Genomic DNA, 288,358 nt, shown 5'->3' with positions numbered 1-288,358 from the left:
CTGCTCTTGTAAAAGCCTGGGTTTTCTGCACATTAAGCTTATTACCTAAAAATGATTGGGTTCACAGCTCCAATTCAGATGTGTTGGTCATTACTGAGACGTGGTTAAGAAAGAAAGTTTTGAACACTGATGTTAACCTTTCTGGTTATAACCTTTTCCGGCAGACAGGTCTTTCAAAGGTGGTGGAGTGGCAATGTTTACCAAGGAACACCTTCAGTGCACTGTTGTATCTACCAAGTCTGTCCCCAAACAATTTGATTTGCTGGTTTTAAGCATTAAACTTTCAAATAGCTTTTGGTTGACTGTTGCAGAGTGTTATTGTCCACCATCAGCACTGGCCTGTACACTACCTGCCCTAAACTCTCTCCTGGCCCCTTACACTAAGTCTGAATTTGTCCTGCGAGGTAATCTAAACTGGGACATGCTTAAATCACCTGACCAGGTCTGAAAGCAATGGGATTCGCTAAATATTTCTCAGAATATTACCAATCCCACAGCACTCCACTAATCAGGCTGTTATGGTAGAGTGGACAAAAGGAACACCTATGTGAGAATGCTATTCATTGACTACAACACAGTGTTCAACACCCTATTGCCCTCAAAGCTCATCACTAAGCTAAGGACCCTGGGACTAAACACCTCCCTTTGCAACTGGATCCTGGACTTCCTGACAGGCCTCCCCCAGGTGTTTAGGGTAGGTAACAACACGGGGCCCCTCAGGGGTGCGTGCTCAGTCCCCTCCTGTACTTCCTGTTCACTCATGACTGCATGGCCAGGCACGACTCCAACACCATCATTAAGTTTGCAGATGACACAACTGGTAGGCCTGATTACCAACAACGACGAGACAGCCTATAGTGAGGAGGTCACTTCCTAACCTTCTGCCAAACATCTGGCACATAATAACAATACAATTGCTGGAAAATATCCCAACATAATTTTTTTTAAATGACTATTATTAGAGAAACATACTTTGGATCTTCTTCAAATTACTTTATTAGCTAAATCCTGTCATGGCTCTCATTAATTAATATTTTGAGGAAAACCACATTTGGCTACTAACCTCTTTACAAGTTACTACGATATTCCTTCTTAATTAGCTCATTAACCTTATGGAAAAAGGGTATATTGTATAACTATAGAAACTCCTCTCTTGCTTTGGGCCGTTTTTTGTGGACTTTGGGTTAGACATTTTAGCTGGACCTGGCAACACTACACAGATCATTTGCAGCTGTTTACTGCTACTAGCTAGCTATGATAACTAGCTCAAAGGCAATGGCATTTGCTATCAAGCCATAAACGTGCATAATATCTAACAAGGGGAGCGAGGGCAGGAAAAATTATGAAACGATGATCCACACTGAATGACTCATCAGCCCCGTAGTTTGAGAAGTGTGAACGCGCGTCACCTGCTTCTGATCTGCAGCTTTATTGGTCTAATTATGTTGGTAACCAGTTTATAATAGCAAAATTGCACCTAGGGGGGTTGTGGTGTATGGCCAATACGGCTGGATACAGCTGTTAATCGATAGAGAAGCGAGAGGCTAGACGGACACGCCTGATGCCCAAATCGATGGCGTTTGTTGCGCAGCGAGTCGAGATGAACGGATGTGTTTCAGTCAGTCATCCTTTAGTTTATACTTGTGGCTAGAAACTTCAGCGAGAATTTGAAACGTGTCTGCCGAAACTGGGATTTGGGAGTGTTCTGAATCTTTCAGTTTTGATCAGTGATTATAATTTTTTTGTAAGAAAACTTTAAACGTTAAGGCCGTAACTTTGGACATTTTCGGCGAAAAAGACAATACATCTTTGCCTACACTACCGAGCAACTTCATACTGCGGCAAGAGGGAGCGAAAGACACTGCCCAGTGTTGTGTTGCAGGCATGCAGCTCAAAGTCTCCCCATTGAGCAGTTGTAAACTGTATCAGGGTGACATCGATGGTTACTATCAATATTACAAGTTATTTCTTGGTAAGGCTGCTATCCTACTCAAAATAAAATCAAGTGGGATGGAACAATTTGGAGATAGTGACCAAATCCAGATGGTGACCAATACAAGTTATTTATTCCTCTCCCATAAAAATAAACATCACTTTATTTTACAAGTTTTAACTAGTACCATGCTGCTGTTGCTGCCAGCTGGGTCTGGGAAGGGATCTTCAGGATGACAGCCTGAACCAAATCCATTAGTCTTCACACTCGACATGCATCATCAATTTGGGCACCAGGTGTGTCCGTATAGACTATCCCGATCGAAGGCCAAGATTATAAAAGGCCAATATCGGTCGTTCTTTTCCATCCTAATGTTAGCAGAGTCTATAGTATAGCCCAAACCATACTCAATCTCAGACCCTCCTTGCTTATTGTGTAATACGTTTGTACTCTAATGAAAATAATCAAAAGGACATTCATTTCTTTTATTTAAATATAACCATTTCACTCCACAACAAAAATGATACTAATTTGTGAACTGACACAGACTCAAAATATACATCATAACTGTGAGTATGAAACAAATAGGACCATTTACACTATAACCTTTCTTAAAAATACATGGAAATAGTAAGCGTTCCCTAAATGGGCTTTGCTTTGCAGGAAATTCAGTAAAAATTTTCCTTGTACAGTACGCCACTCAGTCTAAGACACTGCATCTCAGTGCAAGGGGAATCACTGCAGTATCTGAATCGAATCCAGCCTGCTTCACATCCGGCAGTGATTGGGTGTCCCATAGGGCGGTGCACAATTGGCCCAGCATCGTCCGGATTTGGCCAGGGGTAGGCCGTCATTGTAAATAAGAATTTGTCCTTAACTGACTTGCCTAGTTAAATAAAAGGTTATATATATATATATATATATATATATATATATATATATATATATATTCTCCTTTTGGTCAGAATTAAGATTCAATTGCTCAAGCACTATATGTATCCTAATACCCTAGCAAATGCTCTTACTAAAGAAATTAGTGTTACTACACAGGTTTAAGAGCACATTATTTTAAAGTGTTAATTATCTTGCAGTACAATGTTAACATGTACATTTGATGTGCTAGCTAATAATACTGATATGAAATGGATTCAAATCTGTATACAGTATTACTTGTTTACACTTGTGTAAGAAGGTAAATAACTATTTAAATGTAATAAATGTGCAGTTTGGTTCTGTATCCAATTGAAGTGACCGTTTTGGCTTCGTAAGTGAAACAAGTTCAGCACGAAAACTTTGTTATTTTCAGCATGGACAAATAAACATGTTAGTGTAAAATGTTGGGTTGTTAGGGACTTAAGACTGCGATCCACTTTGTTTTTTTTCCAGTTTTTGTTTTTTTCATCTTCACATTTTCATTAATTAACCATAGTGTATATTCTAGTGCAATTTCACCAGCATAGTATGGCTTCATCTTATAAACCTTATAAATCATTGCTTATTAATCTTTAAAAACAAAATCTATGTAATTTAAACTCCATAAAACATGTCATATTCACTAGGTGGGGATACGTTTTTCCGAAAACCAATTCATATGAAATAGCAATCATGTTATGAACTCAAATCAAAGTACACTATTTTCCCACATGCAATTTGGGCAGTGTCTACAAATTGTCATCATAAAAACAACTTCGACAACTTATTCAGTTTTGCTAGATTTAGTCCAAAAATATATATATATACACTACAGGTCAAAAGTTTTAGAACACCTACTCATTCAAAGGTTTTTCTTTAATTTGCTATTTTCTACGTTGTCGAATAATAGTAAAGACATCAATACTATGAAATAACACATACGGAATCATGTATTAACCCAACATTTTTAAACAACTCTAAATATATTTTATATTTTGAGATTCTTCAAATAGCCACCCTTCGCCTTGATGACAGCTTTGCACACTGTTGGCATTCTCTAAACCAGCTTCATGAGGTGGTCACCTGGAATGAATTTCAATTAACAGGTGTGCCTTCTGAAAAGTTAATGCGTTTGAGCCAATCAGCTGTGTATGCAGAAGATGGTATTTTACCAAATAGGGCTAAGTCTATATCATGGGAAGAACATCTCAAATAAGCAAAGAGAAACGACAGTCCATGACTAAGAAATGGTCAGTCAATACGGAACATTTCAAGAACTTTCAAAGTTCTTCAAGTGCAGTCGCAAAATCAAATCAAGCCCTATGAGGAACCTGGCTCTTATGAGGACCGCCGCAGGAATGGAAGACACAGAGTTACCTCTGCTGCAGAGGATAAGTTCATTTGAGTTACCAGCCTCAGAAATTGCAGCCCAAATAAAATGTATCACAGAGTTCAAGTAACAGACATCTCAACATCAACTGTTCAGAGAAGACTGTGTGAATTAGGCCTTCATGATTGAAATGCTGCAAAGAAACCACTACTAAAGGACACCAATAAGAAGAGAGACTTGCTTGGCCAAGAAACACGAGCAATGGACATTAGACCGGTGGAAATTTGTCCTTTGGTCTGGAGTCCAAATTTCAGATTTTTAGTTCCAACTGCCGTGTCAGTGTGAGACTGACACGGATGACCTCAGCATGTGTATTTCTCACCGTAAAGTATGGAGGAGGTGTTATGGTGTGGGGGTTGAAAGGGGTTCACCTAGAGGTCATGATAGGGGCTGTACCAAATGTTTGATGCATTATTATTATAATTGATTATGCTTATGTTGTATTAATAGAAGGGGAGGGTTTATAAGACCCCTCCCTCCTTACATGTATAGGGTCCTAGACTACAGATTAACAATATATACACATTATGAGGTTTAATATTGTTCAGACAGACTGGAAGCTTCAAAAGGAGGGTGGTGCTTGGAATCATTGTTCTTCCTCTGTCAATCATGGATACCTGCCAGGAAACACGTGCCCTCATCATTCTTTTGCACAAAAAGGACTTCACAGGCAAGGATATTGCTGCCAGTAAGATTGCACTTAAATCAACCTTTTATCGGATCATCAAGAACCTCAAGGAGAGAGGTTCAACTGTTGTGAAGAAGACTTCAGGGCGCCCGAGAAAGTCCAGCAAGCGCCAGGACCGTCTCCTAAAGTTGATTCAGCTGCGGGATCGGGGCACCACCAGTACAGAGCTTGCTCAGGAATGGCAGCAGGCAGGTGTGAGTGCATCTGCACACCCAGTGAGGCGAAGACTTTGAGGATGGCCTGGTGTCAAGAAGGGCAGCAAAGAAGCCACCTCTCGAGGAAAAACATCAGGGACAGACTGATATTCTGTAAAAGGTACAGGGATTGGACTGCTGAGGACTGGGGTAAAGTCATTTTCTCTGATGAATCCCCTTTCCGATTGTTTGGGGCATCCGGAAAAAAGCTTATCCGGAGAAGACAAGGTGAGCGCTACCATCAGTCCTGTGTCATGCCAACAGTAAGGCATCCTGAGACCATTCACGTGTGGGGTTGCTTCTCAGCCAAGGGAGTGGGCTCACTCACAATTTTGCTTAAGAACACAGCCATGAATAAAGAATGGTACCAACACATCCTCCGAGAGCAACTTCTCCCAACCATCCAAGAACGGTTTGGTGACGAACAATGCCTTTTCCAGCATGATGGAGCACCTTGCTATAAGGCAAAAGTGATAAGTGGCTCGGGTAACAAAACATCAATATTTTGGGTCCATGGCCAGGAATCTCCCAGACCTTAATCCCATTGAGAACTTGTGGTCAATCCTCAAGAGGCGGGTGGATAAACAAAAACCCACAAATTCAGACAAACTCCAAGCATTGATTATGCAAGAATGCCATCAGTCAGGATGTGGCCCAGAAGTTAATTGAAATCATGCCAGGGCAGATTGCAAAGGTCTTGAAAAAGAAGGGTCAACACTGCAAATATTGACTCTTTGCATCAACTTCATGTAATTGTCAATAAAAGCTTTTGACACTTCTGAAATGCTTGTAATTAGAGTTCAGTATTCCAAAGTAACATCTGACAAAAATATCTAAAGACACTGAAGAAGCAAACGTTGTGAAAATTAATATTTGTGTCATTCTCAAAACTTTTGGCCACAACTGTAGAAGATAATGACGTAGGCAGTGACATCACTAGGGCTGGACTTAAAATAACTTGGGACATTTTATTTGATGCAGAACTTACTTGTAAACATGCGTTATGTTCCTGTTGTCAACTTATGTCTGCAATTTAATTAATAAAGGTTTTTGAATGATGTAATTGAAGATATTGTCACAATGCTAATTTAACCAATGAGACAATGATTGACAAGGAACAAAGAAACTAACCTTAACAGGGTGCTTTGCTGATGAAACTGTCTGTGATTTATTTAGAATTCAAGGCACACTTAACCAGCATGGCTACCACAGCATTCTGCAGCGATACGCCATCCCATCTGGTTTGGGATTAGTGGGACTATCATTTGTTTTTCAACAGGACAATAACCCAACACACCTCCAAGCTGTGTTAGGGCTATTTGACCAAGAATGAGAGTGATGCATCAGGTCACCTGGCCTTCACAATCCCCCGAGCTCAACCAAATTGAGATGGTTTTGGATGAGTTGGACCGCAGAGTGAAGGAAAAGCAGACAAGTGCTCAGCATATGTGGGAACTCCTTCAAGACGGTTGGAAAAACATTCCAGGTGAAGCTGGTTGAGAGAATGCCAAGAGTGTGCAAATCTGTCATCAAGGCAAAGGGTGGCTATTTGAAGAATCTCAAATATATTATATTACTTTTTTGGTTTCTACATGATTCCATAGGTGTTATTTCATAGTTTTGATGTCTTCACTATTATTATGGTTAAAAAAAACATTTAAAACCCTTGAATGAGTATGACCGGTAGTGTATATATATATTTACGTATTTTTTATCTATGAAAGTGTCATGTTACTTTTAACTCCAATGCTACTCTTTCAATGAGTGGACACAGTTCTATACTAACCCAATTTCTCAAAGCACAGTGGTGCTCGACTAGCCTGATACCAGGCCTGTTTTTGATGTCTTGCTGACCTTGGCCAGAACAGATCTGGGACAAGCATAGTGGTTGACAGAAGGAAGAGTCAAAGGACTGCCATGTCTTCTGCTCGTGGCGTTCCTAGCTCCTCAGCAAACCTAATATCTATTGCTTTGTTCAGGCTTTGAAGAAGCTTCAGGTAAACAGAATTGTTAATAGACAGACATGTTAAAAAATGACAGATGTCTGTATCAAATGTATATCAAGTAGATGTGGAGGGTATTGGCTTGGTCCGTGTGCCCTTTGCTTGAAGCTGTAAAAGAAGTCCAATGTCAAGCCTTAATTCCCACAACGCATATACATTGTAATGTCAAAAAACACTAAACTATACGGACCAAAAATATAAAAACGCAACATGTAACAATTTCAAAGATTTGACTAAGTCACAGTTCATTATCCCCAAATCAATGGATTTCACATGACTTGGCAGAGTTGCAGCCATGGGTGGGACTGAGGGGGCATAGACACACCCATCGGGGAGCCAGGCCCAGCGAATCAGAATGATTCTTCACCACAAAAAAGCTTTAACACAGACAGTAATACTTCTCAGCACCCCTCCCACCCCTCCTCAGACAATCCCGCAGGTGAAGAAGCCAGATGTGCAGGTCCTGGGCTGGCATGGTTACACGTGTTCTGCAGTTGTGAGACTGTTTGGAAGAACTGTTAGAGGCAGATTATGGTAGAGAAATTTACATTAAATTCTCTGGCAACAGCTCTGGTGGGCATTCCTGCAGTCAGCATGCCAATTGCACGCTCCCTTAAAAGTAGAGACATTTCTGGCATTGTGTTGTGTGACAATCCTGCACATTTTAAAGTGGCTTATTATTGTCCACAGCACAAGGTGCACCTGTGTAATAATCATGCTGTTTAATCAGCCTCTTGATATGCCACACCTGTAATGTGGTTGGAGAAATGGAGGAGAAAAGAAGAAATGCACACTAACAGGGATCTAAACAAATTTGTGCATAACATTTGAGAGAACCAAGCTATTAGTTCGTATGGATAATTTAATTTAATGAAACATGGGATTCAACACTATACTTGTTGCGTTTATATTTTTGTTCAGTGTAGTAAAGGTGTGTCAATCACCTTAAAGTGGATGGAGCACTAGCAAAATAACATGCGTCTCTCTCCCTCCCTAGGGGGTTGATTTCGAAACCTCGAACCCTCCCTAACCAGTCAGTCAGTGTGGGTGTGTGTGTAAAAGTGCAGTTGAGGCCTCCATTTCGGACTTCACCAGACTAAGTAAGAACCAGGCTCACCCTGAACGCTCGGTCCTTTTTTAAGGGCGATAATCCTTTATTTGGACCTTGGCTCCCCCTCATATTCGCGAGGAGAAGTTGATGCTGGTTACCATCTTCTGGATCTTGTCCTCATTCTTCAGGATGTTGGACTTGACGGCGCAGATCGTGTCCTGCTGCTCCTTGATCAACTGCTCAAGCTCGGCTAGCTCGGCCTTCAGAGGCTCCACCGCGCTGTCCGTCACTCTGGAAAAGATGTACACACGGCAAAATATAAATGTATGCCAAGTCGTGTGTGTGTGAGAATGTGTGTGTTGGTGGTCTTCCAGATCTGTTGCTGCATCAGGGCCTGTGTGTGCTCCTTGTTTTCCTATCTCCAGGCTTTAGTGCAGGGCTCTCCAACCCTGTTCCTGAAGAGCTACCCTCCTGTAGGTTTTCGCTCCAACCCCAGTTGTAACTAACCCAATTCAGCTTATCCACCAACTAATTATTAGAATCAGGTATCTAGATTAGGATTGGAGCAAAAACCTACAGGATGGTAGCTCTCCAGGAACAGGGTTGGAGTACCCTGCTTTAGTGTGCGTTTGTGTAAGATGTCTGTGTGTGTGTGTGTGTGTGTTGTGTGTGTGTGTGTGTGTGTGTGTGTGTGTGTGTGTAATTAGGGAGATTACCAAGTTTCTACTAAGTGAATATTGAGGATTGTGGGATGTTTGTTAAACGTGTAGCCCTCCAAACCTCTGTTCATGCAGCAGGGCCTGCCCATGTTCCTTGTTCTCCCTCCTCCAGGTGTGCAGCTCTTTCTGCATGGCGTCCATGTCCTCCTGGATGTAATCCATGATCTTGCCTAGGGGCAAGGCGCTGCGGCACACCGTCTGGATGGACGAGCGCAGCCGCTCAATCTCCCTAGACACCAGGTCCCGCTCCTTCTTCCTGGACACCTCCGACACCAGGCTCTGGGTCTGGAGAGAAGGAAGGATGATGGATAGATGGAGGGATAGAGGGAAGGGGTGGATAGATGGATGGAGTAGGAGAGAAGCCAAGAAAGATTGTTACAATATAGAAAAACTGGATTTTGGATGTTTGTGCTTTTCTAATGAATAATTTTCATGTTCGTGCAAGTGACTGATTGAACAAATCCTCATAATCAGTATCTGCAATTTGGCAGTACACCCAGACCCTTGCTTTAAGAACAAAAGATCTCTGTTTCAAGGTCTCAGCTTAGAGAAGAAGCCTCGTGAGGTATTGGTCGGTCACATGAATGAAGCGAACGTTAATGATGAATTAATTGGGAATGATGAATAAAGCTAAATCATGCAAATATAACTTGTCTGCAGTATAACATAACTAACGGGACTGCCCCAGTAGAGCTCCTGATGGACATGTGTACTTGGTGCATGGTTCAAACTTTGCACGCCCAATTTTTCAGTTTTTGATTTGTTAAAAAAGTTTGAAATATCCAATAAATGTCGTTCCACTTCATGATTGTGTCCCACTTGTTGTTGATTCTTCACAAAAAATACAGTTTTATATCTTTATGTTTGAAGCCTGAAATGTGGCAAAAGGTCGCAAAGTTCAAGGGGGCCGAATACTTTCGCAAGGCACTGTAAATATGTAAACCCCTGAAAGAATAGAACACTAGTCTAAAAGGAGGAATTGGTGAAGTATACTGGGTTACTAGAGATTTGATAAAGTAACAATGGAGAAAAATAATAAACAACTTGCACACCCACACGTAGGAGTACGTAAGTGGTGCAAAAAGTATTCTGAGAAATGTTCAGAGTGGTCCCTCTATGGATCAATTGATAAAGAAAAGGTTAAAGCATTGTAGGACTGTCTAAAGGGTCTGGGAAATAGTCTCAGACAAAGATAGGCGTATATCCACGTTTGTTAAAGGTACAGGACTTGACTTACCCCTAACAAATAAAACTATAAATAGAAACAATGAATTAATATTGAACATGATTCTGTTAACTAAACTTAAGGCTACAATTTATTGATATCCCAAATTATGACGTTCTAAATCTAATTTGTGAGTAGGCAAAGCGGAAAATATTTCCCTGTCTATGCTGTCTCAGGTGCCAGACTTATTATGGGCAGAGTACGCCATCTACAGGGGACTGATACAGTGCCAGCCCAGTAATTACAAAAGTGATCCCAGAAAGAAACTCTAGTTGAGAGCTACCTCCAAAGTTTCTCTTCCCTTCTGAATTGGCCAATGTATTTTATAAATTCAGCGCATTATATGTTAATCTTAAAATAGACTTTTAATACATTTCAGTACAAGGTCACACATATGTTGTGATGTGCTGCAAAGCAACTCTTCATAGCTTTTGGATGTCTGTAATAATGCTAAAATTCTCTACCAAATGTGCATGCACACACTCCTCAACTCTACCAGAGGCTACTTAAACCGAATCACATAAAAAGTATCAAATGTACAGAGCCAGTTGCAGGGCTGCATTTAGTGGTTTAGGATTTCAAGGCTAAAAAATGTTAGGCAGGAATTATACAAACCTCGGCTGTGTATATAAATATCAAACGCGTGGCTGAATTATGCTGGCTAATGTGGGGGGACTGGCTGGTGAAGGCCTCTGTATGGTATGTGGCTAGGAAGTCCTGCTCTGCCCCAGTCACCCCTCAGCCCCAGGATGGGAGGAGGGTGGAGGGCCTCCCCTTGGCACAGTGATGGCCAGGGACGTTTACTCAGCTGGGTCTGCAGGCTGGTGTGTGTGGCACTGCAGGCGCGCACACACACACACACACTAAATGGCACCCACCCACATCCCTGTGGAATTAAAACCCCTTGTTTATTTTAGTAACAGGATGTGGCAGTGAAGTTATTTTACTACAGTATTCGGTAACAACTACTACAATTATGTCCCTTTCAAGTTCAACTCTTGGGCCAATGTGTCATTCTGGCCTCGAGATTGAAACACCTGCTTTCACGGGTCTGTAAAAAACAATCACATTCCCGCTACATGACAGTGTAAACTAACCAATAACGTCCCCTTCAAAACAGACCAACCATCATAGACTCAGGTATTAGGCCAGATAGGTGGGCAAAACTTCACGTTAAGCGCCACTAATCCAACTTTCATTACGAGCTAGCTTCTTATCATTTCGCTTATAAAAACAAGCCAACTCAATAATTACAGCTTAGAAACACGCTAAACTACATAGAACTAAACTGTAAAAAATGTCAACTGTCTTCCTTTCCTTCAGGAAGCCAGCAAAAATGTCTGACAAGCTGCCTCACCCCCCCCCCCCCTCCCTTCGCTCTGTGGTTTGCAAAGTGTGCGAGGATTGAAATGTCTAATCGTCGTCTGCAATGTGGGTGGCTTTCCCCTCGACCCCGTGAACACTGTGGCTACACAAACACGCCGCGGCTCAGTCAGTCCGCTGGCCATGGTGGAGCGCTGCGGAAGCTCCGACGGGCTCCGCACTGTTTTCTGTCCTCTTGCACAGCCTCAACCCCTCAGAAAACCCATAAAATATAAAGAAAACCCGTCCCTGGTCTGCACGGTGCACTCTGTCCGGCGAGCATATATCAGCACTTTATAGTCAGGCTCTACAAGTCCAGCGCACTCCTACTTTCTTCTTTTTCACCCCGACCCAAGAACATGATTTGTTTTGAGTCCGGTGGCGAGAGGAAGGGTGAGGAGGCAGGTTCTTCCATTAGCTCATGAAGTCAGTAACGGAAGCGCCGTTGGCCGTGGAGACCAGTGGAGGCTCCTCGGAGGAGGATGGGGAGGACCATCCTACTCACTGAATTTTATAAACAAAATAGTGGAACATTTTATTTTTAAAGTTGTCCTTGTAAAATATATTTACGTCACAATTTATCCTTTATTTAACTAGGCAAGTCAGTTAAGAACAGAGTGTTATTTACAATGACGGCCTACACAGGCCAAACGACACTGGGCCAATTGTGCGCCGCCCTATGGGACTCCCAATCACAGCCAGTTGTGATATAGCCTGGAGTCGAACCAGGGTGTCTGTAGTGATGCCTCTAGCACTGAGATGCAGTGCCTTAGACCACTGCGCCACTCGGGAGCACAAATAACTGATTAAAACACACTGTTTTGCAATGAAGGTCTACAGTAGCCTCAACAGCACTCTGTAGGGTAGTATCATTGTGTAGCCGGAGGACAGATATTTTCCGGCCTCCCCTGGGTACATTGACTTCAATACAAAACCAAGAGCCTCCTAGGTTCTCACCCCCTTCCATAGACCTACACAGTAACAACTTCCATGAATCTAGTACTAAATGCATAAACTACAGCTAGTTAACACTGCAGTGCATAACATGGTGAATAGTTGACTCAAAGAGAGAGAAAGACAATAGTTGGACAGTTTTGAACAAATTCATTTCTTTAAAAATTAAGTAGAAGCAGGACAGAGATATTTAGTTTTTAGTTTTTCCAGTTTCACTTACGCTAGCTAATTTAGCCTACTCATCAACCTGACTCAAACAGAGAGGAATGATATTAATGTTCGCTAGCTGGTTAAGGCTATCCAACACTTCCAATTCAAGGTAAACTTTCAATTTTATAAATGTATTGCTAGCGGGGCCTTCCAGTGTAACTGCTAAACTTCTTTCTGTACACTACTGTGGGATTGTACACATGCATTGGATTGTGGGTTTACTGATGAGTTAGTTCTAGTAGCTATGTTGACTATGTTAACTATGACAACAATGCAGGTTGTGTGTAGCGGTTATGGTATGGTATGACGTTTTGGCTTGGAGAGGTATTTTCACCTGATCACAGACAGCTGTTGTGTTGTGCACTGAAGTCCACAAGCGAAGGGACAACATAATAGGAGGAAAGCACGTAGATGTCATATTTGTGTGTGGCTGTAATGAAAGTGACCTGTGTGTGCAGGTGATAAGGGGTTCATTCCACCAATTCTGTTGCAAAACATTTTTTCAACAGAAGCAAACAGCACGAAATGGGGATGGACTACTGTTTTGCAACGTTTTGGACTAATGATTACACCCTAGGTCATCTAGAAGCAGGCGAGAGTGTGCAAGGCGGTATTGAACGGGTCACTGTCAGTCACCTTGATTACTCCAACTTGTCTCTCGCCCTGTGCACCTTCGTTATAAACGATCATTTGTAGGCTAGGTTGTAGCAACCTCATGATGGGTATAGGGCAAATTTGAGTATCATGTAGTGGCCTAAACCTATCGATGTTACATTGAACTGGGTGAATGGAATATGAAAGAGTCATCCGATATGCTGTAATAAGGCCATGCTCACACACAAAAAAAAAGAGGAAATCGTAAAACGGCACCGACCGCCACTGGTGGAGACCCGAGCAAAATGTTCCTTCCTGGGAGCAGGTGGCATCCAAAGACAGCTGAGTGTTGAACATCAATTTCCTTTCTATCGGTCTTTCATGGTTTTTCCTAGGAGCCCCAAGTAAATCCATACAGGTCAGAGCGTGTCAGGGATATGTCATTAATTGCAATCTTGCTTTTCCTTGCAGAAGAAAGTTCCCTCTGGTTTCGCATTAACGATGCGTTGCTGAGTATATCAATCCAAAACGTGCACTCGTGCCAGAATGTTTTACTATGTCTTGTGGAAACTCTGATGGTCATCTAGTCTCATGCCGGTGACTAAGAGCAGGATCTAAACTCCTCACAGACCTGCTAGGCCTGGCTGGCAGGGCAGGCTGCTGCGCTGCAATGTGGAATTCACCCGAACCCTCTGATGCCTAATTTGCTTAAAGGAGGGAACATATGCAAAGCACATGATTTATGGAGCGGTAATAAGGAGCTGGTGAGAGGCGGTGGGAGAATAACTGTCAACAAAGTAAGGCTTTTGAAAAGAAGAATGGGTTGCCGGCGTGAAACCTGTTAAGAGACCTACCAACCTCTTGGGTGTCTTTAATTACATAATTAATTTACCCACAACTGGACCATTTCAGGGCAGAGTATTGGCTTCCAGACTGATGTAATAAGCCACTTCATCAACCTCAATTGTGGGTCAGCTGAAATGTCCGGCGACAAACATATAAACTGCACACCGCAACGGTGTAACAACGTTTCTGTGGTGAATGGCATGACATACTTAGGGTATATGACAAATTCAATTTCCAGTGTCGATCAGGTGAACGTACAGCATGTTTCCTCATATTTTCTGATCATTACTACGGTCCCAATAGTGTCAACTGGATTTCCTCGTCTTATTTCCTTCATCTCCACGTTATTAAATATATATATATATTTTATTTTATTTTAACAGATGAACAAGTCTTCTGGCTCTCTCGGGCTTCTGCGATATATTTCAAAACATAGTCGTGTTCAGAACAGAGCAGGCAAAGGAAAGGAGACGAAGAGTTGATGATGTCACTTTAGACCCATCCACCTACTGGCTACTGGCCCTGAATTGTGTCCCCAGAGAGGGTTTCAGAGGTAGGCCAAGGAGCCAGGTATTACAGCATGATGATGATTAGTCCAGCGTAGTTCAGAGGTTAGCTATCCAAATGTCCAGCCAGATCATAAAAATAGCTAGGAGTCAGTGAGGTGAAGAGTGAGGCTAAGGGCGAGAGGGGTTACAGGATGTTAGGGTCAGTGTGTAGCCCCCTGAGGGTGTCACAGCTGAGCCCCCTGCCCTGAACCCAGGGGTACAGGGGGAACCCCTACCTCTGAACAAGACTGGGGAAAGGGAAAAGGGTTTGATTCAATTGTTTGACCAAGTGGGCTACACCACAAAGGTTGAAACTGCTAAGACCTCTAGCTTGTAAGGTTATGGGGTTTGACTCGATTGGTGTGATCGAAGCGACTTAAGAAAAATAGGACCTACTACGCCACGGTCTGCATTGGAGTCCAGTCTCAGAAAGGTATTTTTCAGAAACCTTTCCTCATTCCACTGGAATCTCAAAGTGCAGCTTTTGCAAGGGCAATATGGCTAATGGAATGCTGCAGGGTCATTTCATTTACGTTTCCACAAAAAAAGGTGAATGTTTACGAAGACACGGGCCTGGTGGGTATTGGACTATTTATTTTCCTGCCGATTCTGCTGCAAGTATTCTGGCACTCCTCCTCCGTGACTCTAACTCAACCATCCATGTGTGCCACGGGGTTTATTTATACATTGTAAACTTTCATCAAGCCTAATTTGATGGGGTAAGAAACGGGAGAGACAGTCCGAAAACATTGTGTGAAAACGCAGCTGCTACGAGGGCCCGATTCTGTCTAAATAAAAAGGCCTCAGAAGTATCTTAGAATAATATACAAGTGTTCTGAAAGGTCATGGGGAAGGTCGTACCTATAAACAGAGAAGAATTTGCTCTATGGTGCACTTTTTGTGTGGCGGGATACGGCAAAACGTTTGATAAAGCATTTAAGAAAGAATCACGTCCTGCTGTAATTCCAGACCTCACACCGGGGGATGGGGGAAGCTCAATGTTTACATGTTTTAAACCCTCCATGTTCCTCCGTGATTACAAGAGAGCAATGTCTCTATTCCACTGACCGTCAACCCTTTCATGTCAGGAAGGAAGCCATTATAGTCCTTCCTACAGCGGACGAGGCAGGGCCAGTAACGAGGGGGGTAGCACATAGCGTGGCTTGTAGAAGTACACCTACCTTCCATTCAGACTGCAGAATGCCCCAGCAATACAGCCCCCCTCCAATTAGATGCCCTATAATAAGGGGCCTGGAATCCCAAAGTCAATTACGATAACCCTGTGGGATGTGCTCAAGTTGAACCGGAAACTTATTTGGGTAGTTTTAATTTCAAAATAATCAGACTGGATTTCCCTTACAAGGGGCGCGCAGTGAAATCTGACCTATTGGGGCGGGTTGGGGAGCCGTCCATCTGAAGGCAAGCTGGAAATGGGGGACTTCATCTGAGTTGCTATGAGTTAAATGCGCCTCGGAGCCGGAACAACGGATGAAGCCTGGCGCACGCCTTGTAGATAGGAGCACTCATTCTCCCCGCTCATCAGCAGCTGGCCAGGGACAGGCGACATCGTTGGGGAAGAGGGATGGGGTCAGGAAAACAGAGCCTTTTAGCATGAAAAACAGGCAAAAACCTGGCATCCATCAGAGTCGGGTGGTCAGCTGGGCAGGGAGCAGAGGGAGCAGCACGCTTGGGCAGAAAAGACCACCCAAAACAGGCAGCGTCGTACAACCCACACTGCTGGAGCATGAAAAGAGGCCTTCACACCGATTCCCTATCCAAATATTGACTGTGGGAGCCCTCTCTGGCCAATAAACACACTCGGGGGAAGAGAAGAGGGGCAGCAATAATGGTGTTACATCAGACTGGAAGTCATGTTCAGAGTAATGAAAAATCTATCAACTATGAAATGTGGAGACAACAGTTTATGGTTGAATCACAGGGACAGGTTGGGCAGGAGGCCAAGGTAGAAAAGTGGGATATAGCATGGCCCCAAAAAAGGAAGATTTTGTTTTCTGAGGAAGACTTAAATCACACCAGAAAGGAAATGTAGTTAAGTAGATTTAGTCAAATCCACGTTATTGCTTTTGTCTCTTTAAAATGATTCAGCTGGTGTAAAATCGGTGCAGCCGATTGAAATCTATTTTCCATTATAATGATCAAATGTATTCATTAGGCATGTGAACTAGACAGAAGAAAATAAAACATACTTTCTCTCAAACTGGTTGTTGAGACATTGAGCTAGATAAGCCTAATTTGGATGCATTTTTGAGGCCAAAAACACTTCCAAAACATAAAATGAGAAACAACCACATTAAATTACAACAAAGAGGTGGAGATTTTTTGCTGACTTAATCTTCATTCTCCCTGATGTAATCAACCCGCATGATGCTGTTTTTCTAGCTCCACTGAGGAGATCAAAATGTTCAATGTTTTTTGCAATTTTGCAAACTTTGTCACTCCATTTGCAAGATTCTTTCTTTAGCTAATAGACTGTATGCTGTGGGGTTTTGCAACCCCACATGCGTAAGATACTGAATGTCGAGAAATAACGGTGTGTGGTAGTGAGAGGTAGTAAAATGTCTAGAATTGAGTCATGGGAGAGGAATGAGAGAGCCAAATGCTGGGAACACAGTCGTTCGTTATGCTGTCATTGCATTGCCCTCTAGTGGAGATCAAGATCACTACATCTGTAGGACACCATTGACATTTTACCTGGTCTTGGGACTTTGGAGATGATGGTGATGTTTCAAAGTCTTTCTTGGTTTCAAGGATTTTTTTCACCAGCCCACCTGGGGATGAAAAAAGGCCATGTTTAACCATCCTTAAAGTGGCAATCTGAGGTTCAAATAAGTGGGTAACCCTCCACTGTTTTGGTAAATAGCTGAGGAATGGGGCTTGAGAAATGTGACCACTCAAATTCATTGACAGAGGTAAAGATGCAAGGACTGACCATTCATGAGATCAAACATGCAGTTTATTTATATGTTATATTTTTCAGGAATCAAATCGGTATATCATTAATATAAAAGTCTGAAAATGGATATAAACAACTGCAGACTGCTCCTTAGGATACAAACCCTGACCAAAGGTCTAGCAATTTGTACTAGAATTATACGCACCTACAGTGTCAAATGTGAGTGATTGTTTGGCTTGTAGGATTGCTCACCATGATTCTCATCGCCTTGGAGATCCACTGTTGGCTCCTGTGGAAGGACCAAATTGCGAAGAAACCATAAGTAAGACGCTGAATGACCAACACTGCTGCAGCCTTCTCTTGAACAGATAAGGTGCAGTATATGCTCGTGGGAACAGCACAACCAAATGCAACCTGAATGACCTACAGTGCAGTCGGACAGTATTCAAACCCCTTTCCTTTTTACACATTTTGTTACGTTACAGCCTTATTCTAAAATGGATTAAATAAAACAAAATTCCTCATCAATCTACACGCAATACCCCATAATGACAAAGCAAAAACAATTTAGAAATTTGTGCAAATGCATTAAAAACAAAACAAAACAGAAATACCATAAGTATTCAGACCCTTTGCTATGAGACCCGAAATTGAGCTCAGGTGCATCCTGTTTCCATTGATCATCCTTGAGATGCTTCTTCAACTTGATTGGAGTCCACCTGTGGTAAATTCAATTGATTGGATTTGGAAAGGCAAACACCTGTCTATATAAGGTCCCACAGTTGACAGTGCATGTCAGAGCAAAAACCAAGCCACAAGGTTGAAGGAATTGTCCAAGCTCCAAGACAGATTGTGTTGAGGCACAGATCTGGGGAAGTGTACCAAGCATTGGAGGTCCCCAAGAACACAGTGGCCTCAATCAATCTTAAAATGGAAGTTTGGAACCACCAAGACTCTTCCTAGAGCTGGCTGGCCCGCCAAACTGAGCAATCGAGGGGAGAAGGGCCTTGGTCAGGGAGGTGAACAAAAACCCAATGGTCATTCTGACAGAGCTCCAGAGTTCCTCTGTGGACATAGGAGACCTTTCCAGAAAAACAACAATCTCTGCAGCACTCCACCAATCAGTCCTTTATGGTAGTGGCCAGATGGAAGCCACTCCTCAATAAAAGGCACAGCCCACTTGGAGTTTGCCAAAAGGCACCTAAAGATTCTCTGGTCTGATGAAACCAAGATTGAACTCTGGCTTGAATGCCAAGCGTCATGTCTGGAGGAAAACTGGCACCATTCCTACGGTGAAGAATGGTGGTGGCAGCATCTGTGGGGGATGTTTTTCGGTAGCAGGGACTGGGAGACTAGTCAGGATCGAGGAAGAAATGAATGGAGTAAAGTACAGAGAGATTCTTGATGAAAACCTGCTCCAGAGCGCCCAGGACCTCAGACTGGGGTGAAGGATCACCTTCCAACAGGAAAATGACCCTAAGCCAAGACAACGCAGGTGTGGCTTCGGGACAAGTCTCTGAATGTCCTGGAGTGGCCCAGCCAGAGCCCGGACTTGAACCATCTCTGGAGAGAACTGAAAATAGCTGTGCAGCAACGCCCCACATCCAACCTGACAGAGCTTGAGAGGATCTGCAGAGAAGACTGGGAGAAACTCCCCAAATGCACGTGTGCCAAGCTTGTAGCGTCATACCCATGAAGACTTGATGCTGTAATCGCTGCCGAAAGGTGCTTCAACAAAAGTACTGAGTAAATGTGATAGTTTTACATTACTTATAAATTAGCAACAAATTCTAAAAACCTGTTTGGATTTGTCATTATGGAGTAAAAACTATTTAATCCATTTTAGAATAAGGCTGTAGCGTAACAAAATGTGGAAAAAGTTAAGAGGACTGAATACTTTCCGAAGGTACTGTACATATGTGCTCTCTCACCATCTCGGGCATGTCGGGGCGAAGAGGGGCAGCCTCCAACACCACAAACTGTTCATCTTCATCCTCAGAAAGCTTCTTCCCCTCCGTGATGACGGCCGCCGGGGGCTTGGCACTGGTCAGCCTTACACACACATACACACAATTTAGAGGAAGGAGGCTATGGAGCAAAGTACAACATTTTCTCAGCCTGGTTCCGTAGGTAAACACTGTGGAACGTAGCAGATAGAAATGTCACAAATAGAGCTGATGTGACTCCTAAATCTACATGTCAGAATGGCATGTTTGTTCTACATCATATATTTAGAAAAGCTCCAAAATGCTGTGCACTGCTAAATACAGAGCTTCTATGCTTACTACTGTATGATTCATAGTGGCACAGGAAGTAAAAAGGTATGAGGGGAAGTCACCTTTCAGCTGGGGTCACGTCAGTGTAGCTCTCCTGCCTCTTGACCCGAGGAGGGGCGGGCCGGGCGCTGCTGGGCCGAGGTATCCTCCTGTTGGGGAGATAAGACGGTCCACACTAATGATCAGCCAGCCAGTAAAGCAACTCTTTCACCAATAGCCTCATTTACAGTGCTTCTCAAAACTGTTCCCGGGGACCCGCTATGTACGCTATATTCTTCCCTAATTGATTACCAATAATTAGTCATCTGTTTGGATGGTTAAATATAACCATTTAACCAAGAGACACTGAGAATCATATGTTCAAATAATCACAAATATTCAAAGACCGGTAGACAGGAACAGGACAGGGTACAAAGTTACTGTATTTAGTTGGAATAATAAAATAAAATAGACCAGAGTCTAATGGCTGTATTTGGTTGTAGTGAGAACCTGAACATACAGAGGTTCCCAGGACTAGAGTTGAGAAACCCTGCTGCTCTACTGGCCCCCAACAGTCGACAACACTCACTCTCATTCAGTCAGTCAGTTATTCCACCATGGGACAGTCACGCGTTTGACGTTACACTGAGAAAATGATAAGTGGGGACTAGCGGAGCAATTTGTTGTGGTGTAAAGAGCGAGTACTCCAGCTGAGATGTTGCGGTTGATCAAGGAGTAAGTGGAGGATTTGCGTCAGTGAATGGAGAGCTGTAGCATGCAAACGCACATTGCTGCATGTTACACAACTTTTTCGGTCACACACAGAGGAAATGGGCAGAAAAACGGTTCAATGTTGTGAGGTTACGGGAGAGACCGTTTCCATTGTTGCTGAATGTGCAAATCGAGCAGTGCCCTCAAACCCTGCTAATTTACTTAGTAAGCTGTCAACACACACACACACACACACACACACACACACACACACACACACACACACACACACACACACACACACACACACACACACAGAGTACAGACCTGTGGGCCATGTGGGCTGGCACTGCGTCTGTGGCATCTCCGTTCTCCAGGGGAACCGGCCTCTGTGCCAACGGAGTGTCTCCATCTACAACATGATGCTGACATGAGAACACCCCTTCTAACACGTTTTATTGGAACAGCCGATGAACTTGATGGCAAGAACTAGAAATACTGACGGCTAGGGCTTTTAGAACAGAGACGTATAGAAATGTCCACCTGGACTACTAAATGGGGAACAAACTCCAGCACCGTTGGTGCAGTGAGAAAAATACTCACCTTCACTGTCAAACTCTTCTGGAAAAGAGGAAACAGAACAATTATTTATATCTATTCATATATGGTGTAAAAAGAAGAATGACTTTAGCGAGAGGCCGTAGGGGTTGAGGGGTGCTTGGGGTTACCTTGTTGGGCTCCTGCTTTGGGCCAGCGCCTCTGCCCCTTGGCAGATGAAGGCCGAGGTATTCTGGCTGGACTGTCAGACTGAGGAGAGGAGATGGGAGGGGAAGATGACTGGGTAAGTGTGTCCCATTTCGGATGGAGAGCATGCGTACACACTTATAAACATGCACACATGCAGGGTCATTCGTAGGAAAAGGAGGACACAGGCAGCCCCTCTTTAAAAATAAGAGGTTACCTGCTTGTATGTGACTTCCGCTGTCTACAAACAGAGAAAGACAGCGTTGAGTAAATATCTGAATGCAGACCTATGTCCAAACCTTCCACCGAGGGGGGCTACAAAGCAAGTAAAACAGTAGGAAAACCAAGCTGCTATGATTATTATAATTTTTTTCTAGAGCATGGAATGACAAGTTACGCTAAGACAGCCAAACAAACTACTGAAGATGCTCACAGCGCTATGTTAAAGTAGGTGAACCTATATCAGGCAGCCATGCTGCACTAGCGAGTGCTACACAGTTCTGAATCTGCTAAATAGCTCTAGCAATAGAGGCAAAGGAAGGATACCTCTTCAGATGCATCTTCAATAGGCTTCGGTGGATAATTCCAGCGGTAGCACAGAAGCACAGAATGAACCATTATCACACTAATAGCAGCATAGAAATAGACTATATTAGCCAGTCTAATATGTTATATTGGCCCACTTTTCTATTTCTATGGATGGCACCCTAGTCCTAACCTATGACCATGTGGTACTACATGGGTTCCATCTTAGCTCAGTCAAATCTGTGCCACACAACTAAAGCATATTCAACATCAGCTCATGGACGTAGCAGTAGCCTATATCCATCTCAGAAAATGTGTCGATTTCTTCTCCATCTCTGGTGGTATTGTAGAGAAAGATACAAATGTGTGAGGTGCGCCCTTAAGAGTTGAGCAGGGTAGAGCCATCATTATTGCTGAGCTCCTGAAGTTATTCTACACACAAAAAAACAACAGCAGTCTTATGACCACCTAAAACATATGTGCCATGGTTTGTCTTCGCAAGTATAAATTAAGTTTCTATTTATTTATTTTTTTAGCAAATATAGGCTAGCATAGACAAATAATGATGACATTCTACTGAAATGTTGGAGTTGAAAACAGAAGATAAAGCAATAGACTGGAAACTCTCACGAACCAAGCGTGTGCTAAATATAACTAATCTCTCAATGAATGCAGAGCGCTGCAGATGACAGCTGTCTTGGTCAAAGTTGCAGAAAAAAACCCGAATGTGTTCTATCCTAGCAACAAGCAAGGAGTAAGAGCCCTTGAAGTGAAATGAAGCGAGCGAGCAAATTAGCATCTATGCTAACACAAATGCATTCAGAGCAACTACATTACTATTAGGCATGTAGCTACCTCCTGTTCATCATCTTCAGCCTTGGGGTTGAAGGTGAGAGAACAAATGCATTAAGGCCATGACACACACACGGTGATGGGGCAAGGTTATAAATGGGAGCATAAACAAGGAATTGACATAAGGGTCGTTGCTAAGGCCAAAACAAAAGTGAACAAATTATTATTCTAAAATGAAAGTAAAAACATATAGTTGCAATAAACTATGTCTAAACAAAATTTGATTGAATTTTTTTAATCAAACTTAATTAACCATTTCATTCAATGAATTTGTCCTTAGTTTACTTGCGTATTAAGCCGTTGCTTGCCTCATGCTTCATTTTTACATTTAGTTCAAAACACCTTTTATTCACCCTTTATCGATTGGCGTCACTCCATAGGACATTATATCACACCGATGGACAATATACAACAGGCAGTCAAATTAACTGAAAGGTCGCTAGTTCGAATCCCTGAGCCGACTAGGTGAACAAGCTGTCGGATGTGCCCTTGAGCAAGGCACTTAACCCCAATTGCTCATGTAAGTCACTCTGGATGAGATAAATGACTCAAATGTATAAAAATAATAATAATTAAAAAATGGACTCCTGTATAGTTATTTTTTTATCACTACCTCCCAGGGTCAGGAATGGGTAATTTGCACACCTAGTGCCTTCCGTGGATGTGGTAGCCGTTTCTTAGGCTCCCTACCCAGAATCAAACCCTGTTTCCCCGTTACCCGTGGTCACAATTGTATGCACAGAAAGTACCATTGAAAGCTGACAGGGCAGACATTTGAATTACATGTCAGTACGTCACCAGTCGAGGCTATAAAGTCACCAAGAGCATCTGTGGTGCCTGAGAGTAGACAACATTGATTTTGGGTCTGACCCATGCGCACCGAGGGGGAGGCCCTGACAGCTGATGCAGTGGGAGCCATAGGAGCCGAGGCACGGCTTGACAGGTGTTCCGTTTGAGGGAGTATACTGTACAATGGAGCCAATGACATGGTTTGAAAAACACAACGTATCTCTGATGTTGGCGGGTAATAGGGTGACCCCCGTTCCAGGCATCACTGCACTGGCGTGCCATGCGGAGAACCATCACTGGAAAACCATCGGAGGAAAACTGAGACACTCAGAGTAAGACCGACTGGGGCGTATAGGAGGCAGGGTGAATAGTCTTCAAAAAAGAGGCTCTGCCAATGGGGGCCCTCCCAGGGGTACTACATATGCCAATCGGTCAGTGGGAGTGAAAGTGATTTGACAGAGAGGGATCAAGAGGATGGATGGTCTAATGCAGGGAGTGAAAACCAGGACTTTGAGGCATCACAGCCAGTCCCCAATATCGGCCTGAGCCATCACTAGGGCCAGGTAAAATAACCAGACCCTGCCCAGCCGGTAGAGAGAGACACAGAGGTTGCCTGAGCAATGGTCACCTGCAGGGTGTGAGAAACCAGACGTGGGAGAATGAAAATGTAAATATTGCACTCAGAACCACTTAAAATGATCAACATTTATACAGGATAAGTCTAATACAAATAGGTGTTATTTGATGAGAAATACATCTAAAAAGGCAATTACAGAAGTTTATTAATAGGTTATGTCCCCCAGGGTGACAGCCATTTCCTCTGGTGTGTCACCATCTTCAAGTCACACCAAGGGAAAAAAGTTGTCATGCCTGTGGAAATCTCAGGCTGGATTGGCTTTATTGTTAACAGTAAGCTTACCATTTGATTTCACCACACCTATTTTCATTGCTATTTATACTTACAATTAATTATTATTTTCAATTATACATTCAAAAGATGTCACACCAAAGGACTAAGGAATTTGCCCCTTTTTATGGTAATGGCAGAAAAGTGCAATATTTTGATAAATATTTTTGATAAAACTCACAATCTGTCCAGAACAGGTGTCCAGCAATGTCTTCCGTTCTTTCTCATTTGTAAGAGAACCCTCCCCCGCACAATGGTGACCAAATGCTGGGTCGTTCTTTAATAAGAAAAATGTGTCACACATGTGGACATTGATTACATTTTGATCTCAAAATCTATCAGAACTATTTTGAAATATCATGGACTTTGGGACTACGGATTCCGGAAATAGACTTACACTCCATGACCAAAAGTATGTGGACACCTGCATGTCGAACATCTCATTTCAAAATCATGGGCTTTAATATGGAGTTGGTCCCAAACGTGTCACAATTTTAACCAATTTATATTTGAAATTAAAAAAATAAATAAAATTCTAAAGGGCATCACCTCAGGAGGCCAAAGTTCATGTTCACATATAAATGAGCTATTTACACACAGAAGTGGCATATTTCCTTTCACCTACACATAGTGGAGGAATCAGAAAGATAAGTACAGGAATCCCTTTTATTTGGGTCATCATCAGTAAAAAAGTTCTCATAGCTGGGATAATTTGCCCGACTGCCATTAATGCCATAAATTGTGTCTTTCACTTAAACAATGGTGAGGAATCGGAAAGATCAGTTTTAGGCTACTATAATTCTTTGTAGTTTGGTTGTTTTCACTTTTATTTTATTTTTTTATCACCTGCCCAATCGGGCAACCTCAAAGCATGCTCAACTTTCAGGAATGCTTAGTTCACTTGCCCCGGGTAATAGGTGAACCCTTAAAATCAATCCCTTATCAACACTCTTCTACATACTGCAAGTCTTAACCTTAATATCCTCCATTAATATAATGAAAAATCAGACATTTTTAAATGTCATGGGTTGACCTCACACATTCATGTGCTATTGCAACTGCCAAACTGTAAAAACGTTATTTATGTTGTTGTGTTTTGCTCGTCTTCAATGGGACTTGTTGCTATGTACTGTACGATGTTAACGAATGACCAGTCACTTTCATAATGTACTGATTACATTCATTTCCCAAACTAGACTTAACATGAACATGTAGCAAAAATACAACCATGGAAAGGACTGGCATGAGAAATGTAGGCATTGGTTGAATATGAAAATGAAAATGCAATAGTAGATACTGCTCATTGGAGAGAAAGTGGGTTGGAGTCATTTAAAGCTTACCGCTGGTTCAGGTTTGGCAGTTTTACTGGGCTCCTCTTGATGTGGTCTGTGTTTTGTGTCCTCTGACACTCTGGCCTAAACACACACACACACACACACACCTCAGGATCTCATAGAGGCATTGTTGCGGCCACTGTTATATTGAGGACCATTTGGCACAAAGCCACAGAATGACAGACATACTCTACCTTTTTGTCACCCTTCTCTGGCACTTTGGTTTTCTCCTCCCCCTGTTTGTGTCTGAGCTCTCTCTCCTTCTCTCGCCGTTTATCCCGGTCTAAATTTTTCTCCTTATCCCTCTCTCGATCTCTCCCTCTGTGCGACTCCTTGTCTTTGCTCTTTTCCCTGTCTCTGTCTCTGTCCCTCTCACTCTCCTTGTCTCGTTCTCGGTCTTTCTCTCTTTCATTGTCTTTGTCCCACTCTCGGTCCCGGCTCTTGTCCTTGCCACGGTCTTTGGTACGGTCTCGATCGCGGCTCTTTTTTGACCTTTCTCTCTCGCGGTGGCGCTCCTTTTCCTTGTCGCCCCGTCTGCCCTCTTGCTCTTTGGGCAGGTCTGGGTCCTTCTGCTCCCAACCCCCGGCGCTGTGCTCTCGGATCGCCTTCTCCTGGAGAAACACACACATATATAGCAAAGCATATACACACAAAAGCGTACATACACACAGATACATTAATGTGACCATAGGGACACCCTCAAAACACAGTGGCACCAGGCAAACATTAGCCCTGTATGACAAACCTTTACGTTAGAGGTTGAAGTTACATACAAAACAATAATTGAATTTACATTTTTTTAAACGATGGTGACTAATTTCTAGAATTTCACTAAGCTAATGTACACTCCCCTACGTACAGTGAAGGTAAAATGTTACATGTGGCTCTCTCTACACGCCAGCATTTTGGATTTGAGATCAAACGTTTCATATGAGGCAACAGTACAGAACGTCACCTTTTATTTGAGGTTATTTTCACGAAATTGCTTTGTCATAAGTGTTTGGACAAATTCACTTAGTGTATTTGGTCCCAAATTCCTAGCACCCAGTACATCAAGGTTGTGACTACTCGCTCGTTGGATGCATTTGCAGTTTGTTTTATGTTTTGCCCAATAGTAACTGAATGGTGAATGATGACTGGAGTAACTTTCTATAAGTGAGTAGATAAGAGGTTTCTGAACACTTCTAAATTAATCCTGATAATGCCATGATTAAGAAAAACCATGAATAATGATGAGTGAGATGCCATTCAGAGGCTACAATAAAACATGCTAACCTCTCATTATTACCAATGAAATGGGGAGTCAAGCATTTTTTTTGTGGGGTATGATCATCATCATTCAAAACAACCAAAACAAACTGGAAATGCATCCAACAAGTTCGTAGTCACAAGGTTGATGTAGTCATTGCGTGCTATGAATATGGGACCAAACACTACACTTTCGACTACTTTAATACACAAGTGAATTTGTCCAAATACCTATGACCTCTTCAAATGGAGGGAACTATATACATGAAGTGCTTTCATTTCTAAAACAGTAACACCGATATCTATGGAAATACTTAAATCCAAAATGATGGAGTAGAGAGCAAAATATAAAATCTTTGCTTCACTGTCCCAATAAAGTCTGATCGGAATATATCCTGTCCAGTCGGAATTGTGTGTGTCTGGGCTGTATTCGTAAAGCATCTCAGAGTAGTATTGCTTATCTAGGACCAGTTTAGCCTTTGAGATCATAATTAATAAGATTATATGGACAGGTTGGGACCTGATACTATATCAGCATTTCACTTTGAGAGGCTTTGTGGATGGAGCCCCTGGTCTCACCACTTGGTCTCGTTGGCGCTCTCGTCCCTCCCTGTTCTCCTTGTCCTGGGACCGGGAGGAGCTGGCCTTCCCCTTGGGGTCCAGCTTGTCCCCGGCCAGCACCCGCTTCACCGCCTCCTCACTGGACAGCTGGGGACGACATGACACAGGGGACAGATGTGATTGTCAACTCACTTTCAAATCAAAATGTATTTATCACATGCTCCAAATACAACAGGTGTAGACGATACCGTGAAATTCTTGCTTACGAGCCTTAACCAATGATGCAGAGTAAAAAAAAAGTATGATAAAATAGTAACACAAATAGTAAGCTATATACAGAGAGTACCAGTACCAGACCAACATGCAAGGGTATGCGGTATTTGAGGTAGATACAGTATGTACATAAAGGCATTCACTTCTGCCCTCAGGTGTCGAACGCATTCCACACAGATGTTGGCCCATGTTGACTCCAATGCATCATTGCAGTTCTTGACACCGGTGCGCCTGGCACCGACTACCATATCCCGTTCAAAGGCACTTAAATATTTTATCTTGCCCATTCACCCTTTGAATGGCACATACACACAATCCATGTCTCAAGTCTTAAAAATCATTCTTTAACCTGTCTCCTCCCCTTCATCTACACAGATTGAAGTGGATATAACAAGTGACATTAATAAGGGATTATAGCTTTCACCTGGTCAGACTGTCATGGAAAGAGGTGTTCCTAATGTTTGTACACTCAGTGTTTGTACACTCAGTGTATATAGTGTGTATAGACTTGAGTATGCATAGAGTCAGTGCAAGATAGGGTCAACGCAGATAGTCCTTTCTACAATATCTATATCTTGTCTTTAACTTTGTTTATTGGGATTGAACATTTTTCAAAGTAATGCATTGTAGAAGGAGTGCACATCACTATCACACATCAATCTTTGAGTAGAATGACCTGTCCATCTGTCTGTTCATAATGAATTGAATTAATTTTATTAGAAATGTCTAACATAGTTGCCGCAGCCATTTGAGTACAACGATACATCAATTATAGAGGATTAAAAACACAATCAAGTCGAAATGTATTCCCATTGTGGTCCTTGTTATAATTAAATGTTGTGCTAGCTAGCTAGTTTACATGCATGTGAACAGTTGTCATGACGAGACCCTTCGGGAGGCATGGCAAAGATCCCCTGAGCTTGAAGCCCTTTATTCGAACTGGCTGTCTTCAGGGTCCAATTAAAATGTGCTAGACTGTAATTGATCCTCTTCAGATGTCACCCACAAGCATCATTAGTGTGTGTAAACATGCATGGCCTTATCTGGAGCATTTGGTTTGTGTGTTGATAGGTGACAGCCACTGAAATGCACAAACATATGCTCATAATGTTTGCAGCAAGAGCTACCTTTTCACTTTTCTTTGCGGCTGTGGCTATGTAAAATATTTCATTTCTTGGCAACTTTGGATGTTGTGGACTGAAGATTGCGCTACAATTGCACACAAACGTGTCTGCAAATTTGGTTGCATGTGTATGACAATCTGTGCGCGTGCACATGCGTCTGTCTGTCTGTCTGTGAGGGTGTATGTCTTGGAGTTACAGGCGTGCGCATGTGAAACAGATGCCAATGTACAGTTTAACTTTCTCCACTGTCTCTGTCCCCATACCATGCTCAAACCGTGCTCACCCTCTGCATCGCAACACACATGACCACCCTCCTTGACAACGTGTGAACCAACTGAGCTATACAAAAGTTACCAATTTGTAACTCTGTTACACATGTACTCCGTTACACATGTACATGAGTCTTTCCAAGCAAACAGACCTTGTTGAGGCAGCACTTGGCGATGGCCTGTAGCAGCTCGTTGGTCCTCTCAGGCTCATGGCCGGCTACAATGCGCGCTGGCTTGACCGAGAGGGGCTCGCCGTTCACCAGCATCACCACATCTAGGGCCTTCTGCAGGAACGCTATCTTAGCATCCTTATCCTGCAGGAGAGAGGAATTGAGAGGGATTGAAAGAAAGAGTGAGAACAACGACTTTAGGAAGACCGTCTAATGGGAATGTTTTTGTTTTTTCCTCTGAGGTTAGCATAACAAAACTGCTTCGACCGGTTTCTTTGCATCGGTTTTCTTGAGTGGATCATCCATTAATATCAGAGTACACCAGAGACCACCGGAGAGTTTATGCAGACATGCTTGTGTGAAACCCCTCTTCACCATGTGCACTTGAGGGAATTCTCAACATTGTATAGTTACGTGCCAACGCACAAATGGAACTAAGGGTGTTGCGCTGCACAGACCATTCCAAAACGGTGACCTCATCTGTTATCCATTTCCAGATAAGCACAGTTGAGACCACAACCTAAGCTCCATGCCAACAGTGTAACATTAAGCTGGCCACTAACTTAACGTATAACAAGCTCTAAATCCATTCAGCCCCTGAGCTCTCCAGGCCCTGTACTTCACAACACAGCTGATATTCAGGCCTGAAAGAAAAGAGAGGTGAACGGGCCAAAGCCAAGAGTACAGTCGCACCCCTAAAAACAAAACAATTGTCACAAGAAATTAGCTCCCTGGAATACAGAAAATACCAGAGCACTGAAGAAAACTGGAAAGACGCTCCACCAAACGAAGTCTTCCGACTAGCTTGGAAAGACAGCACCGTGTAACATCGAAGAGCCCTCACGGCTGCTCGATCATCCTATTATTCCAACCTAATTGAGGAGAATAAGAACAATCCGAAATGTATTTTTGACACTATCGCAAAGCTAACTAAAATGCAGCGTTCCACAAGAGAGGGTGGCTTTCATTTCAGCAGTGATGAATTCAAACTTCTTCGACGAAAAGATCATGATCATTAGAAAGCAAATTACAGACTCTTTAAATCTGCGTATTTCTCCAAAGCTCAGTTGTCCTGAGTCTGCACAGAACTGCCAGGACCTAGGATCAACAGAGACTATCAATTTTCTTAATCCTGTCTCTCTTAACATATTCATGAAAATAGTCATGGCCTCTAACCCTAACAGCTGCATATATGGACCTTATTCCAACTAAACTACTGAAAGAGCTGCTTCCTGTGCTTGGCCCTCCTATGTCGAACGTAAATGACTCCCTATCCTCTGTATGTGTACCTAACTCACTAAAAGTGGCAGTAATAAAACCTGTCATTAAAAAGCCATACCTTTGACCTTGAAATAAAAAAAATAAATAACTCCTATACCTTTAAATGTTTTGGGGAAAAAGCTGTTGGGCAGCAACTCATTGCCTTCCAGAAGACACATATTGTATATGAAATGCTTCAGTCTGGTTTTAGACCCCATCATAGCACTGGGACTGCACTCGTGAATGTGGTAAAATACCTTAATGGTGTCAGACCACGGGTCTGCATCTGTCCCCGTGCCCCAAGACCTTAGTGCTGCTTTTGACACCATCAATCACCACATTCTTTTGGAGAGACTGGAAACCCTAATTGGTCAATAAGGACAAGTTCTTGCCTGGTTTAGATCTTATCTGACGGAAAGATATCAGTTTCTCTGTGGATGGTTTGTTCTCTGACAATTCAATTGTAAGTTTCAGTGTTCCTCATGGTTCCATTTTAAGACCACTATTGTTTTCAATATATATTTTACCTCTTGGTGATTTCATTCGGAAACACAATGTCAACTTTCACTGCTATACTGACAACACACAGCTGTACATTTCGATGAAACCCCAAAATTGCCTAAATCAAATCAAATTTTATTTGTCACATACACATGGTTAGCAGATGTTAATGCGAGTGTAGCGAAATGCTTGTGCTTCTAGTTCCGACAATGCAGTAATAACCAACAAGTAATCTAACTAACAATTCCTAAACTACTGTCTTATACACAGTGTAAGGGGATAAAGCATATGTACATAAGGATATATGAATGAGTGATGGTACAGAGCAGCATAGGCAAGATACAGTAGATGGTATCGAGTACAGTAGATACATATGAGATGAGTATGTAAACAAAGTGGCATAGTTAAAGTGGCTAGTGATACATGTATTACATAAGGATGCAGTCAATGATATAGAGTACAGTATATACGTATGCATATGAGATGAATAATGTAGGGTAAGTAACATTATATAAGGTAGCATTGTTTAAAGTGGCTAGTGATATATTTACATCATTTCCCATCAATTCCCATTATTAAAGTGGCTGGAGTTGAGTCAGTGTCAGTGTGTTGGCAGCAGCCACTCAATGTTAGTGGTGGCTGTTTAACAGTCTGATGGCCTTGAGATAGAAGCTGTTTTTCAGTCTCTCGGTCCCAGCTTTGATGCACCTGTACTGACCTCGCCTTCTGGATGATAGCGGGGTGAACAGGCAGTGGCTCGGGTGGTTGATGTCCTTGATGATCTTTATGGCCTTCCTGTAACATCAGGTGGTGTAGGTGTCCTGGAGGGCAGGTAGTTTGCCCCCGGTGATGCGTTGTGCAGACCTCACTACCCTCTGGAGAGCCTTGCGGTTGAGGGCGGAGCAGTTGCCGTACCAAGCGGTGATACAGCCTGCCAGGATGCTCTCGATTATGCATCTGTAGAAGTTTGTGAGTGCTTTTGGTGACAAGCCGAATTTCTTCAGCCTCCTGAGGTTGAAGAGGCGCTGCTGCGCCTTCTTCACGATGCTGTCTGTGTGAGTGGACCAATTCAGTTTGTCTGTGATGTGTATGCCGAGGAACTTAAAACTTGCTACTCTCTCCACTACTGTTCCATCGATGTGGATAGGAGGGTGTTCCCTCTGCTGTTTCCTGAAGTCCACAATCTTCTCCTTAGTTTTGTTGACGTTGAGTGTGAGGTTATTTTCCTGACACCACACTCCGAGGGCCCTCACCTCCTCCCTGTAGGCCGTCTCGTCGTTGTTGGTAATCAAGCCTACCACTGTTGTGTCGTCCGCAAACTTGATGATTGAGTTGGAGGCGTGCGTGGCCACGCAGTCGTGGGTGAACAGGGAGTACAGGAGAGGGCTCAGAATGCACCCTTGTGGGGCCCCAGTGTTGAGGATCAGCGGGGAGGAGATGTTGTTACCTACCCTCACCACCTGGGGGCGGCCCGTCAGGAAGTCCAGTACCCAGTTGCACAGGGCGGGGTCGAGACCCAGGGTCTCGAGCTTGATGACGAGCTTGGAGGGTACTATGGTGTTGAATGCCGAGCTGTAGTCGATGAACAGCATTCTCACATAGGTATTCCTCTTGTCCAGATGGGTTAGGGCAGTGTGCAGTGTGGTTGAGATTGCATTGTCTGTGGACCTATTTGGGCGGTAAGCAAATTGGAGTGGGTCTAGGGTGTCAGGTAGGGTGGAGGTGATATGGTCCTTGACTAGTCTCTCAAAGCACTTCATGATGACGGAAGTGAGTGCTACGGGGCGGTAGTCGTTTAGCTCAGTTACCTTAGCTTTCTTGGGAACAGGAACAATGGTGGCCCTCTTGAAGCATGTGGGAACAGCAGACTGGTATAGGGATTGATTGAATATGTCCGTAAACACACCAGCCAGCTGGTCTGCGCATGCTCTGAGGGCGCGGCTGGGGATGCCGTCTGGGCCTGCAGCCTTGCGAGGGTTAACACGTTTAAATGTTTTACTCACCTCGGCTGCAGTGAAGGAGAGACCGCATGTTTCCGTTGCAGGCCGTGTCAGTGGCACTGTATTGTCCTCAAAGCGGGCAAAAAAGTTATTTAGTCTGCCTGGGAGCAAGACATCCTGCTCCGTGACTGGGCTGGATTTCTTCCTGTAGTCCGTGATTGACTGTAGACCCTGCCACATGCCTCTTGTGTCTGAGCCGTTGAATTGAGATTCTACTTTGTCTCTGTACTGACGCTTAGCTTGTTTGATAGCCTTACGGAGGGAATAGCTGCACTGTTTGTATTCAGTCATGTAACCAGACACCTTGCCCTGATTGAAAGCAGTGGTTCGCGCTTTCAGTTTCACGCGAATGCTGCCATCAATCCAAGGTTTCTGGTTAGGGAATGTTTTAATCGTTGCTATGGGAATGACATCTTCAACGCACGTTCTAATGAACTCACACACCGAATCAGCGTATTCGTCAATGTTGTTATCTGACGCAATACGAAACATGTCCCAGTCCACGTGATGGAAGCAGTCTTGGAGTGTGGAGTCAGCTTGGTCGGACCAGCGTTGGACAGACCTCAGCGTGGGAGCTTCTTTTTTTAATTTTTGTCTGTAGGCAGGTATCAGCAAAATGGAGTCGTGGTCAGCTTTTCCGAAAGGGGGGCGGGGCAGGGCCTTATATGCGTCGCGGAAGTTAGAGTAACAGTGATCCAAGGTTTTTCCACCCCTGGTTGCGCAATCGATATGCTAATAAAATTTAGGGAGTCTTGTTTTCAGATTAGCCTTGTTAAAATCCCCAGCAACAATGAATGCAGCCTCCGGATAAATGGTTTCCAGTTTGCAAAGAGTTAAATAAAGTTCGTTCAGAGCCATCGATGTGTCTGCTTGGGGGGATATATACGGCTGTGATTATAATCGAAGAGAATTCTCTTGGTAGATAATGCGGTCTACATTTGATTGTGAGGAATTCTAAATCAGGTGAACAGAAGGATTTGGGTTCCTGTATGTTTCTTTCATCGCACCATGCCTCGTTAGCCATAAGGCATACACCCCCACCCCTCTTCTTACCAGAAAGGTGTTTGTTTCTGTCGGCGCGATGCGTGGAGAAACCCGTTGGCTGCACCGCTTCGGATAGCGTCTCTCCAGTGAGCCATGTTTCCGTGAAGCAAAGAACATTACAGTCTTTGATGTCCCTCTGGAATGCTACCCTTGCTCGGATTTCATCAACCTTGTTGTCAAGAGACTGGACATTGGCAAGAAGAATGCTAGGAAGTGGGGCACAATGTGCCCGTCTCCGTAGTCTGACCAGAAGACCGCCTCGTTTCCCTCTTTTTCTGAGTCGTTTTTTTGGGTCGCTGCATGCGATCCATTCCGTTGTCCTGTTTGTAAAGCAGAACACAGGATCCGCGTCGCGAAAAACATATTCTTGGTCGTACTGATGGTGAGTTGACGCTGATCTTATATACAGTAGTTCTTCTCGACTGTATGTAATGAAACCTAAGATGACCTGGGGTACTAATGTAAGAAATAACACTTAAAAAAAACAAAAAACTACCCTGGAAGCCTGTGTTGGAGATTATGATTTTTTTTGTTTTACCTTTATTTAACTAAGAAAGTTAGTTAAGAACAAATTCTTATTTTAAATGTCGGCCTAGGAACAGTGGGTTAACTGCCTTGTTCAGAGGCAGAACGACAGATTTTTACCTTGTCAGCTTGGGGATCCGATCTTGCAACCTTTCAGTTACTAGTCCAACGCTCTAACCACTGTCTGCCTTGTGGTTAGCGTGGATGGCGGCAAATGTTTTACTTTTAAACTAAGACAAAACAGAAATGCTAGTTCTAAGTCCCAAGAAACAAAGAGATCTGCTGTTGGATCTGACAATTAATCTTGATGGTTGTACAGTCGTCCCAAATAAAACTTAAGGTCCTCTGCATTACTCTGGATCCTGATCTCTCTTTTGACGAACATATCAAGAATTTTCAAGGACAGCTTTTTTACATCTCGTAACATTGCAAAAATCTGAAACTTTGTGTCACAAAATTTGGCAGAAAAGCAAATCCATCTTTTTTCACTTCCAGACTAGACTACTACAATCCTCTACTTTCGGGCTACCTGGATAAAGCACTAAATAAACTTCAGTTAGTGCTAAACACAGCTGCCAGAATCTTGACTAAAACCAATGCTCCAGTGCCAGCCTCTCTACACTGGCTTCCTGTTAAGGCTAGGGCTGATTTTAAGGTTTTACTGCTAACCTACAAAGCATTACATGAGCTTTCTCCTAACTATCTGTCCGAATTGGTCCTGCCGTACATACCTACACGTACGCTACGATCACAAGATGCAGACCTCCTTATTCTCTCTAGAATTTCTACGCAAACATCTGGAGGCAAGGCCTTCTCCTATAGAGCTACATTTTTATAGAATAATCTGCCTATCCATGTAAGAGACGCAGACTCGGTCTCAACCTTTAAGTCTTTATTAAAGAGTCATCTCTTCAGTATGTCCAATGATTGAGTGTAGTCTGGCCCAGGAGTGCGAAGGTTAACGGCAAGGCACTGGAGCAACGAACTGCCCTTGATGTCTCTGCCTGGCCGGCGCCCCTCCATCCAATGGGATTCTCTGCTTCTGACCCTATTACGGGGGCTGAGTCACTGGCTTGCTAGTGCTCTTCCATGCCGTCCCTAGGAGGGGTGCGCCACATGAGTGGATTGAGCCTACGTGATTTCCTGTCCGGTTTTGCACCCCCTCTGGCTTTTGCAGTGTAGGAGATCTTCATGGGCTATACTCAGCCTGGTCTAAGGGTAGTAAGTTGGTGGTTGATGATATCCCTCTAGTGTTGTGGGGGCTGTACTTTGGCAAAGTGGGTGGGGTTATATCCTGTCTGTTTTTTTCCTGAGCCAAGTCAGTGGGGCCAGAATATAATGCGTATATAATATTAGAACAATTAATTGGCCTAGACTACAAAAGTAACATGTTTAACACATATGATTAGTACATAATAAATTCAGTGACAAAATCATTTTGATCGGATTACTCTCATAAAATCACTGTCAATTCAATTATCTTTGTCTATTCCTATGTGCGTTGATTGGTGGGGAAAAACAGGTCTACAGTAGATAAAAAAGTAGTGTAGCCTACTGTAGGCTAAGTCAATACTTGTTCAGAGTAATTTGCTTGATAGCAAGATAAAATGTCGCTTTCAAAAAGTATCAAAAAGAAAGGGTTAATGAGAAGCCTTTGGTGAGAGGTCTAATGCTTTAATATTTAATCATTTCTGCCCTCCGAATTCATATATAAGGGACATTTTCCACGCCATTAACATTGTTTTAGTTTGAACGTGCAGACTGGCTCGAAGAACAGTGGGAATGTATTCCTAGTCTGCGCCATTATTAGTGCAATGCCCCTTAAAGTGTCCCTCTGTGCTACCCGGTGGGGTGGGGTGTGGGTTCACCCCCTTCCTTCTCCTCCCTTCCCCATGGGCTAGGTCCGTCTTCTGTGCACTGCTCTGCGGCCCGTCCCGTGCCTTGAACCTCGCACGCTCACCACTATCTCAGTGGATAAAGCTGGATAACTGCAAGGCAACCCCATTGTTTGCCACTCGGGAGCCATGACAAATATATGCTAATATGCCAATATCCTGCTAACAGCCCATCCTAGAAACTTTTTTTTTTGCTGAATTCACAGCCTGCTATGCTTGTGAAAAACAGGGTTAATAATATATCTGTGAGAATATCTAATGGGCTTTTATATAATTTGAAGTTATTATTATTAATTAATTAACTTTGTTTATAAAATAACAACATTTTGGAGATTATTTTGTTTTCAAATAACCTAAAGTGAGCGAGAAAAAGGCCATTCTTGAACATGGAGTGAGACATTCTTACTAATTTGTAAATAAAGCCAGTGTGTTATTTACAATTATTTATTTCTGTTTTTAGAGGGAGAAAAACCAAAAGCCACCATAGTCTCGATGATCTCCCGGTCACGGCCGGCACGGGTATCGAACCAGCATTTGTAGCAACGCAGTGCTGCGATGCAGTGTCTTAGACTGCTGCGCCACTCGGGAGGCCCCATCCACAAAGATTTTAAGGCTGATCAATTGCCTTGCACAAAGCATCAAACTACAGAGGTGTTGGCAAGAGTGTTTTGTCCTGCTAATAGCCCATAATCGACTATTATAATACATGGTGTCCAAGTCAGGATATCCAAAACATTTATTTATTCAAGTTTATCAGAAAGAACATTGCTACTTATTTTTTTGCTCCAAAGCCATGAATGAGTGAGTCACTCAGCTTTATGTAGGTGCTGAGGCTATATGACTGCGCCATCAACTTGATTATTTAGCAGACATCACTTGATTATATTCAGTCAACACATATCTTAAGAATATCATGGAATATAATTGCACATTTTCATTTCTCTTAGAATAAAAACCTTAAGGGTAACAGTTTTAGTAAGTAATACTGAGGAGTAGAAATAAATAAAAAATAAGTGTATTTTTCACTTACACTATTGTTCTAAATTCAATCACCTTCATCCTCATCATTCAGTTCATAGAAATACAGTATTGAAGTCGTGCACAATTATCAGTTTCTACTTGGTTTATGTTGCCCATTCATTGTCAGTTAGAGACACACATTAGCGCCTTGGGACCCAAACGCATAATCAGTGCTCTAACTCCCCTTGCGCTGGTCTGGAGCAATGAAGCAGTGACGCAGGGAACCGTACTAAACCACAGAATACCTCCAAGTCCTGCAGCATAATCTCCAAACTTTCTGTTGAGGAACCACTGAAGGACCATGCCTATGGACTACCTGGCCTGATGACTCCTGGCTGTCCCCAGTCCACCTGGTCCAGTTTCAACTGTTCTGCCTGCAGCTATGGAACCTTGAACTATTTACCGGACATGCTACCTTGCTGTTTTCGACTCTCTCTCGCTCTCTCTCGCTCTACTGCACCGGCTGTCTCAACCTCAGAATGCTTGGCTATGAAAAGCCAACTGACATTTACTCTTGAGGTACAGACCTGATGCACCCTCCACAACCACTGATTATTATTTGACCCTGCTGGTCATCTATGAATGTTTGAACATCTTGAAGAACAATCTGGCCTTAACGGCCATGTACTCTTATAATCTCCATCTGGCACAGCAGGAAGAGGACTGGCCACCCCTCAGAGCCTGGTTCCTCTCTGGGTTCCTTCCTAGGTTCCTGCCTTTCTAGGGAGTTTTTCCTTGCCACCATGCTTCTACATCTGCATTGCATGCTGTTTGAGGTTTTAGGCTGGGTTTCTGTATAGCACTTTTATTTTACCTTTATTTAACTAGGCAAGTCAGTTAAAGAACAAATTCTTATTTTCAATGACGGTCTAGGAACAGTGGGTTAACTGTCTTGCTCAGGGGCAGAATGACAGATTTGTACCTTGTCAGCTCGGGGGTTTGAACTTGCAACCTTCCGGTTACTAGTCCAACACTCTAACCACTAGGCTACCATGCCGCCCCAAATGACATCTGCCCATGTAAAAAGGGCTTTATAAATAAAGGTGATTGATTGATAGGTGTCCCTTTCAGGTGCTGCCAGCCAATTACAGGCATTGTGTGTGTCCCCTTTCATTATGCATCCTGCTAGGTAAATCCATTTTAACAGCACCAGGTTTGATTAGAATGAAGCCTTCCCTACACATAGGTGCTCAAAGTTGACCGATACCATGAGACATCCATGTCTTCATAACTGGAAAATGTAAAAATGGTTGAGGATTATATAATGTAAAAACTTAAACCATTTTATAATTTATTGTTTAGTAAAATCGTTAATTTATCCTTAGAAAGTGCATCAACTCTGATTGTCTTCATATTCGCATATGTTGCAGCTTAGACCCTATTTGATCCTATCGGAGGTTGTGTTGTGCCTGTGTTGTGCCTGCCATCGATCGAGACAACATGATCTTGAATACAGGGTGGGTGTCATGTTTTGGCTGATAAATGTACTGAAATGGGATTGAAATGTAAACCTTCAAATGGTATTACAAAGACTGTTGGAGGTCCATGAATCTGAGCATGTTGACTTGAAATGGGAATATCATTAGTTTTGAATTATACTGTCAATCCCCAATAGGAAACCTATTGAAGTAGACCGTCATTGTATATAAGAATTTGTTCTTAACTGACTTGCCTAGTTAAATAAAGGTGAAATAAACATTTTTTATTTTTTATTATAGATTTTTAGATATTTGAACATGCATGACCATTTAATTAAGTTGACATTTCGACGTTGGGTGGACTGGCGGCCATCTTTGCGGTAGTAATTAGAAGTTACAATTTATATTCAATTTACAGTACCAGTCAAATGTTTGGACACACCTACTCATTCAAGGGTTTTTCTTTTTAAACTATTTTAAATTAAACTTTCATGAAAATTTGCATGTGAAAATCATAACTGGCATGTAGATTGGAAGAAATGGTAAGATACATTGGCATTCCACATGAGAAAGGTTGCCGACTCCACGTGTAGCCCATTACTGGTCATTTCAGGAGAGTAATGGCAGAAACTGTGAAAGCTAGCACGAGTGGGAGGAGAATAGCTGGGTCAGGTTAAGTTTTTTTTCTTCTTGTATTCTAGATGTCTGGCGCCCTAGAGGCATTTGACTTATTTCATCAAAATGTAAGCTAAAAGCATATTGTTGATTTTATTAAAACACATAGGGTAAATAGACATTTGTTTGTTTTTTATACCAAATCATTCAACCAACATATTGTTTTGGTCGGGGACAGCCCTACCTTGTTCCCTCTCTGGGTTTCTATTCTCCTCTTACCACATCTACCTACTGTTCTTAGGCTAGACTCTCATACTGACCTAAGGCCAGTTGGAGAGAAAAGCACCTGAAAACTGATCTCGACACAGGTTGCATGTCTGTAATTATGTGGGTGAGTATGGGTTTACTCTTCTAAATTGTATGTGCCAGCTCCAAAAATTACAAGTGGTCTCTCAAACTGATCTAAGGTCAGATAAGAGGACAGACGAGGCCACCCTATGGGTTTACAGTCTCCTGCCCTATTGGGTGAGAAGATGGTTGCCTCGCTAAGAATCTGACCCTGATACTGATCCCAGGTCAGTCAGTGGTGTGATAACACAGCAGTGTGACGTTACACCACCTCTGATACGGCCTGAGTCACAGCCCACTCTAGTACTGAGAGTTTTAGGTTATATAACTACGAGAAAAAAGAAGAAACATGCACACTGCTCTTGATAGTATCACTGCTCTTTAATAAGCTTTACGAGTCGGCCTCACGGACTTCATCAGAGAATTGAGGCGATACGTAAAGCTTATTAAAGAGCAGTGATACTATCAAGAGCAGTGTGCGGGTTTCAACATTTCTCTCATTTTATTCAACTGTTACCATGCACCTGCAAAAAAAGATAGCTCAGACGTGCGAGTGCATTTTGACTTACAGGTTATATAACTACACAAGCCGTTTTGGGTTACACTAATCATGTCATGTAATGGCTGGATGCTTTTCCACACCCAAGCAGGGTGCTGGAAGTGATGCACACACACATAAGTATGGGCAGAAGCACACTTCAGTGAGATGATATCTATCCACTTAGTGTTAAAAAGGCCCCGGCTAATCATATAGTGAGTTTGATTCATTCCTAGCTCACAGGGCAATCACTGTATGAAACAGGCCTAAAGGTTTCTACATGCTTCGGTTTGGCTGGCACCTAGTCGAACTCAGCTAGCCGAAACGAGTCTGCTCGCACACTTAAAGAAGACCTTTGCTTGAAAAGTGAGAAAAAAAAGCAGCAATAGCACTGTTTGTCCATTTTGAGACGCCGTAGCCAGTACACACTTCCTCAAATAAGTCAGAATTAATGTAAGATAAAGGATCTGTCTTATTTTGAGTTGACGTTTTTGCATTGGAGATCTAACTAAGATGTTTGATGTAGTATTTCCCAAGTAATTATTTTTCTTCATGTAAACGGGTCATCTATTGTTGAATGACAACCAACCCTACTGTTGACCAATGAAGGGGCTTTGACTTCGACTCCGAAATTGTTGTGAACAAGACCACCCGATGACCAAAACATCACAATCCGAAGACCAAAACATCACAATTTTGGCATAATATATGAACGAACTGTTCTAGTTGGGAAGCACACGGACACCTTAAGAGCTAGGCTATGTATAATTTATTTTAAAATGACTAATGACAATTACTCATTAGATATGTCACAGTGCAGTATAACAATTAGGGGCCTTCAAGATTTCAGTCTGTTCTGGTGTTTCACAAATTCCTCCAAAGTGATCAAATGGAGAAAATGTCTTACCTTGACATTGTCTGACTTCATCTCAGTCTCTGCATAGAGTCCCTTCATGAAGCCAGTGGTCCGAATCACCTATAGAAGAAAAGGTTAGGATACATTGCCAAATGAGTCAACTGTTAGCCACTATATGGTTGTAATTATCAATGCAGTACAGCATGACTGATTTTAAGCCGTTCATTTTGAGCATATTTTTTGTGGAGGGAAAACCAAATAATTAGTCAGTTAAGTTATATTCAATACACGTATGCTAAATTCAGTGGTCAGTAACTAACCCTTTGCTAAGCCCCAGTCCCCTTGTTTACTGTTGCAACCTCTGACAACATTTCCACAGGAAGCTCAATTTCCCAATCAAACACTGGAAAAATCCCCTCACAATGATCTCAAACTGTGTTTCTATTAAACACAAATGACCCCTTGCTAATCAGGAAACTCCTGGGCTGTCAATACATTGGGGAAGTTGCATGAAGACGGAAGAATACTGATGGCATTGTTTTTGAACACTACCCACAGAGATCTTAAACTACGGCCCGCAACATGGCTCAATGTGCCAGTAAATCAGCACAATCTGCGTTTCTTCAAATTGCCGCCGTCTTGGAGCTAGAGTAATAAAAGTAAAGTAAAAGGGAACACTTAAACAACACAATGTAACTCCAAGTCAATCACACTTCTGTGAAATCAAACTGTCCACTTAGGAAGCAACACTGATTGACAATACATTTCACATGCTGTTGTGCAAATGGAATAGACAACAGGTGGAAATTATAGGCAATTAGCAAGACACCCCCAATAAAGGAGTAGTTCTGCAGGTGGCAACCACAGATCACTTCTCAGTTCCTATGCTTCCTGGCTGATGTTTTGGTCACTTTTGAATGCTGGCTGTGCTTTCACTCTAGTGGTAGCGTGAGACGGAGTCTACAACCCACACAAGTGGCTCAGGTAGTGCAGCTCATCCAGGATGGCACATAAATGCGAGCTGTGGCAAGGTGGTTTGCTGTGTCTGTCAGCGTAGTGTCCAGAGCATGGAGGCTACCAGGAGACAGAGCAGTACATCAGGAGACTTGGAGGAGGCTGTAGGAGGGCAACAACCCAGCAGCAGGACCGCTACCTCCGCCTTTGTGCAAGGAGGAGCACTGCCAGAGCCCTGCAAAATGACCGCCAGCAGGCCACAAATGAGCTTGTGTCTGCTCAAACGGTCAGAAACAGACTCCATGAGGGTGGTATTAGGGCCCGACATCCACAGGTGGGGGTTGTGCTTACAGCCCAACACGAGTGTAGGACGTTTGGCATTTGCCAAAGAACACCAAGATTGGCAAATTTGCCACTGGCGCCCTGTGCTCTTCACAGATGAAAGCAGGTTCACACTGAGCACGTGACAGTCATGACAGTCTGGAGACGCCGTGGAGAACGTTCTGCTGCCTGCAACATCCTCCAGCATGACCGGTTTGGCGGTGGGTCAGTCATGGTGTGGGGTGGCATTTCTTTGGGGGGCTGCACAGCCCTCCATGTGCTCGCCAGAGGTAGCCTGACTGCCATTAGGTACAGAGATGAGATCCTCAGACCCCTCGTGAGACCATATGCTGGTGCGGTTGGCCCTGGGTTCCTCCTAATGCAAGACAATGCTAGACCTCATGTGGCTGGAGTGTGTCAGCAGTTCCTGCAAGAGGAAGGCATTGATGCTATGGACTGGTCCGCCCATTCCCCAGACCTGAATCCAATTGAGCACATCTGGGACATCATGTCTCGCTCCATCCACCAACGCCACGTTGCACCACAGACTGTCCAGGAGTTGGCGGATGCTTTAGTCCAGGTCTGGGAGGAGATCCCTCAGGAGACCATCTGCCACCTCATCAGGAGCATGCCCAGGCGTTGTAGGGAGGTCATACAGGCACGGAGGCCACACACACACTACTGAGTCTCATTTTGACTTGTTTTAAGAACATTACATCAAGGTTGGATCAGCCTGTAATGTGGTTTTACACTTTAATTTTGAGTGTGACTCCAAATCCAGACCTCCATGGGTTGATACATTTGATTTCCATTGATAATTTGTGTGATTTTGTTGTCAGCACATTCAACTATGTAAAGAAAAAAGTATTTAATGAGAATATTTCATTCATTCAGATCTAGGATGTGTTATTTTAGTGATCCCTTTATTTTTTTGAGCATCAAACATAGCATGTGGTGAGTACATGGGGACACTCATCTTTATGCACCTGTGTCATTGCTTCACAGGAACCTGTTAAATGTTTGTAGTGTAGCTAGCCACTAAATAGCTGACTTAATTCACTGTCAGCATGCAGTCAAAGCTATAACCAGCAGCAGATGGGAGTTGTAGTCATAACACCGCTAAATTAGCTCGCTAAAATAAATTGAGAAAACAAGTTACATTAATCCTTAAGAGGCTATTGACGCACACATGCGTCAATCTAAGTAACAAAATAAAAAAAATCTCAAATCCAACAGTTTAAGCTAGAAATGTATATGTTTTGCAGGGGCTGCGGCTCAATCCATTGCATCCGCCTATGTCGGCCTTCCACATATGCGGTGGAAGGCGGGTGAGCTATAGTGGCGTTTGTCAGACCATGAGACATCCCAAAAATCGTTCTTCACGAAAATGTCTGTTCAAGCTGTTTAAGCTATAAACTAACATGATTGTGTTCTCCGTTTTGCTCTACGACCGCCACAAGTGTCAAGGTACTCATCTGAAGGTAACCCATACAAACAATTGAAAGTATGGAGGTAGTTTTGTGGCAACAAAAATAAGGGGTGAAATATGTCAAAAATATATATATATTTCCTGAACTTTCTTATATCTCCTAGATATAGGAGACACCCCTTCCCTTTCCCACGTTTTGTTTAGTTGCAGCCTTGTTCTAAAAATGGATTAAATAAATAAATATCTACACATAAAATATATTTTCATTTGTTAAACACTTTTTTGGTTACAACATGATTCCATACACCGTTATTTAATATTTCTGATGTCTTCAATAGTATCTATAATGTAGAAAACAGTAAAAATAAAGAAAAACCCTGGAATGAGGTGTCCAAACATTTGACTTGTAAATATAGGTTTTATAAACAGCAAAAAATAGAAGAATCCTCACTGTCATCTGCATTTATTTTCAGCAAACTTAACTATTAACGAAATATACTTAAATAAATATTTGTATGAACATAAGATTCAACAACTGAGACATAACAAGTTCCACAGACATGTGACTAACAGAAATGGGATAATGTGTCCCTGAACAAAGGGGAGGTCAAAATCGAAAGTAAGAGTCAATGCAGCTGGTGGCCACACCAGATACTAAGTACTGCAGTGCATCTCCTCCTCATGGACTGCACCAGATTTGCCAGGTCTTGCTGTTAGATGTTACCACAGTCTTCCATCAAGGCACCTGCGAGTTCCCAGACATTTCTGGGGAGAATGGACCTAGCCCTCACCCTCCGATCCAACAGGTCCCAGACGTGCTCAATGGGATTGAGATCCGGGTTCTTCACTGGCAATGGCAGAACATTGACATTCCTGTCTTGCAGGAAATCACACACAGAACAAGCAGTATGGCTGGTGGCATTGTCATGCTGGAGGGTCATGTCAGGATGAGCCTGCAGGAAGGGTACCACATGAGGGAAGAGGATGCCTTCCCTGTAACGCACAGGGTCGAGATTGCCTGCAAATGACAACAAGCTCAGTCCAATGATGCGGTGACACACCGCCCCAGACCATGACGGACCATCCACCTCCAAATCGATCCTGCTCCAGAGTACAGGCCTCAGTGTAACGCTCATTCCTACGACGATAAATGCGAATCCAACCATCACCCCTGGTGAGACAAAAAAAACACGACACGATTAGTGAAGAGCACATTTTGCCAATACTGTCTGGTCCAGCGACAGTAGTTTGTGCCCATAGGCGACGTTGTTGCCCTCAGTCCAGCCTCTCTCAGCCTATTGCAGACAGTCTGAGCACTGATGGAGCGATTGTGCATTCCTGGTGTAACTCAGGCAATTGTTTCCATCCTGTACCTGTCCCACAGGTGTGATGTTCGGATGTACCGATCCTGTGCAGGTGTTGTTACACGTGGTCTGCCACTGCGAGGACGATCAGCTGCCCATCCTGTCTCCATGTAGCGAAGTCTTAGGCGTCTCACAGTACACACATTGCAATTTATTGCCCTGGCCACACCCGCAGTCCTCATGCCTCCTTGCAGCATGCCAAAGGCACGTTCACGCAGATGAGCAGGGACCCTGGGCATCTTTTTTGTTGGTGTTTTTCAGAGTCAGAAGAAAAGCCTCTAAGGTCACAGTTATGAAAACTTAGGACACTAATTGCCTATCGTCTGCAAGCTGTTAGTGTCTTAAAGACCGTTCCACACGTGCATGTTCATTAATTGTTCATGGTTCATTGAACAAGCATGGGAAACAGTGTTTAAACCCTTTACAATGAAGGTCTGTGAAGTTATTTGGATTTTTACAAATTATCTTTGAAACACAGGGTCCTGAAAAAGGGACGTTTTTGCATTGTCCTAAAAGGGTCCTATAATTAAAAATCGAATCACTAAAATATCTTTAATGCGATTTAAACATGAGCTTGTCCGAGACGTCGGACTCAACAACAGTTGCTATCCATTGGAACACTAAGATTGGTGCCCTAAATTCTGAGGTGGGGCTTTGCGAAGGGTCAATTGCGTCATCCACGCAAACACACTTATCAAATATGCATGAGCATACACTGAAAGGTGAGAAACTTCACTGGAGGAGGAGAGAGAGAGACTACCAATTGAATGGGATTAAGACTGTACTCAGCTCTGCTGCTCGTGGGAACAGCAGTGGCCAAAAGCAACCTGAATGACCTTTAAGTCAGACTTGCTCAGAGAGTGTGTTGTGTCCAGAAGATGTTGTAGTCTTGTGCAGGTGGATCTGTCAGTCTGCTCTGCCTGGATAATCTTCGCTGAGCCTGGGCCTGGTATAGCCTGCACAGACCCAGCCACTGGCAAACCTTCTAGCGAGGAAGCCATTCTCAAAGCATAACACCCTATGTTCGTACAGTGCTTCCAGAATGAATCATACCCCTTGACTTATTCCACATTTTGATGTGTTACAGCCTGAATTCAAAATTATTTCAATTTGTTTTCTCATCCACCTACACACACACACACACACACACAATAGCCCATAATGGCAAAGTGAAAACATGTTTTTAGACATTAAAAAAAATATATATATATATAACACAGAAATATGTAATTTACATAAGTATTCACACCCCTCGGTTAATACTTTGTAGAAGCACATTTGACACCTGGGAGTCTTTCTGGGTAAGTCGCTTTTACACTCCTGGTGTGCAACATTTGCCCATTATTCTTTTCAAATTTCTTCAAGTTCTGTCAAATTGGTTGTTGATCATTAATAGACAACCATTTTCAGGTTTTGCCTAAAATCTACTTGAAAATCTAGGTCAAAACTAAAACAAGGCCACTCAGGAATATTCAATGTCTTCTCGGTAAGAAACCCAAATGTAGATTTGGCCTTGTGTTTTAGGATATTGTCCTGCTGAAATGTGAATTAATCTCCCAGTGTCTGGTGGAAAGCAGACAACCTGGATTTCCTCTAGGATTTTGCCTGTGCTTAGCTCCATTAAGTTTATTTTTTATCCTGAAAAACTCCCCAGTCCTTAACGATTACAAGCATAACCATTACATGATGCAGCCCCCACTATGTTTGAAAATATGGAGAGTGGTACTCCGTAATGTGTTGTATTGGTTTTCCCCGAAACATAAAACATTTCGTATTCAGGACAAAAAGTTGCTTTGACACATTTTTTGCATTATTACTTTAGTACCTTGCTGAAAACCAGATGCATGTTTTGCGATATTTTTATTCTGTGCAGGCTTCCTTCTTTTCACTCTGTCAATTAGGTTAGTATTGTGACATAACTACAATGTTGTTGATCCATCCTCAATTTTCTTATATCACAGCCATTAAACTCTAACTGTTTTAAAGTCCCCATTGGCCTCATGGTGAAATCCCTGAGTGGTTTCCTTCCTCTCCGGCAACTGATTTAGGAAGGACATCCTGATCTTTGTAGTGATCATCCAAAATGTAATAAATAACTTCACCATGCCAAAAGGGATATTCAATGTCAGATTTGTTTTAGCCCATCTACCAAAAGGTGCCCTTCTTTGCGAGCCAATTGAAAACCTCTCGTCTTTGTGGTTGAATCTGTTAAATTCACTGCTTGACTGAGGGACCTTACAAATAATTGTATGTGTGGGGTACAGAGATGAGGTAGTCATTCAAAAATCATGTCAAACACCATTATTGCACAAAGAGTGAGTCAATGCAATTTATTAAGCAAATGTTTACTCTTGAACATATTTAAGCTTGCCATAACAAAAGGGTTGAATACATGAATCAAGAACAGAAAAAAATAAAAACACTTGGAGATTATATGGTTTGGTGTGTAGACCAGTGAAACTGTAATCTATTTGAAATGCAGGCAACATTTGGGAAAAGTCTAAGGGTGTAAATACTTTTGAAGGCACCATTTATGAGGGCATGTCCCTGCCTGCATTCATGATACTTGTTATGTCAAGTACAAATTACAATGGATTTAGAACCATGATCAGCGGCCTCCTTTTTATATTATTTGGCTATAACAAGCAAGCATAACAAGCACCACCCTTCCACAGTGCCATGCCTTCATGTTGCCATCCTAACGAGTTAGTTAGGGAAGAGCCCAATTCAAACAAGCAATCCAGCTGCATTTAGGGATACGCTCATTGACCGTCACCTAGAATAGAAGGTTGGGAGGTCTCATTTCATAACAGGGATGACAACCTCACAAAACTTCGGTGACAAAAAATGTAACTGTACCTGCTAACTAACTAGTAAATGTTAACTAGAGTTAACTAGTGCTGGGGCAGAAATGTAATTTGTTGGAGGATAATGTTTTTTACCTTTTCATGAGTAAATAGCCAAACAGTTAGCAAATAATTTCATATTTTTGTCATAGATACAGTGAAAAGTCACATTTCCCGGCGCCGCGACTTGGTTTTGTTTAGTAAAACAAGCAGACAGGAGTGCCTAGCAACGAAAAAAAATCTGATTGATGGCTAGCTACTGTTATATAAATTGGCTAATTATCATGCCTCAGTCTCAATGCTGAAAGGTTAGTTGGCTGGTTTTAGCAGGGGACAAATGGTAGCTAGCTATCAAATCCAATCTAACTAGCAAGAACTCTTTGTAGCTCGTAGCCAATGTTAGCTAATCACTCACCTCACTGAATATGTCGTGCAGATACCTAAACGGCGGTTTGCTGAGCAGTTTTTCAGTAAGCGGCGGTTTCTTTATAACTCTCCCTAAAGTGTCTTGGGTCTTTTTGGCCACTGACCCGTTCATGGCAGCTGCTGAAATGACAAATTCCCCAAAGTTATTGATGAAAACAAGACTGTTCTTCAATCAACAATCCTGTCGCTATGTCAATAGCATCCAATCCCACAATGCAGCATTCATCTGAAATGCGCTTGTGCTAAATCAGAGATACTGGATATAATGGCGAGATGCTTGCGTCCCTGCCCCAAGTGGGGACGGGACAACTCCGATATAAAGTGTTTTTTCTCAAAGTTGCCGGGATGTCATGTGCACTGGCGACCCGTAATTCAGGGCAGGTGTGGCTTTTGAGCCCCACATTTTTAGCATGCATGCCTGTTTTGCATGTTATTTTGGCATTAATACATGTCACGTATCAGTTTGCAAACAATGTAAATATATATATATATATATATATATATATATATCATTTAGTTAATAAAGCCACATACAAACATGGTCTCTTTTTTGTTTTCTTGATGTAAGGCAGCTCCAAAAAGCAGGTGTTTCAGCCTAACACAGTGCTTTCTGTGGTGGGGCAAGCCAGCAGAAAATACAGAGTGTTGCTCCGTGATTGGCCCAGTGTTCTGTCACTCATAGGGACACTACGTCACCAACAAGTCGAAGGGTCGACCAAAAAAAAAAGAAAATCTAGCCCCTTGGGTTCTGCAATAGAGTTACATTAGAAGTGTTGATCCAAAAAGGCTCAAGGTCATTGGCCACAGATAAAATTATATCAAATCACTTTCTGTCATGTCAACATCATACTTTCAAAATCTTAGCTAGCAGTCATCATCATGAATCACGTCGACAATCTACTGGCAAATCCTTTTTAATCCTTGTCATGTGAAGATAAATAATGAAGAGAACGTATAGATAAAATGTATCAGTGCTCATCTGCCATTGGACATAAATATTACACATAAACATTACACAAGTTGGAAATAGCAAATTCAACAATGAGTGGTTTGGAAGGAATCAGTGGCTAACTGCAAGCATTGCAAAGCAATCACTAGCCTGCTATTCAGTGGTGTGGCTGTGGCGGTGTGGTCCCAAGTCTAACATTAAGGGTCTCTTTTCCTAGTTTAAATTATAAACATTCAACATTGGCCATGCTGTCAATGAAGCATGATTTGTGACGTGCTCAAAACAACTTAACTAGGAACTCTAATATCTGACTTTAGTGAGTTCAAGACAACTGTGAACTCGGGACAAATGAGCTACGACTGGGAAAATATGTAGGTGTGCTGACTGTGACACACTGGATTTTCAGTTGTCTTGTTTGCTAAATTTACAAATGAAATAGGCAGTGCCATGGTGTACAGTATATAACCATAGAAGCACTGTGATATATGCCTCCTTGCAGTCATATTGGCCAGTTAAGACATTTGCGTCCCGCCTATATCCTTAAGAGGTTGGCTTATTGGGGATGTGGCTTTCAGGTAATTATTATTGGCAACCCATTCCATGAGAGTGAATGTCATTCCAGTTCATCTCTTCAGTTATATTTGATCAAATATGACTAAACCAGTGCACTGCTTTCTATGAAGTCTGATGGTGTTTAAGTGTTTAGGCAAAAAGAAAAATGTCCTGTTTGGAACACTGAACAAGTAGAGAGAATTTAAAAAAAAAATAATTGGATAGGCCTGGCTTCCCATACCTGTTTGGTGAGTTCTGTTGTCTATAAAAATAACTCCAAATCAAAACCAAGTTACTGTCAGCTTGGAGATAGGTTGCAGACACTCCTCTGCCTGTGCAATAGGTAAGATATCAAAATCATTGAACATTTCTTAGTGTAAACTTGTAATATTATTGTGTTGACTTGATGCAGCATTTGAATAACCTGGTTGGTGTACAGGCCTATCTCTGTCAACATTCAATCATGTTAAACTTTAATTTTGCCTTTGGCAATTTGGCCGAAGAAGAAACAGACTGACACCAAAATCGGTTGTTTGAAGTTACGCACACATCAATATGATCTGTGCAAACTCTAAAATACTTGTACATGGTTTCATTTTAGAATAAAAAAAATACTAATAGACAAATGACAAATGCCATAATCGAGAAAAGGAGTAGTTTGAGGAAATGTGGCACACATAACCAAACAGGTTTGGCCTGTTTTAGTAAGCAGACGAATATCGCTACTATTCATTTAGGCACTTGTATTTAAATAGGCCTACCCCTATTTGGCACAAGGCAGGTGTTTCTTGGAAGGGGTTCCTTTTTATGGCACTTGGCTTTTATATGGTCAAGGCTAGAGATACATTGCTACGTTTTCATTTATAAAAGCCCTTTTTACAAAAAGTCGATCCATACCTAACATCATTACTAAACTTCAGACATACGAGTTACCACACCCGGTTGCAGGGATGGCTAACTTAAGAAATTCCTTTGGTCTCTACTGAGTTAGGTAAATCAGCTTTTAGTTCTCTTGCACCTTATTTGAGGAATGACCTTTAAAATGTTCTTAAATTTGATGTTCTGGTGCCTCTAGGGCAGTTCATTTTATGACCGTGTTTTTCTTTCTGCTTGCAATTTGTATTTGCTATTTTGATGTGTGCATTTTCTGTAATGCATGTAATTCAGGGCTCATCTGTAAAAGAGACCTTGGTCTCAGTATGACTCATTGGTCAAATAAAGGTTTACTAAATAAATAATAAACATAAGAACTACATATAAGTATTTTTCAGCAGTTTGACTTGACTGCCTCCTCTTCTCTCTACCTCAGAACGGATGACAACCATGTATCGCTGGTCTCTCTTTGCATTGCTCTTTGTCACCTGTATGGAAGTTTCCCTACAGAAGAAAACAAGGAAAGGCCCTCAAACTCTCTCAAGAGGTAAGAATTATGTCACAATGTATCCTCACCCCACCCCTAACGTCTATTTGAATTTACTACACTCAAAAAAAAAGGGCTCTTCAGCTGTCTCCATAGGAGAACCCTTTTTGGTTCCAGGTAGAACCCTTTTGAGTTCCACATAGAACCCACTGTGGAAAGGGTTCTACATAGAACCAAAAGGATTCTACCTGGAACAAAAAAATGATTGTTCAAAGGGTTCTCCTATGGGGACAGCTGAATAACTCTTTCATGTTGTAGAAAGCACCTTTTTTTCTGAGTGTACGAAAACAGTTCTCCATCCCCATTACATTAACACCAAATCCTTCGTTCTGATTTCCATCCTCAATTTTGTCTCAGGATGGGGAGATTACATTGCCTGGGTCAAGACCTATGAGGAAGCCCTGATGACAATGAAAGAAAGGTAAAACAATATTAGACCAAATACACAACAAGAAATCAAATTGCAATTGTGTTGTTTGGTTAGTGGCATATGTTTGACAATTAGAGCAGTCTTTCAAATGTCTGAGAGTAAAACATTTTATTAAAGCTATCTGCTTATGTTTCAGCCATATCCTCACAATTATTATATTACAATTGACATTTCAGTCAATTATCAGGCACTTTTATCCAGAGTGACTTACAGTTGGCGCATTCATCTTAAGAGAACTAGGTGAGAATCACATATCAATGCGCCCCATTAATTCAATATGTCCAATTAAACTAATCAAACTGTAACGGAAATCCTCATATTTATTATATGGTTGCATCCCAAAATGGCACAGGCACCATATTCACGAGACAGTGCACTACTTTTGACCAGGGCGCTATCAAAAGTAGTGCACAGAATAGGAAATAGGTTGCCATTTGGGACATACAAGCCTATTTCTTTTCTTATCTCCATAATGACACTAGGGACTTAAGTTTGGTACAATCCCAGAGATGTTGTACTTCTCTGTAAGCACATCCACCCACTACTTATTCTGCAGTGGAATGTGTTCTTGTTTTGTCTGTGTCCTCATGTTCCCACAGTAAGAAGCCTCTGATGGTCATTCATCACATGGAGGATTGTCCTCATAGCCAAGGTAATACTGCTGTGCTTTCATACTCACACAGAGTACCAGTCAAAAGTTTAGACACACCTAGTCATTCAAGGATTTTTCTTTATTTTTTACATTGTAGAATAATATAGTGAAGACATCAAAACTATGAAATAACACATTTGGAATTGTGTAGTAACCAAAAAAGTGTTAAACAAATCAAAATATATTTTATATTTGAGATTCTTCAAAGTAGCCACCCCTTTCCTTGATGATAGCTGCTCACTCTTGGCATTCTCTCAAACAGCCTCATGAGGTAGTCACCCGGAATGCATTTCAATTAACAGGTGTGCCTTGTTCAAAGTTAATTTGTAGAATTATTTTCCTTCTTAATGCGTTTGAGCCTATCAGTTGTGTTGTGACAAGGTAGGTGTGGTATACAAAATAGAGACCTATTTGGTTAAATTGTTCAGAGGAGACTGAGTGAATCGGGCCTTCATGGTCAAATTGCTGGAAAGAAACCACTACTGAAGAACATCAATAATAAGAAAAGACTTGCTTGGGCCAAGAAACATGATCAATGGACATTAGACCGGTGGAAATCTGTCCTTTGGTCTGATTAGTCTAAAGTTAAGATTTTTTGTTCCAACTGCCGTGTCTTTGTGAGATGTAGAGTAGGTGAATGGATCATCTCCGCATGTGTGGTTCCCACCGTGAAGCATGGATGGTGTGGGGGTGCTTTGCTGGTGACACGGTTTGTGATTTATTTAGAATTCAAGGCACACATAATCAGCATGGCTACCGCAGCATTCTGCAGCGATACGCTATCGCATCTGGTTTGTGCGTAGTGGGACTATCATTTGTTTTCAACAGGACAATGACCCAAAACACACCTTCATGATGTGTAAGGACTATTTGACCAAGAAGGAGAGTGATGTAGTGCTGCGTCACATGACCTGGTCTCCACAATCACCTGACCTCAACCAAATTGAGATGATTTGGAATGAGTTGGACCGCAGAGTGAAGGAAAAGCAGGCAAAAAGTGCTCGGCATATGTGGGAACTCCTTCAAGACTGTTTTTATTTGAAGAATCTCAAAAATAAATAATATATTTTGATTTGTTTAACATTTTTGGGGGTTACTAAATGTTTCCATATGTGTTATTTCATAGTTTTAATGTCTTGAACTATTATTCTGCAACGTAGAAAATAGTAAAAATAAAGAAAAATCCTTGAATGACTAGGTGTGTCCAAACTTTGACTGGTACTGTACTTCATCTAACCAAGGGACCAACCAAGGTCTTTGTTGCCTTACAGTTGGACTCGTGGTATCAACATTTCTTTAGACATTATCATTTGTCAAGGCTTGTATGACAAAAGAATAGCAATGCATACAAATTCCACTCTGAGGATAAAGTGTGTTGAAGTTAAAGGTGAGGTTCTCACTGATTATCATTCTGTCACATTTCCCTCCACAGCTCTGAAGAAGGCGTTTGCTGTGGATAAAACAGTACAGAAAATGGCCCAAAAGGATTTTGTTATGCTCAATTTGATGGTAATTGATCATCAAACAAAACAAAATCAACATATACGCAATGGAAGCAATGAAATGATATGGTTGTAACCATATCCCAATCACATATTGTACATTGCATCATGCATTTCATTATGTCATCACTTGGAGGTAAATGCTTGAATGTAGATGTTAAATAGATGATAGTTGATTAGAAATTTACATTTTGATGTCATTTTTATTTCTTTTTCAGCATGAGACTACAGACACGAATCTGGCAGCAGATGGCAACTATGTTCCAAGAATCATGTTTGTTGGTGGGCCTCTTCTTCTACCATGCCATCTCACTTAGGAAATAAACCACCACTTATTCTGAATCCCCAACACATCACTCAGGTCCAACGCTTGCTGTGAGATCTTTGATGTAACTGTATTCAGTGCCTCGCATACATTTATTTTAATCAGTAGCAATTTGCCTAAGAACCACCAAATAACTTACAGTACATGTGTGGGTCTTGATCAAGGGATCAATGTCATTTATGGGTCGTCATAGTGTTAAAAATGGAATAGTATGAATAAAGCATTACAATGTAGTTATACCTACATAATGATGTATTATGTTTTGAAGCGTTGGCAAAGTCCTCCAAAATATCTCTCCGCCCACAGATCCATCCATGACTGTGCGTTTAGACCTTGTTGGGAAGTACAGTAATCGCCTGTACACCTACAAGCCAAGCGACATCCCATACTGTGAGTGTCCCTCTTCTTCCCTAATGAGGTCCTATGAGAGTCAGATATCCTTCTGTTGCCTCCTTCACACACACACACACACACACACACACACACACACACACACACACACACACACACACACACACACACGTTTTCCACCCCTTCACCTAATTCACTAACTAGTTGAGAGGAGAGATTTGGGAGATGCAACTGCAAAATAATGAGAATGTATAAGGACAGTTCTTAGCGACTAATGGCTCAAAGTGTAAAAAAATTAATTGCTTGGTCCACTACTATCAGAACAACATAAAGCAAGGTTGGGCCATTTAACTTCAGTCAATTCCCAAATCTCTTCCTGACATGAAATGGAATTGACCACTTCCCAGGTAAACAGATTATTACCCAAGCTTCTTGTCCCTCTCTCCATAGTGGCCAAGAACATGAAAAAAGCCAAGCTTCTACTGCACACTGAACTGTGATCTCACAGCCTTATAAACTCTGTACCAATAGAGCAACAACCAGAGTGGTTCACTGAGTCTTGAACATCCATCTGTTTACACAAAATGTATACAATAGATGATCAATAAAGATGAATGACAGTGTGCAGTGTACTGAATTTGTTGATGTTCATTTGCTTTTGACTCAAAATGCTTACTTAAACAGACAAAATATATACATTTAACATTATATGGACTTGTTCTGTGAGGGTTGTTGACATTACTTAATTGTTGCAGAATGCAAGAGGAAACAAACATATTCAAATATGAATTTAATAGATTGAAGACTTATCGGCACAGTGCTTAATAGATTTACAATGAGGGCATGGACAGTGAAGCATTTTTTCTTTTGGCTCTGTACTCCATGAGGTGAATGAATCGTGAATAATGATGAGTGAGAAAGTTACAGATGCACAAATAGCATACCACCAAGACATGCTGACCTCTCACCATTACAATCACATGAGAGGTTAGCATTTTGGAGGGAATATGATATTTGTGTGTCTTTCTCACTAATCATTATTCATGATTAATTCAGTGTTATCTGTAATCGTGGTAGCATCCACATTAATGCTGAAGTGTTTAGAAACATATTCCATTCTTATTTACAATAAAAGTGACTCCAAAATTACACAATACATTATTTACCATTCACAAGCTTGATGCAGTCCATTAATCACATAATTTCCTGTTGACTGTGGAATGAGGCAGCACTTGGTATGTTGTTATGGAAGTGTCTGAACTGAAAGTGTTCTATTGGAAAAAATTTGGTTACTAGCTAGATACCTTTTGATTTTGGATCCCGCTGCACCGTTGGCATCAGATGCTGGGACGGCTGTGGTCTGTTCGCGGATCATTCGGTCCGAGGTGTGGCTGTCTATAAAGCAAGCAGGGTTTCCTTGAGGGCTTGAATGCAGCCTGAGACGTGGTTAGCCCTTGTGGCTTCGAGCGCGGATTTTCCCGGGCTTGTGGCTCTCTAGATCCCTACTGTTTGTTGCTGTTCCCATCTTCGCTGTGACCTGCCCTGTCTGGAATTGTGGGGAGTAACAGCGTAGCCTACGTTGCTACCATGACAAAGACCAAAGCCGGTGGGAGTACCGTGGAGGACAGTGGCGTCATTATCGCAGTTCTACAAGCAGTTGTTACAACAAGAAAATAGCTTCAACTGTTGTGTCCAAATACTGGTGGAATAAACTAATTTTAAAAAATGGACGACCTGACCAGAGAGGTCCAGGACTTGAAGAACAGTTTGCAGTTCTCCCAGGGTCCGCTCAATGAGTTTATACAGGAAAACGGCAAGAAGACAGTCTGTAAATCATTGAGAGGACATAAGTTCTGTATGTGAATCCATGATAACAACGACAAATAAATCAGATTATCTCGAGGGACAATCTCCACATGAGACCTGGATGGTGGACAAAGTGAGGGAAAAGATCTTGAAGAAACTGAAGATGGAGATTGAGTTGGAGCACGCCCAAAATACTGGAAAACCCACCACCGGCCCGACCCACGTGACGTCAAGTTCCTGAGGTTCAAGGACAAGGTAGTGGTTCTGGAATGAGTCAAGAACTTGAGGGGAATGTACATCTTCCTCATTGAGGACTATCCTGAAGCTGTGCACCGAAGAGAAAATAACTTATCCCGGCCACGAAAGCTGCCAGAGCACAGACATTGCTTACATTCGAATGACTGCCTCATTGTTCACCCTTCCTCTGAAAAGCCTGGAAGGGATGAGAGTGCCAAGCCTATGGGTTTGTAGCTTTAACCCCGCAACACACACACTTACACACACTTACACACACCAACTGATGAATGGACGGCTAAATGTATGTTTTTGTTTCTCTTGCTTTGTTTGCTTGTGGAAGGGATGCCTGGAAGTGATGAGAACACCAGCTGTTCCGGATGACTGTGTGATCACTGTCTTCGTAACCGATGTCAGCAAGACCTTTAAACAGGTCAACATTCACAAGGCCGCAGGGCCAGACGGATTACTAGGACATGTATTCAGAGCATGCCCGGACCAACTGGCAAGTGACTTCACTGACATTTTCAACCTCAACCGGAGACTGTAAAACTGACATGTTTCAAACAGACCCCCATAGTCCCTGTGCCCAAGAAAGCGAAAGTAATCTGCCTAAATGACTACCGCCCTGTAGCACTCACGTCGATAGCCATGGAGTGTTTTGAATGGCTGGTGATGGCTCACATCTACACCGTCATCCAGGAAACCCCAGACCCACTCTGATTCAAATACAAACCCAACAGATTCACAGATGACGCAATCTCAATCGCACCTGTACAAAAGTAGCACCTATGTGAGAATGCTGTTCATTGACTACAGCTCAGTGTTCAACACCATAGTGCCCACAAAGCTAATCACTAAGCTAAGGACTCTGGGACTATAAACACATACCTCTGCAACTGGATCCCCGACTTTCTGACAGGCCACCCCCAGGTGGTAAGGTTAGGCAACAACACATCTGCCTCGCTGATCCTCAATACGGGGACCCTTGAGGGATGCGTGCAATTAGTCTCCTCCTGTACTCCTTGTTCACCCACAACTGTGGCCAAGCACGACTCTAACACCTTCTTTACGTTTGCTGATGACACACCGGTGGTTGGTCTGATCACCGACAATGATGAGACAGCCTTATAGGGACGAAGTCAGAGACATGGCAGTGTGTACATACCAGTTGAGGTATAGCATGTTTTAACCACTCCTATGTAAATGGTAGATTATCAGACACTCAACAAGGTCTAATTTCATTATTACTGAAACAGGATACAAGTGGGAAATATAAAGATCAAGTCCTTTTAAAAAAAATTGTAGGCCCCAGTGTTGTGATGAAAAAATGTAGAGAAAAATGTATACCGCATAGAATTTAAAAGGTATTGTCGGACATTATTCATTCTAATAAGACAGGTTTTTTTACATGGACGATACATTGGAGATAATATAAGGCAAGCACTGGAAACAATAGAACACCATGAAAAATCTGGGAAACCCGGCCTGATAAAGTATGACTGACGTTTATAAATAAATGCCTGGAGTATTTTGGAGAATTTTGGAGAAAATGGGTTAAAATCATGTATAGTAACTCTAGGCGTAAAACAGTAAATAATACTTCTCAGAAAGTTTTTCCCGTGCTCCTACTTTTCTATTCTCTTGAACTAGTTCCCCCCCAGTTTTGACCTTTGCCTGTTTTCTGGACTCTATTCCCACCTGCCTGACCATTCTGCCTGACCTGACCTCGAGCCTGCCTGCCATTCTGTACCCCTGGATCTCTGAACTGGGTTTGACCTTTTGCCTGTTCACGAACATTCTCTTGCCTACCCCTTTTGGATTGTTAATAAACATAATGAACTCCAACCATCTGCCTCCTGTGTCTTGATCTCGCCTTGTGCCCTTATAGTTAGCAAAAATAGACAAGATCTTGCTACCATGGAAAGGTAAATACATTTCTATTTGTGGAAAAATCATCCTGATTAACTCTTTAGTTATATCACAGTTCACCTATTTGCTTATGGTTTTGCCTACACCTAGCGAAGTTTTTTTTTATTATATGAGAATTTAAAAAAATATTTTATTTGGAATGGCAAGCCAGACAAAATTAAATGGACCTATTTACAGTCGGGCAAAAAAGTATTTTGTCAGCAACCAATTGTGCAAGTTCTCCCACTTAAAAAGATGAGAGAGGCCTGTAATTTTCATCATAGGTACACTTCAACTATGACAGACAAAATGAGAAAAAAAATCACATTGTAGGATTTTTAATGAATTTATTTGCAAATTATGGTGGAAAATAAGTATTTGGTCAAAAACAAAAGTTTATCTCAATACTTTGTTATATACCCTTTGTTGGCAATGACAGATGTCAAATGTTTTCTGTAAGTCTTCACAAGGGTTTCACACACTGTTGCTGGTATTTTGGCCCATTCCACCATGCAGATCTCCTCTAGAGCAGTGATGTTTTGGGGCTGTTGCTGGGCAACACGGACTTTCAACTCCCTCCAAAGTTTTTCTATGGGGTTGAGATCTGGAGACTGGCTAGGCCACTCCAGAACCTTGAAATGCTTCTTACAAAGCCACTCCTTTGTTTCCCAGGCGGTGTGTTTGGGATCATTGTCATGCTTAAAGACCCAGCCACGTTTCATCTTCAATGCCCTTGCTGATGGAAGGAGGTTGTCACTCAAAATCTCACGATATATGGCCCCATTCATTCTTTCCTTTAAACGGCGGGTCAGTCGTCCTGGTCCCTTTGCAGAAAAACAGACCCAAAGCATGATGTTTCCACCCCCATGCTTCACAGTATGTATGGTGTTCTTTGGATGCAACTCAGCATTCTTTGTCCTCCAAACACGACGAGTTGAGTTTTTACCAAAAAGTTATATCTTGGTTTCATCTGACCATATGACATTCTCCCAATCTTCTTCTGGATCATCCAAATGCTCTCTAGCAAACTTCAGACGGGCCTGGACATGTACTTGCTTAAGCAGGGGGACACGTCTGGCACTGCAGGATTTGAGTCCCTGGCGGCGTAGTGTGTTACTGATTGTATGCTTTGTTACTTTGGTCCTAGCTCTCTGCAGGTCATTCACTAGGTCCCCCTGTGTGGTTCTGGGATTTTTGCTCACCGTTCTTGTGATCATTTTGACCCCACGGGGTGATATCTTGCGTGGAGCCCCAGATCGAGGGAGATTATCTGTGGTCTTGTATGTCTTCCATTTCCTAATAATTTCTCCCACAGTTGATTTCTTCAAACCAAGCTGCTTACCTATTGCCGATTCAGTCTTCCCAGACTGGTGCAGGTCTACAATTTTGTTTCTGGTGTCCTTTGACAGCTCTTTGGTCTTGGCCATAGTGGAGTTTGGAGTGTGACTGTTTGAGGTTGTGGACAGGTGTCTTTTATACTGATAACAAGTTCAAACAGGTGCCATTAATATAGGTAACGAGTGGAGGACAGAGGAGCCTCTTAAAGAAGTTACAGGTCTGTGAGAGCTTGTTTGTAGGTGACCAAATACTTATTTTCCACTGTAGTTTGCAAACAAATTCATTAAAAATCCTACAATGTGGATTTTCTAATTTTGTCTGTCATAGTTGAAGTGCACCTATGATGAAAATTACAGGCCCCTCATCTTTTTAAGTGGGAGAACTTGTTGGCTGACTAAATACTTTTTTGCCCTACTGTATATAATTAAAATGAATTCGGAGGGCAGGATTTATTAAATATTAAAGCATTAGACCTCCCCCTAAATGCTTTAGTCATGCAAAATGTATACTTAAATCCAAACTGGTTCTCTAGCAAATTAGTTCGAATGTCACTTTCAGTTATTTGAAAATGAAATCATCTCCCAAATATCACTATTTTTTAAACAAGCCATAGAAAGTTGGTTGCAATTTCTATTTAATCCTCCAGAAAAGACAGAACAAATAATACAACAAATATTATGGTTAAACTCATGGATAATAAAACATTAAAAACAAAGGTATAATCTTCGTAAATGATGTCACAAAGACGGCTGGTGGAGTTCTGTCATACATGCAGCTAACTAAAACATATGGAAATGTCTTCTCTACCCAAAATTACAACCAATATATTGCAGCATTACCGCACAAATGGAAGAGGAAAGTGGACCGGGGAAAGGTAATGAACTGTTGGCCCTGCATTAAAGACCATCATTGGTTAAAGAAAATTGTGATAAATTAAAAAGTATAATAAGATATACTTTATAATACCTTTGGCAAAAATGTTTAATTTCAACTTTCAATCGAGAATAGAAAGGTTCAGAATTTTTGTGAAACATCACAGCACAGGAAAAAATATATGGTAAATAGAAATCCAATATGGATGGTGTTGAGATATAGATGGGAGGGGTTGAATGTGATTAATAACAACAAGATAACTCATGTAAAACATACTGTGTCCGTAAAACGTATATACATCAAAACTATGAAATAACGCACATGGAATTATGTAGTAACCAAAAAAGTGTTAAACAAATCAAAATATATTTTATATTTGAGATTCTTCAAATAGCCCCCCTTTGCCTTGATGACAGCTTTGCACACTCTTGGCATTCTCTCAACCAGCTTTACGTGGAATGCATTTCCAACAGTCGTGAAGGGGTTCCCACATGTGCTGAGCACTTGTTGGCTGCTTTTCCTTAAATCTGCGGTCCGACTCATTCTAAACCATCTCAATTTGGTTGAGGTAGATCATGCAGCACTCCATCACTCTCCTTCTCGGTAAAACAGCCCTTACACAGCCTGGAGGTGTGTTGGGTCATTGTCCCGTTGAAAACAAATGATAGTCCCATTAAGCTGCAATTTCTGAGGCTGGTAACTAATAAACTTATCCTCTGCAGCAGAGGTAACTCTGGGTCTTCCATTCCTGTGGCGGTCCTTATGAGAGCCAGTTTCATCAAAGCGTTTGATGGTTTTTGCGACTGCAAGAAACTTTCAAAGTCCTTGAAATTGTCCATATTGACTGACCTTCATGTCTTAAAGTAATGATGGACTGTCATTTCTCTTTGCTTATTTGAGCTGTTCTTGCCATAACATGAGTCACGCCCTGACCTACTCTACCATAGAAAATAAAGGCTTTCTGTGGTCAGGACGTGACATAAGGAGATTTGAATTGAACATTGAGCTTCAGTCAATGCCTACCCATAGTAATGTATGAGTGCCTTTTAATCATGTGTGCTGTGTGTTGTTTACAACGATTTCCTTTCATTTAACTGCTTACATTCTCACGAGTGAATTCAAATTGAATCGCATGGACTATTTTCCTTGCTTGTATGGTGTGCTGTGATTCCACAGATTGGCATAGACGAAAGTGACGTTTCGACAGCTATTGAGAATTCCCTATTACCTCTTCCTTCTCCAAACTAATTGCTAAACACGCCCAAGAACTAGTCTAGAGTATAAAAGACCTGGAATTTACCTTCAGGGTGACTACATACACAGGGGACCCGCATGACTCAGCTGTGAGAGGCTACACCCAACGCTACAACCCAGCAGGCCCAGTGCATTGCAAGAGACAGCCCAACAAGCTGCCATCGACAACCAAGCCATGCTACCAAGAGCTCAACTCATTCTACGCTATCTATATCTATAACTCCAATGAGTGTGACTCCAATTGTCGGCCAGTACATCAAATCAAATCTAACTTTGTCACATGCGCCAAATACATGTGTAGACCTTACCGTGAAATGCTTCGTCACAAGCCCTTTAACCAACAGTGCACTTCCAGAAAGAGTTAAGAAAATGTTTACCAAAAAACTAAAGAAAAAATCATAAAAATAACAATTAAATAACAATAACGAGGGGGTACAGGTTAGACCAGGTAATTTGTACACGTAGGTAGGGGTGAAGTGACTATGCATAAATAATAAACAGCATAGCAGCAGTGTAATAAACAAATGAGGGAAGGGGGGGGGGGGTGTCAATGTAAATAGTAAGGTGGCCATTTGATTCATTGTTCAGTAGTCTTATGGCTTGGGGGTAGAAGCTGTTTAGAAGCCTCTTGGACCTAGACTTGGCGCTCCGGCACCGCTTGCCGTGCGGTAGCAGAGAAAACATTCCATGACTTGGGTGACTGGGGTCTTTGGCAATTTGTTGGTGCTTTCCTCTTACACCGCCTAGTATATAGGTCCTGGATGGCAGGACCCTTCTTTAGTGCCTTACGGTTAGATGCCGAGCAGTTGCCATACCAGGCAGTGATGCAACCGGTCAGGATGCTCACGATTGTGCAGCTGTAGAACGTTTTGAGGATCTGGGGAACCATGCCAAATCTTTTCAGTCTCTTGAGGGGGAAAAGGTTTTGTTGTGCCCCTCTTCATGACTGTCTTGGTGTGTTCATACCATGATAGTTCGTTGCTGATGTGGACACCAAGGAACTTGAAACTCTCGACCCGCTCCACTACAGCCCCGTCGATGTTAATGGGGGCCTGTTCGGCCTGCCTTTTCCTGTAGTCCACAATCAGCTCCTTTGTCTTGCTCACATTGAGGGAGTGGTTGTTGTCCTGGCACCACACTGCCATGCTCTAATTGTATGTGTGAGGTTGACCCATCGGTGAGGTAGCTGACAATAGCTAGGTTTCCATCCAATTGGTGACAGATTTTAATGAGAATATTCTAAAAACTGACTTGTTGCAGAAGAAAAAAATCTGTGCATGCTGACGTAGAACAGACAAAATGTAATTTTTCGCTTATATTTTTATGTACTGAATAGAAATATTAAATTCACTGTGTTTCCATCACATTTTGAACTCTTCCGATAGTTGCTTGAAATAACAAATGTGCCTTACTCTGGTCTTGGCTCGTGTGCTCTAGACAACAGGTCGCAGATACAGTGCTTGTAGATTGTCATGTGTAAGAGCTAGACAATTTTGATTTGTCAAACGGCAGTCAAGCATCGATCATCATGTCACCAGAATAAGATTGTTCATATTTATTTTAAAGGAGAATCAAGATCACATTGCACTTTCACCACTGCCACATTGTTTGCTGTAATACTTTGCTGTCTTCTTGCAAACAGGATGCATGTTTTGAAATATGTTCTATTCTTTATTGTGGAGTTACTACAACTGGTGCTCCGGAGTGGCGCAGCGGTCTAAGGCACTGCATTGCACTGCTTAAGGCATCACTACAGACCCTGGTACGATTCTGGGCTGTATCACAACTGGCCGTGATTGGGAGTCCCATAGGGCAGTGCACTATTGGTCCAGCGTCGGCCATCATTGTAAATAAGAACTTAAGAACTTCTTAACTTAAATGACTTACCTCGTCCATCCTCAGTTTGCTCCTATCACAGCCTTTAAACTCTGTTTTAAAGCCACCATGGTGAACTCCCTGAGAGGATTCCTTCCTCTCCGGCAACTGAGTTAGGAAGGACGCCTGTCTCTTTATAGTGATTGGGTGTATTGATACACCATCCAAAGTGTAATTAATAACTTCACAATGCTCAAAGGGATATTCAGTTTCTGCTTTTTTATCTTTACCCATGTACCAATAGTTGCCTTAAGCATTGGAAAACCTCTCTGGTCTTTGTGGTTGAGTCAGTGTTTGAAATTCACTGCTCGGCCGAAGGACTTTACAGAGATTTGTATGTGTGGGGTATAGAGATGAGGTAGCTAGTGACACAACCTCAATTTAATCAATTTGATACTTTCTGAAGGCACTTAACTGCAGGATCTGTTTTGTTTGTGTTTGGTTGCCAGGTCACGGGCGGTGTGACTGCAACGGCTGTGCTTTTGATGAGGGGTTTAGGGGTATTGAATGCGAATGCTCTTCAGAGATGGACCGATGCCGGGATCTAAACGGAAACCTCGGTAACCATGGAAACTGCCTGTGTGACGGGGTGCGAGTGTGAGGAGATGTACTCCGGACGTTTGTGTGAGCGACGTGCCATGGCGGAGGGTTAATCACAACATCAACATGAAGAAAAGTGCAGTGCTTCCCTATAAGAATCAAGTTTCTAGGATTTGATACTGAGAACCAATTGATTCAAAATACAGTGCAAGTCTAAGAATATACCTGTCCAAAAGGTTTTGACCACTCTAACATCTGTGATTCTCAGACATGTAATGACCTGTACATTTCAACCTATAAACGCTGATGTTCAGTGGGTTGGGATGGTTAAAGATTGAATACCCAGTAGAGGAAAGTGCCACTGTCCACCCCACCACTGTTGTTTTATTGTTTTGACAAAGGGGGAGCTAAGAAGCATCACACAAAGTGGTCAAATAAAATAGCAGTGCATATTCAAATCAAAGTTTGTTGGTCGCATACACAGTTTAGCAGATCTTATAGTAGGTGCAGTGAAATGCTTATGTTACTAACTCATAACAATGCAGTAGAAATGTCAAACAAGTACACAACAGGCCTCCCAAGTGGTCTAAGGCACTGCATCGCCGTGCCACTAGAGATCCTGGTTCGAGTCCAGGCTCTGTTGCAGCCGGCCTCAACCGGGAGACCCATAGTGCGTCGTCCAGGTTAGGGAAGGGTTTGGAAGGCAGGGTTGCCCTTATCCCATCGCGCTCTAGCAACTCCTGTGGCGGGCCAGGCGCACAGACATGGTCGCCAGGTGTACGGTGTTTCCTCCGACACATTAGTGCGGCTGGCTTCCGGGTTAAGTGAGCATTGTGTCAAGAAGTATTGCGGCTTTGCTAGGTTGTGTTTCAGTGGACGCACGTCTCTCCCGAGTCCGCATGGGAGTTACAGCAATGGGACAAGACTGTAATGACCAATTGGGGAGAAAAAAAAAAAAAGTTAACACATCTTAAATAAAAAAACAGAATTAACTTTACCTTTATTTAACTAGGCAAGTCAGTTAAGAATAAATTCTTATTTTCAATAACAGCCTAGGAACAGTGGGTTAACTGCCTGTTCAGGGGCAGAATGACAGATTTGTACCTTGTCGGGTCATGGGTGTGAACTTGCAAACTTCCAGGTACTAGTCCAATGCTCTAACCACTAGGCTACCCTGCCAACAATGTAGTTGTAGAAATTAGATATTATAATGAGCTTTGTGAATACAGTAAGTGAACTGTGTTCATTGTTTGTGATAACTCTTTGTTGTTGTAATATTGCAAACGGATGTGATAGTTTTCACCATTAATGATTCAAGTTTTAATCTCATACAAAACCTCGTTAGATGTAATTATCTGTTTTATCCGCTAGATGGCAATGTGATACAAAAGAAGAGGCTCAAGAGCTCGTACTCTCCACTGCTACTTGTATTGTGGCGGTTGAATTGCGTGTATTCACATAGATACCTCAGTATATGGGGATTATTTGCAAGATATATCATATAAAAATAATAAATGCACTTTGAAATTATTATTTTCCGATTTAAAGTGGTATCTTACTTTTGTACCCTTATGGACTTAGAAAACCTTTAATGTTACACTTCTCAATCCATGAAAAGCGCATTTGATGCTAAGCACTCTTCTTCCTTTTGTGAAAACTGTTTGTAGTACATGTAGTGCTCTCCCTAACCACAATATTGTAACACAGTACATATACTATACCATACAAGACTCAGCCTTGCCACAAATTCTAATTTACAGATCTACAAATATATTACCGGTAAATTAGCTATATTTGATTAACATAACCACTTAATCTTCTGCACATCTACCATTCCAGTGTTTAATTGCTATATTGTAATTACTTCGCCACCATGGTCTATTTATTGTCTTAACTCCCTTATCTTACCTCATTTGCACTCACTGTATATAGACTTTTATCTACTGTATTATTGACTGTATGTTTTGTTTATTCCATGTGTAACTCTGTGTTGTTGTATGTGTCAAATTGCTATGCTTTGTCTTGGCCAGGTCACAGTTGCAAATGAGAACTTGTTCTCAACTAGCCTACCTGGTTAAATAAAGGTGAAATAAAATAAAAAATAAATAGAAAACCACTAAAGGTAGCCATCAAAATTTGTGGAAGTAACATTTTCAGATGAAGCACAATAATCAACGTGTTCATAAAAATGTGTTTAATAGTAAGCCTTCCAGATCACGTTCATTTGGTGGGTCATTTAGCTGTGCAGAGGAAATAAAAATGTTGCTGAGGGAAAATGTCTCCCTGAAATAGGAACATAACATTTCATACTGTGGAGATTTTTTCCCCCCAAAATGTACCATCAATGACATTGATTGAATTATTAAGTCTCTCCATCTCTCTAGCTCTGCTTTTAAGCAATTTGCTTTCCCTCCCTTATCGCTCATTTTCTTTCTTGCCTTTGAGCTGGGCAGAGTTGCACTCAATGCTTCTAGTGTTGTTCCCAAGATGTTTATATAATCTTTATGTCATCCGTTGTACAGGTTCACTCTCTGCTGCAACTAGAAGATTGTTATTGTTACAAAATTTTATTCCTGGGAACCGGATAGACATATTACTTAGCATCCTGTTATAGATTCAGACAGACATATGTAACATGTGCAAACAAATGAAAAGAAACTCTGTAGACCACCTTTACGCCACACAGAGACACGTACCAAGCTCTCCCCCGCCCTTCATTTGGCAAATCTAACCATAATTCTATCCTCCTGATTCCAGCTTACAAGCAAAAACAAAAGCAGGATGTACCAGTGACTCACTCAATACGGAAGTGGTCAGATGACCCGGATGCTACAGAATTGTTTTGCTAACACAGACTGGAATATTCTGGGATTCATCCAATGGCATTGAGAAGTATAGCACATTAGTCACCGGATTTATCAATAAGTGCATTGAGGACGTTGTCCCCACATTGGCCATACGTACATATCCCAACCAGAAGCCATGGATTACAGGCAACATCCACACAGAGCTAAAGGCTAGAGCTGCCGCTTTCAAGGAGCGGGACACTAATCCAGAAGCTTATAAGAAATCTTGCTATGCCCTCAGACAAACCATCAAAGAGGAAAAGCGTCAATACAGGACTAAGAATGAATCCTACTTCACCGGCTCGGATGCTCGTCGGATGTGGCAGGGCTTGCAAACTATTATGGACTACAAAGGGAAACCCAGCTGCAAGTTAACCAGTGACACAAGCCTACCAGATGGGCTAAATGCCTTTAATGCTCGCTTTGAGGCAAGCAACACTGAAGCATGCATGAGAGAATCAGCTGTTCCAAACCACTGTGTGATCACGCACATGTGAGATGTGAGCAAGACCAACGTTTTTATTTCACCAGGTAGGCCAGTTGGGAACAAGTTCTCATTTACAACTGCGACCTGGCCAAGATAAAGCAAAGCAGTGCGACAAAAACAACAGAGTTACACATGGAATAAACAAACGTACAGTCAATAACACAATTTTAAAAAATGTTTACAGTGTGTGCAAATGAAGTAAAGAGGTAAGGCAATAAATAGGCCAATAGTGACAAAGTAATTACAATTTAGCAATTTACACTGGAGTGATATATGTGCAGATGAGGATGTGCAAGTACAAATACTGGTGTGCAAAAGAGCAGAAAAACAAAAACAAATGTGGGGATGAGGTAGGTAGTTGGTTGGATGGGCTATTTATAGATGGGCTGCAGCGATCGGGAAAGCTGCTCTGACAGCTGATGCTGAAGGGTAGTGAGGGAGATATGTCTCCAGTTTCAGCTATTTTTGCAGTTCGTTCCAGTCATTGGCAGCAGAGAACTAGAAGGAAAGGCAGCCAAGGCAGGTGTTGGCTTTGGAGATGACTAGTGAAATATACCTGCTGGAGCGCGTGCTACGGGTGGGTGTTGCGATGGTGACCAGTGAGCTGAGATAAGGCGGGGCTTTACCTAGCAAAGACTTGTAGATTATCTGGAGCCAGTGGGCTTGGCGACGAATATGTAGCGAGGACCAGCCAACGAGAGCATACAGGTCGCAGTGGTGGGTAGTATATTGGGCATTGGTGACAAAACAGAGGACACTGTGATAGACTGCATCCAATTTGCTGAGTAGAGTGTTGGAGGCTATTTTGTAAATGACATCGCCAAGTAAAGGATCGGCAGGATGGTCAGTTTTACAAGGGTATGTTTGGGAGCATGAAGGAGGCTTTGTTGTGAAATAGGAAGCCAATTCTAGATTTAACTTTGTATTGGAGATGCTTAATGTGAGTCTGGAAGGAGAGTTTACAGTCTAACCTGACACCTAGGTATTTGTAGTAGTCCACATATTATGAGTCAGAACCGTCCAGAGTAGTGATGCTAGTCGGGCTGGAGGGTGCGGGCAGCAATCGGTTGAAGAGCAAGCATTTCATTTTATTAGCATTTAAGAGCAGTTGGAGGCCACGGAAGGAGAGTTGTATGGCGTTGAAGCTTGTTTGGAGGTTTGTTAACATAGTGTCCAAAAAGGGCCAATGCTTCTGGACAAGGACGTTAGCCACAATAGTCACTCAGTAGCAGCTAGCTAGATACGGTGTAATGGTCCAGAGCTTGTGGCAGGAATCCGGTGATGTAGTGGAAAAAAGAAGCAGTCCGATATGCTCAGGGCTGATATCGCGCTGTGCAGACTGGCAGGTATTATCAGGGTTATCCAGGCGAAAGCGGCTGGTGTCCGTGCTCAAGTTAAATACCGCTAGCAGTGGCTAACAATAACTAAAAAGCTAGTAGCTAATTAGCTGGCTAGAGTCTGATGGCTAGCTCCTGATGGAGGTTCCAGTTATAAGGTCTTAGAAATTGCAGATCCGTACCACATTGGGTTAAGCGGGTTGCAGGAAGGTATATTTAATTCGAAAATGTAAAAAAGAGATTGAAATATAATGAAATGTATACAAAAAAACTGAAAACACTGAATATTTACATGGGACAAAAACAAAATATGTCTTACTGCTGCGCCATCTTGGGGAAAAAAGCTGATCCTCAACACAGGAGCCCCTCAGGGGTGCGTGCTTAGTCCGCTTCTATACATTCTGGTCATCGACGACTGCGTGGCCAAGCACTACTCAAAACACCATCATTAAGTTTGCTGACGACACAACGGTGGAAGGTCTGATCACAGGCAACAGTAAGACAGCCTGTAGGGTGGAGGTCAGACACCTGACAGTGTGGTGCCAGGACAATAACCTCTCCCTCAATGTGAGAAAGACAAAGGTGATGATCGTGTACTACAGGAAAAGGTGGGCCGAATGCCCCCATTCATATGAACGGGGCTGTCGTGGAGCGGGTTGAAAGTTTCAGGTTTCTTGGTGACCACATCACCAACAAACTATCATGGTACAAAAAGACCAAGAAAGTTGGGAAGAGGGCACAACAAAACCTGCTCTCCCTCAGGAGATGGAAAAGATTTGGCATGGGGCCCCAGATCCTCAAAAGGTAATACAGCTGCACCATCGAGAGCAGCCTGACCGGTTGCATCACCATCTGGTATGGCAATTGCTCAGCATCCGACCGTAAGGCGCTACAGAGGGTAGTGTGTACAGACCAGTACATCACTGGGGCCAAGCATCCTGCCATCCAGAACCTATATATTAGGCGGTGACAGAGGAATGCCCAAAAATGTGTTAAAGACTACGGTCACCCAAGTCAAAGACTGTTTTCTCTGCTACTGCATGGCAAGCAGTACTGGAGCCCCAAGTCTAGGTCCAAAAGGCTCCTTAACAGCTTCTACCCGCAAGCCATAAGACTGCTTAACAATTAATCAAATTGGTCATCTGACCACGTCCGTATTGAGAGAGTTACTGGTACTGCATGATTTAGTTTTTGCTTGTAAGCAGGAATCAGGAAGATAGAATTATGGTCATATTTTCCAAATGGAGGGCGGGAGAGAGCTTTGTATGCATATCTGTGTGTGGAGTAAAGGGGATCCAGGGGAGGGGGAGCTTTTTTTCCTCTGGTTGCACGTGAAATGCTGGTAAAAACTTGGTAAATCTGATTTGATTTGCTTGCATTAAAGTCCCCGGCCACTTGAAGCGCCACTTCTGGATGAACATTCTCTTGTTTTCTTATGGCCTTTTCGAGTTCGTTGAGTGCGGTCGTAGTGCCAGCATTGGTCTGTGGTGGTAAATAGACGGCTACGAATAATATAGATGAGAACTCCCTTGGTAGATAGTATGGTTTACAGCTTATCATAAGGTACTCTACCTCAGGCGATCTATACCTCAAGACTTCTTAAATATTAAGTTCCCATTTGTAGGATAATAGCAATCGTAGGTCAATTTTATTTTCCAATGATTGCATGTTCACTAGTAGAAATGATGGCAGTGGGAGTTTACTCACTCTCCTATGGATTCTCAAAAGGCAGCCCGATCTGCATCCTCCGTCTTTTCTTCACTCTAATGACGGCCATCCGGGCCTGTTCCTGGGAGAGCAGTTTATCTTTCTCGTCGGACTCGTTAAATGAAAAAGCTTCTTCCAGTTTGTGGTGAGTAATCCCAGTTCTGATGTCCAGAAGTTATTTTCTGTCATAACAGACAATAACAGCAACATGTTGTACAAAATAAGTTATAAACAACGCAATTTGTTTTTTACAAAATAGCACAATTGGTTAAGGGCATGTAAAACATTAGCCATTCCCTTCAGCGCCATCTGTACTCTGCGCATGTGACACATACAATTTGATTCTACATAAGTAGTCAGACCCTTTACTCAGTACTTTGCTGAAGCACATTTGGCAGCGTTTACAGTCTCGAGTCGTCTTGGGTATGACGCTACAAGCTTGGCACACCTATATTTGGGGAGTTTCTCCTATTCTTCGCTGCAGATCTTCTCAAGCTCTGTCAGGTTGGATGGGGAGCGTCACTGCACAGCTATTTTCAGGTCTCCAGAGATGTTCGATCGGGTTAAAATCCGGGCTCTGGCTGAGCCACAGAAGGACATTCAGAGACTTGTCCCGAAGCCACTACTGTATTGTCTTGGCTGTGTGCTTAGGGTCGTTGTCCTGTTGGAAGGTGAACCCTTGCCCCAGTCTGTGGTCCTGAGTGCTCTGGAGCAGGTTTTCATCAATGATCTCTCTGTACTTTGCTCCTTTCATCTTTCCCTCAATCCCGACTAGTCTCCCAGTCTCTGCTGTTGAAAACACACCACCACCATGCTTCACTGTAAGGATGGTGCCAGGTTTCCTCCAGACGTGACACTTGGAATTCAGGCCAAATAGTTCAATCTTAATTTCATCATGCCATAGAATCTTGTTTCTCATGGTCTGAGAGTCTTTAGGTGCCCTTTGGCAAACTCCAAGCGGGATGTCATGTGCCTTTTACTGAGGAGTGGATTCCGTCTGGCCACTCTACCATAAAGTCCTAATTGGTGGAGTGCTGCAGAGATTGTTGTCCTTCTGAAAGGTACTCCCATCTCCAATGATGAACTCTGGAGCTCTGTCAGAGTGACTATCGGGTTCTTGGTTAGCTCACCGACCAAGGCCCTTCTCCCCCGATTGTTCAGCTTGTCCGAGCGGCCAGGTTTAGGAAGAGTCTTGGTGGGTCCAAACTTCTTCCATTTAAGAATAATGGAGGCCACTGTGTTCTTGGGGGCCTTCAATGCTGCAGACATTTTTTAGAACCCTTCCTCAGATCTGTACCTCGACACAATCCTGTCTTGGGCTTGGTTTTTGTTATGTTGAAACGATTTCTGTTTAAATTTTTTTATAAATTGGCAAACATTTCTAAAAACGTGTTTTCGCCTTGTTATTATGGGGTATCGTTTGTAGATTGATGAGGAGTTTTTTATATTTGATCAATTTTATAATAAGGCTGTAACATAACAAAATATGGAAAAAGTGAAGGGGTCAGAATACATTCCGAATGCACCTTTACGTTTATACCACACTGTTCATGGCTTTTCAATATTCTGACTTAAGCTCAGTTGTGAAGCACAAAATTACATTGTGAGAGGACAGAGCACACCCTTAAACCCCTCAAGTCAAAATGTTGTCTTAACAAATCTCTTTTTGGAAATGCAAACACTCTGAAGGACAACGGGGTGAAGTCACAGCGGAGAGTTGGAGAGTTATATTGTCTCACAAGAGAGACATTTTGTAAAGTGCTGCCTGTTAATCACAAAAATGTCAGAGATGGTGTTGAAAAGGAGAGAGACAGTGAGGGGAAGACATGTACCATGTGATCCACAGGAGAGGATGTTCACGTCCAGATCGCTCCAGGTTGCAGACACCAGGAATGGGCAACTCCTGTCCAGTGTCCAGAGACCTTCTCAATTGAAGACCAAGACTAGATGACTGTTATTACCAGGTGTGTTAGTGCTGGGCTAGAACAAAAGCTTGCACACATTGTAGCACTATACTGTTGGACCAGGGTTGCCTTCCCCGGCTGCACATAGCTCTGCATAGAACTAGAAGGTCCAATGAACCGAGCATAATCAGTCACCAACAAGCAATTCCTTTACTTCATGATGCCAACACACAGCACATTCAGAATACAGAGACCGGAAATGGGCAAATCTCTATCAATCTACAACCACACAATTTGGCTCCCTGTTGAGCTGTGTCTTGCCCCTACAATAGCTGACTGTGCCTCAGATCTTCAGTTTGACTTTGACAGTGGGCCATCAGTGACAAGGACACAGGACCATTAGCCCTCGTTTCTGCAGCTCTTGGACAATTTAGCTATTCAAATCGCCCTACGCTCAAAGGAAACTGTTTGTAATGAAGAGATGAATGGGTAATATGCCATTAATCTTCTGTCACAGACACCCACACGAACGCACACACACACACACCTGTGCCAGCTTGATGTCCTGGAGTGGCCTGGAGGAATAAAAGGACAGCCATTCTCCCGTATCAATTAAATATCAGCTCTTTCGATCCCTTCATCAACCTTCCCCTCACCCCACCTACCTCACAGATAGAAACGAAAGGGTTGACATTTTAATTATTGTGTCAGGTTGAAAGAATCCTCGACTGAGCGGTGCTGAGCCATAAGATAAACGATATCAGGGTTATTTCTTCACACAACAGTCTCTCTAATCTTCCTACTCTTCTCTCCCTTTCTGCCACTTCCCTCCAACTCAATACAGTAAGATATACACTACCGGTAAAAAGTTTTAATTTACTCATTCAAGGGATTTTCTTTATTTTTACTATTTTCTACATTGTAGAATAATAGTGAAGACATAAAAACTATTAAATAACACATATGGAATCATGTAGTAACCAAAACAATTGTTAAATCAAAATATATTTTATATTTGAGATTCTTCAAAAAGCCACCCTTTGCCTTGATGACAGCTTTGCACACTCTTGGCATTCTATTAACCAGCGTCACCTGGGAATGCTTTTCCAACAGTCTTGGAGGAGTTCCCACATATGCTCAGCACTTGTTGGCTGCATTTCCTTCAATCTGCGGTCCAACTCATCCCAAACCATCTCAATTTAGTTGAGGTTGGGTGATTGTGGAGGCTAGGTCATCTGATACAGCACTCCATCACTCTCCTTCTTGGTAAAATAGCCCTTACACAGCCTGGAGTCGTGTTGGGTTCATTGTCCTGTTGAAAACAAATGATAGTCCCACTAAGCGCAAACCAGATGGGATGGCGTATTGTTGCAGAATGCTGTGGTAGCCATGCTGTTTAAGTGTGCCTTGAATTTGAAATAAATCACAGACAGTGTCACCCGCAAAGCACTCCCATACCATAACACCTCCTCCTCCATGCTTTACGGTGGGAGATCATCCATTCACCTATACCACGTCTCACAAAGACACGGCGGTTGGAACCAAAAAGGACAAATTTCCACCAGTCTAATGGTGGAAATTGCTCGGGTTTCTTGGCCCAAGCAAGTCTCTTCTTATTGGTGTCCTTTAATAGTGGTTTCTTTGCAGCAATTCAACCATGAAGGCCTTATTCACGCAGTCTCCTCTGAATGCTGAGATGTGTCTGTTACTTGAACTCTGTGAAGCATTTATTTGGGCTGCAATTTCTGAGGCTGGTAACTCTATTAAACTTCTCCTCTGCAGCAACGGTAACTCTGGGTCTTTCATTCCTTTTTGGTCCTCAAGAAAGACAGTGTCATCATAGCGCTTGATGGGTTTTGCGACTGCACTTGATTTGTTTTTAAATCTTCCACATTGACAGACCTTGTCTTAAAGTAATGATGGACTATCATTTCTCTTTGCTTATTTGAGCTGTTCTTGCCATAATATGGACTTGGTCTTTAACCAATTATGGCTATTTTCTGTACACCCCCTACCTTGTCACAACACAGCTGATTGGCTGAAACACATTGAGGAAAGAAATTCCACAAATGAACTTTTAAGAAGTCACACCAGTTAACTGAAATGCATTCCAGGTGACTACCTCATGAAGCTGGTTGATAGAATGCCAAGAGTGTGCAAAGCTGTCATCAAGGCAAACTTCATGTTAATCCAGCCGCTGTGTCAGATTTCAAAAAGGCTTTATGGCGAAAGCATGCGATTATGTTAAGACAGAGCCTAGCCATACAGACATTTTCCAACCAAGGAGAGGTGTCCCAAAAGTCAGAAATAGCTCTAAAATTAATCACTTACCTTTGATGATCTTCATCTGGTGGTACTCCCAGGACTCCATGTTACACAATAAATGTTTGTTTTGTTCGATAACGTTCACCTTTATGCCCAAAAACCTCCTTTTTGTTTGCGCGTTTAATTCAGTAATCCATATGCACAAAAGCACAGGCACAACATCCAGACGGAATGTCAAGAAAGTTAATTTAAAGTTCGTAGAAACATGTTAAACAAAGTTCTAATCAATCCTTAGGGTGTTTTATCATAAATAGTCAATAAAGTTTCAACCGGACAATATTGTTTTCATTAGAAAGGAAAGGGAACTAATGTCACGCAATAAACAACTCATGGCTTTCAGCTGAGCCACTTACTCTGAGTGCTGGTATTCTCTTCCCTTTCACAATAGAAGCCTGAAACAACATCTAAAGACTTCTACTGAAATACATCTACTGGAAGCCTTAGGAAGTGCAATCTGATCCCACAGACACTGGATATTCGATAGGCATTCACTTGAAAACTACAAACCTCAGAATTCCCACTTCCTGGTTGTATTTTTCTCAGGTTTTCGCCTGCCATATGAGTTCTGTTATACTCACAGACATTACTTTAACAGTTTTGGAAACTTTAGAGTATTATCTAGCCAAATCTACGAATTATATGCATATTCTAGCTTCTGGAACTGAGTAACAGGCAGTTTACTCTGGGCACGCTTTCCATCCAAACTTCCCAATGCTGCCCCCTATCCCAAAGCCCACACTGAACCTGGAATTTTTGGCCAATTTAAAGGCTAATCTCCAACCTCCCCTTCCTCTCCAAGGTGTTAGAAAAAGTGGTTGCCGTACAGTTCCAAGACCATCTCAATCACAACAACCTGTTTGAAAAGTTCCAGTCAGGTTTCCAGCTGGCCCACAGCACTGAAATGGCCCTACTCATGGTCACCGATTGCAGCTGATGCATGCCCCCCGGTCTCCTAATCTTCCTGGACTTCAGCACAGCATTTGCTTCCAGGACACCATCAGACTCTTTGGACCAACCCTGAGCTGGTTTCGCTCCTACCTCTCAGACAGGACTGAGTATGTCTTCCTAGGCAGGTCCATGTCCCGGTCACCAGTGCTTTTCAAAACTTTTAAAACCATGGCTAGAGACGGTCGAAGAATACAGCAAAGAGCTGCTGTATTTATGAGTGAGTTCATGTAAGTTCTTACTCAGAACTGTCAAAAACGTTGTATTCAACACATAAGCCATAAAATGTGCTTTCTTCCTACTTCCACTCGCGCTACAACCAGCACTGCAGCTGCAATGAATGAGTAGGAAAGTGTATTGATAGGCTTGCATTGTTATATTTCACTTTCTCTGTTCATAGGAGTAATAACATGAATTTATACGAGGCAATAATAATGCGGTGCGACTCGAGTTTCACCATCACCTGGAAGGTGGTGTCCCTTTTTGGTCAATGTCAGTGGAGGGAGTGTGGAGGGATGTTGAGATGCTGTCATTCCACTGCTATGCTGAGGACACCCAGCAGTATGTGAAAACTGCCCAAAGTCCCTGCCTTGAGGAGATAACATCTCATTCAGAATCAAATTCAAAACCCTCCTGCTGACATTCCAACGCAACCTCAGGTCGAGTGATAGCCTGCTCAAGAACCAAGCTCCTCTCCATAGGGGATCTGGCTTTCTGTTCAACCCCCCACCTCTGGAATGCACTCCTCTCGGACCACCTGAAGGCACCACAGACTCTGGGTTCCTTTAAAAATGTCCTAGCTTATTTTTGTTTTATGCATGTTCTGTTCTTGCACGTTAGATCTTAGTTTTTTTATTTTTAAGTTAAGACTTTATAGGACAATCTGTTTTTCATTTAAATTAATTTATCCCTTTGTATATTTTAAAGCACTTGGATTTATTTCCTTGTCATAATTTGTATTTTCCAATTTGAGGAATAAAACCCGATAAGTTGAAATTGCAAACTGATGAATTGAAAGACTTGAAATGTTGAAAAGTTTCATTGCTGATCACCTCCAAGCACCTGCTGACCTCCTACCTGGCTCTGTTATTTTCATCCGAGGCCACTGTCCACCCTAATCCGTCTCCGATGCCTAATTCCCGGGCAGAGCAATAAGCCTCTGTACTGAGACCATAATAAATCTTCTTGGGCATTGGGTGTGGACACCACAGTTATCAAGTTAGCAATGTGGATTTCAATTATATCGGCACTTGTCTACCTGTGGGCTGGTTTACCCTCCTCCCCACTCTGTGCCAATATATCTCACTACTCTGCTGCCATGGCTCTGAAGTATCCCCTCCCGAGCTTCGCAAACTTCAAAGCCACAGTCCCCTGCATTGCAGTTTATGCACAAATGCGGGACTTGCGTGTCCCTTGACACAATCACAGGGGTGCTGGTCGTAAATATGTCTCGCACTGCCATCAAAATGGAATTCACTCAATCTAAAGACACCACTCGCCCGAAACGAGGGGAAAATCAGTCAAGCCTGTACTCTATCCCTCGCTGTGACAATATGGCTACCTCTCCCCCTCCGAGTTTCAAAGCTGCGCTGTTCAAACTCAATCTCTCCCCAATAAAACTTTTATTGTCAATGACTTTATATGTGAAAACTGCTTGGACTTCCTATGTTTAACTGAGACATGGCACAGGGAAGGAGAAACATGCCTGTTAAACAAAGCTGCATCGATCAGACTCGCCCAGTAGGCCTGCCGAGGAGTGGGTCTTGCTGTTTAGCACCGTAGCAGCTTGAAAATGACAACTTCCTCTTTCTGATTACGCGTCATTTGAGCACATTGCATTCAAATGCAAGCCACCACAAAGCCCCAGTGTCCTAGTCATGTATGGCCCCACAAAATCATTCATACATGACTTTTCTGAACTGTTAACTTCACTTTGCCAGTTTCGACCCAAGACGTTGATTATTGGTGATTTCAACATCCGTGTTGATAGGCCACAGTGCCCCCTGCTGTCAACTTTTTAAACTTCTGGACTGCCTGAATTTAGAACATCATAATGATGTTCCCACCCACAACTATGGCCATACACAATAGACTTTGTCATCACAGGCCAGCTTGTCATCGAAGACCTCATTATGCTTGAAGTCGATGTTTCAGACCATAAAGCTGTGAGCCTTGTCCAACCCAAATCCTACCCCCCAAAAAGAAATTGTCTCATTGAACTTCACAACATCCAGTCCATCAACAAGAAGTATATTATAGGAGGAATGCAACCCTTACCTCCCGTAAAACGGAAATAGCCTTTCTCCAAATGAGATGGTCACCTTCTAAGACAACACCCTGAGCTTAACAGTACACCAACTAACCCCTGAGAAAACACGGCAGGTACCATTCCCCTGTCCACCGCCATGGTACAATGAAAGCCCAGGACCGCAGGCTTGAATGCCAATGGTGAAAATCTCTCTGTCCACCTACTGGCTTTCAAAATCCACCAGGCTGCCTGTTGCAGCCGTCAAATCCACCAGGCCTATCTACTACTCAAACCTAATACACAACAACCGAGGAAACCCGCGCCACCTCTTGTCCACCATCAACTACCTACAATGCTGCAACCACAGAGAACTGTGGAAGATTTTCCACCTACTTTGTGAAGACTAAGACTATAAGAAGTGCAATAATCACCTCCCGAGCCACCACTCCACCCCACAAATATATCTATATATGGGAGACCAGATGCTGCTGGAAGTGGTGTTGGAGGGCCAGTAGGAGGCACTCTTTCCTCTGGTCTAAAAATAATAATATCCCAATGCCCCAGGGCAGTGATTGTGACACTGCCCTGTGTAGGGTGCCGTCTTTTGGATGGGATGTTAAACGGGTGTCCTGACTCTCTGAGGTCATTAAAGATCCCATGGCACTTATCGTAAGAGTAGGGGTGTTAACCCCGGTGTCCTGGCTAAATTCCCAATCTGGCCATCACGGTCACCAAATAATCCCCAGTTTACAATTGGCTCATTCATCCCCCTCCTCTCCCCTGTAACTATTCCCCAGATCGTTGCTGCAAATGAGAACCTGTTCTCAGTCAACTTACCTGGTAAAATAACGGAGAAATATAAATAAAAAACATGCAGCAATGGGGTTTTTTGGACAGCAGTGACTTATTCAGTGGTGTCCTTCCATGAACATCATTCTTGTTTAGTGTTTTACGTATCGTAGACTCATCAACAGAGATGTTAGCATTTTCCATAGAATTCTGTTAGTCTTTAGCTGACACTCCTGGATTCTTCTTAACCTCATTGAGCATTCTGTGCTGTTCTCTTGCAGTCATCTTTTCAGGACGGCCACTCATAGGGAGAGTAGCAACAGTGCTGAACTTTCTCCATTTATAGACAATTTGTCCTACCGTGGACTGATGAACATCAAGGCTCTGATTGATTGTACTCCAGGTTTATTTATTTATTTCATTTTTATTTATTTAACCAACAACACAGAGCAACACAAACAAATGTACAGTCAATAACACAAAATAAAATAAAAATAGAAAAATATATGTACATTGTATGCAAATGTAGAAGAGTATGGAGGTAGGCAATGAATAGGCCCTAGAGCAGAGGTGGGCAAACTTTTTGACTCGCGGGCCACAATGGGTTCTAAAATTTGACAGAGGGGCCGGGCCAGGAGCATTTGGAGGGAGTGTTTGGGCGGATATACTAAAGCATTAAATGTAGTTTTCCAAACCTCATAGCACAGTAAGAACACTACAACCCAATTTATTAACTGTCTTTCAAATGTGAAAAATAGCCCTTATCAGTTAATAAATTTGTCTCAAAATATGCAAGATATGGCATTTACATACTATTTCGGAGATAAGGAATATGGAGGAGGAAATGTAAATAGATTAAAATAACATACGTTGGTGATTTATCAAGATTGCATCTGTTTTTAATAAGTTTCAATCGAAGGTGCAAAGTTAAAGAAATCAACATTTATTGAAAAATGGAATCACTTTCAACATTCAAAACATATTATTACACAACGAAATACTCAAGCTCAATAATATCTACTTGTGTTAAACTCCGCAAAATCATGGATGGATTGTCCTGACCGGATACAAACTCGCCACGGACGCCCTCGCCTTCACGCGCAAACAGTAGATATAGTTGCCAAGCACACAGACATAGGCTGTATTAAATATCAGCTGAAAATTTAAATTTAAATTAAGAGCGTGTGCCGTGTTAATTAAGCTACTGTATCTTCTGCTGTGCGTGCGCATTGCTCTTAATTAAAAGAGCTTCCAAACTTTCCATATGCATTTTTTCATCACAGCAGAAAACAAGGATTTTTGGGAACTGTTTGTCATGATCTCCTTATATGGCTGTGAACGCAAAGTCTGGAGTCTGCCCTTTTGTCGTTTCCCCAAGGTGTCTGCAGCATTGTGACGTATTTGTAGGCAGATCAAACTTTCCATGCATTTTTTCATAACACAGCAGAAAAACTTGGAAGATTGACCATCAAAGACCACAGTTTTGTTGTGGCAATTCCACGACAGATCTGAGGTGTTGGTCAGTTATCTTGGATCTGTGATGGGCTTTGTTGATTTTCAAACAATGACAGAGAAACGTCTGCTCACACGTAGGTGTCAATGAAGAGCCAAAAAACACCAGCATCTTTCTGCAAACAACGGAGGTTTGGAAATATTCTGTTAAGTTAATCCGGAAAAAGTTTTCAGTTTAGGTGACTTGAACTTCTCCTTTGAGACGGAGTCAGACTGAAGATCGATCAGTTCCAATTGCAGCTCCTGCACTGATTCGGTGTCTTGTGACAGGAAACAGGACACCAGTTGAAGTGACTTGTCAATTTTTTCAAAATCAAGAACATCAGAAGCTCTTCAAAGGTAAATGATTTTATTTATTTGGTTATCTGGTTTTTGTGAAAATGATTTGTTTGACATGTTATTCAAAATGCATTGCTATTTGCATACTCTCACATTTTAGTATTTCTATGGTTCAAAAGCATATTTTGAAAATCTGAGATGACTGTGTTGTTAAGAAAAGGCTAAGCTTGAGAGCAGATGCTTATTTTCATTTTATTTGTTTTCAGAAATCGTTAACTTTCCACTTATGCTAATGAGCTTCAGGCTATAACTGTATAAAAACAGCAAACGTGAACAAAAAGCCAGTTTGTCCTCAGCTCAAATAATTCTTTTTCCCATTAAATTAAAAAATGAGCGAATCTCCTCTTTGAGCTCCCAGACTCGTTCAAACACTTTTTAAACTTGGTTATCGGACGCTTTTGTGAAAAGTAGGTCCTGGTGATCCGCATTAGTTTCTTCCAGGAACGTAATGAACTGACGATGATTAAGTCCCCTTGCTCGTATGAAGTTAAAAGCAAGTTTTACAACTGGATCCACGTGTTGATTAAGCTGCAAACAGACTTACACAGAGACTCCTGATGAATGAATGATGCATTATTTTTTCAATTTTATTTGGTCGATTTTCAGAAATCGTTAACGTTGATTCTAATGAGCCTGAGGCTTTAGTTACGATCCATCCGGGATTGGCAGTTTCTCCAAGAAGTTAAGAAAAGCAGAACCTTTCAGCAGTCCATTACGTTTTCCCTTTCAGTGATTCCATGCTCAAAATCGTCCTCCGTTATCTCAAAACTGTCGTTAATCCCTCGGATAAAAATTAGGAGCTGAGCAGTGTCTTTTATGTCATTACTTTCATCCAGTGCTAGTGAATATAATTTAAAGGACTCCGCCTTTTTTTTAACTCGCTGACTATTTCTTCTAATCAGTTCCACATTGAAAACATCACTGTCCTTCGTGTAAACTGATTTTTTCAAATTTTCTTTGTTTTTGTGAAAATGAGACTGCTGTCTCTACCATGCACTCTTTCAAAATACTCTTACAGAAAGGCTTGCTAGCCTTTGCTAATTTGAATGCCAGCAAATAACTTTTGGTACTTGACTCTGAATTGCAGTTTGTCGGTAACAAAAGTCTAGCAGCTTGTAGGTGAAAAAAAAGTTCTCTGAGCAAATATATTTATTTCATTTCATTTGCAAAGTTCATGATATTGTACTCTTTGAAAACCGCAACAGCTTCTTGGCATATCAGACATACAGCCGTTGATCGGACTTCAGTGAAGAAGTATTTTGTTGTCCACTCCTTATTAAACACTCTGCATTCGCTGTCCACTTTCCTTCTCTTTGGTCCGCCATTTTCACAGAAGGGCTTAATGGTGACGTGAAACTTTCTGAAAATTAAAGTGAAATAAAGTCCTACCGCGCCACTCCAACAACGGTCAATGTGTTTTGAGTGCGCCATCTATTGGGGAAATTTGGGCATTGCAGGGAAACCAAAAACAGAGGTTTTTACAATAATTTGGACAAGTTCAATGGGCACAAAATAAAATAAAAATAGAAAAATAACGGGCATTGTGGCCCGTGGGCCGTAGTTTGCCCATGTCTGCCCTAGAGGCAAAAATAATTACAAGCGGCAACGGTGAGCGACTCGTTTCTGGAAAGATGGATTTTTAAAAGTAGAAGCTCGAATTGTTTGGCACAGACCTGGATAGCGTGAGAACTCTGCAGGCTATATCTGCGGTAGATTGCAACTCCGCCCCCTTTGGCAATTCAATCTTGGCGGGAAATGTTATAGTTAAGGATGGAAATTTCAGGATTTTTGGTGGCCTTCCTAAGCCAGGATTCAGGCACGACTAGGACATCTCGGTTGGCTGAGTTTTTTACATTTTTATTTCACCTTTATTTCACCAGGTAAGCCAGTTGAGAACAAGTTCTCATTTCCAACTGCAACCTGGCCAAGATAAAGCATAGCAGTTCGACACATACAACAACACAGAGTTACACATGGAATGAACAAAACATACAGTCAATAATACAGTAGAAAAAAGAAAACAAAGTCTATATACAGTGAGTGCAAATAAGGTCAAATAAGGGAGTTAAGGCAATAAATAGGTCATGGTGGCGAAGTAATTACAATATGGCAATTAAACACTGGAATGGTAGATGTGCAAAAGATGGATATGCAAGTAGAAATACTGTGGTGCAAAAGGAGCTAAATAAATAAATACAGTATGGGAATGAGGTAGATAGATGGGCTGTATACAGATGGGCTATGAACAGGTGCAGTGATTTGTGAGCTGCTCTGACAGCTGGTTCTTAAAGCTAGTGAGGGAGATGGGGATCTCCAGCTTCAGGGATTTTTGCAGTTCGTTCCAGTCAGTGGCAGCAGAGAACTGGAAGGAAAGGCGACCAAACGTGGAATTGGCTTTGGGGGTGATCAGTGAGATATACCTGCTGGAGCATTTGTTACGAGTGGGTGTTGCTATGGTGACCCGTGAGCTGAGATAGGGCGGGGATTTACGTAGCAGAGACTTGTTGATAACCTGTAGCCAGTGGGTTTGGCGACGAGTATGAAGCGAGGGCCAGCCAACGAGAGCGTACAGGTTGAGGTGGTGGGTAGTATATGGGGCTTGGTGACAAAACGGATGGCACTGTGATAGACTACATCTAGTTTGCTGAGTTTAGTGTTGGAGGCTATTTTATAGACGACATCGCCAAAGTCAAGGATGGGTAGGATGGTCAGTTTTACGAGTGTATGTTTGGCAGCATGAGTGAAGGAAGCTTTGTTGCGAAATAGGAAGCCGATTCTAGATTTAATTTTTGATTGGAGATGCTTAATGTGAGTCTGGAAGGAGACTTTACAGTCTAGCCAGACACCTAGGTATTTGTAGTTATCCACGTATTATAAGTCAGAGCCGTAGTGATGCTGGATGAGCGGGCAGGTGCGGGCAATGATCGGTTGAATAGCCTGCATTTAGCTTTATTTGCGTTTAAGAGCAGTTGGAGGCCACGGAAGGAGAGTTTTATGGCATTGAAGCTCATCTGGAGGTTAGTTAACACAGTGTCCAAAGAAGGGCCAGAAGTATACAGAATGGTGTTGTCTGCGTAGAGGTGGATTAGAGAATCACCAGCAGCAAGAGCGACATCATTGATGTATACAGAGAAGAGAGTCGGCCCAAGAATTGAACCCTGTGGGACACCCATAGAGACTGCCAGAGGTCCGGACAACAGGCCCTCTGATTTGACACACTGAGCTCTATCAGGGAAGTAGTTGGTGAACCAGGCGAGGCAATCATATGAGAAACCAAGGCTGTTGAGTCTGCCAATAAGAATGTGGTGATTGACAGAGTTGAGTGTGCTAAAGCAGTGAATAAAACAACGTTAGGGAGGAGGCTTAGGATCCAATGCTTTTACAGTTACAGAAGTCAAAGGGCATGGGTTAACCTCTAGATCATCAGAGGAACAGAGGGGGAGTAGGATAAGAGTATGGCTAAAGGCTAAAAGAACTGGTCATCCAGTGTGTTTGGAACAGCGAGTAAAAGGAGCAGGTTTCTGGGCGCTGAAGAATAGATTCAAGGCATAATGTACAGACAAGGGTATGGTAGGATGTGAGAACAGTGGAGGTAAGCCTAAGCATTGAGTAACGATGAGAGAGGTTTTGTCTCTAGAGGCACTATTTAAGCCAGGTGCTGTCAACACATGTGTGGGGGTGGAACATAAGGGCTAGCAAAGGCATATTGAGCGGGGCTGGAGGCTGTACAGTGAAATGAGTCAAAAATTACTAACCAAAACAGCAATAAACAAGGCATACTGACACTAGGGAGAGAAATGTGTAGCCGAGTGATCATAGGGTCCATAGGGGCTCCGTGTCGGCAGCAAAGCGCCCAGGCCAATTGGCAGAAGAGGTATTGAAGCCCAGGGATTATCTGATGGAATTATTCTGCTAGTCGGGAGAAGGGCCTAGCTCGAGGCCAGCTCAAGGCCAACTGGTGCTTGCTTCGAGTCAGAAACCCCCTCAGACGGTTACGTCGGTACACCAGTCGTGATGGATCGGTGGGGCTCCGTGTCGGCAGCAAAGGGTCCAGGCCAATTGGAAAAAAAGGTAATTGAAGCCCAGGGACTGCTTGATGGACACTCTTCGGCTAGCCGGGAGATGGGCCTAGTTCGAGGCTAGCTCCAGGCTAACTGGTGCTTGCTTCGGGACAGAGACGTTAAAATTCTATATTTTTTGTTCATATAATTTAAAAAGCAGGTCACTAGGTGTAGGCAAAACCATAAGCAAATAGGTAAACTGTGATATGACGAGAGAGTTAATCAGGGAGATTTTTTCACAAATCGACAGGTATTTTCCTTTCCATGGGAGCAAGATCTTATCTATTTTTGCTAACTTTCTATAAAAATTTATTGGAGTGAGAATTTCTTTCTTTTGGGATTTGTATACCGAGTATGTCCACATCTCCATTAGACCATTTAATTGGTCAACTACACTGTAATGTAATTCCTAATATAGTACACTTGGTTTTAATCCAGAGAGGATAGCAAAAGTATTTAGATCCTCTATGAGGCTGTGGAGAGATTCTAATTGTCATTTTTAAAAGAAAAGATGAATCATCAGCGTACAATGACACCCTGGTTTTTAAGCCATGGATTTCTAATCCCTTAATATTTGTGTTTGATCTAATTTTAACAGCTAACATTTAGATGGCAATAATAAATAGATATGCCGATAGTAGACAACCTTGTTTTACTCCTCTAGATAGTTAAAAACCTTCTTAGATGTAGACATTATTTACTATTTTACACTAAGGGTTACTATATATATCTTTAACTCATTTTATAAGAGATTCCCCAAAATTGAAATATTCTAGGCATTCATATATAAACTCCAGTCATACTTTATCAAAAGCCTTTTCAAAATCAGCTATGAAAACCAGGCCTGGTGTCCCCGGTATTTCATAGTATTCTATTGTTTCCAGTACTTGTCTTATATTATCTCCAATGTATCGTCCATGTAAAAAACCTGTCTGTTTAGAATGAATAATATCTGACAATACTTTTTTAATTCTATGCACCAAGCATTTTGCTAGGATTTTTGCATCACAACACTGACGTGTAAGAGGTCTCCAATTTTTTTAATGGACTGGATCTTTATATATACCACGTGAGTCCTGTTTCAATAATAACGATATCAGACCTTCTTGTTGCGTGTCTGATAATCTACTATTATATAGGAGTGGTTAAAACTTCTTAGGGCTGCAAGCCCGTTAACGGGATCGATATGACAACAGCCAGTGAAAGTGCAGGGCGCAAAATTCAAAACAACAGAAATCTCATAATTAAAATTCCTCAAACATACATGTATCTAATACCGTTTTAAAGGTAATCTTGTTGTTAATCCCACCACAGTGTCCAATTTCAAATAGGCTTTAAAGCAAAAGCACCACAAACGATTATGTTATGTCACCACCACCTCAGAAAAACACAGCCATTTTTCCAGCCTAAGAGAGGAGTCACAAAAAGCACAAATAGAGATAAAATTAATCACTAACCTTTGATGATCTTCATCAGATGACACTCATAGGACTTCATGTTACACAATACATGCATGTTTTGTTTGATAAAGTGCATATGTACATAAAAAAGAATCTCATTTTACATTGGCACGTTACGTTCACTAGTTCCAAAAACATCCGGTGATATTGCAGAGAACCACATCATTTTACAGAAATACTCATTATAAATGTCAATAAATACAATATTTAGACATGGAAATATAGATACAGTGCCTTGCGAAAGTATTCGGCCCCCTTGAACTTTGCGACCTTTTGCCACATTTCAGGCTTCAAACATAAAGATATAAAACTGTATTTTTTGTGAATAATCAACAACAAGTGGGACACAATCATGAAGTGGAACGACATTTATTGGATATTTCAAACTTTTTTAACAAACTGAAAAATTGGGCGTGCCAAATTATTCAGCCCCTTTACTTTCAGTGCAGCAAACTCTCTCCAGAAGTTCAGTGAGGATCTCTGAATGATCCAATGTTGACCTAAATGACTAATGATGATAAATACAATCCACCTGTGTGTAATCAAGTCTCCGTATAAATGCACCTGCACTGTGATAGTCTCAGACGTCCGTTAAAAGCGCAGAGAGCATCATGAAGAACAAGGAACACACCAGGCAGGTCCGAGATACTGTTGTGAAGAAGTTTAAAGCCGGATTTGGATACAAAAAGATTTCCCAAGCTTTAAACATCCCAAGGAGCACTGTGCAAGCGATAATATTGAAATGGAAGGAGTATCAGACCACTGCAAATCTATCAAGACCTGGCCGTCCCTCTAAACTTTCAGCTCATACAAGGAGAAGACTGATCAGAGATGCAGCCAAGAGGCCCATGATCACTCTGGATGAACTGCAGATATCTAAAGCAGAGGTGGGAGACTCTGTCCATAGGACAACAATCAGTCGTATATTGCACAAATCTGGCCTTTATGGAAGTGGCAAGAAGAAAGCCATTTCTTAAAGATATCCATTAAAAGTGTCGTTTAAAGTTTGCCACAAGCCACCTGGGAGACACACCAAACATGTGGAAGAAGGTGCTCTGGTCAGATGAAACCAAAATTGAACTTTTTGGCAACAATGCAAAACATTATGCAACACAGCTCATCACCCTGAACACACCATACCCACTGTCAAACATGGTGGTGGTAGCATCATGGTTCGGGCCTGCTTTTCTTCAGCAGGGACAGGGAAGATGGTTAAAATTGATGGGAAGATGGATGGAGCCAAATACAGGACCATTCTGGAAGAAAACCTGATGGAGTCTGCAAAATACCTGAGACTGGGACGGAGATTTGTCTTCCAACAAGACAATGATCCAAAACATAAAGCAAAATCTGGAATGGAATGGTTCAAAAATAAACATATCCAGGTGTTAGAATGGCCAAGTCAAAGTCCAGACCTGAATCCAATCGAGAATCTGTGGAAAGAACTGAAAACTGCTGTTCACAAATGCTCTCCATCTAACCTCACTGAGCTCGAGCTGTTTTGCAAGGAGGAATGGGAAAAAATTTCAGTCTCTCGATGTGCAAAACTGATAGAGACATACCCCAAGCGACTTACAGCTGTAATCGCAGCAAAAGGTGGCGCTACAAAGTATTAACTTAAGGGGGCTGAATAATTTTGCACGCCCAATTTTTCAGTTTTTGATTTGTTAAAAAAGTTTGAAATATCAAATAAATGTCGTTCCACTTCAAAAGGTCGCAAAGTTCAAGGGGGCCGAATACATTCTCCGTAATGCAACCGCTGTGTCAGTAAAGTTAAAAAAAACTTTACAGAAAAAGCAAACCATGCAATAATCTGAGACGTCGCTCAGAAAAAGAAAAAACAATTATCCGCCAGGTTGGAGTCAACAGAAATCAGAAATAACATTATAAATATTCCCTTACCTTTGATGATCTTCATCAGAATGCACTCCCAGAAATCCAAGTTCGATAATGTCCATTATTTATGTCCAGGTAGCAACTTTTGTTAGCGCATTTAGTACACAAATCCAAACGCTCGTGCAGGTCCAGCCGAACGTCGGACAAAAACTTCAAAAAGTTATATTAAAGGTCGAAGAAACTTGTCAAACAAAGTATAGAATCAATATTTAGGATGTTGTTATCATAAATCTTCAATAACGTTGCAACCGGAGAATTCCATTGTCTGTAGAAATACCATGGAACGCAGGTCGCTATCATGTGAAATGCGCGTGACCAGGACCTGGCTCTCTGGTAGACCACTGACTCAAAGAGCTCTCATCAGGCCCCACAATACAGTAGAAGCCTCATTCAAGTTTCTAAAGACGGTTGACATCTTGTGGAAGCCTTAAGAAATGCAACATATCAATATCCCACTGTGTATTCAATAGGGGCTGGGTTGTAAATTGACCAACCTCAACAATCCAATTCCACTGCTACGCTGACGACACATAGAACTACATACTGTAAAAACAACCCCAAACTCCCTCTCTTCCGATGAGATCAATGCCAGGATGTCAAACTACCTCCTACATTTCTACAATACTAAAACAGAATCAAGCCTCATCGGCACTCCCCATTACACCAAAACCAGTCCCATCACCATACTTAACCTTGGCAGCCAATCCATCCCACTGTCTTCCTCGGTCTCCAATCTTGGAGTGTTACTGGACCCCTCCCTCACTTTCACCGACCACATAAATCATGTCTCAAAAAAACTCACCCTGCTTCGTCCTGTTCTCTCCAAACCTGATCTGGAAAAACTGGTCAACTCCCTCATCACGTTCCGGCTTGATTAGTGCAATGCCCTCCTTGGTGGTCTCCTCTCAAAAACCAGCCACAGGTTGCAGCTTGTGCAGAACAGTGCAGGCTAGGGTCCTCATAGGAACCTGGAGATCTGCCCACAACACCTGCATTCTAGCCTCTCTCCCACTGGCTACCCATCCAATTCAGTTAGTCTTCAAAACCCTCAATGCCTCTGGTCCCCAATACCAGTGAACTCATCACCCCCCCAAAAATACCTTACGGACACTCCGGTCAAATGATCAAAGTCTCCTTGCAGTCCCAAAGACACGCTTCAAAACAATGGTGACCGAGCATTCGGCTGTCTCGGCCCCCAGCTCTGTAACAAGCTCCCCTCCCACCTCCACATGCCCCAGAAGACCACTGACTAAGTCTGAGCTTAATAATCACTTCTTCAAACTGTCCTTCAATTAATTTGATCTGTTGTCTGTCTCATACGTTATTTTCAAGTTCTATTAGTCTGTCCTTGTTACCTCCTGTATTATTTTGTGTATCTTGTATAGTACTAGACCGCTAGCTATCTTTTAATGTCTTAAGCTTTTTTATTTTAAATGGTTTCTCTCAATGTAAACAGCTTTGTGATTTACATCTAAATGAAAAGTGCTCTATGAATGTAACTTATTATTATTATAGCTGTGTTCATTGTTGTACTTGTAGTGTCAGCTGTGTTTTTTTGTGAGGGGCCTTGTCTAGTTGTCTCGTTATTTAGTCGATGTCCCTTGTTTATGTATTTTTGAACCACTCACTGTAGCACTTTAGGCTCGTTCACACTGCACCTTAGCCCAGGGCTAAGAGCCTCCTTAGCCCTGGGCTAAGGGAGTGGTCACAGTTGCACATTCTAAAGTGGGCTAGCATCAACCTTAGCCCAGGACTAGTTGGCCCTGCTCCGGAGCACGGTTAGCACCAACTTTTTGGGGTAAGCCGCAAAAACAAGGTGCCAAAATAGCCAGCATGAAATGTGGTTAAGAATAACACCTAGATTGCTCACTGTCCAATCACAAAAGCAGCAATGTCACTTAATTTACATATACTGGTGATTCCTGTAATAAGTTCTGCGTGTTATTTTGATAAGTAAATTCATAATGTCCTTCCATCTGAGGAAAAAAAACAAAATGCTTTCATCCCTGCAAAAAACATTGGTTGCTATGCATAACAAAAATGATTGCTATGGAGGCTGGCTAATGGCTTCTCACTTTAAAGGATCATAGCTTTCACCTGGATAGTCTATATCCTGAAAGATGTTTTGTACACTCTGTGTAATGCACTGAGTCCCAGGAAAGACTGTCTGGGTTGGCAATACTCAGTATAGAGAACAGTTGGGCCCACAACCTGGACCTACAGGCCGTGGTGAAAACATTTACACACAAAAAAAGACTTCAGGAGAGTCTCTCAAGTTGGATTTCATTTACCTTGAAAATTGCAGCCCATTTGTGTAGTCTATTAGCCAGACAAAACCCGCTGAGTTCAAAAATAAATTGTGCCTGAATTTACCCTCAAGCCGACTACATTTTTTCTCATTGTAAAGCTATTTGATGTGTAATTTTTTTATTGAAAAGTTTATAAACCAGCAGCTAAATACGGTATATGGCTATAGATTGTACACTGCATAATGAAACAATCCTTAGTATGTTAGTGTTTTGAAGGTGAACTGACTGTCTTATTTGGCATTACTGGTTTTACGCACAACTTCCTGTCCAAGTTTGGAGAGAGCGCGAGGACGGCTCCTGTTATGCAGGTTCAGATAGGAATAGACAACTGTCCTGTACAGGCTATCGGTAGCTGATTCTATCGGCAGCTGATTAATATGCCGTTGTATTTGTAACTTTTTTATTTATTTTTACTATCTGCAACATTTGAATTTCCAATTTAAATGACTGAACACAAAAATGACATTGCCGCCAGCCAGCAGTCTAAAAAGGGCAGCAACGTGGATAGCTTCATGAAATGTTAGGCTTAACATGAGAAAATGACAACCAAATAGGCCTACAAATAAACATTTATCCATTAGCTAAGGCAAAGCGATTACATGCCCTGGAATCGCAGAAAGCCTTTTATCGAGGCGATAGGCATGCATCCACATAGACATAGCAATTTCAGCTCCATAGACAGAGATCAGTTGTCTACACTTTGTGAGCGGCTGACTGGCTGACACATTCGATTTTTTTTAATTATTAGGGGAGGGGCTCTGAACTCGCAGGGGTCCAGAGAAACTGCATTATGCCAGCAAAAGCATACCCAAAGCAAAACCATTTAACCTTTCTTACACCTAGCTTATGCATTTCCCACCGTCTCCTGTTGATGGAATTATGCAGAAGAAATGACGGCTCTCATGTTGACAAGGCAATTCTACAAGGTAAGATGTGTCAATGACATGACTACACACGTGAATGTCGTCCCTCATACAGTTCAGGAGGGGTTTATTAAACTAACAACTTTCCAACAACAAAACAAACATGTAACATAAAAATCTATTTGTGAACTATCATGTTATAAACGCAAGCATAAGTAGTCAACTTCAATGTTATCAAAGGAAGCATAGGGTTTAGGTGAACTTAAATCAGCTCCTAGCCAATGCTACGTTGGAAAGAGTAAAAACATGACTCGGCCTTCAGTCCTAAATAACGGAGGACAGGAGGAAAGTGTTTCCTCAAGGTTCCGTTTTAGAACCACTATTGTTTTCACTATATATTTTACCTCTTGGGGATGACATTCGAAAAACATAATGTTAACTTTCACTGCTATGCGGATGTGTGGCTCAGTCGGTAGAGCATGGCGCTTGCAACGCCAAGCGTCGTGGGTTCGATTCCCGCTGGGGCCACCCATATGTAAAAAGTAGTGGCCCCAGCCGACTTGTAAGTCGCTTTGGACAAAAGCGTCTGCTAAATGGGATATATTATTATTATTATGACACACAGCTGTACATTTCAATGAAACATGGTGAAGCCCCAAAATTGATGGCTGCAAACTTTCTATTTTTAAACTCGGACAAAACAGAGATGCTTGTTCTAGGTCCCAAGAAACAAAGAGATCTTCTGTTGAATCTGACAATTAATCTCGATGGTTGTACAGTCGTCTCAAATAAAACTGAAGGACCTCTGCGTTACTCTGGACCCCGATCTCTCTTTTGACGAACATATCAAGACTGTTTCAAGGACACCTTTTTTCCATCTACGTAACATTGCAAAAATCAGAAACTTTCTGTACAAAAATAATGCAGAAAAATGTATCCATGCTTTTGTAACTTCTAGGTTAGACTAATGCAATGCTCTACTTTCCGGCTACCCAGATAAAGCACTAAATAAACTTCAGTCAGTGCTAAATACGGCTGCTAGAATCCTGACTAGAACCAAAAAATGTGATCATATTACTCCAGTGCTAGCCTCTCTACACTGGCTTCCTGTTAAGGCAAGGGCTTATTTCAAGGTTTTACTGCTAACATTTACATACATTTACATTTAAGTCATTTAGCAGACGCTCTTATCCAGAGCGACTTACAAATTGGTGAATTCACCTTCTGACATCAGTGGAACAGCCACTTTACAATAGTGCATCTAAATCATTTAAGGGGTGGGGGGTGAGAAGGATTGATTTATCCTATCCTAGGTATTCCTTGAAGAGGTGGGGTTTCAGGTGTCTCCGGAAGGTGGTGATTGACTCCGCTGTCCTGGCGTCGTGAGGGAGTTTGTTCCACCATTGGGGGGCCAGAGCAGCGAACAGTTTTGACTGGGCTGAGCGGGAACTGTACTTCCTCAGTGGTAGGGAGGCGAGCAGGCCAGAGGTGGATGAACGCAGTGCCCTTGTTTGGGTGTAGGGCCTGATCAGAGCCTGGAGGTACTGCGGTGCCGTTCCCCTCACAGCTCCGTAGGCAAGCACCATGGTCTTGTAGCGGATGCGAGCTTCAACTGGAAGCCAGTGGAGAGAGCGGAGGAGCGGGGTGACGTGAGAGAACTTGGGAAGGTTGAACACCAGACGGGCTGCGGCGTTCTGGATGAGTTGTAGGGGTTTAATGGCACAGGCAGGGAGCCCAGCCAACAGCGAGTTGCAGTAATCCAGACGGGAGATGACAAGTGCCTGGATTAGAACCTGCGCCGCTTCCTGTGTGAGGCAGGGGCGTACTCTGCGGATGTTGTAGAGCATGAACCTACAGGAACGGGCCACCGCCTTGATGTTAGTTGAGAACGACAGGGTGTTGTCCAGGATCACGCCAAGGTTCTTAGCGCTCTGGGAGGAGGAAACAATGGAGTTGTCAACCGTGATGGCGAGATCATGGAACGGGCAGTCCTTCCCCGGGAGGAAGAGCAGCTCCGTCTTGCCGAGGTTCAGCTTGAGGTGGTGATCCGTCATCCACACTGATATGTCTGCCAGACATGCAGAGATGCGATTCGCCACCTGGTCATCAGAAGGGGGAAAGGAGAAGATTAATTGTGTGTCGTCTGCATAGCAATGATAGGAGAGACCATGTGAGGTTATGACAGAGCCAAGTGACTTGGTGTATAGCGAGAATAGGAGAGGGCCTAGAACAGAGCCCTGGGGGACACCAGTGGTGAGAGCGCGTGGCGAGGAGACAGATTCTCGCCACGCCACCTGGTAGGAGCGACCTGTCAGGTAGGACGCAATCCAAGCGTGGGCCGCACCGGAGATGCCCAACTCGGAGAGGGTGGAGAGGAGGATCTGATGGTTCACAGTGTCGAAGGCAGCCAATAGGTCTAGAAGGATGAGAGCAGAGGAGAGAGAGTTAGCTTTAGCAGTGCGGAGCGCCTCCGTGATACAGAGAAGAGCAGTCTCAGTTGAATGACTAGTCTTGAAACCTGACTGATTTGGATCAAGAAGGTCATTCTGAGAGAGATAGCGGGAGAGCTGGCCAAGGACGGCACGTTCAAGAGTTTTGGAGAGAAAAGAAAGAAGGGATACTGGTCTGTAGTTGTTGACATCGGAGGGATCGAGTGTAGGTTTTTTCAGAAGGGGTGCAACTCTCGCTCTCTTGAAGACGGAAGGGACGTAGCCAGCGGTCAGGGATGAGTTGATGAGCGAGGTGAGGTAAGGGAGAAGATCTCCGGAAATGGTCTGGAGAAGAGAGGAGGGGATAGGGTCAAGTGGGCAGGTTGTTGGGCGGCCGTCCGTCACAAGAAGCGAGATTTCATCTGGAGAGAGAGGGGAGAAAGAGGTCAGAGCACAGGGTAGGGCAGTGTGAGCAGAACCAGCGGTGTCGTTTGACTTAGCAAACGAGGATCGGATGTCGTCGACCTTCTTTTCAAAATGGTTGACGAGGTCATCTGCAGAGAGGGAGGAGGGGGGAGGGGGAGGAGGATTCAGGAGGGAGGAGAAGGTGGCAAAGAGCTTCCTAGGGTTAGAGGCAGATGCTTGGAATTTAGAGTGGAAGAAAGTGGCTTTAGCAGCAGAGACAGAGGAGGAAAATGTAGAGAGGAGGGAGTGAAAGGATGCCAGGTCCGCAGGGAGGCGAGTTTTCCTCCATTTCCGCTCGGCTGCCCGGAGCACTGTTCTGTGAGCTCGCAGTGAGTCGTCGAGCCACGGAGCGGGAGGGGAGGACCGAGCCGGCCTGGAGGATAGGGGACATAGAGAGTCAAAGGATGCAGAAAGGGAAGAGAGGAGGGTTGAGGAGGCAGAATCAGGAGATAGTTTGGAGAAGGTATGAGCAGAGGGAAGAGATGATAGGATGGAAGAGGAGAGAGTAGCGGGGGAGAGAGAGCGAAGGTTGGGATGGCGCGATACCATCCGAGTAGGGGCAGTGTGGGAAGTGTTGGATGAGAGCGAGAGGGAAAAGGATACAAGGTAGTGGTCGGAGACTTGGAGGGAGTTGCAATGAGGTTAGTGGAAGAACAGCATCTAGTAAAGATGAGGTCGAGCGTATTGCCTGCCTTGTGAGTAGGGGGGAAGGTGAGAGGGTGAGGTCAAAAGAGGAGAGGAGTGGAAAGAAGGAGGCAGAGAGGAATGAGTCAAAGGTAGACGTGGGGAGGTTAAAGTCGCCCAGGACTGTGAGAGGTGAGCCGTCCTCAGGAAAGGAGCTTATCAAGGCATCAAGCTCATTGATGAACTCTCCGAGGAACCTGGAGGGCGATAAATGATAAGGATGTTAAGCTTGAAAGGGCTGGTAACTGTGACAGCATGGAATTCAAAGGAGGCGATAGACAGATGGGTAAGGGGAGAAAGAGAGAATGACCACTTTGGAGAGATGAGGATCCCGGTGCCACCACCCCGCTGACCAGAAGCTCTCGGGGTGTGCGAGAACATGTGGGCGGACGAAGAGAGAGCAGTAGGAGTAGCAGTGTTATCTGTGGTGATCCATGTTTCCGTCAGTGCCAAGAAGTCGAGGGACTGGAGGGAGGCATAGGCTGAGATGAACTCTGCCTTGTTGGCCGCAGATCGGCAGTTCCAGAGGCTACCGGAGACCAGGAACTCCACGTGGGTCGTGCGCGCTGGGACCACCAGATTAGGGTGGCCGCGGCCACGCGGTGTGGAGCGTTTGTATGGTCTGTGCAGAGAGGAGAGAACAGGGATAGATAGACACATAGTTGACAGGCTACAGAAGAGGCTACGCTAATGCAAAGGAGATTGGAATGACAAGTGGACTACACTTATCGAATGTTCAGAACGTTAAGCTTACGTAGCAAGAATCTTATTGACTAAAATGATTGAAATGATACAGTACTGCTGGAGTAGGCTAGCTGGCAGTGGCTATGTTGTTGACACTACACTAATCAAGTCGTTCCGTCGAGTGTAATAGTTTCTACAGTGCTGCTATTCGGGGGCTAGCTGGCTAGCTAGCAGTGTTGATTACGTAACGTTACGTTAAAAGAACGACAATAGCTGGCTAGCTAACCTAGAAAATCGCTCCAGACTACACAATTGTCTTAGATACAAAGACGGCTATGTAGCTAGCTAGCTAGCTACGATCAAACAAATCAAACCGTTGTACTGTAATGAAGTGAAATGAAAATGTGATACTACCTGTGGAGCGAGGCGGAATGTTGACCGGGTTGTTGAAGTTCAATTCGGAAGACGTTGGCTAGCTGTTGGCTAGCTAGCTAGCAGTGACTCCTACGTTAAGGACGACAAATAGCTGGCTAGTTAACCTCTGTAAGTTAAGATAATCACTCTAAGTCTACACACTCTAAACTACACAATTACCTTGGATACGAAGACAGCAAAGACAACTATGTAGCTAGCTAACACTACACTAATCGAGTCGTTGAGTGTAATAGTTTCTACAGTGCTAGTGGACGTTAGCTAGCTGCTGTGCTAGTGGACGTTAGCTAGCTGCTGGGCAGAAAGCAGTGTAGACTACGTTAGGACGACGAAATACGATAATTACGCAATTATCTTTGATACAAAGACGGCTATGTAGCTAGCTAAGAAGAAATTGCTAAGATTAGACAAATCAAACCGTTGTACCTACAAAGCATTACATGGGCTTGCTCCTACCCATCTCTCTGATTTTGTCCTGCCGTACATACCTCTACACGTACGCTACAGTCACAAGACGCAGGCCGCCTAATTGTCCCTAGAATTTCTAAGCAAACAGCTGGAGGCAGTGCTTTCTCCTATAGAGCTCCATTTTTATGTAATGGTCTGCCTACCCATGTGAGAGACGCAGACTCGGTCTCAACCTTTAAGTCTTTACTGAAGACTCATCTCTTCAGTGGGTCATATGATTGAGTGTAGTCTGGCCCAAGAGTGTGAAGGTGAACGGAAAGGCTCTGGAGCAACGAACCGCCCTTGCTGTCTCTGCCTGGCTGGTTCCCCGCTCTCCACTGAGGTTCTCTGCCTCTAACCCTATTACAGGGTCTGAGTCACTGGCTTACTGGTGCTCTTTCATGCTGTCCCTAGGAGGGGTGCGTCACTTGAGTGGGTTGAGTCACTGACGTGATCTTCCTGTCTGGGTTGGCGCCCCCCCTTGGCTTGTGCCGTGGCGGAGATCTTTGTGGGCTATACTCGGCCTTGTCTCAGGATGGTAAATTGGTGGTTGAAGATATCCCTCTAGTGGTGTGGGGGCTGTGCTTTGGCAAAGTGGGTGGGGTTATATACTTCCTGTTTGGCCCTGTCCGGGGGTACCATCGGATGGGGCCACAGTGTCTCCTGACCCCTCCTGTCTCAGCCTCCAGTATTTATGCTGCAGTAGTTTATGTGTCGGGGGCTAGGGTCAGTTTGTTATATCTGGAGTACTTCTCCTGTCTTATCCGGTGTCCTGTGTGAATTTAAGTATGCTCTCTCTAATTCTCTCTCTCTTAGAGGACCTGAGCCTTAGGACCATGCCTCAGGACTATCTGGTATGATGACTCCTTGTTGTCTCCAGTCCACCTGGCCGTGCTGCTGCTCCAGTTTCAACTGTTCTGCCTGCGGCTATGGAACCCTGACCTGTTCACCGGACGTGCTACCTGTCCCAGACCTGCTGTTTTCAACTCTCTAGAGATAGCAGGAGCGGTAGAGATACTCTTAATGATTGGCTATGAAAAGCCAACTGACATTTACTCCTGAGGTGCTGACTTGCTGCACCCTCGACAACTACTGTGAATATTATTATTTGAACATCTTGGCCATGTTCTGTATAATCTCCACCCGGCACAGCCAGAAGAGGACTGGCCACCCCTCATAGTCTGGTTCCTCTCTAAGTTTCTTCCTAGGTTTTGGCCTTTCTAAGGATTTTTTTCCTAGCCACGGTGCTTCTACACCTGCATTGCTTGCTGTTTGGGGTATAGGCTGGGTTTCTGTACAGCACTTTGAGATATCAGCTGATGTAAGAAGGGCTAAATAAATACATTTGATTTTTGATTTGATCCTGTCGACTACACACACACAGTCAGAGAGAGACACACACACAGAGAACTGTCCCAGCATCACCTTTTGATGGTCTTACCTGATCTCCGTGGCTATTTGGAGATAAAACATGTGGAAGGAATGCCCTTGTCCACTAATCCTGCTTCACTTTGATTGACTCAGGATTGACTGATTGATTGACTACAGAGTAACTATTTCAATGTTCTCTTAAGAAATATAGCACTTCTATGTTCCATGAACAAAAAATATAAACGCAACATGTAAAGTGTTGGTCCCATGTCTCATGAGCTGAAATAAAAGATCACTGAAATTTTCCACATGCACAAAAAGCTTATTTCGCATAATTTTTTTCACATCATTCATATCCCTGTTAGTGAGCATTTCTCATTTGCCAAGATAATCCATCCACCTGACAGGTGTGGCATATCAAGAAGCTGATTCAACCACGCAATCATTACACAGGTGCACCTTGTGCTGTGGACAATAAAAGGCCACTAAAATGTGCAGTTGTGTCACACAACACAATGCCACAGATGTCTCAAGTTTTGAGGTAGTGTGGAATTGGCATGCTGACTGCAGGAATGCCCACAAGATTTATTGCCAGAGAATGTAACATTCATTTCTCTACCATAAGCTGCCTCCAATGTCATTTTAGAGAATTTGGCAGTACATCCAACCGGCCTCACAACCACAGACCTCGTGTATAGCGTTGTGTGGGCGAGTGGTTTGCTGACGTTGTGAACAAAATGCCCCATGGTGGCGGCGGGGTTATCGTATGCTTATGGCATAAGCTACGGACAACGAACACAAATGTATTTTATCGTTGGCAATTTGAATGCACAGGAATACCGTTATGAGATCCTGAGGCAAATATCTTTTAAGGTAACTGTGACCATACATTAGGGCCTAATTAATTTATTTCAATTGACTGATTTCCTCATGAACTGTAACTCAGTCAAATCTTTGAAATTGTTGCATGTTGCGTTTATTTTTTTGGTTCATTATATATCACTTTAATTTAGATCTGGTGTAGTTTCAACTCTGTGGGCTAGTGGAGAAAGTTTAAGGTTAGATGAGAAGCTGCTTGCTGATAAGGATTGTGTGTTTCATGTGCTCAATACTTTTTGCACAACAACAGTATACAACTTTACACACACACACACACACACACACACACACACACACACACACACAAAGAATGACAACCTCTGCAAAAGTAAACTAAGGTCTCCTTTATTATTATTTTTCTTCATTTTATATATCTATTTATCAGGGTTCTTTTCTACATAAGAGTACTTTAAAAGTATGTCTTCATGCTTTAGGTGCAGCTTCAGTGTGGGAGCACATGCAAGATGGTTGTCCAGGTGGAGATTGCACAGCGGATGTGGGGTGAGAGGAGAGTAGAAGAGTCCTCTGACCACCCCGAGTGGACCACTGAACAGTCACCAAATAATCACAAGGCGGTCAGGACGGCCGACCGAAGGGGATTATAGACCACTGGGAGCACTCGGTCATAGGGAAGCAGTTCAGTTTCTTGCAAATAGTTCCGACCTGTCCATTTTGGGGGACGGTTTGTGTCATGACATCATCAATTGACATCTTTAGTGCAGTCCAAAAAATAAGAACCATACTATGGAGAAGCAGGCAGGCTTTAAAAAGAAGAAGTTTCAAACAGTCAGTTTTAAAAGAGAGCACGATGAAGGGGGAAACAGAGGGGGGGGGGACTTTCTTTCTGGTCCCGTTCCTCCAGGGGCCTCATTAAAGGGGGCGTTGGGGGACATATTGCTCATGACCTGGATCTTTTCGGGAGGGGGGGGGGGGTCACAATGTGACTGCAGAGGTATGAGGTAAAGAGGCCTTTCAGAGACGTGTCAAAACATACGTGTATCACAAGGACACAGCGACACAGGACATTTGCTCAACAATCAGTAGCACATCTCTGGCCGTTGCAGTGAAGGAACAGGAACAAGGTTTTTTTTAAAGGCCCAGTACAGTCAAAAACAAGATTTTCCGTGTTTTATATATATTTCCACACTGAGGTTGGAATAATACTGTGAAATTGTGAAAATGCTGATAATACCCTTTAAGTATTAGAGCGGTTTAAAGACTGCCTACAATTTCTGCCTGTTTTGGTGAGATGTAGTTTTGGCCTGCCTGGTGATGTCAACAGGCGGCAAGTTAGTTAATAGACCAATAAGAGTTCCAAACCTCTCTGCCAATAACAGCGAGTTTTCCCCGCACCACTCAGACAACTCCCAGACAGTCCTAGCAAGATTCTTGCTTAAAAAACCTCTCTTTGCTAATACACTATTTTTGTTTATTTTTTTTAAACTAGCTGGTGGTTGAAAAATAACCACAAAAAGGTACTTAAATTATTACCCAGAAATTATTTGATTTTAAGATTTAAAAAAGAAGGCTGCATTGGACCTTTAAGAGTTCAAATGAAAGACTAAAAACAAATCAAATACATCCCCGCAGTTTCATGGAGGGAGAACAAGAACTAGATAGTGAAGGAAGAAGAGTTGCACAGGCATCACATTTTTAACCAGTATATTGCTATACGCATCATTTCCATAGCAATAGAACAGAGGTTCACAATAATAACACCTTGATAATCGACAGCTACAGAAATACCGAAAGAGCCCGACAAGAAAGATTCCACAACAAAGCTGGAATACAACAGAATTACAACCCATCATTTTATACAAATAAAAAAAATACATTGATAAAATGAAAGTACAAAAACATTGCAATATTATACCCAGCAATTGGTTTGTGCGAAACATGTTTTTAAAAATGTTTCCCCCTTTTCCTTTGTTGTTGCTCAAAGACATTTGTGAGAAAAACACACAAGGACATCATCTTTGGTGCAGATTCCACAGCAATCTCATTTATGACATTTATCGAGCAGTGTCACACAATCTCCTTACTCTAGACATCCACTATATACACACAAAAGTATGTGGACATCACTTCAAATTAGTGGATTCGGGCTATTTCAGCCAAACCAGTTCCTTACAGGTGTATAAAATCAAACACACAGCCATGCATTCTCAATAGACAAAAAACATTGACAGTAGAATGGCCTTACTCAAGAGCTCAGTGACTTTCAACGTGGCACCGTCATAGCATGCCACCTTTCAAACGTGTCGGTACGTCAAATTCCTTCCATGCTAGAGCTTCCCCGGTCAACTGTAAGTGCTGTCATTGTGAAGTGGGAATATCTGAGCAACAACAACTGCGAACACAAGCTCACAGAACGGGACTGTCCTCGGTTTCAACACTCACTACCACGTTCCAAACTGCCCCTCGAAGCAACGTCAACACAATAACTTTGTTGGGGGGGTTTCCATGGCCGAGCAGCCGCATACAAGCCTAACATCATCAGTCTGCGTCAGATGGAGTGGAGTAACGCTCGTCGCCGTTGGACTGGGGCAGTGGAAACTCGTTCTCTGGAGTGATGAATCACGCTTCACCATCTGCCAGTCAAATGAACAAATCTGGGTTTGGTGGATGCCAGGAGTACGCTACCTGCCCCAATGCATAGTGCCAACTGTAAAGTTTGATGGAGGAGGAATAATGGTCTGGGGCTGTTTTTCATGGTTCAAGCTAGGTCCCTTAGTTCCAGACTTCCAGTGAAGGGAAATCTTAACGCTACAGCATACAATGACAATATAGACGAGTCTGTGTTTCCAACTTTGTGGCAACAGTTTGGGGAAAGACCTTTTCTGTTTCAGCATCACAATACCCCCATGCACAAAGCGAGGTCCATACAGAAATGGTTTGTTGAGATCGGTATGGAAGAACTAGGCCGGCCTGCACAGATCCTTGACCTCAACCCCATCAAACACCTTTGGGCTGAATTGGAATGCTGACTGCGAGCCAGGCCTAATCACCCAACATCAGTGCCCAACCTCACTAATGCTCTTGTGGCTGAATGGAAGAAAGTCCCTGCAGCAATGTTCCAACATCTAGTTGAAAGCCTTCCCAAAAGAGTGGAAGCTGTTATAGCAGCAAAGGGGGGACCAACTCCATATTAATGCCCATGATTTTGAAATGAGATGTTCGCCGAGCCATTGTCCACATACTTTTGGTCATGTAGTGTACATACAATACGCACACTGCTGGGACTCCAAGCACCTCCCCTGCTGTTTTGAACCAAATATATCAGATATAAAAATACACCAACTTAAAGAATACCTAATCATTCCTTTGCAGTGTGTCCGTTTACATTGTGGTTTGTCACTGGCCATGTACAATGCTGATATTAGAGGTATATGACCAGCCTATAAGGGAGAGCACACAGATAATACATTAGAAAGTTGTCATTACTGGCATCCAGAGTTTATCATGTTGTAGAAATAGTTGAAATAGAAAAGATGAACACATGGGAGAGGATGGGGAAGAGGGCTTACAGAACACCCAGGGAATCGGACCAATAGGACTTGGATTGAGAAAACACGGATTGGTCATTGAGTGGGTGGGTGTTACCAAACTCAACTTTGTAAAATCTCTCATGCGTTTCTTTGTGTTCCCTTGGAAGTTTACTCACACAATGAGCAATCAACAATCGTGTTGCTTACAAGAGTTGTTTAAATGACGACATAAGCTCTTGGAGACATGCATTTCCCAGCTCTCTATGAATTACATGCCATATGGCCTACTTTACACCTTTACAACAACCCCAGATTGACATAAGATGTGTTATGTCACCAGACTTGTATTGTGTGGCAAGGACCATGACCTATCGATCCGAGGTTGTTGACATAAGCATTTATAAATGCCCAGGGCATGGATGCATAATGTCCATGAGGATTATGCTTATGAAGGAGGTGTAATGTAGCCCCTATGCAGTGTCATTGATAGAAATACTGAATTCCTGTCATTATTCAGTTGCAGTATAATCCATCTCTCAAACACAAAAAAAGTCCAAAGTTGCAATACTAAAAAACCAAGCCCCCTCCAGGAAACAAAACAAACACATTAAAGAGAGAAACATGATTCAAAGCTCCATGTGCAGGGGGGGAAGAAAAAAATAAATAAATCACTCGAGCAGATCCCTGGTGGTTCTCTACCGAATCAACTCGCCGAACTCTGACACCATTCCCATGCAAAGCCATGGCTTACTTCAACAAGAAAAAACGTGCAGCACATCCACAACTCTCCTCAACCCCCCCAGGTCAAAGGACTCGAGGGGAATCGTCGACAGCCTCCACCAGGGCTCAATGTTCAAGTACGGAATGGGAATGTAATTGAATGACCAAAAATGCCAACAAATAAATAAATAAGATGTAACGGGACCAAAAGAAGAGATTTCAAATGAATAATGACTGAATGACTGTAACCAACATTTTGGATTTGCATTTAGCATAATATCATACGTGCTTATAATAAAGGGGCTATATTGTAATGAAATAAGACATTAAAAAGGTACAATTCTACAATAGGTTAAAAAGTCACATGGCATTTGGGTTTATACTAGTGTGATTACATTTAACTGAATAGTAGAAATAGAATCGTTGTACATTCTACATTCTGGTTACAGAAATAAGTTTATAGTAACTACATGGTGTATGAACAACTTCATGTAAAGTCTTGCAAATAAAACAACAATGACTAAAAAGGATTCCAGTTAAAAATGGCAAGACTTCGTGATTAGATGGGCAGATTGAACATCGAGTACCATCGATTTAAAAAAAAGAAAGTTTTACAGAGTGATGACATCACAGCCATGAGGAACGAGAGCAGAGTGATTGGGACGGAGGGAGGTGGCCAGAACCACATGCGTTATTTCTCAGAAACACTCAAGACAGACATACACACACACACACACACATGCATGCACGAGGTACACACGCACGCAGACACACACACACACAGACACAAAGTCTCAGTGGCTGGTAATTTTGAAGAGCCTCTTTCTCAGGCCTAGAGAGGGGTTTGGGGTGCAGTGGGTTGGGTTATGAGGTTCCCCTAACCCCCTAATCAGGAGTTGAGGGAGAACTGGTCCTGCTCGATGGGCTTCTTCACCCAGGCCCCCAGGCCCGACTTGTGGAAGACCTTGATGAGAGTCTGCTTGGCGTTGTGGTACTCCACCGCCGCCTGCTTGGCGTCGTGGTACGAGCTGGGCTTGGACACCTTGATCCTCAGTGTGGATGACAGCTGGGGTGGGGAAGGGAAGCAAACAGATTTTGAGATAAGAAGACTACTTTGAATCAAATATTGAGGAGTGACTTGATCTGTGTTTCAGCTGGTGTTAATGTGATGTGCTGCTCACACCGTCTGTGTGCAGTGCTGATGTGATGTGGTGTGTGTCGGACCGTTCTGTACCTTGGAATGCAGGCGAACCCAGCGGCTGTAGAGGGCGTGCTTGCAGAGGCGCGAGGCGCGCCCCATGTCATCTTTGCCCGTGGTAGCATTTATGACCTCCAGCGCCAGGTCGCCCACCGCCCAGTTCACGCTGAAATTGGGTGCCTTGCCCGGCTGCCTCGCCTCTGCGTTGCTGATGCCTGGAATCACAAATAGAACCATAGAGTGAGTGGCCAATTCCACTTTATAACAGTAAGCATTCAAGTCTGAGCCACTGGGAATTGAATATAGGACATGATGAGCCTGGGAATTAGCTGTGAAAGCAGTAGCTAATTCCCTTTCTAAAGACAAGCACGTCTGACCAAGTGGGAATCATACATAGGACTGCACATGCGACTCATGCCCATGTTATCCCTCTGATCTCAAGCTTTAGGCATTAGTGCTAAAGGAAACATGAGTCGTCAGGTTTCAGAGAAAGCTTCTCATCGTGTGAGTGTGGTGAACTCAAGCATTTACTACACAAGCGAGAGCATGAAGGGTCAGAGACGTATAAATCTTTGCCCTAGCAGCATCTGTCAGAGATGGTAGTCAAAAAACAGGATGAAGCTTCTTCAACTCTACCACAGGACATGTGCTCCTCCAAGCAGGGGCCTAGATGGATGGGAGGCATAAATACGCATTCCAGTGGAGGGTGTACCTCTAGTAACTCCCCATCCCGGGTGCGGGAGCGTAATCATCGACTGACACTAATTAGCATAATGCAACAGACATAAATATTCCTAGAAAATATTCCTATTCATGAAAATCACAAGTGAATTATATTGAGACACAGCTTAGCCTTTTGTTAATCACCCTGTCATCTCAGATTTTCAAAATATGCTTTACAGCCAAAGCTCGACAAGCATTTGTGTAAGTTTATCGATAGCCTAGCATAGCATTTTGTCCAGCTAGCAGCAGGTAACTTGGTCACGGAAATCAGAAAAGCAATCAAATTAAATCATTTACCTTTGATGAGCTTCGGATGTTTTCACTCACGAGACTCCCAGTTAAATAGTCAATGTTCCTTTTTTCCAAAAATATTATTTTTGTAGGCGAAATAGCTCTGTTTGTTCTTCACGTTTGGCTGAGAAATCGCCCGGAAATTGCAGTCACGAAAACGCCGAAAAATATTCCAAATTAGCTCCATAATATCGACAGAAACATGGCAAACGTTGTTTATAATCAATCCTTAAGGTGTTTTTCAAATATCTATTCCATAATATATCCACCGGGATAATTGGTTTTCAGTAGGACCGATTGGAATAATGGCTACCTCTGTATTTTACGCGAGAATCACTCTGGGAGCCATCAGGTGACCAGTTGCGCAATGTAGCCGCTTACGGGTATTCTTCAACATAAATGCGTAAAACTACGTCACAATGCTGTAGACACCTTGGGGAATACGGAGAAAAAGTAATCTGGTTGATAGCCCATTTACTGCTCAATAAGGACGCATTGGAACGCAGAGCTTTCAAAAGATGAGTCACTTCCGGATTGGATTTTCCTCAGGCTTTTGCCTGCAATATCAGTTCTGTTATACCCACAGACAATATTTTTACAGTTTTGGAAACTTTAGAGTGTTTTCTATCCTAAGCTGTCAATTATATGCATATTCTAGCATCTTGTCCTGACAAAATATCCCGTTTACTACGGGAACGTTATTTTTCCAAAAATGAAAATACTGCCCCCTAGTCACAAGGTTTAAACTACTTGGTTTGTTTCTCTTTTGCAGTGTACTGGGCTGCCTACTGACCGACTGACTGGAAGATTAGGATTGAAAGGGGAACTGCACCCACTGATTTGGCCTTGTTCTTTAGCTTGCTTCTCAATAAATGCTGGCAAACATGAGTTGACTTGGGAGTGTGGTTTGGTGTGGGTGTTTCTTGGGTGTGTCCTTGCAACCACCCATCTGCCATAATCTTGCCCGCAGCTGTTTCCCCACACTCAATCACAATGAAACAAACATCCTGCAGGTTGAGTTCAATAACTACAGGCAGATGTATGGGAGAGATGCTGGAGGAAGCTTTGAATAGGTCAGTAGCCTACAGAGTATTATGAGAAGAACGCGATTTCTGAATATTCTAAACTAAGTGTTTTGATAACTTTCAAATGTAGTAGCAGGTCCATGTAGAACAAATAACCCTTTACATTATACCATAGAAGCAGTGTTCTGTTAATATAACAAAGTGCACCTTTCATCTTCCATTGTCATTCCCAGCCGATAGAGATCCTGTGCCTATCGGCATTTTGTCTGGTGTTAATGGGGCTACCTTGGCAAACATGTCAGTGGTCAGACCTTCCTGTGTGGTGTCGTGTATACAACATGAGTTCCCTGATCCTGGTGCAGAATAGACAGGGTTTCTCTCACCCCATATTGACTGATACAATTCAATCAAAAAAACAAAACAAAAAGACAATACAAGTGAAAGTTGTGTTTCGTAAAATGTGTATGTAGAGTGCCAGGTCTCTCTCTCCATTCAGAGACATCAGTATCAAGTCCGTCTTTCAGTCCTTCTAGGCAGAGTTCCTCTGTCCAGTGTGTGTTCTTTTGACAATCTTAATCTTTTATTTTTATTGGCCAGTCTGAGATATGGCTTTTTCTTTGCAACTCTGTCTAGAAGGCCAGCATCCCAGAGTCGCCACTTCACTGTTGACGTTGAGACTGGTGTTTTGCAGGTATTATTTAATGAAGCTGCCATTTGAGGACTTGTGAGGCGTTTGTTTCTCAAACTAGACACTCTATTGTACTTGTCCTTTTGATCAGTTGTGCTCCGGGGCCTCCCACTCCTCTTTCTATTCTGGTTAGAGCCAGTTTGCGGTGTTCTATGAAGGGAGTAGTACACAGCGTTGTACGAAATCTTCAGTTTCTGGGCAATTTCTCGCATGGAATAGCCTTCATTTCTAACAACAAGAATAGACGGATGAGTTTCAGAAGAAAGGTCTTTGTTTCTGGTCTTTGTTTTTGAGCCTGTAATCGAACCCACAAATGCTGATGCTCAGATACTCAACTAGTCTAAAGAAGGCCAGTTTTAATGCTTCTAAAATCAGCACAACAGTTTTCAGCTGTGCAAACATAATTGCAAAAGGGTTTTCTAACGATCAATTAGCCTCAATTTGAGATTATTTTAATGGACAATTTTTTTTTTGCTTTTCTTTCAAAAACAAAGACATTTCTATGTGACCCCAAACTTTTGAACCGTAGTGTAAATTAAATATATAATTATTAATATACGCCTACTGTATGATCGCTAGCAAATTAATTAGCTAACTAACGTTAGCCTGCCTAGCTGGAACTTCTGAAGGACAATGTTTTATTTCTACAATTTCCAAAAGATAACCAAACATATTACTTTTCACGATACGTGTTTGTGCCGTCATGTAGCACAATTTCTAACTTTCTAACTCTAGCATTTGTTTTTACTTACACCTGTATGTTGACTTCTCCAGTTTTCGCTGACTTTTCTTAGCAGATATACAATCGTCACAAATTGAATTATGGGGAGTTTCAGGCCTCGGAGTGAACATAATTGTACAGTCGCAAAGTCGACTACAAACGAGGGCTGAGGGGCTTACGTTGCAAACTTCCCTTGCTTGGCTAATCATTTGGACCCCCCTCCAAGATGGTGACGGGGATTCCCCCAAGGGCATAAGGCGAGGGTAAGTGGACGAGGGTGTGTCTTAATTAAGTGTTTGGACCGCAACCCTGGGAAGGAGATCAAGGTTGTGTTAATTAGGGCAAACCATTGCAAAATGTTTCAATAAGATAAAATTAACGTTTTGTGCCTATTATTCCTGTTCCGTACCTATTGAACACAACCCAGGACACTATGTTGCTACTAGGTAATGTTATGGAATGGGTAGGTAGTATAGGTCTTAGGTGCATAAGTAGACAACATACTACACTTCCACAATCCCAGCCAAGCCATGATAAGGACAGGTGCTGCCAATTAAGGTGACCGTCAGTCAGTATCCCACCTTGAGGTGAGATTGCTGGTTTGTTTATTGGCCTTTCGTTTTGATTTTGAGTCTTTAATTTAGGTATGTATGCCCGTTTGTAATTTACTTTTTTTGTATATATTTGTTTCCGTCACTATCTTCACATACCAATCCGCTTTGGCTCACCGATCTAAAGGAGTCAAGACAGACTTGTCTTGGACCTAAGGTAAGGTTGCCGTCTCCCTAGGCACATGTACATTCAACACCTGGTCGCATATGCTTACTTCTCACAGTTATGCACACACCTAGTCAGATTACAGAACAATTAAGACCGCCTAGAACCCCTAGACTTAGTGAGTCCAGTGTTAAAAGTAGGTTGTCTAGTTGGTTCCATAACAGTAACCCTCACCCTTCATTAGCCCCTACCCTGACAATAGATGTAGGAATTTTTCTGGGCAGTAGGAGAGAAGGGGGAACACATTCTTATATCTGCATATGCTATAGAATCCAAGTACACTGCAATGTATCTCAGGTTCCAAATTCCACAAAACAACATTAAGAAGGGCTATATAATGAAATATCATGACAGAAAAAGTATCTAAATAGACTTAACCTTAAAACAAAATCAGTTGCATGGATTCCACCGATTTGGCAGAAAGGGAATCAAGTTATTTAAATTCACACAGGAAAGGTAAGCAAATTTCACCACAGACGACACGTGAAGTGTTTCAATGAGACCACCGTAGGGGACCCATCCACAGTGCATTCGGAAAGTACTCAGACCCCTTAATTCTTTCCACATTTTGTTACGTTACAGCCTTATTCTGAAATGGATTAAATATTTTTCTCCTCAGTCAACACACAATAACCCATGATGACAAAGCGAAAACAGGTTTAGAAATGTAAGCTAATTTATAAAAGATAAAATAAAAAAAATCCTTATTTACATAAGTATTCAGACCCTTTGCTTTGAGACTTGAAATTGAGCTCAGGTGCATCCTGTTTCCATTGGTCATCCTTGAGATGTTTCTACAACTTGATAGTCCATCTGTGGTAAATTCAATTGATTGGATTTGGAAAGGCAGACACATGTAGAATATATGGTCCCGCAGTTGACAATGCATGTCAGAGCAAAAACCAAGCCATAATGGCGAAGGAATTATCAGTAAAGCTCCGAGACAGGATTGTGTCAAGGCACAGATCTGCGGAAGGTTACCAAAAAATGTGGACATTCAATGCTGCAGACAAGAACATTGTGGCCTCCATCACTCTTAAACGGAAGAAGTTTGGAACCACAAATTCTCTTCCTCGAGCTGGCTGCCAGGCCAAATCAAGGGAGAAGGGCCTTGGTCAGGGAGCTGACCAAGAATGTGGCGATCTCTCTGACAGAGCTCCAGAGTTCCTCTGTGGAGATGGGAGAATCTTCCAGAAGGACAACCATCTCTGCAGCACTCCACCAATCAGGCCTTTATGGTAGAGTGGCAAGACGGAAACCCCTCCTCAGTAAAAGGCACATGACAGGCTGCTTGGGGTTTGCCAAAAGGCACCTAAAGGACTGACTGTGAGAAACAAGATTTCCTAATGCTAAGCGTCACGTCTGGAGGAAACTTGGCACCAATCCCTACGGTGAAGCATGGTGGTGGTACGGACTGGGAGACTAGTCAGGATTGAGGGAAAGATGAATGGAGCAAAGTACATAGAGATCCTTGAAGAAAACCTGCTCTATAGTGCTCAGGACCTCAGACTGGGGCAAAGGTTCACCTTCCAACAAGACAACAACCCTAAGCACACAGCCTAGGCAACGCAGGAGTGGCTTCGGGGCAAGTCTCTGAATGTCCTGGAGTGGCCCAGCCAGAGCCCGGACTTGAACCCGATCGAACATCTCCGGAGAGAACTAAAAATAGCTGTGCAGCGATGCTCCCCATCCAACCTGACAGAGCTTGAGAGGATCTGCAGAGAAGAATGGGAGAAACTCCCCAAATACAAGTGTGCCATGCTTGTGGCGTCACAACCAAGAAGACTTGAGGCTGTAATCCCTGCCAAAGGTGCTACAACAAAGTTCTGAGTAAAGGGTCTGAATACTTATGTAAATGTGATACGTTTTTTATTTTGAATACATCTGCACAAATGTCTAAACCTGTTTTTGCTTTGTCATTATGGGGTAATGTGTGTAGATTGAGGGAAAATATGATTTCATCAATTTGAGAACAAGGCTGTTACTTAAGAAAATGTGGAAAAAGTCAAGGGGTCTGAATACTTTCTGAATCCACGTATTTAGGTTACGAAATCAGACTTTTTCGATACAATGTTAACCAATTGATATGTTAAGAGGAAGACCCAACTGAACGATTCAGAACATGAATAATCATATTTGTCTTTTATAACATAAGGAAGTGAACTTTCATTACCTACTGCATTGTCACCCACTCTGGGTAGAGTGGGTTGAAACACTACAGTTGAAGTTGGAAGTTTACATACACTTAGGTGGAGTCATAAAAACTTGTTTTTCAACCACACCACAAATTTCTTGTTGACAAACTATAGTTTTGGCAAGTCGGTTAGGACATCTACTTTGTGCATAACACAAGTAATTTTTCCAACAATTCTTTACAGACAGAGTACTTCACTTATAGTTCACTGTATCACAATTCCAGTTGGTCAGAAGTTTACATACACTAAGTTGACTGTGCCTTTAAACAGATTGGAAAATTATGTCTGGCTTTAGAAGCTTTTGATAGGCTAATTGACATCATTTGAGTCAATTGGAGGTATACCTGTGGATGCATTTCAAGGCCTACCTTCAAACTCAGTGCCTATTTGCTTGACATCATGGGAAAATCAAAAGAAATCAACTAAGTTATCCTTGGGAGTAATTTCCAAACACCTGAAGGTACCATGTTCATCTGTACAAACAATAGAACGCAAGTATAAACACTATGGAACCACACAGCCGTCGTAACCCCAGGAAGGAGACGCGTTCTGTCTCCAAGAGATGAACGCGCTTTGGTGCAAAACATGCAAATCAATCCCAGGACAACAGCAAAGGACCTTGCAACAGCAAAGGACCTCGTGAAGATGCTGGAGGAAATAGGTACAAAAGTATCTATATCCACAGTAAAAATGAGTCCAATATCGACATAACCTGAAAGGCCGCTCAGCAAGGAAGAAGCCACTGCTCCCAAAATCCCCATAAATAAAGCCAGACTACGGTTTGCAACTGCATAAGGGGACAAAGATCGTACTTTTTGGAGAAATGTCCTCTGGTCTGATGAAACAAAAACAGAACTGTTTGCCCATAATGACCATTGTTAAGTTTGGAGGAGAAAGGGGAGGCTTGCAAGCCGAAGAACACCATTCAAACCGTGAATCACGGGGGTGGCAGCATCATGTCGTGGGGGTGCTTTGCTGCAGGAGGGACTGGTGCGCTTCACAAAATAGATGGCTTCATGAGGAATGGAAAATTAGGTGGATATATTGAAGCAACATCTCAAGAAATCAGTCTGGAAGTTAAAGCTTGGTCGCAAATGCGAGGAGGAGGCCAACAAACCTGACTCAGTTACACCAGCTCTGTCAATAGGAATTGGCCAAAATTCACCCAACATATTGTGGGAAGCTTGTGGAAGGCTCCCGAAACGTTTCACCCAAGTTAAACAATTTAAAAGGGCAATGCTACCAAATATCAATCAATCAAATTGATTTATAAAGCCCTTCTTACATAAGCTGATGTCACAAAGTGATGTACAGAAACCCAGCCTAAAACCCCAAACAGCAAGCAATGCAGGTGTTGAAGCACGGTGGCTAGGAAAACTCCCTAGAAAGGCCAGAACCTAGGAAGAAGCATAGAGAGGAACCAGGCTATGAGGGGTGGCAAGTACTAATTGAGTTTATGTAAACTTCTGACCCACTGGGAATGTGATGAAAGCAATAAAAGCTGAAATAAATCATTCTCTCTACTATTATTCTGACATTTCACATTCTTAAAATAAAGTGGAGATCCTAACTGACCTAAGACAGGGAATTCTTACCTGGATCAAATGTCAGGAATTGTGAAAAACTGAGTTTAAATGTATTTGGCTAAAGTGTATGTAAACTTCCGACTTCAACTGTATCTATTGATTAGAAAATCTCCTAAATGTAATTTCTCTTTCTCTAGTGGGTCTGCATTGGTCCTTATGGGCAAATCAGTTATAATTACACATATCCGAGACTAGCGGCGTAGCCACTGATCTCAGGCCTACCCAATAATTGTCCCAGAAATGATTCAATACAAATTGTTTTATTTTATTACATTTTTAAAAGAAAAGCATGTGCGATTTATTTTCTATGGATAATTTTATAATGTAACAAAGAAATAGTCCGCGACAATCAAGTTGGCTTCCGACTGTTGGTCACATGTTGTTTTTCCCATACCGTGGTTTACTTCAACAACCTGGCAATGTCATATGGCTAAACCTTGTAACGCTAGCCTACTCAAATTGACCCACCAGCTAAGGTAATTTAGTAGTTCAAGCAATGGCAAACCAAATGTTGATTGCTACTGTAGTTTTTTATGTCTGGAGGAATAGGAGTGTGTGCCATAAAATAATTTGGATCAATCCACCGATAGCATCCAGAATGAGACAGTAACAGGTGGTGTCACGATAGAAACAAATGCAATTGCCATCACAACTGCCAATGCCACATTGAGCCAGGCATGTTTGCCTACCCCACTGTCTCCTCTCGTTCTTGATGCTGCGGGCGCGGGTGAACCTGCAGTCAGTCCAGTGACAGTTTTGTCTGCCGTTGATGAACCAGCCTGTCAGCCTGGGGCAAATGTTGAATTCAGATTCATACAAGATGGATTTAAAAACTGGAAACTCACAAGAAATGCTTGCTGGAAACACGAGACTAGCAAATGACATGCTAGAGCCCTTGCAAAAAAATAATAATCCTACAATGCATGGTGATGCAAACATAGATTTTATAGAAAGAAACCGTGCACGTGTTAAAGTGGTCATAGATATTGTTCTAATGTGCGCACAGCAGGATATTCCACTCAGAGGGCATAGAGAATCCGAAGAGCCAATCAAGAAAGGTAACTTGTTTGAATTTCATCTCAAAGTATGACTCAGAAATACAAAAACAGGCTTAAATGAGCGACCTTGCAATGCCACGCTTATTAGCCCTGGAGTGTGCAGCATCGTTGTTCACCTTGGAGGATAAACGATTAAGTTCATTCTGCGCCTTCCACGTATTTTGCCATACGAGCAGATGAATATAAAGATCTAAATGAGAACTTATTCCTGTGCGCATCCGATACATTCATGCTGGATTGATTAAAGAAATAGATGTTGGGTTTATGGAAACCGCTGATTTGTTTGCACAAGGAATTTCTCAGAAAATACTTGGAAGTGTTGCAACCCCTGGAGTTGGATCCCACTCAGTTTTCGTTTCGATGGCGCTTCAGTCATGTCAAGGAAATAAGGAGGGGTACATGTCCTAGTAAAGCAAACATTTAAGCAAGCGGTATGTGCGCATTGCAACTCCCACCGTCCCGTTTGGTTCTGTGCACCGCGGCAAAAGTGTCGGGACTGCTAGATGTCATTTTAGAGGTTCTTGCAGAGTTTTCAGATGCTTGTGGACAAACCAAATTAGAAGTCGATGCCCTCTTACAACAAATCCAGAACAATACGCCAGCAGTGATATAATAATTTCCCCATCGTCTCCAAACTGTTCCCTTTAAATTGCTACCATGGTTATGCATATGCCTAACGGAAACATTTCCATTTAGCCCTATCCATGTAGGCCAATTCCCATGAGTGTAAAGGGTTAACTAGTCGACCTAAAAGATGTCAAGAGTCTTGTGAAATTAAATAGAAATGAGTTTCAAAACAGAACATTTCCTATTTCCCTTAATTTGAACAAAATCAAGCTGGTGGGGTATTTAATATAGGCTCTCTCAATATGGGAGCTCTGAGGAAAAAAGTTGAGAACCTCTAATCATATCTGATTACCCATGGTCCTGCTGGGTCGAAACGTTGGAAATAAATAATCACCTGGGAGCATGAACAGCAGTGTGCGGCATTTTCCTATCTGTTTTCCTGCTGGGTATTTTCCATAGACATTTATACATGATTGGTGTTTACCCTTGTGCCTACTGTGTGGCTAGCACACAGAGTCACAGTGTCCAGTTTTATTAGGCTTCACAGAGAAAGTGTGAGGGAAAAAGACAGAGGACAACTAGTCTGCTCCAAGCCACCTAAAAACAGTGTTGAAAGTATTGCCGTGTTTGAAAGTGTTTGCATGCGGAGCCACATGAGTTAGTGTAGTGTGTGTGTGTGTGTGTTCCTTGGCACGAGAGTCCACGCACATGTCGTGTTCATTCGACTCCAAAGAGATGAAAACGGTGGGTGGGGGACTGAAACAGGGAGCGACTACCTGGACAAAATGTTGTTTTCTGTTGCAAAATGTTTTTTAAATTTTTTATTCCTTTGTGTGCCCCCTATTAACAATCCCCTGAGTGTAAGAGAGTCTAGACATTACAGTATTAGGGGTGCAAAAGAGTCAAGGTGTAAAGGTGAATGGTACTGACCGCTCAGTAGAGGCCTGTTGAGGCTGAACTGTTGGGGCAGGTCCTCGATGTCGGCTATGCGCTGGTACATAGCCCGGGAGAGGTGGTCGGCATGGTACAGGCTGCCCAGGATGATGCTGGAGAAGTAGATGGGCTCCGTGAAGTAGCTCATCAGAGAGCCCTGGATGCCCACCACGTTCCATCTGCAACAGAGGAGCACACATGTTTAGTATACACATTTCCACAAACATGCATGCATACAAGTGCACACACACACACACACACACACACACACACAAAGACACAGAAACACACAAATTCGTGCACACGTGCAAATGCACGCACACAACTTAAGAATGGGCACTGACTCTGAAATATCCAATTTTATTTATTTCACTCTACATTCGCTGTTGTTACATTAGCAGTGCAGTCTTTCCCATCAATTTCCTTCCACACTCTATAAAGTGTTTATGCCAATTGCCTTGGAGAGAGACGACTTCAAAAAGGACACACAGGCAGACGGGAGTAAAAAATACCATTACCAGACGTCAGAAACGAGACCCTGACAAACAGCTCTGATAACTGCTGCTCCGGTCTCCTCCTGACCCGAGGCAGTGTGTGTGAGAGTGTGTGAAATTAAGACACAGACTGGAGTCGCAGTCAGACAAGGCTAGGAGACCTTCAATTTTCCATTAGCCCGCAGCAGGGACATCTTCCATATGCAATGGGAGTTGATTGTTGGACTGTATCATTACTGTTGTTCAGTCCTTCCTCCCACCCACCTTACTTGATGAACGTGATTTAACCCTTTATGGATAGCAGCTAGCACCAGTGGCCATGGAGGTTCTGGGGCGCACAATCAAAGAACCTAATCAGACAAAAATAGTGCTCTGCTCTTTGGCCATACACATGCATGAACTTGCACAATCACACACACACACACACACACACACACACACACACACTTGAGCTTGATCACCACTCTCCCTTAGCACACTGAAGTGATTGGGGCTTTGAAGGCCTTCAGTTGCTTTTTGAAATAAAAAAATTAATCTGGAGAGTAGCACTTCTAATGAGGCCCTTTAACTAGCCGGGAACAGGAAGAACTAGGCATCCGTATTGTGCATTAGTGCCGCGGGGAAAGCCACGTAATCAGAGGAGAATGGTGTATAAAACCCCCCCCCACAAACCACAGGGAAAGAACACTGAGGGCTAGGTGAAACAACGCTAGTTCATTTAGCTAAATGGCCATTGCCAAGTCATTAATCATTAGTTTCCGGAAGAAATGGTAGGAAGTGCATTTTTTTACCTTTTTGTTGCCATGGTTATGTTGGGAGAGAACGTGTTGTGTAGAGAACTGGAGGGTAGTCTGTTCTGTAAAGTGGTGACACTTTCTATGCCTTGCTCTAAATCACGCTATAAGCTAGGCTAGCTTAGTGCACATGCTATTTGTCATCGTGTTCTGTTTTGACTTAGATTTATGTGTTACATAGTATAATAGCGGGGCCATTATTGCATGCTCAAAAACATTAGGTGTGTGAATCTCCTGTTGGCATTGCCTTGACTGTGGACAGTAAGCAGGGCTGTGTGGGGTGCCTGCGAAAATACCTGGGTTGGACCCATCGATTTACTGTCCCTGACATTGCCTGAATCAAATGAGACTGGGCCTGACTGAAGTGGGATATACAGCATAACGCCTAGCAACTAAGTGCTATCACATATAAAACAAAGACTAACTGCTCTAGAAAACCAGCCCACTAGGGAACATTGCAATCCTCCATTATTTTCATTGTAACAAGATTATTTTTGTTCTTATGCATTGGATGAAATTTCTGCATTGTATCATGGGCCAATCTAAACAGAACTAGCTGAAAACACATCAAATAATTGCAAGTCAAGACCAAACCTGTATTAATCATGTATGAATCTATTCCTATGCATTAAAGGCAACACAGAATCTGCTAAATGGGTGTAACGGACACCTTTACACAGATACTAGTAACCTAACAGGCGAGCCATAAAATAAAGCTGTATCGACCATAAGAGTAGCTTACTGACTAAGGATTAAGTAAGTAATGGGCAAGAATTGGAGTCAAATTCATATTCACTCTGTTTAATGTCCAATTCAATTCTTAAATTGAAACAATCTGGACCATACCACTTATCAATGCCACATGGTGTCTCACAACCTTGTTGTTTTTGGGGAAGAATATGTGGTGAAAGAGATCGCAAAAGGGGCCCACGACGGCCAGGTTACCTTGCGATCTTGTCACTGCAAGACATGGTGAGCAGCCTTTCTCCCTGCAGCACCCCGTCCCATGTCTGGATGGTGTTGCTGGTCCTCACGGGAATGGTCCCCTCCCCAGACTCTATTTTAGTCCTCAGCTGGCCCCGTGCCTTCCGGTTAGGGTGTCGGTCTCCTTGGTCTGTGGGAGGGGGGGGGACAAGACAGATAGATGAATCCTTCACCTGCGGCTGTGCAGAGAATCTCCAGTTTTCTAACAGTATTATTCTAACTGTTTTATCACGCCCAACACAGCTCTTAGAGGCTACACAGAACGCTAACACGCAGCCGGGCCAGTGTGTAGCAAGGAACAGCTGACAACCGACCCAGACATCACCCGCCCCCCCATGCGCTTCTCTCTCGCTCTTCACATTCAACGAGAGACAGACAACACAGTTGCGGGGGGCTGGTGGGGGCGTCCGAGGCCATGGAGGGAGCATTCTAAGTATCCGGGTGGGGGGGGGGGGGGGGGTGAACTGATTTGAATCTACTGGGGGGGGACTTGCGTGCTATTAAATGTATAATCCGCGACATGTTCGTTGGCGTCACGGGGAAAGGTCCGATGGGTACCTTCATTTGTGAAAAATGTAGAGAACTTGATGCAGCTAAAGAAATTTATATTTATATTTATTACTCTTCGTGAAGACATTTTTTTTCACCAAGCTGCTTGAACTGATTAAGGATTCTATGAGGCTATAGCATCTTTCAATGCTTCCTATCAAAACATCCAAGAGGATCATTTGTGTTTTCCTGGGGCAAAAGTTCAGGATATCACCAGGTTGCTTCCCGAGGCTGTGAGTCAGTCACCGGGGGCTTGTATTGTCATGGTTCATGTGGGGTCAAATTACATTATGAAGGGCAGCTCAGAACAGCTCAAGTTGGATTTGAAGAACTGATTGGGTCTCTACTTGAAACCAACAAACGCCCCATAATATCTGGCCCTCTGCCCTCCCTAAATCATGGCATTGAACAATTCAGCAGATTTTCAGCCCTCCATAACTGGCTACGAGACTATTGCAGCTAGGTGGGTGTAACAAATCGGAACAAATCTCGTATTTACAAGGAGGATGATATCCACCCAAATCATTTGGGTTACTGGATCCTTTTACAGCATTATAAGGCTGCGTTGAGATATTTTTTAATTATCAATGACCCAAGTCCAGCGCATGTAATCCTCATCATTGGGTTGCTGAGTTGTCACAATGCTTCAGCAAATCTACATTATCCCAGGGGCATTGGAAGACAATGTAAGTAACCTAATTTATATCCCTCTTACTGCCCTGAATGCCTCTGCTCACCCCACAGGTATTGTACGCAGTAATCATATGCCTATGAACCAGAGTAATACTGTTAGCACTGAGGTGGTGTGCCCTAGTCGGATGTCCACTGTGTGCAGCTCATCCTGCACTAATAAAAATAACCCAAGCATGGTCTACCTCTGCTAAGCTTCCCAGTAAAGCAATCAAGCATCCCAGAAAAGAGAAAATTATCCTACGTTAACATATGTGGCTTAAGAAACAAGGTTCAGGAAATCAATAATTAGCAAGTAACAGATTACATTTATATTCTGACAATCTGTGAAACTCACTTAGATCATACCTTTGATGATAGTGGTAGCAATACATGGTTATAAGATCTACATAAAATAGAAATGCCAATGGTGAAGGTGTGGCTGTTAATATTCAGAACCACATTCCTGTAAAGCTTAGAGAGGATCTCGTTAAATACTGTTGAAGTAACATGGTTACAGGTTCATCTGCCTCACCTGAAGCCCATTCTGGTGGGAAGCTGCTACAGACCAAGTGAAAACAGTCATTATCAGGATAACATGTGTGAAATGCTTGATAATGTATGTGATATCAATAAAGGTATACTTTCTGGGTGATTTAAAATATTGACTGGCTTTCCTCAGGCTGCCCACTCAAGAGAAAGCTTCAAACTGTAACTAGTGCCTGCAACGTGATTCAGGTTATCAATCAACCTACCAGGGTAGTTACAAACAGTACAGGAATGAAATCATCAACATGTAATGATCATACCTTTACTAATGTTGCAGAAATGAGTTTGAAAGCAGAATCCAAATCCATCGGATGTGGTGATCACAATAAAGTAGCCATATCTAGGAAAACCAAAGTACCAAATGTTGGGCCTAATATTGTGTATAAGAGTTCATACAATAAGTTCTGTAGTGATTGCTATGTTGATGTGAAGAATATTGGTTAGACCGTGGTGTGTAATGGCGAGCAACCAGACGCTGCACATCCCAATGCACCCATTAAGAAAATGACTGCAAAAACTGTTAAATCACAGAGAATTGATGAGGAATTGAAAAATTGTATGTTTGAGAGGGATGAGCCAAAAGATATGGCAAATAGGTCTGGCTGTACAACGGATTGGCAAAGGTACTGCAACTTGAGAAATCATGTGACGAAACTGAATAAAAAGAAGAAACTTCACTATGAAACAAAGAATGATAAAATAAAAAGCTTGGGATCACCTTAAAATACATTTTGGGCAAAAAGGCAAACGCCGCGCCATCATTCATTGGATCAGATGGCTCATTCATCACAAAATCCACTGATATTGCAAACTACATTAATGATTTTTTTCATTGGCAAGATCAGCAAACAAGTATGACATGCCAGCAACAAATACTGACACTACATTTCTGACCAAATTATGAAAGACAAGCATTGTAATTTTCACTTCTGTAAATTAAGCGTGGAAGAGGTGAAAAAAATCATTGTCTATCTATCAACAATGACAAGCCACCAGAGTCTGACAACTTGAATGGAAAATTACTGAGGATAATAGCGGACGATATCGCCACTCCTATTTGCCATATCTTCAAATTTAAGCCTACTAAAAAGCGTGCTCTCAGCCCTGGATGGAAGCAAATGTTATTCCCATACCTAACAATAGTAAAGCCCCATTAACTGGCCAAATAGCCGACCAATCAGCCTGTAAACAACCCTTAGAATACTTTTAGAATAAAATGGTGTTTGACCATATAGAAAGCTATTTTACAGTAAACAAATTGACAGACTTTCAGCACACTTGTAGAGGAGGACATTCAACAAGAACAGCACGTACACAAATGACTGATTGGCTGAGAGAAATTAATGATAAAAAGATTGTGGGGGCTGTTTTGTTAGACTTCAGTGCGGCTTTTGACATTATCGATCATAGACTGTTGCTGGAAAAACTTGTTATGGCTTTACACCCGCTGCTATATTGTGGATAAAGAGTTACCACTCTAACAGAACACAAGAGGGTGTTCTTTAATGGAAGCCTATCCAACAAAATCCAGGTAAAATCATGGAATTACCCAGGGCAGCTGTCTATGCCCCTATTCTTTTTTCAATCTTTACTAACGACATGCCTCTGGCTTTGAGTAAAACCAGTATGTCTATGTCTGTGGATGACTCAACACTATACACATCAGTTACCACAGCAACACTTAAAGAGCTGCAGTTAGTTTCAGAATGGGTGGCAAGGAATAAGTTAGTCCGAAATATTTCAAAAACTAAAAGCATTGTATTTTTATCACTAAACCCTAAACCTCAAGTACATATTGTAATGAATAATGTGGAAATTGAGCAAGTTGAGGAGACTAAACTGCTTGTAGTAACTCTGGATTGTAAACTGTCATGGTCAAAACATATTGATACAATAACTAGGATGGGGAGAAGCCTGTCCATAATAAAGCACTGATCTGCATTCTTAACAGCACTATCAACGAGACAGATCCTACAGGCCCTAGTTTTGTTGTACCTGGACTACTGTTCAGTCTTACGGTCAGGTGCCACAAAGAGGGACTTAGGAAAATTGCAATTGGCTCAGAACAGGGAAGCATGGCTGGCCCTTGGATGTACACAGAAAGCTAACAATACCAGTCTCTCCTGGCTCAAAGTGGAAGAGAGATTGACTTCATAACTTCTTGTTTTTTTTGAGAGGTAATGACATGTTGAATGTGCCGAGCTGTCTGTTTGAACTACTGGCACACAACTCAGACACCCTTGCATACCCCACAAGACCAGAACAGACTATGGGAGGCGCACAGTGCTACATAGAGCCATGACTACATGGAACTCTATTCCACATCAAGTAACTCATGCCAGCAGTAAAATTAGATAAAGAAAACAGATAAAAAAATAAACCTTATGGAACAGCGGGAACTGTGAAGCAACACAAACAGACACATGCATACAAACATATGATAACATATGCACTATACACGCACATACACATGGATTGTGTGTTATAGATATGTGGTAGTAGACTAGAGGCCTGAGGGCACATACTAGATATGTTGCGAAATATGTTATGAATGTATTGTAATGTTTGTCAAATGTATAACTGACTTAATTTCGCTGGACCCAGGACGAGTAGCTGCTTTCTTGGTAGAAGCTAATGGGGATCCATAATAAAATACAAATAAGCTTCTTTCAGACCATGAATTAATGTATCTGATGTATTAATGTAGCCGACTTTGTCACTCAAAATCTAAATTGTATTGGTGCAGTCAATAAGCCATTAAGGGTCTGTACCACCAATATCTAAGCAATCCTGGCCACCTGTACAATTACACAGTAGATTTGATAATTGAAAATACATGTTACACCAGGCAACAGATACAACTGTTGAGGATACATACACAAAAAAAGTCAAGAGACTTGTTTCTATTGTGGTCCTCTAGGGCATGACACCAAATTACCTCAACAGTGAAAAGGATACGAAAGACAACTTTAAATACAACTTCATTGTATTAATCACAACATTTCTAGATGTTGGAATTTAATTCAAAAGGCCAACGGGACTAATCAATTCACTGACTAATTGTACAAGGATATTTCCTTTTTGTCTTTCTCTATGCAGGGAAACAATGACAAAATCATGTATATGTGACATATAAAGAGGGTGAGTAATCAGACAAAAGGGTAGAAGTAGAGAGAGATAAGAGTGAGAGAAAAGAGAGAGCGAGAAAAATAGTGAGAAAGGAGAGCAATAGAAAGAAACGAGAAAGGAACGAGAGAGTGCGAGAGAGAGATGCAAAGAGAAAAAGGGGGAGAGGAAGACTAACGAATTAAGAGACTTGTTGAAATGTGTTAATTGCACATTTGGACATCCAAAGTGAAATTATAATTCAACGAAACCAAGCACAAAAGGAAAACATACACAAGTTAATAGAACAAAATAAAAAAGCTCTGATATTGAATTCTCAACAAGTGTAAAATTCAATTTAAAAAGGTGTCAGCCAGCTAAGTGAGGGGAATGGAGACTGACCCGAAGCTGGGGTTGATTGACTGTGGCTGTCAAAGGTCACTAAACTAACCAAAAAAGTGTTAAACAAATCAAAATATATTTTTTACTCTTCAAAGGAGCTACACCTTGCATTCTCTAAACCAGCTTCACCTGGAATGTTTTTCCAACAGTATTGAAGTAGTTCCTACATATGTTGAGCACTTGTTAGCTGCTTTTTCTTCACTCTGCGGTCCAAATACTCCCAAACCATATACATTAAGTTGAGGTTGGTTGACTGTGGAGGCCAGGTCATCTGTTGCAGAACTCCATCACTCTCCTTCTTGGTCAAATAGCCCTTACACAGCCTGGGGGTGTGTTTAGGGTCAATGTCCTGTTGAAAAACAAATGATAGTCCCACTAAGCGCAAACCAGATGGGATGGCATATCACTGCAGAGCGTTGTGGTAGCCATGCTGGTTAAGTATGCCTTGGATTCTAAAAAAATCATTGACAGTGTAACCAGCAAAGCACCCCCATACCATCACACCGCTTCCTCCATGCTTCATGGTGGGAACCACACATGTGGAGATTATCTGTTCACCTATTTTGCGTCTCACAAAGACACGGCAGTTGGAACCAAAAATAAAAAAATTGGACTCAAAAGACCAAAGGACAGATTTCCACCGGATCTAATGTCCATTGCTCATGTTTCTTGGCCCAAGCAAGTCTCTTCTTATTGGTGTCCTTTAGTAGTGATTTATCTGCAGCAATTCAACCATGAAGGCTTGATTCATGCAGTCTCCTCTGAACAGTTGATGTTGAGATGTGTCTATTACTTGAACTCTGAAGCATATATTTTGGCAGCAATGGCTGAGTCTAGTAACTCATCCTCTGCAGCAGAGGTACAGTTGAAGTCAGAAGTTTACATACACTTAGGTTTGGAGTCATTGAAACTTGTTTTCAACCACTCCACAAATTTCTTAAAAACAAACTATAGTTTTGGCAAGTCGGTTAGGACATCTACATTGTGCATGACACAAGTCATTTTTCCAACAATTGTTTACAGACAGATTATTTCACTTATAACTCATTGTATCATAATTCCAGTGGGTCAGAAGTTTACATACACTAAGTTGACTGTGCCTTTAAACAGCTTGGAAAATTCCCCAAAATTATGTCACAGCTTTAGAAGCTTCTGATAGGCTAATTGACATAATTTGAGTCAATTGGAGGTGTACCTGTGGATGTATTTCAAGGCCTGCCTTCAAACTCAGTGGGAAAATTTAAAAATCTAAAGAAATCAGCGAAGACCTCATCCTTGGGAGAAATTTCCAATCGCCTGAAGGTACCACGTTCATATGTACAAACAATAGTACGCAAGTATAAACACCATGGGACCAAGTAGCCGTCATACTGCTCAGGAGGAGAAGTGTTCTGTCTCCTAGAGATTAACGTACTTTGGTGCGAAAAATGCAAATCAATCCCAGGACAACAGCAAAGGACCTTGTGAAGATGCTGGAGGAAACAAATACAAAAGTATCTATATCCACAGTAAAACAAGTCCTATATTGACATAACCTGAAAGGCCACTCAGCAAGGGAGAAGCTACTGCTCTAAAACCGCCATAAAAAAAACAGAGTATGGTATGCAACTGCACATGGGGACGAAGATCGTACTTTTTGGAGAAATATCCTTTGGTCTGATGAAACAAAATAGAACTGTTTGACCATGATGACCATCGTTATGTTTGGAGGAAAAAGGGGGAAGCTTGCAAGCCGAAGAACACCATCCCAACCGTGAAGCACGGGGGTGGCAGCATCATGTTTTTGGGGTGCTTTGCTGCAGGAGGGACTGGTGCACTTAACAAATAGATGGCATCATGAGGGAAGGAAAATTAAGTGGATAGGAAGTTAAAACTTGTTTGCAAATGTGTCTTCCAAATGGACAATGACCCCAAGCATACTTCCAAAGTTGTGGCAAAATGGTTTAAGAACAAAAAAGTCAAGGTATTGGAGTGGCCATCACAAAGTCCTGACCTCAATCCCATAGAAAATTTGTGGGCAGAACTGAAAAAAGCGTGTGCGAGTAAGGAGGCCTACAAGCCTGACTTAGTTAATTCACACAACTTATTGTGGGAAGTATACCTGAAACATTTGACCCAAGTTATACAATTTAAAGGCAATGCTACCAAATACTAATTGAGTGTATGTAAACTTCTGACCCACTGGGAGTGTGATGAAAGAAATAAAAGCTGAAATAAATCATTCTCTCTACTATTAATCTGACATTTCACATTCTTAAAATAAAGTGGTGATCCTAACTGACCTAAAGCAGGGAATTTGAATTAGGATTAAATGTCAGGAATTGTGAAAAACTGAGTTTATATGTATTTGGCTAAGGTGTATGTAAACTTCTGAAATCAACTGTAACCCTGGGACTTCCTTTCCTGTGGTTGTCCTCATGAGAGCCAGTTCCATCATAGCACTTGAAGTAACTTTCAAAGTTCTTGACATTTTCCTTAATGTATTAAAGTAATGATGGACTGTCATTTCTCTTTGCTTATTTGAGCTGTTCTTGTCATAATATGGACTTGTTTTTTTACCAAATATATCTATCTTCTTTATAACACCTATACCTTGTCACAACACAACTGATTGGTTCAAACGCTTTGAGGAAAGACATTCCACAAATCAACTTTTAACAAAGAATACCTGTTAATTTAATTGCATTCCAGGTGACTACCTCATGAATCTGGTTGAGAGAATACCAAGAGTGTGCAAAGTTGCCATCAGGGCAAAGGGTGGCTACTTGAAAGAATCTCAAATATAAAATATATACACTTTCGGTGACTACATGATTCCATGTGTTATTTCATAGTTTTAGATGTCTTCACTATTATTCTACAATGTAGAAAAACCCTTGAATGAGCAGGTGTGGCCAAACTTTTGACGGGTACTGTATACGTTGTGGTATCCTGGGAGGTCTACTCCGGGTGTAGGTGATGGAGGGGAGGTCGGTGTCGTGACGTTGGTTCCCTCTGCTGGGAGGACCCGGGCTGGGCACCCCGAAGCTGGTGGCACCAATTAGGGGTAATTAGGGGAGAGTGCCAACCAGCTGTGCAGACCACAAATGGAGCACCGTGGCACACCGTGGGAGAGTAAAAGGTAGAGGCAAGGAGTGTACTGACAGAGGGGAACGAAGCTCCTGGAGACTAATGAGAAGGACCGAGCCATCCAAGTTATTTTGTTACATTTATTATTTTTTGCTTAGTAAAGTCACGTTTTCTGACTTGAACCACCCTGTCTCTGTGTCCATCCCTGTGCACTCAACCCAACACCCAACGGTTTACCACAATATATGAAACATTTTCCTTCATTAAAATTACATTAGTGCAACACATTCGGCAGAAAATAACTTCATTTTCATTAGATGAAAATGTGCAACACAGAGAGGTGGAGCTATTTGACTTGCAGCCACAGTTACAATGAAAAAGCAAAGTATTTTTTTTGTAAATACGATCCATGGCTATCATATCTCTAATGTTTAGGCCTATCATAGAACGAATGGAGCCAGCTACAGCTACAGCACAGAAGGGTCAGCAAGCGATTGTCACATCTCTTACTGTCATATGGTAAGGAGTGGGGTGCCTCATACCTTCCATGCCGGCCTCGTGCGGTGAGAAGATGCGTGCGTCTCCGCAGGGCGAGGTGCTGATGTAGAGGTGGAACAGAACATTGTCCCTTAGTCGGTAGCCACGCTTGTCACAGCGCGTGAATATGGACTTCTGCTGCTCCTCCTTGTTGCTGCTAATTACAGAGGGTGGAAAAAGGGGGACAGTGTGGTCAAAGGGACCTAATTTCATATAAATAAAAATTACTAAAAGAATCAGCTGAAGCAAGAGCAAAAAGGAATGCCATGTTGCAATTGAAGAAACAATTTGCAACAATTGCTGCTTATAGAAAAAGTTATGCAACAGTCGACTTGATTTTACAACTAAATACAAATCAAGGACAATGACTTCATGACTCACGAAAGGTTAGCTACAGCCAAACAAACTCCAATCAAAATGAGAGTCATTGTTTGTATTTTCAAATGGCTTCTGCCATTGCTTCCACCCCTTGACTTCTCACCTTAGGAAGTGCTCCAGCTGGGCGTAGAGGTACCGGATGAGTGAGCGGCGGGCGATAATCTCTGCATGGCAGTCGTTGAGCGCCAAGCCGCGGTCGCTCATGTACTCGCCGTTGATGCACTTGGTGCCCGTGGAGACACAGATCACCTGGGCCTCTTTCACGTCCGTGCCTGGGGGTAGGGAACAGACAGGCTCAAAATTCACCTTTACATTCAATAAAAGCAGTCGTGTTTATGGATTTTACTTTTCTATTATTCCATTTCATTTACATTTTATTGTATTTTAGATGTACAGTGCGCCTTCATAAAGTATTCATACCCATTGGCTTAATTCACATTTGGTTGCGTTTCAGCCTGAATTCAAAATGGATGAAATAGATTTTCTCACCCATCTACACACAATAATCCATAATGCCAAAGTGAAAACATATTTTTTTGAAATTTCTGCAAATTTATTGAAAATGTAATACAGAAATCTAATTTACTTAGTGGTTCTTCCTTTAAAAAGTTGCGTCATACTGCAGCACACCTTGCGGGCTGCCACTGCAACGAGTGCGCTGAGAGTCGGGAAGCAAGTACAGAGAGTGAGTGTTTTAGAAATAAACAAAACATTAAACACGAAACACAAACAATGCACCGACATGAAACAAAGTCAATAACACCTGAGGAAAGAACCAAGGGGAGTGACAGATATAGAGAAGATAATCAAGGAGGTGATGGAGTCCAGGTGAGTGTCATGAGGCGCTGGTGCACTTGACGATGGTGACAGGTGTGCGGGATAATCAGCAGCCTGATGACCTAGAGGCCAGAGAGGGAGTATACGTAACAGCCACAGAATTCTATGGCACATTATTTAAGTGTCAGCCATTGTTGTCATTAATGATAGTTAGTGCTAGTTTGACCACCAGAGGGCATCTTTGAGAAGCTTTTGACAGTTTTTAATATTGGCTGTACTAGAGAATTTAAAACCTTTTTTGAAACAACATAGTATATGGGATTAATTTTAAGAAATGTAGCTTAATAAATTTGATTAATATTATGGTGTTTCTATTCCAAGAAATAGATAACTCTCAGGGTTCCCGTTAGGAAAATATGGCGCTGTACAATGTGACCGGTCGAGAGTAGGCGCGACATAGGAGCAAAATAATTTAAACATTTCCACAACCTAATTGTAGGCTAACCAATACCGAAACGGAGATAAAGTGAAGAAAAAAAATCTCATTGATTTATCAAGACCAGTCACCATGCTTGTTTCAGAGCAGCGCGAAATGATCCTGAATTGGATGACTTTGGGTGTAATTAATTTTTCTTTAAATTCTCTAGGATAGGGGGCAGCATTTGGAATTTTGGATGAAAAGCATGCTCAAATTCAACTGCCTGCTACTCATCCCCAGAAGATAAGATATGCAGAAAACACTCTGAAGTTTCTAAAACGGTTTGAATTATGTCTGTGAGTATAACAGAACTTATGTAGCAGGCGAAACCCTGAGGACAAACCATTCAGATTTTTTTTATTTGAGGTCACTCTCTATTCAATGGGAATCCAGATTTCTGAGGGACTTGCTTGCAGTTCCTACCGCTTCCACTGGATGTCACGAGTCTCTAGAAATTGGTTGAGGTTTTTCCTTGTGTAATGAAGAAGTAGCCCTGTTCAAAACGAGGGTCACTTCATGTGTACTGTTTGATAGAGGCGCATGACCAGAAAGCTAGCGTCAATTTGTTTTCAGGTAACTTTACAGGTAACTTTTGAGATGTTGTAGTCACGTTGCGCAAGTTGGAACCGGTGATTTTCTGGATCAAAAGCGCCAAATAAAATGACATTTTGTATTTATATCGACGGAATTAATCGAACAAAAAGGACCATTTGTGATGTTTATGGGACAAATTGGAGTGCCAACAGAAGAGCTCGTCAAAGGTAAGATAAGATTTATATTTTTATTTCTGCGTTTGTGTCACACCTGCTGGGTTGAAATACGCTTTCTCTCTTTTGTTCACGGAGGTGCTATCCTCAGATAATAGCATCGTTTGCTTTCACTGAAAAGCCTTTTTGAAATCTGACATGTTGGCTGGATTCACAACACGTGTAGCTTTAATTTGGTATCTTACATGTGTGATTTCATGAAAGTTTGATTTTTATAGTAATTTATTTGAATTTGGCGCTCTGCATTATCTCTGGCTTTTGGCCAAGTGGGACGTTACCGTCCCACATATCCCAGAGAGGTTAATGAGTCCGACGGAAAGGATGCACTGCTCTCCCGGAAACAGTCCCAAATCCCCGTAATTTGCATGAAGAAATGACAGAGAAGAAGGGGGCAGAGGCCAGGCTGCCTTCAAGAATTCGTAGGCGAGAGAGTAAACTCCCATGCCATCCGTTCTATTGGCCAACGCGCAATCATTGGAAAATGAAATCGATGACCTACGATCAAGATTATCCTACCAACGGGACATTAAAAACTGTAATATCTTATCTTTCACCGAGTTGTGGCTGAACGACGACACGGATAATATAGAGCTGGTGGGATTTTCCATGCACCGGCAGAACAGAGAAGCTACGAGGGGAAAGTGTGTGTGTCTATTTGTCAATAACAGTTGGTTCGCAATGTTGAATATTAAAGAAGTCTCGAGGTATTGTTCGCCTGAGGTAGAGTACCGTACGATAAGCTGTTGACCACACTATCTACCAAGAGAGTTCTCATCTATATTATTCTTAGCCATCTATTTACCACCACAGACCGATGCTGGCACTAAGACCACACTCAACCAACACTATAAGGCCATAAGCAAACAGGAAAATGCTCACCCAGAAGCGGTGCTCCTAGTGGCCGGGGACTTTAAACCATTTTACTTCATTTCTACCAGCATTTCACATGTGCAACCAGAGGGAAAAAACTCCTCACACTGAGATGCATACAAAGCACCTCCACATTCCATTTGGCAAATCCATAATTCTATCCTCCTAATTCCTGTTTACAAGCAAAAACTAAAGCAGGAAGTACCAGTGACTCGCTCAAGACGGAAGTGGTCAAATGACGTGGATGCTACACTACAGGACTGTTTTGCTAGCACAGACTGGAATATGTTCCGGGATTCATCCAAAAGCATAGAGGAGTATACCACCTCAGTCACCGGCTTCATCATTAAGTGCATTGACGACATCTTCCCCACAGTGTACATATTCCAACCAGAAGCCATGAATTACAGGCAACATCCGCATCGAGCTAAAGGCTAGGGCTGCCGCTTTCAAGGAGCAGGACACTAATTTGCACGCTTACAAGAAATCCCGCTATGCCCGCAGGCAAACCATCAAACAAGCAAAACGTCAATACAGGATTAAGACTGAATCCTACTACGGCTCTGACGCTCGTCGGATGTGGCAGGGCTTGAAAACTTTTACGGACTACAAAGGGAAACCCAGACGCGAGCTGACCAGTGACGCGAGCCTACCAGATGAGCTAAATCCCTTTTATGCTCGCTTCGTTAGATATTCTCAGAGACCAGATTTGCCCTAACAGGCTTTTATATAATTATAATGCAGGGTTAATAATAATAATAATAGCTCTGTAAATAAGGATGCATTATGAAAGTAAAATTACATGCGCAAGAGACGGTGGTATATATTGTTTATCACAATTTTCTTTAACCAATTTTGGTCTTTAATGCAGGGCCAACAGACAAGTTCCTTACTTTTATAAAACATTTTTTTTTAACTGAAATTGCAACCAAATTTCTATGGCTTGTTTAAAAAATAATAATATTTTAGAGATTTTAGTTTCAAATAACCAAAAGTGAGCGATTGTAATCTGAAAAGTGAAAAAGGCCATTCTTGAACATTGGGTGAGACATTCATACTAATTTGTAAATAAAGCCATTTTTTTTTAATTATTTATTTCTACTTTAGAGGGAGAGAAACCAAAAGCCCACCATGCCTATTTTTCGAAAATCGTCAGTCCACATGTCAAGTGAAATTCCCCCTTTGTATTTACCCAAGTTCTCTCTTAACTTCAGAACCACAACAGTTGGTTGTTGTTGCCTGATGCAGCACTCTAGTGCCAGAGGAGAGACGCCTCCATTAATTGCCACAGTTTAAACTACCGATAGATCAGCGTTTTAACTCCCCCTGGTGATAGTGTGGTGCAATGACAGAATGCCACCATCTACCACAAACGGTTGCGGCATAAGCTCATAACTTTTAAAGGAAGAACCACTAAGTATTTACCAGTGCTTAATTTGAACAGGATCCGGGGACCTCTCAGATTTGACTTTGTTTGTTCCGGCATCAATCCTAAAATAGTATAATAGCGTGGTGATCCTTCTGTGTAATCATCCTATCCTGCCACACTGATTCTAGTCCTGCTCTCTTATTTGTACTTAGAGGTTATGGGGAGGGCCTGTTTTGTAAGGAACTGATCTTGACACAGGTCTTGGTAGAAGTGGTCAGCTAGTGAAGAGGTCGTCCTTACGTTATCACGTCACGTGTCATCATCCTACTGAATTTTAATTGTGGGGAAAGCCAAATAAAAAATGAATAAGAAAAGGCAATTGAATTTGATTTTTGAAGTCCAAAAACCCTGAGAAAGATGGTGAATTGAACCCAGAACGAGCCAGAGAACTGTCATTGCTGGAGGAAAGAAGTGATGGGCAAACTGTTGGCGATGCCTTAGCTAGCAGTGCTGCTAATCCCACCAGTTCAGCATCACCACCGGCAATTCCACTAGCTAATAAGCCTACTAGCGAGTTTTGAACATGTCCGAACCAAGGTGCATTTGGTGGCAGAAAGCCTTGTAGACAAGGTTAGAGAGGACACCCAGGTTATAGTTAACACTCAAAATGAAAATACGCCACAGCTAGAGTGTTCAGAACAGACTTAGGAAGCTAAAGTTCACAGCCCCAGGACTCTCAGGGAGTTAAATGGACTGGACATGGGGAGAGTCATTGTGGGAGGTTTTGAAAACTACGGTAGGACTTTTTTTCCTTTACCTTCACAGTACATAAGAAGTTTGTAATCTGAACATGAAATTCCTATCATATGTGTGTTCTACTGTAGCCTACCATACATTGATTTATTTTATTTTAAGTTATATTCCAATATTGTGACATTTGTTCTACTGCTACATGTTTTGAAAATTATATGAAATTTGGGTCTTATAGGCCCCCCAGCTGAGAATTTACAATACTAATTAAAGGTTTTGGACACACCTACTCATTCAAGGTTTTTATTTTTGTAACTATTTTCTACATTGTAGAATAATAGTGAAGACATCAAAATAATGAAATAACACATGGAATCATGTAGTAACCAAAAAAGTGTTAGGTCAAAATATATTTTATATTTGAGATTCTTCAAAGTAGCCACCCTTTGCCTTGACAGCTTTGCACACTCTTGGCATTCTCTAAACCAGATTCATGACATAGTAGTACCTGCAATGAATTTCAATTAACAGGTGTTCCTTGTTAAAAGTTCATTTGTGGAATTTCTTTCCTTCGTAATGCATTTGAGCCAATCAGTTGTGTTGTGACAAGGTAGGGGTCGTATACAGATTATCGCCCTATTTGGCAAAAGACCAAGTCCATATTATGGCAAGAACAGCTCAAATAAGCAAAGGGAAACGACAGTCCATCATTACTTTAAGACATGAAGGTCAGGCAATCCGCAAAATGTCAACTTTGAAAGTTTCTTCAAGTGCATTTGCAAAAACCAAGCGCTATGATGAAACTGGCTGTCATCAGGCCCGCCAAAGGAAAATAAATCCCACAGTCATTAGAGTTAACTGAACCTCAGATTGCAGCCTAAATAAATGCTTCAGAGTTCAAGTAGCAGACATCTCAACATCAACTGTTCAGAGGAGACTGTGTGAATCAGGCCTTCATGGTCGAATTGCTGCAAAGAAACCACTACCAAAGGACACTAAATGAGAAGAAGAGACTTGCTTTGGCCAAGAAACATGAGAAACAATGGACATTAGACCGGTGGAAATCTGTCCTTTGGTCTGATGAGTCCCAATTAGAGATTTTTGGTTCCAACTGCCATGTAGGTGAACAGATGATGTCCACATGTGTGGTTCCCACCGTGAAGCATGGAGGAGGTGGTGAGATGGTGCTTTGCTGGTGACACAGTCTGTGATTTATTTAGAATTAAGACACACTTAACTAGCATGGCTACCGTAGCATTCTGCAGCGATACGCCATCCCATCTGGTTTTTGCACTGAGTGAGACTATCATTTGTTTTTCAACAGGACAATGACCTAAAACACATCTCCAGGCTGTGTAAGGGCTATTTAACCAAGGAGAGTGATGGAGTGCTGCATCAGCTGACCTGCCCTACACACAATGGGAACTCATTCATGACTGTTGGAAAAACATTCCAGGTGAAGCTGGTTGAGAGAATGCCAAGAGTGTGCAAAGCTGTCATGGCAAACAGTGGCTACTTTGAAGAATCTAAAATATATTTATTTGTTTAACACTTTTTTTGGTTACTACATGATTCCATAAGGGAAAATAGTACAAATAAAGAAAATCCCTTGAATGAGTAGGTGGTTCAAAGTTTTGACAGGTACTGTATGTATGCATATGGCGGTTGTGGAAAATTAGGCTTGTTTAAGCCCCGCAGCTATACTCAAGTATTTGGGCATATTGCAGTGACGTCTCAAATGCTTTGAATTAATCAGCACCTTGGAGAGTGCTGTCTGTTTCACCAGCATAGATAGTAGGCTACTTGGTTGTTAACTCTGTCTGCTGCTATGTTGTGTTTGACACTTTTTTCTCTCTCAATGTGTTCCGGTATCTCAGAGCCCCCCTGATAACCCCCCACTCGCACTCACTGTGTTCCGGGACCTCCCGATTTGACAAATTAAGCACTGGTATTCACACCCGAGTCAATATTTTGTAGAAGCACCTTTGGTGGCGATTACAACTTTGAGTCGTCTTGGGTATGTCTGTATCAGCTTTCCATATCTGGATTTGTGGATTTTCTTCCATTCTTCTTTGCAGATTTTCTCAACCTCTTAAATTAGATGTCAAGCGGTGGTAATCCGCAATCTTCAAGATTTTTTTTATGGGATTCAAGTCTGGGGTTTGGGCTGGGCCACTCAAGGACTTTCACATTCTTGTTCTGAAGCCATTCCAGCATTGCTTTGGCTGTATGTTTGGGGTCTTTGTCCTGTTGGAATGGAAATCTTCGTCCTCAGTTTAAGGTCGTTTGCACTCTGAAGCAGGTTCTCATCAAGGATTTGACTGTATTTGGCTTTATTCATTGTTCCCTCTTTCCTTACCAGTTCCCCAGCATCCCAATAGCATGATGCTGCCACCACCATGCTTCACTTTAGGAATGGTGTTAGACGGGTGATGAGCTGTGCCTGGTTTTCTCCAGACAGCACTTTGCATTCAGGCAAAAGAGTTACATTTTTGTCTCATCAGATGACAGAATCGTTTGCCTAAGGCTATCAGTCTTCCATGTGCCTTTTTGCAAACTCCAGGTGTGAGGTCATGTGGCTTTTTCTCAGGAATGGCTTCTGTCTGGCCACTTTCCCATAAAGTCCAGATTAGTGAAGTGCTGTAGAGACTGTTATCCTTCTGGCAGGTTCTCCCATCTCAGCCGAGGAACTGTGCAGTTCTGTCAGAGTGGCCATTGGGTTCTTGGTCACCTCCATGATCAAGGTCCTTCTTGCCTGGTTGCTCAATTGGTCGGAAGTCTGGTAGTTACATATATATATATATATATATATTTTTTTTTTCCCAATAATGGAGATCACAGTGCTCTTGGAAAGGTTCAACATGCTAGAAATGGTTTAATATCCTTCTCCAAATATATGCCTCATCATAATTATTTTTGGGAGATCTATGGACAGTTCCTTGGACGACATGGTAAAGTTTCTGCTCTGACATGCACTGTCAACTGTGGGACATTATATAGACAACTGTGTTTCTTTCTAAATCATGTACAGGTAGACTTCAAATCAAGTTGTCGTGACATCAAGGATTATCAAAGGAAATGAGATGCACCTGAGCTCCTAGGGGTGTGAATACTTCTATATGAATGCATTTCATTATCAATACGACTTTTTTAAATGTTATACTAAAAACATGTTCTCGCTTTGTCATTATGGGGTATTGTGTGTAAATGGGTAAGAACAAAATGTATTGAATCTTTTGAATTCAGGATGCAACAACAAAATGTGGATTAAGTCAAGGGTTATGAATACTTTCTGAAGACAATGTAGTTTCTTATGTAGGCATACAAATATGCGCATGTATATTTATGTAAAAAAAAAAGTATAGGAAGCCAAATAGCCAAATAGGAAAAGAGGCTTACAAAGCCAATGATGAACAATAGCATCATGCACTATCAATCATAGACTCAAAAGGAAAACTGATGTGCACAATGATTGAGAGGTGGTGCTAATCCCACCCATCATATGTTTCAGAAGTTTAATTTCCTTCCATCTATACACGTCAGCCACTTGCAGACAGTATGGCTGTGTTTTTATGGTCTGTACAAATCTAGTGGTGTACCGTCTGGCAGCGGCATTGCTCCCAAGAGTGGAGAACGCAGTGTTTTCCCATTAGGCCTAGTAACAAAGCGTACCTGTTGTCATGACGACCCCTGCCAGGACTTTCCGCCGCGCGTGGGGGGAGGTGAAGTTGTCTGTCAGCTCGCTGAACTTGTCCACAACCAGGCGAGAGACCGCGTCGGCGAGGACCTGGGACCGCACACAGACAGCAGAGATGTGACACGCAACACAACAACCACAGGCTTCAGGTAGTAGGTTGCCTGTTTCGGATGAGTTTATCCTGCTCATTTCATCCTGCTCAATCAAGTGGGGGAGCGGATCAACAGTAAAAGTAAAACCATTTTTGCTGTAGGACGATTTGAAGCGTTCCACCCTCAAGAAAAGAAGAAGACAACTAGAGCACAGCCTTTGCAACTCAAGCAAGGAACCAACAGAAGAGCAACAAGCATAAGGACACCAACTCAGGACCAAAGGCGCAACCTAAAGGAGGAACCCCAAATTAACCAGAAAGTACACACAGCCATCTCCTCCTCCATGCGGCCTGAACAATCAAAAAGCCACAACAGACTTTGATCACAGACGGAGTACAACATCACTTAATGTTCAGGATCTCGAGGTCTTCACTTCTTGTCTTACATTCTATGTCCTACCTAAGCATGATCATTTTCATTATGTTTGCAAATATTTTGATGTGTTATTGAATGCTGATTGCATAAAGAAACTGGGTGTCTATTCTGGTAAAGAACCCTGTGTAAATATTTCGATTCGTGTTCTTAAATGCTGAAAATGATTACAACCAAGGAGAGGCGACAGCTGGATGGGCACAAATGAACGAGATTAGTTCAAATATCACGTCCCCCTGATACTTCAGAGTCACCCAGTTGGGAGTGGGGATTCATTTGACTTGTTGGGTTGGTTGCAGGCAGTGCAGAAACGTGTGGACGTCTCTGTTAACCTCCTGGGGAACAAAGCAGCCTGCCAAAAACAAACAGTCAGGCAATTCCAGTCCGGCAATAACTAACAGGGCATTCTATCACTCATGTTTTCCTGACTTTCCTAATTAGCCCCGTCCATATGGAGCGCTCGGTTGATGGTACATTTAATAAATATTAACCGACAGAGAATTAATAGACCAATTAGCAGGTGCAGAATCATTGACACAAGCGGCCTGTTTTGAAGGAACCAGACCGATGACAAGTGGAGGAGAGAGTAAAGAAAGAAAGAAAGAAAGAAAGAAAGAAAGAAAAAGAAAAAAAGCTGGAAATGTTCCTGGGGAGAAAAGACAATTGAAGCCATTGACAGTCTAGCCCCTCTAGCTGCTTACTCGTGCAGACTGCACTCTCTCTGCACACACCGGCAGGACTGACAGCCACTTCTGTGATGACCAATCCCCATCCTCACCGCCCCAATTCTTATCAAACCGAACCCAGCTATGTTGAGTCTTCGAAAAGAGCAGGCTTTAGAAAGGGGATACCTTCTTTGAGCACCTGCAATGCTGGGTTTACACTCCGAGCATTCCCAGTAGCATTCCCAGTAGCATTCCCAGTAGCATTCCCAGAAGCATTCCCAGAAGCATTCCCAGAAGCTTTCCCAGTAGCATTCCCAGTAGCATTCCCTGTAGCATTCCCAGTAGCATTCCCAGTAGCAAAACGTGTTGGTGGTAAAGTCACAAAGCAGTAACGGAGCACGACTAGTGGAGTGCAAATCCAGGGATGAAGTCGAGCTAGATACAGTCTGACTCCCAGCTACAACACCCCAGTAAACGTTTACTAAAACCTAGCCCTAACCACGGACTCAAGCTCTAGACACAACTCTGTCCCATGACAATGTGTGAGCAGCACTGTATCATCGTATTACATTTGAAGAAAAATCACATTCAATTTTGAAAGTGTTTAAAAACAACATCTTCACAAAAGGGTGATTTTATTCAGTCTAACAAGTGAAGTAAACAAGACTTAAGTAAAATAATTGCATTTCAGATTTCCTACAAAATTAACCCTAACTCTAAACTCCGGGAACCTCTTTGAGTGCCTCAATTGAATAGGTCTCACATCTAGGTAGGAAAGAGCCTGGACAGTCAATTGTGGTTGTTTCAACAAGACTAAAAAAAGGAGGCATGCTATTTCCTGGTGTTCTCAGCTGGCGATTAGGGGAGCCTGATTGGGAGATGTGTAAATAGATGTCTCGCATACATACACATCATCTCAGTACTAAAGCGCATTACATTTTCAACTCCTGTCTCATCTTCTATCATCCTTCGGGCTTGATCAATTCGTCTTCATTTAATGTCTCAAACCCAGCGATGATTGGCAAGAGCACCCAATGTTCCCGTTGGGAAGTTTCATAAAGAAAATACATTAAAATATGAGGTAGTAGAGGCATGTGACAGACACTGAAGTTCTTTAGATAAGCTCAAAGACATTATGATTAAGAGGCGGGAGATTTGACTAATTCCAGTTGTGAAAATACCTTTGTGTCCCCAGCTTTAAAACGCACATAAGCCAATAGAAAGTTTCCAATATAACAAAGACCTATTCTCAAACTCTCATTCTCGGCAGATGGGTTTCTTTGACCAAAACATCCGGATATTTATAAATAGTTAATGCACTCCCGTATTAATAATAAAAAAATCACAACCGTTTGAGAAAGTCTTGCATAAGTGTTTTGGCTACCCATAATACATTACAGAGAAGGAATACTTTCTGGGGAAGCTCTGTTTTGGACTCTAGGGTGTTAGACCTTTGTGCTTGAGGGCATAAGTGCCGTGATTCCTTTGTTCAGTGCCTGAAAACATTACATGTAGAGTATAAACCGTGTTACTCATCCCCGTTAAAAAACGATTCACCCTGTTTTTTTCCCCCCACAGTCAGTGAGTGCAGATACAATTTTGGTGCTATGACCTGTTCTAAAAAAGGGTCTTGACTGGAGACAGAGTGGGCTAGTTCAGAGGGACCTAGGTTTGGGATCTTACCTGGGGTAGGTGGAGCTGCAGTCCCTCTCTGGGGATGGGCTGTCGGGAGGGCGTCTGGTCCAGCTGCATGTTGAAGAGGGCTGAGAGGGCTGCCTGGGCGGCCCGGGCCTTGGCCAGCTTCTTGTTTCGTCCAGAGCCCTCGAACTGCTGTGAGTCCACCGACACCTGCATGACAAAGTTCTTTGCATGGCTCTCGCCGCTCTCGGACAAAAAGTCATACTTGAGGCCCGGCCTCAGCTCATTGAGGATCATGACAGGGTTCTTGCCGCTCGAGGGCGAAGTGAAGGATGAGGGAGGGGGCAACAGGGCCTGGGCTAAGTTAGCACCTGGGGTGGAAGGCATGGAGTACTCTCCCAGCGAGTTTAAGCAGCCGCTGCCATTGGAGCCCAGGTAAAAGGAGTCCTCGGGCGGTGCGGGCGTCTCAAACCCGTTGAAGAGCATGTCCGGGAAGTCGGCCTGGTCAGATGTGAAGTCTGTGTTGACTGTCAGTGTCCGGCCCATAGCCAGGTGCGCTTCGGAGGCGTTGGGGAACTGGACAAAGGAGCGCAGTGCCTTCTCTGCTGCATTCAGCTTGGCCTTCTTCTTGGTGGGACCTGAGCCCTCGAACAGCTGCCCATTGACCTCGACGGTCATGACAAACACGGGAGCGTGGACTGGACCCGTTTGAGATAGCAGCTTATACAGCAGCCCCGGCTTAATTTCATTCAGCTGCATAAGGGCATTCTTGGGTAGAACCGGGCCTGGCGTTTTCTTACGCTTCTTGGCCCGGAACTTGGAGTGCGTGTGGCCATTGTTTCCCTCCTCTAAGGGGCGCTTCCTGCTGCCCCCGCCACTGCCGTTGGGGAGCTGCTCAGCTACAGCCTCCCCCTCTTTGGAGGAGACGTTGTCCAGGTTACGGTTTTCCTTTACGTCGGTGCTGCTCGAACCTGCGGTGCCCAGAAAGAGTAACTTACAACGCCTTCGTTGCAGGATCTTGTAAATGTAAAATTTATAGATTCCTATATCACTCTTTGGAACTGAACTGGTGATGTGTGCTATGTTTATTTGTTAGAGAGGCTTAACTGATATTACATTGACCCCAAAGTATCAAACATACATCTCAAGAGGAAAATCCATTTAGCAATTAAGTTTTGGCAAAATAGCCAATAATTGTCATAATGATAGGACTGTACTTTCTTGGATATTCAAGGGAAGTTGGATTCTATGGCATTGCAAGAAGGATGGAATCTATACTATAACTATGTAAATGGGGAAATAAGTGATGGGAAAATCAGGCCAGCACAACAAAATAAATATTGAGTTCCTCCCTCCCTGACCACGGCATTTGCTAGCCGTGGTCAGGCAGGTTTCTGTTGATATGTTAGTTTAGGGAGGTGTCAGGGGGGAAAATATGTGGAAGAGTTGGGGTACGCACACACACGCATACAAACAAACGGATCTTTACTTTACAGGCAGATTTGATCACCTGTTCCTCACCCCACAAGTATCGATACTCTTATCTCCTGGCTTTTTAATGATAGTTTGGAGTTAGAGTGCTGAGCGAGCTCTCATAATAGTGGAATTGCAGCTCTAGAATATTGCAAGGAGCACACATCACCAGGTCCTGTTGGCAAAGCGGATGGAATGTTGGCAAAATTTTCATTTATAACATCCTCCAGCAAAGGCTTGATAGGTTACTCCTTTCGGTACTCAGGGGAGAGAGAACCCGGCAGTGCAAATTACAGGGTTTATTGGGAAGATGGGAGGGTGCATGGAAGAGTGCGAGGAAGAGCAAGGGTGAAGAGGACACATTCCGCAAGACCAACAAAGTCTGACAAGGATGAAAGGGTCCAACCTGAGAAAACCTCCGAGACGTTTTTAGATCTTTAGACAACCTAATCGATTTACTTTCTGGTAACGCAGAGCTCTACTTTATAAAATAAACATATCACACTATGCATTTTCAAACTAGATGAGATCAGAGCTCTTCAGAGGCTCTGTTGGGGTTTCCATCGACTTCTGAACACAGAATCCGTAGCTTCAGACAGGCGCTGATGTTCGTCGAGTTTCTGCATACTAAAATAGAGGGCACATCCCACAAGCCAGACAAAAAAAAAGATCCTGCTCTCACGTGTTTCCAAATTCTTGTCTCTTATATACCCAGACTAATATGAAGCCCTACCCCTCCTTATAAATGTGCCCATGCCTTTTTTTTGTTATTTTTTTTATTTAACTAGGCAAGTCAGTTAAGAACAAATTCTTATTCACAATGACGGCCTAGGAACAGTGGGTTAAACTGCCTTGTTCAAGGATGTTCTTTAATATCCGTAGAGGATGTTCAACTCAAACGATAATGTACATGATTTAATTTACTTTGGATGTAGTTTATTCCAAGTGTTCAGATATGTATTTGCCTCGTGTAATTTAAGGTACAGTATGTATACATTACGCAACATGGAAGTGTGTGAGTGCTTTTCGGAGGAGGTCTTGAAGTGGGGAGTATCACTGACACATTGAGAATAGGCTGGTGGACTCTGGGGTAGCCATGCACAAGCCAGGCAAGAAGGAGTCTTAACAAGGGGATGTATGGGAAATAACTACAAAGGAGAAAAACCAAAGGCATGAATACTGTAACAATAAGTGGCATTTGCCATTATAGACAGTGTACAAAACATTAAGAACACCTGCTCTTTCCATGATAGACTGACCAGGTGAATCCAGGTGAAAGCTATGATCCCTTATTGATGTCACTTGTTAAATTCACATCAAATCAGTGTAGATGAAGGGGAGGACACAGGTTAAAGAAGGATTTTTAAGCCTTGAGACATGGATTGTAGATGTGTGCCATTCAGATGGTGAATGGGCAAGATAAAAGATTTAAGTGCCTTTGAACGAGGTATGGTAGTAGGTGCCAGGTGCACAGGTTTGTGTCAAGAACTGAAATGCTGCTGGGTTTCTCCACGCTCAACAGTTTCCCGTGTGTTTCAAGAATCGTCCACCGCCCAAAGGACATCCAGCCAACTTGAACATTTTAGGAAGCATTGGAGTCAACATGGGCCAGCATCCCTGGGGAACGCTTTCGACACCCTGAGAGTTCATGCCGCGACGAATTGAGGCTGTTTTGAGGGCAAAAGGACACTCAATATCAGGAAGGTGTTCTTAATGTTTCGTACGCTCAGTGAAAGTTGACTTTTGATGAGCCACTTAATACTTAGGCCTAATTACTTTCATTTCAGTACAGCTACAGAAAATGTAAATGTCCCGGCGATTTCAGTGGAGTAGCTTAATATTATTTCGAGGCTATTGCGTATTTTGAATGTCAGTGAGCATATCAGTGGGTATGTTCCGAACACTGTTTTTCAAACTGGAATCCAGCTGGTATGAATGTGAGCATACTTGAGGAACAAACAAATATGATGAACTCCTCCTGGTGTTCAAGTAAATTACACATTTCCATTGCTCAGAGTAGCCATCTTTACAGTGGCTAACTAACCTGGAGATAAATGATAACAGTAGTCCCAGTATCAAAACTCCATGAAATGTCCCCCTCTGTTTTCAGCCAGTTGCTGGCGTTTTGGAAAAAAATGTACAGAAATCGGCCAATTGTAATGAAGGTGACATTGTCAGCAGGCCCTCAGCGTGAAACCGGGATGTGAAAATACAATGGCAACCATCCATTTCATCCTGGGATAGACCAGGCAGACATTTCTTCTGTCTGCTCAGAGAGGTGGGGATCTAGAGCAGAGACTCATTCATAGGCACGGCTGGTTGGAGCTCAGGGCTCAGATTCCTCCCAAAATGTCCAATTAAATTTGAATGTGTGAGTGAGGATGACATTTTTTAAAAATGGTGTGCATAGAGCAATATAAGTTGAATCCAAGGAATTTATGGAGTTTTGCAGTGAGGTTTCTGTATGTGCGGTGCTTGTAGTTTGTGTATGTCCTATGTGTATGTCCTTTTTTGTGTGTGTGTGTGTGTGTGTCTAAGCAGGGGATCCGGTAAGGGAACAAATGGACACAGGCAGACAGACAATTGGACAAAGGGAGAGACGGACACACTCACTCATGTTCTCCTCTTCATCCACGTCCATGGTGAAGAGCTTCTGCCGGGGCTGCCGAGCTCCGGCTCCACCTGAGAACAACACGAGAGGAAGGGATGGTCAAACTCAACCTAGATGTCTCTACCACAAATAACACACGTGCCCATGTGAAGACACAAACACGTACAACTATAAGAGGGGACCAAGTGTGTGTGTGTGTGTGGGGAAGTGGGTGTCTGGGTTCCTTCCCTAACGGGCAGGGCCTGCTGAAAGTGTTGTTTTTTTAAGATTCTCTCAAAATATTCATATGTACACACACCCATACCCACAACCAGTGCAGTGAGATGAAAATGACACAGCCAGGTTAAGCCTACGGTGAGTGTATAAATATTCAGAGGTGAATACTAATCTGGGCAAGAGAGGAGAGGGGGCCCGGTGCTGACAGGCCGTAATAGTCGGAAGCAGTGTATTGTGACTTTAATATCCGTCCGATTAGACCTCATTTCCAGCTGCCTGCCGGGAGATATACAGCCATTGATATGGACATGCCTTTTAGCCGGGCATGACACAGACAGCCATTTACCTGGAGGTAGAAAATGCACTACAGTACACGAACAGTTGTACCGTACAGCAAAGCCGATGGATTTCTAGGTGAGCAGAATTGACTCTCTGCAGGTGAATGTGGTGTCTGGCCTGGAATCTATCCTGAGATTTCTACTGCAATCATACTCGACATTTAAGTCATACATCAAGAACACACAGTTGTACTGGAGGATTGCCTGTGAGCCCTAACTATCTCAAGAGGGAAAGGATCTACTGTTAAAGCACTCTATATGTATTACTCTGGGGACATTGAACAAAAATATTGACAGTACCAGTCAAAAGTTTGGACACACCTACTCATTCAAGGGTTTTTATTTATTTGTTTTACTATTTTATGCATTGTAGAATAGTTTAGGGAACTATGAAATAACACATATGGAATCATGCAGTAAGCAAAAAAAGTGTTAAACAAATTGAAATATATTTTAGATTCTTCACAGTAGTCACCCTTTGCGTTGATGACAGCTTTGCACACTCTTGGCATTCTCTCAACCAGCTTCATGAGGAATGCTTTTCCAACAGATTTGAATGAGTTTACACATATGCTGACCATTTGTTGGCTGCTTTTTGTCTAACTCATGCCAAACCATCTCAATTGGGTTGAGGTGATTGTGGAGGCCAGGTCATCTGATGCAGCACTCCGTCACTATCCTTCTTGGTCAAATAGCCCTTACACAGCCTGGGGATGTGTTTTGGGTCATTGCCCTGTTGAAAAACAAATGACAGTCCAACTAAACAGATGGTATGGAGTATAGCTGTAGAACTCTGTGGTAGCCATGCTGGTTAAGTGTGCCTTAAATTCTAAATAATTCATAGACAGTGTCACCAGCAAAGCACCCCTACACCATTACATCTCTTCCTTCATGCTCCATGGTGGGAACCACACATGCGGACATCATCCGTTCACCTTCTCTGAGTCTCACAAAGACACAGCAGTTGGAACCAAAAATGTCTCATTGGGACTCATCAGATCAAAGGACAGATTTCCACTGGTCTAATGTCCATTGCTCATGTTTCATGGCCCAAGCAAGTCTCTTCTTCTTATTGGTGTCCTGTAGTAGTGGTTTCTTTGCAGCAATTCGACCATGAAGGCCTGATTCACGCAGTCTCCTCTGAACAGTTGATATTGAGATGCGTCTGTTACTTGAACTCTGTGAAATATTTATTCGGGTTGCAATATGAGGCTGGTAACTCTAATTAACTTGTCCTCTGCAGCAGCGGTAACTCTGGGTCTTCCTTTCCTGTGGTGGTCCTCATGAGAGCCAGTTTCATAAAAGCGCTTGGTTTTTGTGACTACACTTGAAGAAACTTTCAAAGTTCTTGAAATGTTCTGTATTGACTGACCTTCATGTCTTAAAGTAATGATGGACTGTTGTTTCTTTTCTTATTTGAGCTGTTCTTGCCATATGAACTTGGTCTTCTACTAAATAGGGGTATCTTCTGTATACCACCCCTACCTTGTCACAACACAACTGATTGGCTCAAATGCATTAAGGAAATAAATTCCACAACTTCAATGAACAGGCACACCTGTTAATTGAAATGCATTCCAAGTGACTACCTCATGAAGCTGGTTGAGAGAATGCCAAGAGTGTGCAAAGCTGTCATCAAGGCAAAGGGTGGCTACTTTGAAAAATCTAAAATCTAAAATCTATTTTGATTTGTTTAACACTTTTTTGGTTGTTACATGATTACATATATGTTATTTCATAGTTTTGACATTATTTTGCAATGTAGAAAATAGTTGTTGGTTTTTAAAGAATAAAGAAACCCTTGAATGAGTGGGTGTCCAAACTTTTGACTGGTACTGTGTGTTTTCAGAACCTGTTAAATTTATGTCGAATTTTATACAAGGTTGTTACCAAATGTGATGAATTATTTTAATCTTTTACCAAGAAGTAACAAATAATTCTACTACATATATCAACTTTCCAATTCCAGTCTTAAATAGCAGTGTTGATCATGTTCGTATTGAACATAGCCCAGATCCAGGCCCAGACATGAACGCCCAAGGGAGTGCCTAGTTTGTTTCTGGCCTAGAAAGAAATGCTCTTGGCTAATAATCACATTCTCTTATGGGAATATATTTTCTGTTTTCCCCAGTCCAATGTACTGTTCTTCATTCGCAGCTGTAGTATGTAACATAAGTAGAAACTATGATGGCCATGTGTACAACAGTCGCCCTTCCATGGAACCACTTAAACTAGAAATTCGACAACTAGAAAAAAATCATTGCATAGAACATTTAATGTCAGCCCTTTTAGCGAAGTAAGTCGATGAGAATTTCTCTTTTAAAATAACATCCTAGTAGTCAAGAGGTGAATGGAACAGGAGACACACGCAATACACACACACACTCACGTGCCGGTCTAACAGCTTGGTCCCTCTGAAACTACAGCACAAGTGAAGCAGGAGTGCCGAAATCATGATGAATCCAATGAGAGAGAGAGAGTGGTTATGACGGGGAGCAGATTGTGCTGATTCCAGCTCTCTGCCTTGTTCCCATGCACCATTCCTCATGACCAACACTTTAAGCTAAATTAAATGGCCTAATTAATCTTGGCTAATGGTGGGTGACAGCAAATATGCTAGCACAATTACGACCCTATTAAAAGACTAATATTCATTCCTATGATTGAAAATGAAAAGGGGCGGTTGTGAGGGAGTTAGTTGGGTGGGGTTAGGAGGGATTATGTGTTTTAGGTAGCCAAGTCAAACTCCAGCCAGGTGTCCTTCCTTCGTCCAATGATTCCCCATCCCCCCACCCTACACCTCCCCACCTTGTACCCTATTTCACCCATAGGCTTGAACGCTAAATGCCTCTTTGGCGATTAGAGGTGTCGAGATTCGCCCATTTAGGCTGGCTCGTGCGCCCGTCGCTTTCTATTATGAGGTCTCAGAGCCATTTCACCGCTTCGCTCACGAGCCTCTCATGAATCAGTAAGCAGCCATGAGATCTGTTCCAATCTAAGGCCCGTGCATCTACAGCATTCATAAAAACTAAGCTGTAAGGACAAATCAAATCCATTGGTGACTTAAGGGCCAAGGACACAACAAAGGCAGAACCAGAGACCTGTCTGGTCATTCAGCCCAACTAACTAATAAGTTGTCTGTCGATGATCTGAGGGAGAAGTCTTGTTAGGGTATTAGTGGTATCACTTTATGCCTCAGTAGCCAGATGAAGGGTGCCAGGCCGGGGTACCAGAGTGCTGGATGGACAGCTCAGCCCTGCTTAGACCCAGTGTTAGCACAGCTGCATCTGTTTGGCCTCAGTGTTTGCCCACAGTCAATCCACAGAGGCCGCATTTAACCGGCTGCTTTTTTTGCTCCACATGGGTCAGTGGCTGTAAAAAAGTAATCGATGTAGAGAGGAGCATCCTGACCAGTGGTGTAAAGTACTGAAGTAAAAAATACTTTAAAGTACTACTTAAGTAATACCCCCAAAAAACAACTTAACTTTTTTTATATTTTTCGACAACTTTTACTCCACTACATTCCTGAAGATAATATGTTCCTTACACTCCATACATTTCTCACTGGCACCCAAAAGTAGTTGTTACATTTTGAATGCTCAGGCAGGACAGCAATATGGTCCAACTCACGTACCTATTCATATAAAGTGTTGTCATACCTAGTGCCTCTGATCTGGAGGACAAATACTGCGTTTGTAAATAATGTCTGACTGTGTCCCTGGCTGTCCGTACATTTTAAAAACAAGAACATCAAGGGCCCTCCCGAGTTGCGCAGCGGTCTAAGGCACCGCATTGCAGTGCTAGCTGCGTTACTACTGATCCTGGTTCAATACAGCCGGCCGCGACCGGGAGGCCTCTTGATGTTCTTGTTTTTAAAATACACGGACAGCCAGGGACACACTCAGATATGATGCTAAGCACAATTGGCCCAGCGTCGTCCAGGTTAGGGGAGGGGTTTTGCCGGCCGGGATGTCCTTGTCCCATCGCGCTCTAGTGACTCCTGTGGCGGGCGGGGCGCATGCACGCTGACACGGTCCTCAGGTGTACAGCGTTTCCTCCGACACATTGGTGCGGCTGGCTTCCGGGTTAAGCGTGCAGTGTGCCAAGACGCAGGGTTGTGTTTTGGAGGAAGCAAGGCTCTCAACCCTCACCTCTCCCGAGTCCGTACAAGAGTTGCAGCGATGGGACAAGACTAACTACCAATTGGATATGATGAAAATTGGGTTACAATTTTTGGTGGGGAATAAATAAGAAACTAAGAAGATTATACCATCTGGTGTGCTTAATATATAGAATTTTACTCAAGTATGACAATTGAGTACTTTTCCCACCACTGGTCCTGACCAGGTCTCCACTTTCATACCAGATTTAAGAGAGATATTCCTTCCAAATTCCTATGACTCAATAGGGTGTTCTTTAGCATAAAAATTGTTGGGCGCAAATTGGTAGATGTGTGCTCCTCTTCTTTATTCCTTACGCCAAAACAATACCATATCCCACCAGTTGTGAAAGGGGCTGGTTTCAGATGGTATTGCAATGGATGGTTGGGGCGTGGGAGGGGGAGAGAAAAGATGAGAAAGAAGATGAGAAAACTCCAATTCAATCTCGGCGGCGTGAGGGCCCGAGGGAAATACGGTGTTTTGATTCGTCTTTCATCCCTCGCTTTCGCCGCGGTGGAGCGGTAGCACAACGCTTCCGTGGAGGGAGCTGCAGCCGCCGGAACAGGGAAAAGGTGGATGGAGAGAGAGGGAGGGAGAGGAGAGAAACAGAAAATGCAATCCCATTCTAGGTACAAGAGAATCATTATGTCTCCTAAAACAGAGAAATGAGGATAGGCCTGCCCTTGAAAGGCAGTGGGAGGTGAACAGTCAAGCCAAACGCTGGTAGAGGTTGAGTGATGGGGGTGGTGAAGAGAGGAGGAGTAACTTTGGTAATAAAAAAGATGGTATGAAGGGCAGAGGTGCATGAAAATAAGTTCATTTCTGTCCAGTGCAAAAGGCCAAGTATTCTGTGAAGTCCAACAGGTCTGCAATATACACTTACCATCCATAAAGGAAAACATGTATACATTTCTATGGTCAGGAGCCAAACATGTCTGGGACATGTAACCACAATGCAGAAAATTATTAACAGCCTTATGGGAGCATTGGCAGTGCAATGTTTGTAATTGTTCAAATGAAAGTGTGTTGTCTTTTGATTGAGCTTCTGACAGGGCTTGTGATTGGTCTACTGACAATTTGATTGTTTTTTATTTGTACAGTGACATGAGAGCTCAGGTCAGGGGCTCTCCCTCAGTGAAGCACCACTTCGTAATTCACCCTAAACGGCCTGCTCTTTATTTCGATTGAGCTACGGGGCCACACTTTTACACTCAACATTTGCTGCTGCTACTCTGTTCTTTATTTGACTTTTATCGTTATCTTCCCTGATGCCTAGTCACTTTACCCTGTCTTTGTGTACATATCTACCTCTTTCTGCACATTGATCTGGTACTGGTACTCCCTGTATATAGCGCCATTCTTGTGTATTTGATTATATTATATCCTCGTGTTACTATTACTTTTAAACTCTGCGTCGTTGGGAAGGGCTTTCAGGCGAGCATTTCACGGTAGAAAGTCCACACCAGTTATATTCGGAGCATGTGACAAATGCAACTTGATTTGACATAGAACTTAGTTAATGCCACTTTTGAATGGGAATCCATAACCTCTCCCTCCAACTAAAACAACCCAGCCTTTCTGACGAAAGAAAATGTGTGAGCCTCTCAGCCACTGCTTGTTGTCGGTGGAGCTTTTTCTTTAGTTTTCCTTTCATGCTGCCTTTAAAAGCCTGACAACACTGACTTAAGCCCGAGCACTGAAGGAATCCTCACCGACACAAACTGCATTACGAGCACATTTAATACAGAAAAGCCCCTTCTCTGCCATCCATTTTTGAATCCCCAATGGTCAGACATGTCGGTGTGACCGCCCACAGCGTGTAGGAGACACGAGACGAGCAAGGAATTAGGCCTGCTTGGCAGCTCTGCGTCTGTTGTAAATACTCAGATACAGAAAGAAACGCGCAAACAAACATGCTGCACACTAGTGAAACTGAATATATTGACTGCACACCCGGACAGGCAAACAAAACAGACTATTTCAGGACCGTAGACAGAGAAGCGCCAATACAGACCGCTCCATACAAATATACCACGACCACATGAGCAAACCAGTAGAAGACACTGTTCGATCCAAATCTCTATCCAGAAGTTTCCGGAATTTGGGAAAACAACTTTCTTCCCCCAAGAAATACATCCACATGTGTATTCTAATAGCACAATAGGGGTCATCTTACACCAAAAACTGAGAGTCAGAGAGAAAAAAAGTGTCAATATGAATTTTGTTATTTGATGGTTTTATGCGAGATTGCCTTTCACGGGTCCCATGGAGTGGCTGGTAAGGAGAGAGAGCAGGTTATAATGGGAGCAAGTCAAGGTAGAATCTATGTCGCAGGTACTCACACACAATGTCGCAGGTACTCACACACAGACACACAAACCTCTCAAAACACTTGGGGTTTGTCTTATTAACACCACACACACTCTCCCTCCAAGTTAGACAAAACTCAGTCCTCACTACAGCACATGGAGCAGATTAGCTCTGGAGTGAAGACTGGAGAAACAGTCTGGGTCAAAAGCAAAATACTTGAAACAATTTCTAAAACCTCTGGAGACACACAGACAGAATTCATTTCTTAAAATGAACCAACAGTTAAAATAAATAAATGATACTGTTCTAAAGCACATCCTTCCTTCAGGTCTGGCACTAAGACCACTCTCAACCAACTCTATAAAGCCATAAGCAAAGAAGAAAATGCTCACCCAGAAGCGGCGCTCCTAGTAGCCGGGGACTTTTATGCAGGCAAATTTAAATCCGTTTTACCACATTTTTACCAGCATGTCACAAGTGCAACCAGGGGGGACAAAATCCTAGACCACCTTCACAGCACGCACAGAGATGCATACAAAGCTCTCCCCCGCCCTCCATTTGGCAAATCTGACCATAATTCTATCCTCCTGATTCCTGCTTACAAGCAAAAACTAAAGCAGGAAGTACCACTGACTCGCTCAATATGGAAGTGGTCAGATGACGTGGATGCTACACTACAGGACTGTTTTGCTAGCACAGACTGGAATATGTTCCGGGATTCATCCAATGGCATTGAGGAACACACCACCTCAGTCATCAGCTTCATCAATAAGTGCATCGATGACGTTGTCCCCACCGTGGCTGGACGTATATATCCCAACCAGAAGCCATGGATTACAGGCAACATCCGCATCGAGCTAAAGGCTAGAGCTGCCGCTGTCAAGGAGAGGGAGACTAATCCGGACGCTTATAAGAAATCCCGCTATGCCTGCAGACGAACCATCAAACAGGCAAAGCGTCAATAAAGGATTAAGATTGAATCCTACTACACCGGCTCTGACGCTCTTCGGAAGGAGCAGGGCTTGAAAACTATTACGGACTACAAAGGGAAGCCCAGACACGAGCTGCCCAGTGACGCGAGCCTACCAGTTGAGCTAAATGCCTTTTATACTCGCTTCGAGGCAAGCAACACTGAAGCATGCACGAGAGCACCAGCTGTTCTGGATGACTGTGTGATAACGCTCTCGGTAGCCGATGTGATCAAAACCTTTAAACAGGTCAACATTCACAAAGCCGCTGTGCCAGTCGGATTACTAGGTTGGGTACTCAAAGCATGGGCAGACAAACTGGCAAGTGTCTTCACTGACATTTTCAACCCCTCCCTGACCAAGTCTGTAATACCTACATGTTTCAAGCAGACCACCATAGTCCCTGTGCCCAAGGAAGCAAATGTAATCTGCCTAAATGATTACCGCCCCTTCACTCAAATCAGTACCCATGAAGTGCTTTAAAAGGCTGGTCATGGCTCACATAAACAGCATCCTCCCGGACATCCTAGGCCCACTCAATTTGCATACCACCCCAACAGATCCACAGATGACGCAATCTCAATCGCACTCCACACTGCCCTTTCTCACCAGGACAAAAGGAACACCTATGTGAGAATGCTGTTCATTGACTACAGCTCAGCGTTCAACAACATAGTGCCCACGAAGCTCATCACTAAGCTAAGGACTCTGGGACTAAACACATCCCTCTGCAACTGGATCCTGGACTTCCTGACGGGCCGCCCCAGGTGGTAAGAGTAGGCAACACACGTCAGCAAAGCTGATCCTTAAAACTGGGGCCCCTCAGGGGTGTGTACTTAGTCCCCTCCTGTATTCTCTGTTCACCCACGACTGCGTGGCCAGACACGACTCCAACACCATCATTAAGTTTGCTGACGACACAACAGTGGTAGGCCTGATCACTGACAACAATGAGAGCCTATAGGGAGGTGGTCAGAGAACTGGCAGTGTGGTGCCAGGATAACAACCTCTCCCTCAATGTGAGCAAGACAAAGGAGCTGATCGTGGACTACAGGGAAAGAGGCGGGCTGAACAGGCCCCCTGTTAACATTGACGGGGCTGTAGTGGAGTAGGTCGAGTGTTTCAAGTTCCTTGGTGTCCACATCACCAATGAACTATCATGGTCCAAACATACCAAGACAGTCATGAAGAGGGCAAAACAAAACCTTTTCCCAAAAAGACCCGGAGCGCAAAGTCTTGGACCAAAAGGCTCCTCAACAGCTTCTACCCCCAAGCCATTAGACTGCTGAACAATTCATAAAATTCGGCACCGGACGATTTACATTGACCCCCCCCCCCCCCTTTTGTACACTGCTTCAACTCGCTGTTTGTTTGTTGCCTATGCATTGTCACTTCATCCCCACCTACATGTACAGATTACCTCAACTAGCCTGTACCCCTGCACACTGACTTTGTACCGGTGCCCCCTGTATATAGCCTCGTTATTATCTTATGGTGTTACTTTTTATTTTTGTCTACTTGGTAAGTAATTTCTTCTTCTTGAACTGCACTGTTGGTTAAGGGCTTGTAAGTATTAATTTCACGTTAAAGTCTAAACTTGTTGTATTCGGCAAATAAAGTTTGATTTGATCACGGACTTGTGCTATTTGATAGGCAACGGCAATTTTTCTAGATTCTATCCAATATCTTTTCATCAATCAAACCATGGAAGATCAGTGATTTACTTTGAGAATGGAGGGAATTGTAAAAGAATTCAAAAGTGAACCAGTCAGAGATTTTGTAATGTTCAAACCAATCGCTCTTCCTCGCTGTCCAGTTTCTATCTCGGTCCAGTTGCCGAGGGTGGTGACCAGCTAATGCACCATAATGGGGTACACGTGTGGGGCCACCGGAGGCCTAATGAACTGGGGTTCTCATGGAGGGAGGGCGGGAGGCTGCCGGATTGAAACTGATGGGCCGGGGTATGGGGGAGAGGAGCGTGGCCGCCTAACATCGCCACTATCATGCCCCCTTCACACACGGACACACACACACACACACACACACACACAACGTCACGCTCACAGCTCAACCGTATCCCCCATGCAAACCTCCATCTCGGACTCCATTATTCAATTTGGTTTGACTAATGACCAATAACCTGTTTGAATTAGCCTGCCAACACCAATTTGACTTCAATAAGAGCAGATCTCCCAATGCGTTTAGGAGGCCCTGCTTCAAACTGCAGGTGCCAGCAGGACATTCGGACCTGACCTAGGTGTTCCATAGAGTAGGAAGGGATTGCTCTCATCCTTCTCAGTGATGTAAAGCTTTAAAAGAGGGTGACAATTCAACACTAACCGTGCATTTTCAATTTTGCAAAACGAGACAATAAGAGATGAAAAGAACACTTGATGCATGGGATAGAAGTAGTACTGCATGACACCCCCATAGGATGGTGAGTAATCTGGCAAAACCAACATGGTTGAAATGTTGTCAGGTACCTCACTCAAAAGGGGAGTAATGTAGTATCCATCATTTCACCATATTAGTCGACTGTTTATCTCTTCCAAGGCCACACACCTGCGCTTCTGCCGATTCAATGAAAATCTAAAAAATATCTTTCACCCTCGCTCTCATTCTCCCTCCCTCTTCAAGGGCGCTGGGTGGCTGCCGCCATCCTCCATTTCCCCTTTTCAGAGGGAGCTGTAAAACCTGTGACAGCTATGATTTATGATATACGCACTGTGCCTGTGGGGCAGATGTGTGTGTGTGTGTGTGTGTGTGTGTGGCTAAGGAGAAGGGGCTAAGTTATGAGTTCTTCTAAGCTCTCCACGGGCTATCGCCAGATGTATCGGTGCTCACTGTTCAGTCACAAATGTCACACACAGGAGAGAGCGCAAGCGAGTGTGTTTGGAGTCTGTCTAGGAGTGCGAATTGGGCTGTAAGACCTGAAGCAAGAATAAAAACTTTGTGAAAAAGTATGTTTACAAAGATGAAATAAGGCATGCACTGACAGCTATTTAGAGGCAAGGGGCCAGCTGCTGAGTGTGTGTGTGTGTGTGCATATGACACGAGTGTGTATGAATGTGTGAACGAGTGTGTACGAGTGTGTGTATGGCCTCATTCTCTCGAATCGTATTTTGAAGTGCTGCAGGCTGACCAGACAAAAACTGCTGGTATCAGCATAGTCTCCCTCCCCCTAACTATCTATTTCCATTGCTCTCTATCTATTTCTCCCTCTCCCTCGCTCTTCCCATTTTCCTCGCCTCAATGCTCCTGCTGTGCACTGTATTTCATAATCAAGGCCAGGTCAGGTGATCCAGTATCCTCACGTGCGAGCCACTGCGTAAATCTACAATGAACAAAAGTATCACGCAACATGCAACAATTTCAAAGTTACAGTTCATACAAGGAAATCAGTCAATTGAAATAAATTCACTAGGCCCTAATCTATGGATTTCACATGACTAGGAATACAATACAGATACGCATCAGTAGGTCACAGATACCTTAAAAAAATGGTAGGGGCATGGATCAGAAAGCCAGTCAGTATCTGGTGTGACCACCATTTGCCTCATGCAGCAATCTCCTTTGCATAGATTTGATCAGGCTGTTGATTGTAGGCTGTGGAATGTTGTCCCACTCCTCTTCAATGGTTGTGCAAAGTTGCTGGATATTGGCGGAAACTGGAACACACTGTCGTACACGTTGATCCAGAGCATCCCAAACGTGGTCAATGGGTGCCATCTGCCTGGTACAGTTGAAACCAGGATTCATCCGTGAAGAGCACACTCCACCAGTGTGCTCTTCACAGATGAAGGCAAGTATTTGAAGGTGAGTATTTGCCCGCTGAAGTCGGTTACGATGACAAACTGCAGTCAGGTCAAGACATTTGTGAGGACGAAGAGTATGCAATGAGCTTGCCTGAGACGGTAAATTACAGTTTGTGCAGACATTTTTCGGTTGAAATAACACATATGGAATCATGTGGTAACCAAAAAGTGTGAAACAAATCAAAATATATTTTATATTTGAGATTCTTCAAACAGCCACCCTTTGTCTTAATGATAGCTTGCACACTCTTGGCATTCTCTCAACCAGCTATATGAGGTAGTCACCTGGAATGCATTTCAATTAACAGGTGTGCCTCCTTTAAAAGTTCATTTGTGGAATTATTTTCCTTCTTAATGTGGTTGGAGCCAATCAGTTGTGTTGTGACAAGGTGTGGGGGGTATACAGAAGATGGTCTTTCACTAAATAGGGCTAAGTCCATATTATGGCAAGAACAACTCAAATAAGCAAAGAGAAATGACAGTACATCATTGCTTTAAGACATGAAGATCACTCAATACGGAACATTTCAAGAACTTTGAATGTTTCTTCAAGTGCAGTTGCAAAAACCTTCAAATGCTATAATGAAACTGGCTCTCATGAGGACTGCCACAGGAATGGAAGACCCAGAGTTACCTCTGCTGCAGAGGATAAGTTTATTAGTTAGCAGCCTCAGAAATTGCAGCCCAAATAAATGCTTCACAGAGTTCAAGTAACAGACACATCTCAGCTGTTCAGAGGAGACTGTGTGAATCAGGCCCCAACCTTGTTGAATTGCTGCAAAGAAACCAATACCAAAGGACACCAATAAGAAGAAGAGACTTGCTTGGGCAAAGAAACACGAGCAATGGACATCTCTCCAAATTTGAGATTTTTGGTTCCAACCGCCGTGTCTTTGTTTAGACGTAGAGTAGGTGAACGTATGATCTCCAAATGTGAGGTTCCCACTGTGAAGAATTGTGGTGGTGGTGCTTTGCTGGGGACACTGTTGGTGATTTATTTAGAATTCAAGGCACACGATATGCCATCCCATCTGGTTTGCGCTTAGTGGGACGATCATTTGAAATTTCAACAGGACAATGGCCCAACACACATCCCAGGTTATGTAAGGCCTAGTTGACCAAGAAGGAGAGGGATGGCGTGCTGCATCAGATGACCTGGCCTCCACAATCATCCAACCTCAACCCAATTGAGATGGCTTGGGATGAGTAGAGCTGCAGACTAAAGAAAAAGCAGCCAACAAGTGCTCAGCATATGTGGGAACTCCTTGAAGACTGGTTGAGAGAATGCCAAGAGTGTGCAAAGCTGTCACTAAGGCAAAGGGTGGCAACTTTGAAGAATCTAAAATATATTTTGATTTGTTTAAAACTTTTTGGGGTTACTACATGATTCCATGTGTTATCTCATAGGTTTGATGCCTTCACTATTATTCTACAATGTAGAAAATAGTAAAAATAAAGAAAAACCCTTGAATGACTCGGTGTGTCCAAACTTTTGAGTGGTACTGTATGTCTATTTGCAACAGAATCAAATGCATTTGAGTGTGTGTGTGTGTGTGCCTATACTTTCTATTTGCACGGTTTGGGTGCGTGAGCATGTGTGAGAGAGGGGCTAAACTCTTGCCTCGGTTATTACCAGGTTCTGAGGTAATGTTGATGGACAATTGGGAGCAGTGAGGGTCTGAAAGTTCCGACAGGAAAGAGAGAACAAGAGGGTGGGAGAGAGAGAAAGTCTGCAGTATGGTGAGGAGAAGTGGAGGAGTGATGGGTGAAGGGTTAGAGAGAGGGAGAGAGAGAGAGGAGAAAAATGAAGGTGGGAACCTACGGAAGGAACAGAGAGAGACAGAACAGTTGTTGAGATGAGAAAAGTGAGGGAGAAGGAATGGCGGGAGCAAGTTAGAAATGTTAGAGGGAGGCAGCCAGACAAAGATTTAAGAGTACAGTTTCAGCTTCCTCTTGCACTTTGGTGCTTGTCCTCAAATTTTCACTAGTTGTTGTTAGCGCGCATATAGGAATGAATGCAACACATAGCTTCATTAGCCCTAGCAGCCATACATTGCTTTTTATTTTTAACCTTTATTTAACTAGGCAAGTCAGTTAAGAACAAATTCTTATTTTCAATGACGGCCTAGGAACAGTGAGTTAACAGACTGTTCAGGGGCAGAACGACACCTTGTCGGCTCATGGGTTTGAACTTACTAGTCCAACGCTCTAACCACTAGGCTACCCTGCTGCTTGACAAGGAGTTATTAAACCATCCACACATATAAGCGCCTCGGGATGTGACGAATCTAACATTTTTCTTAACATTTAAAACATTATTGTTTAAATGATATGAAAAAAAAATCATAAAATGACGTAAATTGACAATTCAGATATGGTCCTGGGTATGACCACTAGGGGACAATGCAGTTTAATCTACCGCAATCCTGGAGACCTACCAGAAGGTGCTCGCTCATCTTACTGTGTCTCCCATCCCCTCAGCAACGAAGGTAGTTTTGCTCTGTGCCTCGGTGCTATCAGTACATGGGACTTCATGTCCCACTTCTCATTAATATGATGGCTTATTGAAGTGATGCAAGACATTGTGTTCATAGATGTCTAACAGTCCGTCAACGCCACGTATGGTGTTTGAGAGCTCGCGCTCTGTACCTGCAGAGTAATCGTTACTTGTTATTTCTCCGTCCGGCCGGTCACCGTTTTTGACGTGGCATCTTGTGGTCTGGTTCTAGATATGCCATTAAGGCAATGAAGCCAACAGTCTCTACCATTGACAATGGCTGCATATCAACTGCAATCATTTGTGTAACTGGCGTTGTCAAATCAAATAATATTTTATTGGTCACATACACATGGTGATTTTCTCCCTCTGTCCCTTATCGCACTGCTGCCAGCAACAGGTTGGGTCTCACGCGGTGCCTCCCGTTCAGCAATGCACTTGCACTGCCACTACAGTTCAATTCCACCTTGCAAAATGTGCATTTCAACACCACCTCATTTAACTTCAAAGTATTGCCATACAGGACTTCAAATGCTGTTGCTTCCCTCTATCACTCTGCCATTTTTCCAACTGTTAACCACGATGACGTGAGGAGTGATTTATATCCGTTCCAAAGCATTTGAAAAGGTGAATATCTCCTCCTACTAACGTTACAGCATTGTTGCGTCAGGTATTTATTTAATTTGATTTTGTTTTCCTTTATGATGATCGGGACCTGTTAGTGCTAGTTTTGTGATAAAATTGAAATCACAGTGCAGTTATGAGAAAGAAAAAAAAGTTATTCGTTTTAAGGATTTTTTTTCTAGCACAAATCCATTGGAAATGAGGCATACTGTAGGTAGCAGCGTTGACTTAAGGGCCGTCCAACCCTCCTCAGTCCCAGACACTGCGTCCTCCCTGGCTGAACACACATAAGCATCATTCTGCTACATTGGCTTCCCCATCCATCACTCGCCGAGACAGCCATTTAGTCAAATGTTAAATCGAGGCTAATTACACACTGTTCACTCTGAGACGCCGCAACGTTTCTTATCATGACAAGAGTGCCGTTTTGCATTGTGGGGGCCCCAGCAACTAAATTACGACCTACCAGAATAAGGCAGTCATCGACTTGGTGTGGTCTTAATCAAACACTTTGGCGTTCGTTTTTCAGTGATGAATGCGACGATGTCTTTTTTCTGACTGCTGTTGTTGGAAGCCGTTTGATGTTGTCTGCCGAGGCTAGACCAGACTTTTTCTGCGGCAGCCAATTTGTTAATGCTTTTGTGGGGTGGCTGTATCGAGGTAGTTGCTGTCATTAGTGATTTCCAGTCGGAAAATTACACACTTTCCTGAATGCCTTTTAATTCTAATCTCCTGTCAATGGGTGCAGAGTGCATAGGAAATCTGCAACACTGTTAATCTAGCATGTAAGCACTTTGGATATGAAGTGTGTTTGCTTAGTTCAATTCTAATTTCTTAATAGCATTTCTAAAGCATTGGATTTCTCTGACAACTAACCTCATAGCGAGTCGCTCTTGGAATGTGTGAGGTGTTGTAAGAGAACTCCTAGAGAAAAGGCTGAACAGTTTCTGGCTAACAGAACTGACTGAAACAGCCCCTCTTACTCCTAAGCAATGGATCCACTGAGTGAAGACAGGTACAGTGCCTTGCGAAAGTATTCGGCCCCCTTGAACTTTGCGACCTTTTCCCACATTTCAGGCTTCAAACATAAAGATATAAAACTGTATTTTTTTGTGAAGAATCAACAACAAGTGGGACACAATCATGAAGTGGAACGACATTTATTGGATATTTCAAACTTTTTTAACAAATCAAAAACTGAAAATTTGGGCGTGCAAAATTATTCAGCCCCCTTAAGTTAATACTTTGTAGCGCCACCTTTTGCTGCGATTACAGCTGTAAGTCGCTTGGGGTATGTCTCTATCAGTTTTGCACATCGAGAGACTGAAATTTTTCCCATTCCTCCTTGCAAAACAGCTCGAGCTCAGTGAGGTTGGATGGAGAGCATTTGTGAACAGCAGTTTTCAGTTCTTTCCACAGATTCTCGATTGGATTCAGGTCTGGACTTTAACTTGGCCATTCTAACACCTGGATATGTTTATTTTTGAACCATTCCATTGTAGATTTTGCTTTATGTTTTGGATCATTGTCTTGTTGGATGACAAATCTCCGTCCCAGTTTCAGGTCTTTTGCAGACTCCATCAGGTTTTCTTCCAGAATGGTCCTGTATTTGGCTCCATCCATCTTCCCATCAATTTTAACCATCTTCCCTGTCCCTGCTGAAGAAAAGCAGGCCCAAACCATGATGCTGCCACCACCATGTTTGACAGTGGGTATGGTGTGTTCAGGGTGATGAGCTGTGTTGCTTTTACGCCAAACATAACGTTTTGCATTGTTGCCAAAAGTTCAATTTTGGTTTCATCTGACCAGAGCACCTTCTTCCACATGTTTGGTGTGTCTCCCAGGTGGCTTGTGGCAAACTTTAAATGACACTTTTTATGGATATCTTTAAGAAATGGCTTTCTTCTTGCCACTCTTCCATAAAGACCAGATTTGTGCAATATACGACTGATTGTTGTCCTATGGACAGAGTCTCCCACCTCAGCTGTAGATCTCTGCAGTTCATCCAGAGTGATCATGGGCCTCTTGGCTGCATCTCTGATCAGTCTTCTCCTTGTATGAGCTGAAAGTTTAGAGGGACGGCCAGGTCTTGGTAGATTTGCAGTGGTCTGATACTCCTTCCATTTCAATATTATCGCTTGCACAGTGCTCCTTGGGATGTTTAAAGCTTGGGAAATCTTTTTGTATCCAAATCCGGCTTTAAACGTCTTCACAACAGTATCTCGGACCTGCCTGGTGTGTTCCTTGTTCTTCATGATGCTCTCTGCGCTTTTAGCGGACCTCTGAGACTATCACAGTGCAGGTGCATTTATACGGAGACTTGATTACACCCAGGTGGATTGTATTTATCATCATTAGTCATTTAGGTCAACATTGGATCATTCAGAGATCCTCACTGAACTTCTGGAGAGAGTTTGCTGCACTGAAAGTAAAGGGGCTGAATAATTTTGCACGCCCAATTTTTCAGTTTTTGATTTGTTAAAAAAGTTTGAAATATCCAATAAATGTCGTTCCACTTCATGATTGTGTCCCACTTGTTGTTGATTCTTCACAAAAAAATACAGTTTTATATCTTTATGTTTGAAGCCTGAAATGTGGCAAAAGGTCGCAAAGTTCAAGGGGGCCGAATACTTTCGCAAGGCACTGTATATCTCATTCAGTCTCCAAAAGCTTAATTCCAGACATTCTGCTTGCTTCGCACAAAACCCTGGGTCCCGTTTTTCATATTACAAATACGGCCCATTGGAGAGACATTGCCTTATGAGTGTCCTCCTCGCCACAATGTATTGTGGGGGTGATACATTGAAGCTTCTTCTGTTGAAAAACATGCTGTTGCATATAGTGTCCTTAGACTCAATGCAAAGTAGCCATGTGCGTCACATTGGATCATACCGTTCACACTTCTGGTACAGAGTCAATGATATTGGAGCACAGCAATCAGCCAAAAATATGAGAAAAGGGCACTGTAGATGTTTTCAATACTGCAACTTTACTTGAGTTTGGGAAATGTGAACGAACCTCCCAGGAGAGCGCACACACCCGTCTGTTGCCTGAACTACAGTGCTATAAACCCCTGACAGAGCTAGCATCAGCCACTAACTGACAGGCTAGCTGGTCTGACAGACAAAGGCTGGGAACAGCCCAGCCCAGCCCGTGCCATCAGTTTGTGTTAGTCTCGCTGGCGATTAGCGGCGACACTAACACAACGAGCTAACACACTCTGGGGACTCATCAGGGCTTCCGCTTGCTGAGGGAATTACTGCTGCTGTAGCTCGGACAGGTTGGCGGAATAACATGACCTAAATTTAACGATGAAGTCTTCTTCCCCCGGGATGGTGCAAAGTGGTGCCGTCATTTCCACGGCGACAGCGAGCGTACGTTTTTGGGGTGTGAGATAGTCACGCGGCTAAAAACGCAACTTCAGCTGCGGGCGGATTTATACAGATGAAGGGGCTTGGGATTGACGGTTTGCGGTGGGGGAGCTGGGGAGTAGGGGGATTTATCAAAGCAAATGGCTGACACATCAGCAATGCCGCCACAGAGGGAGCACCTCAATAATTACTACTTCCCCTGTTGGGCTAATCCCCAGAGCACTGGAGCAAAACAGGAGGGAGAGGCTTAAGAGTTTCAGAGGAGCCCGTCAGATCATTTACAGAGACAGTCTCTCCCTCACTCGCTCACAGAGAGGTTTCAGAACCAGATCTCATACACATAACACTAAAGATGCTTCAAAACTAACCTGTCACAGAACTCGCACTAAGACATTCACAGAGACGCAAAACTCGTGCACTGCTAAAATCAGCAGTACCAGTGTCACACTGACATGGGTTCAATTTCTACACCCCGAACATTACGCAATATTTACATCATACTCACTCACACAGACAAGTCGATGGTAGATTCAATTTTCACCATCTTACCAAGTGACACGTATCATTTAAATGAACAGGTTGCGTATTTCAACGACATTACTTCCCTATATTGAATCATTGTACTATAAGTAACCACTTCTAGACCAAGATAAACTACCACAGAATCTTTCAAAGCAGAACAAAACAGCCGGTGCAAGAAACACACACACACAAGCAAACAACTCGCATCACACACACCACGGGTAGGCGAGTAGGAGGGAGTACCTTTACGCTCGCAGCGTTTCTTGCGCCTCCTCTTGAACTTCCGGCGGATGAGGCAGTAGTAGGAGCCCAGGCTCTGGGGCCCGGTGCTGAACAGGGCCATGCTGTCCGCCACCGGCTAACACACTGCTTTGCTGTCCCGGAGACACTCACTACTGGCAATCAAGACACTAACTCGCGCTTACTCTTAACACACACAGCCATGTGGTGGAACACTCACAACTCTCCCTCTCTCGGACTCCTTTTCTCTCTTGGTTTCTGTCTCCCTCTACCTAGTTGGAGGGGGAGCATATAGTGTGTGTGTGTGTTGAGGGAAGTGGCATACCCTCAAAGGAGAGGCTGTTCCTCAGATAACTGTGGAACGTCACATGGAATTGGTTCTATATTTCTCTCGCTCTCTGTCTTTCATATCCACTTCTCCCTCTCCCCCAGCACAGAAGGCAGCTTGCTCCCGCCAGCTCAGTGCTTCTATAGCATCTCACTGACACGTCACACTGGCCCTCAGCCTATCACAGACTGCCTCTGGCTCATCGCCTGGCCTCCACCTGTTCACACACACAATCAGACAAAACACACGCACACTAACACACACAGCCACATACAGTGCCTTGCAAAAGTATTCAGACCCCTTGGATTTCTTCACCTGTTATTGTGTTACAAAGTGGGATTAAAATCCATTTTTATGTCAACAATCTGCATAAAAAAATTCAAAGTGAAGATTGTGTAATTTTTTTATTAAAAATGAAATAACTAAAATAGTCATTGCATAAGGATTCAGCTCCCTGGGTCAATACATCTCAGAAACACCTTTGGCATCAAATACAGCTGTGTCATCTTAGGTACGTCTATAAGAGCTTTGTACACCTGGATTGTGCATTATTTGTCCATTATTCTTTTCAAAATTATTCAAGCTCTGCCAAGATGCTGTTTTTCAAGTCATATCATAGATTTTCAAGACGATTTAAGTCAAAACAGTAACGTGGCCAATCAGGAATGTTTACGGTCTTCTTGGAAAACAACTCCAGTGTAGATTTGGCCTTGTGTTGTAGGTGATTGTCCTGCTGAAAGGTACATTCTTCTCCCAGTCTCTGGTGTAAAGCAGACAGAAGCAGGTTTTCCTCTAGGATTTAGCCCGTGCTTCGCTCCATCCCATTTATTTTTATCCTTTAAAAACTCCTCAGTATTTGCCAATGGCAAGCATACCCATACCATGATGCAGCCACCACCATGCTTGAAAAAAGTGTATTCCTTTGCTGTTTTTTCCCCCAGTATTACTTTAGTACCTCGTTCCATACAAGATGCATGTTTTGGAATATTTTCATTCTGTATATTTGTACTCTCCTTTTCACTCTGTCATTTAGGTCATTATTGTGTAGTCACTACAATGTTGTTGATCCATCATCCTCAGTTTTCTCCAATCCCAAAAAGGCTACAGAGTTCAATGGTGATCACCACCAATGGCCTCTTGGTCTGGGAGGTTTAATAAATAATCCACAGCATAAATATTAACTTGACCATGTTTAAAGAGACATTCAATGTCTATTTGTTATTATTGTTACCCATCTACCGGTCACTCCCCTTCTTTATGAGGCTTTCCAAAAGCTCCCTGGTCTTTGTATTTGAATCTGTGCTTGCAATACATGACTGAGGGACCTTACAGATGTTATATGTATGGGGGACAGAGGAAGGGTTAGTTATTAAAAACCATGTCAACCCCTATTATTTCACACAGAGAGAGTCCATGTAACTTATGTGATTTGTTAAGCCACATTTTACTTCTGAACTAATTTAGGCTTGCCTAAACAAAGGGGCTGAGTACTTATGCAGTGACTATATTTTAGTTAACTTTTTTCTTAGATTTTGACAGAAGATTTTGTGTAGATTGCAGAGTTTCAGCATCACTCTGTTACCGTGGAATTACCAAAAAGTGCTTTCATCCCTCAATACACAAACTCATACACTACAACAGTCCAGCTAAAGGTACTGCAATGTCCTGCAATGTTTAACATGAGGTGAAATCTTACTTCACAGAAGGAGTACACCATTCACTAATAGGTTCAGGCATAGGAACAAAAGAGCTGAAGAATTCAGTGTGAACGTCACAATACCACAGCACAGTACTCTACCTCCCTCTAGTGTGCATATTCCGTCATTACTCTATCATTCCAGTGACAGCAAAGGCAATGCCAATGATGCGGAAACCACCATAACACTGCACAGCAAACACACATACAGGCTTTACCCTACGAAACCCATTGCACATAAATATGATTTTAGTCATCTGTGTCAGCCATACTAACGGATATGAAACCGAAAGACAACAACAGTGCCATTACCTTGGTGAACACTGCCCCTCTGTGGAGTGGAATAGAATAGCACTTCATATGAACCACAGTGCAGCACAGGACACCAGAGGCTTTATGGTGCAGTATAGAACAGGACATTCTTATTTTTTATTTTATTTTTTATTTTACCCCGTGGTATCCAATTGGTAGTTACAGTCTTGTCTCATCGCTGCAACTCCAATACAGACTCAGGAGAGGCGAATGTTGAGAGCTGTGCGTCCTTTGAAACACAACCCAACCAAGCCGCACTGCTTCTTGACACAATGCCCACTTAACCAGGAAGCCAGCCGCACCAATGTGTCGGAGGAAAAACTATATACCTGGCGACCGTGTCAGCGTTCACTGCGCCCGGGCCGCCACAGGAGTCGCTAGTGCACGATGGGACAAGGACATCCCTGCCAGCCAAACCCTCCCCTTACTCAGATGACGCTGGGCCAATTGTGCGCCGCCCCATGGGTCTCCCGGTCGCGGCCGGCTGCGACAGAGCCTGGACTCAAACCCAGAATCTCTAAGAAGGACTACTGATTTTCTGTCATAGTTATGAGTATTCCTAACCATGTGACATGCCAGTGAGGGAAGGTGTCATACTGGAGAATATGAATATGAATATATATATATAGATATATGAGTGAGAGAGTGTGAGGGAGAGAGAGAGAAAGAGCGAGAGAGAGAAAGACAATTAGTTACACACCTGTTTTCCCTTTGTTGTCCGTTGTGTAGTATTGGCGCACTCTGTGGCTCTTCTTCAGTGGCCTGGAAGAGAAAGGAGAGCACTGGTCAGCTAACAGCTATAGTATCTGTCATCACAAACAGGAACAACACACACAGGAAGAACAAAAAAGGAGGGGAAGAGTTACTAGGATAATGGTAGAATGAAGGTGCTCATTGGTAATGGGTTATTGGTGTTCGTAAAATTAAAATCTTTATATATACACTGCTCAAAAAAATAAAGGGAACACTAAAATAACACATCCTAGATCTGAATGAATAAAATATTCTTATTAAAACCTTTTTTCTTTACATAGTTGAATGTGCTGACAACAAAATCACACAAATTATCAATGGAAATCAAATTTATCAACCCATGGAGGTCTGGATTTGGAGTCACTCAAAATTAAAGTGGAAAACCACACTACAGGCTGCTCCAACTTTGATGTAATGTCCTTAAAACAAGTCAAAATGAGGCTCAGTAGTGTGTGGCCTCCACGTGCCTGTATGACCTCCCTACAACGCCTGGGCATGCTCCTAATGAGGTGGCGGATGGTCTCCTGAGGGATCTCCTCCCAGACCTGGACTAAAGCATCCGCCAACTCCTGGACAGTCTGTGGTGCAACGTGGCGTTGGTGGATGGAGCGAGACATGATGTCCCAGATGTGCTCAATTGGATTCAGGTCTGGGGAACAGGCGGGCCAGTCCATAGCATCAATGCCTTCCTCTTGCAGGAACTGCTGACACACTCCAGCCACATGAGGTATAGCATTGTCTTGCATTAGGAGGAACCCAGGGCCAACCGCACCAGCATATGGTCTCACAAGGGCTCTGAGGATCTCATCTCGGTACCTAATGGCAGTCAGGCTACCTCTGGTGAGCATGTGGAGGGCTGTGCGGCCCCCCAAAGAAATGCCACCCCACACCATGACTGACCCACCGCCAAACCGGTCATGCTGGAGGATGTTGCAGGCAGCAGAACGTTCTCCATGGCGTCTCCAGACTGTCACGTCTGTCACATGTGCTCAGTGTGAACCTGCTTTCATTTGTGAAGAGCACAGGACGCCAGTTGCAAATTTGCCAATCCTGGTGTTCTCTGGGAAATGCCAAACGTCCTGCACGGTGTTGGGCTGTAAGCACAACCCCCACCTGTGGCCGTCGGGCCCTCATACCACCTTCATGGACTCTGTTGCATTGATGTGCCATCCTGGATGAGCTGCACTACCTGAGCCACTTGTGTGAGTTGTAGACTCCATCTCATTCTACCACTAGAGTGAAAGCACCGCCATCATTCAAAAGTGACCAAAACATCAGCCAGGAAGCATAAGAACTGAGAAGTGGCCTGTGGTCACCACCTGCAGAACCACTCCTTTATTGGGGGTGTCTTGCTAATTGCCTATAATTTCCACCTGTTGTCTATTCCATTTGCACAACAGCATGTGAAATTTATTGTCAATCAGTGTTGCTTCCTAAGTGGACAGTTTGATTTTACAGAAGTGTGATCGACTTGGAGTTACATTGTGTTGTTTAAGTGTTCCCTTTATTTTTTTGAGCAGTGTATTTAACATTTAATTATGGAGTTGTCACACATACAGCTAACAAATGGAAATGTCTGCTCTACTCATAATTACATCCAACTAATTGCAGAACTACCGTAAAAATGGAAGAGGAAAGTGAAAGGGGGAGAAAGTAAGGAAATTGTCTGTCGGCACTGCATTATAGACCAACATTTATTAAAGAAAATTGTGAAAAATAAAAAGTTTCATTTCAGGACCAGAAAAGGACAGCTGTGGAATATAGATTGTAAAACAGTTTTACAAAGATTAACGATGTACCGATTCCATGGCACATGACTAATGAACTGATACACAAAACAAAGCTGGATTCAAAACAGTTGTTCAATTTAAATTGTACCAAACTCTTGCAACCAATAGAATGATACATATACTGTAGAGTGCATTCTGAAAATATTCAGACCTCCTGACTTTTTCCACATTTTGTTACTTTACAGCCTTATTCTAAAATGGATTAAATTGTCCCCCCCAAATCTACTCTACAATATTGCATAATGACAAAGCAAAAACAGGTTCAGAATTGTCAGCAAATTTATGAAATATACATTTACGTAAGTATTCAGACCCTTAACTCAGTACTTTGTTGAAGTACATTTGGCAGCGATTACAGCCTTGAGTCTACTTGGGCATGAAGCTGTAGGCTTGGCACATCTGTATTTGGGGAGTTTCTTCCATTCTTCTCTGCAGATCCTCTCAAGCCCTGTCAGGTTGGATGGGGAGTGTCGCTGCACAGCTATTTTCAGGTCGCTCCAGTGATGTTCAATCGGGTTCAAGTCGGGGCTCTGGCTGGGCCACTCAAGGACTTTCAGAGACTTGACCCGAAGCCACAGCCACTCCTGCGTTGCCTTGGCTGTGTGCTTAGGGTCGTTGTCCTGTTGGAAGGTGAACCTTCGCACCCCAGTCGGAGGTCCTGTGTGCTCTTGAGCAGGTTTTCATCAAGGATCTCTTTGTACTTTTTCTTTCTCTCAATCCTGACTAATCTTCCTGTCCTTGAAAAATAATCCCCACCGCATGATGCTGCCACCACCACCATGCTTCACCGTAGGGATTGGTGCCAGGTTTCCTCCAGACGTGATGCTTGGCATTCAGGCCAAAGAGTTCAATCTTGGTTCAGAGACCAGGGAAGACCAGAAAACCTTGCTTCTCATGGCCAGAGTCCTTTAGGTGCCTTTTGGCAAACACCAAGTGGGATGTCATGTGCCTTTTACTGAATTGGCTTCTGTCTGGCCACTCTTCCATAAAGGCCTGATTGGTGGAGTGCTGCCGAGATGTTTGTCCTTCTGGAAGGTTCCCCCATCTCAACAGAGGAACTCTGGAGCTCCGTCAGAGTGACCATCAGGTTCTTGGTAACCTCTTTATGGCAAATAAAAATCTAAACTGGATGGTTTTCAGAGATCCATGGGAGGGGTTGAGTGGAGCTGAAGGTTGGGACTAAAAACAAACAAAATATAACTATTTAAAAAATATACTGTGCCCATAAAATGTATATACAGTTGAAGTCGGAAGTTTAGATACACTTAGTTTGGAGTAATTAAAACTCGTTTTTCAACCACTCCACAAATTTCTTGTTAACAATCTATAGTTTTGGCAAGTCGGTTAGGACATCTACCTTGTGCATGACACACGTAATTTTTCTAGAAATTGTTTAGACAGATTATTTCACTGTATCACAATTCCAGTGGGTCAGAAGTTTACATACACTAAGTTGACTGTCCCTTTAAACAGCTTGGAAAATGATGTCCGGCTTTAGAAGCTTTTGATAGGCTAATTGACATAATTTGAGTCAATTGGAGGTGTACCTGTGGATGCATTTCAAAGCCTACCTTCAAACTCAGTGCCTCTTTGCTTGACATCATGGGAAAATAAAAAGAAATCAGCCAAGACCTCAGTAAATAAATTGTAGACTTCCACAAGTCTGGTTCATCCTTAGGAGCAATTTCCAAAACGCCCGAAGGTACCACGTTCATCTGTACAAATAATAGTATGCAAGTATAAACACCATGGGACCTAGCATCATACCACACAGTAAGGAGACGCGTTCTGTCTCCTAGAGATGAACGTACTTTGGTGCGAAAAGTGCAAATCAATCCCAGAACAACAGCAAAGGACCATGTGAAGATGCTGGAGGAAACAGGTACAAAAGTATCCATATCCACAGTAAAACGAGTCCTATATCGATACAACCTGAAATGCCGCTCAGCAAGGAAGAAGCCACTGCTCCAAAAAAAAAAAAAAAAAGCCAGACTACGGTTTGCAACTGCACATGGGGACAAAGATCATTATTTTTGGGGAAATTTCCTTTGGTCTGATGAAACACAAATATAACTGTTTGGCCATAATGACCATCGTTATGTTTGGAGTAAAAAGAGGGAGGCTTGCAAGCAGAAAAACACCATCCCAACCGTGAGCATGGGGGTGGCAGCATCATGTTGTGGGGGTGCTTTGCTGCAGGAAGGACTGGTGCACTTCACAAAATAGATGGCATCATGAGGAAAATAAAATGATGGACAGAAGCATGTGAGAAATCACTTTAGCCCAAAGGAAAAGCAGGCTGAAAACAACAGCGGTTAAAATCGGCAGTAAAAGCCCACGGGCGTGTGAAATATAATTTTATACTAGGTACAGCCAAAGCCATAAAGCTTTAAACCCTCCAGCTGCGACAGAGTGGGGAAAAGAGAGAATACCATAGTGAGGAAATGTAGAGCCGGGGAGGAAAGAGGAGGGAGAAGGAATGAACGCCAGGGAGATCGAGAGATGAATGAAAAAGAGTGCTAAACAGAGGAACAGCAGTAAGTAGGGATGGCCAGTCCATCCCTTTAACCTGAGGAGTCCTTTGGGGACACCACGGCAGTCTCCATCAATGCCCACTTCTAATTCCCATGGCTGTCCAGGATACTGTGGCTCAAACCAACAGGCATGTGTTTAGACAGCTCTTCTCGAAGAAGACAAGCATGTGCCTGACAGGCCAGAGAGAAAAATGGCGATGGAGAGAGTGCCAAAACGCACACTAGCCCACAGCATTTCCATCACACTACTGACAGTATATAGGCCAAGCACAACCACAGCTGGCCAAGTCTGACCGCGGCCGGTTTGAAGCGCCACCCCTGTGATCGCTGTGAAGGCTGACCACGAAGGGGAAGGAATTGGTCGTGGTTGAGAAACAGTAGGGCGTCTCAGGCTTAGGATAAGGCATGAACTTCATACGGCTCTACAGCGGCTCCTGAAGAATTATTTAAAAAAATACAGCTTTTTTCCCCCCATTTTTTTTAACAGGCCAACACCAGTCAAAGGCCAAACAACTGTCATAACAATTTCTTAAACTCATATCTGTTTACAGACAGTTAACTGAAAAAACATGGTTGAAATAAAAATGGCCATTGTGGTAGTGGTGGCAATTCCTAAAGTCAGAGTCATTTTCTCAAAACCTAGTTTGCAGATGTGTCTGGACCAAATTAACAGCCACAAATATGATCCAAACAAGACTGCACATTCAAAGTCAACTTAGTTATAGTACAAATACGGTACGCATGTAGTCACATGGCTCAGTTGACAAGTGTTATTGTTAGGAGGGTAAAACTCGAATGGAACTATTAGCCATGCTATGGTGCACAGTCAGGTCCAGCCAAATGGAGTTTGTGGAAGGCGTGCTCAACAAAAATACACGGGCGAGGGAAAGGATTGAAATCAGGACACTCACAGTAAACTGTAAATAACACAGCCAGCCTTCGAATCAGAAGTAAGAGCTGAGAATACATCAAACCTAATATGACTAAACACCAGTAGGTGGTAGCATTGTTCTTCATTCGAGCGACGTGTGAGAGTCTGGGTCAGCATCATTAGCGTCATCATTTTGGACAGGTCACTGAGGCTAGGGACCGGGGAAGGCCCCACTGCTGTGCCACATGGCTCAGGCAAGGGCACTCACCCACTGAGGGGGCAGGGGAATGAGAGACGTGGAGGTGGTGTGTACATTATGATTGGGCAAGACCCAAATCAGCGATGCAAAATCACACTACCGCCCGCAGAGAATGAGTGACATGGAGAGCGATGGAGAGAGAGAGAGGGGGGCTTGAGACCAAACTTTGAGAAAATATGCTATTGTGCTATTGACTACATGCTAATCTGTGTTTGAGAGGGAGAAAGAAGATGGAGATGCGAGAGACAGAAACAGTCAGACAGAACCTTGAAACAGATGAGGATAAGGAGACATCTCAATTGCATACTCCTCGGGTCCTCTCTTCTTCATAAAACCTATTGGCAGAAAAGGTCAGAGGGGAGGGACCTCTTGCTTTCTCATCTAATAAGCATGAGAAGGAGACGAGGAGAGAGGATGTGAGGAGTATGCAATTGAGATCTGCCTAGAGAGAGAGAGCGAGAGATCAAGAGAGAAAGAGACTGCTGAACTGGGTAGGCAGGGCAGTTTAACCGAGTCAGTCCCATCTTGGCAGACAGTTAGGCCACAGGCGCCACATCAGACATGCTTGAGGGGGGTCCTGACAAGCCCTCTCGAAAAATGGGGAATAATAACAAAACAGGGAGAACTTGAAGCACGCACTAAAAATGCTCCAATAAATATTTAAAATGGGCCAAGGGGGACAAGAGTCTCAAGTTTAAGTTTAGTTTGCAGGCTATTCCATAGGCAAGGAGCGTAACAGGAAAAGGCAGCCATACCCAACTCTGTGGAAATCGCACGGGCCTCAAGTGTAATCCATGCTTGAGACCTGGTTTTAGGAATTCTAATTCTAATATTAATGAGTGATGGTAAATAAGAAGGTAGCTTATTCAGAAGTGATTTATAGTCAAAAGGTTGGACACACCGATTCATTCAAGGGTTTTTTCTTCATTTGTGACCTGATTCAGGAAACTAGGCGTATGTCGCAAGTCACAACTTCACAGGAGAGCCTTTTGAACCTAAAAAAATATTTTCCAAATGTTTTTTGTTTGTTGCAGAAATGACTTCTCGAACATGTGAACTTTCATGTGCCATGATATCAAATGCGTATGTCATCTGTAAATATGAATACGATTGTTAAATTACGAGCCCAGTTGGTTTAGCCACAGACAAAGCCAGCAACCTTCCCGCTAGTCGTGATTGGCTGAGATAATGAGTGGGCTGGACATGCCGAGAGATGAATTTGGATTGGTCTGTGGTGTTGCATCTTGGGTCTATAAAATGAGATGCTCGTTATGCGTAAATAATTCTTTCTACTGCAGTTATTTTCTAAAGATATTATGTTAGCCATGGAGAAATGCAAATATGTTGCTACTGCTCTCAATAACATTGCTGCCCTGAATTTATCAGGCGCTATTGATAAAGGTCAGTGGGAAAAAGTTGTGGAGGACTACTTTCTGCACGACGGTCAGAATCCAGCCACCCTAGTCATAGACTGTTCTCTCTGCTACCGCACGGCAGGCTCTCTGAATATAGATTCCCTTGTTCATGCGTGGTTTGGATGGACCAGTCATCAGCACTATCTGCAGTGCCTCGATTCACATGACCCTCTCCTAACACACACGCCATATGTTGCTGATATTTGTTTTTGTCCTGCTGCTCAGCCATTGACAGGGCTGCAGTGGAGCAGGTTGAGAGCTTCAAGTTCCTTGGTGTCCACATCACCAAAAAAAACTAACATAGGCCAAGCACACCAAAACAGTCATTAAGTAGGCACAACAAAACCTATTCCCCCTCAGGAGACTGAAAAGATTTGGCATGGGTCCTCAGATCCTTAAGGTTCTACAGCTGCACCATTGAGAGCATCCTGACTGGTTGCAACACTGCCTGGTATGGCAACTGCTCGACCTCCGACCTCTGAACATCTAGTCAAATGGCTACCCAGACGAGTTGCATTGCCCCTCCACACCACTGCCACTCTGTGATCTATGAATAGTCACTTTAATAACTCTACCTACATTCACATACTACCTCAACGAACCAGTGCACCCGCACATTGTATACCAGCACCCGTAAATAAATATATATATATATATATATATATATTGTATTTTATTACTACTGCTCTTTAATTACTTGTTACTTCTTATCTGTTCTTTTTATTATTTTATTTTTTTTAACTGCACTGTTGGTTAGAGTCTTGTAAGTAAGAATTTCACTAAGGTCTAGCTGTTGTATTCGGTGCATGTGACTAATACAATTAGAATTTGATTTGATGCATAACTACCTCGTCTATCACTGATATTGTTCTTGTACATACTGTATATATCTTATATTGACACTATTTCTGATATTGCTACTCTGCAAGTAACCATTTGGCTGTACAGTTTACACCTTCTGTAGAGACCATCCACTTAGCAAGACTTAACATGCTTTTGTGACATACCACGACAATATCATGTGACTGTATCAAGTGTCCACCACTTAAATATGGCACATGCCATCTGTTTATGTGAACCTCACATGGCCTTATGTATGAAATACTGTGATAAGTGCCTGTTTAACAGCATATAAAGTATGCTAATGTACTGGTGTGAAGGCATTTAAGTAAATAAAAATTAGAGTACTAATTTACTAGTTTTTGTGGCATCTGTACTTTACTATTTATATTTTTGGCAACTTACTTCACTACATTAGTAATGTACTTTTTACTCCATACATTTTCCTTGACAGCAAAATTGTCCAATTCTAACACTAAACAATAGAACATTCCTGGTCATCCATACATACTGCCTACGATCTGGCAGACTCACTAAACACATGCTTCATTTGTAAATGATGTCAGTGTTGGAGTGTGCCACTGGCTGTCCATCAATAAAATTGTGCCGTCTAGTTAATATAAGGAAGTGAAATGGTTTATATTTTAACTTTTGATACCTAAAAACATTGTGCCCCTGGCTGTCATTTTCTTTTAGAAGGAATTTGAAACTATTTATTATTTTACTCAAGTATGACCATTTTGTACTTTTTCCACCACTGGATGTGGCTGGTGGTTGTAGTATTTCTTTCACATCTATCTGGACACTGTTTACCCAGAATTGTTCCTTATTGTAGGCTACTACCACTTAGTCTTTAGCACATGACCTCATGTGAATCCTTTAAAGAGATGGGTGGGGCTGGGTTTAGACAAAGGAGAGCTCTCCAGTAGGTACCATTCAAAGGCCCTTTTCTCAAGTGAGTTTACAAATGTTTCAACTTTCAAAGGAGAAACTCTTTCCCATTGCTCCTCAAAAATGTTGTGTATGATCTACCATTTTATAGCGCCGAGTAATTTTATCGAATGTAAAAAACAAATTCTAAATGTTGCTACAAAAGTCTGAATCCAGGTGGTTAGTCACATTGTAGAATAATAGTAAAGACATTAAAATTATGAAATAACACATGTAGGAACCAAAAAAAGGGTTAAACAAATCAAAATATATTTTATATTCTTCAAAGTAGCCACCCTTTGCCTTGCCAGCTTTGCAATCTCTCAACCAGCTTCATGAGGTCGTCACCTGGAATGCATTTCAATTAACAGGTGTGCCTTTTTAAAAGTCAATTTGTGGAATTTCTTTCCTTAATGCATTTGAGCCAATCAGTTGTGTTGTGACAAGATGGGGTTGGTGTGTCCAAACTTTTGACTGGTAGTGTACATCTGCAAAAATGTTGGAAAAACAGTTTTTGCTTTGTCATTAAGGGTATTGTGTGTAGATGTGTCCAAATGTTTGACTGGTACTGTAGAAAAAAAACTGAAATATCAAATTTACATAAGTATTCAGACCCTTTACTCAGTACTTTGTTTAAGCACCTTTGGCAGCGATTACAGCCTTGAGTCTTCTTGGGCATGATGCTTCAAGCTTGGCATATGTGTATTTGGGGAGTTTCTCCCATTCTTCTCTGCAGATCCTCTCAAGCTCTGTCAGGGTGGATGGGGAGTGTTGCTACACAGCTATTTTCAGATCTCTCCAGAGATGTGCAGGCTTTGCTTTGGCCACTCAAGGACATTCAGAGACTTGTCCCGAAGCCACTCCTGCGTTGTCTTGGCTGTGTGTTTAGGGTCGTTGTCCTGTTGGAAGGTGAACCTTCGCCCCAACCCGAGGTCCTGAGCGCTCTGGAGCAGGTTTTCATCAAGTATCTCTGGTACCACTTGTACTTTGCTCTGTTCATCTTTCCCTTGATCCTGACAGGTCTCCCAGTCCCTGCCGCAGAAAAACATCCCCACAGCATGATGCTGCCACCAATATGCTTCACCATAGGTATGGTGCCAAGTTACCTCCAGACCTAACGCTTGGCATTCAGGCCAATGAGTTCAATCTTGGTTTCATCAGACCAGAGAATCTTGTTTCTCATGGTCTTGAGTCCTTTGGGTGCCTTTCGGCAAACTCCAAGCGGGCTGTCATGTGCCTTTTACTGAGGAGTGGCTTCTGTCTGACCACTCTACCATAAAGGTCTGATTGATGGAGTGTTGCAGAGATGGTTGTACTGAAAGGTTCTATCATCTCCACAGAGGAACTGTGGAGCTCTATCAGAGTGACCAAGGGCTTTCTCCCCCTAGCGCTCAGTTTGGCCAGGTGGCCAGCTCTAAGAAGAATCTTGGTAATTGGTAACTTCTTCCATTTAAGAATGATGGCGGCCACTGTGTTCTTGGGGACATTCAATACTGCAGAAATGTTTTGGTACCCTTCCCTAGATCTGCGCCGAGACACAACCCTGCCTCGGAGCTCTACGTACAATTCCTTCGACCTCATGGCTTGGTTTTTCCTCTGACATGCACTATCAACTGTGGGACCTTATATAGACAAGTGTGTTCCTTTCTAAATCATGTCCAATCAGTTGAATTTACCACAGGTGGACTCTAACCAAGTTGTAGAAACATCAAGGAAGATCAATGGAAACAGGATGCACAGACACTCATTTTCGAGTCTCATAGCAAAGGGTTTAAATACTTATGCAAATAAGGTATTTCTGTTTGAGTGAATGGGAGAAACTCCCCAAATACAGGTGTGCCAAGCATGAAGCGTCAGACCCAAGAAGACTCGAGGCTGTAATCGCTGCCAAAGGTGCTTCAACAATGTGCTAAGTAAAGGTTCTGAATACTTATGTAAATGTATTTTTTTACATTTTCAAAAAACAGAAATCACATGTTTTTTTCGCTTTGTCATTATGGGGGATTGTGTGTAGATTGAGATGATACAATTATTAAATATATTTTAGAGTAAGGCCATAAGGTAACAAAATGTGGGAAAAGTCAAATGGTGTGAATACTTTCCACATACACTGTATACATACACACACAAAAACTTTCAAATTAGTGGATTCAGCTGACAGGTGTGTAAAATCGAGCACACAACCATGCAATCTCCATAGACAAAAATTGGCAGTGACTTTCAACGTGGCAGTCATAGGATGCCACCTTTGCAACAAATCAGTTTGTAAAAATGCCTTGCTAGAGAGCTGCCCCGGTCAACTGTAAATGCTGTTGTGAAGTGGAAACATCGAGGAAGACTATTTCCTGCCTGTGTGTGTTTGTGTGTGTTAACCTCTTACACTTATGGTGGCGCTATTTCATTTTTGGAAGAAAAACGTTCCCGTTTTAAACAAGATATTTTGTCACAAAAAGATGCTCGACTATGCATATAATTGCTACTGTTCGAAAGAAAACACTCTGACGTGTCCAGAAATACAAATATCTTCTCTGTGCGTGCCCTTTAACGTGAGCTTCAGGCAAAACCAAGATGACTTGGCATCCAGGAAATGACAAGGATTTTTGAGGCTCTGTCTTTCATGATCTCCTTATATGGCTGTGAACGCAAGAGGAATGAGTCTGCCCTTTCTGTCGTTTCCCCAAGGTGTCTGCAGCATTGTGACGTATTTGTAGGCAGATCGTTGGAAGATTGACCATAAGAGACCACATTTACCACGTGTCCGCCCGGTGTCCTGCGCTGAAATTGGTGCGCAAAGTCACCTGCCAGTATTTTTCCATGGGGCACAGAGAGAAAGCAAGCTTCCACGAACTGCATGTCAATGAAGAGATATGTGAAAAAACACCTTGAGGATTGATTCCAAACAACGTTTGCCATGTTTCGGTCGATATTATGTAGTTAATCCGGAAAAAGTTTCACGTTGTAGGTGACTGCATTTTCGGTTCGTTTCGGTAGCCAGGCGCAATGTAGAAAACGGAACGATTTCTCCTACACACAGACGCTTTCAGGAAACACTGCGCATTTGGTATGTGGCTGGGAGTCTCCTCATTGAAAACATCAGAAGCTCTTCAAAGGTAAATGATTTTATTTATTTGGTTATCTGGCTTTTGTGAAAATGTTGCGTGCTACATGCTACACAAAATGCTATGCTAACTTTGCATACTCTTACACAAATTAGTCAATTTCTATGGTTCAAAAGCATATTTTGAAAATCTGAGATGACAGTGTTGTTAAGAAAAGGCTAAGCTTGAGAGCAAACGCATTATTTTAATTTTATTTGCGATTTTCAGAAATCGTTAACGTTGCGTTATGCTAATGAGCCTGAGGCTTAGTCACAATCCCGGATCCGGGATGGGGAGTTTCAAGAGGTTAAGGCGTCCGCATGCATAGATTCAGTTTGCTCCTATCAGAACTCGGTTAGGCGACTGTCTGTGCTCTCATACTCCCGAAAGACCATTGCTTGGAAAACAAGCCACCTTAGCCAGAAACACTTCCTCAAAATATTCAGAATGATACATCATGTAATCCAACACATTTTTGCCAAGGTCTTTTTTATATTTATTTTTTAACATCTAGCTAAGATGTTTGCTGTATTTCGAGTGAAAAAATGTGAATGAAAACTAGTTGTTCCTGGCTTAATGACAACAAACATGTTCCCATTCCTACTAGGAGTAGTACTGTTGACCAATCACCGACGACACGAACAGCCAAAATAAAAAAAATTGCCAAAGACTAAAAAATGTCATAAAACGGTCATAATTATACAGTATAAGCAAACTGTTTAGAATGGGAAGCATACAGTAAGCTTTAGGAAGTAACTCATCTTCGGTGGATTTATCTCCTGTTCTAAGGTATGCCTGTCCAGAAGGGGCAGCCTTGCCCTTATATTAAACACACTGACCTGGATTCCATGTACCTCAGTCTAGAGCGTGCGGGCGTTTATGCGTACATATTCCTGTGTAAGTATTCCTTTGTACATATTTTTCCATCTCATGACTACAGAAATCCAGTCAGTCAGAGTAGACTCACTGTAGACTCACTAATTTCCTCTGTAGCGTTAGATCCCCGTACTCACGGGCCAGTTAGCGCTCAGCGCTAGTGCTGCCCAATGCAGTGTGAAGGCAGACCTTTAAATATTTAACACTGCAGAGAGGTGAGGGGAAATAAGTACACTCATTTAGCTGTGGTGACGCAAAATAATTGCCGCCGTGCCCGAAATATATGGAACATGAAAAAGTATTTCTGCCGAGACGCACTTTATAGATGCTAGAACAGTCCACATTTACTTTTCCTCTGCAAACAAAATGAGTAATGAATAGAACAACCAGACACCTCATAGCAGAATGGTTGATCTATTTGCCTAGTCTGATGTTGTTGTGTGTTCTATGCAATAAATATTCCTCTCAAAGAGCATTCAAGTTTCGAGTGCCAAATGGAGAGAAACATGCTTTCTTACAACCTGTCAACGCACAACAATTTATAATGCAATCGTGGGACAAACAGCCATTTTAAACAGCCTTTGTAATAAAAAAGGCTTTCCATTCCTATTCCTAAATATGCACGAACTGCATCTTTTCAAACCTGGAGTTAAGCATGTTACATGGAGCATTTAAGCATGTTACCGCTCCGCAATTCGCAGTGAACGCATAGGTGAGAGAGGGGCTGAACTTAACACGGGTCGATTTTAAAGGGAAAGTTGGGGTAAAACATCACCCTCCCTTAAGATATTTCTTTTGGGGGGAGTGACTTTAAAAAGAATGCGATGAGACGGATTACATGGTTTGTTGAGCAAGAGTAGAGGCAACCAGGGAAAGTGTTTGGGGGGGGGGGTTGTTTCTTTGGGAAGTACAGGCAGGAGGCGTATTTCCCTTCTTAGTCTTTCTACATAACAATTCTGATTTAGAGCGGGGGTACTCCGTGCAAACACACACATGTACACGCAAGTGCATGTACGCACATACCGTGCAAGCATGCAGGCGTATAGTATACACCTGTGAAGGAAAATGTGATATTTGTGCTTTTCTAATAACCAATTCAACTGGGTTCATGCAAGTGACTGATTGATCGTGCCTGGGAAGAATCCTCACATCGGTATAAGGAATTTGTGCAGTACGCCCAGAACATTGCTCTGAGATCTGAAAGGGGCATCTCAGTTTCGTGGTCTCAGCTTGGAGAGAAGAAGCCTTGTGAGTTATTGGTCGGTCACATAATAATGTAAATCATGCAAATATAACTTGTCTGTGTAAGCAGTATATAAGAAACCTAACGGAACTGCCCCGGCAGGGCTCCTGACCAACGTGTACTATTGTAAAGTGGCTGTTCCACTGGATGTCAGAAGGTGAATTCACCAATTTGTAAGTCGCTCTGGATAAGAGCGTCTGCTAAATGACTTAAATGTAATGTAAATGTACTACTGTGCCATTAAGTGTGTTGGAACCTCTCCAGCTTGCTGATAATAAAGAATGATTCATTTAATATTGACTTCAGGTGTCCCTGGTGGTCATTTTCCACGACACACCTCATTTGAACTCCTTTAAAATCCTGGGGAAAATGTCTGCAAATACACAGCAATAGCTTCCATCAGCATCTTAGAACTAAAGTCAGAGGACAGCAGTCCTAATTCCATGTAGACAATGAATGGAAGGATGTGGACTCCTATTTGTCCATCTGCCAGGGACCATTGCACAATCTATACATTGCATTGCACCAAATGTAGCTAAATAGCACATTTCCATCTGCCATTGGCTAGCATAACAGTTCTATTCTACTACCATATGTAAACTAAATGGGTGGGCACTGCAGAGTGATACCAATTATGTACTATATACACACTTAATTGAATATTCAAGGATGTGCGTATGAATATGCATGATGGTAGCACATTCTCCTGTGGTCAGCGCTTTCTTCTGTTAATATGACTCATTGCTTTGTCCTTGCGCTCAGCCCGACCTCTAGGCAGGCAGGCCCATATGCGAGCCACCCTGATGTTGTTCTACTTTGCTACCAGGGCCTTTGAGGCTGCGGCCGTTGTATCCGCCGTTCCAGGGCAACACAACAGAACAATAGCCGCCTTGGTCTGCCCTCTGGCAGCCCACACGCACCACAACACACAAGCCTGGGGGGCTCTGGCAGACACACCAATAAGGAAGGGAGGGAAGGAGACCCAAATACATCAGGCGCCTCTGGGGCTACATCCACTGGTGAAGAGGTGTCAGAAGGTCAAATCTGGACGAGCAAAGGAGGGAGGGAGTAGGTTGACGTGGCTTGTTCAATAGATCAGAGATAATAGCACTAGACCACCTTTGATATACAGGATTTACATTCTGTAAAACCTCTTCAGCACAGAGGAGCAGAGTGCAGAGTAGGATAAATAAAGTAGCCCATAGTAGAACTAAGTCAGCACTTCCTCACTTTAACAATGTTCTCACAAGCTTTGTAATATTCCCATCCACCGGTGTCCTCATTAAGAGCTCTCCTGTTCTTGTCTTAATGAATGGGGCGCACAGAAAGAGATTGCCCATATGGAAGTGACACATACACTTAGTCATTATACTCCTCTGTCTGTGGAGATTCGCTTTGCTGAACACACCCCAGGTCACCCAGGCGGTAACCACCTCTGGAGTGTCTGATTGAAAGTCAAGGGGGTAAACAAATTGCTAAACACCGAGTGAAAATTTAAGCTGTGCACCTCTGACACGGCCTAGTATCAATTAGCACTGGGGTTGGGGTCAATTCCTTACCAATTCAGACGATTAGAAAAAAAAACGAGTTGGAATTGGAATTTCATTTTCCTTCTTGAATTGGAATTGACCCCAACCAATTATGATTAGCACACGGCTGGAAATGTGTATTTCTCCCCGAAACATCCTTATTATTTGCTTAGGCACACCTGCTGGGGTGGTGTCACCCTCTCCTCTGACAATGCTGGATATATTTGTGTCAGGCGTCAGGGGAGATGCCAGGCCAAGGAGGCGCGGTGGGTAGCTGGGCATTACAGCTGCAGGGCCCACCCCCTAACCCCCCACAAACACCATTGGAGCCACCAGCTTGCCACCACCCAGAGCAGGCACCGGGTACAGCCACCCGATTAGAGTGATGAGGGCTGTCTGTTCACTGTATGTGTGTACGATAGTGATGCGCGGGTTGATTGATAACCCACAGTTCCCACCAATGTTCCCTCAAAGTTTTATGCCAATGAGCAAATTTCAGATCTGCTGAGCGCAAACTTCTGCGTAACTTCCAGCATGCGTTTACTGGGGAACACTAAAGCTGGGTTAGTGTTACACAACTTGATTGTAGTCCACCTGTGGTAAATTCAATTGATTTGACACAGAGAGATCCTTGATGAAAACCTCCTCCAGAGTGTTCAGGACCTCAGACTGGGGGCGAAAGTTCACTTTCCAACAGGACAAAGACCCTAAGCACACAGCCAAGACAAAGCAGGAGTGGCTTCTGGACAAGTCTCTGAATGTCCTTGAGTAGCCAAGCCAGAGACCAGAGACATGTCTGGAGAGACCTGAAAATAGCTTTGCAGTGACGCTCCCAATCCAAACGGACAGAGCTTGAGAGGATCTGCAGAGAAGAATGGGAGAAACTCCACAAATACAGGTGTGACATCTTTTAGCGTCATACCCAAGAAGACTCGAGGCTGTAATCGCTGCCAAAGATACTTCAAAAAAGTACTGATTAAAAGGACTGAATAGTTGTGTAAACGTGAAATTTGTTTACTATTTTTAATAAATTACTTAAAACCTTCAGACCGTTTTTTGCTTTGTCATTATGGGGTATTGTGCGTAGATTGATGAGGGGAAAAAACAACTAAATTTAAGAATAAGGCTGTGACCTAACAAAGTGTGGAAAAAGTCAAGGGGTCTGAATACTTTCAGATGGCACTGTATCTTCAGTATAGGCTACATGTAGTTTTTTTTTCTTGAATTACCTTTATCTGACAGTGCCTAAGCTTTAGGGCCTAGCTATACACTCACCAAATACACGCCAATCCCCAAATACTTTTGGGAACTTGGGTAGAAAAATGTAACGTTGATCCCCTAAGGCAAAAAGGACAATATCAGTTAGACAAGCTGAGACATGGAGAGTTGAAAATAAAGAGAGAGGAAGGAAGGAAAAGTTACGCGTGATGATTGTGAGGCGATGTACAAATTTGACAGTCACAAGACGGAGACACAAAAAAGGGAACTGTACAGCGCAGGACTATGGGGAAAAGGGGGGCTGCAGTGGAGAGGGTCAAGAGCTTCAAGTTCCTCGGTGTGCCACATCACTGAGGACTTAACATGGTCCACCCACCACCGCAGTTGTGAAGATGGCACGGCATCGCCTCTTCTCCCTCGGGAGGCTGAAACGATTTGGAATGGCCCCTTTCACAGCTGCACCATCGAGAGCATCCTGCCCGACTGGTTCTGTCACCGTCTTGGATGGCAACTGCACCTCCCTCAACCAGGAGGTCCAACAGAGGGTGGTGCGGACAGCCCAGCAAATCACTGGGTGTGAGCTCCCAGCCATCCAAGGCCCAAAATATTTATTCAAGACTCCAAACACATGGACTGTCCTCAATGCTCAGGCGGTACATCAAGGCTCAGACCAGACTCGTAAACAGCTTCTATCCCCAGGCCATAAACATTCAAATGGCTACCAACTACTGCTCTCCCACAGACTATCCACACTGACTATGCCTATCCAAAGGTTTGTACCCACTCAGACACACACCTTCACAGTCACCCTTACACACACAGCTGCTAAATGATTTGATTAGATGTATTACTACCATGTAGGGTGCTGTTCATTGATTATTGATTGCTATTACCATTAGTAGCCATCTACACTATATGACCAAAAATATATGTGGACACCAGCTCGAACATCTCATTCCAAAATGATGGGCATTAATATGGAGTTGGTCCCTGCTTTGCTGCTATAACAGCCTCCACTCTCATGGGAAGGTTTTCCACTATATGTTGGAACATTGCTGTGGGGATTTGCAACCATTCAGCCACAAGATCATTAGTGAGGTCGGACACAAACCACGTCTGTATGGACCTCGCTTTGTGCACAGTGGCATTGTCATGGTGAAACAGGAAAGGGCCTTCCCCAACTGTTGCCACAAAGTTGGAAGCACAGAATTGTCAAGAAATTCACTGTGTTGTAGCATTAAGATTACCCTTCACTGGAACTAAGGTGCCTAGCCGAACCATGAAAAACAGCCCCAGACCATAATTCCTCATCCACCAAACTTTACAGTTGCATTACACTATGCATTGGGGCAAGTAGCATTCTCCTGTCATCCACCAAACCCAGAATCGTCTGTCGGACTGCCAGGTGGTAAAGTGTGATTCATCACTCCAGAGATTGCATTTCCACTGCTCCAGAGTCCAATGCCGACGAGCTTTGCAACCAAGGACAGATGATTTAGCACTCGGTGGTCCCGTTATGCGAGTTTGTGTGGCCTACCACTTTGCAGCTGAGCCGTTGTTGCTACTAGACGTTTACACTTCACAATAACAGCACTTACAGTTGAAGCACTTACAGGGGCAGCTCTAGCAGGGCAGAAATTTGACGAACTGACTTGGTGGAAAGATGACATTCTAGGACGGTGCCACGTTTAAAGTCTCTGAGCTCTTCAGGAAGGCCAATCGAATGCCAATGTTTGTCTATGGAGATTGCATGGCTGTGTGCTCAATTGTATACACCTGTCAGCAACGGGTGTTGCTGAAATAGCCTATTCCACTAATTTGAAGGGCAGTCCACATACTTTTTGTATATATTGTGTATTTATCCAGCTACTGGTCACTATAACACCTGTTTACATGTACATATGAACATCAGGATATCAGTATATATATCAGTACATAACACCTGCTTACATGTATATCCTTCTCCCAGTCACTTTTATGTATAAACATACCTCAACCACTCCAGTGATCTTGGGTCAGTTATGCATTTCCCCCACTAATGGTTAAGGTTAGGATTGGGGAGGGGAAGCGGATCCTACATACACAGTATGTACCTAGAGGAAACGTCACCCTGGAGCCCAGCCCCTTTAAACCTCCCATACCTAGGGTAACAATACAAACACGTGTTTATCCCACACTGGCTCTATTCACTCACTCACCAGTGTGTGAGTGAGTGAAAAAAATGGGGAGATTGAATTGAAAGTCATCTGTGACTGAACACTGACTCGGTCAAGCTTGAAGTTAGAGCACGGTCAAATCCTTTCAAATACGAAACACAAACATGCATACGCCCGCACACAAACACACTTATTTGGTTAAGAGTGGCTGCAAGACCGAAGTGATCAGAGGGTAAGGAAATGGAAGGCTATAATAGCTTGTCATTCATACGACAAAGAGGCTGCTCAAAATGTAGCCTAACGTACCACATCATACGTCCAGAAACCGTAGCAATGAGAGTCTAGGTATAAAGCTTTCCGTTCTGCCATGCCTCCCATTTCTCTCTTCTTCCCCCTCCCTCTCTCCTGCTCTCGTCTACCCGCGCAGTGCCGAGCCAAACACTGTGTTTCCACTTGGCAGTGTGTGTGAGTGACTGGTGCTGAAGTAAAAAGGTTATGGTGGTGGAATGACGGAGAGGTTGTGAATCTCTTAGTCTCCGTCTGTCTCCATTCCTCTACTTCTCTCTCACTCACTTCTTAAGAATGCTCTGCTGTTCACATTCATTCACACACAATGTGTTTCTTGCATATCCCAACTTGCTGAGACACCTGCAGGGAGTGGGGTCACAGCCAGGGTCATCATTGTCCAGCACCCCTGGAGTAATTGGGGTTAAGTGCCTCACCTTGTCAGCTTCGGGATTTGAACCAGCACTCTTTCAGTTACTGGCCCAACGCTCTAACCTCGAGGCTACCGGCCTGCCCCATATCACTTATCGCAATGCACTCGCCATGATAGTTTTCACTTTTTCCAATCTCTCTTTCTCACTCTCCTAAAATATTTACAGCTGCTGTGCTGCAGAGGCAAGAAAACGTCTTTTCTCTTGTAATATTTGTTTTGTGCTAAACCTATCAAATGGCTGGGATCTGCTCGGCGAAGCCGGGTGCTATTCTATCCTGCCATCTCACTCCTCTCAAAAAAAGGAAACACTTATATAACAACCAGTTATACAGCGCCTTCAAAAAGTATTAATACCCCTTGACTTATTCCACATTTTGTTGTGTTTCAGCCGGAATTCAAAATGGATTAAATATATATTTTTCCCCCTCACCCATCTACACACAACACCCCATCATGACAAAGTGAAAACATGTTTGTTTTTTAATGTAGCAAACGTAATGAAACTGAAATATGTGAGTCTTTCGGGGGTAAATCTCAAAGAGCTTTGCAGACCTGGATTGTACAATATTTGCACATTATTATTTTTTAAATTATTCAAGCTCTCAAGTTGGTTGGTGATCCTGGCTAGACAGCCATTTAAGTCTTGTAATAGATCTTCAAGACGATTTAAGTCAAAACTGTAACTAGTCCACTCATGACATTGAATGTTTCTCTTGGTAAACTACTCTAGTGTATTTTTGGCCTTGTGTTTTAGGTTCTTGTCCTGCTGAAAGGTGAATTTGTCTCCCAGTGTCTGTTGGAAAGCAGACTGAACCAGGTTCTCAAGGATTTTACCTGTGCTTAGCTCGATTCAGTTTCTTTTTATCCTAAAATCTCCCTAATCCTTGCAAATGACAAGCATACAGTGGGTATTTAGTCAGCCACCAATTGTGCAAGTTCTCCAACTTAAAAAGATGAGAGATGCCTGTAATTTTCATCATAGGTACACTTCAACTATGACAGAAAAAATGAAAAGAAAATCCAGAAAATCACATTGTAGTGGATTTTTAATGAATTTATTTACAAATTATGGTGGAAAATAAGTATTTGGTCAATAACAAAAGTTTCTCAATACTTTGTTATATACCCTTTGTTGGCAATGACAAAGGTAAAACGTTTTCTGCAAGTCGTTTTCTGCAAGGTTTTCACACTGTTGCTGGTATTTTGGCCCATTACTCCATGCAGATCTCCTCTAGAGCAGTGATGTTTTGGGGCTGTTGCTGGGCAACACTGACTTTCAACTCCCTCCAAATATTTTCTATGGGGTTCAGATCTGGAGACTGGCTAGGCCACTCCAGGACCTTGAAATGCTTCATACGAAGCCACTCTTTCGTTGCCCAGGCGGTGTGTTTGGGATCATTGTCATGCTGAAAGACCCAGCCACGTTTCATCATCAATGCCCTTGCTGATGGAAGGAGGTTTTCATTCAAAATCTCACGATACATGGCCCCATTCATTCTTTCCTTTACACGGATTAGTAGTCCTGATCCCTTTGCAGAAAAACAGCCCCAAAGCATAATGTTTCCACCACCAAGCTTCACAGTAGGTATGGTGTTCTTTGGATGCAACTCAGAATTCTTAGTCCTCCAAACATGACGAGTTGAGTTTTTACCAAAAAGTTATGTTTTGGTTTCATCTGACCATATGACATTCTCCCAATCTTCTTCTGGATCATCCAAATGCTCTCTAGCAAACTTCAGACGGGCCTGGACATGTACTGGCTTAAGTAGGGGGACACGTCTCGCACTGCAGGATTTCAGTCCCTGGCGGCGTAGTGTGTTACTGATGGTAGGCTTTGTTACTTTGGTCCCAGCTCTCTGCAGGTCATTCACTAGGTCCCCCGTGGGGTTCTGGGATTTTTGCTCACCGTTCTTGTGATCATTTTGACCCCACGGGGTGAGATCTTGTGTAGAGCCCCAGATCGAGGGAGATTATCAGTGGTCTTGTATGTCTTCCATTTCCTAATAATTGCTCCCACAGTTGATTTCTTCAAACCAAGCTGCTTACCTATTGCAGATTCAGTCTTCCCAGCCTGGTTCAGGTCTACAATTTTGCTTCTGCTGGCCTTTGACAGTTATTTGGTCTTGGCCATAGTAGAGTTTGGAGTGTGACTGTTTGAGGTTGTGGACAGATGTCTTTTATACTGATAACAAGTTCAAACAGGTGCCATTAATAGAGGTAACGAGTGGAGGACAGAGGAGCCTCTTAAAGAAGAAGTTACAGGTCTGTGAGAGCCAGAAATCTTGCTTGTTTGTAGGTGACCAAATACTTATTTCCCACCATAATTTGCAAATACATTTATTAAAAATCCTACAATATGATTCTCCCAATTTTTTTTCTCTCATTTTGTCTGTCATAGTTGAAGTGTACCTATGATGAAAATTACAGGCGTCTCATCTTTTTAAGTGGGATAACTTGCACAATTGGTGGCTGACTAAATACTTTTTTGCCCCACTGTATCCATAAAATTATGCATCCATCACCATTCTTGAAAATATGAAGAGTGGTACTCAATGTGTTTGCTCCAAATATAACACTTACACTTAAGTACTCATGACAAAGTTAATTTCTTCACCACATTTTTTGCAATTTATTTTAGTGGCTAAGGACAAATGCTCACAAACACAGATGTAAAGAAATGTGTGCGTACATTGAGAGAAATACGCTTTGTGTTCATATGGAAAATGTGTGGGATCTTTTTTTGACCCCAAACAAACGTTACATGTTGCGTTTATATGTTTTAATTAGTATACAATGTTGATCCATCCTCAGTTCTCAGATCACAACCATTAAACGATAACTCTTTTAAAGTCACCTTTGGCTTCATAGTGAAATACCTGAGCGGTTTCTTTCCTCTCAGGCAACTGTGTTAGGAAGGACACCTGTTTCTTTGTAGTGAATGGTTTTATTGATCCACCATCCAAAGTGTAATGAATAACCACTCTAAAAACAGATATTCAATGTCTGCCTTTCATTTACCAATAGGTGCCTTTCTTTGTGAGGCATTGGAAAAACGTTCCTGGTCTTTCTGGTTGAATCTGTGATTGAAATTCAATGCTTGACTGAGGGACCTTACTTATCATATAAATATATATGTGGGGTACAGATGAGGTAGTCATCCAAAAATAATGTAAAGACTATTACGACACACAGAGCGAGTCCATTTTTAAATACTTATTGACTAAAGGCATTTCAGCTTTTCATTTTTTATTAATTTGTACAAATTTCTAAACAAATAATTCCCCTTTGACATTATGAGGTGTTGTGTGTAGTCCAGTGACACATCATCTCAATTGAATCCATTTTACATTCAGGCTGTAACACAACATATGGAAAAGGCAAGATGTGTGAATACTTAGAAGGCACTTCGGAAAGTAGTCAGACCCCTGAACTTTATTCACATTTAGTTACGTTACAGCCTTGATCTTGTTTCTTCATCAATCAACACACAATACCCCATATTGATTCTTTTTGCAAATGTATAAAAAAAAATAAAAAAATACTGAAAGTATTCAGACCCTTTACTACGAGACTCGAAATTGAGCTCAGGTGCATCCTGTTTCCATTGATCATCCTTAAGATGTTTCTACCTGTGGTTAATTCAATTGATTGGACATGATTTGAAAAGGCACAGTAGTATAAGGTCCAACAGTTGACAGTGCATGTCAGAGCGAAAACCAAGCCACGATGTCGAAGGAATTGTCCATAGAGCTCCGAGACAGGATTGCATCGAGGCACAGATCTGGGGAACACAGTGGCCTCCATCATTCTTAAATGGAAAAAGTTTGTAACCACCACTTGCCGCCAGGCCAAACTGAGTAATGGGTGGAGAAGGGCCTTGGTCAGGGAGGTGACCAAGAACACGACTATAACAGATAGAGTGAACCTTCCAGAAGGACAACCATCTCTGCAGCACTCCACCGATCAGGCTTTTATGTGTGGCCAGACAGAAGCCACTACTGAGTAAAAAGCACGACAGCCCACTTGGAGTTCACCAAAAGGCAAAGACTTTCAGACCATGAGAAACAAGATTCTCAGGTCTGATTTAAACAAGATTGAACTGAACAGAGTGAAGTACAGAGATCCTTGATGAAAACGTCCTCCAGAGCGCTCAGGACCTCAGACTGAGGCGAAGGTTCACCTTCCAACAGTACAACGACCCTAAGCACACAGCCAAGACAATGCAGGACTGGCTTCGGAAAAAGTCTCTGAATATCCTTGAGTGGCCCAACCAGAGCCCGGACTTGACCCAGAATAAACATCTCTGGAGAGACCTGAAAATACTCCCCTTCCAACCTGACAGTGCTTGAGATGATCTGGAGAGAACAATGGGAGAAACTCCCCAAATACGGGTGTGCCAAGCTTGTAGCGTCGTACCCGAGGCTGTAATCACTGCCAAAGTTGCTTCAAAAAGTACTCAGTAAAGGGTCTGTATAGTTATATGAAATGTGATCAATTTATTTTTGTAATAAATTTGCAAAACTTTCAAAACCTATTTTTGCTTTGTCATTCCGGGGTAGTGTGTGTAGATTGAGGTTAAAAAACAATTGAGGGCCTCACGGGTGGCGCAGTGGTTAAGGGTGCCATCAGAGTCCCTGGGTTCGCGCCCAGGCTCTGTTGTAACCGGCCACGACCGGGGGGTCCGTAGGGCGACGCACAATTGGCCGAGTGTTGTCCGGGTTAGGGAGGGCTTGGTCGGTAGGGATGTCCTTGTCTCATCGCGCACCAGCGACTCCTGTGGCGGGCCAGGCGCAGTGAGCGCTAACCAAGGTTGCCAGGTGCACGGTGTACCCTCCGACACATTGGTGCGGCTGGCTTCCAGGTTGGATGCGCGCTGTGTTAAGAAGCAGTACAGCTGGTTGGGTTGTGTATCGGAGGACGCATGACTTTCAACCTTCGTCTCTCCCGAGCCCGTACGGGAGTTGTAGCGATGAGACAAGATATTAGCTACTACAACAATTGGATACCACGAAATTAGGGAGAAAAAAGGGGTAGAAAAAACAAAAAAACAAACAAACAAAAAAACAATTGAATCCATTGTAGAATAAGGCTGTAACGTAACAAAATGTTAAGGGGACTGAACACCTTCCGAACGCACTGTATAGTATGATTACGTACAGTTGAAGTCGGAAGTTTACATACACCTTAGCCAAATACATTTAAACTCAGTTTTCCACAATTCCTGACATTTAATCCCAGTAAAAATTCTATGTTTTAGGCCAGTTAGGATCACCACTTTATTTTAAGAATGTAAAATGTCAGAAAAATCGTAGAGAGAATGATTTATTTCAGCTTTTATTTCCAACATCACAGTCCCAGTGGGTCAGAAAATTACACACACTGAATTAGTGTTTGGTAGCTTTGCCTTTAAATTGTTTAACTTGGGTGGAACTTTTCAGGTAGCCTTCCACAAGCTTCCCACAATAGGTTGGGTGGATTTTGGCCCATTCCTCCTGACAGAGCTGGTGTAACTGAGTCAGGTTTGTAGGCCTTCTTGCTCACACACGCTTTTTCAGTTCTGCCCATCAATTTCCTATAGGATTGAGGTCAGGGCTTTGCGATGGCCACTCCAATACCTTGACTTTGTTATCCTTAAGCCATTTTGCCACAACTTTGGAAGTATGCTTGGGTCATTGTCCATTTGGAAGACCCATTTGCAACCAAGCTTTAACTTCCTGACTGATGTCTTGAGATGTTGCTTCAAAATATCCACATCATTTTCCTTCCCTCCTGATGCCATCTATTTTGTGAAGTGCACCAGTCCCTCCTGCAGCAAAGCACCCCCACGCTTCATGGTTGGTATGGTGTTCTTCGGCTTGCAAGCTTCCCCCTTTTTACTCCAAACATAATGATGGTCATTATGGCCAAACTGATCTATTTTTGTTTCATCAGACCAAAGGACATTTCTCCAAAAAGAACGATCTTTGTCCCCATGTGCAGTTGCAAAAAGTAGTCTGGCTTTTTTATGGCGGTTTAGGAGCAGTGGCTTCTTCTTTGCTGTGCGGCCTTTCAGGTTGTCGATTTTGAACTCATTTTACTGTGGAAATAGATACTTTTGTACCGGTTTCCTCCAGCATCTTCACAAGGTCCTTTGCTGTTGTTCTGGGACTGATTTGCACTTTTCGAACCAAAGTACGTCCATCTCTAGGAGACAGAACACGTCTCCTTCCTGAGCAGTATGACGCCTGTGTGGTCCCATGGTGTTTATACTTGCGTAACACTGTTTGTACAGATGAACGTGGTACCTTCAGGCGTTTGAAAATTGCTCCCAAGGATGAACCAGACTTGTGGAGGTCTACAATGTTTTTTTTCTGAGGTCTTGGCTGATTTCTTTTGATTTTCCTGTGATGTCAAGCAAAGTGGCACAGAGTTTAGAGGTAGGCCTTGAAATACATCCACAGGTACACCTCTAATTGATTCAAATGACGTCAATTAGCCTATCAGAAGCTTCTAAAGCCATGACATCATGTTCTGGAATTTTCCAAGCTGTTTAAAGGCACAGTTATTTTAGTGTATGTAAACTTCTGACCCACTGGAATTGTGATACAGTGAATTATAAGTGAAATAACCTGTCTGTAAACAATTGTTGGAAAAATGACTTGTGTCATGCAAAACGTAGATGTCCTAACCGACTTGACAAAACTTCAAAACTTGTTTGTTAACAATACATTTATGGAGTGGTTGAAAAACGAGTTTTTCCAACCTAAGTTTATGTAAACTTTCAACTTCAACTGTATGCGTCTCCACTGAGGACAATAGGTTTTGCTACAATACCGTTTCAGTGTTAGCCAGTGCTAGAGGATGTAATGGTGAAATGACTAAGTGTGTTTTGATAGAGCACCCAAATGAGAGCAGGGCCCATTAATTCACAGTGGCAGGGACACATTGACTCAGAATATTTTGAATGTCAACCTACATATACTACATGGCCAAAATAATGTGGATATCTGTTTCATACACACCCATTGCTGACAGGTGTATAAACTCTAGCACACAGCCATGCAATCTCAATAGACATACATTGGCCTTACTGAGGTGCTCCGTGACTTTCAACGTGGCACCGTCATAGGATGCCACCTTTCCAACAAGTCTGTTTGTCAAATTTCTGCCCTGCTAAAGCTTCCCCGGTCAACCGTGAAGTCTTAGGCCACAGAAGCTCACAGAGCGGGGCCGCAGTGTGCTGAAGAACGTACCGCGCCTGTCCATGGTTGCAACACTCACTACCGAGTTCCAAACGGCCTCTGGAAGCAACGTCCCCACAATAACTGTTTGTGTCAGTAGCTTCATGAAATGGGTTTCCATTGACGAGCTGCCACACACAAGCCTAAGATCACCATGCGCAATTCCAAGCGTCGGTTGGAGTGGTGTAAAGCCATGTAGTGCATCGTCACAAAAGGTCATTCAAGATGAGCAGAGGAAGACCCGAGAGAGGCAGAGAACGAGAGATTGTCTGAAAAAAGAAACTCCAATTACAGTTGATGTAGGAGAGGTTTATTCTTTCTTCCTCAAATCACCAAGTAGGATAAGGTTCTCTCTAGAGACTATTCTAAGGTCAGATTGGCAAGGATTTGTGGAGGGTAAACTGACACTAAATCTGTGTGTCTAAAAGAAACCTAGACCATTGCTTCGCTTCCAAATTATGTTTTACCTTTAAGAATGTCTGGCCATTATTGTCCAAATGACAGCACCCACTATCTCTCTGTATGTTCTCAGATATGCATTTTAAGATTAACATGCAAGTCATTACCAATGGATTGGCAGCACGATCAATTAGAAAGACGTTCTCTATAATTTCCCCTAAGCATCTCATCAGTTCGCCTAAGAAGGTATAATCAATCCATGTGGAACCTCTGCAGGCTGTCTGGGGTGTGCACGTGTGCATGTGAGAGAGACTCACCATCATTGAAGGCCACTAAAACTGACAGCGGCAAATAATCTACCCACAATGCCTTGGCTTGTGCAAGATCAGAGGTTGTCGCCAAGGGCTCCAAATTACCTTCTCACATTTGCTCCTAATCTGCACAGATATGCCCCTGACACACAGTTGTGTATTATTATACTTGTGAGGACCAACAATTGATTCCCATTAAAAATCCTATTTTCAAAAACCCTAACCCTAACTCCTAAACCTAACGTCTAACATGACACCTAAGCTTAAAATAGCCTTTTTCCCTTTAAGGACTGGCCAAATTCTCCTTGGTTTACTATTCTTGTGAAGACTTCTGGCCCTCACAAGTATAGTAAAACAAACACACACACACACACCACCGTTTCCATTCCAGACACGATGGTTGCAGTGACAAAAAAGCCACGCAGCGCCACGTCAAAGACGAATGACCCTAAGCATGATGGGATGTTAATTGCTTAATTACCTCAGGAACCACACGTGTGGAAACACCTGCTGTCAATATACTTTGTATTCCTCATTTACTCGTGTTTATTATTTTTGCAGTTACCTGTATCTACACAAACCAGGGTTTTCATTAGGAAAATGTAACGCTGGAAAAATGGTGACCGGGAAGATTTTAATGGATTGGGTGCATAACCCATTAGGGCATCCACCCAAGGTGTGCAGAATGACAGAAATCAAATTTAGATTATGGTAATGCTTCTTAAAGATGCAATATGCAGAAATCACTCCACCATTTCCTGGTTGCTAAAATTATAATAGTTTGCCTAATTTGAAAGTATAGCGTAGAGAATCGTTGTACCATCTAAACCGGTGTAAAATACAATATTTTTTGTTATGGAAAGGGTATTTTCAGCTGGTGTACAAAACCAAAAGTAATACGAAAAAACTAAAACTTAAGAATGGCAGTCAGAAATAGCGCACATAGAACAGATGTATTGCTTCTTAGACTTGAATTCAATGACAGATGTATAACATACCATTCTATGTGAATTTGGTCGGGTCGCCCAAAAAGCTAAATATTGGAGCTTTAACAGAACATGCAACTGATGTAATGAAGCAGCCAATAAAACGTAATTTTCAATCATTATCCAAATGCAATACGTGGGAAAACACCATTCGAAACAGTGTACCTGATAGCGGTTCCATATGAATATGACAATCTCGTGTTAGAAAGTTAGAAAGAGGGGGAATCTAAAGATGCAACAGTTCGGATGGGTTGCTAATTTGACTAGGATTGTGCATTTGGCTTTTGGACAACGAAAGAAAGTTGATATGAAAAGCAATAGAACAGGAGAGAAATAGCGGTGGGCCAATAGGGAAGTAAATGGAAATAGATTGACCAAAATTATATAATTACTCTGGTCTATAAACAAATAAAATAATTAAAAATAATTCACCAGAAAGCATGATTGAGCCAGATAGGAATTGAGGATCATTAGCTTCTTTAAAAAAAACAGCTGTGGATTGTTTCAAATCACAAGCTCATAGGACTATGCCAATTTGGGCAGCGAGCGTTGAAATAGACCTGGCTGATTATTGAGTTGTGGCTGTCAGTGAAAGGCATCTAAAATATGTGTGAAATTAATGTGTCTTGAGTATAATTAAAAATGTTGAGACAGGGAAGGGGTGTGTGGCGAAGATAGAGGCGAGTCTCCAGAATGGCTTCCCCCAATTCTTGCGCATTCATTGTGTGAATGGTTTTTCCCTTTGAATTTTTATTTTCAACAATACCCATTACATATGCTACCAGTCGGAAATGTATCGTTAATCCCAGTCATTTGGTTACATTAATATATGTATTAATTACAGTAATTTACAGGTTTCATTCTCGGAGTGTTAACGTTGTGAACTCCGCATATAAAAGGGTCTTAGATTCGTTGTGTTTTCTCTTATTTTGTTCCGGAACTGCTGTGGTGAGAATCTCTTACGCTCTCCACCCCATGGACTTTTGGGACATGACCTTTCAGGTATGATGTCTTTCGCTCTGTGATCATGCTTAGAATAATACTCGATTAAAATGTCAGTATTGCCTTGTAACTTAAGCTTTATGCCTTGTATGATAATCTATTCATTTGACAAAGTAATTAAAAACACATTTACAACTCCATTCTCAAACCATTTCTTAATTGTCTATTACTGTAACTCAACAATGGTGTTCTTGCACATGGCGAAATAATCTTTATGGAGTCAAATAAAAGTAGGCTCATTTCTTAGTGTTATTACGAGTTGCATGTGATGTATTTCTGATATCATATACTGTATATTTCAGCCAGCAGCATACCACCATGCATCCCGCTGCTGGCTTGATTCTGAAGCTAAGCAGTGTTGGTCCTGGTTGATCCCTGGGTGGGTGACCAGATGCTGCTGGAAGTGGTGCAATGATTGGTCACATTGCCCTGTGTAGGGTGCCGTCTTTCCGATTGGACGTTGAAAGGTGTCCTGACTCTGTGGTCACTAAAGAGCTCATGGCACTTATCGTAAGATTAGTTGTGTTAACCCCAGTGTCCTGGCTAAATTCCCAATATGCCCCTCATACCATCATGGGCACGCAATCACCCCCAGCATCCAATTGGCTCATTCATCCCCCATCTGTCACTATTCCCCAGGTCGTTGCTGTAAATGAGCATGTTCTCAGTCAATTTACCTGGTAAAATAAGGGTTAATAAAATATACACAATAAATATTACTACCTGTGCATGCATTTAACTACCTGGCCTGCCGCGTGAAAATGTAAAAAATTAAAACACTTTCCTACACCTATTGCAAATAATATATTAAAACTATTTGTTTCTCACAGTAAGCAATTTGAAAGATCTTAATCTCCCCCTCGAAAATCACCAATGTTCGATGTGAAAGCAAAGTAAGTTCTTGGCCTACTGCTGCATTGGCCTATGCGCTCATTTCTTTAGACGCAAATGGAATATCAATGTGTCCATATGGCAGAGGCTGGTGATCTTGCATTCGTTGACTTAACATTTCGATAAAATCTTAATTACAATGAATGACTCACCACATGACAATGACTTTGAGAAAAGAAAACGTTATTGGAATGAAACTATTTCATTAAAATGCGGATATGAAAATCATAACTGGCATGCAGAATGGTAGAATAAATTGTAAGGATCCCCAAACTTGACACTCACACGACCCCTACGAAGTCTTTAAAAGTAATTGCCTCCACGTGTCCATGGTCGGATTTTGCCTGAAGCAAGGTAAGCCTAGTAATATGAAATAAAACATTCAGGTTTCAAACAATTAAGTATGTTTCCCAAATGTATACTGCCTCCAGCACACATTCTAAGGCGGGGGATGACGCACTAATAGCCTGTCGCCTGCACTTGAATGGTGAACTGGAGGCATGCTTCAATTACCAGTTGCACCAAAACACACAATTGTACTTAGAATTGTTGTGCAATAAATTGGTTTATACTCCAGCAGCAACCAGCTGACGAGCTGCAAGAGAAATCCCTCTAAAAATAGGCTCTATATGCATGTGATAATTGTAAATAAGATACAAGACTAAAGAAAATACACACAGGCCAATTTCATTCCACTAAATTAAGCAAATTGACCTATAGACCGATAAGCACGACAGTCAAATGTATCTACAGACTGCTATATCCATCAATTTTTTTTTTTAACATTGCTCACTGCGATTTGTTTTCTCCCAGTCATTTTGGCAACAATTTTATTTCATTTTTATAAGTAAAAAGCCAACATAAACCCTGAAATACACACGGACACACTCACATCAGAAACATCTGGGCAATGCTTCATAATGGAAAAAAACATGTCTAGAAATGTTTGCAAATTTACACAAAATAAAAAAAATGCAATAAACATTTACATAAGTATTCAGACCCATTACTCAGTATTTTGTTGAAACCCATTTGGCAGTGGATTACAGCCTCGAGTCTTCTCGGGTATGACACTAGATGCTTGTCACACCTGTTTTTGTGGAATTTCTCCCATCTTCTCTGCAGATCCTTTCAAGCACTGTCAGGTTGGAAGGGGAGCGTCGCTGCACAGCTATTTTCAGGTCTCTCCAGAGATGTTCGATAGGGTTCAAGTCCTTGAGTGTCCCAGCCAGGGCCCGGATATTCAGAGACTTGTCCCGAAGCCACTCCTGCATTGTCTTGGTTGTGTGCTTCGGGTCATTGTCCTGTTGGAAGGTGAACCTTCACCCTCATCTGAGGTCCTCAGCTCTCTGGAGCAGGTTTTCATCAAGGATATCTGTACCTTGCTTTATTCAGCTTTCCCTCGATCCTGACTAGTCACCCAGCCTATTGATGAAAAACATCCCCACAGCACAATGCTGTCACCACACTTCACTGTAGGAATGGTGCCAAGTTTCCTCCAGACGTGACGCTTGGCATTCAGGCCAAAGTGTTCAATCTTGGTTTCATCAGACCAGAGAATCTTGTTTCTCGTGGTATGAGAATCCTTTAGGTGCATTTTGGCAAACTCCAAGTGGCATAAAGGCCTGATTGGTGGAGTGCTGCAGAGATGGTTGTCAGTCTGGAAGGTTCTCCCATCTCCACATAGGAACTCTAGAGCTCTGTCAGAGTGACCATTGGGTTCCTGGTCACCTCCTTGACAAAGGCCCCTTTCCCCAGATTGCTCAGTGTGGCCGGGCAGTCAGCTCTAGCAAAAGTATTTGTGGCTCCAAACTTCTTTTAAGAAGGATGGCGAGCACTGTGTTCTTGGGGACCTTCAATGCTGTATACATTTTTTGGTACCCTTCCCCAGATCTGTGACTCGACCCAAACCTGTCTCTGAGATCTACGGACAATTTCTTCAACCTTATGGCTTGGTTTTTGCACTGACCGAGACTGTGAACTGTGGGACTTTATACAGACAGGGGTGTGCCTTTCCAAATCATGTCCAATCCATTGAATTTACCACAGGTGGACTCCAAGCTGGGAAAAAAACATCTTAAGGATGATCAATGGAAACATGACAAAGTGTAAACAGGTTTAGAATTTTTTTCAAATTTGTAAAAAATAAAACATACCTTATGTATTCAGACCCATTGCTATGAGACTCGAAATTGAGCTCAGGTGTATGCTCAATTTTCGAGTCTCATAGCAAAGGGTCTGAATACATAAGGTATGTTTATTTTTTACAAATTTGAAAAAAAAATTCTAAAAACCTGTTTTGCTTTATCATTATGAGGTATTATGAGGTAAGTAAGAAAAGTACATTCATCCATTGTAGGATAAGGCTAGAACATAACAAAAATATGGAAAAAGTCAAGGGATCTGAATACGTTGAATGTTTTCATGCCTTGAAATCACTAGTGCTACTGGTAGAAGTTACCCTGATGATCTAGAATCAGTTTACCCACCTAAAGCATTCACTCCCAACATGCAATACTGACCTTACATTGGGGAAACTTCATCATTCTTTGGAACAAGCACACACACAGGAATAAGCAGAGTGTGAAAGCTTGGCAGGTGTCTGTCAGTCACGTGCAAGTATATGCACACACACACACACCTAAGAGCCTGGCATTTATACCAAATCAGTGCATAGTTGTAGTGTGGTCCCCAGGGATCACGATCCACCAGTGCAGTGCCAACAGCCTATGAGATGTGCATCCTGAGCCATCCCATATATCAATGAGTGATCTATTATCATGGTACATGTTTTCACATTCACAGACTAAGTGCATGCATGAATGTGTATGCGTGTGCTTGTATTCATGCGTGTTGCAGCACAACCACACGAAGATCGATACATCAACATGAGTAGCCCTGAAAGGTGGCTTACATTATCCCTGTGTTCACTTCAAGAGCCTATATACTCCCACTTCATTATCAATACAAATTCATACACTCATATCTCATGGATAATGTATGAAGAGTGCTCTTTCCAATACAGTAAACTCCTCTTACAGGAGTCAGCAGAGTGCACTGTACTGCCTAATAGAGCAGAGGCAGGCTTGCAGATGCTAAAGGGCACTGTTCGCTTCCCTGAGGCTGTGTGGTCAGTCAGAAGTGACTTCACCCACTGCAGTTAACTGTTCCAAGCATTTCCCCCTACCGCAACAGAGCTAGGGAGATGCATAGAGTGATAGAATGAGAGAGAGAACAGAGTGAGAGATGAGAAAATGAGAAACAATCTGCTGAATAGGCAGTGGCGACGGAAACAACAATGGCTTGATTGCGGAGGCACTGCTTTGACGTGAACAGAAAATGAGGTCATGTTGCTGGGGCTCTTTTTGTATTTAGTCACCAGTACCTTTTTTTAGTCTAGCGAGCTATGGCGGCTGGCCATCCACTGGGACCAGGGTTTGGGTTAGCGGCTAATGTGCTTCGCGGAAGCTCCGGGCCGTGTGGTGCATCACCTGGGGCACGCTCTCTCGCTTTCAACCTCCCCGCTCTTCATGTATTGCTCCTGGATACTCTGTGGCAGGGTTGTCAGGCATACGGCCCGAGGGCAATTTGAGTTTAAAAAAAACACCTTTTTAATAAACAAAATAAAAAGCTAGACAGTCAATGAGCATCGGAATATCGAGGACCATTTTTGGAAAATGAAAAATGGAGACATTAAATACACTGCCTTCGGAAACAACTCATACCTCTTAACTGAAACCAAACTTTGTTGTGTTACAGCCTGAATTTAAAATGGATTACATATATATTTGTTCTTACCCATCTACAAACAATATCACATAATGACAAAGTGAAAAACATAGACATCTTTTCAAATTTATTGAAAATTAAAAATATATTTTTTTACATAACATCACAGAATACTTCATATTTTCAAGCATGGTGGTGACTGGATCATTATGGGTAGTCTGGTCATCGGCAAAGGACTAGGAAGTTGTTTTTGGACAGAAAGAAACGGAATAGAGCTAAGCACACAAAATCCAACAGGAAAACCTGGTTCAGTCTGCTTTCCAACAGACATTGGGAGACAAATTCACCTTTCAGCAGGGCAATAACCTAAACACAAGGCCAAATATACACTGGAATTGCTTTACCAAGATAGCCTGAGTGGCCTAGTTACAGTTTGGACTTAAATCAGCTTGAAAATGTAACGGCAAAAAGGGAAAATGTCTGTCTAGCAATGATCAACAACCAACTTGACAGAGCTTGAAGAATTTTAAAAAGAATAATGTGCAAATGTTGTACAATCCAGGTGTGCAGCGCTTTTAAAGACGTACCCAGGAAGAGTCACAGCTGTAATCACTGCCAAATGTGATTCTAACATGCATTGACTAAGGGGGGTGAAAATTATGTAAGAGATTTCATTCTCAATAAATGTGCAAAAATGTCTAAAAACATGTTTTCACTTTGGCATTATGTGATATTGGGTGTAGATTTGTATTTTATTTTAATCCATTTTGAATTCAGGCTGTAACGAGTCAAGGGGTATGAATACTTTCTGAAGGCACTATTGGCTATCTAAAACAAAAGGGGTTGAATACTTGACTCGAGACATTTCAGAATTGTTTTTTTTTTTGTGTTGAGAAACAAAATTTCACTTTGACATTGTGGGGTATTGTGTGTAGGCCAGTGACACAAAACCTCAATTGTATCCATTTTAAATTCAGGCTTTAACATGTGTAAAAAGTCAATGGGTGTGAATGCTTTCTGAAGCCACTGTAGGGCAGAGAGAGAAATAGGAGGAACACAATAGAGGGAATGATTGATGGAAATAAATGTGCTTTCAACACCAAAAATGTAATGACATTTGGCAATTGTCATTATGCCTACACGTGTAGCCTGAATTGATCCATGAATTAACGCTGTCCGTGGGTTTGTCTCGACAAGTCAACGCTATCTTAGGGGAAAAGTCTCTCAGTTCATATTTTTGTTACTGGACCAAATAAGAACCTGTGGAGAAGGTGGTATGTGTTTGACTGTGTTTGGTAGCCAGCAGATGTTGGTGGACGTGTGTGTGCCCACGCAAGTGTTTTCGTTAGCCGGTAAATGTCGGCTTTTGGAATCCCTTCCTTTTCTTTTTTTTGGCCAATAAATTTTAAAAAATGTACCACAATAAAAAAATAATAGAACTTCATTGTAAAATAATGTGTTTTATTCATTAATGAAAATACCAGTCAATGTGCTCCAACTTCAAAGGCAAATAAAGTGTCTTCAGAAAGTATACACACTAGGGATGCACAATATATCAGTGGACATATCAAATCAAATTTGAGCTACTATCGGAATCGGCCGATCATCATTTGTCAGACCGCAACTTCTGGGGTAGCTAGCTTTAGCTTGGTACCCAGCAAGCACCAATACAACCAGCCTGAAAACAATGACCTGTAGAAACTGCAGTCATTTTCATTATTCTTGGCAATGATTTATGAATCCTTGTGAGTAAGTATTAGCTAGGTTGCCACTTGTTGTTTGCCTATTGAAATTGAACTTCAGTTCATAAAAATAAATAGCTAGCCAGCTACTTAACCATGTTGCCAAAGATAACGTTATAAGCAGCCAGCTAGCTGGCTAGTGAGGCTCGACCGGATATGTTGTGAAGCTCGCCACAATAAGGATTAGGCACAATAGTGGAATTTGCGGGTAGCCTTCAAAATAAAAGTATGTCATTGACAGTGAGGCAAATGAATACAAATGGTAGAATTATGCCATACTTTTATTTTGAAGGCTACCCGCAAAGTCCATTATTGTGGCTAACCCTTATTGTGGCTAGCTTAATGGTCCGACCACCATTAAACAAATAAGAACAGTTTTATAAATTACGGTTATTTTAGATGAAAGCTAGCTATATAGTTAGCAAGCTAAGTATAGCTACTGAAACATTGTCGTTTTGCCATGTTTTTGGGGAAGAACTACATTGTTTGCGTCTGAGCTAGCTAGCTTTTTTTAATGATCAGCACTGTAGGTGTGTGAGACAACTTTACCAGCATCATAGCATACATAGATGAATCATTGTGACATATGAAATACAAGTGACAGTGTAATGAATGTGTAATAACTACGTAAAAAAATCTGTCATATTCAGGTCCTGATAGGTCAACAAGCTTATTTGACGTGCATCTTTGACACGCAAAGACCCAAACAGCGTTCCATAGAAAACCTGGTTGAGAATGAAACGACTGAACAAATGAAGGAAACAGCACAACAAGTAAGTGAAATAAATAGGTTTTGATTATGTTTTACTGGTAATGGGGACATATGTAAATGCCAACAAAATACATTTTGGTCAGTGTGGTGTGTAACCTTTATTTAACTAAGCAAGTCAGTTAAGAACAAATTCTTATTTACAATGATGGCCCGGACAATGCTGGGCCAATTGTGCGCCGCCCTATGGGATTCCCAATCGCGACCGGGTGTGATACAGTCTGGATTCGAATCAGGGACTGTAGTGACACCTCTTGCACTGAGATGCAGTGCCCTTAGACCACTGCGTCCATGTGTGTGTGTTAACCATTTAACTGTACTAGAATGCTTAAAAGGCCGCACCATTTTTTTTTATAATCGCTATCGTTTTCTGGGGCAAGGAAAATATTGGATATTGGTATCCGCCAAAAATGTCATATCGGTGCATCACTAATATACACGGATCTCTCATCTTTTTAAGTGGGAGAACTTGCACAATTGGTGGCTGACTAAATACTTTTTGCCCCACTGTACAGCTTTCTTTGACATTATGGGGTAGTGTGTGTATATTGAGGAGGGGAAAAAACAAACAATTTAATACATTTTAGAATAAGGCTGTAACCTAACAAAATGTGGATAAAGTCAAGAGGTCTGAATACTTTCCGAAGGCACTGTATACTTCGTAGGCTAATAAATGCTCAAGCTGCTTGGAAATTAGTGTCGGGTGTGTGCGTTTCTATTTTTACTCGCACAACAGACGCAAGGTCCTCATAGGGGACTTCAGCAAAGTGTACTCTGACTGGGAAAAACGGGGAAGATTGTGTTGATTATCTCCATTTCCAGTGTGCTTGCCGAGAGGTGATTCTTTCTCCAAAACAGAGCAGACAAGCCTCAAGATATCTTCTGTTTCTTGAGGACAAAGTAACAAAGCTGATGCGCATTGCAAGCTGCTCCAAGGAGTTGGACAGTTTTAACTACCCAACAGCAGCGGCTCACTTTGAGCAGGCCAAGGTCCTCCTCATACACAAGTCACTTCACCCCTACCTCAACTAACCTGTACCCCTAACACATTGACTCGGTACCAGTACCACCTGTATATCGTTATTGTTATTTTGTGTTATTTTTTTATTTTTTAGTAAATATTTTCTTAACTCTTTCTTGATCTGCACTGTTGGTTAAGGGCTTGTAAGTAAGCATTTCACGGTACAGTCTACACATAAATTTAGAGTTTTTAAAGTTTTAATTGAAATTAGAGGATCATTTTTGTGTTTGTCAGGCCTGGTCCTAGCAGTTCTGCTGCCGCCCTAGGGAAGATCAACATAGTGTCATGTATAATATAACCTGCTGTATAAATTCTCCTAACCTGCAACAAAGTCAAATCTGACATTCATTTTACAAAAGCTGGATTCCTTCTAGCCATAACCCGCCAGTCCTGGTGTTAGACAGTCTAATTAAAATGTTCATGCCTAGGCTAAATTTAAATTAGAGGCCTAGATATTGTTTGAAAACAGCTGTGTTTTGTTATTTATTAAAATGTTCATACAAATAGTCTCGAGGACAGCTCTTTAGCAAATTATATTACACAAGTATAATATTTTTAAGTTGTGTTTTACCGTATGGGCGGCTGTTCATCTTGGCTAAATGGAAAAAATTAAAAATAAATGATTAATAGCTGGGATGACCCCGCAAACGGTAATGTTTTGCTTCTCAATAAAACCGGTCACGTTGGTATAAGATCATTCAACTTTATTTTATTAAACCTCACAAGCTAATTTCTATTCTGGTAAAATGCATTACAATAATCTAAAATGGATTTTGAGCACCTTGGGTGGACACCATAATACATATGCATTAGATGCGTAATGCATGTCGGGTAAATTTGTCAAATGTCTGGTAAATTTAAATCTTACCGGTCACGTTGTCCAGCGCCACATTTTCTAAACGGAAACACTGGCCCGTGCGTACATGCATTTGTCCATGTGTAATCATCTCCTGTAGGGAACAATCTGTTGCAGTGTTTAATTTTGATCACGTTAAACGTTAAAAATCACCTGTTAAAAGCTGCAATACCTTTCTAGTTTGAGGTTAGTACTATCAAAACAACACAACATAGTGTTGCCAACTTAGAGACTTTGTCGCTATATTTTGCAAGGTTTCAGACCCTCCAGCGACTTGTATTGGTAAAAGAGTATAGCAACAAACGTAGCTACTTTTTAAGGCTGCCTCTCCGACTTTTGGTTGATTTAGCAACTTCCCTGTTTGTGTGACTGCTCGGCTGAGCTCAGCTGTGCTGCTCTGCAGTCTGCTCCCTCTCCACGGCTCAGCTTCCTCCGGCTGCTGCCTTTGTGTGCACCCGTAATTTGCGCTCCCTCCCCTGCCCCTCTCCGCTCCCGCCCCTCTCCTTGTCCCTCCCCTGCCCCTCTCCCGCTCCCTCCCCTGCCCCTCTCCCGCTCCCTCCCCTGCCCCTCTCCAGCTCTCCGCTCCCCGCTCTAGCCTCTAGGTCCTCTCCCCAATGCTGCAGCGAGTGAAGTTATTACATTGGTTGGTTCCTTGTTTAATGACACCACAGCTCTCCAATAAATAACAATATATAAATGAAATATTTTCTAAAATAGGATACGTTTTTTGTATGCTGCTTAATTATTTAATATCGGTTCATCCTTCAAACATTCTATTTAGTTTTGTTTTGGAGAATTGCTCATTGCATGAGCGTGAGGGACAGCATAAGCATAAATTATATATTAAAGTTGTGACGAAATGATTTTGTAATGACGTCATCGAGCGACGAATGGAGCAACCAAAAGCAACTTTCCTTGAAAAATATTTTGCAACACTAACATATTGTTAATTCTCACACACACACACACACACACACACACACACACACACACACACACACACACACACACACACACACACACACACACACACACACACACGTGTATGACCACACTGTCTGGCCCCAAGTCATGCAGTCACCATCTCCCCCAGTGCACGGCAATCTTTCATCTGAACTCGCCTTCTGTCTTTTTCATCCCCTCTCACTGTCTTCTCCCTTTCTTTTCCCCTCAATGTCTGTCTAAAAACACACATTCTTTCACAAAAACGATTTTCTTCCAAATAGCACTACCAATATCTCACTCATGACAAAAACCTGTGGATGTAATGATAAAAATAATAATTTGACATCTATCTAAAATGGCAAAAACCATAATGCCACAACAACCCTGTCCTACACAATGTGTACTCTGTTGTGCCACTGCCAACATATGACAGGTTTGGGATCATTGTGAGACACCAGGTTGAGAGAGAGCCGGCTGTGATTTGTATTGGCCTGACATGGGTTCCGGCAGGGACAGATTGCATTGGGCTATCCCTGCTGTGCTTGACATTCCGCTAGCCTGGCTAGCGGTGAACACGTCCTTGGCTGCCCTTTCTGGTGACTAGTGATGTAGTGACAGGACACGGTTACTGGATCTGGAGACGAGAGGGGGTGGTAGGGTTTAGGGAGTGGGCTGAAAAGCTCCATAAGGCAGCGGTTCCCAACCTTTTCTGTCCTGTGGACCACCAAAAACATGGACAGGTTGGAAACCACTGCTCCAGGGGAGAGACACCTGGAGTAGGAGAGGACACGCCAAGCTTAAAAGACACATTGTTTATGTAAAGTGCATTCGGCAAGTATTCAGACCCCTGGACGTTTTCAACATGGTTAGGTTACAGACATTCTAAAATGTATTGAAGGTTTTTTTACTCAATCCATAATAACAAAGCAGAAACAGGTTTAGAAGTTTGGGCAAATTTTAAAAATCGTAAAAAAACATTTGCATAAGTATTCAGACTATTTACTCAGTACTTTGTTGAAGCACCTTCAGCAGTGATTATAGCCCCATGTCTTCTTGGGTATGATGCTACAAAATCTTTACACACCTGTATTTGGGGAGTTTCTTCCCATCTTCTCTGCAGATCATCTCAAACTCTGTCAGGTTGGATGGGGAGCGTTGCTGCACAACTATTTTCTGGTCTCTCCAGAGATGTTCGATCGGGATCAATTCCGGGATCTGGCTGGGCTACTCAAGGACATCCAGAGACATGTCCCCACCTGCGTTGTTTTGGCTGTGTGCTTAGGGTCATTGTCCTGTTGGATGGTTGAACCTTCTCCCCAGTCTGAGGTCTTGAGCGCTATGGAGTAGGATTTCATCATGGATCTCTCCCTCGATCCTGACTAGTCTCCCAGTCCCAAAGAGTTCAATCTTGATTTCATCAGACCAGAGAATCTTGTTTCTCATGGTCAGAGTGCTTTAGGTGCCTTTTGGCAAACTCCAAGCGGGCTGTCATGTGCCTTTTACTGAGGAGTGGCTTCTGTATGGCCACTACCATGAAAGCCTAATTGGTGGAGTGCTGCAGAGATCGTTGTCCTTCTGGAAGGTTCTCCCTTCTCCACAGAGGAACTCTAGAGCTCTGTCAGAGTGACCATCGGGTTCTTGGTCACCTCCCTGACCAAGGCCCTTCTCCCCCCCATTGCACAGTTTGGTCGGGTATCCAGCTCTAGGAAGAGTCTTGGTGGTTCCAAACTTCTTCCATTTAAGAATGATGGAGGCCACTGTGTTCTTGAGGACCTTCAATGCTGCAGAAATGTTCTGGTAACCTTCCCCAGATCTTTGCCTCAACACAATGGGGCAGCAGGGTAGCCTAGTGATTAGAGCGTAGGACTAGTAACCGAAAGGTTGCAAGTTCAAACCCCCGAGCTGACAAGGTACAAATATGTTGTTCTGCCCTTGAACAGGCAGTTAACCCACTGTTCCTAGGCCGTCATTGAAAATAAGAATACTTCGACAAACGGGTGATGATTTACAAGCGCATTCGTGAAAAAAAGCACTGTCGTTGCACCAATGTGTACCTAACCATAAACATCGACGCCTTTATTAAAATCAATACAGAAGTATATATTTTTAAACCTGCATATTTAGTTAATATTGCCTGCTAACAATTTCTTTAACTAGGGAAATTGTGTCACTTCCCTTGCGTTCTGTGCAAGCAGAGTCAGGGTATATGCAGCAGTTTGTGCTGCCTGGCTCGTTGCGAACTGTGTGAAGACCATTTCTTCCTAACAAAGACAGTAAATAATTGGCCAGAATTGTACATAATTATGACATAACATTGAAGGTTGTGCAATGTAACAGCAATATTTAGACTTAGGGATGCCACCCGTTCTATAAAATATGGAACGGTTCCGTATTTCACTGAAAGAATAAACGTTTTGTTTTTGAAATGATAGAAATACGAGCCTTAGGTCATTAATATGGTCAAATCCAGAAACTGTGTGATATTATAATTAAGTCTATGACTTGATAGAGCAGTCTGATTGAGCGGTGGTAGGCAGCAGCAGGCTCGTTGCATTCATTCAAACAGCACTTTCCTGCATTTGCCAGAAGCTCTTCGCTGTGCTTCAAGCATTGCACTGTTTATGGCTGCAAGCCTATCAACTCACAAGATTAGGTTGGCAATACTATAGTGCCTATAAGAACATCCAATAGTCAAAGGTATATGAAATACAAATGGTATAGAGAAATAGTTCTATAATTCCTATAACCTAAAACTTCTTACCTGGGAATAAAAGGAACCACCATCTTTCATATGTTCTCAGCAAGGAACTTAAACGTTAGCTTTTTTACGGCAAATATTGCACTTTTACTTCCTTTTCCAACACTTTGTTTTTGCATTAATTAAACCAAATTGAACATGTTTCATTATTTATTAGAGACGAAATTGATTTTATTGATGTATTATATTAAAATAAAAGTATTCATTCAGTATTGTTGTAATTGTCATTATTACAAATACATATATAAAAATCGGCATCTGCTTTTTTTGGTCCTCCAATAATCAGCATCGGCGTTGAAAAATCATAATCAGTCGACCTCTAATCTGGACACCAAGGACTGGAATTAACTAAACAGTCCTGCTATACAACCACACGTTTGCAGGCTATACACACGCACATGTTTATACCTTCATACCATTCCTGTACCATACCAGGTTAAACGGTATTACCGGCAGTGCATACAAAGAGGCGCTGTTTTGACATACTAGGGAATTCCCATAGAGGATTTTAACTAAATGCTAACAAGCACAAGCGAACAAACCAATTGCAAGGACAGACAACCAATTCATAAAGTTTAACAAATATCTCAAAAGGGTACTCCCAGGATCCAGGAAGCGATGAATTATCTCTGCCGTAACCAAGAAGCGTTATCTTGCAAGCTAAACACTTAACTAGCAACTTAGCAAACCAAATGCATAGCTGTAGCCCTGAGCTGGAGAGAACTTATTTGGCACAACTTAGATAGTTCTAAGGTATTTAGCTTAGATGTAAGGGCATCAGATGGGGAAATTATATCCATCTCTACCTTTCATCGGTCTCCACCCTCTCCCTCTCGGTCTCCACCCTCTCCCTCTCGGTCTCCACCCTCTCCCTCTCGGTCTCCACCCTCTCGGTCTCCTCCCTCTCCACCCTCTCGGTCTCCTCCCTCTCCACCCTCTCCCTCTCCCTCTCCACCCTCTCCCTCTCCACCCTCTCCCTCTCGGTCTCCACCCTCTCCCTCTCGGTCTCCACCCTCTCCACCCTCTCCCTCTCGGTCTCCACCCTCTCCCTCTCGGTCTCCACCCTCTCCCTCTCCACCCTCTCCCTCTCGGTCTCCACCCTCTCCCTCACGGTCTCCACCCTCTCCCTCTCGGTCTCCACCCTCTCCCTCACGGTCTCCACCCTCTCCCTCACGGTCTCCACCCTCTCCCTCACGGTCTCCACCCTCTCCCTCACGGTCTCCACTCTTCTTACTCTTGATAGTGTCCTTTCATCCCCCTCTCTATTTCCCTTCTTCCCCTGATGCCCCCACTCTCACCAAGGTCAAATGCAGGCTCCATGTGATGCGTTAGCCTGACGACTCACATTCAATTCTTCTGCTGCTCTGACACTACATACTTTAATCAGACTGACATCATTTAAGTAATTTGTGGTGACGTGGGGCACAAAAGGCATGGTATTCTCAACCGCCACTTTACCCAAATGTGTTCTGGCCCAACCCATCAGTTTCTGGTCCAATCAGACAGTCCCGAGTGGGTTCGAATTCGGAGACGAGTCAGCCAGCCCCATTGCAGATTAGAAACTAACGTCCATGGCCAGAGCAAGGAGTCTGGGTAGCCAGACAAATGTGTGTAGTTTCTGCCGTAGGACGGGACACACTCCAGACTTGTATTCTCTCACACAGGAGAGCCTCCGACATAAGAAAAACACACTGAGCTTTTAAGGCCTACGAGTCACACTCGGGTGCATATCCACACATGTGAGCGTAAAACACACACACAAAAATGGAGAGTAACCCAAGAATGTCATGTTATCATTACGCGATCTGTTCTGGAACACACAGCGTGAGAAGGAGCTCGATTGCACTTGACGCAATGGAGCAATTGAGTGCACGTCACAAACGCCGAGAGCCAGGGATGTACCACACACACACGGTCAGCCATGATCGATTGAGTAAGGGTGTGATGGTGCATCGGCAGTGGAAACTATCACAGGGTGCAGTGGGGAAAACATGACCCAATCACAACCCCCTAAGGAAATTTAGGGGGGTGGGGGGGGGGCAGAGGATGTTTTGCAAAGTTGTTACTAGTTCTGTCCCAATAAACAGCAGGCACAACATGACATCCATAGCACTTAACATTATCTTGGCGCTGTGATAGGAATACAAAAGTCTGTCTGTTTTGCAAAAAAAGAGACATTATCTTGATGACACCACACTAGAGATAGAGATAGATAGATACTTCTAGGCAAGCCAACTCTTAAGCAGAGTGGGGTAAACACTGCCTACCCTAATCAGTGGTAGGATAAAATTATAAAAAAGTGGACCTACCGTGTGAAAGGGGTGAGAGCTGGAAGCTACTTCTCTGTAGTTCTCTCTGCTTTTACTGAGAGAAAGAGAGCGAGAGAGGGCGAGAGAGGCGGGAGTGAGGGCGAGAGAGGGGGGAGTGAGGGCGAGAGAGGGGGGAGTGAGGGCGAGAGAGGGGGGAGAGAGCGAGAGAGGGGGGGAGAGAGTGAGAGAGGGGAAACAGTGCCAGTTAGGATGAGCAAGACTTGTATAACACCATTGTACATTCAGTGCATACATAACACTGCCTCATTGGAAAACACAGAAGCCCGTATTCCAACAGACCATGATGATGGTGTTATTGTAACAGCTCCAAATTCGACGAATGTGCCGTTAAGACCGCATATTAAACTTTAAATGACTGTTCCAAGTATAATTTTTCCACTATATTTAACCAGGTAGGCCAGTTGAGAACAAGTAAATTTACAACTGTGACCTGACCAAGATAAAGCAAAGCAATGTGACAAAAACAGAGTTACACATGGGATAAACAAACGTACAGTCAATAACACAATAGAAAAATCTATATACAGTGTGTGCAAATGTAGCAAGATTAGGGAGGTAAGCAATAAATAGGCCATAGAGGTGAAATAATTACAATTTAGCATTAACACGGGAGTGATAGATGTGCAAGTAGAGACACTGGGGAGCAAAAGCGCAAAAATAAATAAATACCAATATGGGGATGAAGTAGTTGGGTGTGATATTTACAGATGGGCTGTGGACAGCTGCTCTGACAGCTGATGCTTAAAGTTCGTGAGGGAGATAAGACTCCATCTTCAGTGATTTCTGCAATTAGTTCCAGTCATTGGCAGCAGAGAACTGGAAGGAAAGGCAGTCAAATGAGGTGTTGGCTTTGGGGATGACCAGTGAAATATACCTGCTGGAGCGTGTGCTACGGGTGAATGTTGCTATGGTGACCAGTGAGAGCTGAGATAAGGCGGGGCTTTACCTAGCAAAGACTTAGACAACCTGGAGCCAGTGGGTTTGGTGACAAATATGTAGCGAGGGCCAGCCAACGAGAACATACAGGTCGCAGTGGTGGGTAGTATATGGGGCTTTGGTGACAAAACGGGTGGCACTGTGATAGACTGCATCCAATTTGCTGAGTAGACTGTTGTAGACTGTAAATGACAGCGCCGAAGTACAGGATCGGTAGGATAGTCAGTTTTACGAGGGTGTTTGGCAGGCTTTGTTGCGAAATAGGAAGCTGATTCTCAATTTATATTTTGGATTGGAGATACTTAATGTGAGTCTGGAAGGAGAGTTTAGTCTAACCTGACACCTAGATATTTGTAGTAGTCCACATATTCTAAATCATAACCGTCCAGAGTAGTGATGCCATTTGGGCGGGCGGGTGCAAGCAGCAAATCGGTTGAAGAGCATGCATTTAGAAGCAGTTGGTAGCCACGGAAGGAGAGTTGTATGGCATTGAAGCTCGTTTTGAGGTTTGTTAGCAGTGTCCAAAGAAGGGCCAGATGTAAAGAGAATGGTGTCATCTGCATAGAGGTGGATCAGAGAATCACCAGCAGCAAGAGCGACATCACTGATAAATACAGAGAAAGGAGTTGGCCCGATAATTGAACCCTGTGGCACCCTCATAGAGGTTGCCAGAGGTCTGGACAACAGGCACTCTGATTTGACACACTGAACTCCATCTGAGAAGTAGTTGGTGAACCAGGCGAGGCAGTCATTTCAGAAACCAAGGCTGTTGAGTCTGCCGATAAGAATACTTGGCAGCTGCACAGTACGGTCTTATCGATGGCGGTTATGATATCGTTTAGGACCTTGATCGTTGCTGAGGTGCACCCATGACCAGCTTGAAAACCAGATTGCATAGCGGAGAAGGTACGATGGGATTAGAAAGGGTCGGTGATCTGTTAACTTGGCTTTCAAAGATTTTAGAAAGGCAGGGCAGGATGGATATAGGTCTATAACAGTTTGGGTCTCGAGTGCCTCCCCCTTTGAAGAGAGGGATGACCGCGGTGGCTTTCCAATCTTTGGTGATTGATCTCAGACGATACGAAAGAGGTTGAACAGGCTAGAAATAGGGGTTGCAACAATTTCAGAGGATAATTTTAGAAAGAGAGGGTCCAGATTGTCTTGTCCAGCTGATTTGTAGGGATCCAGATTTTGCAGCTTTCAGAACATCAGCAGTTGTATTTGGGTGAAGGAGAAGCAGGGGGGTGGCTTGGGCAAGTTCCTGCGGGGTTTGCAGAGCTGTTAGCCGGGGTAAGGATAGCCAGGTGGAAAGCATGGTCAGCAGTAGAAAAATGCTTCTTGAAATGATCGATTACCGTAGAGTTATCAGTGGTGGCAGTGTTTCCTAGCCTCAGTGCAGTGGGCAGCTGGGAGGTGGTGCTCTTATCCTCCATGGACTTTAATGTCCCAAAACTTTTTGGAATTAGTGCTACAAGATGCAAATTTCTGTTTGAAAAGGCTAGCCTTAGCTTTCCTAACTGACTGAGTAGATTGGTTCCTGACTTCCCTGAAAAGTTGCATATCGCGGGGCTTTTCGATGCTAATGCAGTACGCCACAGGATGTTTTTGTGCTGGTCAAGGACAGTCAAATCTGGGGTGAACCAAGGGCTATATCTGTTCTTACTTCTACATTTTTTGAATGGGGCATGCTCATTTAAGATGGTGAGGAAAGCACTTTTAAAAGAGCATCCAGGCATCCTCTACTGACGGGCTGAGGTCAATATCCTTCCAGGATATCCCGGCCAGGTCGATTCGAAAGGCCTACTCACTGAAGTGTGTACGGTAGCGTTTGACAGTGATGAAGGGTGGTCATTTGACCGCATCCATTACGGACGCAGGCAATGATCGCTGAGATCCTGGTTGAAGACAGCAGAGGTGTATTTAGAGTGCAAGTTGGTCAGGATGATACAGTGAGGGAAAAAAGTATTTGATCCCCTGCTGAAAATCTGTAGAGGGAGCTGAAGGTTCGAGTTGCCAAACGTCAGCCTCAAAACCTTAATGACTTAGAGAAGATCTGCAAAGAGGAGTGGGACAAAATCACTTCTGAGATGTGTGCAAACCTGGTGGCCAACTACAAGAAAAGTCTGACCTCTGAATGCCAACAAGGGTTTTGCCACCAAGTACTAAGCTATGTTTTGCAGAGGGGTCAATTTTTTTTATTTTACCTTTATTTTACCAGGCAAGTCAGTTAAGAACAAATTCTTATTTATTTTCAATGATGGCCTAGGAACAGTGGGTTAACTGCCTTTTCAGGGGCAGAACGACATATTTGTACCTTGTCAGCTTGGGGTTTCGAACTTGTAACCTTTCAATCACTAGTCCAACGCTCTAACCACTCGGCTACCCTGCCACCCCAAATACTTATTTCCCTCATTAAAATGCAAATAAATGTATAACATTTTGATGTTTTTGTTGTTATTCTGTCTCTTATTGTTCAAATAAACCTAGCATTAATATTATAGACTGATCATTTCTTTGTCAGTGGGCAAACGTACAAAATCAGAAGGGGATCAAATACTTTTTTCCCTCACTGCATCTATGGAGGGTGCCCATGGTTACGGGTTTAGGGTTGTGCCTTGAGTTTGCACATCACTGGTTTCTCAGAGACATAAGTTGCATCCCAAATGTCACCCTATTCCCTACATAGTGCTCCACTTTTGGCCAGAGACCTATGAGTCTGTCATAGTTGAAGTATACCTATGATGAAAATTACAGGCCTCATCTTTTTAAGTGGGAGAACTTGCACAATTGGTGGCTGACTAAATATTTTTTTGCCCCACCGTATAGATATAGATATATAAAAAATAAAAAAACACATTCACTACATATCATTAATCATATGCTGCTGCTACACTTCTTTATTTTATCTATCCTGATGCCGAGTCAACTTACCCTGCCTTCATGTACATATCTACCTAAAATACCTTATCCACCTGCACATTGATCTGGTACTAGTAATCCCTGTGTATAGCTAAATGGTGTGTTTTATATTTGTGTTACTATTTTTCTTTTTACTATTATGTTTTAACTCTGCATCGTTGGGATGGGCCCATAATTAAGCATTTCACAGTTAAGCTTACACCCGTAATATTCTGCCCATGTGACAAATACAATTGTATTTCCATTTTTGCATGCAGCACTAATGGAATGATGAGTTGTATCACAACTAAGGAGATTTCTACACCACTGGTGGTGAATGGGCTCAATTGAAAATGTGTGAACACCCAAACACACCAAAAGGTTTTCACTGTGCACGCACACACACAGTACACGCCCAACATTCACATGCACACATCTACACAAGCATACACTCGGCTTGGGCGGTATACCGGGGTATTTGGAAAATGCCATCGGATGGTTTTTTCAAATACCGTCAACTATTACGTTGACGTTTTTTTTTATACATTAGAATATTTGTAGTTATTTTAAGTAAATACCTGCAGTCAACTTGTGCAATATGTCAGGAGAAATGCAGAACGCCATCTTTATCTCCCGTCACAATTCTTCATTTTGAAGCTTATCGGTAGTCCCAAGTCATGTGGTGTTTGTTTAGAAGCACACAAAGAAGAGACCGGAACCTTGTGTGTCACTATTGTGCAGCATGCGCCAGGTGTTCTAATTACAGTATGGAATTCACAACTTAAATGTTTGTCGGCTAGATACAATACATTACCTAATGTATGTGGACACCTGCTCGGAGAACATCTCATTCCAAAATCATGGGCATTAATATGGAGTTGGTCCTCTCTCCCTTTGCTGCTATAACAGCCTCCACTAGATGTTGGAACATTGCTGCGTGGACTTGCTTCCATACAGCCACAAGAGTATTAGTGAAGTCGGGCACTGATGTTGGGCGATTAGGCCTGACTCGCAGTCCGCGTTCCAATTCATCCCAAAGGTGTTCGATTGGGTTGAGGTCAAGGCTCTGTGCAGGCCAGTCGAGTTCTTTCACACCGATCTTGACAAACCATTTCTGTATGGTCCTTGCTTTGTGCACGAGGTATTGTCATGCTGAAACAGGAAAAGGACCTTCCCCCTAACTGTTCCCACAAAGTTGGAAGCACAGAATCTAGAATGTCATTGTATGCTGGAACGTTAAAATTACCCTTCAATGGAGCTATGCGGCCTAGTTCAAACCATGAAAAACAGCCCCAGACCATTATTCCGTCTCCACTGAACTTTACAGCTGGTCCTACGCATTTGGGCAGGTAGTGTTCTCCTGGCATCCGCCAAACCCAGATTTGTGAAGCGTGATTCATCACTCCAGAGAACACGTGTCCGCTGCTCCAGAGTCCAATGGCGGCGAGCTTTACACCACGCAATATTACACTGCAGATGAGCAAACACACACACACACAAACACCTGCTCTTATACATATATAGGCATACTCTCACACCACACTCATCCGGTCTCTCTCGCCGTATCCCGTCCTAATTATAGCATGCCCGTTAATCAGCTCAAGCTGTAATTATACCATCTTCAACATGTAATCTGATTGTGAAGAATGATAAATATCACGCCGCATCCCCCTGGTTCAGGAGCGAGGGGTGTTGGGGTGTGAAACTAATAGGTACGCATTCTCTGCGAAGCACATTCTGATTAGACACAAACAAACAGTGCTGCGATCGGATTGAGTAAGCACGGCACAGGTGCCGGGGGAAGGTAAGTGCGCGCAATTTAGGGCAGTTATGGACAAAGACTGTGAATATAAGTCAATTTTGTGGGGGGGGGGGGGGGTCATAAGTGTTTTTTATTATTGGTGAACAAAAACCGCTGACGGCTGGGAATTCATGCTGTTGAGTCTGTTTCTGCGGTAACATGGACTCTTACTGTGATAGAACTTTGTTGCTCCTTTGTGAAACAAGCAATGTGTTGTAACAGGCAGGCATAAGCTTTCTTGCCCGTGGCAGCCTTGGGGCACATGACCAAACCATTTGGGGTTTTTTTGGAACACAGTCAGGGTATCAACTTAAACCACTGTACTACAAAGAGTAGGAACAGTAGAATACACAAGGTGATGCAATTTTGAAATCGGTTTGTGCATGACATTTTTTTTTGTCTCGCAATGTCAGTCACTGACATTCACTCCGTTAGCCACGTCAGCTAAAACTTTTTTGTTTGGTAGTTAGTCTATCCAGCTACCGAGACTTGCAGTAATCATTGCCGAATACCGACCGGGCACGCAGGGCATGTGCCTTGACCTCCAGGGGCCTCATTCTCACTCAGCTATCATATTAACATGACATAAGTCATCGCATGATCTCAAGCTGCAGTCAATTTTATGCAGTTCCAGACAGACTTTATTATGTCTTGGCTACACCTGACCCCCTTTTCCCCAACAGTCAACTATAGAGTACACAATTATATTTATAACCATATTAGTGATTGCTGTTGAGTTTAATAAAGGAAGGCCTGCAAGAATCTGGGTCAATATGTTGGAAGCAAAACATATAAAAAACAATGTTTGGAAGGTAACTAGGAATCAAAGAAACATTTGTGTTCATTATCTGTTAAATGTAATTTTTTACATTTACATTTAAGTCATTTAGCAGACGCTCTTATCCAGAGCGACTTTTTCTATTTTTACAATTGTTGCAATGAGACATAAGACACGGAGCCCCTATGTTAGGTATACAATACAAATGGAGATGATAGTTGTAACCATTAAGGCAGAATCATGGGTCTGAAGGTCATCTCCTACAATGTGAAAGAGCCAATTAAAGTTCAAATTTTAAATAAAAATCTATTGCACAAGTGTTTTTCTCATCACATAGTTCTGGGAGGAGAAGGGGAGCAGCTATTCTAATACACAGACCTACCAAATGTGTTTTACATGGAGTAAAAGATAAGGAAGGGAGATCAATATTATTGAACGGTTCCATTGCAGGAGCGAAAGTCTCAATAATCAATGTACAGCACATGCTCCTAATGAAGATAAGAAGAATTTTCATAAACCTGAGTTTGATTTGATTTCTGATAACGTAAAAAGGGGTTGTTTTTGATAGGAGAGTATAACTACATTTTATCCGGTACTGATAAGGCTCACACCTCTAGAGCACCCATATCCAGATTGACCCGTGCTTTAAGAAATGGCGTCATGGTACTGGGTCTAGTAGAGAGTGTGTGGAGACATTTGAACACTAAAAGAAGAGCTGTTGCATTTTACTCCCACCTCCATTAATGCTCTTCTTGTATGGACTACTTCTTTATGCCAAAAAACAGAAGCATATAAAAATGTAGAATGCAAGATCTTGAACATCACTCTCTGATCATGGGCCAGTGTCAGCTGTATGGGACCTGGAGAGAAATTCACACCCCACATTGTGGAGGATGAACACCTCACAACTTGATGAAGCTGAATTTCGGCAGTTTATTCATTCAGAATCTGATCACTGCTTAGAGTTTAACCAAATACCTGATGTTTCACCTTCTGTTCTAAGGGAAGGCGATATTGAGAGGGTGTACTATTTCATATGCATCAGCAAGGGAAAAAAAGTTAAATTACACAGGAAATGTGAAGATGACATTGAGAGATTGGAAACCATGCATAAACAACGGATCCTCATACAATTAAAAGGAGGCCCGTAATGTGCTTTCTGAGATTACTAAAGCAAGCCTATTATAAGAACGGGAACAGAGCATCGTCGTTTACTTTCTTTCTGGTAAAGGAAACAGGCATCTACTATCATTCAAACGGTTAAATCAAATGATGTCAATACACCCTTTGTCACAAGACCCCAGGATATATCAGCAACCATTGCAGAGTTATGAGAATTTATATTCAGACTTAGAAAAAAATCCTGAGCCTAATAAACTACAAGGTTTCCTCCAAGGCATTGACCTCCCTCATTTGACAAGCTCAGCAGTGACAGAACTAGATAGACCCAGAAGTAGATATCAGAATGGCTATAAAATAAATGTACTCAAAAATAATAAAATATTCCGGTTCTGATGGTACATTAATGAATTATATAAAACCTTCCCGGAACACGTTACTCCAATATTAGTGGAAGTGTTTTCAAATTTATTAGAAACCAGAGAGCTTCCTTACACTTGGAGATAATATCTGATCAGTGTTAAATAAAGAATGGAAAGATTGTAGGGTCATACCCAAGAAGACTTCAAGGCTGTAAAAGGTGCTTCAAAGTACTGAGTAAAGGGTTTAATTAATAAAATTAGTCAAAATGTCTAAAAAAAACATTTTTGCTTTGTTATTACGGGCTATTGTGTGTAGATTTCATTCAAATTTAGAATAAGGCTGTAACCTAACAAAATGTGGATAAAGTCAAGGGGTCTGAATACTTTACGAAGGCACTGTATATAGAGAAAGCATGTCAAGCTAGGCCTTGCTTTACCCCTAATGCATTATAAACCACCTGATGTCCAGGGCAGAAAAATTATGTTCGGGCCAGTGAGAAAATTTAAAAAAGTCAATGGGCCGTGTCAGGTGAAATGAGGCCTACATATGCTGAATCACAATGCCCCCCCCCCCCCCCACACACACACACACACACACACATATATGTGTGCATGGAGAGAGACCATGATTGATAAACAGATCTAGAAAAAAACACTCAATCTATTCTGAGCTAAATAAAAACCTAAATTGCAATCACTACTTATGAAAAGGGCTTTGTGGAGATTTCATGAGCAAAACATCACAGAAATCTCCCATTCGATTTACTGGAGGCTCCATGGATAACCGGTGTAATGAGTAAACAAGTTAAGTGGATTTGACGAGCAAAGGAAAAAACAAAACAGTCCTCTAGGGCTTAACACAAAGGGCTAAATTATTTTGTTGTGCCTATTGATATTCGCGTCAGCTCTCCGATAATATACTCCAGCACCAATGTTATTGACGCCTGGTTTCACAGCAATAAACAGAGAGCATAAAGACAGAGGGAGGGGGAGGAGAGAAAGTGTGAGGGGGAAAAAGCTGGGGTTGAATGGTCAGCAATTGTCATACAATATCTTTTGATGTGTATGACCTTGGTATCCATCTACTCTTCTAAACATACGGGCTATGATCAAATCATTATGAACAACTACAGGCTATAGAGGAGTGTGCAAGAAGTGGCAAATCAGAAGCATTTCTATGCTAAACTATAGGACTGTTTTGCTATCACAGTCCGGTACATGTTCCGGGATTCTTCCGGTGGCATTGAGGAGTACACCACATCAGTCACTGGCTTTATCAATAAGTGCGGAGGACATCAACCCCCACAGTTACTGTACGTACATACCCCAACCAGAAGCCATGGATTACAGGCAACATTTGCACTGAGCTAAAGAGTAGGGCTGCCGTTTTCAAGGTGCGGGACTCCAACCCGGAAGCTTATAAGAAATCCTGCTATGCCCTTCGACGAACCATTAAACAGGCAAAGCATCAATACGGGGCTAAGATTGAATCATACTACACCGGCTCCAACGCTCTTATGTGGCAGGGCTTGCAAACTATTACAGACTACAAAGGGAAGCACAGACGCGAGCTGCCCAGTAACATGAGCCTACCAGACGAGCTAAAATCACTTCTATGCTCGCTTCAAGGCGAGCAACACAGGCATGCATGAGAGCATCAGTTGTTCCGGACAACTGTGTGATCAAGGTCTCTGTAGCCGACGTGAATAAGACCTTTAACCTCTTGAAACTCTGGGGGCAGTATTTCATTTTTGGATGAAAAACGTTCCCATTTTAAACAAGACATTTTGTCACGAAAAGATGCTCGACTATGCATATAATTGACAGTTTTGGAAAGAAGACACTGACGTTTCCAAAACTGCAAAGATATTGTCTGTGAGTGCCTCAGAACTGATGTTACAGGCGAAACCCAGATAAAAATCCAACCAGGAAGTGGCGCATTTTTTGAAACCGCCTCATGCCAATGACTCCTTATATATGGCTGTGAATGAGCTACGGATGAGCTTACATTTTCCACACATTCCCCAAGGTGTCTACAGCATTGCGACGTCTTTTTAGGCATTTCCATTGGACAATAGCTGTAAGGGACCATATTTAGCGAGTGGTCACATGGTGTCTCCCGGAGAAAATCTTCCGTAAAATAATGAGGAGCCATTTTTCCAATCGCTTCTTATGAGAAACCAATTGCCTCGAGGGATATATTATCGAATATATATGTTAACACCAAACACAACGTTTCCTGTTTTTCTGTCGATATTATGGAGCAAATTTTGAAAAAAGTTTGGTGTTATAGTTGCAGCATTTTCCGGTCGATTTCTCAGCCAAGCATGATGAAGAGATAGGAGCTTTTTCCCATACAAAAATATTATTTTTGGAAAAAAGGAACATTTGCTATCTAACTGGGAGTCTCCTGAGTGAAAGCATCTGAAGTTCTTCAAAGGTAAATTATTTAATTTGGTTGCTTTTCTTATTTTCGTGAAAATGTTGCCTGCTGCCAGCTGAGCCTAGCATAGCATTATGCCATGATAAACTTACACAAATGCTTGTCTAGCGTTGGCTGTAACGCATATTTTGAAAATCTGAGATGACAGTGTTGTTAACAAAAGGCTAAGCTTGTGTTTGAATATATTTATTTCATTTCATTTGCGATTTTCATGAATAGGAAAATTTGCTTTATGCTCATGCGTTTGAGGCTATGATTATGCTCCCGGATACGGGTTTGCTCGTCGCAAAATGTTAAAAAGGTGGGGCCAGACGGATTACAAGGACGTGTGCTCCGGGCATGTGCTGACCAACTGGCAGGTGTTTTCACTGACATTTTCAACATGAGTCTGTAATACCAACATGTTGGACTAAACACATCCCTCTTCAACTGGATCCTGGACTTCCTGACAGGCCACCCCCGGGTGGTGAGGGTAGGTAGCAACACATCAGCCACGCTGATCCTCAACACTGGAGCCCCTCAGGGGTGCGTGTTCAGTCCCCTCTGGTACTCCCCGTTCAGCCACGACTGCATGGCCAGGCACGACTCCAACACCATCATTAAGTTTGCAGACGACAACAGTGGTTGGCCTGATCACCGACAACAATGAGACAGCCAACAGGGAGGAGATCAGAGAACTGGCCAGGTGGTGCCAGAATAATAATCTATCCCTCAACGTAACCAGGACTAAGGAGACGATTGTGGACTACAGGAAAAGGAGGACTGAGCATACCCCCATTTCTCATCAACGGGGCTGTAGTGAAGCAGGTTGAGGAGCTTCAAGTTCCTAGGTGTCCACATCTCCCACAACCTAGAATGGTCCAAACACACCAAGACAGTCAGAGGGCACGACAAAGCCTATTCCCCCCCCCCCCCCAGGAAACAAAAATATTTGGCATGGGTCCTGAGAACCTCAAAAGGTTTTACAGCTGCAACATCGAGAGGATACTGACTGGTTGCATCACTGCCTGGTACGGCAACTCCTCGGCCTCCGACCGCAAAGCACTACAGAGGGTAGTGCGTATGGCCCGGTGCATCACTGGGGCTAAGCTGCCTGCCATCCAGGACCTCTACACCAGGCGGTGTCAGAGGAAGGCACTAAAAATTGTCAAAGACCCCAGCCATAGATGGTTCTCTCTACTACTGCATGGTAAGCAGTACCGGAATACCAAGTCTAGGACAAAAAGGCTTCTCAATAGTTTTTACCCCCAAGCCATAAGACTCCTGAACACCTAATTTAATGGCTACCAGGACTATTTGCATTGTGCCCCCCCACCCCCTCTTTTACACTGCTGCTACACTGTTCATTATATATGCAGTCACAAACTATACGTTCATGTACAAACTACCTAAATTAGCCCGACCAACCAGTGCCCCCGCACATAGGCTAACCGGGCTGTCTGCATTGTGTCCCGCCACCCACCACCCCCTCTTTTACGCTATTGCTACTCCTTTTATCATATATGCATAGTCACTTTAACCATATCTACATGTACATACTCCCTCAATCAGCCTGACTATTCGGCTACTGTGTACAGCGTCGCTACTGTTATTTTTCTCTGTAGTTTTTATTTCTTTCCTTACCTATTGTTCACCTTTATTTATTTTTCTTTGAAATTGCACTGTTGGTTAGAGCCTGTAAGTAAGCATTTCAGTGTAAGGGTCTACACCTGTTGTATTCGGCGCATGTGAGAAATAAACTTTGATTTATTGTGCTTTGCCCATTTCAGTCTGTGTGTGTGCGTGAAGGGCATCCACATGCTTCCCAACCGAAACGGTTCGGAAGAGTTTGTGCATACATTGTAGTATGGCAACATTTTGATGTTTTTGTTGTTTTTTTGTTTCTAAAGACAAGCTTAAGTTTGGAGCCAAAGTCAACCCTTTTGTCGGTGATGGATTCCTCAAAATATTTGTCATCATTCAAGAGAGATTACTTGTTTTCATGCCCATTTTGTAATTGAGAAATATTGCACCAAACATCCTAGTTAGATTCAAAATTGTGCAACTAAGATGTCCTCTGCAAATACATCAACGTTAATGACAGATTTCTCGAGTTATCTTACATTAAGTCTGCCTATTTTGAGGAAGTGTATACTGGCCACGGTGTCTCATATTGGACAAACAGTGCGATTGCCGCTTTTTATTGTTTTTTTTTAGGTATGCGAGCACACTTGTTCGGTTTGCCAAGTCGCCAGACGAACTGAAGCATGCTGCTGCCTTTAGATCACAGTCACAACCAGAGTGGGGAAAGAAGAGTGAGGAGGTGCAGCAGAAGAGAATGAACAAGGGTTTGGATGGAAGGAGAAAGGAGGATTGCAGGGATAAAGGAGGATGGGAAAAGGGGATTGAGGAGGGAGAGGACGAGAGAAAGAGCGGGACAGAGTTGACAAAGTGGTCTGGAGCTGCCAGTCTGAGTGGCAGGCTGGCTAGCCATATCCTCAGACCCCCAGGCAAGAGAAATACTGTTTCACACAGATCTGGCTAGACACACACACTTGACCCTAAAGATGAACACAGGCAGCATGACACACACATAAAGGCAGTATACAGTAGGCCTACAAACACGAGGCGCGTATGTGAACATACACAGACAAACACACACGTTACTAGCTAGGCTGTGATCTGTGATCAGCCAAAGAGCATTAAACCGGTCAGCCAGCTCCACTGACAGTCACCTGAGGTTCTTGAAAAGCACATCTGTGTGTGTTTTGGGTACGCGCATGCTTGCTTATTTGTGTGTGCGCGCATGTTATAAATCAGCCTTGTCCCCTGCAATGCTTTCCAAGGGTACATATGATAAAGCCCTTACACGCTCGAAGCGCATGTGCTCCGATAATGAATAGCGATACGCTATGGCGTTCTTTTGTTTGGTATAAATATTTCACGAATGTGTGCGTCGCTTTCGACAAATCAATCTGCCCTGAGGCTTTGACAAAATAAAAAAGAAATCTCTCTCTCTGTTCTACTGTTCTTCTCTGCCGCGCTTCCCTCTCCCCATCTGTCTCTTGAAGAGAAATCTCATGATGATGCAAGCGATGCAGATATCTGTGGGGAGTTTCTTACCCAAATGCCCAAAAAGCTGACCTGGCACTTTCCTGTACTCGATCCGAGCCAAGCTTCTAAACAACTCGACTGGACATTCAGAAAGTGTTCAGACCCCTTCCCCTTTTCCACATTTTGTTACACTACAGCCTTATTTAAAAATTTTATTCAATTACATTTTTCCTCAATCTACACACAATACCACATAATGAGAAGGCAAAAGTAGTTTTAGACATTTTTGCAAATGTATAAAAAATCCTAAATATAAATATCTTTACATAAAAGTTTTTAGACCCTTTGCTATGAGACTCGAAATTGAGCTCAGGTGCATCCTGTTTTCATTGATCAAGTTGTGGAAGCATCTCAAGGATGATTGGAGTCCACCTGTGGTAAATTCAATTGATTGGACATGATATGGAAATGCACAAACCTGTCTATATAAAAAAGGTCCCATATAAGACAATGCATGTCAGAGCAAACACCAAGCCATGAGGTCAAAGGAATTGTCCGTAGAGCTCCGAGACTGGATTGTGTTGAGGCACAGATCTAGTGTAGGGTACCAGAAAATGTCTGCAGCATTAAAAGTCCCCAAGAAAGGCCTCCGGAGCGGCACAGTGGTCTAAAGCACTGCATCGCAGCACTAACTGTGCCACTAGAGATCCTGGTTGGAGTCCAGGCTCTGTCGCAGCCGGCCACGACTGGGAGACCCATGGGGCGGCACACAATTGGCTTAGCATCGCCCTGGTTAGGGGAGGTTTTGGCCAGCAGGGATGTTCTTGTCCTATTTCGCACAAGTGACTTCTGTGGCGGGCCGGGCGCAATGCACGCTGACACGGTCGCCATGTGTACGGTGTTTCCTCTGACACGTTGGTTCGGCTGGATTGGGCATTGTGTCAAGAAACTGTCCAGGTTCTGTTTCGGAGATTGCACAGCTCTCAACCGTTGCCTCTCCCATGTCCGTATGGGACAGGACCGTAACTACCAACTGCATTCCACGAAATTGGGGAGAAAAAAATAAATAAATAAGTCCAAGACAGTGGCCTCCATCATTCTTATATGGAAGAAGCTTGGAACCACCAAGATGGCCACCCGGCCAAACTGAGCAATCTGAAAAGGGCCTTGGACAGGGCGGTGTCCAAGAACCCGATGGGTCACTGACAGAGCTCCTCTGTGGAGATCTGAGAACCTTCCAGATGGACAACCATCTCTGCAGCACTCCGCCAATCAGGTCTTTATGGTAGAGTGGCCAGACAGAATCCACTCAGTAAAAAGGCACATGACACCCCGCTTGGAGTTTGCCAAAGGGCACCAAAAGGACTCTGACCATGAGAAAAGAGATTCTCTGATCTAATGAAACCATGACTGAACTCTTTGGCCTGAATGCCAAGCGTCACGTCTGGAGGAAACCTGGCACCATCCCTACGGTGAAACATGGTGGCGGCAGCATCATGCTCTGAGGATATTTTTCAGCAGCAGGGACTGGGAGACTTGTCAGGTTCGAGGGAAAGATGAACGGAGCAATGTACAGAGCTCCTTGATGAAAACCTCCTCCAGAGCGCTCAGGGCCTCTGGAGACCTGAAAAAAGCTGTATCGCAACGCTCCCCATCCAACCTGACAGATCGGCAGAGAAGAATTGGATAAGCTCCCCACATATACAGGTGTGCCAAGATTGTAGCGTCATACTGACGGCTGTAATCGCTGCAGAAGGTGCTTCAACAAAGTAATCATTAAAAGGTTCTGAATACGCACCATACCAGTCAAAGGTTTACACACACCTAGTCATTCACAGGTTTTCCTTTACTTTTATACATTGAAGAATAATAGTGAAGACATCAAAACTATGAAAGAACACATATGGAATCATGTAGTAACCAAAAAGGTGTTACACAAATCAACATATATTTTATATTTGAGATTCTTCAAAGCAGCCACACTTTGCCTTGATGACAGTGTTGCGCAATCTTGGCATTCTCTCAACCAGCTTCATGAGGTCATCCCCTGGAATGCATTTCAAATAAACAGGTGTGCCTTGTTAAAAGATAATTTGTGGAATTTCTTTCTGAATGCATTTGAGCTAGTCAGTTGTGTTGGGGAAGGTAGGGGCAGTAAACAGAAGATTGCTTATTTGAGCTGTTATAGCCCATATTATGGCAAAGAGAAATGACAGTCCATATGGAACATTTCAGAACTTTGAAAGTTTCTTCAAGTGCAGTTGCAAAAACCATCAAGAGCTATGATGAAACTGGCTCTCATGAGGATCGCCACAGGAAAGGAAGACCCAGAGTTACCTCTGCTGCAGAGGACAAGCTCATTAGAGTTACCAGCCTCAGAAATTGCAGCCCGAATAAATGCTTCAGAGTTCAAGTAACAGACACATCAACTGTTCAGAGGGGACTGCAGCAATTTGACCATGAAGGCCTGATTTCACGCAAAGAAACAACTTCTAAAAGGACACCAATAGGAAGAAGAGAGTTGGGCCAAGAAACACGGAATGGACATTAGACCTGTGGGAATCTGTACTTTGATCTCCAAATTGGTTATTTTTTGTACCAACCTCCATGTCTTTGTGATATGCAGAGTAGGTGAACGGATGATCTCCGCATGTGTGGTTCCCACCGTGAAGCATGGAGGAGGTGGTGTGATGGTGCTTTGCTGGTGACACTGTGATTTAATTAGAATTCAAGGCACACTAAACCAGTATGGCTACCACAGCAATCTGCAGGGATACGCTATCCCATCTGGTTAAAATTAGTGGGACTGTCATTTGTTTATAAATAGGACAATGACCCAAAACGCACCTCCAGGCTGTGTAAAGGCTATTTAACGAAGGAGCATTTTTTTATTTAACTAGGCAAGTCAGTCAAGAACAAATTCTTATTTACAATGACAGCCTACCAAAAGGCCTCCTGTGGGGACGGGGTCCTGGGATAAAATTAAATAAATAAATAAATACCATGTAAATATAGGACAAAACACACATCACAAGAGAGACCTAAGACAACTTAGCAAGGCAGCAACACACAAAAAATACAAATAAAACATCAATGACAATGAGTGGCAGTGTTTTTTCAACTAATGCCATTTTGCCTGAGGCTGATGTGGTGCAGGTGTCTGTACACGTGCATATATACACACACACACACACACTCTCTCATTCAAATAAACGCATACATGAACACACACATACATGTAATAGTGCCAGACATGCACTCAAACATATACAGTTGGCATCGCCATTGTGATTTTTGTTGTCCTTTAATTTTATAATTTTTTGTTTCTTTATTTTTAATTATTATTATTTGTAATTTTTTGCATTGTTGTTTGCTGTTTTCTTCAGTCTCTATTTGTTCCCTTTAGTTCATTCTCTTGGTTGTTGGTGCATTGGAGGAATGGAATTAATTTTCTTCTCCTTGGGGGGGGGGCATCGGATGGTTGAGGGACAGCTATTGGGTTGCTGGGGGGGGGGGGTCTTGGAAGGGTTCGGGTAAACTTTTTTTTGGCCTGGTGGGAAATCTGTCAACGTGCGCTTGAGCAGGGCATTGACCCTGGATGTTTGGATGTGTCGCTCTGAATGAGAGTCTGCTGGATGACTGATATGATGTAATTGTTGAGTGGCTTCACTGCAAGTATATTGTATGTTCCGGATAATCCTTCTTTTTTTTACTATAATAAAAAAGGCAGCAACACATGACAACACAGCATGGTAGCAACACAACATAACAACATGGTAGCAGCACCAAACATGTAAACATTATTGGTCACAGTCAACAACGGAAAGGTCAAGAAGGTAGAGACAATAATACATCACACAAAGCAGCCACAACTTTGAATGAAGAGATTGAAATAAAAACTGTCTAGTTTGAGTGTTTGTTGCAGCTCGTTCTAGTCGCTGGCTGCAGCAAACTGAAAAGAGGAGCGACCCAGGGATGTGTGTGCTTTGGGGACCTTTAACAGAATGTGACTGGCAGAACGGGTGGTGAATGTGTAGGATGAGGGCTGCAGTAGATATCTCAGATAGGGGGAGTGAGGCCTAAGAGGGTTTTATAAATAAACATCAACCAGTGGGTCGTGCGACAGGTATACAGAGATGACCAGTTTACAGAGGAGTATAGAGTGCAGTGATGTGTCCTATAAGGAACATTGGTGGCAAATCTGATGGCCAAATGGTAAAGAACATCTAGCCGCACAAGAGAACTCTTACCTGCCGATCTATAAATTATGTCTCCGTAATCTAGCATGGGTAGGATGGTCATCTGAATCAGGGTTAGTTTGGCAGCTGGGGTGAAATAGGAGCGATTTCAATAGAGGAAACCAAGTCTTGATTTAACTTTAGCCTGCAGCTTTCATATGTGCTGAGAGAAGGACAGTGCACCATCTAGCCATACTCCCAAGTACTTGTATGAGGTGACTACCTCAAGCTCTGAACCCTCAGAGGTAGTAATAACACCTGTGGGAAGAGGGGCATTCTTCTTACCAAACAACCTTTGTTTTGGAGGTGTTCAGAACAAGGTTAAGGGCAGAGAAAGCTTGTCTGTAGAGCATTTAACACAAAATCCAGGGAGGGGCCAGCTGAGTATAAGACTGTATCATCTGCACATAAACGGATGAGAGCTTCCTACTTCCTCCAAGCTATGTTGTTGATGTAAATTGAGAAGAGCGTGGGGCCTAGGATTGAGCCTTGGGGTACTTCCTTGGTGACAGGCAGAGGCTGACACAGCAGATTTTCTGACATTATACACTGCACTCTTTTGAGAGAGTTAGTTAGCAAACCAGGCCAAAGACGCCTAAGAGACACCAATACTCCTTAGCTGGCCCACAAGAATGGAATGGTCTACAGTATCAAAAGCTTTGGCCAAGTCAATAAAAATAGCAGCACAATACTGCTTAGAATCAAAGGCAATGATGACATCATTGAGGACCTTTAAGGTTGCAGTGACACATCCATAACCTGAGCAGAAACCAGATTGCATACCAGAGAGAATACTTTAGACATCAAGAAAGCCAGTCAGTTGATTATTGACAAGTTTTTCCAACACGTTTGATAAACAGGGCAAAATAGAAATTGGCCTGTAACAGTTAGGATCAGCTTGATCTCCCCCTTTAAATAAAGGACGAACTGTGGCTGCCTTCCAAGCAATGGGAACCTCCCAAAAAGGAGAGACCGGTTAAAAAGGTTGACCTGGTCTCCACAAATCACCCGACATCAACCCAATTGAGATGGTTTGAGATGTGTTGGACGGCAGAGAGAAGCAAAAGCAGCCAACAAATGCTCAGCATATGTGGGAACTCCTTCAAGAATGTTGGAAAATCATTCCTCATGAAGCTGGTTGAGAGAATACCAAGAGTGTGCAAAGCTGTAATCAATGCATAGGGTGGCTACTTTGAAGAATCTAAAATGTATTTAGACTTTTTCAACACTTTTCACTCCATATGTGATATTTCATAGTTCTGATGTCTTCACTATTATTCTACAATGTAGAAAATAGTAAAAATAAAGAAAAATCCTTAAATGAGTAGGTGTCCAAACTTTTGACTGGTACTGTATGTAAATGTGATGTTTTTATTTTTAGACATTTGCAAACATTTCTAAAAACCTGTTTTTTGCTTTGTCATTGTGGGTTATTGTGTGTAGATTGATGAGGACTTTAAAAATATATCTATTTTTAGAATAAGGCTGTAACAGAATGTGCAAAAAAGGGGTCTGAATATTTTTTGAACGCACTGTATATAAATCTAAGGTTAACGTAAGTAGAAATTCCAAAAACAAGGCAAGATTGTCCAATCCAAAATATTGCATACTTAATTACCATTTAAACGTACACCTGCAAGTAGTGAGTGCAGCACTCATTTATAAACAAGTAAAAGCTAGGGTGGCTTAGGCTTTGCACATACTGGGCTTTTGCCATCACTGGTATTACATCACTGCTCAAGGCAGACAAGCAAGCCCATATATTTGCTGTTGACTGAGGGGCTTTTGACACTGAGCCAATCCGAGCCAAGGCACACTAGCTGTACCGAGCTGGCCTGGTTACGCATCCACCGTAAATGCCGGAAAAGTGTGCCCGGAACAGTGTTCCGAGACAGAGCAGTTTGGTTCAGGTCAATAGCGTGAAAAGTGTACTAATGACATTGAACAAAACCTTTCCAATGGGTCATGTTCGGCACTAACAGTGATAGATATGAGCCTCTATTTGGGTTCCAGCAAAATGAGTGGGTTGTTATTTCAAATCGCTGGCCATACAGTCGCTGATCCAAAACCTACAGCACTTTGATATGAGATCCATCTGTTTTTTGACTAGGTCTGGACATGTTGGACAAAGAGGCAGGTAGAGAGAAAGAGAGAATACACGTAGAGGGTGCTATTCTGAAGTGATCTGAACATCAACATTCAGGTGAATTCCTATTTAAATAGGCTTTTTGTCCTAGTCGATGTGAATCATTAGGGCCAACGATGCATGGCTAAAACAGGTCAACCCAACTATGGGTTGGGCAAAAAAATTACGCTAATCCTACATTCGGAACATTAATGCTGTGACATCACTCCATAAGAGAAAAGGCATTGCATTGTACACGGCATCACTTCCACATACTACTGTAGGGCTGGGCGTGTCTTAAGATTCATATCAGGCACTGCAATAAAAATCTAAACAAACATCTCAGAAGCAAAGAGCAAAAACATGGTATCCAATCACTATTTCCCATTGAAATGGATTCCCCCACAAGTCTCCTCATGCGGACACAAGTCTCGTGCGAGTCACCATAGCGTCTGTAGTTGATCAAGCCAAATATGAAGAGGCCTAAAGTGTAAAAAGTATATCCTTTTTCACAGTGCCTTCAGAAAGAATTCATATCCCTGAATACTTTCTGAAGGCACAGTACACGAGTCGGAGTCACTAGGGCTTCTCCTGCTCTTCCTCTACTTAAGTAGAGCGCCTGAAAACCTATTTAGTGGGAATTGGCTCCATTTGAGCTGATAAAATGGCTCGCTGGAAGAGAGAGTGTTCAGCTGAAGTCGGAAGTTAACATACACTTAGGTTGGAGTCATTAAAACACGTTTTTCAACCACTCCACAAATTTCTTGTTAACAAACTATTTTTGTTTTGGCAAATCGGTTAGGACATCTACTTTGTACATGACACAAGTCACTTTTCCAACAATTGTTTACAGACAGATTATTTCACTTATAATTCACTGCATCACATTTCCAGTGGGTCAGAAGTTTACAAACACTAAGTTGACTGTGCCTTTAAACAGCTTGGAAAATTCCAGAAAATGATGTCATGGCTTTAGAAGCTTCTGATAGGCTAATTGACGTCATTTGAGTCAATTGGAGGTGTACCTGTGGATGCATTTCAAGGCCTACCTTCAAAATCAGTGCCTCTTCGCTTGACATCATGAGAAAATCTAAAGAAATCAGCCAAGACCTCATAAAGTACATTGGAGACCTCCACACGTCTGGTTCATCATTGGGAGCAATTTCCAAAACGCCTGAAAGTACAACATTCATCTGTACAAACAATAGTACGCAAGAATAAACACCATGGGACCACGCAGCCGACATACCACTCAGGAAGGAGACATGTTCTGTCTCCTAGAGATGAACATAGTTTGGTGCGAAAAGTGCAAATCAATCCCAGAACAACAGCAGAGGACCTTGTGAAGATGCTGGAGGAAACAGGTGCAAAAGTATCATTCAGCAAGGAAATACCAATGCTACAAAACTGCCATAAAAAAAGCCAGACCACGGTTTGCAACTGCACACGGGTAAAAATATTGTACTTTTTGAAGCAATGTCCTCGTCTGATGAAACAAAAATAGAACTGTTTGGCCATAATGGCCTTCGTTATGTTTGGAGGAAAAAGGGGGAGGCTTGCAAGCTGAAGAACACCCTCCCAACTGTGAAGCAAGGAGGCGGCAGCATCATGTTGTAGGGGTGGCTTTGCTGCAGGAGGGACTGGTGCACTTCACAAAACAGATGGCATCATGAGGATGGAAAATTATATGGATATATTGAAGCAACGTCTCAAGACATCAGTCAGGAAGTTAAAGTTGTGGCAAAATGGCTTAAGAACAAAACAGTCAAGGTATTGGAGTGGCCATCACAAAGCCCTGACCTCAATCCCATAGAACATTTGTGGGCAGAACTGAAAAAGCTTGTGTGAGCAAGGAGACCTACAAACCTGACTCAGTTACACAAGCTCTGTCAGGAGGAATGGGCCAAAATTCACACAACTTATTGTGGGAAGCTTGTGGAAGGCTACCCGAAACATTTGACCCAAGTTAAACAATTTAAAGGCAATGCTACCAAATACTAATTGAGTGTATGTAAACTTCTGACCCACTGGGAATGTGACGAAATAAATAAAATCGCTCTACTATTATTCTGACACTTAAAATAAGTAGTGGTCCTAACTGACCAAAGACAGGGAATTCTTACTAGGATTAAATGTCAGGAATTGTGAAACTGAGTTTAAATGTATTTGGCTAACATGTATGTAAACTTCCGACAAACTGTATGTATGTGGGCATGTGTGTCTGGGCAGTGAAAGTTCAAGTGTCATCTGAAAGCATGGAGAAACACATATACACACACACACAGTACAGAGCCCAAGGTGAGATGGTCTATGTCTTAACGATTCTCCCTGCAGGCTGCCTACAGATTAACACATCTCTTCCACTGTCATAACTGAAATATCACTGCAAGACATCTTAGACTATAGTGAAGATTCTGTAAATAATAAAACTAAAAAAAACAAGACCTCATTTAAATAGAAGCGGTCCCATCAAGAATAGCCTTGCATTTTTCATCTTCCTGGCATCTGTCAGTGCACACCTGGGCAGAGCAGTATGCCCAGGCAGACAGCACACTGTGGGTGGATGCATGTTCAAAAATGGCTAGACCGTGACTCAATCCTGTCGGTGGGTCTCGGTTTGTCAATAAACAATGCCTGTCGGTTTGCCTGCCTATACGCCGGTCTCGGTCGGTCTGTCTACTATGACTGCTCTCAAGAATAGTATCTCCGTCAGCATTTGCCGGTATCCTGTACCCAGTCTCCTGTGCTTGCCTGTGGCGGCACTCATTGACTCACTGTGTTGACTGGTTCAGTGTGTTGACACTATTTTGCCAACGTTGCAGTAAATAATCCTTACTGTAACGGAGGAGAAAAGGGGGAGACAGAGGACATCACAGGCAATTTGCCTGCCAGGATGAACATCAGCATTGTAACCGTCACACCCCCCTCCCTGGCAATTTCCCTAAAAACCCTGCGTCGCCACTAATGGAATTCAGCATGACCGGTGCTCGCACTGACGTGTGTGTGTGTGTGTGTCCAGTACACTGCCAATTATATGTGTGGATCAGGCTCCCCTGGAGGCCTATATTAGCGTGTGCAGATCGAGAGGGAGAGAATGGGAGAGGCAACGGCAAGAGAGGAGAGCACCCAGGTTTCCAGCCAGCAGAGCTCCTGAGGGAGTTAATTTGCCTGCACAACAGAACGACAGTCTCAGCGCGTCAATGCTGCCAGCTTAACGCAGTCACTTCAACACCGCCAGGCACTGCTGCCCGTGCCACAGCCTCGGGGAGCTGCTGAACAGACCGGGCATTCAGTCAGTGCTCCACTCCGCCGTACTGCATGGCTTCCCCCAGAGAGCGCTCAGACGGCTCAGGACCAAGTTGGGGGGCCTTACACAATGCAAAAAAAAAGGAAAAAAAACAGAATTTCCAAAAAGGGAATCGGATCCTTTAGGAGCCAGCATAGTGCACAACAAATCAGCCCTAATCAACCGAACTTGGTTTGGATTTCCACCAGGGGGGAGAAAAATAAGAATCCCAGAACCCCTGCTATTTGGGCTGTTCAAAATTAGAAACTGGGTAGAATTGTTATATTCTAAAACCTGAGAGAATACATCAAAAAGTCTCTGTGTGCCAGATGACGCAGGTTACAACCATTTGGTGTAACGCACACTGCCGTTTTATGATACGGAGCGTTTTCTGATACGGAGTTGCGATGGTCATATGGGCAACATTAATTATTAATGTGTCGGGCATCGGAAACGCAACCCGGGTTGGTTGTAGTGTCACTTTCAATAAGGCAGCCTTAAAGCTATTGGGTTTCCCAACACAGGGATATGATATTCATATGGTCTGCCTTTTTACATATTCATGGATTTAACTGTTGAAGGGACTGGGTCTTGTTGCCGAGTTGAAGATTGATGATCGTGTCCTCTTGGTGCCAATGTCAAGCTATGTGACTCAAAGGCACGGACAGAGCCACACCTACCCAGGTCTCATACTGAACAAACCCTAGCAGCTAGTCATACTTTATTTGAAAACAAATAAACTGCAGCTGCTCCAATTGATCTACAAGCTTAAAGTTGTGTCTGTCAGGCACAAGTTGGGTAAGGACGAACAATCTGAAAAGTCAGAAATCTAAATCCACAATGTCGGAAGTCGGACTCCACAGGTCAGCCTTAGAGTAGTGACAGCGACCTTAACCAATGAACAGTCCAAAATGAACAGCCTGAATTGTCTGTGGAGTATTCTAGAATACTAGTGTGCTGGAGTTTCTTTTTCAAATGCTGATTAGAGAGTCACGAATCACGTAAAGGTGTGGCGAACTACACTCTTTTCAACTTACTGCGTCTCTGGGCGGTCAGTGGCGCGATGCAGCTCTTTGCCAAAGTTTCAATGTCCTACGAGCAGGTGTCAGAGCCCTGAAAAAAGAGAGAATATCAGTATTATAATAATATTGTTCTTTGTGTAAAACAGAGAAGTCAGCCAAGCTACACTGAACAAAATTATAAAACGCAACGTAAACGTAAAGTTCATTTTCTGTCTGTAATAAAAACCCTTTTGTGGGGAAAAACTCATTCTGATTGGCTGGGCCTGGCTCCCCAGTGTGTGGCTGCACCCCTGCACAGTCATGCAAAATCCATACATTAGGGCCCAATTTATTTATTTTGGCTGACTGATTTCCTTATATGAACTGTAACTCAGTAAAAATCATTGAAATTGTTGCAGATTGCATTTATATTTTTGTTCAGTATATATAACAATACTAAACCTAAATGTGCAGTGTACGAATCTCCCAGACACCCATGCCAAGTGGAGAAGTATCCACTTACCCAGATGATCCGACCCTCAGCCCAGCGGTGTGAAACACATGACCGCCAACAAATCAAAAGTCAAAAGACATCACAAAATGTGTCTGCCAAACATCAAACTATGTGGTAGTCCATATTTGTAAGGCTCGAGGAAACTGGCAAGAGGGGTCAGACGCCCCCCTCCCCCCCAACCAATTGCATTAGGTGATCCAATTATAGGAGCATTAAGTAGAAGTCTCACCCGAGACAGGTGAGAGGCAACAAAAAAAAGGGGAAAAAAGTGGCAAGATGACTCCTTTTGACAAGGGCTACCTTCGCTAGGAGTAAATTCGATCCCTGGCATCTGAGCAAATCACAATCAATTAGGGACTTGACCTGAAAGCTATCTGTGTAATAAGGCAGTGCCCAGTGCAGGTGGCAAGACTGGCATAGGTGATGGGCTTTGGCATGCCAGCCGGAATAGCAGTCTGCACGATGATACAGGTCAGGACCATTACAGTAACAACTGCAAGTAAGCAAATCAGATATCACATGGTCATTTGTCCTTGAGTGACAACATTGACCCGATACTGGTTGGTCGTGTCAAAGGAAACCCGACGGCCATTCGACACTTAGAAAATGAAGATGGCTGGACAAAGCATTCCAAACAATATTTGAGCAGATGGAGTCAACTCAAAGTATGCAATATACGTGGATGTAACATTGGTACGAAGGGAAAGAGGAAAATGACTTCATTAGTGTTCATTAAATTTGAATGAATGCAAAAACTGCTTGTTAGCAATGATGGGGAGTGACAATTATTTATTTATTTTTTACAGAGCGATTTCCACTTAGCTTGAAGTAAAAAATAAATATAATTAAAAGCACTGTGCCGCCCTTAAGTGAGCTGTTCAGCCAACCAAAAGAGGCGAGTGTGGGGTGAGTGGTGCAGTCCATACGGCTGCTGCACGTGGCATATGGTCAAGTTGGGTCTGAAGCAGCGACTCTCCATGCATCACGTCTTATCACGGCCCATATGTGCGGAAAAGATGGAGAAGGGAATCAGTATTCCAGGCCCTCACCAAAGTGCTCTTCCTCTCCCTGAGCCTCACAGCCAAGACAGGGGGGGGGGGGATTTCTCCTACAAGGTGGGGGTCGCCTTCGCACCTTATCGCACCGGCCTATCTGCTAGTTCAGGCTAGGGTCCTTTTTTTAAACTGCTTGTTACTAAGGCCCTGAAGCCAGGATATGCATATAATTGGTACCATTAGATAGAAAACACTTTGAAGTTTGTAGAAATTTTAAAATAATGTATGAGACTTTAACACAATAGATATAGTAGGAGAAAATCCAAAAGAAAAACTAACCAGAATGTTTTTTGTTTTTGTGATCTGATTGCAATTCCTATGGCTTCCACTAGATGTCAACAGTCTTTGTTCAAGGTTTCAGGCTGGTTTCTTCCAAAGCCTATTGTAAAAACAGACAGTGCAGTTATATTAACAAGAATTTAAGCTTTTAACCGATATAAGACACTTGTATGTTCCTAAATGCTTAATATCCATAACTTTTATGATTATTTATTTGAATTGCGTGCCCTCCAGTTCCACCGGAAGTCGCTAGCCTTGAGATTGGTGGTGAACAAACTTGTCCTCGGTGTAATGCTGGCACACCAAAAGCTACTCCAGATGTTGACAATTCGATTTGATAACACGGGGATCGTCTTCAGGCCACTGGGGTCCTAAAAATCATGACAAGCTTAAAAAGTTTGTCATGGGGATGTTGTTGCATAATTGAGACATTGGTTTCATAGTAATCGCAACAATCTGACACGGCATGGTATGACAGGTATCATGTCGTTAACCGTAAATGTCATTCAAGCGGAATAATCTTTTCTTTTTTTTAAACGTTGCATGGTTATGGATCTGTTATGACATGGGACGGGTTGTTTTTATTTCTGGCATGGTAAGCGCAGCCCTGTGCTACATATCTCCATTCATAATAAGAGGGAAATGGGGAGCAAAAGCTACAGATGTTGGCAAACACATTGGATGGCATCATCCTGGCTTTAAAACACAGCCTAGAAAATAGAGCAGCACATCCTGTCAAACACTGAGACCAGGCAGCCAGTGAAGTGACAGTTAAATTGAGCAAGTCCCCAGACGCATCCACATCACGCAAGCGAAAACAGATGCAAGACAGTGACTGAAGCTAAATTAGGCATCTTAGCCCACTGTTGATTATGACATAAATATCCACTCAAGCACTCACACAAACCCACTGCGCGCACTACAATGCCAGAATTTAACTCCCTAAGGGATAGGATAATTAGGGTCGGGATGATACCGGGGTCGCGATACTTGGTAGTATCATGGCAAGGAAACAAAACAAAGCAGATGTAACTTCTTTAGGAAAAACAGCCCTAATGTTGGAAACAAATATTATGTTGTCATCCTGAGTCACATTTCATTTCCAAGCTATAGCACACAATATTTTACAACAGGTTTTTTTTTTTTTTTTCCAATGGACCAAAGAGTTAGGTCTGCTTTGTGTTTTCATTTTTGCAGATGGAAAAAATAAATAATTGTGATACTGGTATCGTTACAACCCTAATGATAATGCTTATCTGCATTACCACAAAGATGTATAGGTAGGCCTATACAACCGTACACACTTTCACAGCCACAAACCGTCTCCACCTCTCAATTACAGCCTTCATCTTCTCAGCATGTATCCAAGCTATTGTCTAGGGGGCAAAAAAGTGCCCGATGAAGATTAGGGGCATGTTACAGGGAAAGGGGTGTGGATTAAAGAACGGAGAAACTCTAGTGAGGTATTTTTGGACACCAGAGTTCAACTATAGCAACAACACTTAGTGACAGTGAAGAATCTCCCACAGACTGCACAGCAATGTCAAAAATGGAGATGCTATGGGATGCAAGCACTTCTGTAGCCTGGGTGACAATCCTGTTTCTGATCGCCAAGTTGGTATGGTTTTGCAAATGCAACAATGTAGCGTTGTGAAATCCAGAAACAGACAGGTAACCAACCGGGCTAGCTATCTAAGTTTAAAATGACCCCTTGATGCAGTCGGAGGGAGAGACTGCTGCCAACATCCCTACTGATTTGACTTTCTGTAACAAAGGATAGCCTACCATTAATGTTCTAAAGATCATCAAGGAAACAAAATATTACGCTTACAGCAAAATGATCTTCGTGAATTTGACTAGGCATAAGCAGGAAGGCAGAAAACCAATGACCACCCCCCCACAGTTTTCCAACACTTGAACCCACAGTAGCAGCATAGGTCATGTGTTTTGTGGTTAGTGCTGACACCATTTTTCACCTGTCCGCTAAGAAAACCATATCTGCAGACCCAATAAAAACAGACACTCAAACAGCGAGTGGTTTTCCCCTACGTTTCCCCTAAGGCAAACGGTGAAATACGCCCATCTAGATAGTCGAAAACTGCAAGCAGACAGTTTGGCCTGTAAATGTTTGTGCGAAAACTGCTTAGATTGAAAAGCATCGGATGAGATTTCCACTTTTCCGAACTGCTTGGATTCAGAAGAGGAACAAGGGGTGTTGGGAGTGCCAAGTGTATTTGTTAGTGGAGCGGAACCGAAACTGATCAGAACAGTTTCGACACAGACGTAATTATCCCCATTCCCTTGAGTCTGCCAAAAATGTAGGCTGGATGGATTCCCATCGTTGGATTTCCCTACGACTCAGACAAACTCTTAAAATGCTCTCGCTTGCTTGCAATGATACGGTTACTGCATAGGACGGCGAAAAAAATTACCACTATTTGCTCATCCGCCGGCCTCGAAAGAACCCCATTAAATATACATTAGACGATACAAAAAAAGGTTGATTATCTCCCTCCGTGTGGCTTCATCTCCCTGGGCCATGGGCCAGGAGGCACTGTATGCAATAAGCAGACTGTTGCCTCGTCAAGCAAGAAACACAGTTAAAACATCACAGGTCTAATGAGGGTAGAGCAGCAGCGTCAGCAGTACTCAACGAGACTGCAGCAACCTCTTGCTAGAGCCAAGAAGCCCTCACTCCTCCACTGTTCATATGGGCAGTATAAAGAAATAAAAAAAGAGGCTGTTATAGAACTGCAAAGCAGCAATATGCTCTAAGTGCTGGAGACACGCAACACGACTATTTAGTTGCTTCGATTGCTGCAGAGAGCTGGACAATAACGAACCACATGAACGTCCCTGGCCCATTTCAAACTCAGTTGAGCAGCGCTTTGCACACCAAAGTCAAATGTTCGTATTTCGCAAGATTGAAAATGCGTTTGGCCAGTAACCGAAAGGTTGCAAGATCGAATCCCTGAGCTGACAAGGTAAAAAATCTGTCATTCTGCCCCTGAACAAGGCAGTTAACCCACTGTACCTTCCAAGGCAGTCATTGTAAATAAGAATTTGTTTAACTGACTTGCCTAGTTGAATTAAGGTTAAAAAAAAAAAAAGAAATACTACTGCAAATAAACCAAAAGGGGCATACAAAGGACGCAAAACTGTCAATCTCACCCAATGAAACCACTTGGCTCCCCACATCAAAGAGCTCCTATTGGCTTGAATGACAGTGTGTGATAGTCTCCAGTAGGACACCAGTCTCCCATCGCTACCATTATTATCTCGCAAACAGACCCAACGTCATTTATTATGAATGACGAGCCAGGGGCAACGCAGGTCAGGGCTCTTGCTCATTCAACGAGTGCTGGGAAACGGTCAGAAAGGCCAAGGAGGAAAAGGTCAAAGGAGGGTGAGAGAATGGGCATCGCTAGGGCTGCATAATATGGTAACTTAAAACGTTTTAACCTCTGGCAGTTCACTGCTTACCTTTGTACCATTGGCCATTTGAACTGCTTAAATTTCAAAAAATACTGGGGGGGGAATGGGGGAGTTCTAAAACTTTTGACCGGTAGAGCGTGTGCGCACCCACCCACCAACAACAAAAAATACCAAAACTGTATGCTCTTTGACAACAGGTTGATTCAGTTATCCCACATCCTCTCAGGCCTCAGGGTTCTTGCTCTTCCTGCCCTGGATCCCAGGTGTAAACAAAGCTACGGTTTAAAACCTGGGACCAATCTATTTGTTCCAACAGGGCTAACGTAGCGATTGAGGGGGAACTGTCAGTGCAGGGTTTGAACCAGACACCTTGTGGTTACGGGAACGTGCACTACCACCTGTGCCATAAAAAGGTCAGGCCTCTTGGCAGATGCAGCAGTACACTCTCATAAAAAGGGAGGGTCAGGCTACAGTGAGATAACCATGGGATGGTGAGGAGGATTTTGAACTAGGAAGATGGAGGAAAAACAATTGCAAATTCTAACAGTGATTATAAGATTATGATAAAAATGCAGTTGTCACCGTTTATATAACGATGATGATAAAGATAAGCGTGAGAGTCAAATCAAAAGACACTGACACCGATTACACAAAATCTAAGTGATGATAACATTGAAAGGATAAGATGATGCTGTCATGTAATCCTTTAATCATCATCATTCACTTTGAATCATGATACTGAGGACAACCATGACTGATGAAACAGGCTGTGTAAGCTGATGACATTTGGCCCGCGCTAACAATGTTCAGAAGCTCAAACTCGGTTATGAAAATCCACACGCAATTGTCATTCTTCTACCATAATGCTGTTGAGCCATCTCGTTCTGTACACACACACACGTAACGGATGTGAAACGCTAGCTTAGTTAGTTAGCGGTAGTGCACTAAATAGCGTTTCAATTGGTGACGTCACTTGCTCGGAGACCTTGAAGTAGTGGTTCCCCTTGCTCTGCAAGGGCCGTGGCTTTTGTGGAGCGATGGGTAACGATGCTTCGTGGGTGACTGTTGTTGATGTGTGCAGAGGGTCCCTGGTTCGAGCCCGGGTATGGGCGAGGGGACGGTTTAAAGTTATACTGTTACACATGCACGCACGCACGCACACACACACACACACACACACAGAGGGAGAGCACCACAAATCACCATACATCAAAAATAAAAAGCCCTCTTCCTGGAGAGTTGTGTTTCATGTCATCTTCTTGCCGGTGAATCACAAGGCTAACAAGCCCGGGCAGGTGCATCAGTTTCTGGTGCAGAGAGAGAGAGAGGGAGGGAGGAAGTCGTGACTTAAGATTCACTCGAACCAGATTAACACTGACGGAAAAAAAGAACAGCTTCTACCATTGACCTGTGACAGACAGCAGGTGAGATATACACTCAAATTACAAACGAGAGAGATATGAAATATATAGGGAGTGACAGCGAGGGAGAGACGCAGAGAGCAGTATAATTTTTATTGCAGAGATTAGGCTCTGTGTGCTCTCGCAACACAAACACGTTTCTTTAGATTCCAGTCAAACAATAGTAACAAAATGACATAGGAACAAAAGATAAAATTATCATAAAGGAGAATGACTATGACAGGGTGGTTTAGAAAAGGGAGGCGGTATGGGACAGCTAGGGGGAGGGGAGTCGGAACGCAGCAGGCCACTGCGGAGGAAAACAGTGCTTGTGTAATGCATTCAAAATTGTCCCACCTTCCAACTGGGATTGGAAGCTGCTACTGCAGTGGAAGTGGCCGGGAGAGAGAGAGAGAGAGTCTTTGACTGCACAAGCGGCTATGACCCACAGAGAAAGAGAGAGGGAAAAAACAGAGAGAGAGCTGGAGAGAGGAATAGGGAAAGAGATTAAGCGAGCGAGACCGTGAGAGCACAAGGGAAAGATGACCCTCACAGATGTAACATCCAACTCCCTTTGCGCACACACAAAAAACACCCAGCCAAGGTGGTCCCTTATGCCTCATCAGGATAATGCAGTGTGTGTGTGTGTGTTGGGGGGAGGGAGCAACTCTAGAGCAGGGAGCACCAGCTCCCTCGCTGAGAGACTGTCCAGCCAGGGAGGATTCATTCCCCAGCAGGGTCAGTGAGTACCAAGCAGCATGGCATCCACTCACTCGCTGACCTACTATACTCCGTATCACTGCATGTGCGTGCACATTTTCTGTCCGAATAATTGGACTTAAGGGTCAATATATTAGTATAGGGTCTATACATTTAAAAAGCTTACAGAAAGGTTTTGGTGTGGAACCAAAGAAAGTGCACATTTTGTGTGTGTGTGTGTGTGTGTGTGTGTGTGTGTGTGTCATTATGTGGGTGTGGGTGTGTGTGTGTGGCACAAATGCGATTGCGTCCATTTTAGTTTGTGCGACTGTCTTTCTTGGACACACTGTTATTGCTCCACACACTCAGCTGTGGCAGAAGTTGCCTTATAATAGACTTCATTTAACTTCTGTTCAAGCCCTCCAAACCAGTTCCACTTGTTTAACTCGACCAAACCCATCCAGCTGTCCATCAAATAGTCGAGAGCTGTCCAACGGCTCGGCCCCGTTTAAAAAGCCCCGTCTGCTCCAGGAACACCATCTCTTTTTCACACGTCAACATGACCGGATTGATCGCTATAAAAATACGGAATAAAAATGTACTACTGCCCCTGGGGTAAAAAAATAAAATCATGTGACCTCTGTAAAATGGACACTGACCTCTCACTGTTAACTGATCATAGAGTGGAAGGTGAGGTCATTGCAAAATCGATTAGAAGAACATTTTTAATAAATACCCTGGGTAGAGTGCAGATTTTTGCTCCTGCCCAGCACAAACACCCGACTCACCTAATCAAGTGCTCGACCCGTTTGCAGATCATTTGTGCTACGATTAGTGCTGGGTTGGAACAAAAACAGAAATGCCTGATTTAGATAAGAATTCAGACCCTTTACTATGAGACTCAAAATTGAGCTCAGGTGCATCCTGTTTCCATTGGTCATTATGAGATGTTTCTACAACTTGACTGGAGTCCACCTGTGGTAAATTCAATTGATTGGATTTGGTAAGGCACACACCTGTCTACATAAGGTCTTACAGTTGCCAGAGCATGTCAGAGCAAAAACAAAGCCATGGGGTGAAAAGGAATTGTCCGTAGAGCTCCGAGACAGGAATGTGTGGAGCCACAGATCTGAGGAAAGGTACCAAAAGAAATGCCTGCTGCATTGAAGGTCCCCAAAAAACAGTGGCCTCCGTCATTCTTAAATGGAAGAAGCTTAGAACCACCAAGACTCTTCCTAGAGCTGGCTGCCCAGACAAACTGAGCAATAGGGGGAGAAAGGCCTTGATGATCAGGGAGGTGACCCACACCTGAAATTCCAATCTGACAAAGGTCGAGAATATCTGCAGAGAAAAAAAAAATGTGAGAAACTCCCAAAATACAGGTGTGCTAAGCTTGTAGCGTCATACCGAAGACGCGAGGCTGTAATCGCTGCCAAAAGGTGCTTCAACAAAGTACAGCGTAAAAGGTCTGAATACTTACGGAAAATGTGATACTTCCGGCATTTCTATGAACCTGTTTTTGCATTATCATTATAGGGTATTGTTTGTACGTTTGATGGGGGGGGGGGGGGGCGTATTGTTCAATTTCATAATAAGGCTGTAACGTAACAAAATGTGGGAAAAGTCAAGGGATATAACACTTTCCGAATGCACTGGATGATAGACATTTTCACAATCTAAAAGTCGTATTCCTATAAACTTCCAGTGTCGTGAGAGGGAGTTTATCACGGTGCTACGCCATAGCGGACAGATTTCGGCCTGCTTGAACGCCAATTACTCAGATACACATGAAATGACCCAGGAAATCGATAGAACATCACTCAGAGGTGTATAAAAACAATACAACATTCAAAAAAAGGGTGAACCTTTCCTTTCAGAACAGAACCAGGCAAAGAGAAGGGAAACTCCAATGTGGTGCAGGGTATGCAGAGGAGCCTAGTGCTTTTAAAACTCGCTACTTTTATTTTTATATACCAACGTGGCCCCACCCTGGCATTGCTTGTAAACCAAAACCCATAAACAACGCCCAATGTCCTTAAAAACAGACCTCCATCAAACAGGCAATGTTGTACAGCACGGCTTTCCCATAGCACAACGCCAATTAGAAGAAAGGAGGCGGATCGGAGGGTCGGAGGAGAGAAAAAAGGCACAAGACCGAAAAAAGAGCACGCACGAGTGACCAAGAGAGGAGATAGTGAGAAGATGGTACTGGAATACCAGAGGACAGATGTATCTGCGTGCATGTATGCGTGTATTCGCAATTAGACAAAGGGATAAGTCTCAAAGCGAGTGTAATGTGGTGGCCGGCCATTCCTGAGGTGTCACCCCCTTCCCTCCTCTTTCTTCTCCATTGGATGTGCCTCCATCTTAATCTTCCCCTGGCTGTCTACCTCATCCCTGCGCATCAAAGGAGGAAGGCAGCCGAGAGGACACACTTAGCCATTCATCCACATCCATTAATTCATTCAGTCGGAGGACAAAGATTTCCCCTTTTCATTGGGTCTATACAGCTATCAGAACCTATTACATTTCAGTGTATGTCTTCTTCACTAGTTGATATCGATGCGGTGTTGACGTCAGAATACAAGGGACCATTGTGGTGTACAATAACGAGGCAGAAATGTGTTAATGGTCCAGCTCCACTCCAAGCCATTTAGGAGACAAATTGTAATTCTATTTGAGCATGGGGGGTCTTAACGTGAATTGAGTGGATTCCATTTTTGTTAACTAATTCCAACGGTCAGTGATCAAGTGATTAATGTGGGTTGTGTGTCCATTTCCGTTACTATTTTATGAACTATCCACACCTAACAAGTCAAGTGATTGTGTTATAACACATTCACTTTCTCATACAAACAAAGACAGTGAACATTTATGAAACCACTCTGTTGCAACAACAAAACCAAGTGAGGCAATATATTGGGCAATAAAGAATATTTAAGATGGGAAAACAGAAGTTTGAGACACACTTGCCATGTTTATTCAACAAACCTTTTGGCCCAAGTTAATTGTTCAACTTAATAAGCAATAAATCCTTTTGGGATAACAAAACAAAATGTTAATGTAGTGGGCAAAGACCTAAATCTGACATGTTTCTTTGCAATATGTGGTTATCTACATTGAATCGAATGGCAGAGAGGTATGTCTAGGACTACAGGCCCAGAATATATATAGTCCCCATGTAAACGATATAGTTCAAACAGCGTAAATACTCAAACCCTGCCTTTAATAAACTAATATGTGATAGTGTGTACATCACATACATACAGTAAGAGTGAGTGAGTGAGTAGGTTTACCAGCAACCAAATCTTGTGGGGAGATTAGAGTGATTAGATATGGCTTAAGCAGATTTGTTATCGCGTGACTGATCAACTCATTATTGGTCGAGAGAGAAAAAAAAAAAATCAGGACTCCTTCTCATACATATTGATAGAGCGAGAGCTAGATATTGAGCGAGAGAGCAAGAGCGACACACAGATATCAATTAGCAAACGTGCAGAGACCTGAAGGAGGCAGCCAACGTGACACAATTAGATGGTTTGACGGCAGCAGACAAAGAATTGCTACGGAGCCAACAATCAAAGGCCGCATCAGTTTGTGTGACAGCGTCATCATCGTCATCACACACACACAAACCATGAGTCTTCGCTCATTGGGTAGCTAACTCGCCTCCAAGTCACTTCCTCTCTGCCACAAAGTCACGGAACGTTAGCGGAAATGAACTGTGTGCTTTCATGGCCTGTGTTTGACTTGGCCATCCACTAACATGAAAGTGACAGGAAAGGACCTGGCTTTAAAACAAAAGTGATTGCTACTTTAACAAATATACTATTGAAGTCCGAAGTTTACATACACTTTAGGTTGGAGTCATTAAAACTCGTTTTTCAACCACTCCACATATTCCTTATTAACAAACTATAGGTTTTGTATGACCACAACAAGATTCAACAACAGACAAACTGTACAAGTTCCACAGACATGTGACTAACAGAAATGGGATAATGTGTCCCTGAACAAAGGGGAGGGGCGTCAAAATCTAAAGTAACAGTATCTGCAGTGCATCTCCTCCTCAGGGACCGCAACAGATTTGTCAGTTATTGCGGTGAGAGGTTACCCCACTCTTCCACCAAGGCACCTGCAAGTTCCCGGACATTTCTGGGGTGAGTGGTCCTAGCCCTCATCCTCCGATCCAAGCTGTCTCAGACGTGCTCAATGGGATTGAGAGCCGGGCTCGTCGATGGCCATGGCAGAACACTGACATTCCTGTCTTGAAAGGAAAATCAGCCATACTGCTTATCTCTGCATGGTGGCTTTGTCATGTCAGGATGAGACTACAAGAAGGGTACCACATGAAGGAGGAGGATGTCTTCCCTGTAACACAGTGTTGAGACTGCCTGCAATGACAACAAGCTCAGTCCGATGATGCTGTGACACACCACCCCAGACCATGACGGATCCTCCACCTCCAAATCGATCCCACTCCAGAGTACAGGCCTCGGTGTAACGCTGTTCCTTCGACGATAAACGAGAATCCGACCCCCCCCCCCCGGTGAGAAAACTCGTCAGTGAAGAGCACTTTTTGCCAGTCCTGTCTGGTCCAGCGACGGTGGGTTTGTGCCCATAAGCGACTTACAACAGGCCTTGTTGTCTGGTGAGACAGACCTGAGCACTGATGGACAGGCCTACATTCAAGTTGTTGCCATCTCTAGCCTGTCCTGCAGACAGGAACATCAGCTGTCCATCCTTTTTACCTTGTCTTAAGGAGTCTCACAATTCGGACATTGCAATTTATTGCTCTGGCCACATCTGCAGTCCTCATGCCTCCTTGCAGCATGCCTAAGGCACTTTCACTCAGATGAGCAGGGACCCTGGGCATCTTTCTTTTGGTGTTTTTAGAGTCAGTAGAAAGGCCTCTTTAGTGACCTAAGTTCTTATAACTGTGACCTTCATTGCCTACCATCTGAAATGTTAGTGTCTTAACGACCGTTCCACAAGTGCATGTTCATTAATTGAACAACCATGGGAAACAGTGTTAAACCGTTACAATGAAGATCTGTAAAGTTATTTGGATTTTTACAAATTATCTTTGAAAGACAGGGTCCTGAAAAGGGGATGTTTATTTTTTTTGGTTAGTTTATATCCACAGTAAAACGAGTCCTATACTGACATAACCTGAAACGCCTAACCTGAAATGCCGCTCAGCAAGGAAGAAGCCAATAATCCAAAACCGCCATAAAAAAGCAAGACCACGGTTTGCAACTGCACATGGGGACAAAGATCGTACTTTTTGGAGAAATGTCCTCTGGTCTGATGAAACAAAAATAGAACCGTTTGGCCATAATGACCATCATATGTTTGGAGGAAAAAGGAGGAGGCTTGCAAGCCGAAGAACACAATCCCAACCGTGAAGAAAGGAGGTGCTAGCATCATGTTGTGGGGGTGCTTTGCTGCATGAGGGACTGGTGCACTTCACAAAATAGATGGCGTCATGAGGAAGGGAAATTACGTGGATATATTGAAGCAACAGCTCAAGACATCAGTCAGGAAGTTAAAGCTTGGTCGCAAATGGGTCTTCCAAATGGACAATGACCCCAAGCATAATCCCAAAATTGTGGCAAAATGGCTTAAGGACAACAAAGTCAAGGTATTGGAGTGTCCATTGCAAAGCCCTGACCTCAGTCCTAGAGAACATTTGTGGGCAGAACTGAGAAAGTGTGTGCGAACAAAGAGGCCTACAAACCTGACTCAGTTACACCAGCTATGTCAGGAGAAATGGGCCAAAATTCACAACTTATTATGGGAAGCTTGTGGAAGGCTACCTGAAACGTTTGACCCAAGTTAAACCATTTAAAAGGCAATGCTACCAAATACTAGTTGAGTGTATGTATGTAAACTTCTGACCCACTGGGAATGTGATGAAAAAAGCTTAAATAAATAATTCTCTACTATTATGCTGACATTTCACATTCTTAAAATAAAGTGGTGATCCTAACTGACCTAAAACAGGGAATTTTTACTAGGATTAAATGTCAGGAATTGTGAAAAACTAAGTTTCAATGTATTTGGCTAAGGTGTATGTAAACTTCAGACTTCAACTGTAGATTTTCACATGTTTGACTTACAAATAGAGGTTTCTGCATGTGTCTACTGATTGGACAAAACTTAGAGCTACTTTACCGTGATGACTACATCTGATAAGAGTGACTACTTTAAGCAACAAAGAATCAGAGTTCATATACTTTATTTAAAATTGCCTCGATTTAAGCAACAACTCTTGACTACTGTAATTGTGTTAAGTCATCATTCTGAACTTTCAAAAGCTGTGGCACAGTGAAGTTGGGAGCTGACAAAGTGGGAGCAGGATGACTAGGCCCACCTGGAGAGCCAGTTTGAGAGGGGCATTGGGGTTGTTGAAAGAACATTTAATCACCACTGTGTCTCAGGCATCCTCCTCTGTGTGAAGCCTTCTTTCCTCAGACTACTCAGCCAACAGGGTTAGAAAATGAAGCAAAGGACAAACATTTTGCGATGGAAAAATAAAAGTCAACTTAATTGCGGCACGCCACCTCCAGTTAGCGAGAGGCCCCTAAAAGCGTGATCAGACTCATCAACTTTAATGATTCTGGGAGTTGTGATTCAAAGCGAAAACCCCTTTCCATCAAAATGTCAGACCAGGTGAAGTGACCCACAACAGAAGTCCAGTCTGAATGCCACTGCCAAGCATTGGGGGCGCAGATAGTCAGCCGTGATTTGGGGAGTTGGGTGCATCTGGGTATTCTACTCTAAGCAGCCAAATATCTGTGAGGGGACAAAACACCCCCCCCGCAAAAAAACATGGGATATGTTTTTTGTTTGAACATAAAAGCATCCAGGGGCTTTTCTGACTGGTAGTCAGTTTGTTGGACCTCAGCAGTGACAGGGGTAGAAGATGGGGGGGGGAATCACAAGCACTGTTTCCTTCTTGCATATGGACCCTTTCCACTAGTGTTGCTAAACACATTCAGTTTCAGATCTGCCAAGACACATGAGATTAGTTTGATGTCTGTGCTTGAGAGTCTCCCCCCCCCCCTTTAGTGACTTGAATTGATCTGACAATCGTCAGAGAGAGGCTCTCTGGAGAGGTCAGTGTCCTCAGTCGTGGAACTCAACCCCCACAAAAAAAACGCACAGATAAACCCCCCAAATATACCTACACACACTAAACTGTCACACAAGTTTGCCACAGGCCAGATTACGACCCATCATCTCCTACATCTCAGTACTGAACCATGGGTGAAATGTGTCTCTCCATCACTGACTGAAATAGAGAATTAAAACAAAAACACAGCCCAGCAGTGACCTGGCAATCCACAACATCCCTGCAGTGGAGAGGAAACAAAAGCGGAATTAATTAGGGTTTGCACTGGGAGCAAAAACAACAGTGGAATTTGCCTCTTCAATTTGCATCATTCCACTTTTTAATGTATATGGTTTTTCATTGCTATTACGTTTATGGGGGGGGGAAACACAAAATTACTTCTCAATAAAATCTTTCGAAATGCGCCAAAAGCCACAGCTAGCTAATTAGATATTAACTCTGTGGTGACACGGAAAGCAAAGCAGGGAGACTAAAGCAAAATAAAAACATTTAGTAATGGAGTTGTACAGCTGTACTACAAACATTATGCTGCTTTAGATAGGATAATATGCTAGTGTGTTCAAAATGCAAGTATTACTGTAATGCATAATGCTGGATTGTAATGTTCTGTTTGTCTGTTGCATTAATCCCATGTAAAAAGGTATGATGATGCATTTAATGCAGCACAACAATGGGACACATACAGCACCTTCAGAAAGTATTCACACCCCTGGACTTTCTCCACATTTTGTTGTGTTTACAGCTGGAATTTAAAATGTATTCAATGGAGATTGAGTCACTGGCCTACACACACTGTCAAAGTGGAATAATGTCTCTAGAAATGTTAAATGTAATTAAAATTGTCTTGAGTCATGAAACAGCTTTGTTATGTCAAGCCTAAATCATTTCAGAAGTACGAATGTGCTTATCAAGTCACACAAGTGTTCAATACGATTGTTGGATCACTACCTCATCTCTGTACCCCACACATACAGATAATTGTAAGATTCCCTCAGTCGAGCAGTGAATTTCAAAACACAAGATACAACCACAAAGACCAGGGAGGTTTTCCAAGGCCTCACAAATAAGGGCACGTATTGGTAGATGGAGAAAAAAAAGCAGACATTGAATATCCCTTTGAACATGAAGTCATTACACTTTGGACGGTGTATCAATCACCTAGTTACAAAAAAAAAAAAACAGGCGTTCTTCCCGATTTATTTGCCGGAGAGGAAGGGAAGTGCTCAGGGATTTCACCATGAGGTGAATGGTGACTTTAAAAACAGTTACATGGCTGTGATAGGAGGAAACTGAGGACGGATCAACATTTTAGTTACTAACTTAAAATTACAGTGAGAAGGAAGTCCGCACAGAATTAAAAAATATCTGAAAACATGCATCCGGATTGCAAAATAAAATGACAAAAAAAAAATAGTCCGGAATACAAAAGCCTTATGTTTGGGGCAAATAAAACCGAGTACCACTTCCTATTGTCAAGCACTGTGGTGGCTGCATCATGTTAACAAGACGACGTTGAATGTCCCCGAGTGGCCTAGTTACAGTTTGACTTAAAAGCAACTTGAAAATCTGTGGCAAGACTTGAAAATGTCTGTTGTGAAATCTGCGAATGTATTGTAAATGTTTTAAAATAGTACAAACTGCCTTCATTTTGCTGTACCCCAGGAAGAGTAGCTGCTGCCAAAGGAAAGCCATAATAAATACAAATAAGTCGAGGGCTATGAATACTTTGAAGGCACTGTACATGCTACGTATCAGCAGTATGATACTTTCAGAGCTGCAGGGTGTGGGCCATGTACAGCAGTCGGAGGCGGTTGGTGGCCTGTGCCATTGCTGCAGCAGGTCTCCAATCGAGAAGAGCAAGGCTCATGATCTCCTTCCAGACACTGTCGTACCCCATTATCCTCAGCGTGGGCATCACCAACAGGTCAGATGCCCTGCAGACCAGAACGGATGAGCTCCATTATATGCATGTCTCAAGTCATATTAAATTTACATTCTAACATCTACTATAGGAGGTTCCGTTCAGGCTCGCCATATGAGTTATTCAAACAAAGCAGGCAACTGGCAATATCACATTCACAACTGCACAATACTCAAAGCACAGCTGTAAATTGTAATTGATCTGTGTGTAAGCAGATCTGTGGAGTGCACTGTATGGCCTAGCGGGGCGAGCTCGACTGTGTACGGCACATAAAGAGGCCTGCAGCTGGTTTCCGACAAGGAGAGTGCTTCCAGGTGGAAACAGAGCCTCACGAATAGCAGGTGTTGCAGGTCAGAATCGCAGCTCGCTGATGAAATAACCTCCACAAGATGAGGGCTGAGAGAGTCGGACAAGTTCAAGTAATCCATTTTGAAAAGGTAATGGCCCCAGACTTTTCTGTTCCTTAACCCCCAAAACTCCAGAGAGTTTAGATGTGTGCATATCGAGTGCCTTCAGCAATCTACACACAATACCGCAGAATGACAAAGTGAAGAGGTTTGCAAATGTATTACAAATAATAATCAGAAATACCTTATTTACGTAAGCGTTCTGACGCTTTGCTATGAGACCTTGAAATTGAGCTCAGGTGCATCCCGTTCTCATTGATCATCCTTGAATTATTGCTTCAACTTGATTGGAGTCCATCTGTGTTTAATTCAATTGATTGGACATAATTTGGTAAGGCACACCTGTCTATATAAAAAAGGTCCCACAGTTGACCTTGCATGGTCAGAGCAAAAACCAAGCCATAAGGTTGAAGGAATTGTCCATAGAGCTCCAAGACAGGATTATGTAGAGTCACAGATCTGGGGAAGGGGACCAAAAAAATGTCTGCAACATTGAAGGTCCCCAAGAACACAGTGGTCTCCATCATTCTTAAATATAATAAGTTGGGAACCACCAAGACTCTTCCTAGAGCTGGCCGCCCAGCCAAACTGAGCAATCGGAGAAGGGCCTTGGTCAGGGAGGTGACCAAGAACCCGATGGTCATTCTGACAGTGCCTCTGGAGATGGGAGAACCTTCCAGAAGGACAACCATCTCTGCAGCACTCCACCAATCAGGTCTTTATGGTAGACTGGCCAGACAGAAGACATTCCCCAGTATAAAAGGCACATGGCAGCCCACTTGGAGTTTGCCAATAGCCACCTAAAGACTCTCAGACCATGAGAAACAAGATTCTCTGGACTGATGAAACCAAGATTGAACTCTGATCTGAATGCCATGCATCACAGCTGGAGGAAATCTGACACCATCCCTACGGTGAAGCATTGTTGTGACAGCATCATTCTGTGGGTATGTTTTACAGCAGCAGAGACTAGTCAGGATCAAGGCAAAGATGAACAGAGCAAAGTACAGAGACCCTTGATGAAAACCTGCTCCAAGTGCTCAGGACCTCAGACTGGGGGGGAAGGATCACCTTCCAACATGACAACGACCCTAAGCACACAGCCAAGACAACGCAGGAGTGACTTCGGGACAAGTCTTTGAATGGCCTTGATTGGCCCAGCCAGAACCCGGACTTGAACCCAATCGAATGTCTCCGTAGAGACCTGAAAATAGCTCTGCAGCGACGCTCCCCATCCAACCTGACAGAGCTTGAGTGCATCTGCAGAGAAGAATGAGAGAAACTCCCCAAATGCAGGTGTGCTTGTACCGTCACACACAATTATAAAATAAACAGTTTTTTCCTTGTTATTATAGGGTATTGTGTTTAGATTGAGGGGGAAAATGTAAATTCATACTTTTTAGAATAAGGCTGTAACCTAACAAAATGTGGAAAAAGTCAACAGGTCTGAGAATGCTTTCCAAAGGCACTGTAGATGGATAATAAAATTTAAAAAAATCTGTCCATATGTAAGAGCCTACTCCCAAAGTCTTTCAAAAAATTATAAACCGCCAAAGTTTCACTTCGCAACTGTTTTAGCGAGGACCTCAAGTAGGAGCAATGTCAAAAACGTTAAGACCGATAACTAAGCGATGCACACTGAAGTGAGCCCCCTTCAGTCGCCGGGGTTTTAGTTTAAGCCTGGCTAATGGCCCAAGCAGCCTGAGCAAGTCACAGCCCTGGACAAAAGGAGAGGATCGGCTTGGTATCAGCTCCATTCTCTTAAACCCAAGGAAACAAGAGGAGTCAGGGATTACACCAGCTAAATCACTCCACCGGAACAACCAGCCACGGCCCAGTAACACTGCTTGTGCTAATGCCAAATTGATCATGAGGGAATGGAACAGCAGAGAATCCTCTCTGTGATTACTATTTTACTTCGCTCAGAGGTTAATTGGAGACTTTGTGTGGGAGAGATGGGATTGGGTGTCTAAGTAACACTTGGATAGTATAAAAGGCAAATACTGTTATTCTTGTCTGCCTGTCAGTCTTAAAATAGGAAATCAAAATGCAGTTTTGTCGTAATAGTGATGTAACAACGTCTGTGGTGCCAGCTATGCCCGTGGTATGCCTGCTTCTAGTCTGAGTGGCAGTCGTCAAGGCTAAGTACGTAGTGTTGGAGTCGGCTAAACTTTGATCATTGAGATAGAAAATGAAAGAGACTGGGTGTTATGTTAATGGTTCTCTGAAGTGAATGGTTCTCTGAAGACAGATGGCTTCGGAATGTGTTGGGGGAAGGGGGGGTGAGAGGAGAGCAACGTGTGAAACAGGGGAGACTGACAGACATCTGTAGATTAGATGGAGAGGTTGAGGTCAGGAGGTGAGGACAGATTATTTTAAAGGTGTAATAAAAGTTTGTTATCTGGTTACCCTCTGTATTAGCTTCCTGTGGAGCCATAAACTGTAAGGATTAGAGAAGGAGGAGTGTTTTAAGTAGGAGGTATATAACTAATGTGATAAATGTTGTGCCGTCTGATTACAGCTGTACAGAACCTTTGGGAAGAATTAAACTTGGTTAACCTCTTGGAACTCTAGGGGCGCAATTTCATTTTTGGATGAAAAACGTTCCCGTTTTAAACAAGATATTTTGTCACAAAAAGATGCTCGACTATGCATATAATTGCTACTGTTCGAAAGAAAACACTCTGACGTGTCCAGAAATACAAAGATCTTCTCTGTGCGTGCCCTTTAACGTGAGCTTCAGGCAAAACCAAGATGAGATGGCATCCAGGAAATGACAAGGATTTTTGAGGCTCTGTTTGTCATGATCTCCTTATATGGCTGTGAACGCAAGAGGAATGAGTCTGCCCTTTCTGTCGTTTCCCCAAGGTGTCTGCAGCATTGTGACGTATTTGTAGGCAGATCATTGGAAGATTGACCATAAGAGACCACATTTACCACGTGTCCGCCCGGTGTCCTGCGCCGAAATTGGTGCGCAAAAGTCACCTGCCAGTATTTTTCCAAACAATACAGAGAGTAAAGCAAGCTTCCACGAACTGCATGTCAATGAAGAGATATGTGAAAAAACACCTTGAGGACTGATTCCAAACAACGGTTGCCATGTTTCGGTCGATATTATGTAGTTAATCCGGAAAAAGTTTTACGTTGTAGGTGACTGCATTTTCGGTTCGTTTCAGTAGCCAGGCGCAATGTAGAAAACGGAACGATTTCTCCTACACACAGACACTTTCAGGAAACACTGCGCATTTGGTGTGTAACTGAGAGTCTCCTCATTGAAAACATCAGAAGCTCTTCAAAGGTAAATGATTTTATTTATTTGGTTATCTGGTTTTTGTGAAAATGTTGCGTGCTACATGTTATTCAAAATGCATTGCTAGCTTTGCATACTTTTACACAAATTAGTCAATTTCTATGGTTCAAAAGCATATTTTGAAAATCTGAGATGACAGTGTTGTTAAGAAAAGGCTAAGCTTGAGAGCAAACGCATTATTTTAATTTTATTTGCGATTTTCAGAAATCGTTAACGTTGCGTTATGCTAATGAGCCTGAGGCTTTAGTCACGATCCCGGATCCGGGATGGGGAGTTTCAAGAGGTTAAAGCTTCTCTAGTGTCCGTGGGTTATTTACTCTGAAAAATAAGAACCTAACAGTAGTCAGTGGCAAACGACCCAAACAGCTCTCGGTGTGCACACACAAACACTCTCGGCGTTCGTATGACACCGGTGAGAGCTCATTTCTAGGCTAACTATTAGCACTTTCGCTGCATCTTTGTCTCGAGCTTGGGGACTAGCGCGTCACCCTTTTATTTACCCACCACGGTGGGCACTGAATTATAACGCCGTAGCCACGCCACGGTAAGCAGCCTTGCCTTTCGAGAGCGCTGCAGATTAGAGGCAGCGTATATGCTGTAGCTCACCTAGAGAGAAGAGGTGCAATCTACCTGTGTGGAAAAATAGAATGCTTTATCAAAGCAATGGACCTTCTCACTTCCTGGTTGGCTGATCCAGTCTAGTGTTCAGATGGACTAGGTCAATGTCCACGAGGGAGAATCCTATTTTCACTCGCCATTCTATACTATGCATCACTTTTTGTGTACTGACGCATGTTGCAAGTGTGCATCTTCTCAAAAGGACACGAGACGATATGAAATGACACTAGCCAGTTTAAACTGCATAAGTGTGGAGAGACATAATTACGGGGGTGGGGGAGCAAGCGTGAGATGGAGTGCCATGGTGAGGAGGGATGTAAAAGTTGGAGAAAAGAACGAGCGAGCGCTCGGCTTTAGCAAAGCAACAGCACTGCGCATCTGTCATCAAGATCAAAAAGGCTCATATTTGTTAACTTGCAGGGCCTTTTGTGCTGCCTTCTCTCTGCTGAGGAGTCACAGCAACAACAACAAAAAGCAAAAATCCCTCTGCTCTCCCTTAGCCAGAGAAATCAATCACTTCAAAACTCTGGGAGGCGTGAATTTGGTACGAGATTAAAAAGGAGCTTTCGAGTGAACTGTTCAACTTTTATGGACGCCATTTGGATACCTGTACAGTCCAGCAACAATCACAACAATACTGGTTGAATCAATATGGCGTGTGGGCTATTGCATAACAATCCCATGCGGAAAAAGGGTACCGCGTTCACGTGTGCAGCAAGAAAGAAAAACAGCCTTTGAAAGTGTAGCTTTCTATTCCGCTAACCAATACCTCCAGGAGACACTTTACAGTCCAGTCGGAAAGTATGGAGACCCTTCCCTTTTTCCACGTTGTTATGTTGCAGCCTTACTAAAAAAAATATTAAAATACCTGTTTTCCCCTCATCAATCGACACACAATACCCTATAATGACAAAGCGGAAAAACCCGTTTTTTGAAATGTCTGAAAATGGTATTAAAATACAAAGAACAGATAACTTATTTACATAACTATTCAGACCCTTTCCTATGAAACTCGAAATTGAGCTCGGATGCATGGCATTTCCATTAATCATTCTTGAGTTGTTTCTACAACTTGGAGTCCACCGGTTGTGCATTCAATTGATTGGACATTATTTGGAAAGGCACACCGGTCGACATACAGTGGGGGAAAAAAGTATTTTGTCAGCCACAAATTGTGCAAGTTCTCCCACTTAAAAAGATGAGAGGCCTGTAATTCTCATCATAGGTACACTTCAACTATGACAGACAAAATGAGAAATAAAATCCAGAAAATCACATTGTAGGATTTTTAATGAATTTATTTGCAAATTATGGTGGAAAATAAGTATTTGGTCAATAACAAAATACCTCAATACTTTGTTATATATCCTTTGTTGGCAATGACAGAGGTCAAACGTTTTCTGCAAGTCTTCACAAGGTTTTCACACACTGTTGCTGGTATTTTGGCCCATTCCTCCATGCAGATCTCCTCCAGAACAGTGATGTTTTGGAAATGTTGCAGGGCAACATGAACTTTCAACTCCCTCCAAAGATTTTCTATGGGGTTGAGATCTGGAGACTGGCTAGGCCACTCCATGACCTTGACATGCTTCTTACGAAGCCACTCTTTCGTTGACCGGGCGGTGTGTTTGGGATCATTGTCATGCTGAAATACCCAGCCACGTTTCGTCTTCAATGCCCTTGCTGATGGAAGGAGGTTTTCACTCAAAATCTCACGATACATGGCCCCATTCATTCTTTCATTTACACGGATCAGTCGTCCTGGTCCCTATGCAGAAAAACAGCCCCAAAGCATGATGTTTCCACCCCCATGCGTCACAGTAGGTATGGTGTTCTTTGGATGCAACTCAGCATTCTTTGTCCTCCAAACACGACAAGTTGAGTTTTAACTAAAAAGTTCTATTTTGGTTTCATCTGACCATATGACATTCTCCCAATCTTCTTCTGGGTCTTCCAAATGCTCTCTAGCAAACTTCAGACGGGCCTGGACATGTACTGGCTTAAGCAGGGGGACACGTCTCGCACTGCAGGATTTGAGTCCCTGGCGGCGTAGTGTGTTACTGATGATAGGCTTTGTTACTTTGGTCCCAGCTCTCTGCAGGTCATTCACTAGGTCCCCCCATGTGGTTCTGGGATTTTTGCTCACCGTTCTTGTGATCATTTTGACCCCACGGGGTGAGATCTTGTGTGGAGCCCCAGATCGAGGGAGATTATCAGTGGTCTTGTATGTCTTCCATTTCCTAATAATTGCTCCCACAGTTGATTTCTTCAAACCAAGCTGCTTACCTATTGCAGATTCAGTCTTCCCAGCCTGGTGCAAGTCTACAATTTTGTTTCTGCTGTCCTTTGACAGCTCTTTGGTCTTGGCCATAGTGGAGTTTGGAGTGTGACTGAGGTTGTGGACAGGTGTCTTTTATACTGACAACAAGTTCAAACAGGTGCCATTAATACAGGTAACGAGTGGAGGACAGAGGAGCCTCTTAAAGAAGTTACAGGTCTGTGAGAGCCAGAAAGCTTGCTTGTTTGTAGGTGACCAAATACTTATTTTCCACCATAATTTGCCAATAAAAAAATTCATTAAAAATCCTACAATGTGATTTTCTGGATTTTTTTTCTTCTCATTTTGTCTGTCATAGTTGAAGTGTACCTATGATGTAAATTACAGGCCTCACTCATCTTTTTAAGTGGGAGAACTTGCACAATTGGTGGCTGACTAAATACTTTTTTGCCCCACTGTAAGGTCCCAGAGTTGACAGTGCATGTCAGAGCAAAAACCAAACCGTGAGGTCAAAGGAATTGTCCGTAGAGCGCAGAGACAGAATTGTGGAGGCACAGATCTAGAGTAGGGTACCAAAAAATGTTTGCAGCATTGAAAGTCCAAGAACCCCGTGGCCTCCGTCATTCTTAAATGGAAGAAGTTGGGAACCACCAAGACTCTTCCTAGAGCTGGCCAACCGGCCAAACTGAGCAATAGGGGGACAAGGGCCTTGGTCATGGAGGCCTCCTTATTGTCCTTGGAATTTCTAAGGAAACGGCTGGAGGCAGGGCTTTTTGATACAGAGCTCCATTTTTATGGGATGATCTGCCTATCCATGTGAGAGATGCAGACTCGGTCCCGACCTTTAAGTCTTTACTGAAGACCCATATCTTCAGTAGGTCCTATGATTGATTAGTCTGACCCAGGGATGCAAAGGTGAATGGGAAGGCACTGGAGAGACAAACTGCCCTTGCTGTCTCTGCCTGGCCGGCTCCCCTCTCTCCACTGGGATTCTCTGCCTCTGACCCTGTAACGGGGGCTGAGTAACTGGCTTACTGGTGCTCTTCCATGCCATCACTAGGAGGGGTGCGTAACTTGAGTGGGTGGAGTCTCAGGCGTGAACTTCCTGTCCGGTTTTGCGCCCCCCTTGTCCAGTGAAGGAGAACTTTGTGGGCTATACTCAGCCTTGTCTCGGGGTAGTAAGTTGGTGGTCTGTTGATATCCTTCTAGTGGTGTGGGGGCTGTGCTTCGCGAAAGTTGGTGGGGTTATATCCTGCCTGGTTGGTCCTGTCCGGGGGTATCGTCGGACGGAGCCACAGTATCTCCCGACCCATGCCTGTTTCAGTCTCCAGTATCTATGCTGCAATAGTCTATGTGCCGGGGGGCTAGGGTCAGTCTTATCTGGTGTAATTCTCCTGTCTTATCCGGTGTCCTGTGTGAATTTAAGTATGCTCCCTCTAATTCTCTTCTCTCCCTCCTGGAGGACCTGAGCCCTAGGGTCATGCCTTAGGACTACCTGGCCTGATGACTCCTGGCTGTCCCCTGTCCACCTGGTTGTGCTGCTGCTCCAACTGTTCTGCCTGTGGCTAAGGAACCCTGACCTGTTCACCGGACGTGCTACCTTGTCCCGGACCTGCTATTTTTTACTCTGAATGATCGGCTATGAAAAGACAACTGACATTCACTCCTGAGGTACTGACCTATTGCACCCTCTAGAACCACTGATTATTATTGGACCCTGCTGGTCATCTATGAACATCTTGAAGAACAATTTGGCCTTAAATGGCCATGTACTCTTAATCGCCACACGGCACAGCCAGAAGAGGACTGGCCACCCCTCAGAGCCTGGTTCCTCTAAGTTTCTTCATAGGTTCCTACCTTTCTAGGGAGTTTGTCCTAGCCACTGTGCTGCTACATCTGTTTGGGGATTTAGGCTGGGTTTCTGTATAGCACTTTGTCACATCTGCTGATGTAAAAAGGGCTTTATGAATACATTTCATTGACTAATTGATTTACCCAATGGTCACTGACAGAGCTCTAGTTCCCCTGTGGAGATGGTTTTCCTTCCTTCTGGTTCTCCCATCTCTGCAGCACTCCAATCAGGCCTATATGGTAGGTGTGGCCAAATGGAAGCCAGTCTTCAGTAAAAGGCAAATGACAGCCCGCTTGGAGTTTGCCAAAAGGCACCTAAAGGACTCTGACCATGAGAAACAAGATTCTCTGGTCTGATGAAGTCAAGATTGAACTCTTTGGCCTGGATGCCAAGTGTCACATCTGGAGGAAATCTGGCACCATCCCTATGGTGAAGCATGGTGGTGGCAGCATCATGCTGTGGGGATGTTTTACAGCAGCAGGGACTTGGAGACTAGTCAGGACTAAGGAAAAGATGAACAGAGCAAAGTACAGAGAGATACCTGGATGAAATCCTGATCCAGAGCACTCAGGACCACCGACTGGGGTGAAGGTTCACCTTCCAACGAGTCAAAGACCCTAAGCACACAGCCAATACAACGCAGGAGTGGCTTCGAGACCAGTCTGAATGTCCTTGAGTGGGCCAGCCAGAGCCCGGACTTGAACCCGATCGAACGTCTCTGGAGAGACCTGAAAATAGCTGTGCCGCGACGCTCCCCATCCAACCTGACAGCGCTTGAGAGGATCTACAGAGAAGAATGGGAGAAACTGGCTAAATACAAAAGTGTGCCAAGCTTGTACCGTCATAACCAAGAAGACTCGAGGCTCAAATCGATACCAAAAGGTGATTCAACAAAGAACTGAGTAAAGTGTTTCAATACTTATGTAAATGTGATGGTTTTTTTTAAAGTGCATTTGCAAATATTGCCATACAGTCAGTGTGGTGTTTTGAGAATGAATGATATTCCCTTTTGACATTGCCATTTCCTTTGAGTGTTTGCTGAGGCATTCATGTTATTCCCATGGCGAGTTGGCCTTCTCTTGAACTGAAACTAAGCCATGTGATGGACACATGGAGAAAGGACTTCAAGCCTAAGGTAATGGTAATTCCTCAAAGCACCAATCTCACATTTACTGTGAAATGCTAGTCATCCGATACAGAATAGGTCAAGAGGAGAAACATTCACCCAAAGTCACAATGAGAGCTGTCCGTAAATCTCGCTCACCACACAGTGCCAATGTAATGTCACCGTGGCTCTAGGCCTTTCCGAAGAGCAGGGAGGGGGACAACGCAGACGTCAGATGAGACATGCACTTAGCCATCGGGGCGAGTTCTGAGTTTGCAAGTGTGCACACTAAGCCATTGTGCGTCAGACAGACAACTTTTTTTTTAAAGGCCAACTGCCCCTTCGAATCAACTTCTCTGGTTTTAAACGTCCTGTGTGACACCGATGAGAGTCAGAAACATTCATTCTCGTGTCAAAATTGGACGACAAAGTGTAAATAGGAAGAGGTTTGTCATAAATTCATAAAGTCTCGTCCAGGTAAGTGAGTTGGTCATGACTTACTGGAGGGTTGGGTATGGATCACGATCATGCCCAGTGCCCACCAACGAGAGAAGCAGCAGTGCTTTTTGCGCTCCATGAGCTGCCCATCCAATCATAGCAGCCAAAACCTAAGGACAGGGAGACAGACCTGCCCAATATGCAGCGCCTCAGACTTGCTCACATAAGACAACAAGTTGACAATGTTATGTTGAAATAACCCTTGGCCCTAAGCCCTTCATGAAGTGACCACTTGCAGATGTGTTTGACAGTGTCAATCGCTTGAGCCTGCCACTTTTTGGGGTAAAAACAGAATTGAGATGATAAGAACGCACTTGTATCCCAACCAACTGCAACTTGTGAATATTCCTAAACCCATTTATGAGCATCTTGTGAACCCTGCAGCCTATTTTTAATAGGATTCCTTATGAAATACTGCCAGACAGCTGGTAATAGATGTTGAGAAAGTTGTAATAAAACTACAATGGCCCCGAATCACAAGTGTTGCCACTCGCCAGCGACTTGATAAGTTGATTGTGGCCTGGCTGCTCAATGTGCATTCTAGCTACTACTTGTTAGATTTATTGACAGAGAACTTGGCTAGGTAGGAAGTGATTTTGGGCGCTGATATACAGCGCGTAGCTTTGTGCTTTTATTTAATGATAGTTTGCCAGCTTGCCGATGAAGTTGTAGACATATTATTGTTCTCAGAAATCAGTCCCGAGCGCACAGCCAGACTTTGACTCGATAGACTGCATGCAGTGCACTGACTAGTTTAATGCACCAAACACTTTAGCTGGATGTAAATTTGTGCGACTAAGAACTCATCTGTAAAAATGACAGATTTCATGATTCATCTTACATTAATTCTGACTATTTTAAGGGAGTGGCCATGTTGTTGCAACGGTGACAAAGGATTAAACATATTTTAAAATGAACTCTTCAATTTCTTTGAATATAGCTATGATTCCCCCCCCTTATTTATTAGTGTATTGAAGTGAAAGAAGTTGGCAGATTATCATCAATGATTTACCAACATCTGTAACAAGCTGTCCAGTGTAGGAAATCCTCATTGGTACCCTAGTTTATAGAAAGAGCCATAAGCAGTAGTAGTACTGACCCTGAGAGACCCCCAGTAGGTCTTCATCCCTACTGATGCTGCTGCATTACACCACAGTCTATTTCGTGAGTAGTCTGATATCCTGTTTGAAGTAAAAAATAAAAATAAATAATAATTAAAAATTAGGACAACGTCTAGAGACCATAAAAAGAGCTAGTCTGCACTCTACATTATTAGTTGTTGCATTTCGTCAACAAGACAATAAATAAAACTACCTAAAGTGAATTGGTGGATATATTCACATATTTCAGTCTCTGCATTGTTTGTTTATTCACTCTCGATTCTAGTTTTGGTTTTTTTAAAGGCTAGGAGGTGGATTATATATATTTTTTAAAGAAACAGTGGGGGTCTGAAGCTGTATGGTCAGCCCAGCAATGAGCAAAGCTCTCGCTGCGCTACGACAGTGAATCGTAAGAGGAGCCATTTGGATTTGGATCATGACTCGCTAATCCCAAACAGCTAACTGTTAATGAAACTGAGGCACCCGGACGGTCAAACCCCTGGCAAAGTGCGTTATCCTGTCATTTGAAGGCAATCACACCATCCTCAGCTTAACCAAGTATTAGATATAGTAATTTACCAGGGGTTGCCCTTTACATTGAGGGATGTGGTGCGTGTATGTCCAATGTGAAGGTTACTGTGGAAGCCTTGTCGTCTCCACCTTTACTCCCCAATGCTCTTTCTGTTCAATCGTGACACCGTCTATCTAGGCCATCAGGTTCTGTTGGGGTAGAGCGGTATCAACTCTCCTCATTAAGTGCCTTTTGTATGATGTGCTTTGTATTCTGACACGAATCCTTAAAAACATGCACACGGTACCTTGCCCTTTGCCTGGACAGAGCGCAGAGAGCTGAAAGAAAGGGCTAATACTGCTCTGATCAACTGTCCTTGTCAAGAGTGATGAGGAACCTGATGGAAGCATACAGTTTGCATTTGTAAAATGCTGTAGGCCTAATTCAGAGAGCGATTCATTTCATTGTGACAAAACTGCATAATGTTAAAACCGTATTACACTTAGTAGAATGAACTGTAAATGTAGAACTACATCAGGTTGTGTGAATGGCACATGGACGATAAGTAACTGCGTGCTTGTGACAATGCAGTCTAAATTGCCCTAGAGGGGATTTAAAAGAGTCGTATTGTACTGTATTCAAACACACATTGCTGGCTAAAACAAAACGAAAAACAACCATACCTACAAGCGAAAAAAAAACAAGATCGCCTTTGGTTGGAAACTATCAGCTCTTCAATTTAAAAAAAAATGTCCTAATAGAAAGCCCAGCACTGCAGATCACACGTTAGAAAGTGAAAGATCAGTGAAAGGTGCTAAAATATTGCATCCTCCTCCAGTGCTGCAAAGTAGTAACTTAGGCACAGCTTTAAAACACCACTAGATCTGCGACAAAGAAGCCATTGTCCAGAGAGAGTCAAGCTTCGAGGCACCGGTGGTGAAAATGGAGGGGATGGGTCGTTTGGTCTCCATGAATTTGCCGCTCATTTAGCACCTTTCAATTATCTCTAGCTACGGCCAGCGCTGATTCGCCATCGCGTTAAGTTTGTTCAAATAAAAGCCCATTGTGCCTCCCGAGTGGTGCAGCGGTCTAAGGCAATGCGGTGCGTGAGGGCGTCACTACAGAACCGGGTTCCAGATCCGGCTATTTCGCTGCCGGCCGGCGACCCGGAAGACCCATGAGGTGACGCACAATTGGCCCAGTGTCGTCCTTGTCTCATCGCGCTCTAGCGACTCATGTGGCGGGCCGGGCACATGCACGCTGACATGGTTGCCAGTTGTACAGTGTTTCCTCTGACACATTGGTGCGGCTGACTTTCCGGGTTAAGCAAGTAGTGTGTCAAGAAGCAGTGTGGTATGGCAGAGTCGTGTTTCGGGGGACGCACGGCTCTCGCCCTTTGCCTCTCCCGAGTCCGTACGGGAGTTCCAGCGTTGGGACAAGACTAACTGCCAATTGGATATGACGAAATTGGAGAGAACAAGGGGGTAAAAAACAAAACTAAAATAATAATTAAAATAGAGCCAACTGTGTGTGAAGATGTCAGAGACGAGGGGGGAAGGGAATGAGGGCGACACTATAGGCCTTTGGGTTGATTATGTCAGCAAGGTCCATGCCTAGAATAAGACCTTCAATAGTGCAATACTTTTGTCCAGACACTTATGTTTTCATGGTTCCGGGCAAAGGTAGTGTACTGTAGAGTATTGTCTGTCATTTGATATGTTTACGGAAAGGTTATTTAAAATGGGCCCAATTCCTTCTCTCCAATGGGCTCCGATCATTGCTAAAAAGGACAAACAAAAAAAGGTGCTTGGAGCCATCTTCCTTTCAACTAGACATGATACCTTTTAACATTTGACTTTACCATAGTGAACCGCTGGAGAAGAGAATTTGAGGCCGGTGCAGCTCAAGCTGAGAAAGCAACAATGGCATTTGTGAACCAAACTGGGCTCAGAGATTGACATAACCTAGAAAACAAAGCCTCTTTCTGCAACAAACTACAGAGCGTACATGAAAGACCTGGGGAAGGTGGGGGGGCGCTGTCAAACCCTTGAAACCAAAACATAAGTAAACTCGGAGCTATAAAAATCGATAAACGTTCTAAATCAGGCGGACAAGATATATCGGTAACGAAACAAGAGCCGGCTGCTCGTCCGCAACGCACTTCTCATTCTTCTGACAAGGTTTATTCTCCCCATTACATTATCACAGCCGATTCAGAAACAGTATCTCCTCATTGTGACATGACCCTGAAAACACACAGATGGAGGGAGAGCAGCTGGCGAGCACCAAATAAATTGAAATGACACAGAGAAGCATCCGGATTGACCATCACAATAATATCCTTACGACAGACAGACGTTATGGTATTTTGACTGTAAGAAGCCAATTCATACAGTCCCATTTTTAACACAAATAAACCTTGCCGACATGGGCACGAACGGGAGTTGGTGTGAACACACACCATCAAAGAAATCCATTATTAATTAGTTTAGGCATGTCCTAAGCAACATCATAAGACTAATAAAAATGTATTTTCAAAAGAACAGCATATTTTGCACATGAAATCAATAGCTAGTGCCCTTGGCTTCTTCTACATTTTGTGGCATTACAGCCTGAATTCAAAATAATTTTATTCTCATTCATCTACACACATAGTTGTACATTTTTGGCTAATACAGAAAATCTAATTTACGTACTGTAAGCCTTCACACCCCCGAGTCAATACTTTGTAGAAGCACCTTTGGCAGTGATTACAGCTGTGAGTCTTTCTGGGTAGGTCTCTAATAGCTTTCCACACATGGATTGTGCAACATTTGCCCATTATTATTTTCAAATGTCTTCAAACCTCTGACAAACCGATTGTTGATCATTGCTAGATAATCATTTTCAGGTTTTGCCATAGATTTTTTTTACATAGATTTCATTCAAAACTAACTTGTTCACTTAGGAACCTTCACTGTGTTTTCGGTAAGCAACGCCATTGTAGATGTGGCTTTGTGTTTTAGGATATTGTCCTGCAGAAAGGTCAATTCATCTCCCAGTGTCTGGTGGAAAGCAGACAACCTGGATTTCCTCTAGGATTTGGATTGTGCTTAGCTCCATTACGTTTATTTTTTTATCCTGAAAAACTCAGAGTCCTTAACAAATACAAGCATACACAAAATGGAGCCACCACTATGCTTGAACATATGGAGTGTGGTACTAAGTCATGCGTTGTATTTGTGCCAAACATACCACTTTGTATTCGGGACAAAAAGTGAATCGCTTTGCACCATTAATTTAGTGCCTTGTTGCAAATATCATGCATGTTTTGGAATATTTTCATTCTGTACAGACTTCCCTTCTTTTCACTCTGTCAGTTAGGTTAGTATTGTAGTGTTGATCCATCCTCAGAGTTTAATAGCGATGATGGGAAAAAACTAACTAAAGTCACCATTGGCCTCATGGTGAAATGGGGTTCAGAAATACACCTGTATCTTTGTTTGAATGGTGTATCTATACACCCAGTCACAAGTAATTAATAACTTCACCATGCTCAAAGGGATATTTAATGTCTGCCCCCCCCCCATCTAACAATAGGTGCCCTTCTTTGCGAGGCATTGGAATACATCCTTGGTCTTTGTGGTTGAAATTCACTGCTCGACTGTGGGGGCCTTACAGATATTTGTACGTGTGGGGTACAGAGATGAGGCAGTAATTTAAAAAAAATAATAATAATATGTTAAAAATGATATTGCACACAAAGTCAGTCCATGCAACATGTGACTTGTTAAGCAGATTTGGACTTTGACATTATGGGTTGTCGTTTTGGTCACTGGCCGACACACAATCGACATTTAATCAATTTTAAAATGTATGCTGTAACAACATTTGGAGAAAGTCAAGGGGTATGAATACTTTTTGAAGGCACTGTAGGGTGTTCATTAACCATTAAAAAAATACGCTTACCCTGACCAGTAAACTCACATTTTTAAAGTATGCTAATAATATAAAAACAGAACAGAATAAAATAAAATACAATTAATTTTTTCCAACACTTGTGTCCCTTTCCTACCCGCTCTCCGCTTTGTTACGGAGCAGGATCTTCCATTGAGAGCATCCTCATTATGATACCGATAGAAAATAATGGCAATCTATATTTTCAAAAGCATGGGAGTCTCATGTTCATATTTCACGACCTCCAGCGGGATTTTGGAGTTTCCGATACATGATTGAGCAAAACAATAGGTCTACACTTGATTTAGGCTACGTTATTGCATGATAAATGTTTCTGATTAGTGACAGATGGTATAGCTTATCTATTCTTTTACACATATCCACTTACTTGCCCAGCAAGATAATTAACAAAATATACAGAGGGAGATTCAAGGAAACAAACAAAAAAAAATCACACTGATTAAGACAAAAATCACAAGTTTTAGGTCTGGGTAGGTCTTGGCTACTATGTAACTGCGAGTGAAAAACATAGTCTTGTTACGATGACTAACATGTTGGCAAAAATGTTCTAATCAGTGCTAATACATTAGCCAACTAGACAATGTGATCATGAGAAGCACTCACCTCAACTTAGCTAACACATCCACAGCCTATTTGTAGCATAACCAATATCCAAACGGAAGATTCTGTGAAAAGACTAGATCCGACATTAATTGATTTTATCAAGACAACTCACCCACGCTTCTCTCAAAGCGGCACTAAATTGTTGACCAAATGCAGGTAAGCTATTGCTTCAAATGCATTATGACAAATCGGATGACTTTGGGAGTTTCAATGAGCAACAATTTGATGCCTTCAGTTACATTAGCCAACTCTATTCCAATATTTTCTGTGATATTTATTCCCACAGTAATTCTTTATGGATCTGAGAAAAATGTGTATTGACATTATGTAGGTTACTGATCCGTTTAGATAAAGAAAAGCAATAAAGCATACCTAGGGTTTATTTAAAAAGAGATTACACATTGTTATTGCGTTTATGTACTGGAAAATGTTTTAGTCTTCATCAACCATCTCCCTGACCAACTTCCTCTGATCAAGCCATTACAAACTTTCCCTCTCCATCTTCGGGGGACGTACACACTCAAAGACTGCATCTAGGGAAGGGAAAGAGGATACCTAGTCAGTTGTACAACTGAATGCATTCAACCGAAATGTGTCTTCCGCTTTTAACCCAACCCCTCTGAATCAGAGGCGCGGGGGCTGCCTTAAAGCAACGTTAATTTCCAAACAAATATTCCAGCCCAAAATCTACAAGCCTCTTTATGACTATAAATGGCATCGACTTGAAAAGCACCCAAAAACATTGAGAACATTACATTATCTGATGGCATGGCTGGTTTTGATTTTAAAAATGCCTGCATTCCAACCACTTAAAGTCATATGTTTGTAATTGTCCATTCAAAAACACAGGCAGTACATCCTTTTGCATATCACCTCAGGAATTGCAAACGGATGTGAGCCGACACGGGCTTTGGAATGTCTTGCACCGATAAAGGAACATTTAAACTACCGAATCCCAGATTCCTCTTCTCTGACACAATTCTACTGGTTTAGGATCACCTACTATGTATGACGAGCACTCTGCCCTATCAGCAATAGAACAAGTAAATAAAATATATATCTACACATGCCCCACAAAGAAATTGAATGAGTTATTGAGATACATAGTCCCATCTATCATGTCAGCAATACGAGTTTGTCCTGGAATGCGTCAAATTAGACGGAGGCTTTCTCCGCATTTACTATTTTATTCACATTTTCAAGTACTGCGTATAAATCATGAATTCCGATTCTTGCATAGATTGTAATGGATGTGTGTGTAAAATACTTTTTTGAAGGTTGTACTGATTATGATGAGCTAATGCTAAGCTATTTGCCAGCCATGTGTGGTACTGTTAGTTTACATTATACAATGTATTCTGGGTGTCACACAAATCTGTCAGACCAAAGATGTTATAACCGAATGAGGTGAGGGATGACTCACTAATCTTTCAAGTCAACATCCAGAGGTGAAAAGGGAAGTGAATGATGCTAAAGGACACACCTCCAACATTCATACTGGACCAACCAAAGCTGGTCTTGGTTTGGGGACGGAGCTAGAAAAAGTACCGAAATATGCAAAAAGACGATGATACGTTTTGGGGAAATGTAGTGGGAGATTTGACAGTAATTCTATTACCAAAATTTGCATCTGCCCAGTTCAAGGAAATGTGTTTGTGAAATTCTGTGTAAATTGTTCAATGTAGTCATTGTGCATAGAGTATGGTTTGCTATACTTACAAATCAATGTTTTTTTTCCAAGCATAACTCCGTTACCGTGGAGTTACACTACAGCATTTAACAATGTTTCAAAGTCACACCATGGCTTCCGTACAACAGCCAAAATGAAGATTCATAGACCCCAAAAAGCTCTGTGGTGTCATGAATCCGACACTTTTTAAAAACAGATCAAATTAAAAAGTTCCCCCTGAGTGAATAAAGTGCAGACACATGCCCTCCAGACCAGCATGTACCTGCCACTCGTTTTACAGAGAATGCTGCCCCCTCCCCCCCATGATGCCGGCGTTCCCAACCAGGTGGAATTCCAACTATTCCCGGACACAGCAGTCTTCCTACTTTTGAGGGTAGGGATGTGAGCAATCCCCATGGCAACCTCGAAATTCAACGTCCTGGATTTGGTTCCAAATATTATAATAATAATAATAATAATATAATATTATGGAGAAGCTTCTGTTCATTCGTACTTCTTTTACCATTGTCCTCACTAATAGGCCAGGAATGGACGTACAGCAGGAAGCATAACAGTTGACAAGGTAGAATGTGGATGTAGGTAGAAGTTGCTTCTAACCACTGATACAGGGTCAGATTTTTTTCATCACTAATTACGCGTTACAATTAGGGAAAGGGTCAACTGATCCTAGATCTAATCTGTGTATTACAGCAAACGTACCTCAGCCTTGCACACCCCCCACTTGAGAAGCCACAAACATAACCAGTCCGTCGCATACATTCACCCCTCTCCTAAACCCTTACATCAGGGGCATTCCAACAGTCAGCCATACAGCACCAAAAGATTGTTTTCGTCTTTGTCTTGCTTCTTCTCTCCCCTCTATATATAGCCATATCACCAAGGGCTTTACACAAGAGCCATGCAAGAGCACCGGCAGAGCACCGCCTTTTCATGACACCCGGCTGTGCATTCAGCCTGACACGAGCGGTGTTGGGAGAGCGAGTCAGAGCACTCCTGGGCTCGGCTACGTTCGAAGGAGGCTGCCGTGGCTTATTGGCAACTCAACAGAAGGTCTCCTTTTCCCTCTCTCCCTCCATCTCCTTACCTCTCTGCTCTCCCTACTCTCAATTTCCCTCTCCATCCTCTTCCCCTCCCTCCTATCCTGCCGCAGTCAAGAAATTAGGGCGCCATGACTTATGCAAGAACTGCGCTAAAGATGACGAGATGCCATGTTTACAACAGCATTACAAGGAAAAATTGCTGCAAAACATTCTTTTGACTCACAGTACCAAAAGACATAGCCGAGGCTCACAGAAGGACCGTGAAGGCCATCCTTGCACTGAGTGACATCTTAAGAGGGCTGACCTTTTTTCCTAAGCGTAACGTGACACGCGTCAGAGATGGAACCAAGATGGACTTGAGTGGATAGACATTGGGAGGATTTTGTAGGGAGTGAGAGAGGCATATATTATACACCATGTGTATAATAAAGACATATGCGTGTACAGGATGAGTCAACAACATTATTTGGGTATGGGTAACAGAATCTGAGCTTCTTTTATATAAAAAAAGGGGGAGATTTTCACTGGATAGTTGCTTTAACAGTAAAATAGTGCACTGTTTAGAGTGGACAGAAGCCGACTTGAGAATTGACCAGCAGGCTGTGTGATTGTGGCTTGGCCTGTTTGTGTACAGATTGAGATAATAACTCAATTACATACCGAGTCCCAGACCGGCGGCAGATTACTGGCCAGAGATGACTGCTCTGTGGTGGTTATGTTGGGGAGATGAGATTGATCGATTTGAACTGTATTACACACCGAGTAGAGTTGTGACTGTCTTGGAATTTAAGGTTAAGGTAATTGGCCAGGCCAATGTACAAGGGGTGGGGGGGGGTCCAAAAAGGGGAGATCACAATTCTGTTTGTACACTTGTTTACGTGGATATGTTTCTTGGTAAAAAAAAAAAAATCTTTGAAACAAGCCATTACACTTCGTTATTATCATGGCATTCCATTGTTATTCAGGTTATTACTTATAATTATGTACCAACAAATGTAGAAAATGCCAGGTTGGAAAGGATCTGTTGCATTTTTCATATTGACAACATTAACAGAGTCAAAATAAAGATATGCCTACCTTTTCCTTGCCCGTTGGCTTTTCTACATATAAAAACATTAAAACAAAAAGAGGGGATTTTTTTAAGACTAAAAAAAAATGTAACCTAAGCACTTGACAGTAGGCCTTCTACAAGATTAAATCATGACAGGAGCGTTTGATTCTTAAAGAGATGGAGTCCAGACAGGCTACTTTAGGAAACGTTCTAAATGAACATAAGCCTTTTGAGAGAATCAGGAAACTCACACACGCTTATCCCCGTAAAAGCACCAGTCAAGCAAAGCCACCAGTGTATGTCAGACACAAGAAAATGTGTCTCCTTTCCTTAATTAACCTTGTTGAAACATTTTTAAAAATGTTTCCGAAGGTAGGCTATAAAGATGACTTGACAAGGAAAGTATGAAGGGGACAGCTATGCTATAGTATGAATATGAGATGCACAAATCTATATCTAATTTAACAGTGATGCTGATTATCGAGGGGGAGAGTTTTGGAAAGATTTTTCAAACACTGAGGAACTATTATAATATTAAATGAATGTATTTAAAAAATAAAACATCTTTTAAAAAAGGACTTTGTTAGCTTACATTGAGGTGAAGGGGGGGGGGATGCCAGAAGCACAACTGCGCACTTTCCTACATTTGACATTTGCAAGAAGGCTGGGTACTTGCTCAGGCGTGTGCGCGCACACTCAGTCAACTTAAGCAGAAAAGGCAAATATGCTCATTGCTCACATGACCGCGTAAATGGTATATTAGAAACCAGAACTTGCTTTTCATAAGTGTAGCATTTTGTGAACTCCACAAACAAATGTGTCCAGTCCTAGAATGAGAAGGTAAATTGTTCTAATTAAAGCTGCAATATGTAACTTCTGGGGCCAAATTGACATAGATCTGTAACACATTTCCGTCATTGAAAGCAGGTCTAAGAAGCGGTAGGTATGTTCTACAGTCCTGTGTGGCTCAGTCGGTAGAGCATGGCGCTTGCAACGCCAAGCGTCGTGGGTTCGATTCCCCGCTGGGGCCACCCATATGTAAAAGTAGTGGCCCCAGCCGACTTGTAAGTCGCTTTGGACAAAAGCGTCTGCTAAATGGGATATATTATTATATTATTATATATTCTATGTGCACTATATCTATGCTTAAGATGCATTTTTGCGTATTTTACTTTCAGTTTGGTACACCAGCTTCAAATCATCTGAAAATACAATAGTCTCCTCTCGTGGATTGCAATGTAATCGGCCATAATTGGCATCCAAAAAGGCCAATTATCAATTGAAAATTGGCCCCAATTAAAATCGGTCAAGCTCTAAATTGAACCGAATATCGGTCAATTAGTGGCTGACATATTGTATAATTGCTTCGCACTACCAGTCTCAAGAGTGGAGGAAATGGCCAGATGCTTAGTAGAGCCTGCAGTGTGGCCAGCAAAGCCCGGCGCGGGACGGTGAGAAAAGCAGACTCCGTAGAAGCATGTTGGTATGAAGGAGAGAGGAAGAATAAGCACAAGTCTCAGATAACTTGGAGGAGCACTGTGTGTGGGCAGGCAGGGATCCTTTAAAACCGAATGCCCAGACATGACATGAACAGCATGTTTTCACAGCTTGAATTCTATGAATCCTGCATAATCCTGCTCCTCATCCGTCGAGCATACATGTACCGCCACATCACGACAGGAGCTCTGTTAGCAGGGTGACATGCACACACACGATGGTGACAAGGTGTGTGTGGTTATTTCAGTCTGCTCAGAACTGCCCGTGAAGCGGCGCAGAAGCTGTGCCGACAGAAATGTCGGCAGAACTAGTCTTAACCTGGGGTGATGTAGCTTTCCACACAGCCTGCCTGAAATCCACTGAGAGTGCTGTACAGGGTATGACAGGTAGTCATATCGAGAGAGGGGAGTATATGCTTTGCTCTCCATGTATACAATAAGTTCGTATTTGAGGACTGTACTGTAATGTACAAAATAAACGCCTGGCTCAAATAGAAGCCTCTAAGAGCGTGTTGTGTTCAGTGATATCAAATAAATGCCTGGGCGTTTAATTGAAGTTTTACGGTATATATATATATATATATATCATTATGATTGTTGTTTTTTAAGAGGGACCAGAGGGGTGGGGGAGAGAGAAAGGTTGAGGACTTGCCTACCATACCCTCAGATGTTTCCCTATGGCGGTTGGTATTGATCGCCTAACCACCTGGCTCCGAGTTGTTGGTGACCTGGGTGTCACAGCCATTAACTGCTGACCACCAAGCCTGCGTCATTTGGCAGTGACGATGGACGTTGCCGGGTTGAGCCAACAATCTTATGCAAAGCATATTAGCTCTGCGTGTGCGTGTTAGGGGGCTCGTTCATGTGGAAGGAGTGGTGAACAGCAAAGGCGCGGACCAATCAAATCTTATTGGTCACATATACATATTTAGCAGATGTTATTGCGGGTGTAGCAAAATGCAAGGCAAGCCAGGAGAGTCGAAGTTACATTTACATTTAAGTCATTTAGCAGACGCTCTTATCCAGAGCGACTTACAAATTGGTGAATTCACCTTCTGACATCCAGTGGAACAGCCACTTTACAATAGTGCATCTAAGTCATTAAGGGGGGGGGGGTGAGAAGGATTACTTATCCTATCCTAGGTATTCCTTGAAGAGGTGGGGTTTCAGGTGTCTCCGGAAGGTGGTGATTGACTCCGCTGTCCTGGCGTCGTGAGGGAGTTTGTTCCACCATTGGGGGGCCAGAGCAGCGAACAGTTTTGACTGGGCTGAGCGGGAACTGTACTTCCTCAATGGTAGGGAGGCGAGCAGGCCAGAGGTGGATGAACGCAGTGCCCTTGCTTGGGTGTAGGGCCTGATCAGAGCCTGGAGGTACTGCGGTGCCGTTCCCCTCACAGCTCCGTAGGCAAGCACCATGGTCTTGTAGCGGATGCGAGCTTCAACTGGAAGCCAGTGGAGAGAGCGGAGGAGCGGGGTGACGTGAGAGAACTTGGGAAGGTTGAACACCAGACGGGCTGCGGCGTTCTGGATGAGTTGTAGGGGTTTAATGGCACAGGCAGGGAGCCCAGCCAACAGCGAGTTGCAGTAATCCAGACGGGAGATGACAAGTGCCTGGATTAGGACCTGCGCCGCTTCCTGTGTGAGGCAGGGTCGTACTCTGCGGATGTTGTAGAGCATGAACCTACAGGAACGGGCCACCGCCATGATGTTGGTTGAGAACGACAGGGTGTTGTCCAGGATCACGCCAAGGTTCTTAGCGCTCTGGGAGGAGGACACAATGGAGTTGTCAACCGTGATGGCGAGGTCATGGAACGGGCAGTCCTTCCCCGGGAGGAAGAGCAGCTCCGTCTTGCCGAGGTTCAGCTTGAGGTGGTGATCCGTCATCCACACTGATATGTCTGCCAGACATGCAGAGATGCGATTCGCCACCTGGTCATCAGAAGGGGGAAAGGAGAAGATTAATTGTGTGTCGTCTGCATAGCAATGATAGGAGAGACCATGTGAGGTTATGACAGAGCCAAGTGACTTGGTGTATAGCGAGAATAGGAGAGGGCCTAGAACAGAGCCCTGGGGGACACCAGTGGTGAGAGCGCGTGGCGAGGAGACAGATTCTCGCCACGCCACCTGGTAGGAGCGACCTGTCAGGTAGGACGCAATCCAAGCGTGGGCCGCGCCGGAGATGCCCAACTCGGAGAGGGTGGAGAGGAGGATCTGATGGTTCACAGTATCGAAGGCAGCCGATAGGTCTAGAAGGATGAGAGCAGAGGAGAGAGAGTTAGCTTTAGCAGTGCGGAGCGCCTCCGTGATGCAGAGAAGAGCAGTCTCAGTTGAATGACTAGTCTTGAAACCTGACTGATTTGGATCAAGAAGGTCATTCTGAGAGAGATAGAGGGAGAGCTGGCCAAGGACGGCACGTTCAAGAGTTTTGGAGAGAAAAGAAAGAAGGGATACTGGTCTGTAGTTGTTGACATCGGAGGGATCGAGTGTAGGTTTCTTCAGAAGGGGTGCAACTCTCGCTCTCTTGAAGACGGAAGGGACGTAGCCAGCGGTCAGGGATGAGTTGATGAGCGAGGTGAGGTAAGGGAGAAGGTCCCCGGAAATGGTCTGGAGGAGAGAGGAGGGGATAGGGTCGAGCGGGCAGGTTGTTGGGCGGCCGGCCGTCACAAGAAGCGAGATTTCATCTGGAGAGAGAGGGGAGAAAGAGGTCAGAGCACAGGGTAGGGCAGTGTGAGCAGAACCAGCGGTGTCGTTTGACTTAGCAAACGAGGATCGGATGTCGTCGACCTTCTTTTCAAAATGGTTGACGAAGTCATCTGCAGAGAGGGAGGAGGGGGAGGGGGAGGAGGATTCAGAAGGGAGGAGAAGGTGGCAAAGAGCTTCCTAGGGTTAGAGGCAGATGCTTGGAATTTAGAGTGGTAGAAAGTGGCTTTAGCAGCAGAGACAGAGGAGGAAAATGTAGAGAGGAGGGAGTGAAAGGATGCCAGGTCCGCAGGGAGGCGAGTTTTCCTCCATTTCCGCTCGGCTGCCCGGAGCTCTGTTCTGTGAGCTCGCAATGAGTCATCGAGCCACGGAGCGGGAGGGGAGGACCGAGCCGGCCTGGAGGATAGGGGACATAGAGAGTCAAAGGATGCAGAAAGGGAAGAGAGGAGGGTTGAGGAGGCAGAGTCAGGAGAAAGGTTGGAGAAGGTATGAGCAGAGGGAAGAGATGAAAGGATGGAAGAGGAAAGAGTAGCGGGGGAGAGAGAGCGAAGGTTGGGACGGCGCGATACCATCCGAGTAGGGGCAGTGTGGGAAGTGTTGGATGAGAGCGAGAGGGAAAAGGATACAAGGTAGTGGTCGGAGACTTGGAGGGGAGTTGCAGTGAGGTTAGTGGAAGAACAGCATCTAGTAAAGATGAGGTCGAGCGTATTGCCTGCCTTGTGAGTAGGGGGGAAGGTGAGAGGGTGAGGTCAAAAGAGGAGAGGAGTGGAAAGAAGGAGGCAGAGAGGAATGAGTCAAAGGTAGACGTGGGGAGGTTAAAGTCGCCCAGGACTGTGAGAGGTGAGCCGTCCTCAGGAAAGGAGCTTATCAAGGCATCAAGCTCATTGATGAACTCTCCGAGGGAACCTGGAGGGCGATAAATGATAAGAATGTTAAGCTTGAAAGGGCTGGTAACTGTGACAGCATGGAATTCAAAGGAGGCGATAGATAGATGGGTAAGGGGAGAGAGAGAGAATGACCACTTGGGAGAGATGAGGATCCCGGTGCCACCACCCCGCTGACCAGAAGCTCTCGGGGTGTGCGAGAACACGTGGGCGGACGAAGAGAGAGCAGTAGGAGTAGCAGTGTTATCTGTGGTGATCCATGTTTCCGTCAGTGCCAGGAAGTCGAGGGACTGGAGGGAGGCATAGGCTGAGATGAACTCTGCCTTGTTGGCCGCAGATCGGCAGTTCCAGAGGCTACCGGAGACCAGGAACTCCACGTGGGTCGTGCGCGCTGGGACCACCAGATTAGGGTGGCCGCGGCCACGCGGTGTGGAGCGTTTGTATGGTCTGTGCAGAGAGGAGAGAACAGGGATAGATAGACACATAGTTAACAGGGTACAGAAGAGGCTACGCTAATGCAAAGGAGATTGGAATGACAAGTGGACTACACGTCTCGAATGTTCAGAAAGTTAAGCTTACGTAGCAAGAATCTTATTGACTAAAATGATTGAAATGAAACAGTACTGCTGGAGTAGGCTAGCTGGTAGTGGCTGCGATGTTGACACTACACTAATCAAGTCGTTCCGTCGAGTGTAATAGTTTCTACAGTGCTGCTATTCGGGGGCTAGCTGGCTAGCTAGCAAGGTTGATTGCGTTCCGTTACTTAAAAGAACGACAATAGCTGGCTGGCTAAAGTTAAAAGGCAACCATGAAGCCCCGGTTCAGTCCAACTAAAAATGGACCATCTAGCAACAAAAAACACATCCTTCTGTGAAATTCCATCAGGGAGACAACAGGTTGATTTACATGACATAAAGAGCACCTTTTTTGTGTGTGTGGTGGTAGATCAGCTTTAATATTGCAGATAGATTGTGGCCTCTGTCAATGTAATTGTCTGCATAACTTCCAATCACACATATGTTTATTTTTGTTTTGTTGGGGGGGGTGAAATATATTACTTGAAATATATATGTTTACTGGTTGCTCAGGAGGGAAAAGAGAAGTCAGATCAATTGAAGACATTTGACTCTGTGGAAACTGCTGGAGATCCAGTGTTGCCTGAGGATTGTGTGCCAAACAGTTGCTGCTAGACTACAATTTATTTTCTGGTCATTTGGAACAATGTAAACACTAAATACGTGTACCAGAGAGTCTGTTCTAATGGAAGAAAAAAAATATATATATATATATATATATATCTATCTATCTATATATTAGAGGTCGACCAATTAATCGGAATGGCCGATTTGAAGTTTTCATAACAATCGGAAATCTCTCTCGTTGCACTCCACAAGGAGACAAGGAGGCCTGTTACGCAAATGCAGTAAGCCAAGTTAAGTTGCTAGCTAGCATTAAACTTATCTTATAAAAAACAATCATAATCACTAATTAAGTAAACATGGTTGATGATATTACTAGATATTATCTAGCCTGTTCTGCGTTGCATATAATCTGACTTAGCATACAAGCATCTAAGTATCTGACTGAGTGGTGGTAGGCAGAAGCAGGCGTGTAAACATTCATTCAAACAGCACTTTCGTGCGTTTTGCCAGCAGCTCTTCGTTGTGCGTCAAGCATTGCGCTGTTTATGACTTCACGCCTGTCAACTTCCAAGATGAGGCTGGTGTAACCAAAGTGAAATGGCTAGCTAGTTAGCACGTGCTAATAGCGTTTCAAACGTCACTCGCTCTGAGCCTTCTAGTAGTTGTTCCCCTTGCTCTGCATGGGTAACGCTGCTTCAAAGGTGGCTGCTGTCGTGGTGTTGCTGGTTTGAGCCCAGGGAGGAGCCAGGAGAGGGACGGAAGATATACTGTTACACTGGCAATACTAAAGTGCCTATAAGAACATCCAATAGTCAAAGGTTCATGAAATACAAATGGTATAGAGGGAAATAGTCCTATAATAACTACAACCTAAAACTTCTTACCTGGGAATATTGAAGACTCACGTTAAAAGGAACCACCAGCTTTCATATGTTCTCATGTTCTGAGCAAGGAACTGAAACGTTAGCTTTCTTACATAGCACATATTGCACTTTTACTTTCTTCTCCAACACTTTGTTTTTGCATTATTTAAACCAAATTGAACACGTTTCATTATTTAATTGAGGCTAAATTGATTTTATTGATGTATTATATTAAGTTAAAATAAGTGTTCATTCAGTATTGTTGTAATTATATTATTAGAAATATATATATATTTTTAGTTATTATTATTAATTATTTTGGTCCTCCAATAATCGGTATCTGTGTTGAAAAATCATAATCGGTCGACCTATAATATATATTTATAATCCGTTTATTACAGCAGACTAGAAACAGTTGCATGCATTCCTGAATTGCAATTGATTCATTGTTTAGGCTAATTATTCAAAGCTCCCTTTGTTACTTAATTTAAAAAAAAAATCCTTTATTGCATTTCAAAAGCATGAATGTCTCGTATGCTGTGCGATGGCATGGACGAATTAACAATTGATTGATTGATACAGTAGCCTATATATTGAAATATAGGGCTAGCTAAGTTACGCTATTAAGATGAAACAGGAAGCGCTCTTAAGCCTACAGCTCAATGGTGGTTATACTAGGCTACTAATGTTGACATTACTTATTATTATAATGATCATAATAACTGTAATAATGAGATCAAGAAAAAGGAGGGTATAGGAGCAAGCGCTGTGCATATTGTGTGTGACAGACAGGTGCTGTTAGATTACTATATCATTTGTACTGCCTGTTCAGAACAGTGTAAACACTAAATAAAATTAAAGTATTAAGTCGGTTCTAACGAGAAGAAAAATAACAGTAACACCTTTATTACAGCATGTGAAATTAATGTATACGACATTTTGCCGTTGCATGAGGCTCGGTGCTCACAGAATCAGTAGGCTATTGAGTGTTTGTTTAAAACAGGCAACAGAAGCAAGACTTTTCTTAATTCTGTAAATATAAATGGATGATTTATAAAGCCAGGCACATTTAACAGTTAGGCTATTGATTATAGACCTAATTAAAGTTGGTTTCCACTCTCCTAAAATTTCTTAGACAATTAGGCAAAGGCAGGCAAAGGCATGGGCTGTTCCCTTGTCTCTGCTGCCTGACGCCACGTTGTTCTCAATATGCTGTTTAACTTTGCTGTTATGCACATTGCAACATGGGGGAAAAAGCGCTAATTCTATGGCGCACTGAAGATTATGTTTCAGAACCACGGACAGCAACCGTATCCAACACAGGATAAATCACATTTGTTTGAAAATATTAGATTACATAGTGTTGCACCATTATTTTTGCATAATACAACCATATAAAATGTCCGTATCAAATGTCTTAAGAGTGATAAGGCCTCCGCAATGTCCACTGAGAAAGGCGCATCAGACTGGTGCCTTGAGCACCATGACTCCTCGCTGCCACATACAATTTTCTATTGTGCCATTTCACAAAAGCTCCGAACCCATCTATTCTCATAGTTTCTACAGATTGTAAAATAAAGATAAACACTGTCGCAATTATTCTACTATTAATCAATTGACTACAACTTTTCAGAATCACCCAGAAGTGCCAGCTGCATAGTTAGCTACAGGTAAATGTTGCAATTATTCAGCCATTCCTGAACCTGCGACCAAAGACGAGCCACATATGGACAGTACCAACAAACAAAAAAAGTGATCTATTGATTTTGTCTCTTCACAGCAAAAATCTGCAGAGTTGGGATGGTTGTATCCCCCACACATACATACGACATTCTATTGATTGCAAGAATGTTGAATAATAATCTACATTGAAAAACACTACGTTTTGAATCCGCCGTCGTTTTGTGTATCAGTTCATAAAACATGTGCCATGGAATCGGTACATCGAAAATTTCCTCCCAACTATTTTGCAATCTGTATGAAAACCTTATTTGTCAGTAAATTTAACAAACAAAATTAATGTTTGGCAATACCAAACTGTTATTTTTTTTTTTTTTTAATATGGGTAACTTGGGTGAAAAACTAGGTCTATTAAACTGAAAGCCATCCCACGCCATTTTAGCCCCTAACTTTTGGTGGTGATTGTGTATGGGTAAAAGGCTGATATTAGCCAGCCCCAACTGGCCTGGCTGTGGACTGGAAGGGTCTGGGTGGCAGTGGAACAGAGGGCTCTCGATGGCGGTGGAGCGACCCTGTGTGCGTGTGCCCATGCACTTTGATGTTGCAGCGAGTAGCTGACGCTAACCACGTCTGTCGTGTGCGTTAGCCCTTTCCCCCCCTTGTCCTCTGAACGTCCATCTTCAGTGGATGTTAGAGGTTACGAAACCGCTTGCACAAGAAAGGACATGTCAAGAAGGGCCCTCGCTATACCACAGGGACCCAACACACACACACAGTTATTTGTTCTAATCTCTGCAGGGCTTTCTCTTGTCTCTTGCTTAAAAATAATGACTAAGTCTCAACATCCAAATGTATTCAGCATGAATGGCTACAACCTGCAGCTTCCTGCCCTGCAAAATTTGGCGACCGGGGAGATGGGACGGCACTAATGCGCCCTCCGGGGAGCGCAGGATGGGGTCCCGTCGAGCCCAGCCTAACCCCGACTGCAACTACCCCCTCCGCACTGACAATGGGCCTTTAAAACATGTTCCTCTCTCCCCGGGACACACACTGCAGAGCAATTAGACTACCTCTACACACACACAAATGCCCCCAGACCCACCGAAAATCCAATACTTCCAGCCCAGTAAATTCTCTTCAAACCAAACCACTGCATTTAATTTCCGTTTGAGTCACCCCTTTACCCAAACAAAACACACCACCAATGAGCAATCCAAGAGTCAATGGCTTCAGCTTAGATGACATGTGAGGCAACTGTAGCTGTACACAAACGGTGACTTGTATGTGTGGTCTGCTTAAAGTTGGATGGTTCTGGTTGTCGGATACATGGTAATGTTAACCAGCAACGAGATTAATTGAACTGTTCAGATCCTGTGCCATATTTTAGCATACACACTCACTTTACCTATAAACCAGCTTTTTCCCAGAAGGGCAGATTTTCTTTTAGGGCCACTTACCGCCCTGTGACCCAATTAGGTTTCAGTCATATGAGAGGTTATTGCTCCGTTATGAATTCCCCTCAGTCACCCCTGTAGGAGATGAAAAAACAGCAACACCGGCAGCATTCAGATCCAGCTAAAACCAGCCCCTGAGAGAATGAAACTGATCCCCTCGATCACGTGAAGAGATTTCATTAGGCCTCAATGCTTATTTTCCTCATTAGAAACTCAAAGGAAACATTTATCTTGTTATTTGTCGAGACCGAGAGATCTATATTTGTTTTATTTTTATTTTTTTACACTCGGTGGAATGAAGAGTGTAAATTCAATCCTGAAGTGCAGTGGGGATGAGTGCTTTTATCAATGTTTTCCCAGAACCTTAAAAAAAAAAAAAAAAATACACAAAAAGGCATAATACGTCATCTGAGATTTCTTACGACTGAAGCAAGGCGATTCATTTTGGCTCCTTCTTCCCCGCTCCAGAGGAATTTCCTTCGAGATGTCCTTTTTCCAAACCCAGTTCACTTCAATCGACTTGGAATAGTACGGGGTTTCTTCTAACAAATGGATATGCCACACGAGAACTGATAAACCCATACCAGAGCAGAGGCTTGCAGATATAAAGAAAACCACAGCCTTGCATGTGTGACAATGAGGCCCTGCCTTACTTCATTCCAAGGCTCATTATTTCTGTGCTTCATACCATTAAATCAAATTATTTTGTTGGGCAGGGCCTCTTAATAAGGGTGCATTGCCCCACGCACATTTTATGTCATTCAAATTAGTGCTGGTAGCTTTCACTACACCAAAAAGTAAACTGCCAGGTGAGAGTGCCTCTTGCCTTGCTCATTTGAGGTCTCTGCAGGCCCATTTGACTCGAGGCCATCGCTGTGTCCCTGCACTGGCTCTCCTGGTGTACCAAATAAAGCATATGCTAGTCATAGATATCCCGAACACTGAATTGACGTTATGTTAAGCCGAAGGCCTAAGTCATGTTATGAAAACGGATCTTCAGAAGCATTTCTGTGTCGTGAAAGTGTTCCAATATTTGTCTTATTCGCATAGAACGGTTACATGGAAATGGTCTCGCCGTATAGCCAGGGTGAAAGAATAATAAAAAGATACCCGCACCAAAAGGGGGGAGTATTTTTTGGACACTGGCGGACACATGCGAGACAGGAAGGTCATCCATACCCTAAACACCAGATCGATTGACAGGCCCCCTGTCATTATGGTTACGGAAACATAGGCCAACCTAATGAACAAAAACAAACTAATCAAAAGCACTGCTTGTTATGGGTTCAAAACAAACGACACCTTCAAAATGAGAAAATAGCAGAACTTTAGACTAAATGAAACACCTGATACTAGATGCTGGGGTTCCCTGCCCTTGTGCGAAACGCCACTACATCTGCCTCATAATAATTACTATGTCTAACAATGAGCATGAAGCAGGTCTAATGCGATTATCAGCCAGCTCTGCAGTGATATGCCAGTCAAGGATTGGAGTGTGTGTGTGTGTGTGTGTGGTGTGTGGTGTGTGGTGTGTGTGTGTGTGAGAGAGGGGGGGGTCAAAGGCAAACCGTTCCACCAATCGCTGAAATTCTATGGCAGAACAAATTTTCCAGGATGTTTGTCGAAAGTCATCTTTGACCGGACGTTCATGTATGAACGTTCTGCCTTTTTGCGGCTGAACCATGTGGCTGCAGCATCAGTAACTTTGTGCTTGCCATGAACTTCTCACTTCTGGTGTTGTAGATGAACAATGAGCCATGTCATGCCTTCAACAGATCTCAAAAGAAAACAGTGTGGCTTTCCGAGGTCATGTGGTGATTAACTTCAACTCTAAATGACTACCAATAAGAGAAAAACCAGCCACATTCCAGTAGAGGAATGATATTCATCCACAGTTTGGATGAAAGATCACTGGTGGAAGTGTAAAGGGTTATTGGAAAGAACGTGAAAAGGTTTGTCAACAGTCAGCAAGAAATCAGGGTTCTCGTCTCTGGCTTTCTTGAAAGTACAGCCTGACTGTAACCCGAAAATAACAAGGACAAGGCCAGTGTCCTTTTATGGTTGAAATGAGCGTAGCCAGGCCACCATAATGCCCCGTTTACATCGTGATGCATTTCATTAGTCTGCACGTCATCTTCGCGGAATATTGTTCCGCTACTGGACGGAGAGCCTTAGGGTTTCACACTGCAAGACAAGATGGAGGAGAGGCTAATCACTCGTCAGCGATAGCATTCATGACCTTTTCATTAAATAATATGAACTTTGCATTCAAGAAGGAGAAACATTGTTTCAGGTGACAAAACATGTTTTGTTTAGTTACTTTTTTCAACAGAGCTAGGTGCTTATTATCTAATGTATTAGGTAACGAAATCCGACTTTTTGGATATAATGTATAAAAATGGTGTTTGTCTTGGTAAAATGTATTTTATAACACAAGGAAGAGAAATTTAATCACCAAAGTGCGTTTTCACCCACTCTGGGCCATGGGTGGACACCCTATACACAGTGTACAAAACATGAACACCTGACCAGTTGAATCCAGGCAAATATCTATGATCCCTTATTGATGTCACTTGTTAAATCCATTTCAATCAGCACAGATGAAGGGGAGGAGACAGGTTAAATAAGGATTTTAAAGCCGTGAGACAATTGAGACGGATTGTGTGTGTGCCATTTAGAGGGTGAATGGGCAGGACAAAAGATTTAACTGCCTTTGAAAGGGGTAGGTGCCGGGCACACCGGTTTGTGTCAAGAACTGCAACGCTGCTGGGTTATTCCACACTCAACAGTTTCCTGTATGTATCAAGAATGGTCCATCACCCAAAGACCATCCATGCAACCTGATACAACTGTGGGAAGCATTGGAGTCAACATGGGTCAGCATTCCTGTGGAACGCTTGACACCTTGTAGAGTCCATGCCCAGACGAATTCAGGCTGTTCTGAGGATAATAGGGGGGGTGCAACTCAAAATTAGGAAGGTGTTCTTAATGTTTTGTACACACAGTCTAATATAAATCTAATATAAATTGACTTAACTGCCAATGTGTATTATTTAACATTACTATTGAAAATAGGACTCACTTGTAGGAATGGGTAATTGTTTACAAGTTGCTAGCTATCCCATAAAGCCTTTGCCAAAAACATGATATGTTAATCTTGCTCTGTGGTAGGGTAACTTCCTGTTCTATTGGCTGACTCTGGCTACACTAAAGATGACGCAAAGTATGAAAAGATTCAAAGTATGCGGCATCCGTTTGGGGGGGGGGTACGTCCACCACACCGTTGTGGACGTACCCATTGAAACGAATGGCATCTGGCACAGACGGACTGCTCAGATGTAATGTGAATAGGGCATAAGGCTACTAATGTAGCAATCATTTAATGCATCTGAAATTACATCATAGTCCTCTGGAGTACGGAGTGCTGACTGAAAGCGCCAGGGTCCGGAGCGGGCGAGTGAATGAGTGGCAGCTGATGTAATGCGCTTGAGCAGCGGAGGCGGCTGCTGCCTGCTTCCTATCAGCCACTACGGGGTTAACGGAGGCCCTCGCTCTTTGTGGTGACGCTGAGCAGCCATTTGTTTGCCTCTGGGAGCTCCCCCTTCGCTGCAACACGCCAATAAAAGAGGTAGAGCGGAAGCTAAATGAAATGGTCCAGCAAAAGTGTCCTGGGCACCGGTTTGGCAAGGTATCCATGGCTCAGAGCCTATGCACGCTCTAAGCATGGAAAACTGTCACAACAGCAATTAGTACCTGGCTACAGCAAATGGAATGAGATGAAGTGTAGGTCGATGAGGACAAGCCCACCTAAGATTGTTTAGTAGAACAACACTGTTTGCGCATGATGATTGACACTTGTGCTGAATATGGCATCAGTGGTGTGTTTGCTGACACCCTATCAACTGATATTGATAGTGTTTGTGATTGCAGTAGGCAGCCCTCATGGATTACTTACAGCATCATCTTTCCAACTTCAATTTGGCAGACTACTCAATTTGTGGGATTAGGGGTTGCCTACATCTACTTTTCCCCCCATTGCCCTAATAAATTGGTTAACTATTCAATGTCTACTTCAAGCACCCGTTTGTCACAAACAGTCAACAAGCCTATTGAATTCAAAAAGAAAACCTAACATTTATTGAACCAACACAGTAGCAGAAATCGTAGGCTATACATGATTCAGTTACATCACATTAAGCACAACGATCGATGCACAACTATGATTTGTAATGCAATGTAACCAACCACATTTCAATTTGGTGCTTTCGTTTTATTCATAGATTAGACATTTCAAAATGTAACCAATTTTGTTCAAAGGCCATGACTGTGGCTTTTGAAAAGCTATATTTTACAGGTCATATTCTGATGGCTTGGTACTTTACTTCTTAGACGAAATCTAGAGACAATCAACATTTTTCATAAATTCTCACCAAGCAAACTGTCCAAATGACTAACATAACGCTGAACTGAACAATCGTGCATTCTGTCAACTAATCGTGCCCCCTCCTCCCAAAACGTTACAATGCATCCCTTTCATCAAACTCCGGCTCGCACATGCGGTCTGCCCACTATATTCGCAACTGGCTTGCAGGCAGTCGAAAATGACACTGCCGTTGACTCGGGAAAGATAACTCAAGAGCCATGTTTGCACGCGATCTAGAAGAAAATATTACATAAACACACCCGGAACCCAAGCAAAATAGCCTGTGTTTTCATCCATACCATTCGTCAAAACTGAGACGCCGTCAATACTCACAGTATGTGTCGCAATTTAAAAGGGAAGCTTGCAGAGCCGTAAGAAAGAGGTGGTCGTCCTCCGTTCAATGTAAAAGCGCAGACCGCCTCCTGTCCTCTGTTTTTTGGGTTGCTGGAATTGAATGAATTGGCGAGAAGGCGCCGCTCGTACAGTTGCATTCACCGCAATACAGACGAACTGCGGCCGAGCATACTCTCGCGGTATCCGTCCGGGGAAGCAAGCAACGTGGAGGATATTGGATTTTCATTGGATGCCCAGGCTACCGAGACTGGATACTAAATTTGACAGGTCTGATTGGACAAACTCTTGAAGGAGGCTGAAAATATATGAGCACCGATTGGGTGATACGCTTCATTGAGGGAGTTCGATTAAACTGAACCGCGGTGCACCGTGTTGTGGCCCGTAACTGTGAATGTCTAAAAGCGGCGCCCTTTTCAAATCGAACAGTAATCTGCGCCGCTCGTTCATGTCGTCGACAAGGCTGCGTGATTCATCGTTCATAAACATAACATAACATAAACAACATCTCTTTTGCATAATATACAGTATATGTTCGAAAACTAGTTTTCATTGTGAAGGCAGATCCCTTTGTCATGCGAAAACACAGAATCCTACTCATTACTCAACATGCTTAACCGACATTACTTTTGTTTCCAGTCAACTTCGCCATCAGAATTATTATTATTTATTTATTCATTTTTTGGGGGGCGGGGGGATTCCAGGCCACTCATCTATATCAAATCAAAGTTTATTGGTCTTGTACACAGATTGGCAGATGTTATCGCAGGTGCAGCAAAAAGTTTGTGTTTTTACCTCCAACAGTGCAGTAATAATAACTAGCAATACAAAACAACATGCACACATTCCACCAAGTATAAAGTCAGAAATTCAAAAATATATCAGAGCTCTGGGGGCCCATGCCCAAATTCTTTTAAATTGTATAAATAATTTTGACAGTAACCCTCCATAAGTGATCAATGAACCTTTTTCGTTCCTATATAAGTACTAGGAAGCTAAGTGTTTGTTTCTTGGGCTTCAGGAATGTGACTGAAAAAGTTAAAAAGAAAAAAAGTGTAAGGGGATATCAGTGAACAAATGCCGTGGTCAAGGCTACGACGGGGCCAGTGCTGTGAGGGGAGCTTACTCAGGTGTTCAAAAGCGCATATCAGACTGAGAGCCTAATGCCTTTTTAAGTAGTTTTTCATGAGTTTTCGTTGAGAAAACGATCTCTCCGCAAAAATGACAGTTACAGAGATGTTAACCCTAAGGGCGGGGGGGGTTCTACTAAGCTAACATACGGAATTGTTTTAAGATGGCCATACCAAGGATCATTTCGATATTTGATTTTGAGTTTTAAGGACCCTTTAAGGTATCAAACAAATATGTGTAAAAATTATTTGATGAAATATTGAATTTGATCTGACTGCTTTCAGCCCATAGAAACCCATTGGATAACAGCTTCATCCATGGATAAACAGATCGTCAAAACAAATTGACAGGAAGTTTGTTCTGAAGTGTCTGTCCTATATCTGAGAGATATAAGAAAGAAACTACACATTTAGATGTATTTAACCCCATATTTTAGGCACTAAACTATCTCCATACTGTCCTTCCATATATTTTCTTAACTGGTCCCCGACTACCTTCAGACTAGTCTTGTGAGGCTGGTGGATGTATAGAGGGAAACGGAGATAATTGTCACGCCCTGGCCATAGAGAGGCTTTTTATTCTCTATTTTGGTTAGGCCAGGGTGTGACTAAGGTGGGCGTTCTATGTTGTTTTTTTCTATGTTTTTTTCTATGTGTTGTATTTCTGGTTTTGGCCTGGTATGGTTCCCAATCAGAGGCAGCTGTCAATCATTGTCTCTGATTGAGAACCATACTTTGGCAGCCTGTTTTCCCACTATGGGTTGTGGGTAGTTATTTGCTGTTTAGTGTGTTTTGCACCTGACGCAGCTGTTTCGGTTGTTTCTTTTGTTCCTTGTTGTATTTCATGTTCAGTTTATTAAAATAATGATGAACACTTACCACGCTGCATCTTGGTCCTCACCTTCTTCATGCGACGACCGTTACAATAATCCATCGTGTTCATGAGAATATCAAAAGCCCCTTATCTCTGGTATACAGGATCTTGGCACGCATCATTCAACACTAAGTTTAAATTGTGTGCTGTGCAATGGACATATAATGCACAATGTCTCAGGAAAGACTGTCTGGGTTGGCAATACTCAGTATAGAAAACAGTTGGGCCTGCGATCTGGACCCACAGGCCGTGCTGAAACTATTTACACACAAAAAAGACCTCAGGATGAGAGGTCGACCGATTCTGATTTTTCAACTCCGATACCGATTAGTGGAGGACCAAAAAAAGCCCATACTGATTAATCGGCCCAATTTTTTAAAATGTATTTTCATATATATATATACATTTGTAATAATGACAATTACAACAATACTGAATGAACAATGAACACTAACTTTAACTTAAAATAATACATAAATAAAATCTATTTAGTCTCAAATAAATAATGAAACATGTTCAATTTGGTTTAAATAATGCAAAAAACACAGTGTTGGGGAAGAAAGTAAAAGTGAAATATGTGCCGTGCAAAAAAGCTAATGTTTAAGTTCCTTGCTCAGAACATGAGAACATATGAAAGCTGGTGGTTCAATATTCCCAGTTAAGAAATTTTAGGTTGTAGTTCTAATAATCATGCAGCGTTGACTATTTCTCTCTATATCATTTCTATATCATATACATTTGACAATTGGATGTTCTTATAGGCACTTTATTGCCAGCCTAATCTCGGGAGGCTTGAAGTCCTAAACAGCGCTGTAAAGTGCTGTGTTTGAATAAATGCTTACGAGCCTGCTGCTGCCTACCACTGCTCATTCAGACTGCTCTGTCAAATCATAGACTTAATTATAATATAATAAACACAGAAATACAAGCCTTTGGTCATTAATATGGTAAAATCCGTAAACTATCATTTCAAAAACAAAACTTTTATTCTTTCAGTGAAATACGGAACCGTTCCTGTAAGACGTCTGTGTGTAGCGGGTGAGATGAGTCAGGCGCAGGACAGCAGATATGAGTAATGAAAGCAATTTTACTCAAATATATCAAAATACACGTCGTACAAGGCCACAAATACAGACCGCAATACAATAAACAATTACTCCCAAACAAACATGGGGGAACAGAGGGTTAAATAATGAACAAGTAATTGGGGGATTGAAACCAGGTGTGTAAGACAAAGACAAAACAAATGGAAAATTAAAAGTGGATTGGCAATGGCTAGAAGGCCGGTGACGTCGACCGCCGAACGCCCCCCTACAAGGGTAGGGGCCAACTTCGAAGGAAGTCGTGACAGTTCTGTATTTTATCGAACGGGTGGCAACCCTAAGTCTAAATATTGCTGTTACATTGCACAAACTTTAATGTCATGTCATAATTATATAAAAGTCTGGCAAATTAATTACGGTCTTCACACAGTTTGCAATGAGCCAGGTGGCCCAAACTGTTGCATATACCCTGACTCTGCTTGCACTGAACGCAAGAGAAGTGACACAATTTCCCTAGGTAATATTACCTGCTAACATTCATTACTTTTAACTAAATATGCAGGTTTGATTTTAAGAAAAGCATTGATGTTCATGATTAGGTACATTTGTGCAAGGATTGTGGGTTTTTTCGCGAATGCGCTTTTGTTAAATCATCACCTGTTTGGCGAAGTTGAAGTAGGCTATGATTCGATGATAAATTAACAGGGACCCCATTGATTATATGCAACGCAGGACAAGCTAGTTAAAACCTCTTGAAACTCTGGGGGAGCAATTTCATTTTTGGATGAAAAACGTTCCCGTTTTAAACAAGATATTTTGTCACAAAACGATGCTCGACTATGCATAGAATTGATAGCTTTGGAAAGAAAACACTCTGAATTTTCCAGAACTGCAAAGATATTGTCTGTGGGTGCCCTAGAACGGGAGCTACAGGCAAAACCAAGATGAAACGGCAACCAGGAAATCAGCAGGATTTTTGAGGCTCCGTTTTCCATTGTCTCCTTATATGGCTGTGAATGCGAGAGGAATGAGCCTG

The 288,358-nt window shown here is 42.9% G+C and overlaps 3 protein-coding genes across 11 annotated transcripts; 1 reads left to right on the top strand and 2 right to left on the bottom strand.

Annotated features, from left to right (window-relative positions):
* Positions 1-2,404: 2,404 nt before the first annotated feature.
* On the bottom strand, positions 2,405-48,962 carry LOC135519806 (TRAF3-interacting protein 1-like). Of its 7 annotated transcripts, none has more exons than XR_010452315.1 (17): positions 48,655-48,962; positions 41,377-41,445; positions 29,288-29,449; positions 27,488-27,616; positions 25,855-26,271; positions 25,667-25,741; positions 24,508-24,603; positions 21,238-21,316; positions 21,113-21,130; positions 20,837-20,921; positions 19,882-19,968; positions 19,475-19,595; positions 17,796-17,832; positions 17,342-17,418; positions 8,952-9,175; positions 8,238-8,462; positions 2,405-7,622 (listed from the first exon to the last, which is right to left on the bottom strand). XR_010452315.1 is itself a non-coding variant. In XM_064945015.1 (16 exons), the coding sequence occupies exons 1-16, from the start codon at positions 48,775-48,777 to the stop codon at positions 8,297-8,299; spliced, it is 1,965 nt and encodes a 654-aa protein (XP_064801087.1). In that variant the 5' UTR covers positions 48,778-48,962; the 3' UTR covers positions 2,405-8,296. The 7 variants fall into 7 exon arrangements, 5 of the variants coding, with proteins under 5 accessions (XP_064801087.1, XP_064801088.1, XP_064801089.1 ...); XR_010452316.1 differs by having other exon boundaries at positions 2,405-7,228; XM_064945015.1 differs by having other exon boundaries at positions 2,405-8,462.
* A 1,479-nt stretch (positions 48,963-50,441) lies between these two features.
* On the top strand, positions 50,442-55,469 carry LOC135521196 (anterior gradient protein 3-like). Its single transcript, XM_064947125.1, has 8 exons — positions 50,442-50,509; positions 51,476-51,586; positions 51,944-52,007; positions 52,616-52,668; positions 54,101-54,177; positions 54,389-54,452; positions 54,802-54,885; positions 55,297-55,469. Exons 2-8 carry the CDS (start codon positions 51,481-51,483, stop codon positions 55,344-55,346), a joined length of 498 nt encoding a protein of 165 aa, XP_064803197.1. The 5' UTR covers positions 50,442-50,509; positions 51,476-51,480; the 3' UTR covers positions 55,347-55,469.
* Positions 55,470-99,424: 43,955 nt separating this feature from the next.
* LOC135519848 (double-stranded RNA-specific editase 1-like) lies at positions 99,425-284,485 on the bottom strand. 3 transcript variants are annotated; one of them, XM_064945056.1, is made up of 14 exons: positions 284,258-284,485; positions 234,670-234,769; positions 232,858-232,933; positions 208,781-208,835; positions 164,313-164,374; positions 142,218-142,286; positions 138,177-139,102; positions 135,280-135,394; positions 126,700-126,868; positions 126,224-126,375; positions 117,300-117,468; positions 115,064-115,245; positions 104,539-104,717; positions 99,425-104,370 (listed from the first exon to the last, which is right to left on the bottom strand). In XM_064945056.1, the coding sequence occupies exons 6-14, from the start codon at positions 142,243-142,245 to the stop codon at positions 104,194-104,196; spliced, it is 2,097 nt and encodes a 698-aa protein (XP_064801128.1). In that variant the 5' UTR covers positions 142,246-142,286; positions 164,313-164,374; positions 208,781-208,835; positions 232,858-232,933; positions 234,670-234,769; positions 284,258-284,485; the 3' UTR covers positions 99,425-104,193. The 3 variants fall into 3 exon arrangements, with proteins under 3 accessions (XP_064801128.1, XP_064801127.1, XP_064801129.1); XM_064945055.1 differs by lacking the exon at positions 234,670-234,769; XM_064945057.1 differs by lacking the exon at positions 234,670-234,769 and having other exon boundaries at positions 126,224-126,372.
* Between the last annotated feature and the right edge of the window lie 3,873 nt (positions 284,486-288,358).

This window comes from Oncorhynchus masou, chromosome 29 (assembly GCF_036934945.1).
Source record: "Oncorhynchus masou masou isolate Uvic2021 chromosome 29, UVic_Omas_1.1, whole genome shotgun sequence".
NCBI classification, from domain to species: Eukaryota; Metazoa; Chordata; class Actinopteri; order Salmoniformes; family Salmonidae; genus Oncorhynchus; species Oncorhynchus masou.
Note: the sequence above shows the minus strand (reverse complement) of the source record. Positions and strands in the feature narration are given on the sequence as shown.

Excerpts from the sequence above, each read along its gene's own strand:
- LOC135519806 (XM_064945015.1), bottom strand. The coding sequence starts at position 48,777 with ATGAACGGGTCAGTGGCCAAAAAGACCCAAGACACTTTAGGGAGAGTT. Across the intron at positions 19,596-19,881 it reads GACGTGACCCCAGCTGAAAG|GCTGACCAGTGCCAAGCCCC; the intron begins GTGACTTCCCCT and ends TGTGTGTGTAAG. Across the intron at positions 17,419-17,795 it reads CCAAGGCGATGAGAATCATG|GTGGGCTGGTGAAAAAAATC; the intron begins GTGAGCAATCCT and ends TTTCATCCCCAG.
- LOC135521196 (XM_064947125.1), top strand. The coding sequence starts at position 51,481 with ATGACAACCATGTATCGCTGGTCTCTCTTTGCATTGCTCTTTGTCACC. Across the intron at positions 51,587-51,943 it reads CCCTCAAACTCTCTCAAGAG|GATGGGGAGATTACATTGCC; the intron begins GTAAGAATTATG and ends ATTTTGTCTCAG. Across the intron at positions 52,669-54,100 it reads GGATTGTCCTCATAGCCAAG|CTCTGAAGAAGGCGTTTGCT; the intron begins GTAATACTGCTG and ends TTCCCTCCACAG.
- LOC135519848 (XM_064945056.1), bottom strand. The coding sequence starts at position 142,245 with ATGGACGTGGATGAAGAGGAGAACATGA. Across the intron at positions 117,469-126,223 it reads GCACGAGGCCGGCATGGAAG|ACCAAGGAGACCGACACCCT; the intron begins GTATGAGGCACC and ends CCCCTCCCACAG. Across the intron at positions 115,246-117,299 it reads TGCAGTGACAAGATCGCAAG|ATGGAACGTGGTGGGCATCC; the intron begins GTAACCTGGCCG and ends CCTCTGTTGCAG.